General features: G+C 39.9%; 10 protein-coding genes across 21 annotated transcripts in view; 6 read left to right on the plus strand and 4 right to left on the minus strand.

Annotated features, from left to right (window-relative positions):
* Positions 1-4861: 4861 nt before the first annotated feature.
* Positions 4862-47538, minus strand: eng (endoglin). Its single transcript, XM_022204129.2, has 14 exons — positions 47427-47538; positions 46283-46428; positions 31875-32017; positions 23822-23935; positions 19576-19753; positions 17204-17375; positions 16983-17085; positions 14854-15049; positions 14332-14483; positions 13702-13932; positions 13424-13490; positions 8809-8919; positions 8672-8719; positions 4862-8579 (listed from the first exon to the last, which is right to left on the minus strand). Exons 1-14 carry the CDS (start codon positions 47492-47494, stop codon positions 8458-8460), a joined length of 1851 nt encoding a protein of 616 aa, XP_022059821.1. The 5' UTR covers positions 47495-47538; the 3' UTR covers positions 4862-8457.
* A 10827-nt stretch (positions 47539-58365) lies between these two features.
* Positions 58366-63738, minus strand: ak1 (adenylate kinase 1). Its single transcript, XM_022204118.2, has 7 exons — positions 63597-63738; positions 60593-60630; positions 60072-60107; positions 59815-59978; positions 59480-59596; positions 59193-59384; positions 58366-59096 (listed from the first exon to the last, which is right to left on the minus strand). Exons 2-7 carry the CDS (start codon positions 60597-60599, stop codon positions 59031-59033), a joined length of 582 nt encoding a protein of 193 aa, XP_022059810.1. The 5' UTR covers positions 60600-60630; positions 63597-63738; the 3' UTR covers positions 58366-59030.
* Positions 63739-64382: 644 nt separating this feature from the next.
* On the minus strand, positions 64383-91083 carry gpsm1b (G protein signaling modulator 1b). The gene is made up of 14 exons (XM_022204104.2): positions 90805-91083; positions 80551-80772; positions 79422-79557; positions 79133-79275; positions 77598-77721; positions 75938-76053; positions 75576-75731; positions 75386-75494; positions 74863-74977; positions 73258-73328; positions 72995-73165; positions 66889-67051; positions 66571-66776; positions 64383-66378 (listed from the first exon to the last, which is right to left on the minus strand). The coding sequence occupies exons 1-14, from the start codon at positions 90864-90866 to the stop codon at positions 66181-66183; spliced, it is 1992 nt and encodes a 663-aa protein (XP_022059796.1). The 5' UTR covers positions 90867-91083; the 3' UTR covers positions 64383-66180.
* A 17500-nt stretch (positions 91084-108583) lies between these two features.
* lhx3 (LIM homeobox 3) lies at positions 108584-119654 on the plus strand. 2 transcript variants are annotated; one of them, XM_022203505.2, is made up of 6 exons: positions 108584-108974; positions 113700-113871; positions 113981-114183; positions 116005-116156; positions 117256-117427; positions 118364-119654. In XM_022203505.2, exons 1-6 carry the CDS (start codon positions 108905-108907, stop codon positions 118795-118797), a joined length of 1203 nt encoding a protein of 400 aa, XP_022059197.1. In that variant the 5' UTR covers positions 108584-108904; the 3' UTR covers positions 118798-119654. The 2 variants fall into 2 exon arrangements, with proteins under 2 accessions (XP_022059197.1, XP_022059205.1); XM_022203513.2 differs by lacking the exon at positions 108584-108974 and adding an exon at positions 111186-111477.
* Positions 119655-130929: 11275 nt separating this feature from the next.
* Positions 130930-162049, plus strand: LOC110957866 (transmembrane protein 250). Of its 3 annotated transcripts, XM_022204091.2 has the most exons (3): positions 130930-131036; positions 143263-143355; positions 160556-162049. In XM_022204091.2, the coding sequence occupies exon 3, from the start codon at positions 160761-160763 to the stop codon at positions 161178-161180; it is 420 nt and encodes a 139-aa protein (XP_022059783.1). In that variant the 5' UTR covers positions 130930-131036; positions 143263-143355; positions 160556-160760; the 3' UTR covers positions 161181-162049. The 3 variants fall into 3 exon arrangements, with proteins under 3 accessions (XP_022059783.1, XP_022059766.1, XP_022059774.1); XM_022204074.2 differs by lacking the exons at positions 130930-131036; positions 143263-143355 and adding an exon at positions 159344-159960; XM_022204082.2 differs by lacking the exons at positions 130930-131036; positions 143263-143355 and adding an exon at positions 159344-159906.
* Positions 162050-167057: 5008 nt separating this feature from the next.
* LOC110957850 (nucleus accumbens-associated protein 2) lies at positions 167058-198989 on the plus strand. Of its 4 annotated transcripts, none has more exons than XM_022204061.2 (7): positions 167058-167432; positions 188347-188527; positions 188625-189389; positions 190876-191052; positions 192479-192584; positions 192821-192918; positions 193017-198989. In XM_022204061.2, exons 2-7 carry the CDS (start codon positions 188416-188418, stop codon positions 193547-193549), a joined length of 1791 nt encoding a protein of 596 aa, XP_022059753.1. In that variant the 5' UTR covers positions 167058-167432; positions 188347-188415; the 3' UTR covers positions 193550-198989. The 4 variants fall into 4 exon arrangements, with proteins under 4 accessions (XP_022059753.1, XP_051794310.1, XP_051794309.1 ...); XM_051938350.1 differs by lacking the exon at positions 167058-167432 and adding an exon at positions 171621-171736; XM_051938349.1 differs by lacking the exon at positions 167058-167432 and adding an exon at positions 186562-187275.
* A 1866-nt stretch (positions 198990-200855) lies between these two features.
* nup214 (nucleoporin 214) lies at positions 200856-236706 on the plus strand. Its single transcript, XM_022204048.2, has 36 exons — positions 200856-201050; positions 201927-202122; positions 202239-202393; positions 203000-203198; positions 203286-203356; positions 203445-203508; positions 203714-203817; positions 204409-204515; positions 204662-204728; positions 205510-205633; positions 208792-208950; positions 209732-210110; positions 210194-210321; positions 210439-210527; positions 211418-211504; positions 212483-212632; positions 213162-213320; positions 213461-213564; positions 213672-213851; positions 214520-214608; positions 214698-214784; positions 214920-215228; positions 215350-215517; positions 215857-215968; positions 218579-218639; positions 219338-219407; positions 219584-219668; positions 220220-220272; positions 220377-221903; positions 222693-222760; positions 222873-223050; positions 223804-223956; positions 228463-228634; positions 232157-232302; positions 233453-233486; positions 235701-236706. The coding sequence occupies exons 1-36, from the start codon at positions 201009-201011 to the stop codon at positions 235735-235737; spliced, it is 5913 nt and encodes a 1970-aa protein (XP_022059740.1). The 5' UTR covers positions 200856-201008; the 3' UTR covers positions 235738-236706.
* Positions 236707-248448: 11742 nt separating this feature from the next.
* Positions 248449-262557, minus strand: fam78ab (family with sequence similarity 78 member Ab). 2 transcript variants are annotated; one of them, XM_022204038.2, is made up of 3 exons: positions 261937-262553; positions 260853-261156; positions 248449-253584 (listed from the first exon to the last, which is right to left on the minus strand). In XM_022204038.2, the coding sequence occupies exons 2-3, from the start codon at positions 261113-261115 to the stop codon at positions 253059-253061; spliced, it is 789 nt and encodes a 262-aa protein (XP_022059730.1). In that variant the 5' UTR covers positions 261116-261156; positions 261937-262553; the 3' UTR covers positions 248449-253058. The 2 variants fall into 2 exon arrangements, with proteins under 2 accessions (XP_022059730.1, XP_022059722.1); XM_022204030.2 differs by having other exon boundaries at positions 260853-262557.
* Positions 262558-264497: 1940 nt separating this feature from the next.
* Positions 264498-273229, plus strand: LOC110957813 (inactive phospholipid phosphatase 7). The gene is made up of 3 exons (XM_022204018.2): positions 264498-264740; positions 264886-265662; positions 271376-273229. The coding sequence occupies exons 2-3, from the start codon at positions 265146-265148 to the stop codon at positions 271762-271764; spliced, it is 906 nt and encodes a 301-aa protein (XP_022059710.1). The 5' UTR covers positions 264498-264740; positions 264886-265145; the 3' UTR covers positions 271765-273229.
* A 4248-nt stretch (positions 273230-277477) lies between these two features.
* The window catches only part of prrc2b (proline-rich coiled-coil 2B), a 22969-nt gene continuing 12088 nt past the window's right edge, over positions 277478-288358 (plus strand). For 3 of the 5 annotated variants that reach the window (XM_022203986.2, XM_022204007.2, XM_022203991.2), the window contains exons 1-14: positions 277478-277645; positions 281440-281617; positions 281733-281910; positions 282352-282454; positions 282915-282978; positions 283167-283310; positions 283967-284280; positions 284364-284488; positions 284593-284756; positions 285513-285600; positions 285699-285867; positions 286720-287065; positions 287179-287369; positions 288128-288329. In XM_022203986.2, coding sequence (XP_022059678.2) covers positions 281503-281617; positions 281733-281910; positions 282352-282454; positions 282915-282978; positions 283167-283310; positions 283967-284280; positions 284364-284488; positions 284593-284756; positions 285513-285600; positions 285699-285867; positions 286720-287065; positions 287179-287369; positions 288128-288329 — 2203 coding nt within the window. In that variant the 5' untranslated portion in view covers positions 277478-277645; positions 281440-281502. The remainder of the gene's footprint in view (positions 277646-281439; positions 281618-281732; positions 281911-282351; positions 282455-282914; positions 282979-283166; positions 283311-283966; positions 284281-284363; positions 284489-284592; positions 284757-285512; positions 285601-285698; positions 285868-286719; positions 287066-287178; positions 287370-288127; positions 288330-288358) is intronic. The other 2 variants (XM_022203999.2, XM_051938276.1) reach the window with 1 other exon arrangement.

Genomic DNA, 288358 nt, shown 5'->3' on the forward strand with positions numbered 1-288358 from the left:
CAGTTAAAGGAGAGAGCAGGGGGATGAGAAAACTATAATCTGTTGTGGCAGTAAGCAGAGAGCCAAACCTAAAGAGAAACAAAACCCAATACCTGTAAAGCATTTAACTGTGGCCAATTACACTGGATCACCAGGCAAGGGGGAAGGTGTCTAGTTCCCACTTTGTTACTCCAAGAGTCAATTTTAAAGGACAGACATTACACAAGGAATGAAAGACTCTGAAAACAAAGGTGAGGTGGAGTCTGAAGAAAAGAAATAAGTGGTACCTTGCTTATGCAACAATGCAGCATGGCCTACAAAAAATCCACCCATGCTTATACAACTGTCAGCTTATGTTGGAGTCAAATGTCCAGCAAGTCAACACAGCTACACTCCAGGGAACTGAGGTGCAACACTTCTTTAGATTGCATTATCACTACCCTTTTCGAGAAGCAGCTGTTTAAAGGATAATACTTGAATAAGCTAGATTATTCCTAAAATTACCTGGCTACCTGTCGCTGAATGTGTGACTATATATATATATATGTGACTGAATAGTGACTTCTCTGCAAGCTGCAAGAGACGGAACCGTTTTCTCTCCTGCAACTAGATCGACTCAATCAATATGCTTAACAGTCCATGCCTCCTGTATGTCACATGAGGATGTCAGACCTACCTTTACAGCAGTTTAAAATGCATTGCTCCAGGCACTAGTTCTGGGGATCTAATTTGAAGAAAGATTCAGTTGATGCGTCCCTGACAACCTGGCAATTTTAGATGAGGAGACGAGCAAGGTTACGCAAAGGTAAAATGTCACTAGGAGTGGGACCTTTTGTTCCACATCCAGTTGAGGCTCTTCAGACTTATGGTAGGTGGCACTTCATGCAACTGTTCTTAGCACAACTGAGGAGTCAGTCGGGAGGGTAACAGATTATAGTGTACATCAAAGAAAAAAGAAAATTTGTTCACATTTTACCTGCCCGTTTTGTGCCCATTGACCTCTAGTCTGCACCCTGTTACTTAAATGCAAGTGATGTTTGCATAATGCTAATAAAATGGAAACAGCCATCTAAATGCTCTTCATGAAATGCACTTTTATTAATATGTAAGCTTGTTTTTTTTTTCTAGTAGACAGTAATACACTAATGGACATATAGTGACAAATTATTAACTGTAAATATGACTGCATAATGTAAAAATAAAATGGTTCCTGACTATATAATGCAGATCTTCTGGGTTGTTGCTACATTTACATCTAATATCCAGCCCGCTAAAATTGGCGTGTTTCTGGCAGCATGAGCAATTATCACATGTAGGTGAGCAAGGCGTGGTGCAAAAAGAACAAACACAAATGAAGAAAAGCTGTGCTGAGTCACCTCTGAGGTGTTTTAGTCAAACATCAGCTTCAGAGGTGTCTGCATTCTAAAGGAATGGGATTTGCTTTGAGCGCACAGCACTGCCTATAAGTTGGAGGATTACTCTGGACCAGGCTGTGGATACTCAGTGAGGTGCAGGCGAAGTGTATGGGTGCTTGTGAGAGAGTGAATGTCTGGGTTTGGGTGAGAGATGAGCAGAGAGGCTGAGCCTGTACAAAGTCTTGAGGAGTGTAAACAAGCTTGTGTGCAGCACAGCGCCTCAGGGTGTGAAATTCTGAGGGAGAGACGGCTTACTCCGAGCAGCTTCAGTTATGCTCAGATGTAGCTTCCTGAATTCAACATGGCCCCAAGGCTTTATAGGCTTCATGTCAGCATCAGTTACAGATTTGTTAACCAAAGTCTGTGAAAGTGTTTAAATGCAGATATGTAACAATGCAACATTCAAATCTGTGCAGTTGAAATCAGATCATTCACATACGTGGTCAAAAATGCGTTTTTACAAAGGCTGCGGCATGCTGGTGTGTTCCAGCCTTTCATTTCTTCCACACTGTATGCCTTCATCACTTCATTATTGATTTTATTCAGGTTTCTCAGCGAATTTTCTGGGTACTTTGCTTCACAAGAAGGCTCATTCTCTTCTTCTGTTCATAGCCAATTCAAGCTGTGAATCCAGAGAAAAATTTTAAAAAAAATATTGCACCATCTGGTGGTGGCAAGTAGAAACCCATTCATCCGGGTAATTAAATTGAATGGGACGTCGCCCTGCAGCCAATCATTATGCAGTGTTACCAGCAAAGTTAACACTATAATGAAAGCCACTGAGATAGTTTATCTTTTTAATTTCATCATAGGCACCGGTCACCTCTATACAACAGACAGATTGTTGAGCGCCAAGGCAACGCTCAGGGACATGCAATTAAACACACGGCCTTTATCTTACCATATTTAAGTCATTATTAAACGAACAAAACTCATATTGCATTAATTTTCTCTTAATCTTAGTTACTGATTGCTGACTCATTTTTATTCGATTTGCACTGTGCTTTTTGTTTGTTTATGAAGCAGTTTGTAAAGTGTTATTTGAAAAGCACTTTCCACATGAGACTGAAAGATAAGAACATTTTCTGCAACTGAATCATTGTATAATTTGTTTAATTCATGGCAATACTGCATTCAAACGGGAAAGCAAGCCCTTAAACTTACTACATATCAAAGAGGTGTTGATCAAATTTTCTAAATTATTCCTATTTTTTAAAAAGTCATATTTTTTTTAAGGCTTGTGAAAAGATATATGGCATTCCTCCTTTTGCGTATGATTGTTTTTGTTTGTTTGTTTTGTGTTTGACAAGACCTTGGCTTCCATTCTCACTGTGAACATTTACATAAGTTCAGCTGACATGATTCCCCGTTTCATTTTTCACTCTCTTTTCCTCTCTTTGTACTCTACCACAGTGGATATGTTAATAAGGGCATTTTATTGCATGTTGGAATTACAAATAGATATAAAAGGCAGAAGATGTAGAGGTACTGTTATCTTGTTGGTTACTTTTAACCCATGTAATGTCATTAATGTTGTGTCATTATATGGTAGTGATGAAGCACGTCAAAAGTAAAAGTTTTAATACTATAGAGCAACAGTGCACTAGATATATATATACTGTAGTTACATATTCCATACTGTTAAATGATTCTAAAGCATATTCAGTCATTTCTTTACATATAATAAGAAGAACTTTCTTTGTGATCTAGTTATTTATGACATTTGCTATTATCAGGTAAGGCTATGGGCTAACTAAGATTGACAGCAATTACCATCTAGCACTTCTTAATCACATCAAAGTTGATGTAACAGAAAATAGTTTTTCTAATGTTTTCCTGCAAAACATTAATCTGCTACTGATGCTGCTGCTCTTGAGCCTAGCAACACGCTATGATGTGTACAGTCAGAAAGCAACTCCTTGGCAACAGTAACTTTCTTTTTCTTTTCTTCTTAAAATATATCCTCACAACTCCATACAAGACCGACATGCATTCCTTTTTTTACATATAAACCACACTTACTGAATGATACTGTCAAGGGAAGAGGGAAACCTTTCTTCCTTACTCACACCTTAATTTCACAGAAAAGAGCTGTGACAACTGGTTTTGCCCTGAGGCCATTGTAGCATGCTTTATGCATAGATAGCACATTTCACCAGGTACAATTTTCCAGGAACGAACAGATTTGTCCTGAGACGGAAACAACTTGAAAAGACATGCAACAGACAGACACAGACACACGCGTCACAATATGTATCCTGTGCAAGGCCAAATGGTTCCATGGTCATATTCGGAGACGAAGGCTGTCCATAAACATGTATTGTGTGCCTTGGCTCCACTCCTGAAAACACTGATTGAATTTATAAAAGGAAGACTTCAAGCTGAAGGAAAGGCCACAGACAGAGAAAACACCATTATTTTCATTATTTCACCCAACAATAAAGGTTGTACTGTATATGGTTCATAACATCACTAGAGAAAGATGTTTTCCATCCTTTAAGCTCATTGTGTTTCGGGTCAGTTATGAGTCAGAGTCTCCTGAAGCAGAAAAACAGAGTGTGAAAAAGTATCTTTGTGATAAGTCAGACACAAGCACAATTTTAAGGCTCTGCGTTAGTAATAATAATAAGAAAACACGAACAAATTTTATATATATATATCATATACAACTGTCCAAGCTTAACTAGCAAGTGTTTTCCATTAAGAAATTCAAAATCTGAGCCTCATCTACCACAATGGCGCAACCCCCATGTAAAACGCACACATACATATTAATGGTAAATAAGTATTTCAATCTTATACAGCTTTATATTATTACTCTGCTTCAGTGTGAAATATTATATTTAACAGCTGAGGCATGTCTACGTTGCATTTGATGGTATTACATAAAATCATCTCCACTTCAAAATGCTAAAAGTACTTGCACATACATTTGTGTAAAAAATCTAATATTTCTTCTTAAGTCTCTTAGCACTCATAAACGCTGTAGTTGAGGCTACAGAGCTAGCTTCATGCTTATGACATACAGTCAGGATTTAACATGTTTAGACTGTGGTAAGCTGTGAGATTCCTTCTAATTAGGATTAGAACAAACTATACCCATGGCCCGGGTTGAAAACCATGTCAAATGAGTGATGTTTCTAATATCATGAAGTCCCTATTTCACACTAGTAGACAGATCAGTCAAATAATGTGTATTTTTACTGCATGTTCACCATACTATAGTATGTCTTTCATCATTCCTAGGGTTTTACAGGGGTCATGAATATGTTTTACAGCCTGGGTTCTGTCTTTATTGCATGTCAGTGTTCTGCAAAGCGTGCTGCATTATTTCTCCCTGATATTGCTTGTCCTGGGAGATCCTGTGAATCCTGGGAGTTTGCTGTGTCCAACACCACATAATGCGCAAAGCTTCACCCACTACACAGCCACCGGGGTATAAGAAATCCACCAGAAAACACGAAGAATGCGTATCAAATTCACTTTATTAGGATGATTTTAGACAAAACATATGTTTCTCTGAGACAACATAGAAATACATGGCATCAGTAGAGTACTGTCTCAAAAACGACCCCTTTTAAATGGTAAAAGGCTGCCCACTCTAGCTCAAAAATAACACTGCATCTTATACATTATAAAATAAAAGCAGAGATTTTGACAAGTTGTAGCAACTTCTGAGTTTTTGGGAAGAATACAGAATTTGGACGTGGGTCTGGAGGAAGGATCTGCTCGCATAAATGTAGTTTCTATTGTACACCTACATACAGACATGTGAACACACACAGTATGTATACTGTGCACAAATAGGCACACACATTTTGTGTAAAGTGTCTGAGAAGCTTTTTTGTAGAGGTAACAAACAGATCTGCAGGGTTAACAACTGAATTAATTGACAACCTGTCTGATTTTACTGCCGGTGCTCAGACAAGTCACCAGTGCTGCTTTGGCGCAGGTTTTAGAATACCTGTCATATAAAAAAGAAGAATATGTCTAATATTGCAACCGCATCCTAAAATTAAATGAAAAAAAGTTCTCACTGATTGCTGCATTTTTCCTATTTTACATGTGGCTCCATCCTGATAACTGCCAGAGTGCTGAATATTAACTGGGATGCGACTTTATGGTGAGACATCCTGTCTTAAGAATTCAGAATGCACTTCCCCATAACACCCACTGAAGATAGCACAATGAACACAGTACAATGTCAGGATGTCAGTTAGCAGAGATATGCAGTGTTTTTTGGACTGCAGGGGGAACCTTACGGTGAGGACAAAAGTCAAATGGGGTAAAACCAACAAACCAGTGGAATGCCTTGGACGTGTGTTGTAACACGTACTGTCTACTACGGTGTGATCTGAAGTACATGAGACTAAAAAAAAAAAAAAAAATGAAAATTATACAAAACTAATGTTGTGCATTTGATAAGTGCCTTGATTAAGAATTGTCCCAGTTCTTCAAATATATGAAAGAACAAATCAGGTTAAGAAATGGACGAATATTATACAACACTTACAAAAATAAGGAAAAAAACACATGGTAAAAATGACATATAGACATTACATACAAGTTTACCTCATCATATTGCACAAATACTCAAGTGGCAATTTGTACTGGCCCTCTTTATTCTCTGCCTTCGTAGCAATACACAAAGGAAATCAGACACACACAGAGAAAATGCACATGCACACAAAATGAGTTGTAAAGGATGGGGAATATGCTACGCAGCTCACATACAATGAGGAGACAATAAGTTTTACAAATGCAGTTGGTTTGGAACATTTTTCCTGTTATGTCTGAAGGTGAATAAATTATTTTAACAACCCGAATCAGAAGGTGATTAACTATTTGGAATGTGACTATATACTGTATATCATGCAAATAACAACAAGACTTGATGTGTTGTGGGGAATATTTTTAAAGAGGTAATAAAAATATTAAAAACATTTAAATATGTACATTGAAAAAAAAGTGGGTTCACGGATCAACCGTCAATCTGTGACTGTAACCCTCCTGAAAGTCTCCATCATGCAATTATGTAGCTTATGTCTAGCATTAGCACTGCAGTGGCTGATGCAGCCCATCAGATGTAGAAAGCAGAAGTTAATCATTTTAACAACAAACTAATTGCTCTCAAATGACAGTTTCCACATCATTACAATTATGTGACAAATGAAAATAAAGCCAGATTTGAATTCTTAAAACGGTTTTGATGCCGTCAACAGTTTGATGACTCATGGTGTGTATTGATTAATGTACAAAGTGCAAATTGGTTGCATTCAGAGCTGACTTAAATGGCAGTTAAAGTTCAAAAGTTAAAAATGAAAAGTTAAATGAGAGAAGTTTTTATTGGGAAGGGAATTTAGATCTAGATAGATTGATATAATCTACCCATTGTATCTAAGCTTCCCCCTTTGAGAAATAAGTCTCACTGAGGTGGTGCCTCTTCAACGAGTAGGAATGGTTTGTTTGTCAAAGGAAAATCCTGGTGATTCATAACATCCATTAAAGGAATTAAATCATAATCAATCACAAAATAGTGGGGAACTTTAGTGGCTGGCTACATTGTGAATGAAAATAATGACTAAGAGGAAGCAAACTTCATGTCACAGTCATAATTTTTAATGTTAAGTAGAATACATAGATGTATCTGGGCTTAAAAAGTGATGATTAAACCAGTCTGAAAACATTTTAATGCAATACATAAAGGTATTTTTGTGTGTTTGCACAGACAGGAAATTTCTGTTGTAAAATTGTGGTTACAGCAAATTGATTCTAGTGAGTGATTCTAGTGAGAATGGATATCGTGCCAAAGGAAAACTACTGGAATTCTACCTCAGAGACTATTACCTCAGAGACTATTTTTGGGAAACTCCACCCTGTGGTCATAGCTGGGTGAGTGGTGCAATAGTCCATATCTGAATGTTTTATTAGAAAACTGATGTGCAGTTTTGGAAGTTGTTTTTCATTTTGTGTACATTGCTCAGCTCTGAATACAGCCATACATCTCTGCATGTGGTACTATAGACTTCAAAAGGGGTGGTTTCTGAGTTTACATAAATAAGACTCTGATTGGGTTATACATTTGCTGATACCTTTGGGCCATAAAAAAAACTTCAGATTGGTTATGTTGAATAATTGATAAATGAAGTACATTTCTCTGTAACTTCCGCTAAACACTCGGGGCAAAAGTTGCCATTAATATAAGGGCTCTGATACACTTATTGGACAGCATAAAAATGGCACCATTACTTTGTGAGCGACAAGGACCCAGTGGGTCAATAAGAATCACCTAAAGTGACACAGAATATAAAAAAATTAAACAGGCAGAAAATAATCAATTCACCAGAGAAATCTAGTTTTAAGTTCAAACTTAGCTCCAGATTTCTAAATAATAGGAGGTAGCTGTTAACCATTAACCTTAAACTCCAATTAAGACAAATAGTCCTTGAAGTGACCATTACATTGACTGGTTTAAGATCTCAATGTGTGGATCTGTTCAGTCTGCAAGATGTTGTTAAAGACGTTTTTTGGACCAACCTTCATATTTTAGTTGCTTAGATGTGAATGCAAAACAGCTTTTCATCTGTTTTTCAAAGTGAGTCTTTTGACTGGTTTGTCTCCTGTCTAACTGTTATTGTGCTGCCATCACACAAGCACAATTCATTCAAAGGAATGCGGTGAATTTCCTGTTAGCTCTTGGGGGATATGGTTTGTTTTTCCTGTTGCTGGGAGCCAATTTTTTTTTCTCTTGCCCTTTTTAACTTCCTGTCTGAGAGCTCGACTTTACAGAGAGGCTGCAAAGGTGAGCATCAGAAGCCAATGATTAGACTTCAGTTAGCCGTCATCCAGGCCTCCCCACCCACAATTACAAACTCCCAGATCACATCCATTTCAGACGTGGTATGTCAAAGACATGGCTTGTGCTTTTTTAAGTAAGAATTCAAAGAGGGCAGGTGGGGGAGAAATGCTTTTTAAGCATTAATAGAGAAAAGAAAAAGCACAAAACCCGTATAGCTGACTTTCAAGGGAGATGGCGGCCCTGCTGGTAGGAAATAGCATAATTTCATGCCATGCTGCTGGTCGGCGTGCTTTGGGTGCTTCCGATGCTAGCGTTGGCGCTGCTGTTCTCAGAAGGTGAAGGGTTAGTGGAAACAGGTTGTCGCTTCGCTCCTGAGCAGGGACATCCTGAAGAAAGAAGAGACAAGAGATAAGAGAATTAGAACCGGATATAAAAAAAAAAGAAAATAACTGTTGAAAAGAAAAGCACAATTCCTTACCTGGAAGACTGGCTGCAGTTGAGCTCATATCCAGTCCAGTTGGGTACCCTGAATTGAGCAGAATGAGACAATTTCAAATTTAGACATAAATGTATTCATATTAAAATTCAAGCAGAAACACAGGGTCCTGCACTTACCTGTTTTAATTTTGATAAACCACAGTGCTCCAATAAGTAATACTCCAATCAGGAACCCTCCAAATGCAATTCCCAGAACTCCTGGTAGGCCAAAATCAAAGCATGGTGGAGCTGAAACATAAAAATAAAGACAATGTATGCAAGCTTCAGTAAATCAAAAGTGATAGTTTCCATTCATTCTAACACAGAACTTGAATGATGCAAGTGAGCTAAGATATGATAGTATATTCAAAGTAGTTATACAAGTGTATAAAACATACTGTATGCTTCACTCAGGTAGCTGAATGAGTCAGATATTTTTTTGGGAGAAAACCCCCCAAAAAACATTAAGTTAAAGTTCCGCATGTGTTTCTTAATGTTCCTCTTTTTAAGAGGATGCCTCAACAGTATCAGTACCACAATGTCTACTTCTGCTCCAGTGCAATGCTTTAAAGGATTTGAGTTCCAAATAAAAGGCCTGTTTAAGAATCAGCAGCACTTTCAACTACCCAACCTGAAAATAAACTTTGAATCAATTTGAAGATGTTGTGATGAGCTTATGTCTTCCTATAGGCTTGAATTACAACTAAGCTTCTTCACAGGTCAGTTTAAAGTCTTATGGTGTCGGTTCTATGTGGAACTATAAAAGGCTACCATGCGCTGTCACTATAAAATCTAGCTGTGCTAACAAAAAACATTTTCACTTCAACTCAATTCAATTTTATTTATATAGCTAATTACAGACCAAATTGTCTCAAGACACTCTACAGAACCCATATGTCTGAAATAAAATCAGAAACGCAGCATTCATCTTGGGGAACTAATCAAAGTGCAGTCCATAATTAATCATACAATTAGTGATACAACATAAAATAGATTGTCTTCTGTCTTATTTAAAATCACATCTCCAGGAAGCCTAAACAGCTTGACTGTTTCTAAAGCTGCTGCTCACGTACCTGAATGTAACTGTGCGCACAGAGATGTGAATTAATTCTGATTCACCATAGTCACAATGCTGTGTTTGTTTTTCAGCAGACAGTATGCTCTTAATTTAGATTTGTTCAAAACGTCAACAGACCATTTATCTTATATGCATAAGTAAATACCTCTATGTACATGAGGAACAGTTTATGTGCTACATCACAGTTATCCCACTTACACATTATTACACAAACATCCGTTCAAGATTTTGAAAAAGATTTCATCCCAACTAACCTAGGGGTGTCTTTGCAGTATGTGCCAATTAAAATTATTCTATGGAGCTGCTGCTTAGTCACAGTCAAAAGCCTTTTTTCCATAGAATCCTCTGGCTTTTATGTCAGATACCATAGTAGCTAAAAGCGGGGTAAGTTTATGAACTCCCAAAAGCGAATGAAAAGCTCTGCAATGTACGCTGTTGTAATTCACCTATCTGTGAACCCCTAGAGGTAAAATATAATCGCTAACAAGTACAGCATACTTTAGCAAGATTTGTGCAAAAAGTCAGATTATTGCATAAGTTAAATTTGCTCAGAAAAGACCCTGTGTCCTACCTGCTGAATTGAATAAAAAATACTAACACCCTTTGAACTAGTGAAGAAGTAACTGTAGTCTGTGCAACCGATTTGTTTTATAGATGTACTATTTTTTAGCACCTTTCAGCAAGAACTATAAACAAGCAAAATTATATCATCAGCATAAAGTAGTACACTAATAGTGCAATCATCTACTTTAACCACCAGCATAAAAAGACATTTGAAAAGTTCAGTCATTTACACAAACAGAGAACTCTTCACAGAAACTGCCAAGAAAGCCCATTAATTTGAACACAGGCAACAAACACTTGGTAAAAAAGATTTAATGGCAACATAAAACTTTCCATCAACTCCTAGAAGTTAGCAATCTGTATATTGAAGGTCTCCATTTACTCGGTGAAATGCCTCCTGAAAAATCAATAAAACACATATATAGTGTTCTATAAAAAAATGTGATTTCCATTCATTATTACATCATTACGCTTGCAATGTTCAACTTCAACCTCACTGAAATAAAAAAATGAATGTGTGCTCTGTCATTTTCTCCGCTGTAATGCAATGATACAAATTTAAATGTACAATCAAGTTTGCCATTTGTGATGTTCTTCGGGGAAGCGCTGTGCTGGCTTGGCCCATACAATGTGCTCTGCGGCTAGGAAAACATTAATAGACAACATAAAACTGGGGGCCAGTGGCTATAAAAAAGTCACTTTCCCTAAAAGCAGCTGCGAAAGGGCAAGAGAACATGCAAACACTAAAACTCACTCAAGCCTCTGACATAAAGTAGTGTGGGACAAGCATACTGTACCGACCTGGCAAGGCCGTCTCACAGTTATGCTTTAGTCATTTTGGTCCAGCAAGGCCAGGAATGGATTTCCTTGAGACGGACATCTTTTTAAAAAGACTACACAATAGATCACCTTAAGCTCTTGCATCATCTGACTGCATAAATATGCCTCTGACTTTTGAGATGTTCTTAAATCCTTGAGAAACTTTCCACCAAAAGCAGCTTTAAAATAATTTTGATTTATAGCAAGGTTTTAAATTTAAAAAGCTACAGCGATGATGTCAACTTTGACTGCTTCAGTGTGCTCTGCATTTGACTCCACTCGATATATTTCCAGACTTTTATCAAAATCTGACCTTTGGAATAAAGCGTGTGACCCTGCGAGGTTGCATACGCACAACTTTGTGTGAAACTGTGCAAGTTACATTCACTTCTGCCCTTTTGCTGCCTGTAGAGACCCTCCCACAAGTATCCAGAACATTTGGAAGAAACTAATCATCACCTTTGCATGACTTTCTCTCACCTGCCCCTGCAGCCTCCTGCCTGCTGATGGAACATGCTAAGCTACTACGTGCTGCACTTGGCTTCATACAGTACAGCTCTACTGCCCTTATGTGCATTAAATAATGAAAACTTAGAAGAGAAGAAAGGTTTTTTTGGTCAAACTTGTGACTACTCAAAACATCCTTTTAACAATAGTTGTGTGAAGTGCAATTCCATCTTTGAACTGAGATGAAATCTTTTATTTATAATATCAGAATATAGAAGATTTAAACTGAAATACAGCACACACGACTCCATAGGGTTTAAAACATGTCTGAAACCAAAACTACAATAAATACTGTCATGATGATATTAAGAATAGAACATATCTGCTGAATGAAACATGAATCAGAGCACTGAAACAGTGACATCTTGTGGTTCTTTGGATTGACTGCATTCATAACAGCCAACCCAGTTTGTTGATCTAACAGTGAGGAACATTCCTTGACCCTGAATGGTTCAGAAACATCACAGCGACTTGAGCAGAGTTTTTCTCAAGAGACTTTTTCTCTGCAATCAGTTGCTGTGTTCGTTTGTACAAGTGAGGCTCAGACAGCAAAGCTGAATAAACAGAAGCAGAAAGCAGAAGCTCCAATGCAGGTGGAGAGGAGGAGAGAGACAGCAGGCCTGTGCTGTGACTCCCTGTAGCCCTCAGTATGAAAACTAGCAAACAGGAAAGATTGATGAATGGGGCACTCAGAACTGGCCAGTGAAGGCTTGCAACAGAATGCAGTCTGGTAGTCCTGCTGATGTATAGTAACCCTTGTCTCCCTGATGCTGACTACTGAACTGAACCCTGAAAACAGACAGATCGAACCAGCATGTTACTGTAAAACTAGGTCCACTCTTGTGTTTCACTCGATCCTGGTTTCTAATTTTGTAAGTCAAAGAGGAGGACAAACAGGACACAGGAAATCATGGATGAGTAGTTCAGTCAGCTTCCCCACCACTGACATACCAACCTTTATCTTTCCTTTCTAGAAGAAAAGGCAGCATAAAAGAAGCTTGAGGCATAAACAAATCCATTATCAACATTACAAAGAAACTCCATAAGTTCCTCCATTTAATCACCATTTACTTCCTTGTGTCTTTTTTTTTTTGCTCAAAAATGAAACAATCCCCTATAAATTAATCATCACATGGAGACTATTATTTCTTTTAGGAGGGAATCTTTCCTCGTTTGAGTCAACCGTGTTGATTGATCTGACAATAGCACAAGGTGCAGCGCCTGTGTTTGGACAGCAGCACAGTCAGTCAGACCCTTTGGAAACACAAAGGACTTCACTCCCCCCACCCCCCCCACCCTCCCCCCCACCCCCACCCTCCTCCTGCCCGGAGAGCCGCCACTTCTGATTGTGGCCACAAGGTCAGCCTGCAGACCTTCCTAAAGGACAAAGCCCTGCCCCGCAGCCCCTTTCTGGCATCACCGCATATCCTGAGTTCACTGCTATGACAACCGCCTGTGCAGCATTTGTTGTTGCACTGAAAGCAATAATAGGAATGAAAATTATAGCAGCAAGCAACAACACTCTGACCATGCACCAGCCTGGCAATTAAGTCCTGAAGGCATAAGAGGTAATTTAAAAGTTTCCGTTTTCGGAGACTTCACAGAGTTTATTGTCAAACAACTGCATTTGAAACATCCTCTCAGAAAGGGTCTGTTATAAAATAATAATTGTAAACTCAAGGCTACCATCAGACATCTTTTGCCAAAATTTGACAAAGGATAATTTTTAAGATTTGCGTCAAAAAAATGAACTGATCCACATTTTGGAGTTCAAATGGAACTCACTTGGTGGTTGCAGACACGGCTGAGTCACCTCCAGATTCCTCTTCACTCTTCCTCCATCTCCACATTTCTAAGGAAGAGGTCGAGGAGAACAGTTTGTCAAAACACACAGAAGGTCAAAATGTCATAAGCTCGACGGGAACACTCAGCAGGCAGCAAAGTTGCAAAGCAGGTTGCATTTTCTTTATGCAGAGAGACCAAGTTGTCAAATGTTTTCCAGCTGTAAAAATTAATATAACTTTTTTCTTCAAATGACATCAAAATTGTTGATGAATTCCTACCTCACTGTAGCACAGTTTGACAGAGCATTCAAGGTCCCACGTGGTGGATGTCAGCTCCTGGAGCTGATCTAAAGAGAAGCTGAGCCGAGTGCTGTTCGGACAGGAATTTAAGGAGCAGGCCTCTGAAATGAAGGGCAGCTCTTTCACCACAGGGCAGGAGCCTTTAGAGCGCACAAAGCAGCTGATCACCTTGATAGTCAAGACAATACCCCCCAAAGTGTGGCCAGAAATCTACAGGGAACAGAGAAGAAGCAAAATAAACTGCAAGGGAAGGGGGAAAAAAAGCAAACCTGTATGCAATGAGAACAAAACAGTGAAGTGATGCTGAACCAATATGATATATTTAACAATACACCTTTCAACTGCTGTTGAACAGTCATATTGATCCAGCATTATGCCAAAGCAGATAACATAAGAAAAGCACTGGATTTAATTTCTTTATTCAGCAAACAAAATCTGAGCTGAAAAGTAATTTTACTGGACTGATGCATCAGGATACATTGTTGCAGCTTTACAAACTACATACAACATGTAGGTATTGCACATTGTCTGCCCTATACTCAGCTATTGTTGAGCAAGAGTTGAGTTAGGGGACATTATATGCAAACCAAAGGGTCAATGGATTCATACCTCTGCATAAATTCTCTTGTCACTCTGAACCTTAGTGTTGGGGTCCAGGGGTGAACGGTAGTCTGGGGAGGTGTAGAGCTGCATCAGCAGGGGCATCTGATGAGGGGAATTAGTCGTAATGGGGTTGACAGTTTCTGGAGTTGTTGCTGCAACTGGAGGAAACACCCTTACATTACAATCGATCAACAAAAAGTAAGCTATTTGCAACAATTTATCTCTTTTAGTGTACTTTCATGGAGTCCTATTGAAAGTCAGGCAGTTGAGCTACTGACAACTTTAAAAAAAAAACCTGCAGAAGGTCATTCAAACTGCAGCATGACACGCTCTGTATGTGTTACATGATGATTCACTTTTTCCTATTAGGACTATTATTACAGCAGCCATTATCCTCTTGATACCTTTTCTGGCTTTGTGTTACATGCATTATATGTAAATTATGGCATTTTGCAGTTTTCAATCGACTCTCTTTGTAGAATATTCCCCGAAGTAGAATAAAAAAGGTTTCACTTTTGATTGCCTTACCTGCTGGGTTGTCTTTTTTCTGAAGAACTAGGAATATCATGGAGTCCTCTGGTTTGATTTCAGTATAACTGGTGAAAGTAGTGACTTTAAAATAATCCAAAGCCTTCCTCTGCACATCCACTGCAATGTCACTTCTCAGTGTAACTGACGGAGGGATTCTGAGTTTCATGGCGGGCAGCAGGATGTCATTGTTAGACTGTAGAAAAAGGGGACAAATTCAAACAAAATCAGTCATAATTTAGTCTTGTGCAAGTACTAACTCAACAATAAGCACAATATCACAGGCAGAGGAAAGCTTGCTGTGTGTACATATTCATCTGACTGTGGTATTAACCCTTTGATTCACAACATGGGTCAAAAGTGACCCATTTTTAATGCCCAGCCCTTCCATTGTGTTCATATTGGGCAAAGCATGCCCTCTGCGCTCCAAAACAAGGACACTGGAACACGTCCTGAGCAGCTGCCAAAAGGCACTGAGTGATGGTCGCTATCGCTGGAGGCACGACCAGGTCCAAAAGTCCATCGCCGAGGCAATCGACAAGGGAATCAAAGACAGCAAATTCAGCCAAGCTCCACCTAAGGCAATATGCTTTCTTAAAGAAGGCCAGATCCCCAAGAAGAAAGCCAAGAAACCTTCTGCCGGTGTGCTAATGTCAGCCCAGGACTGGACGATGTCAGCTGACCTAGAGAGGCAACAGAAAATACCAGCACACATCATCCAGTCCACACTAAGGCCAGACATTCTCCTCATCTCAGAGGCTGCAAAAGCAGCTAATTATGCTGGAGCTGACTGTGCCCTGGGAAGAGAGGATGGAGGAAGCTCATGAGCGGAAGAGGGCAAAATATCAAGAGCTGGTGGAGAACTGCTGGACCAACGGGTGGAAGACCAGGTGCATGCCAGTGGAGGTGGGCAGCAGGGGATTTGTAGGCCATTCCTATGGTGGCCGACAGGTGCAAATGCACTACAAACGGCAAAAGCGCTGCAAACAGAAATGATCCAAAACCAAAAACTCACAAACACGTAAAACACATGCAAGAAAAAAATGCTGCAAGAGAAACATGCTGCAATCACAGAAACGACGCGGAAGCAGACTTGCAAAATCACAAAACAAATGCAAACGAAAAATGCTGCAAATATATAAAAACACACACAAAACCCCAAAACAACCGCAAGAGAAAAACGCTGCAAATTCAATCCACAATGGAAGTGCACCAGACACGAAGAAGAGAAGAAGGAGAAGAAGAAGAAGAAGAAGGAGAAGAAAGTGAAAATGTCTGATGTTTTTTAGTGTGAAAACGTACCTTTTCACACTGAAAGAAATTGCACACCTTCTTTTTCTTTTTCTTCTTCTTCTTCTTCTTCTTCTTCTTCTTCGTGTCTGGTGCACTTCCATTGTGGAGTGAATTTGCAGTGTTTTTCTCTTGCAGTTGTTCTGGGGCTTTGTGTGTGTTTTTATATATTTGCAGCATTTTTCATTTGCATTTGTTTTGTGATTTTTCAAGTCTGCTTCTGCGTCGTTTCTGTGATTGCAGCACGTTTCTCTTGCAGCATTTTTTTCTTGCATGTGTTTTATGTGTTTGTGAGTTTTTGGTTTTGGATCACTTCTGTGTTTGCAGCACTTTTGCCGTTTGTAGCGCATTTGCACCTGTCAGCCACCGTACATTCCCTACAGAAGGCCTACGGAATCTTAGGAATAACTGGAGCAAGTAGGCGGAGAGCCATCAGTAAAAACAGGGATGCAGCAGAGAGAGCATCTTGATGGCTCTGGCTAAAAAGGGAGGAGCAGTGGGGACAGCGAAATGCCACTTGGACACAGACTGAGGCTTGATCAGTCGGGTCACCTGGACGAGGGTGTCTGTTGTAAAACCCCAAACACCCAGTGACTCCAGGAAACAACACCGATGATGTGTCCAAGTGTGTGTGCACGAAGGGATGCTTATATAGACAATGGAAAATGGGCATCTCTTGACCCATGTTGTGCATCAAAGGGTTAAGTGAGCTGCATCATGATGATGACAGCAGTGTGGTTACAAACAGAGGAGTCTTTGTCGCCTTAGTGAAAAATATCCCACATAAGGTCAGTGCTTTATCTACTTCTCAAACTACTGGAGTGTATTTGTGAGCTTACACCAAACTTTGTGTGTTGCGGGTTGAGAAAAGTCCATGTGGTGCCTTCAGGGCCCCTCAGGAACACACTGGTCTCCGTTGTGTCCACGCGCACTGATACATTGCTGCAATAAGAACAACAAAATATCAGAAGAGAAATTTTGCCGACAGCGATAGCCACACACACGCAAAAAGATAAAATAAAATAAAGTAAAGTTTTGTGTTGTGAATATCAAGGTTTACCGAATGCTGGAACTCTCTGGGATGTTTATGATATGAAGACCAACTTCACCACTGGGGTTCTGTGCTTGTGGGGAGCAGGATTTGAACGAGGGCGCCGTTTCGATCACCATGAAGTGTTTCTCTGATGTGTCTTCCTTTTTGAGCACGCAGTTCGAGGAGCCGGGTTTTGTTCCTGCAAAATCACAGACATCCACTTTCCATCAGTTTTTACTCATTGCTTGGAAAACAAAGTATTACATTACCATAGAAATTATAATAATAAAATGCTTTATACATGCATAATATGATGCAATAAAAACAACAATGGCTTCAAAATTTATCAATTTGTTACAAATGCTTGACTGTTGCAGGGGGATAGTGGCTCCAATAAGCAATAACTAATTACAATTAAAGCCTATTTTTTACAGTTTAGTCTGTGAAAGTGATGCTCGAATAGACTACTCTATTAAATGTGGCTGGTAACAGAACAAACATTTCAGTTTACAGTGTTTTAGTGGCCAATTCTGGGATGCTGCAGCCCAGTTATAACAGAAAAATAAACTATGGTCACAGGAACATCATTATCTTCCCTTTCCTGCTATAAAAGCTGCTCGAGAATCAATCTAATACGGTTGCACTGTGCTCAACCTAACAATGGTGACTGGTGGTTTGCAGGTGTAACTTGCTGGAATGCTCAAAAAGCTAAGCACAACTTGAGCTCTGCGCATTTCCATCACTCTTGGGAGAAATGTGGGCGGATATAAGTTTATCACGGCATCATCACAACAACGGGCATGTAAATTGAAAACATTATAAGTAAAAAACTGCTACTCCCATTGTCCACTGTGATCAAGCTGAGTGTATGCTGACCGCTGCTGTCACCTTCACATAGAGGATGGGTACAACATCACTCCAAGCCAGTAGCGGCTCATTGCTCAACACATTTTTTCCTCACAAGCATGACACGAATTTCAAATCACACTGAGACATTCAAGGAACCTGAGGGACATGCACATATTTTCTACTCAGCTGCTCAGTAAGCCTTCAACTTGGCAACACGCTGTTGTGTGTCATTGCAAAGACTTTCCAAACGCCTACGACGAGGCCTACGCAAGTTCACCTAGCACCCCGATGCAGGCCAAGGGATACAACAAAATAGCGATGTAAACTGTTCCACAGCTTGAGTAATTATCATGGCCTTGTGCACTATGAGTCAGTTAAAACAGTAGCTACAACTGAAAATGGGTGGAAAACTGCATTTTTTTCCCCCCTCACACAATTTAAATAAGACATTTAAGACTCAACAGGGAAGTTGATCTGTCACCTATTGTACAACCCAATAGTTGATAGTTGGGAATCAGAAAAAAAAGGAGATTAAAACACGATTCCTTGAAAATACTGAAAAACACAAAAGACATAAAAGCAGCCGCCACTCTTTCAGCATCGCCACTCTTAATTTCTTTTTAAACCCGTGTCAGAGCTCTGCTTCGGCTCAGACTGCCTTGAGGAAGCTCTGGCAGGAAATAATTGTGCTTGCACCGAGCATCCTGCTGCTACTGCTGATGGCAATAACATCCCATAATATTCTTAATGTCCAGACTTTACTCAGCCATGAATGTTCACTTCAAATCACAGTGTTTTTGTGGCTCCATCTTCAGCATCAGTGGCCATTTGTCTGTGGCTTCCCTCTCCAAATGTTCTGTCATATGGAATGACACATTGCCGGCACTGAAAATGTTCATCTGGGTTCCCGGCACTTTACCCAAGCTGGGGATTTTCTCTGACTACCTGAGGCTTTACTGTATAGCACATGTCAACGTACAGGTGTTAAGTTTGAAACGCCAGTAGAAGCTGATTGATTGATGACATTCACTAATAGAAATCCTGTCTGTGAAATTTTAGAACGTAAAAATCAAGAAAGGTTTTCGCTGCGCTTTGCCGCAGTATGGTGATTTTTCTGTGACTTCATCAGAAAGGATTTTTATGCACACTTTAGATAAGAGAAGGTTAAAGATTAATATTATCGAGCGAGCTCTGGAAACAGCACTGCATCCATCCTTGATTACTATACTGCACAACTCTGTCCTGAGCTATGTAAGCTAGAGCTGCATGTTATGCCAGCTGTAATTATTTTGTTCTTTCAGCACCAAGCATGCAGTTTCAGACCAAACAAAGATGTAGATAGCATATACTAGATAAAAACTATTGTGTTGAGATTGACAGATTTCACAGACTTGTAGGAAAACTGATGCAAAAAAATAGAATTCTATAACATTGTCTCCCATGCATCTTCATTTCCTATGTATTGCATGTTACCAAATCTTATAATTAACGCCACAGAACGTGTAAAATACAAGGCGTTTAGGAGGAGAAATGACAGAAATCATTCTCACCTTGTGCTCCTGTCCATGTGACTGATTTCAGATGTCGAATAGTAGTGAATGAAGTCACACCCCCAAACTTCTGCACTGCCCACTTGACCAGCTCCTCATCTTGAGTGGGGAAGTCTTGCCTGTGGACATTGTTGTGATGTTGGTTCCCGTGTAGCGCAATTGTGGATAAATTGTGTATCTGGAAAGTAGAGTCAAAACAATACAGATTAGTTTAATTACACACAACTTCCAGAGAGAAGTGGGAGTCAGAATCAGATCCTACAAGGCATGAGTTTGTTTGTTAGCTTGTGTAATGATCACAAAGATATGAGCGAGTCAGCTTTCTATGTATTTGTGTTTTCCTCGTATGCGCTTAAATTTTCTGTTTTATCCTCAACATGTCTGCCCATCCCTCTCATTCTCCTCCACCACTTTTTCTTCTCCTCCACCCAACTCTCCCCCTATTCTCTTAGCAGGGCCTTGTTAAAAAGAAATGTTTATTATGGTTAAGTGTCCACGAGCCCAGTTGCACAACCCTGTTGGAGCCAAGGTCTTTCCTTTGCTTCCTGAGTGGGGCCAGGAAATGGGACCTTTTTTAGCTTTGTGCGTCACCACAGTCGGCTGGAATCTGGCTCCATACAAGGTATAAATATATACATCCATCCCATCGACTAGACACTGCTGTTTCCTTGTCTGGGGCCAATGGGAAATAATGGAGTTTACATTAAGCTTTACATGAGTAAGAAGGCAGAGGAATAGAGAGGCGGGAGGGTTAGACATATGTAAAAATGTACTTAATAAATAATACATTTTGAAAAAAAAAAAAGGAAAACGTGCGCTCCAGTTTTATTTTAGCCTCAATCTTTAATGCTTGTTTTTTCATCTATGCTGATTTGTTCCTATCCTTCAGTGCTACAAAGGCTGAGGAGGGAAATAAAGTGCTGTGCAAGTACTGCACCTCTTCATACTGTAGCCACTTATGCCCACCGACGCTCAAGAACAGTTCGCTTCGCTAAAAGAGACAACACTTTTCCACAACAATGAGATCTTGAAAAAGAATATTTTTTATGAAACTTGAACTTCTAGAAAACTAAAAATAACAATAATGAAAATGAGTTGAATATTTTGGCCCACAGCATTGTATTTCTCCCGATGTGAACCCGTAATAGTCGATCAAATGTTGACGATGAGTTTAGTCTTAGTGGACCAAGTGGTGATATTTTGACAGGGAAAAGGACAGGAAGGTAAAATGTAAACTTTGTAGGCAAATATGTGTGTAATATTTTCCCGCCTATAACTTTTCTTATCATTTGAATTAGTTAGTAGCCAAATGGTGGCCACTTAGCTTGGCTGTTTTCACTAATGGAACATAGCCTAGATAAGTGACATCAGGGAAAATGTATCTATTCACAAAGTATTCACAATCACTACCACTATTGCTGGTGTCTGCAGCTAACTTCATCCATATGTGCATCAAATTCTGAATGTAAATGCTCATTATGACAGTTTTGCATTCCCACATTATATTATTTTCGTATTTTGTAACCTTCTTTCTCAGCCCTGTGGTTCATTATCTGCTGCCCTCAGAAATTATATATGTAATTAATTACTTGAAGCAGCGACTACTTTTTTTAATTCTGAAAATCTTTGGGTCTGAGGAAGCCCTAGCTTCTTGTGATTTGTTTTCTAGCTTCTTGTTAACCATATTACTGCAACTGCTACGCAGATTGATATCTGGGCAAAGCTATAAATGTCATACATTACACTGCATTTCACCAGAGAGAGGTGAAAATGAAGAAAAGTGAAAAAGGGATAGTTTCAAAGGAGCCAGGGATTTCCGCAACTTAACCCAGTAACAATTATCAAGGTTAAGTGTTGTTTTAATGAATCTCCTTCTGTCCTTTTGTGTGACTGATTGTGTATATAACGTTGTATCACAAAGCAAAACAGAAAAAAAAAATATTGTAAGCAAAGTAAGCTCAAGGGAATCATCAGCTGGTCTGCATGAATGTTTTGATTGACACAATATCAAAAATAGTTTGAAGGAAAACGACAAAACCTAAAAGGAAGGCCATGACAGAAACTGGCAGACGGGAAAGACCACAAAAACAGGATAGGGAAAAAAATGGAACTAACAGACGTAATCACTTTAATGATTACAGAAGAATTTAACTCACTTTTGTGTTTGCAGAATCAGTTTGATATTCTGCAGGCTTCCACTAATAATCAGGGAACCTTACTTCTGAGAGAAAACAGAATCTCTTCCTACTTGGAAATTTCTGATTTCTGTAATCCCTATCAGTCACTGCAACGGTGATAGGTGCAAATGTTTTTCTCATCTTTTCACCTCATGGATAGCCTTCCACAAAAGCTGATTTACTCAAAAATGCAAAGTATATTAGGTATCTGTCAGTATTAGACACATATAACAATGTGTGCAACTAACAAACTGTTAAAATTTAATTCTCCCAAGAGAAATATGTCACTGCCCCCATGTTTATTTTAAACAACTCTGAGTATTCAAGTCAGCTTTGGGAGGCCAACAAGAGTCACACTCCCAGTGACACTGAGTCAAGCTGTCAAGCTGGTGACGTACTTTCCTAGATAATGAACAGATGCTGATTCTCTTACGCTGCAATCTGCAGTAAAACACTGTTATCCCCCAGTGATACAGCTCATCCCACAAAAACATCCTGCAGTCACAGGCAACGTTGCCAGGCTCACAACAGGACATGATACAGGATGTGGTGCGACACTGCTGTCAGCATATCAGTAACTGTTGTTATTCCTGTAAATGTTTCATCACCGTGACTGGTCAGTTGTGATTTCATTTCGTCTATCCATTTTTTTGTTTTCTTGGGGATTTTTTCAGCTGTTATCTATGTGTGCAAAGATGTGACAGCCAAAACTGTTAACATTTTTCAAGTAGATCAAGGATTTTAAAATACACGACAAACAACAGAAGAGGACAAACAGCTAACCGTACGTTACATAAAAGACTCCATTCTAAATGCTGCTCTTTGGCACCACTGAAAAACCTTAACTTTTTCCACAATAAAATGATTCAAGGTTGCAGCTGCTTTAAATCAGATGACACAATGTTTACTGTGATTCTTTTGAATCTCACTTCATACTCTGTCATAGCATGAACTAACAGGTTAAAAAACTGCATTCATCAGCCTGACGAAACACTAAGTACTCCAGTAATTTATACAAAAACATTTGAAAGTGAAATATGTAATATGAAGAAGAGTCAATGGTGCAACAAAACAGCACATTTTTGCTTTGGAAATTCGGGGGAAGTGATGAGCTTGTGTAAGGTTTGTATTAAAAGGGACAAGATCTTTAATACCAGGAGATGAATAAAGGTTTAAAAATTGGTTTAATCCAAATTGTAGAAACTTTCCAAGAGGGTTTGAGTCCTTGAACAAACTGAAATTCTTTTCATTTAGAAGTGATTTGTTTAATCACTGACATATTTGGACATAAGAGTCCAGATTTACGTAACATCATGTATTCAAACATTTTGATCGTGAATATTAACTTTAATTTTTACCTTTTTTTAAATTAACTGCAGCAACACTTTGTCCTCATAACAGCATTATACCTCTATTAAAACACGCAGCTGATTAAAACCGTCGTGGCCTTCCTGAGGGTCAGTTCACAGATATAATCCGAGAACGGTGTATAAAAGTCAGAATCTCCAATTTCATTGGAGCATTAACTTTACAGCCAATGCCATCAGCCCCTCTCGTTACTGGCCACTTTAAAACATCCCTTACAAATTTTATAGAGTAGACAGTAAAAAAAAACTAAAACACAAACTGCCTCTTGCAGAGAAGCCATTGGGGAATATCCTTAGAAAATCAACATGGTTCACTTGTTTGTCTCTGAACAGGCCCAGAGAGCTGCACAGCTGTGTCAGTTTGACTGTGTGTAAAACAGCTGGCGCTAAACAGAAGCTAAGTGCATCTGGAGAAATCTGAAAATTATACAATTCTGGGAAACTAACTACTTCTACTGGTGCTCTCCAAGCTCGATATTTTGTCTGATATTACATAAATAGACTGTTTAACAACCTCTTATAACACTGGCAAGTTGAGAAATGCAGTCAAGAGTGTATATGGAAGTGTAAAACAGAGAAACAAATGAGCTAAAGTTAGCTCTTTATATGCTTTGCACACGTCTACCTATTATGCACGCAGAAACCCAGGTGGGAGCACAGCCTGAAAGTCGATACAGAAAAAAACAAAGAGACATCTCTTACATAGATGTGAACTTCAGCGTTGAGGTTGTGCAGGCCGTAACCCGTGTCTGCCGATGTGAGGATAAGGTTCATTGGCTTTGCATTGGTCATCTCGAGATTGAACACTTTGCCAGTCTAGGAGGAAAACAAAAAACAGAAAGGTTACGCATAACGCTGCCTAGCATGAGAACAAAAATGCAAAATACCAATTCAGTTACTTTTAAAGATATATTTAGTCCACAGTGTACATTTACATATTCATACTGTCTATTATTCAAGAGCAAATTCAGTTCTGCTTCAGCAGGTTCACAACTTCTGTCTGAAAGTCAAAGAGTTTGTGATAGTGTCGAAGACAGTCTGGAGAGGAGGCAAATCTCCAGGTGGAACTTTGGGACTGATTAAGAGGACAAAGCAATCAAGTGTTATAAATATTCACTCACACCGTAAAGCCATATGGGAGCTACGGTGCCGTCTATAATAAGCTTTTTGGTAAGTGTACCATACTGAGTCTACGCTGTGGAAAGCAAACAAAGCAGTAAAATCGAGAAGAAAAAAAAGGAAAGGAAAGAAGCAAACAATGCATCTGGCTGCAATTGCATTATTTTTCATTGTGTTATCATATAGCACAGAGTGAGGCGAAATCTGTGCAAACACAACAGCTATCATAAATCCTTCTTTAGGATTATTAAATGTAGAGTCGAAAAACATCCAGTGATGAAGTGAAGAGAAATAACCTTTATGGCAGGCAAAATTAAAACGTAATATTTTGCTGTGATTCATACTTTACTGCCAAGATTAAAAATTTAAAATGTCATGAATACCGGATTTAAGATTTAGGCACTTTATAAGATGTGACATCAAGTATGACACGTCTAGAGACTCCATCTATCACAAGTAGAGTTAACAAAATGGCACGGTAATTATCATGACCTTTTTGCACAGAACCAAAAAGGTGCCAGTATTCTAACTTTGAGACAGTTTTCTCCAAAGCTACTCTCTAATTTGCAATCCTCTCCATCTGCCATTAAATTAGCAGACCTTAAGTTGACAGGGTAGGCAGACATTTTGCTTGCAGCACCGGGTATAAAAATAGTTCCAACTGCAGTTTTAATTTTGATTCAGTTTCTATCCTAGTGTGGAAAAAAATCTGTGGCTTATGTGGCAGTTCTCCTTGTTTTTGCAACTATGAAATGCCAACACATACGTCTGCTGAGAAAGGTGTGCTGGTCATTTGAAGAGGGCTCATAGACAGACACTGGGGGAGGCAGTCTTTGCTGTCTCATATTGACACACACATTAATGAGGTAATGCAGCCTGGCTATATTATTATGTCTCTATGCAGTGTAAGGGGAAAATAACGTCGAGAGCAAATGAAAATCTAAGCAGAGTCAGCAATACCAAGCCAGTGGATGTTTTGTCAAATTCAGCAAATATCTCTTCACAGTCCGCTAGCTGTCAAATCTGTAAAGTAAGAATCCAGTGTTTGTACGCAGCAGCAGCTATGTAAGAATGAAACGAAGTGCCTCGATCCACTCAACAGTATTCCAATGTGTCCTGGTGCACTTTTGCGTAAAAATTGTGCTAAATCTGCTAACTATCTAAACATGGCTGCTGAACACCAACAGCCTTTCTCCAGAATCTTTGCCTTTATTTATTTATCAGATGTAAAAATAAGCTGCATTTCTAATTCATGCTGTACATCTTTGCATCATTAAGACTATGAGTAAGATCGCATAGAGAAACCAACTCAGAGCTGCCTCAGAAAGCATCTTTTAATTACCATTTCATGTATTTCTTGTCCCACATATAGCTAACCTTGGTGGTTGTTATACAGTGAACTGTATATAAAAGCCCATTAACATAATTTAGTACATAATGTAATATCTCATTAACCGTATTCTGCCCATTGTAACACAATGCTGTTGCGATTCGCTAATCACCACCACAGTCACTCGATGAATCACCCTTAATTACTATGCTCCACATGTGCGTGGGGTAAAGCTGGTACTGCTGAGTTTTATGGATGTAAGTGGTGGTGAGTAAACCTTTTCACTGTGGAATAATAAGTCTGAGTGTAGAGACGCTTTTTTTTTTTTCCCCAAGACTGACTTAATTCCAATAAATCCTGGTTCTAATTACTTTTACTTCTGTAATAGCCCCGAGATAATTGAGTTTAGAAAAGTGAAAGAGTCATGGATTTGCAATCAGTTCAATTTTATGACTCAATGCATTAGAAATGAACAACAGTTTGGAAAGAAAGGGGGGGGGGGGGGGGGAAGCTTGGAAATATTGCTCCTTGTGAGGCTTTTGTTGCAAGTTAACATTCATAAATACAAATTTCTGCTTTCATCCTTCTGTGGTGCCTTTTGACACCAAATGCTTTATTCTGTTTTATCATGTTTATTTGAAGCTAGATTGTTTTCAGACTGGGCCTGCTGGTGAGACAATGAGCATGCTGGGGAAACAGTGTGAATCCCTAATATTAAATTCATTTACTTGCTACCTGAAGTTGCCAGAGCGTGATCCAAGAGAATTGTGATGAGCTCAGGCCTGAGCTATGGAAATTTTCAGGCTCGTACAGAGCAAATTAGGTCTAAGGAGACCATGGACAAATTGCCTGTGAGCCAAACACAGATGCATTTGAAAGAGAGGCTTGCATGCCAAGTGCAATGGACGGAGGGATTTGTCATCACACACACACTCACCGGCACAGACTATCATCAGTGTCTAGTACATAGTAGGCTTTGCATAATGACTTCTGCACCTCATAAATGTGTTCAGTTCCCTTCTTCAGGAAAAATGGCTAAAGGGTGCATTGCAATCCGAGGTAAAAAAGATGGTGACATTTGTTGCTGAACGGAACAGTGGTCAGGATCACTTGTAAAAGTGACATGAGCATTATAATAATAACTTGGCACAAGAGCCATCAGGGAATATGGTGCATAAAGCAGCTATATATTCAAGCGACTCTGCTCTGTCTATCATAATAATATCACATCCATATTTATTGCATTATTTGATGTAAAGATGGAGCCAATGCTCCATTCATTAGTTGGGGTATTTAGAATTCTTGTGACAACACAGAAGAAAAGAATGCAACTGGGAAAGAGCAAAAAGGGTGTAAAATAATACTACAAACAAGCACCAAAGAAAGAAAAGAAAGAAGGAAAGGGTGTTGAAAAATAATGGGCTGGCAGATTACCCTGCAGTATAATGCAAGTTGTCTGGAGGAATGGAGAAGGTGACCATAAAATTTGAGGTAGTGCTGTATATGTTTTCCATGTAAACTCTGCCAATGCAAGTATAATGTGGGTGTTACTGCGAATGTGGCAAAGAGGAACACAGGTAATCACAATTTGAGAAGGAACCTGCTTCTTTTATATGCAAAAACCAAATACAGATAGGTTGCCCGGAAAACAGACCAATTATTAGAAGGGCAGAGTTATTATTATAACATGAGTCTCCACTTGTGACGAATCTGTGAAACAGCACCTTCCCAGAAATAACACTTGGTTTTTACCTCAGTGGCAGCACATGTACATACAGTAAATGCATGAATGGCATTTCCTGCTGAGCTCATTGTGTCTCACACGGAGATAACTCACTGGCGTTTTCCTAAAATACTCCTTTCTAATGAGCTTCATTGTCTCCGCTTCATCCTTTTGTGACTTTCATTTGTTTTATTCTGAACTCTGACCCTGATCACTCACCTTCGCTTCTTTTGTTCCTGCGCTTTCAAGATACAATTGTTTTCCTTTTCAGGCTTTTTTCCTTTTTTTTGTTCTTTTTTTCTCGAGAGCATTTTTTGAAGGGCCTTCGCTGATGCAGTTTCCAGTTATTCTTTTGGCTCTCTCCCTTAACTTGAATTGGCTCCGCTGGTCTAGTCTCGGCCTCGTGCCAAGACCCTGACTACCCAAGCCAGTGTGTGACATCAATGGGCCCCGAACATGCAGCTCCTCCCAATGAATTCTCCTGGCCTGTGCAGCCCCTTGATGTTTCCTCTATAATTCTCTGTGCGGTCAAACTGTGAGAGTCAACTGTCCCTGGCAGGTTGTAAATCAGTGTGAAAATAAAGGGATGGGGAAGAAGGTGATAAGAAAATTTAAAGGACAAAGAAAGGAGGAGGCAAGAGCAAGCCTCCCTTCTGACTGGACAGTTTGGCAAGAGATGAATATGTTCCCTTTCCTAAGTGCTTGCAAGATTTTCTTTTTCTCTAAACAGACAGTCAAGAACAGATAAGGGGGTCTGTGCTAAGAGATCTTGTGCCCCCTTTATTCTTTTCGTTTGATATGATAAAACATCCACTCATAGTCCCACAAGAGAACAGGATATGCTAATTCTGCACAATGTCCATTGCATCACACAGATCCCAAGCCAAATTCCTTTTGTGAACTCCCACGAACCCCACACAGAGTTCAACTATTTTATAAGAAAACTTGCACAATTTTATCTATAAACCGTAGTTAACTTCTTGCAGGGAAAATTTCGTTTTCTCCCACAGGTCATAATGTGACTGGTTTTACTCATCAGGGCTAATAAAATGACGAAGAGCACTGATTCCCTCCTAATATGCTTTAAATCTGTTTCGACATAAAACTGCATTTTTGTCTGATTTACAGTCCATTAAATGCAACTAAAGACTTGGCAGAGGAGTTCAGCAACATCTATGCCAGTAAGCCGGTCTCTGAGGCAAAGAAAATGATCAGCTTGCACAACAGTAGCAATGTTACTTAAAACAAAAGTAAAAGTCATGAAATGCAACTCACAGCTACAAACCTGGGCCCACCAGATTCACTGCTAAGACACCTTTGCTAATGTACCTTTGTGTGGCATGAAATTTAAAGCAGATATCTATAAATGTCACAATCTGTCTATTTAGCTTACTGATGAAGGTTTCTCTAAGACAAAATGAAAAAAAAGTTACAGGATTCACTGCAGCTTTCCAAGAAGCTGCAGAAGGAAAAGACCTTGGGCGCGTTTATTCATTCAAAAGAGGTGACGCATGGGCAGGCAGGCTTTGTATTGTACCATTCTGTGATAATGTCTGACAGCACATATCTGCTTTAAAGCCTCAGATTCTCTCTCAAATGAGGAAGAATGACCAATAGAGTCAAATGTATAAAAGACATAATCAATAAGCAGTGGTTGCCAAGCAAAAGTTGTATGAAAGTACTACACAAAGGACTAAGTGAGAACAAACAGAAGCAGCAAACAAACAGAGCACACTGATAACGAAATGACTAATGTGAGCTGACCGACAATGTTGGACAGTGAAAAATGGGGCCTGGCACAGCAATAACAACATATAGATTAAAAGTTTTCTCCAGTTATTTTTCGGTGTCATTCCCTAAAGCTTAAAGTTTGAAAATCAAAATGACCCAATACACTATCTGCAATTACAGTATGTGTTGTTTAGCTGAAAGAAAGGAAATCTTTGAGCATAGCCAAACTTGCAGAACTGGGCTGTTAAAAGGAAAAAGAAAAAAAGTGACATGTAGAGAAATTCCATCTTCCTGTCATGTCTGGCATCTGTTAATGGGTAGCTAGTTATTTGGCTGATAAAATTGGATAAGGAGTGTTTGTGTGTGTGGGAAGATGCCTCTTGGGGTTGTTTTTATTTTAGTGCCAGGGTTAGTTTGAGCACAATGTACAGTACGGTGAACTGTATAATGGCAAAAACATAATCCATATTTGTCAGTTTCACAATTCTTCCTTCTTGCCTCTTCTGCCTGTAGCATATCTGATGATCTTGAGGGGCTAATGTCTTGTCAAGGCGTTCTTAGTCTGCCATTTTTCATCAGTGTTGAGTTTGCTCCGCTTTTCAAATCAACCTCAGTAAAAAAAGCACAGCTTGCAGTCAGTCTCTGCAAGGTCATCCACATTGTCTTGGTGTTTCAGTCTATTTCAAAGCCGACATTTTGACTTGTCATATTAGGAAAAGCACAGGTTTAACAAATAACTAAACAATACCTCAGTTCTATTCCCAGTAAGTGGGACAGCGAGCCGGCATGCACAATATCTTAATGGGACTTAGTCATCATTAATTTTATTAGGCACATCTGAGCTTTTCCCACCGAGACATGTAAAATGTCTTTTGTGAAAAATATCTGTTCTGTTCTACCTATTCTTGTTCTGCCAACCATCTGTCTATCTTAAAAGAAAAGTGAAATGTTTTGGAAAGTACAAGTAAAACCTTACCCTCACAACCTAATGAAAAGATGGATTGGAACACAATCCATTAAGTCTAGTTAAAAATGCCACACGCATCAAAGATAAATCAGTGGAGAGGAGTATATTTCCCGTGGTGCTGAAAACTCCTATTGTAGCTCTACTACACACAATCAGTGACCATCTGGACATAAGCAACTATCAGTATACTCCTTGATGTTTACAAAGGATACAAAATTAGTATTTGCGGAACAACTTGTAGAAAATGAACACATCTACTCCACTCTATGCACCGATAGGATTTGCAGTGAACCAGTCTACTGGTTCAAAGTCACCGAGGGTAATTTAGATAAAGAGGGGAAAGTTGCGTGTATTAACCTGCTGAAGACTTTTAACGCTGGTAATCATTCAGTTTTTCTTACTAAGCTTGAAACTACAGTCTAACGAAAACGTAAATTGGATATAATCATGTCTATGACATTGTATCCTCTGTGTACAGACAAATAATATATTGTCACTGACAACAACCTGCACTATGGGAGTACCACAGGGCTCTATACTAGAGCCATTGCTATTTAGTTTGTGCATTAGTGAACTCCCTATGTGCAGTGGTTTCAAATGTATGATGTATGCAGATGACAGTCATATACAATTATGGGTGAGGCAATTACAAAGTGTCTCAAATATTGACTTTAATGGTAAAAAAAAATGTAGCTGAAGATAAACTCCTAAAATAGATAAAACATACAGTGACATATAACATTGATTACTTGAGAAAAAACAGAAATCCATGTTATGTGTGAGTGAATAGACAAAGTTATAAGAAGTCACAGACAACAAGTCCTGTAACCTGTTTGATCACTTCATGAGCAAAGTTTTGGATAGGAAGCAATAACAGTATCATAACCATGATGCAATTAGTGAACATCCTGATGACATGTTGAACTTTGAGAATTTACTTTGGGGTTTTCAGATATTCATCTGGCGTTCAATACTGCACCTAAGAAAGCTTTGCAAAAGTTTTCTCAGAGCAAATGATCAGAGCTTCAAGGTCAGCTGCTGGAGGCGAGGGCAGAATCCTAAAAGATGCTCTGCCTTTGCACAATCTGCCTTTTCATTTATTGCCATTAAGGAATGGAACAAGCTCCCTCACACTTTGAAAACATGTAGATCTGTACTTTTATTCCTTTTCTACCAAAAATAATTGGATTTTAAGAAGCCAGTCATGTGGGTGTTTTATAAGGGGGTTCTTCTAATTCGAGGAACTTCTTCTAAAAGTTGTCACTTTGTCTTTACCATTGTTCTACAAAGGCAATTTTGTCAGCCTCCACAGCTGACTTTATTCAAATTTACTGCTTTTCTACTCTATATACAACCAGACAACCTCCAACTGTGTAAATAAGGGTAAAATTAAATTCAGCATTTTGCTCCAAATTCATTCCCTCTGTTTATAACAATGAATGACATATTTCATTATGAGAAAGGTGTGACATGCAAGGTAAACATGGATGCACCGCTTCTTTCTTTGCAGCATGACAGGACTTGATGAACTGTCTTATCAATTTAAAAGAATGATTAATGAGCAGACGATAACAGGCCCATGTCACACAATGACATATTGGATGAATGACATCTAAGCTGTGTTTGACACATTGCAGTAGCTTTGATTGGGAAGCATTTTAACTTTCTTCGTTGTGTTTCAGGTTAGCACTGTATTTCAATCTGATTTAGTGGGAATGCTTCAGTACCTGGCTGAATAGTACTGCTAATATACAAGATAAGGAAGTTGCAAGCAAGACCAGCTTAGTGGCTTACATTTTACCCCCTGTCATGCAGATTTTTCACTTGTTCACAATTGCGCAATTAGTGTATCAACATCTCATTTGTGTAACCTTGACATGCTTACCGTGGTGGAAAAGTTCAGGTTAAGGATGTGGACCTCTGCCCGGTCGGCTCCAACAAAGTTGGTCCAGCAGCCAATTAGCGTCTCATGCACGTGCACCCATGGGTTGTCATTATCCTCCTTTGGATCACATGTCTGACTTGAGGCTGAAAGTACAAATAGTTAAGCAAAGTCAGCAGTGTATAATCAAGTTACAGTAAATCATTTCTTGCCTCCAACATTACTACAGAGCCCCCTGTATTCTAAGTGTCAAATGCCAACGATTGCAACATTTGGACTCTATCCATAAAAATCCTGTCATATTTTGACATGAGCAGCCCATGAGTGAAAACGTGTATGTGTGAAAGCCAAAAAGCTATTATTTAACAGACAGATAAACCCAGCAAAGTTACAGATTCCTTGTCTGCACAGGGCTAAATTTGTTATTAATCATTGTGAAAGCTTTTTCCCTGGTCTCAGAGTATGGATGTTGAATGTGTGGGTAGGACTACACTGTTTAAAAACAGATCCGCCGGTTCACGTTTATCAGACATGTCAGGACACCAGGCTGCAGTCATCCATCAAACCTGCTCACTCTGCACTCTGCTTTGAGCCTGCTGTTTAACCTGGGGATCTGCGTCTCTGAAGGCTGAATTAATCGAGCTGAGGTGTACGGTCATGGGTGAGGTTGGGTATAAATGGCTGGTGTTTGACCTGAGGTATGTGTGTGTGTTCCATGGTGTTAGATTAGAGTGAATCTGTGCACATGTGGAGAGTATGGAAGAGAGGTCAGATGTCTTTTCTAACTCGATCAGGGATCTGTTTGCAGGTCCACTTCTCACCTTTTGCTGACTAGAGATGAACAAGTCATTATGGGAGTTCTGAGCCAGTCACATCCATCACAGTCTCATATAGTCAGATCATTCTCTAGAGCTGAGATAGTATTGCGTAGAATAGTCTAACTGCACCTCTTTATCATTGTACCATAAGAGAGAGGGGAAAAAAACAGTTTGTCTTTAAACCAATCACAATCATCCTGGGTAGTGCTAAGCAATGGTGTCCCCTCAAAACAGTGATGGAGGGATTGTTTTGGAGGAACATTTGCAATTGGAGAGGTAAGCACTGTTCAATGAAAAAAAAAAGAAACAAGGCTGCTCTATTGCTCAATCGATACCTTCATCAAAACTTTAGATTTTCAGGGTATAATGAGCTAGCCAGGATACTGTTGTTGCTATTTCCCAGAGTGAACTGAATTTTGAAAAATGCTAGCACATACGTTTTAAAATGCACAACCATTGGCAGGCTTTTACCTGCAATCTGCATCCCGTGAGTCGGATTACAGACTTCATGGTTGATATAGTCTCTGGCCTGGATTTACTCCTCAGGATAAAGCCCACCACAACTCATATTCACCACTGAATAAGCTTTCATGGGACCACTTGATGAGCATATCCAGTAAGTAAGATGAATATAAGCAATATACTATGCATGCCTCAATCATTCTACAAACTGCTGGTGTTGAAATATATAAGCAAGTGTGATAGCATAACAGAAACAACTAATTTTGTAGGCAAATGCTGCATGACATACTGCTCTGCTGACTTTTACGATGTATTTGGTCTGTTTACCCAGCAGGCTACCATCCATCAGAGAGAGGAGTTGGAGTGGAGCAAAGCAAGTGAGATGAGATAGAGAGAGGAGCAGGGAGGACGGGGTTAATGTGAGAGATAGAAAGGTCACCCGGATGTGCCTCATTTAGAAGCGGAACTAATCAAAGGCCTTGGTTAAGTCAATGTCATCACTCCCAGTGGGGGAGAGTGGACAGAAGTAGAGATAAAAATGGGATGGAAAGTGATGAATGCAATGACCAACAGGAGTTAGAGGGAGCTAAAACATGTTACATAACCAGCTCTTTCTCTTGTTTGTGTGGTGCCCACAATGAGACCCGGTTGGTTCTGTATCATGGACTCTTAGTCATTTGTTCAGCTAATTTATTTGTTCATAACATCTATGAGCCACAATGTCACTGATGAAAAGAGAGGTGCTTTACGTCTGAGCACAGTTACATCATTTTAACAATTTCTTTGCCGCACACAACTTACCAGATGCTACTTATGAGAATATTGGAAATAATAGATCTTTTGTATGTGTCCTAGTACATTTTCCCTCTTTTAAAGGAAGTAATACATCTCATTTTTTGGCCAAATCAAAGATGTGGCATTAATTAGAGGATTGGGGGGGGGGGGCTGTATCATTTGTGAAATAAATTCGTCTGCTCAGTGTTTAGCTGCAGCTTCTTACGCAAATCAGGTTGGAGATCCTTCCATTAACTCCTTTGCCTTCTGTCTTTCCCCCTCTCGCCCCTGAGGTCAAGGATGGCTTCCTGTTATTCTGGCTCTCGTGTTAATGTGTGTTGCTCAATATCAACATCCATAAAGTTATTTGTCTCTGGTTCTGCTGTGACAGAGTCAACAGCGCATGACTGTCGCCCAAGAGGTCTTGGTATAAATCACACTGACCGCGTAAGATTGCGCATGCGTGTGTGTGCGTATGTTTGTGTGTGTGCACATGCACGTGTCACTATTCTCCTTTTTTACGAGTCAACGTAGGACATGAAGAACATTCATTTTGCCCTCTTGACCCCGGAAATGCCAATGGCCTCACTAAGCGGTTTGCTGGTAAATGAGGTATAGAAGAACCATTCCATTCCCTGTCCTCTTTATCAGTCCCCTCCATTTCCCATTCCATGAGAAGACGTGTTTATGGATGGTGGTGATTTTCTATTTAGATGCCAGGTATCAGGGGTAAATGTGAATAGAAGGCATTAGCAAGGAAAGAAAATGGGTTCAATACAAGAAGCAAGATTTGATCTTGAAGTTCTTATTCCTAATTCAAATTCATTTTCAGTTGTCACAGCCAATTACCATATTATCAACACAGACTTGAAGGCACTTTTATTTATTAAACACAATCATAGCCAACTGATCAAAAGCTTATGAAATTAAGACCAAGAAGCATGCAGCCAAGATCAATAATGCTAAATTCACAGTTAATAAAAAAGCCTTTGGAGAAAGCACAGTTTTGTGGATTGAGCCAAAATTCGCAAATAATGAACAATATGCTGTACGATCCACTTGTCTGAGGCAGCCTGGGGCCACAAATAACAAGGAGAACGAAAAATTCCATCTGGCCTCTTCCCATGTCCACTTTCTGTTTGCTCTTGGTTTCCTAACCTCTGGGCATTCCAGAAGAAGATAGGAGTCTGGCTCCCCAAATGACAGACATCCGTTTTCCACATGTGTTCAATTGTGCATAGTACCATTAAGCCAGCGCGCCAGCTGTGGCCATTTTAGGACATCTCAGGATCAGCGTGACACTAGCTGTGTTCTGCTTCATTCAGTTCATCGGCCTGCTTTGTTGTGTTTAGCTGAACGTGCTGTATTTCATGTTGACTGGCTTTGTCGGGCTCAGCTGCAGGAAAGTCAGCTTAGGTTAACTTTATGCAATACGTCATCATGCTATTACTAGCATTTCAGCGACAGTGTCAACTATGTGCAGCAGAATCTACCTGAGTTTGATGGATGTGGAGGTAAGTTTGACAAAGTAGAGCTCAGACTTCAGTAGTTCAATCCAGTCTAGATCATAGCCTGAGATGTACATAACATCTTATCATTGCTGTATTAACAATGTTAATTTCCATATTTTATAGACTACAGTTATTCTGACCAACGACGGCCCACTAACTGTGTCCACGTGTGCATCCGAGTGTTACCTCCATTGTTTCCCGATTTAAATTAAAACACTTTATAAAAATGTAATTAATTCAGGATGCCAACCTGAACCTCCTCAGTGAAGTTTCACTATCCAGCAGGGACCAACGTAATTATGAAGAGTGCACTGTAGCTGAACTGAGGCCAGTGGCTCTGCTTGGGTATTACGGGAGACACTGAGGTGATTCATCATTACTAGGAGTCAAAGTTGCCCTACACACTGCTGATACCTCAAATTTGAAATGGTTTGAACTCAGAAGTGTTAAGACCGTGACTGCAACTTGCTAATGGGAGCACATGCACCGCGCCCCAGTATGCAAACCTTCTCTACAAGACTATAGAAATGATAAATGACAGACTGATCATCACTAAACCAAAAGGTGAGTGAACCCAACAGCATTACATTGCTACAAACACTCCAGGAAATATGTTTGGATAATTGAGGCCCTAATGGCGCTAATAGCTAGGCTAAAAAGGCAATATAGGGTATGTTAGCAGTCCCATGAGCATCACTGTATGTAAACAAACCATAATACAAGTCTATTGGTGTCGGAAAGCTGGATATCAAAAACCTGAAGTGGTGGGGAGTGAAAGAAGGTTAGGACTACAACTATAATAGGCACCAAAATTTCATCAATATGCATCTATCTAGATATTGTCACATGAAACCTGTATTAACATTGTTATTCCAGTGACGATTCCTCTGCCCTGCTTTGACTTATCATTAGCCAATCGTCATTTTAGTATGGTCATTTTTAGCATTTTCTGCTAAAAATGCTTTGCTCGCATCATGTGTCCTGGAAAATGATGAACTGTGTTTCTTGAAAGTCCATTAGTGAAAAGAAAAGCAGAACCTGCATTTAGAAGAGCAGTTCAGTTTTCAATTGACTTCCTCTTTTCAACAGATTCTGGAGTGTCAGCATCTCATTGGTCAGCAAAAACAAAAATGACTTTAACTAGATTTAAAATTGACAGAACTGCATTAGGAAGATTGAAAGCCTACCCACATCAAATGCAGCTTCATGGAAAATGGCATCTCTTTAATGAACTTTTTAAGAAGTCAACTTATTAAGAAATGTGATTTGACAGATTCAGACGCTTTCAGCTTTGCAGATATTGACGTGATTTGCAGAGGTTTGTGTTCCATATTAATGATGTTTTCCAAGTGCAGCGTGAGTGAGAATGGTTAATATAAAAAAAAAAGTCATTAGCATGTATCAATAATGATATATGTGATTTGTGAAATTCTGATTAATTTACTTTTATGACATCGTCGGCTGCCCATAAATTAAGATTCAAAAGCCTGAGTCTGCCTGTGTGCAACACTGTTGCCTCAACAACCATACAGCGCAGAGTATTGACAGCCAGTGGCGAGTCCTTGAATTTAAAATTTCCATCACACCTTAACTAAATGTTGATTTAGATTCAAGGGATCGAGTATTTGCAGCCCAATAACTGGCCGCCTATTCACTCACCTCGGGATAGCAAGCAGGCAGGCTTGATTTCATGCCCTGTCTTTCATGCCCTCCCTCATTGTAAATTACTGTGGAAAAGACCATCAGCTACTTGCCAAGAGTTTACATGCAAAATGAAGACTGGCAAAAGTTGCACCTGGATTGCATGGCTGCATTTCAAAGAGAGAGGGAAGGAAGAAGGCAAAAAAAAGAAAAAAGAAAACAGAAGGGGAAACCCTGACAGCAAACAACGTCAAGACCAACTGTCTCCCATGGTCCCTCGGGGTAAACTGTTTGTGTCCAGGGTCGGGCGACAGAGTCATGATGGGGAGGGGGGAGGGAGGGTCAGCAGTCCTATCAGAGTTAGTCAGAGAGAGAGAAAGGAGCGTTTCAAGGCTGGCTCAAGTTTCTCTCTCGACTCCCTCCACACACACACACACACACACACACACACACACCCACATACACACACACACACACACACACCTATTGTCCCTGCGTTTCCGCAACTGTAGATTGAGGCCTGACCATCCACAGGAAGGTAAACAAGCTCTTATCAGTGCTCTGCAGGGGCCTGCACTGTCCCCTGGCCTCTCACCCCTACATACTACACATTACACACTCCATGCAACACACAAGCTTCCTGACCATCTCACCTCCCTCTTCCAAGTCCTGAAATTCTATCAAAAATTTTTTGCTGATTAGCCTTGTCAGTTTAATAGCTGAAGACTTTTTTGTGCGTCTGTGCGCCTGTGTGCCAAGTCCTGCTTCCAGTCTGTGCTGGAGAGGAACTGAGGATGTGATAGCAGGTCTGGAGACAGCCTGTCTTCACACTCGCTCTGTTTACACCTCTGGGAGCCATTCGTCCGTCGTCTCATCGTTGTCGGAAACCAGCGGAACAACAAGTCCGACAGTGGCGCTGTTCGAGTCCTCGGTCTGTGTCCTGTCTGCTGCTAGTGTCTAGTCATTCCGTATTCTGTGCTGCAGATTAATCATATGGATTGTGCTTCTTTGTAAGAAAACACTGGCCACGGGCATGAAAAATAGATCATATATACATACTCTGAGGTGATCCATTATATTCCAGGCACCATCAGGTATACTGTGCCTTTTTGCATTCACTTATGTGGTGCGATTTTCCCCCAGTATACTGAAAAAGGACTAGCAAAACACAATTAATCATCCGAGTGTTAATTGGTGGAAAGACAGACTAATTTAGCAAGTTTCATGCTAACTGCGTACTTCCAAAGCAGACTGAAGCGTTAAGAGATTCATTGCACAGTGGCTGCTCCCAATCATTGGAGATTGATGTAGCTTCGCACAACATATGCTTCGTGTAGAACCAAGAGAGATTAGCTTGTTTTTCTTGACTGATTTTTGCCAGTAAATATTAATGCTTTCCAATATGAAGGCGGCATAGTAATGAACGCTCTGATATTTCCTTGACATATTTAAAGGGAGTGAAGCCGAAGGTCCATTCCATGTGAGAATTAAAGGGTCAGCAAACCACCACAGTGCATTATGCAGCATATCTCCCAAATTGAATAACAGCTTTTGTAATACTCACACCCGAGACAACAGCTAAATATTATTTCTGATGCTGTCAAAGTTGGTTTACGCTGGTAAAAGAGGCATATTTTCCAAATGAGCAGCTGAGAAACACAATATTTTCTTTTTATTTCCATGAAGACACATTCAAATTTATGTGAATATAAAAAGCTTACTGGAGCTCTAAGAACATAAAGGTTTTCGAATCATCTCAAAGAGAGATCTATGAGACAGCTTCAAGTTTATGATTTCATTTTCACTGTTTAACTAATGGAAGCGTCTGGACTAGGGAGAATTCTTTGACAAGTGTAACTTTATTCCCTAAAGCATCTGTGAAAAGATTATTAAGCACCGACTTTGACTGCTGGATTTGTTGTAGTCACAGTATATGAACAGATTAAAATAATCTGTCAGATGTCTCCAGGCTTTTTCTTTGAGTCATATATTCTGCTTTCTGACATATCACAGAAATACAAGCAAATGAAAAATCCGGCGTCCAAATCCAGTGAGGATTCTTCTTTCATCACATCAGTCATACACACACAGAGTCAGACATCAGAGAGATTTCAGCTCTCAAAATACGGATTGACCGGTGTGGCACCTGAATCAACAGGAAAACTACCCACCCAGTGCTTGAATCAAGAGCCTCTACCATTACACAACACTCAAATACACAATGTGCAGCACTGACCACATTAGAAATCTCTCTATGTCTATTCACAAAGACAGTATGTTCTGTTTTAGGAAGCACATTTTATATAGTAATAATAGTGATTCCGCAAATGAACTCCTGCTGGAATTTCATTTAGGTCAAATGAAAAATTCAGAGCAAAGTCTCTTCCTTCGCATAAAAACATGACGTGAAACATTTCGGAACATCTTAGCTGAGAACATTTTGTTCAAATTGAGCTCTTCTGAAAGGAAAGATGAAGCCTATTCAGCTCTGCATAATCATTAATTAAAGACTGTAGTGGATAAAGTTTGATTGAAACGAGGACTTAAGTTGTAAAGTACTACCTTGCGTGCCAGACATCGGAGGACCACCCAGAAGTTTCTTTAACCCAACTCTGACTTTGCACCTTTGACTTTACAGTTGGAGGTGAGGAAGCCGACCTTCCAGTGGCTTTCCTACCAAATTCCATCCAAATGTGACAGGTACATTTCCTGTATTTGTGAAAGACCCCAGGGTTGACCAGGGCAGACAGACTGCGAGATAAGAATACATAACGCCATGCCTTATCTTTGCAGACAGCAGTCATGTTGACTTGGGCACAAGTGGTCGCCATGCTGACGAGGCGTTTATCTCACCCACTACTAATGAGCCATTCAGTGCTCATGCAGCTGCATAATGAAAAGCAGTGGGCCAGAGGGTGCAAGACCTTATAGTCACACAGTGATGACGTTCAGGAGAAATTCAGACAAGACGAGTACCAATAGCTTCATTTTGATGATGAACAGTCATTATATAGTGAACTCTGCCTGAGCCATCATTTAGAATCAGACTTGACTATTAAAGAAAATCTGAAATAAGATGAACACAGTTATGTAACACAGAGGTGAAGGCCAGACACAATGTACATTCTATACTGTTTTTTTTATTTTAACACCAAAACACTTATTTTTTTTGTTGCTTACTGCAAGGAGACACTGTTCAGTAGCACCGTAAATAGCACCCCGTACAGAGAACAGTCTTCTCAAGGACATCTTCAAATATGTTCCAGCACAAAGTGAAGAAAAAAATAGGAAGATAACAGAAGGATTTAGCATACTGGATCAATTTACAAATTGAAAACAAAAGAGAAATTTCCACAGAAGACTGAAAACAGGCCTAAATGACATCCTGCCATTTTTTTTTCTTTTAGAATCCCACAGATATGATCATTTATATGCCACACCACACGCGAGACCCAGCTCCATTACCAGTCAAGTGTTGGCTAATGAAAACCATGTGGGAACAAACAGACGAGAGGAACATAGGGTTAGTTAGGCTCCACTACGCTGCTTTCAGAATTCAAACAGAGGAAAAGCGAGGCAGTCAGAAATGGATTGTTATTTGGGAGGGGCATAACATTGAAGGAGATTGAAATCGGTCTGAGGCAGCGACAAGTGGTCGCGTCTCCCTGCCACCCAGTCTGACTGCAGGCAGAGCTGGCTCACTACAGTAAAACAGGGGAAGTGGACTGTTTTGACTCTCAGAGCCATTTTTAACATGACGTTTTGTTGTTTTCTTCTCTTTTTTCCTATTACGGCATGCCTTCTGAGAAACCTCAGTCATCTGTTTTCTTTCTTTTTTTCTGTAAATCCCTGACACCCTCTTTCTGGCAACTAATAAATCACTCTTTTCCTTCACTTTCTCTTTTGTCTAATTACTTACTTTTCACTTTTTCTAAAGAATAATTTAACTCAGCCTTCCTATCTCCCAGTCTTTATCTGTGTCTTGTCCTTTTTTCCTATCTTTCTCTTTTTTTTCTAAATCCCCTATTTACTTCTCCCAAATCTTTCTTCTGAACCTCTTATCTGCTCTTTGACAGTCACATAAATTTGACCCCCCACTCCCTCACTGTCTCCATGAATCAGCCTTTATGAATTCTGTTATCTCTGTTTGTCTGTCTGTCTGTCTCGCTCTCTGTCCCTCTTTAAGATCCATGTTCAGACAGCTCTTCCTCCTTCTCCAGCGGCTCTCTAATCACTTTTGTACTTTTCCTCCAGCCCGTGGAGGGAGACTCTGGGGTAGGCAAAAGTGCAGCAGGAGGTCTCACAGTTAACATTATGATGCTTGGCTCCTGTTGGGAAAGCTGCTGCAGCGGGGGGCATATTCAGCACTGCTTCCCTGCCAGGAAATGCCAGACACACAGTGGATAAAAATCACTAAATACAAAGACTTCAGTCAGACGCAAAGATAATTGTTTATATACCCAACCGCCACAGTCGACTTCAGTGGTAGCGATTATTGTTCTTGGTTTGGAAATAATAATCTGAAAATGATCTTCTAAGGAGGCAGCAGCATCCAACTGCCTCCCAGGGAAGAGCAGCAATTGAGACAGAATCTCTTGTAATGCCCAGAAAGGAAAAGTGTCTGCAGGCAAAAAATAAAAAACTCTGTAGTATCACTCTACTGGTTCTATACACAAAAATGAGTTTACTCATCATGAAGGGGACTAAATAGCCTCTGAAAGCCTGTTGCATAATGTCCTCTGTGTCCAGGAGGAGCTTTGCCAAAATGTAGGGGGGAAAAAAAAACAATGGCGTCATTGGGGTTATCTCATTCAACCTTGCAGACTCCAGATTTAAAACAGAAAGCCTTTGCTACTTGCTTAAGATGTGGGGTTGGTAAAACTTGGGGGTTTTCAAGGCAGCAGAGATACTGCTGAGCTACAGTGGGGGAAATGTGCGCATTCTTTTGAAGCTTCACTGAGACAGCAAGCTAAAATCCGGATATCGTGATCATTACTGCTCAAATTTTGCAATTTTAATCCCCACCTGTATGAAAAATGAAAACAAAATCACTGCAGCATCTTCCAGATTCATGTAAGATGTATTGAGAATTCAATTTTTTCTGCCTGAGGCAACTGTTTATCCAGTAGGAAAGCTGCTGCATGATCTTCATTACCTGCATTACCAGTTACAAGAAAGTGTCACGTTCCCATAAAACATATTGGAAATTGAAAATTTGAAAAATATTGCCTCGATTTCCCTTCAGAAAGTTTTTACACTCCCTTGTAGTGTTTTTAACTTTTTTTTAAAAAATAGAGTTACTGTGCTTCAGAGGACATGGAAGCGCATTTCTGAATAAGTCCTGACAGTGAACATTTAACTCTCATGACTGATCAGCTGTTTCTGCTTCAAGAGCCTTTAGACAGCATGAGACATTGCAACACTAGCCGATAAAAAAGAATAATAACAAGTTGCCCAACTGAACAAGATTCCAAAAGACTTCTTTCTATTTTTCTGTCATACACAGCCAAAGCTATTTTTTTTAAATATTTAAAAAGTTTTCTTTAAATTCGCGTGATAGTTAGATGGAAACTTGGCTATAGTAGCAGTACTGCAGACACACAGGAATAAAAAGATCAATAAAAGGCTAATCTTCAAACAAAAAATGAAAACAAGCAATACAGTTAGAAATCTGCAAGACAAAAAAAAAAAAAGACTCAGCTCAACTAATGTGAAGCCATCACTGCATATATAGTGTTGGTGCAAACAAACACCCCCAGTTAAATGACTGAAGGCATTCAGATAAATTGTGGCACCCTGGGAACTCAGAGATAAACCAGTAGTCTGGACCATGTAAAGCCTTCGAAGCAAAGAGCAACATTTTTAACAAAATTAACCTCACAGGGAGGCAGCGTAGTGCAACTAAGTCCAGTGTGATGTTGTCTGTTTTATTGGAGCCTGACAGAAGTCTTTCCAGAGAATACGGATGAGCTGCGGACAAAAAGAAAGAAAGAAAGGCCTGACTGACCCTGACACAAAGAGAATTTTAATAATCGCGGTGTAGGGTGAAAGACACGGATCATCTTCGTCTAGCTTTGAAAGACACAGGCAGGGCTTGATTTTATAGATATTCCAGAGCTGATGAAAACCGAACCTCAAAACAGAATTTATCTCTGTTTGTCAAATTCTGGGGGTAAGATTAAAAGTTGTGCCTGGATTTCTTCTGCCTGTAGCTTAAGACACAGCAAACAGAAAATCAGAGTCAGAACTGAAGAGCTAGGGTGTGTTTGGCTTCACAAGATAACCATAGTCTTACTCTGATTTACACAGAGACAGCTATGAGCCATCCAGCATATTATATCAACTACAGAGTCTTTAAATTTTGATGGATTCGATAGTGTAAATTTAATGAAAGACAGTGTGCATGCAGCTGTATTCGGAATAGTATTTCTATCCTTTGGTGTTGCACCAACTCAGCATTGTATTGATAAGCCAGTGGGGACATTAACAATCATCTGTAAGTACTATTTTACTGCTGTAACTGCTGTCAAGTAATGTGAGTGTGTCAAATTCTTTAATGAAATTCTAATACTGCATTTGTCTGAAGGTAAATGAATATATACTATCAGATCAAAGGGCGCTCCAGGGAGTATTTATGCTTCCAATATCCAGAAACGTAGCATATGATGAAGAAACGACTGTTAGACTTTGACATCATCCTCTGGCCTTGCAGGCTCGCTCACAAGTTCAGTATCTATCAAATGGATACACAAATATGTCCATGGAAGGCTCAGGTTACTTTCACTGTGACTTCAAGTAGCTGCTGTAGATTCAAACCGTACTTCAGACATCACAAGATGATTTCATGAGTCTGATTTCACGGCGCTGACAGAGGGTCAAACATAAAAAGCTCAAATAAAGCTACAGCAGGACTGAGCTCTGGCAAAACACAATATACTATTGCTTGGAGTTGGCCAAGAGTGTCATGGGATTTGTGGCAGGCTGCAGGCTATTTTTGATTTACTTTTACTCTTTCTGTGTGTTTACTTCTTCTTTTGAGTAGCTTTCACATCATGTCTGCTCCCACAGCAACTTGCAGCTGGCTGGGATTCTATTAAATAAAAAGACCTCGAATCGCAGTCGATGTTCTGGTGATACATTTTTCCCCCCTCACATCTCCACATTCAACGTCAGCATGGAAATGTGTGAATTTGATTTTATGTAGCGCGTACTATTGGCTGTAGTGTGTCACACCTCATGTTTTCTGCTTGATTGTTCCAAGAGAAACGCAGCACTAAGCCCAGGAGACAATGTCAGGGAAAACTGACAATTCAATATGACAATACTGGACTATAAAATGCCGAATAAACAATATGTGAGGTGCAGGAGCTCATGCATATCACACCAATGTTTTGATTAATGCTGCAGACATTCAGTACACAGGGTCAGAGTATGCTGCTGTCTGAGAACGGTGTCACAGCTCCCTCTGGGTCTCCTAAAGCTGCTGCGGCAGATGCAAAAATAAGAGGAGAAGAAGAAAATCCTTGGAGCCTCATTGAAGAAAGGAGAAAAAATGATGAGGAATACACGGCTATGTGTCACAGAGGCAATTAAGGCTGAACTAAACAGCTCCTTACAGACTCCAGCATCAGACAGTGAGACTGATCCCCTACGGTGAAAGCTACATAAGGTCAACTCTCCACACGTCTGCCAGTTGGCCAAAGAAATACCTCTGTATCCCTGCCACCAGCACTCCTGCTGAGAGGGTGTTTAGCACTCATGGCGATATTGTGATATTTTCATACAGTAGGTTAGCACTGGGGATACATTCAGCAAACATGCTTGCTTTTCTGGCCCATATTCTTAACAGTGATGCATGTTTGCCAGGGCAAATTTTATGCTTTATTTATATTTAGTGAGTTGAAAATGCCACTTTATCTTTCTGACTTGCAGACTTGAAGTGCAGGGAAGTCATTTGGCATTTAAGTGATTCTTTCAGTGCATCACTGAAAAATTGATGCAGACAGGCTAATTTTCCTGACAGTTAATGTTAAAACTATATTGAATAACACCAGGGTGCGTCGCGCTTTCTTTCATGACATTTGGAGGCTGAGAGGAATTGTACTTTACATTTGCAGACTTGTGTTAAAAAGGTGGTTTTAAGAGGAATCGATATTTCTTTTTAAGCTTTTACTGTGCTACAATTCGGTACAACCAGACAGTGAATTTAATGTCTATTTAAAACTATAAGATGTAAGACTGAAAAAGCTGAAAGCAGCTCACCTCTGAAGCAGATTTAGATTCTGTCAGTAGAAAAATATGTGTAACCATAATTGCCCAACATGCAATATTGATACTGATTTTCAAAAAATCAGATCAGTGGATCTAGGGCATTGCATTCAGGATGCATGCACAAAAAAGGAATTACAATGAAATGACATTTTTAGCAATGTTTTATTAATTGAAAACCATGTGGCCACCTCAAATGCCACATTGCTGCAGGGAAGTGGGGCACAAACACTGTGAAGCGACACTGCTGAGTGCTGGTAAGAGTGTGAGGCTGGATTATGGCCTGTGGGGATACAGAGGGTCTCTGATCCCTTTGCCACCTTGTAGGGATTACAGGTTTGAATTTGATATGGGCCGCCACATGCAGCCAACAGAGGGAGTGTTAGACGGGGCAGCACAGGAGGATCACATCAAATCTGTGAGCAGCCACATGTATTCTTGTTTCTAGTGACTGAACTGTCTTTAAAGAAATGTTTTATCTTTAAAACCTAAGAAACTACACCGATAAATGCTTCCCATGGTGATGTTGTGGTTCAATAGTGTGAATTTTATTTGGAGATACCCTGGCTTTGAACTGTTCTAATAAAACATTGTCTATATAATCTTTGACTCTCTGTAAGGATAAGCCACAACAACCATTTTGCACATAACCTCTCTCTACAGACAGCTTTAAAATCCGGATTTAGTCCACAAGAAGAAAAACACAACAGGAAATAATGCTCTTTTATGTCTCCAGAATGAAATGACATCAGAGCACAGGACAGTGCAAGATTAATATATTCCTTTGAACTTTCGGTTGACAGAAATATGGCCCAGAGGCTCAAAATCTATTGAGCTAGATGCTGCTATCTACAACTATACACTTTTTTCAGTAAATGCAATGGTTTAGTACAAAATCCACTGACTTATATGCGAAAATAGAAGCTGGTTGACTTACCAGAAGCTGCAATAGAGATGCACAGAAGCAGAGCAAACCGCATCATGTAACCCTTCATCTCTGTTAAGGTTTCAGGTGTTGGGTAAAGTCGAATCTCAGGCAGTGGAGTTGAAGCGCCCTTGTCTGATGGCGTAGCAGCAGAGACTCTGGAAGTGGAAGAGCAGACAATGGCAGCTTTAAAAAGTTGAAAGGTCAGGAGAGAGGAAGGTGGGAAGTGGGGAGGAGACGTGAGGAATGACAGATCTGACCAGTTGCCAATGTCAAAATACATCCAGGAGTGTGAGAGGAAAGGGTGACACTGTATTGTCTGCTGCTGATTAACGATACATATGCCCAGAATTAGTGAGTTGTAACATTCAAAGTGCAGTTTACGTTTTATTATGTGCACAAATTCTGGTTTTATGCCACAAAAATGACATATTAAGCATTACAACTGAGGACAAATGAAGGGCTGTGGTCACTTTTACAACCTGTTAAACAGAAAGTTGCTTATATTTCCTAAATTCCCTCCTAAATGGATCGGAATTTCCCCCATGAGACAATCCCACAATATTTCTGTCCCGTCTTCTTGACGCACAATGAGGGTCGGAGCCCAGAGGTTATCTGCTGGTCACTATACTTCTGGCTGGACTGTTTCAGGAAGCAGCACGGCATCGCTTTCTTTAAATAATATCACAATGCCGAGATCAGATAAGAAGGAGACTGCTCTTGTTATATGATTCATATAGAGGGAAAGGAAGAGCCTGTGTAAACTGTTTACGCAGCCCCAAAAGAAAAACATAAAGTCTCGTTATTTCCCTGGAATTCTCCATGTAAGAGGAGAAATCTTTAAGTAGTGACATAGCCCCTACAAATAAGATTTAGAAATTAATAACGTGGTCAGAGTTCACTAATAAACATTAATAAATGGAATGCCCCTGCAGACTGCAAAACTACCCGCCCTCCTTGTTTTCCCAACTTTAATATTTGGCAACTTTACGCATCATCTGCGCTTATTTCACCTTCAGCTAATCGCCTCCAAACAGGCATAAAACGATCGAGATTAAGGCTTAAAGAGATTGGCTACTGCCCTCTAGGCAGCTAAGGAAATCAAATACACCCAAAAAGAACGAGAGTAAATAAGTTTCTGAATCATAAAACTTACTTTTTAAGTAGGTGGCTCTCCTGAATAAAGTTGGCTTTATAATCCACGGGGCGAGGAAGTGGCTGCATTCAGCAGTGTAACGGTGTCAGGACTTTCCCAACTTTTTGTGCTGCCTGGGCGGTGCAGATTTACTGTTGTACCCCTCCCACATACACAGTAGTTTTTTTCCCCCCCCTTTCTTGTTCTTAGTAATAAGTTTTTCCTGTCATCGCGTTATCAAGCGCGTAAATCTCGACTCAGGGAGATTTTATAGCTCTTTAAACCAGTGGAAAAAAACATTCATTGAAGAAGCAGGACAGCAAAAAAAAGTATCTATTTTAAGGCAGGGTTATATCAAAAAGAATCAAATATATTTCATAGGAATCGTGGAAATGGTAATGGCTGAATGTGACGAATGTGGCAAGCTGGTCCGTGTATTTTTCTGGCAATTGGATTTTCAGTTTTAAAATACAAAAATTGAAATTGAAATACAAGGCGTTTTGCCTTTTCATGGTGAAAAAGGGATATACGAAATTTTAAAAACGCTGAGATTTTCATTTTACATTTAGAACAACAAAAAAGTAAAATCTGTAAGAGACAGAAACGAAAAAGGTCCGTTTTTTTCATTTTCTGAGACTGAAAGTGGTCATCAGCAAGTGTGGAGCCAAACAGACTACGATGCATAGACTGTATTTTTTTCATTAGTTTTCACGGTCAAAATGAGAGATCAGGTGGCCGATCTTAAAACAAATCACTATTGAATTTGTATAGTTTTGCGAAGCCAGGGGGCGTGGTTACTTGATTGACAGTCCCATCTGGAATATTTGACAGGTCCTATGGAGGAGACAGCCCAGACTATGCTCTCATCCTTTGGATTAATTCTGATATAATAACTGTTGGTTGATTTATCGGTGAATCAGCAGAACCTTTTCCTCAGATAATTTTTCTGCCTGTTGGCTTGTTTTAACCAGTTTTCTGCCTTCACCTGATCCTACCAGCAGACACTGAAAGGACTCTGATAGTTTGGTAAGTATTTATTTTCGTATCGGTCCCGCTTTTAATGTTCTTTATATGCAGCTGTAGTGTCAGATATAATGTGTGCCATGCACTCCAGATGTTGGTGGAGTTTATTTCTGTGTGTGTTGACCAGAGAAGAAAGTTAGCATCCAGTAAATATTAGCTTTAATGTTAGCGATGCTAAACAAGGAAGCTGCTCACTCGTAGCCTGATTACAGCTGACATAGCATTTGTGTTGTTTCATGTAAACAGCTGAAATGTGTTGTGTTACTGTAATGTGATACATTTAGTGAATAAAACTGTCAGCGGAGACGCTGGTTCACATTGATGTAAGGTTTAAAAAACCTAAATGTGATTAAAACAGTAAGGTTAAGGTTCTGTGTTGTCAGTACTCCTGAATATCTGCTGAGTCTCTGAAGTTAAACTGGAGAGAACAGTAAATCTACTCTCTAGTCGTTAACATTGTTTAATGACTGATTCACATGTTCTAGTACGTATTCCTGCTGTGTAGACTGGGAAAAAAAACTCCCAGAATATGTGCAAAGTAATGATGAACACTACAGTTATTACGTTTAAATTCCACCATAGTTAAGATGGATAATAAAATCGTCTCACCTAAAGCTAAAATGACTACAGGCCTTTCTGTCTTTCAGTGAATGGTAAATATATATGACAGAGGAAATCTTTCTAGGGTCACTTTAAAATGAACCTCTGCTGTTGATGCTGATCTAATAAATAAATAAATAGATATCTAGATTATAAATCAACATGTAACCAAAGCACTCTGTGTATAACGCCATAGTATAGGATGCAGTTCAGAAAATGTCAAAGTATAGTATACTTTTCAAGAATACCATAGTATGACCTGTAGTTCATAGTATAGCATGTCAGCAAAAAAACAAAAATATAGATTATTATGTGGTTCAAAAAATGTCATAGTGCAGTATATTGTCAAAATAGTGTGTCATTCAAGAAAACATCAGAGTATAATATGTGATCTAAAAAATGCCATAGAATTTTGCATGAGTAAAAGTATAGTAATTTTTAAAACTGTTTAAATTCTTCCAATATGTAGCTAAAAAAAAAAAAAAAACTAAAACAAAAAAGTCATAGTAATATGTCAATTAAAAAAAGCTTATAGTATAGCATGTCGCTCTAGAAACATCAGAGTTTAGCCTTGAGTCCACAAAATGTTGTGCTGTCCCGCTGTCTGAAGTAGGTGAGGAGCAACACAAAAACAGTCCAAAAGCTGGTTTCAGGAGGGTCTTTTATTTGAAAGAGAAAGTTTACAGCAGCACAACATGTGAGGGGGTTAAAAGCAAATGGGTGTTAGTAAAATAAAAATAAATTAACAGAACTAAAAGTAAACTTCACGTTGACATTGATGGGCATTCCAACCAGGAACAAAGTAAAACATAATCAATACGGAAAAAATCCTCTTCCTGTTCACCTCTTAAAATCCAAAAACACACCACAGTAGCACCCTAAACTAAAACTACCAATGGGTTCCTGTTTTCCATTCTGAACAATTCACAGATCCCTCTCTATCTCCCCAGACGTCCACCAACCACTGGAAAGACAGTGAAAGAAAAACAGTGATACCTTCACAGCAACGTTTAATAAACCTAAAGCTTCCCTGTTGGCTCATTGGTGGAGTTTGTTCCTGAGCATCTGAACCTTAAATCCAGTCAGAGGACCATCTTCAGTCAGAGAACTTCAAGACCTTCCATCGGCTGGACCAGATGTGGCATCATCTCCCTCTGAACATCTGGATGACAGGAGAAAAGACAGAAATCAAACACAGATCACAGAAATACAGTATATTCACTTTCATCATTTTATAAAAGTAGCATGAACTTTATTAAAACTGGACAACATCAGCAATCAAAGTCAATGTTTTTATCTCATGTTGAAGCTAAATTTAAAGTCAATTTTAATGACAGATTATCCTAAGAGGAGTGAGAATGGAGCTTTTCTTTCCTTTTTAGAATATTCCCTGAAAACATTCTGTTTATTATTGGCTTTAGAAGCATTTTTCTTTATTTATTTTTAGATACCTCAGACTGATCCACTTTGCTGGTTTGCAGATAATTTCACGTACAATGAAAATAAAGATCTTCTATTCTAACATATTTGCTAAAACAAGAACTGCAAACCTTCAACCATCTCAGTCTGCAAAATTCCAGCTGTGACAAAGAATTATCTGATGTACTTCTTTTTATCATCTTTACTGAACCAGCCCTGAAATTCATAAAAATCTGTATATGGATATGATTTTCTCTGATGGGACCACTATGGAAGCCGTAGTAACTATTAAATTCCTTTGAAGGGAAAGATTGGGTCTTCATTCAGGTGGATAAAAAAATGCTCTCCCTTAAAAAAAAAAAAACACTTCATAGAATAAAATAATTCTCTTCTGCACTGCACACATACTACACTTTTGTATAACTCTGGATGTCAGAGTAAAGGCAGACAGATCCACCAATCAGCCACAACATTCTGACCACTGACAGCTGAAGAGAACAACATTCATCATCTTGTTGTATTACAACGTTCTGCTGGGAAACCTTGACATTCATGTGGATGTTTGACATGTACCACCACCTAAACACTGCAGGACAAACAAACCCCCTAGTCTCCATGGCAACAGCAGTCCTTGATGTCAGCTGCAACCCTCAGCAGGACAAACTAAAACTGCTCAGGAGTGGTCCGATAACAGGTATCACAAATTATAAACAACTTTCTTTGTTAACTCAGACTTTCTGCTTCAACCTTATATAAAAAGGGGCGTTTAACTCATCGGGTGACTTAAAATGAATGGCTTGTACAGTTTTAGATCCTAAAGTAGGAAGTTTCAAGTCATGTTTTACTATAAATACACTGGCTGTTAGCTTATTCACTATTAATTAGACCCTCAAGAAAAACGCAGGCTAAAATCCTTGAATATGTGGGCTAAAATCCTTGATCATGCAAATAAATATGCGGGTTTTTTATACCATTTTATGCGGAGAAATTGCGAAAAGTTGCAAAGTATGCGAATAGCTGTGAAATATGCAAAAATATGCGCGATTCACCTGCCATCTGGTCGCGGAGGGATGTGTCCTCTAATCAGACACTGGGACTGATAGCCTGTGCTTTGAAAGGGGGGAAGCTCACAGCAGCACCTGCTGCTCGTTGAAAACAGTAACTGCAGAATGATCTGAGTTTTCCTGTCAGTCTCCAAAGCGGCAGAAAAAGTCGCTAGATTTGTGGCTAGTCGCTTTTGACAAAAAAAAGTCGCTAGGACGCTTTGGAAAGTCGCTAGATTTAGTGAGAAAGTCACTAAGTTGGCAACGCTGGCGCCGCGCTCCGCATCAGCTCGTGCTTCTAGTGTGTGTGTGTGAATGCGTGAACTGATGAGGCCGGGCGTCACATAAAAACTCACAACTCCATTTATATTGGTTGTAGTTTTCTCATTTTATGCGGAAATTGTGAAATCAAGCGGGACCCGCATATTTCTCTTTTTTCATGGAAATGTGAGATTCTTGCAGGAATTATGCGCTGTTTTTCGGGGATTATGCGGCCTTTTGGGAAATAATTGACCCCCGCATAATCAGCGGCATTTTGGTGATTAATGCGGGAATTCATGCGATCGCATTATTGCGTTTTTAATGTAACTTTATATACTGGATTGAACTTGAGCAGTGGAAGAGAGAAGGAATTTGATGAAATTAAGGAGATTCGGAGAGGCAATGGTGCGCAATGTTCAGTTAAGCGCGGTTTAATTCAAATCAGCTGAATGGGTTTCAGTTAACCTTAAAGTAAAATAACTTTTTTAAAAGCTAAAATACACAGCAGAGAAGGAGAGGTTGAGAAGTTCATTCTAATAATGATGGACAGCTGAGGCAGCAACTAACACAGGTGTGCAGCGGTAAGTTAGCCACCTGTGTCAATTAGCCCACTAGCTAATGCGTCCGGACCAACTGCTCATACACGACAAAACACAACTCTTCACAAGTCGCTGTCTTAACGTACAACAGAACAACGCTTCTGGTTAGAAGTATTTATCTTCTTACCGTGTTTTACTCCAAAAACAAGTTCAGCAGCAACCAGAAATGCTACCAGACGTGCCAACCATAGGTGACTGGATACGCTAGTGCGCCGTCTTCTATATATCTATGGTCTGACCGATCACTGCTCTCTGGCTCCCTCCTCTGAGAATCTTCCTTTGGCCACACTTGCTGATGACCAATTCCGGTCTCATAAAATGAAAAAAATGACTTTTTTTTTCATTTCTGTCTCTTCCTGATTTTAATTTTTTGTTAATCTAAATATCAAATGAAAATCAAAGCATTTTTAAAATTTTGTATATCCCTTTTTGATCATGAAAATGAAAAACGCCTTGTCTTTCAATTTTACTTTTTGTATTTTAAAACGAAAATCAAATAACCCATTTCAGAATGGAAAGTCCAATTGCTTGAAAAATACGCGGACCCAAATTGAACTTTTCACAGCTGACTATGATTTTTAGACAAAGGATGAATAACATAGGTTTGCCACCAAGGACCAAAATTTTGTGGAAGCATGTCAGTTAGTCATAACTAAACATCAGTCATCTACTTTAGTGATATCCTTACATTGTTGTTGGAAATGTTTTGTTATTTTTTGTGCAATATCAGTCAGAATTGTCTCATAATGAGCAAAAAACAACAAACAACAGTAAAGAAAAGTTGTAAAATTAAAGGCACGTATCACCAAATTCTTGGTTTTAGTTACACAGTTTTCAATATGTGGAATGTTTATAAGCATTCTACCTGCTCAGCTCATTGTAGATTTTGAGAAATTCAGTCAGAAACCATTTTGGAAGAAGATTAGCGATATGAAATGTCCCCTTGTGTAAGTTGATGGAAATGGTTTCTTGGATTTGTTATGCATGAAACCCTAAATATTTGAATCTGTTTCAAGATTGCATAAAGTGTAGTTTACCCTATATACTTGTGGTGCACTACAGAATTCCAAGGAAAAATGTTCAGCCGTGGCCCTGAATGCTTATTACTTTTAAGCATAAAACCCCCAAATGATTCAGCTAACAATATAGAGAACTTGATTTTCACCAGAAAGAGTCTTTAAAATTCAATTCCAAGCTGCCCTAAGCTCCAACCAAGGTTTCATTTTTGCTTGATTTTTCGCTCATGTTATGCCCTTTACTTTAATCTTCCATCTTCCATCACATACCTGTTCACATACAGTATTATCCACAGACTCACATGTAATCTTGTAATCTGGAAGTGAGTTTTTGTATGCCTCTGGGAAGCATTTTTAGTGTCATTACAGTGCTATTATGGAAATTACACACCCATTATCAGCGAAAGGCCATTGCTATATTTTATGGTTTATACTTAGGAAACACATGCCTAATTTAAAAATATTAGTGAGTCCATTTTAGTGGGAATAATTTACCTGGTGTAATTGCAGGTGTTATTCCTAGGTACAATGTTTTGTACAAGCAGCTCCACAATGCAGTGAGTCGAATTTTACAAATGCAAAAACTGTGATTGTGCAACCCTAATTAAAAAAAACAACTATGATTCGTAAATCCTGAAGTCGCTATGTACGATTTAATATCTATATCAGGCATTATTTTGAACACAAATCTAGGCCTTTAGCAGATTTTTGACATATAATTGTAAGAAAAGCACAGGTAACATCAACACTTACTCTCTTCTATTCAAGTGTCCCAGTAAGTCATTATAGTAGAAATGATTCCATCCTTAATAAACAGTTAGTGGCTAAACTCTCGTGAGCTGTAAATGCAGAGGAAGAAGACAAAAATATATGATTAAATAAGCACCAAGCTAAAATAAGACTTCACTTTATTGATGCTTCATAGGAGAAAGTCAAACTGACACCGCAGCACCAGAGAGTGTTCAAGCAACGAAGACTGACATTTTTAGAAATAGCTATACAAAATGAAATGTCATCAACAGGAATAATGAACACTGTAAAACAGACGTTGGTATGTATGGAGCATTTAAGGTCTGACAAATAACTGCGAGTGTTGATGGATGATGGCATGAAACTGCTCCTTAAGCATGTGGTTTGCTCAGCATGTCGCTCAATGAGCTCCTGAGGTGCCTCAGCTCAGCGCACCTTAAACAATGGAAAACCATGAGAAAATGTGACAAAAAATATTGTATTTTTGCTCATTTTGATTTAATGGAGGTTGTAGTCTGCTTACTAGGCCCTTTGTTACCTTTTGATGGTTTTTTTAGTCTCTTTCGTGGACTGGAAGGTTAAGTGACGGTTAAATCGCTATTCTGTTCCACTGCACTTTGTTGCATTTTATTCTAATCAAAACAGTATTTTTCAGAGCTATTTTTGCAGTAATTCTGCTTTGTTTTTTCTCTTTCCTGGTTTTTGGGATTCGGTTATTATTAAGGTTGATTATTTAAGCATGTGGCATGCAAAAATGTCTTCCACAAATAATCAAGTTTAATCTATATGTGCCGGCACAGTATTGATAGAAGGTTATCCATCAAGTGAATTCATGTGAACTTGCATTAATTTTATTTCAGATAAATCAACCATTCATTTTGCAGAATGTTTGAAATTATATGTTTTTTTAGCAGAATGTTAAAAAATATCCCGATGAAACACGAAAACAACAAAAAGCTTCTCTCGGAATAGTGCTTATCTTTGGCTACAGCACCATCACAAAGAACGAGTGAGACTTGTAAAGAGTAGACACAACATCCTCTCTGTTCTGAGCCGACTCAGACGAGTCATCATCCCATCAAATCAACTCTCAACACAAAGTCTATTGGTAGAGCAGAGAGGCAGAAGAAAAGAGAAAAGAAGAAAAAAAACAGGCACATACTGCAACAATGTTACAACAGAATTTACAATAATTACAAAATTGATCCAGCAAACTAAATCACACAAACAGCTATTATGTCTGTTTCTTGCTTTTTAGCTCTTTGTCTGTTTTGGCACATGTGTATTATGTGTACTAACAGGAAGGTGCCATTTAACCATTTTGGTTTCAATTTGTTCTGAACTCTGATTGATCTCTGCTGTCCCAAAACTGATTATAGCAGACTGATTATAGTGAAACATGGAAAAATACACACTTTGAAGGCTACAGTATGGACTAGGATTGCATGGTTACTGGCATCATCAACCAGGACAAGTGTCAGGCAACAAACTAATCAATGTGTCTTAATGGCAGAAATTTGAGAAGCCAATGTAAACTTAATATTATCATTCTTTGTTAAAAATTCACATAGCAATGAGAATGAATAGTGAGAATAAAATGAGTCTAAGTCGCTTTAAGCTGACTCTTAGGTGCACAAAGAAAATGCTGAATGTAGGCAATCCTCAACTGTGCATCACTGCACTTAGTGACTAATTGGACTACATTTTAGCTTGCTAGGAACACACTATACAATAATAACAGTCATAAAAAAGAGCTATTTTTCCAAGACTAGTTGATATTCTGCATCTTGACTCTGTCCATGTGACCTCATTCTTGCAGGCAGCATGAACAAAGAAATGCATAGGGGGATATGGCGCTAAGTGGAGACAGTTTTATGCTCCTTGTATTCTATGGTGTTTAAATGACTGCAGTCCCTCGGTAGGTCGCGTGGTTTGCATATACTAGAAGCTGAGGAATATGTCACAGTTGGCATTCACCTCAGGAGCTCAATCCCATCTAATGCTGGCTTCTACAGTACCACACTCTGCTTCAATGGCATTCCTCTTTTTTTTTTTCTTGGAGCCTGCCCTCACCTCCAACTCTCCAGCCCCCACCCATGAGTAGTTTTTCAATAACAGGAAACAATCGGGCAACGTCTTTCATCACAGGTTGACGTTGGTTCCCGCACGGTGCCACTGGGTCTCTAGTGGTGCCAGCCAGCCAGCCAGCCAGCCAGCCATCCAGTCAGCACACCACAGTCCACAAGCAGAGCAGCGACAGAGAATAAAGAGTATGCGCCAGGCTTAGTCGTTTCCTTATCGTCCTCTAAGGGGGGATCTGACGCATGGCCCTGCACTGGTAATATCCCAGACTGATACAAGATGAACAGAAGCATATCTGCCTTACAAAGTCATTTAATGTACATGTACAATCCCCTACGGTAGCTAATTGACAAGGCCCTCATTACAGAGGAATCCCATTTGCCAAATCATATCTCACTTTTGAACATAATTCAGGGTTTTTGTGCTGGAAATGCAGTCAGGTTTCAGTTAAGTGAGAGACCATGGTTTAATTGAAGCTGTAAAGTTGCAAATAACTTTCTGTGACAGTCTGAAAGGGGATTTTTTTTCCTCAGCAAGTTGCTTAAAGTGATAAATGTTCCCAAAACACCCACATATGGAGAACTGACTGGTAGATCAGATGACTCCCATGAGATAACGGTTACATTTATCCAACAAGCCATTGTTTAGAATTCTACTGAAGTGGTTCATTTCTGACCTAGTGCCCTTTGTTTTTGTATTTACTTTGTTACTCACCTGACAGCACAAACAGCAGCATCATAAATACAGTTTCCTGCATGTCTGAGACAAGCTTACTTTAAACTGCCACAAGCCACAGCACACCTTCCCTCTGATTCATTTCACTGTTACTAATTGAAAAATGAGTATTTTCCCGAATAGATACCAAACACGTAGGTGATATTCATAGCTCATATCAGCCTTTACAGCTACAAATAAATGAACACAGTTATACTTCACGGGCACTATTTTTTTTTCAGATCCTCTTATTTGTCTTGATGGATGTCTTACACGGAGAAGGTTTCATTTGCAAATTTGCGGTTTGCTCGTTAACTCATCTCCATAAGACTATTTCATAGAATTAACCATTAGTTCTGCGGGTAGGTGGGAAAACAAATTATTTTGTTGACAACTATCTGCATGCGATGAATCAATAAATGCTTCACGCGCCGAGCTTCTTCCATGTGAGTCTGAACACTGAGCTATCAACTGGCCTGCTGTGCCTTCAACCAAAGCATGCATTCATCATTTACTGTATTTGGGAACCTTAGAATGAATTAATAATATACCATGCTATTCCTCCCTTTGCGTTGCCTCTGTACTGCTTCTGAGTGTTCTTAAAGCTACCACAGGAGGGCTCTGCAATCAAATATGTTAAACTCCTACAGATTGTGGCTCAGTGCTGAAATGTTCTCTACTTGGGGGGTCATGAAGTTTCCCGCAGTTTTTTCATCATTGCTTAGCTTGAGTTTAGATTCCTGAACTGCAGGACTGTAGATAAAGCTACACATGGCTCTAATAGTGCCATCTTTCTCCTACATTCACAGACACGGGTTCTTTTCCTTTCTTTCTTTCCTTCTCGTACGTGATGAATTCCACTGCAGCCTCCGCTCATCCCCTTTGTTTTCTATCTTTACTGAGTAAGTCCAGCATTCCAAGCATTCAAGCAGCATCCTCGATGATCTTATGAAAGCGCTCACAGACGCCTTCAACTGATTGACTTTCCGATGGGTGCATCCTGTCCACCTTCAGAAGCCGTTTTCCTCTTCCTCATCCCTACAGCGCACAGTCATGAGCACAGCTCCCCTCAGAGACCAGTCCGGATACCTGCTGCAATGTTTGCTTGTCCAGCTGGAAATACGTGTTTGTGTGTGTTAGAGAGAGAGGAAGGTGAGAGGTAAAGGAAGACCAGTTGATCATCAAGGCCTCAAAGGAAATCTGTAATAACAGTGGTGAGCTGTGGCTGCTGCACCGTGTCCTGCATCCTGTTGTGTCTACAAGCTCCTGCACCTTCACTATGATTTCTGAATACAAAAGTGTTTCCTTTTTCAATTTGGCAGAGCTGTCAAAGTCCCCTTTTTATGTGTGTATAATGTGTTTATCCAGGATTAATCACAATGTCAGTCTGCATGCTATTAAAGAGTATTAAGATTAGATTGCAAGATTAAAGCAGTCAAAAACTAACATCAGATGTCATTCATTGGCTACTTTAATTTTCTTTTTGTTTTTACATATACCACCTTATAGACACCCATGTTACATGTGTACATCATGATGAAAAAAATAGAACATTTCTGTGCTTTAAATATAGTAGTAAATGAATTAATAGAAATGAATGAAGTCATTTTAAAAAAGTTCTGTGAACGTACACGTATGCAGAGTTTCACCAATTTGTCCACAGTGGGTGACCTCTGCTGTTGTTCAATGGCACAAAGGTAAAGGAATCATGAACTCTGGACTCTAAATGGCATTAAAAGGAGAGATTCAAAATTGTGTAAAGTGTGCATTCGTCCCAGAGTGGTGGTTGGGACGCGGTTGACACTTTCTGCATGTATGACTTGCACATACATCCACATACATATTTAGCACAGAATGGAAGCGAGACTTATATATTATAAATAATATGTATATATATTTTCTCAAAAGGAAAAAAAGGTACAGATTCTGCTTTAAATAGATTCTTGTTTGACTTTAAAACTTTCTTTATGATTCAATTTAAGGCATTTTTCATCCTTAATGACCTTCCAATTCTTATAAGTGGGAAATGCATTGTTTAGTCCTTATTAAAAACTGACATTAGGAAAATTAAAAAATAAAACAACAACCAGACACGACTCATCTAGTTATGTTGTTTTACTACAGTGCATCAATAGCCTTAGAGACTTGGCCGAAGACATCATCCACTGGCAGCTCAGAGTCGACCTACACAAGAGGAGATGACACCGTGAGAAAGGATACATGTTAGCTGTTACTCCTGGTTCACCTTTAGTGTTTTCCCATCATGGCACTCATACCCACCTTCCTGACAATGCCACGGCCCTCATAAAAGGCGATGACTGGCTCGGTTGCTTTGTAATACAGGTCCAGGCGCTTCTTGATGGTCTCCTCATTATCATCAGAACGGCCGCTGGTCTCGCCGCGTTTCAACAGCCTCTGGACCATGGTCTCTGCTTTCGCATCGACGTACAGCAGCAGGCAGGGTTTGCCGATCTGCGATCAAAGAGAGGAGTTTGCTAATTAAGAGCTTTTTTCTTTTTCTTTTTTTTTTTTTTAAATTGCTGCAGGGATGAATTATAATCTCCTACCTTCTTCTCAAACTCCTCTCCCTGCTTCACCTCACGGGGGTAGCCATCAATAAGGAAGCCCTTGGAGACATCAGCCTTGGCAATCATGGCGTCCTTAATCATGTCTAAGACTGTGTCCTGAAAGCATCCCCCAAACATTATGATCAACCTTCACCATGACATGGCACTTCTGACAGAAAAAATGCATTATTTATCAGTTTATTTTACATTATTTATCCGTGCACACATTTGTTTAATGTTGGACAAGTGAAAAAAGACAGTGATCCTCGCTTAGATAAGAGAGAAACTAAATTTTCTCGAGAACGACTGGGTTTAATTAAAGGCTGCTATCCTACCAGGGGTACAAGTTCTCCCTTCTGCATGATGGCCTGGAGCGTCTTGCCCCTCTCAGAGCCAGAAGCCACCTCAGCACGGAGCAGATCCCCAGATGACAGATGGGTGTAGCCATACTTTGTGACTATCTTCTCACACTGGGTGCCCTTTCCAGAGCCGGGTCCACCTAGAAAAGCACAAAAGGGCATGATTATAGCATGAAAGATGTTAGTAGTTACATGTGTCACGGCCAAACAAAAAAATAAAAAATTGTACTCACCCACAACAAAGATGATCTTGGCGTCTTTAATTTTGTCTGAAAAGAGCATAAGCAAAGAAAGTCACAAATCAATGCTGTGGAAAAGTGTTTCTACACAGAAGAACTTCAATTCCCAATTAACTGATTTCTTAACAAACCATCTTGAGACACAGATGTGGAGGAACAGCACTTAGAGGAAACATCAGTACTTTGCCTCACCTATATTATTAAAGCATGATTAATAATATATTTTTTTTAAAATAATTATCTCATGTATAACCAAATTTTTGTTGTTAATTAAATGTAATAGAACAGTTTGTCTCAACAGTAATGAAATTACATATCTGTCATAAATGAAAATCTGTATTTTCAAACTCCTACCAAAAGAGGGCAGCAGAGTCCATAAAAACACAAAAGCCTGCCTTTGCTTCACTTTAATCCCATTGGATAAAATAATAAAACCACAAATGTACACGTTTACCACATTCATTTTATCACTGAAAAAGCATCCATAGTCTTAATTAAACACATATATTTATTACCTGCCATTATGTTGCGTCTCTTGCGTGTTTTCCTTTAACTGTAAGACATAAAGAAACATAGAAAAGCACATAAATGAACAAAATAAACAGCAGCAGACAGAAAGTCATGGATTTCAAAATAAAAATTTGACAATGAATGTCCAGAAAAGCCATTTTAAGACTGGAATTAATGTTGCGGTCAGAAAAGACAGGAGATATTCTTCAATATGGTTTTATAATTTGGTATTTTATTGGACATTATATTTGGATGGAAGTAAATGTTCCATTTATTGTGGAAACAGCATACTCAGGACCATACAATGATTTCTCATAAGCATTTCCTGTAACGTTACATAACTGCTTTATTTACTCAGGGAATAAATATTGCTGCATTTAACATATCCTTTTTAAAAAGAAAAATAAAGTTATTAGTTAAAGGTATTTATACATAGGAGCTCTAAGTAAGTTATAAAGAGTACAACAGTATTAACAGACTTGAAGGCAGCATGCATCAAATCCTTAAACAGCTGCACTGTTTTGTTCTTCTATGGTGTTAAAGAGCTGCACTGTTTTGTTCTTCTATGGCGTTAAAGCTATTTCAGATCTATTTTTAAAGACCAAAAGAACCAATGAATTCCCGGAGATTCAGCCAATCAGCATTAGAGGAGACAGGAGAAGCCTCTAGTTGGAGCAACTTTTGTAAAGCTGCATACTTCATAGTAGTACTAATCTCTGAGTATTTGACTGGCCATCTCAAGAAGTACTATTGGTTTCATATTACTAAATATATCTAAACAAGACAACAACCACAATGCTTCCTGTTTGGACTTCCGCTTTAGTCAACATAAAGACAGAAGGCATAGGAATGAGGAAGCCGGTTGGGCGAAACATCGGTGTAAATACATATCTTCAAGTCGCAGCTTGCCTCTGTCGTGTTCCTCTGGCTGCTAATGAACTACTTTAGAAGCTGCCGTTTTAAGTGTTTTCCAGAGAAAACTGGTATACGTTTTACAGCTGCTGACCGCTGATGCATGGAGAAGTCGGAATGTCCCCTATATGGAGTATTTACCATCAGTATCTATGATCACCTTACCATTATGTACACTCCACTTATGGCCACTGTGTCTGTTACTAGGTTTCTTATTTCACTTTCGTGTTTTAGCTACGGTTATTAAGTAACCCGCTATGTGAAGGAGGTAAAAGGCCGGTTTCTTAGGTTACCTGTCCACTCAAAGTTAGATTTAAGTGTCCTGGCAGGGTCACCAGGGTGACAGATCATACTGCATATCTCTGCGAAGGCTATATTTTCTTGGTCTTCTTAACCCTGCTTTATAAGAGCGACAAACCGGCTCTGACATTAGAAGAGATTTAACAAAGCTTTCATTTGACCTGGTGACAATGTGACTGTTTGCTCACTGCCACATGCTTGTTATTCAAACAAATCTCTCAGTATAGTGCCAGATTGGCAACTAAGCTTTGAGGAATGTAGAGTGTTAGAAAGTTGATATGAGTTGTTTCACTATAGTCACAGCAGAGAGAGAAAAAAAGGATATACATGAACGTATATTGTATGTGTGGAAGTGACTGGCTAACAGGTGTTACGACGCATATTTTTGCAGAATTTTGCCCAAAGCTGCACATGATACCAGCTTGTTCTCTGATTCTCGCTGGAGCTGCACCTCAGTTACTCATGGTGCAGCTTCTCCGGTGTCCAGTCATATGTCAGCACCCATTAACCCTGTGGTCTTTGCAAATGTCACTTGGACGCTGGCATCTGAGTCAGCACAGAGCCGGTTTGGGAATCCCTCTCTGGCCTATTATGGTTCCTTCCTCTGGGTGCCATACCTCTTTGGCATATCTGATGTGTTCTGGTTCCAGTGTAGTGCAAAATACATGAAGTAGCTCTGTGATCAATTCAGTGCTAAGAAATAATGCAATACAGTGCAATAAAATGTCAAATGTAAAAAAAAATACTGCAGTGACCCTCATGTATCAGAGATAATATCTTGAAATATGTGATTTATGTTCTAAATTCAGTCCTCGAATTGAAATGTAGAACTCCTGGACTCACCACAAATCCCACCCCTCCATCTTGGCTGTGCCACCCACATGTCTTATTCCTGTTTTTTAACATGCAGCCCGGCTAAAAAAAGACTCAGTCACGCTGCAGCTGTCGTGTCATCCATTCTCAAAAAGCACACGGAGACGAAGCTCTGACTGACTGCCCCTGGAGTAAAAACAAAGCAATGAGCCTACAATCTACAAGTGCATTCTGCCTGTATACCAGCTGGTTACTAAGGCACCCTGAAGTTTAATTGAGCGAACTGTCCCTTTAAGGGGAGAACAGGGGACCCTTTGACGTCAGTGCAGTGGGAGATATTCCATGTTGTTTGTGAAAGGATGGAGCATGAGAAATTCTCTTGTTGTGGACGTGTTTGTTTTCCAAATGGCAAGCTGTGGTCACTTTAATGTGCCCCGTGTACGCACAACAATCAATATCACTCAGCCCCCGTTAATGACCATTAGTGGGGCTGGAGGCATGGCAGTGGAGTGAAATGGCTCCAGAGGACTGCATGAAAATGCACTTTAATGGCTGCAGGTTTAGGAGGACGTTGGCATGTTACATTAAGTGGAGGCAAATAATCTGCAATGGAAAGTCAGAGCAAAAAAAAAAAAGAATCAGTGAGACATATTTTCATGATGAGAATTATGTAATCCATTGAGTACCAGCACTGTGAATGACACACAAGACCTTCATGCCTGTGCACTATGCAGACATGCCTACTCTGGACACTGTCAACCGTTTTAAATTGTGACTAACCAGTGTTTCAAGAAACCAGAGGACAGCTTGCCATTACAGCCTCTGCCTGTTCTCCTCACTCTCCATCCCATTAGACAGCCCTGCCCACTCTGCCTGTCTGCACTCTTCCTCTCTGACATCTCTCCATTCGTCACTCCCTCTCGCAAAGTCAGACCTTTAAGTTGCTTGCTCTCCCTCTATTAAGTCTTTGTCCTCTGTACTGACCTCTCTTTCGCGCTGTGGCTCTAGATCCCAGTGCAAGGGGCTGCTGTCCCTGGATCCCCGTGCGGGTGTCTGCACAGTTCCTGCTGTACGACAGCCCTCCCTCCCCCATTGTATGCCTTTTTATAGCTCAGCTGAGCCTGCTCAAGCGGCGTTGCATTCTGGGTAAGAGGGAGGAAGAAGAACGGGAAAGGAGAGGGAGGGAGCGCAGGGATGACGGACGGGACGAAGCAGGGGGTGAAATTAGAGGCAGGGGGAGAGGAGGGGAGGGCTGTGGGAGAATGTTTGACAGCTGCACATGAGTGTCGCCATACAGCTTCGACTTGAACTTAACATTTCGTTGCATGGAGCGTCTGATAAGACAGACATTATCCCAGGAGACCACCATCACATTGGCTAGCTTGGTGAATGTAAACAACGCTAAATACAGAACTGAACAGTATATTTTTGCTATTCTTATGAGACAATTTGGAGACTATGATATCTCTATGACGCCCTTAGGAAATAAAAAAACTGAAGAAGAATCTTTTCTGTTTAAACAGATTCTTAACATTCCTGCTCAGTCTTGTTATGCAACTATTCATGAAGTTGGCCAACAAGTTTAGTCAGCCCTTTGTGTTCTACCAAAGATTACAGCTTGAAAAATCCGATCCAATTGATTGTGCGGCTCTCTGTAAATCAAGGAATTATTTCCCCATGTACTCAATGTGATGGTAATTATGTGCCATAGAGGCTGTGTTTTGCTCATGGAATTTTCCAGTCAGCATAAAAAGAGAAACAGAAGCAAAATAAACATCTGAAACATTTTATTAAAAGCATGAGGGGACATATTCATGTCCTCAAAAGGAACATAAATACAAAATATATTTATATGTACAAATTATGGCAAAGACAAGCGTACCGAGTACTTTCTAAAAATGTTAATTCACAAAAAACCGAAAGAAAATATTAACTGTAGCTCCCAATTGTGTGTATCAAAGAGAGATGAATCCAACAGAAGCACTGTTTACACGATTCATCCTGGTTCAGAACTCAATATAGCTAAGGTTCACAGAAGCTTTGAGGTACAAATATGAGGTATGCACTATTTCTGAATAAAAAGCAAGCCGCTCGACAGGTTCAAATGTTTCCTGTACAGCAAAACATTTTCAAGCTTTTAGCAAATTAAAATGCCATTTCTGCAGTTTGTATCTCTCTGACTGACAGAAAAGTACACTCGGTTTTACCTGGTTTTGATGAAACACTTTGAACTTTAGGAAATGATTTGCAAAAAATCTCCATATTTATGGTACAAATTGCAAAACTTTGTCGGTAGAACCACATGAAAGTCGTCAGAAGTGTCATACCTGGACCACAAAGTCATTATTATAATGTTTTCCTAAAATATTGAAGAACAGGGAATGTTTTTTATCCCCAACAGACTGCACTCTGTATTTCCCAGAGGTAATACAAAGTAGTGACCACAAAGAGGCAATATACCAACGACACAACTTTGAGTTTGTTGCTCAAAATCGTTCAGGGTATGAGACTCTTAAAAATATGGCCCATCAGTCCATTTCTATGTCTATGTTAGGTAATAATAATGGCTGTAAGCAGTAGTCTGTTATCAGATGTTCAGAACATTCTGGACAGAAGACAGCGTCACATTAAAAGCCGAGCAGTAACATTAACTGGAGCTTACCATTTCACACAACTCTAGTCTTGACTCTATCAAAGAAACCTATTTGCTCAGTAACACTGGTTACTGCACACTGTGTGAAGAGATGCATTTTAAAAATGCAGAAATGCATATAAATAACATTTGTGTGGAAAATCATATTTCAATCAGTCTTTCAGTTTCGACGAATTGTATTACTAAGTTGACAAAAATGGAGTGTGGCTATTAATTAGTGAAAAGTTGAAAGTGACCAAGGCAGTTTTATTTAACACTGGTTGGTCAACCCTAATACTGTTAATGCACAAATAACCCCACGTTTCTATGAGCGACGGGAACCACAAAAATTGAACGATAAAAGCAGCACTGATCAGAGAAGTTTAAATACGTTTGTCTAAAATTCAGCTTTATCAGTTCTGTCGTTATAAAACTGGCTAAGATTTCAGTGCAAATCTGTCAATTCTCTAATGTTTTCATCAACACTGTTTCTATGAATAAATCTTTGTGACTTCCACTACTCATACTGTCGGTCTTCATACTAATCGTCCATATTATACTGTATGCTCATCATGTGCTTCTAAAAAACACATCTGACACCAGGGAATACAATCTTGAGTCTGAAAAAAATGCTGATTAAGGCATTAGATTGAGGACATATTTCATATTTGTTATCGTGTCATCCCAAACGTCTTTTTCCTCTCCAAACCCCCAAACTGTGGACGTTTCCCCATTGTATTTACACACATTTAGAACATAATACATCGAGCAACATTTAACAGGGCACCACCTATTGCACATGGAATTTATCTTGTTATTACACATCTTGTTAGTTCACCCCTTTAGTGTTGCCTTTAAATGTTGGCTCATTCTTCTTGCTTTTCCTTTGCTTTTTTTTTAAATTTTCTTTGACATGAACTTGTGCAGCATTAAGTCCTAGCTGGAGAATCCACCGGGCGGCTCTGGATCAGGGGACTGAGGGCCGTCCTGATCGTCGGGCAGCTGGACGCGCTGCTCATCCATACGCTTGGCCTGGACCCTCTGGATCAGACTGAAGAAGTCTTCATCAGGCACTGTGGGGGCGTGGGGGCCTGCTTCTGGCGGGGAGCACCTCTGGTCATCAATCCTGGAGGACTGGAATCAGAAAGATTAATGCATGACGGAATTTGGTGAAGATTGAAAGCGGTGCAGAAAGGCCAACTTTGCACAGTTAAGTGGAAAATTCCTAAAGTACATTATCCACACAGCAGCGAAATATTTTGAGTCTAATAATTAAGAATTTAAGAGGATTAAACCTCCGAGTTTGTGTGAGCATCATGGCCTTACCTGGCACTTGATAAGCATGTTGAAGAAATCATCGCTGGGTTCTTGATGATCTCCCTCACCTACAAGGTGCCCCAGGTTGTTGTGGGTAATCCTCAGGCCTGGAAGGTTACCAACATTAACACGCTGGTCATCGAGGCGACGACTCTGAGAGCTAGCAATCAAATCAAACAGCTCCTCAGTCTGGGGGGAAGTGGTAATTGCAGGATCTAAGAGAAAAGAAATCAGCTCAGTGAGAGCAAATTATGTTAAATTGTCTCAAATTCTGACACAGTTAGCTACAGACGTCCGTAAAGGAGCTGACAAACGTTCTCAACCAACCGATCATCTCGTTCAGGGATGGCATGGAGTTTGCAGCACCTTCTCCGTTGTCTCCGTTTTGTGGCTCATCAAGGTGGCAGCGCTGGTCATCCATGCGGCTGCTCTGAAACTTGCTAAGAAGGTCGAAGAAGCAGTCTTCATCGGAGGGGTCACGGCCCAGCTTCTGGAACAAAAATGACAAAGTCTTGTTCGGCACATTATCCCGTGAAACCTTTTAATATTATTTACCAAAACTAAAATCAAGATCCTCTTTAGATGACGGAATACTCACTACTTACTATATTCATCAAGACTTTTTTTTTTCTGTTTTTTTTTTTTTTAAAGTTGAGGCAAGATATTGAGTTTGCTGATAGTTTAAGTATTTGAAGTTCATGAAAGAGAATGTCATTCACTTCCCTGGGCCAGCTGAGCTTGTTGAACTTCTGAAAGATCCAAGAAATATGGTGTGCAGTTAAAATAATTAACCTAAATGCCAGCATAAGTTGCATAATGAGGATTTTCAAGATAGCTCGCACGTGGAAGAGAAAAATAATCTGATTAACTCTCAAGAGATAGCTCTCCTGGTGAGACTACCTTGTCCTAGATACTTAAGGTCATACAATGTCATAAAATAAGCATTTACAGTAAGTAAAATGGCCCGCATAGCTGCACCTGTGATATCAGATGGGAATACTAAGAGATGGAGGTGCAGCACATAAATGCATTAGCTGTAACTGTGGAACTGTCAGATTTGGTCAATCAGTCAACAGTTTAATTACCGATGGACTGAATCCTATTTATATGTTACGTTGACCTCACTTCTTCCACAGTGGTCCTTCTGTTGTTTATTTTGAGAAAACACCAAGAGCTGCTGTCTTGTGTCGTCCTGAATGAGGCTCACAGTCCCAAAGTGGACGATTTATGTTTGAAAGATGGCATAGCTCCCAGTACACTGAGCTAGCAAAGCAGATGTGGAATTTATTATGTGTGACCAGTGCTACTGAAATATTCTGGCACTTAGGCAACAATAATGCGATACTGAACGAGAGCTGATCTACTGGACAGCAGCAATAAAATGAGTCAATAACAGAGTCAAAATAAAAAAGAATCTGCTCACCCAGAAATTATCTGAGCATCTTAAACTGTTAAACTAACCAAGCCTTCGGATTAAATGCGAAAAAGCTAAACAGAATATTAAACTAAAATGCAGCAAGAGGTTGAATTGTACTACCTCAATCTTATCCCACAAATTTCAAGGGGTGGACTTGAATGAATGGAGTCCATTCCAAGAAGCAGGTTTACAAAGTCATCTGTGTAACCTTTCACAATAAAAGCAGGATCACTCCAAAGTTTTTCTCTTTAACCCTTGGGACATGGAAAATCAAGAGTTTCAACCCAAAAAAATAAAACATGTATCTCACATCAAGAAGAAATCGCCTTTTATACAAATGACAAAATTCCATTTAAGAGCCAGGTATTTTAAGGATTAATAACTAGCCAGGTAAGACTTACAATAATATATTTTATAATATAGTAGGTAAAATATAACCTGGCAATAGCCAGATTAATAATTGTGTAGTACTTGATAGTACTCCACAATATCAATCTGGGACCGCTCCATGTAAATCCGTTTGGAGGAAAGAGGCACGGATTGGACAATGCAACAGTATGTCCCGCCTCTGACAGGTTTGTTTTTAGCCAATCGCGGGATCTTCACAACGAGCGGAGCCAATTGGTCGATTAATCTCTTACCAAAACCCGTAGGTAAAAAAGCACAAACATCTTTACCATCCAGAAATGCGCAAAGCGCCTCTCGTTGTTCTTCCTTCAAAGAAGCGATAGGAGATTCATCTAAAACTGACTTAATAGCAGCATCTACACGATCGTTGTCCTCCGTTGCCATGTTTGTTTTGATCTACTGGCGCTTGGTGTCGTCGTCACACACGGCTATCCCGCCCATTATCCCACCCCACACAAGAATACTGCTGCGTGATTGGCCCGAACCAACTTGGTGCTGTACGAAAAGTGAAGGCGGGAGCAGAGCAAGATGGTTTCTTGAGAGATTTGTGAACTCACAAATATCGCGAGAAATCAACTTGTTGGCAAGGTTAGGTAAAATATACATGAGAAATATAATTTGAAAAAATTGCAAGAATTATTCATTTTTAAAGGCTTCATTTCCTGCTGCAGAGCTATACTTTATTATTTAATCTATTTCTTACGTCCTATCAAAAGACAGTGAAGCCCAGAAGTATGCAAATTTACTAACATTCTCTTTTAATGAATTATGTGTTCTCTTACATTTAACTGAAATTTAGCTGAACTTTAGTGTGGTAAACCTAATGACGTAGTAGGACTCCTTTTAGCCTCTAATATTCAGACATCTTACGCTTAAAGAAAAACATCAACAAAAGTCCCGCGGCAAGTGAATGGAAGACAAGGTCACATGAAGTCACGAAGATAAAACAGGCTGATTGTTTCCCCTTTATTTAGCTTTCTCCCTCGACTTCTCACCTACACTTCAACAAATGCAAACGCACATCTCAATATTTACCGTGATAACAATTTCGCCAAGCCAAAGTCAGATATGACACTTTTCACACCGACTAGTGGATAAAGTTAAAATAACTTAGAGCGAGATGTGAAGTAGGTCAGCAGACACCAATTTTCAGTCAGCTCTTTTCTAGTTGAACTTTCATATCGGACAATGAAACTACTGTTCAAACAAAACAGAGATTTTACTGTGCGTCATATAAACTTCACTTTTGCTTCATGTGTAACTGAAAAACCAAGCTAAACATCTCTACAGGGTGCAAAACACGCACAGAAACTAAAATTACATTCAAAACCTATATATTAAAAAAAGAAAGTGAATAACCTTTGCACAATGTTATTACTTAAAATGCAAGTGAAATATCTTACCAGCGACAGTTCTTCTTTGTCCTCTACCTACCCTATACTCTCTCTCTGTTTTTTCTGAAGTCTCTTTTTCTCTCACTCTGTCCACACGCCTGGATCACATCTCCTTCTCCCCTGTTTTCACCCACCACTTTACATCCCTCTCTCTCTCTGCTCTCCTGCTGAACACGACTATCCCCCTCTAATTTCCCTCTATTCCAGCCTCCTTTTAATCTCCACCATCCACTGCCTCCTCCTTTCTCTCTCTCTCTCTTTTCTCTCTTTCTGCCACACTCTCTCCCTCTCTCTCTCTCCAGCTCTCCGGCAGGCCATTTTTGTCCTGTTCACCCACTGTGGGAAAACAACTCATTATGGGAAGCTGGGGGGGTTGACCCAGTGGGGAGGGTAGCGATTCTGTGATCAAGGTCACATTATCAGCTAGGAGGGAGAGCTGTGGTGGACAGAGGGGAGGAGGGGAGATAGAGGGAGTAGAAAGTTATGAGTAAATTGCATGCTAACAGCTACTGCCAGCGGAGATCAACCACCCCTCAAATGAACAGAACCCCCCTACGTCGCCAATTAATTCTACAAAAAATCTCACACGGCGTGGATCTAAAATATGCCACTCTGACTAAAGGATTTTTACACTTTAAAAAGGTTTTCATGTGATTGTTATTTACTCGCTCTCGGCAGATTAATCCAGTGTGACTTTATAAAAGTTTCTGTCCTGTGTCCTTGGCCTCAAGCTTGGTGTCTGTGTGGATCTCGTCACTTCCCGCTCTGCATTGTTCAATTAATCAAGTAGGCCAAAGAGACAGAACATGAGAGAGAGAGAGGCACGTCACGGTGATGGGAGAGAAAGAAAAGAGGGAGGGAGAGAGTGACAGAAGTAGAGAAATGAAGTTTTGTGCGTGTGGAACAGAGAGAGTGGGAGTCCATGTGTGAAAAATTATATCACCGTTGTGCTTTGGCACCTCTTAAGTTTGACATTTCATGTATTATTTGGAGATGAAGAAGTGGCAATGGAAAAAATAAAGGGGAAAAAAAACTAAAGTGAAAATAAATGTTCAAATGCACACTCAGCTATCAGTTGGCTGCTTGATAAGCCCTCCTTGAACCAATGACTGTCCAGTCAAATGCCCCCTACTGTACAGTTAACTACAGCGACAAATTCTTCTATAAGGATCATTATCTGGTGTGGTTTCTGGCTTTTTTTTCCTGAAACATGCACTACCGTTCAAAAGTTTGGGGTCACCCAGGCAATTTCATGTTTTCTATGAAGCCCACATTTTTATTCATGTGCTAACATAGTTGCACAAGGGTTTTCTAATCATCAATTAGCCTTTTAACACGATTAGTAACACAATGTAGCATTAGAACACAGGAGTGATGGTTGCTGGACATGTTCCTCTGTACCCCTATGGAGATATTCCATTAAAAATCGGCCATTTCCTAGAATAGTCATATACCATATTAACAATCTTTAGACTGTATTTCTGATTAATTCAATGCTATCTTCACTGAAAAAAAAACATGAAACGTCAGCCAGACACAGTATTTTAAATGGATTACTGTAGCCAATATCTGTTGGAAATACAAGACCCATTGTTTGAAAAATTATTAAGAATAATGTGTTCAAGTAGCCAAGCAACAGCAACCAATAAGGGAAAAATATACAAATTTTCACACATGCAGGGTCACAAGCTATGGAACAAACTGTTAAATGGATCTTATTTTGGTTTTCTTAGCTGCTGTTTGTAATGACAAGTATGAATCATCAACTTAATTTTTAGGCCTAAAAGTGCTCAAAAATCAAGGCTAGGGTGAACCTCTAGAGCCCCTTGACAACTGAGCAAAGCTAATCTACCAATAAAGTCCACGTCATTCAGTCAAAAGCTCTGAAATACATGGAAAAGTGTGCCAAGAGTTGGAAATACTTTGAAAACAAAACTGTTCATTCAATACTCGTGTCATAGACCTATTAAAGTTCACATAAAACAATGAAATTTAAAAAAACGAAGTTAACACAGATTAAATTAAACGTTTTGATGGTTCGATAAAGTTGGTGTCCTATTCATTTTCTATTTGGTCATGCTCGTACCACTTGCTGACGTCACAAGGTCAGATGACTTCTCTTGGATTTAGCCGTTTGGGAAGAAGCTGCGCACATTCACCAATTCACAACCTGCCTTAAAAGACTGTGACATCTGAAAATAAGTATTCTTCAGTGTCACCGGATCAGCATCTACTTCCCCCATTTACTCCCTTGTGATGAACTATTATCATGCAGCCCAGCAATTATCTCTCCATTCTAGCATGCCAGCTTACTGCTTACAGTAATTAGCATTGTCACAGAAAAAAGGCATGATTAGGTGGTGTGGGGACACGGAACTTTTGGGATACAACAGCTGTGAAACAGCAAATACTTAAAAATCTAGTTCACAGCAAACTGAGCACTGTTGACATTTAATGACTGTGACATTTATTTATTTATATGTCTTTTTTTTTTTTATCCCACAAAGGGCAAATTTTGCCTTTTCGCATATCCCAGCTTGTTAGTAGGCTGAGGTCAAAGCATGGGGTCAGTCACATTACAGCGCCCCTGGAGCAGATACAGTTTAGGGCCTTGCTCAAGGGCCCAACAGTGGCAAAGTGGCAGTCGTGGGGCATGAAGCGCTAACCTTCAGGTCAGCAACCCAAAGGCTTAACAGCTGAGCCACAACTCCCCTCGTTTAACACTGCAGATGACGTTATATATCATATAGTCTAGAACAGCTAAAAAGTTGATGTCATTTTGTCTTTAAAGGTGAAGAAGATCTGAAAAAAGCTGACGTGTGTAACAGCCAGGATTTAGATCTGTTTGATGCTTTCTGCGAGAAAAATGAACTTCCTCTTTTCTCGGATGTATTAAAGGTCAGATTGTCGACATATGGTGTGTTTGGCGAGCAATTTAACACTGTAGTATGAAACTTTATTTGAAGCTGAGCAGTTAGTAACATTTTTCGTATTATAAGCAAAAAATACAAAGAAAGATAGACAAAGGCTATATTCTAAGTCTTTGTGGTTGGAGTTTTATCAGTCAAAGTTGGAATAACTTGTGACTGAATCTAAATACTTGCTCTTAACATCATGTTCTAAGTGTAGCAATGTGGATATAACTAAACGGATATAATATATCCATCTGTTTTATTAACAGTGTAAATAAAACAGTAAAGCAACAGCGACTCACTGGTACAGGAGGCGGGACTTGCAAGGTGATGTCATCAGGGTCAACAGGAGAGTCCAACCACAGCCTTTCATCTGACGACTGACTGTCAGAATAGCCTTTTCTTTTACCGACCTGTGACAACTGACTCTTGGATCTCCTCGGTATACTTTCCAAGTCTTGGTTCTCACCATTCTGCAGTAACAGAACATACTGTTAGAGGGAATTACTACTGTTTGGCACATTTCCTTCTGCAGTGTCCTGACATGTGAGATAAGAGAAATCACCTTATCTGAAGAGTACTTCCACAGTTCTACACTGTCCATGCTGTTTCTCTTGGTGAATTTGGGTCTTGCTCCTACAGAAAAAAAAACAGATATGTAAATAAACACTGCATCGCACAGCATTTAAAAATACGAAGCCTGTAATGTCAGTAGTGGTCCCGTGATGTTCGATGTGGATGTGAGGTTTACACAGACAACCAGGCAAACAAACTGAATAAGAGTCTGTTTGCCAGCTCTGCTCCAAGGAGGGAAATGTAGGACATGGGTGTGAGTTTCTGCCTAGAGGACAGTTTATGAAAGCAAACATTACACAAAGGCCAGGGAGATTGTAAAGATATTGCAATTTCTCCATGCTTCATTATATCAGGCTTAAACACGTGAATATATGCATACTGGTGGACTCTTTGAGAAGCAACTATAGGAACAATCCTTTTTTTTATCATGTGAGCATATGGCTGATAACAGAAACAAGCCACCCTCCTGTGAAACAACAATCTTTATACAGCCCCAAAAATACACACACTCCCCTTGCTTCCTGTCACATTTAGCCTTGGTTCAGACATAACACACACACACCGTCTCACCTGAAGTTAGTTTTACATTTAAGACGGCCACTTTGTGTACACTCACAATATTCTCATTAGCTTGCATAAGGCCACATGTAATATTTGTCATACATAGAAGGTAAAAGAGCAAAATCGAAAAACATTTTAAAAATAGTTTTGACATAAGCAGTTTTGCTAAAAGCCCATCTTGTATCCCACTAAGCAAAGTTTCTACTTGACTCTGGCAATGTCCTAGAGCTCTGATTATTATTGTCTGTTGCTATTTCTATGTGATGGGAAAGCAAGTACACCGCCGAGACAGTTTCCCCAAACCACAGTCTGAAGATGACAAACATACAGGTCCCCATTCTAAATACGCACTCAGACACACACAAATACACCCAAGTACATAGAGCTGGAGTTTTGTATCTGCCACACCCTTTCCCATTCCATGATTAAGGAAACTGAGTAACTTGCTCACACAGCTTGTCAGAAATAAGGTTATATAACAGCTCCGGTGGAGAAGAGAGTCACCCAAGTGAAGTCCACATTCAACATGGACATCGTTTCTTTTTCTTCTTTGATTATTTTTTACAGTTTATACATGAATTTTAGCATGCAAACATAAATGTTTTATTAGAGACTGTCTTAAGGAGAACTAAAATTAAATTAGGCGACCTTTGAACACCCCAGAATTGTGGCATTATACTCGCACAATGAGTAAATATGTTTCCCAGGTTAAATGATGGCAAGGTTTTTAAATGCTAACCAATATAGCTGACAAGTTCCTTCAGTATATATATACATGCAGTAAATGCTCTTCTGTAAGACCCAAACTATGTTATATTTAGACTGATATATTTAAACTAAAACATTAACTAAACCATCTATATCATTATTTGAACAAGACAGAACAATAAACAGACATTTTACAGAAACCGTTATAGTCAGCAGATAAGCCTATGTAACATACAGGACTAAAATTGAGGGAGAACAGCTATAAAACTCCCCCATCGCCACAGTAAATTTCATCTAGGAGGGTGGAAATAACTTTCAGCGTTACCTTGCATCTCAAACTCTGAACTGGAAGGTGAGAGGTCGCTCTCATTGACCCCCAGGGCCTCCATCAACTGCTCCACATTCATTCTGGCTGTCAGTTCCCCATTTCTGTCTCCAATCTGAGGATGAAGCGAAGAGGCATGGATAAAGAGACAAACAAATAAAGTCAACACAAGAGGGCTTAATTCGATGAAACGTGCATTTAAGTTAAGATAAGATAAGCCTTTATCAATCCCACAGCAGTATAATTTGCAATGTCACAGCAGCAGAGATGACAGTGCAAACATGTAAGGATCACCAGTAGAAAATACAAATAAACAAGAAATATACATAAGTACAAGTAATATTGTACAGATTTTCTAAATGTGGAAATTCAGATAAAGCACAGATTCCTATGGATGTGGAGAACAATGATACTGCACATATTCTTTATGAATTAGAAAATAATAACTTTCTGTTTTACACAGTTATGAAAACATCCATAATGAACATTTTTTATAGAACTGCTATGTCTAATTATGTCTCACTTCTTTACAGATGTCCAGGTGTTTTCGGGCATAGTGGAGAGCTTGTTTGTGGTTCCCTAATGACACATACGCATTTCCGAGACTCCAGCAGGCACGACCCTCTCCAACCCTGTCGAGAAATGAACATACACGTAAATGTCAACGACTCCTCCTGTGCTCATGCATTTAATCCCGTTTATGCTCACTCTACCTGTCAGTGAGCTCCTGGGCAATGTACAGGTGTTTCAGGTGGTAGTCTATGGCCCTCTCATACTGTTGCAAAAGAGTAAAGGTGTTTCCCAGGCTGTAACAGGCCTGAGCCTCCATCACCTGGTCCCTAAGCTGCCTGGACAGTTGCAGAGTTTTCCTAGAAGACAAACAATAGGATAAATAAAGGGAGTTACAGAATTAAGATAATAATGCAAATGGAGATTTTCAGAGACAGAGCAGAAGAATTAGAATAAAATAATATTTTTCTAATTTAATTCATATTTCAATCTTATTTTGTCACTGACCAAGCTAGGTACGTTTTGCCTCCTTTCCACTAGATGTCAGGCTTTGCTCTTTTCTCACCTGTAGTACTCTGTGGCCGTGTTGAACTGTCCCAGGAATATCAGGGCATTTCCCAGGTTACTGTAGGCTCGCCGTTCAGCAGCTTTGTCCCCAAATTCTTTGGCAATGGATAACCGCTGCAAACAGAGCAGCAAAGGTCAAACCACATCAAGGTAATATCGTCAGTTTGCTTTGTAATTTAAGTAGCAACGTTTAAATAATGATAAAAGTTAAATCCTAATTCATTTTGTATTACTTGACAGCATTAACTCAGCATGTAAGCACGGGCTGTTACAAAAATTCAAGCTGCAAGCTCTGTTAGGCACATTATTTCATGACCAGAGGCGCTGCTGCAGCACTGGTGCATCAAATCAGCTCCCCTGATTCCCTTTAGAGGCTGTGAGCTCCCCTCTGTGGCACACTGATAGATTTGTAATAGAGAATAGAGGAGAGGCCAGTTTCTCACAAAAGGAAACAAGTGTTTTACAATGGAGAGTGACAGGAAACATGGGGAGGGAGAGCCTGAAGCCATACTTTCCAGTGATTCACCAAGAAACCAATTCCCTCCTCTTTTTTATGACGAGACATCAATCTTGGTGTGCTGGTACAGCACGAGATGGACGGAGATTCACTGAAAATCACACCCAGCTGAAATTTACTTGGAAAAAACACTGGGAAGGCTGGCTATGTAACACTGGCATTCCCCAAGAAAATAGCATACATTGTGATAGAACACTATTTTTATCCTCTATCCCCATTCTTCCAGGCATCATCTCCCATGCCATCCTACCTATTTTGCTGTTTGTTAAATCAGATGGCAATTTTATAAAAATGGACATAAACATGAACATAAACAAAGTTGTTCAGATGAGAGATCAGCTCTTTGTGCCTCTCAGGTCTGGCTATGTGAGACTACTCTCACACTGACTGTTGACATTGGCAAGTCTTGTTACTTATTTTGCATATAAAATTTTGGCCAGACTGACATCTGTGCAAGGCCAATGAGGTAAGATCTTCCCTCAGCAAGAAGCAAATGGGTGTCGCTTGCTTCCTCACTGAATAAAATTACCAGGTCTAAGTCTGACTGCACCTTTAAGCGAAAAGCTCAAGTCATGCAAACACGTTTGAATGCAACTCGACAGTAAATCAAATTTTGTGGGAATCATTTGGTTGCTTCTGGGCTGCATATGATACGAGCACACACAAGAGGCTGAACAAAAAGACGGCATGCTGTGCATGTATCATTTTGCACTGTGGCTTCGGGGAGGACACTCAAATATCTCTGGCTAGGACATTGTGTGCACTCAGCATGTGCACAAACCAACAAAACACCCTAAAACCATATTCAAATGTTATGTTAATGGTTTTGAAAAAGACAAACTTTTAGGTTTATTTACTGCATTGTGAAACAAAATGAAAGCATTGTGTTTGTGTTTTGGTTACCTTGAATTGCAATTCTATTTAAAACCAGAGCATTTTCTGCACAGCTGGGAGCAGAAAACATCAAGGCCGACCACAAAGTCTGCTACAAAGGAATGACCTTGTGCCAGATACAAAGTTAGGCTGCCACTCTGCTGGTGCAAGGTCACCACTCTGTCTTACCACAATGATAAGGCTGATAACATATCTCTGCAACACAGTAGTGTGTATATGCTGCTGGTAAACATTCAGGATTTCTCACCTGACGGTGGAACTTGATAGCTTCAACAAAGTTGCCCAGCAGGTAGTGGGTGTTGCCCAGGTTCCCGTAGGCTCTCCCCTGGGCCGCTCGGTCACCAAGCTCTTTGACCAAACACAGGTTCATCCTACGGAGGGTAGTACACACAATTAGTGGCAGCATATCAACGTTACAGATGACTGTTAGTACATTCACAATTGTATTCATTTTTTTCCATCCAATAGGCAACACATTAGACACTGTGACATTAGGCAGTCACAAAAAAACTACATAATATTATTATATTGGTGTAAAGCACATGTGTCAAACTCAAGGCCCGCGGGCCATATCCGGCCCGTAATACAATTATCCGGCCCGCGAGATCATTTTACATTGATTTATTATTATTGTTATTAATGGCCTGATGATATGAAGCGCTGATAATATTATATAATATTTTTAATTCCAGGACTATGTTTTTAAGTTACACATATCTGTGACTAAATATGTTGTGCCATTGTACAATCACTGTAATCAGTTGTAATGCACAACGCAGACAAATAAATGTTAAACTGAGTCATAGTGTTGTTGAAATTGCACTGACTTTAATCTCTGGTCGTTTCTAATATAATTTTTATTTTACTTATTGTTACTTCTCGGTAATTATACTATAAGTTTACTGGTCCGGCCCCTTTGAGATCAAATTAGGCCGTATGCGGCCCCTGGACCCAAATGAGTTTGACACCCCTGGTGTAAAGCAATGCTATATATAAAATATGATAAAGAAAAAAAGCATAAGGATCACTATATTTTTCACATGAGAGTTAAATATTTAGAATTATACAATGATACAATTCCACATTCATTGCGTCACCTTTAACAGTTTCTCCTCTTGATGTGAATGTCCGTGCTACAAAATAATTTGCTTTAATGAGGCCAAGATAATTATTGAAGGATATAATATGGGTTTATCATGATGTGTCTATCTAGTTAATCCAGCTTCCACTTCCACACATTCCACCTGTAAGCTGCCTTTTCCTAGAGCACGCTTTTCATCCAATACTATTGTTGCTCGGATTTTCTTATATCTTTGTTTTATTTTGATATCTGAAGTTTGCAGAGGCACTCCACGTTGAAAACACCTACACTGAGTATCCTGTAAATGTTATTTGGCACATTTAGCTGGTAGGGTAACAATAAAAACACCTTAATCAGTAAGTCACAGAGGTCATACGGCTGAGTGATCTGTAATACTATAAATGTGAGCCTAGACTGTAACAGAAGGCATAGAAACTACTTAGATGGTAAACAATTCTGCAGTGTGATGAAAATAAATTGAAATCTGTGGTAGCAACAATAAGGAAGGCTGTTGAAAATTGATACGTGCAACTTATTGATTCTGACTGCACCACAGCCGTAAAGACAGTAGCAGTGGGTTGTGGGTTTTGATTTCAATCATCAGGGAGTGAAATTCAAATCCAAGTGTACTGTATAATATATAAATATACAGTACATGAGCATGAACACTACATGTTCTGTATACTGTCAACAATACGTACTCGTAAAAGCCAGTAGCCCTCTGCAATGTGTCTCTGACGTCAGGAGGCAGGTCCCCTGGTTCCTGGGTGCAGCCCCACAACTGCTGTTTGCCCTTAGCATGAAATACGTTCCCAATGTTATACAACGCTCTGGCCTCTCCAACCTACAATATGACAGAACAAAAAAAACAGGTTTCAACAAAGGGCAAAAGAGATATGTATGAATATTAATGTTGCTTTGCTCCCGATTCGTTTTGTGTGTGTCAGTTTGTTTGGACATCAAAAGGTCTGTATTAGTGGGACACATCACCTTGTCACCCTGCTCTTGAGAAATATCCAGATGTCTTTGGCAGCAGACAACAGCCTCATCAAAGCGCCCCAACACTTTTAATGTGTTGCCAAGGTTACCGCTGGCTTTCCCTTCTCCGATTCTGTCTCCTATTGTTCTAAGAAATTAACGAAAGTGGCATTTAACTGTGGGAGCAACAACATTTTTTGTCTGATTTAATCATTTAGTCAAAAACCATTAAGACACCGTAGTGAGATTTAAGTGGGAAATCCTGCATAGTGCATTTTTAATTTCTAGTTGCTTACTTCCTAGGACCAGGTCCCAGTGGCCCTGGTGAGACTGTAATGTAACAAGGTAAATCTCCCTGGGATCTTTAATCACTTCCCTGCTGAAGTACCAGCTGCACTCACGGCAGGAGGACAGATTACTCACGAGCTAAACGTCCTGCTGGTAGCTGTCAACTGTTACTACACACTGTAAAATTCCCCTCACTTTTCATTTGGAATTTCCATTGTCTAGCTCAGTGTCATTAAATAACAATTCCAGATGTTCTCTATGTATTTCTCAGAGAAAATCCAATCAGTTGGAGATGGTGTTCTGAATGCTTCTGTTCTGAGACCGTCTGTTGATTCGATAGCAGAATCATTAGTATGTCATACCTACATACTGGCAAACAGATCCACACTGACTAGAGCTCCTATTATAGAAATATGATGACTGTAGTGATATGAGTAATTATTATCCATCTTTAAAGCTGTGTGTATCAGACAGAATTACACTTGATCAGGCTTCACAGATGAATTTCTGCAATGATTTGTTCTAAATCACACAGTTATATTTGCTACGACTGTAGTTGGATCAAAAACGTTTCAAACTTCAACTATATTTCTGTGCAAATCGTTCGTAATTACAGCAGATGAAAACTGGAGATAAAAAGTCTCTTATAGATGATAAATGGAAATATACTGTGATCTGGTCATCAACGTTGCTAATGACCAAATTCAAACTTACTTCAAACCTAATATGAAAATGCAAACATTTCTCAAAAACACAGCTGTGTACTGCATAATTAATAGATTTTTTTTCACACATTTCCAGAGCTCAAAGCATAAGTTGAGGCCATTGTGTATTTGCAGGGTACAGTACTCACCTGGCCAGAGTAAGGTCATGCTTGTGGTATTCCAGAGCTTTGCCATACTCCTTGAGGTAGAAGTACGCATTGCCCAGCTGGCTGTAGATAGCACTGAGTGTCTTCAGGTCTTCTGTACCGACCTGCACAGCCGCTTCAAAAAACGCTGTCCCCCCTTTAAAGTCCCCGGCCTTGCACAGTCGTTCGCCTTCCAAGGCCAACTCCAAGCAAGAGGCCTCCATCCTGAACGGTGAACACATACATGCAAGGAAAAGTCAGAAAACAGTACGAACAGACGAGCAGCATTAGAGACAACGCTGTACAGTAATGTGGATACGATTACAGTGGCAAAGCAACATCATCTCACAGTGAGGAACAAATTGGAAGGATCACCATGACAACAAGGTCTGTAGCCATTTCTGTGGACTGTTGCCTTAGCAACTGAGTCTAAGCCCTGAGATGAGCACCTTGAAAAGGTGTTGCACTTTTGGTTCATTACTTCTTGTCTCAACTTGGTTAATAGAGTGTGATTTCTAAAGATATTCAGTTCTCTTGCATTGGTGGTTTACTATATCAAGCTGATGAAGATGTTTATCATTTTACACTTTTTGAGATCCTGAACCTAAAAGGAACTTTGTAATTTAAGCATAGTGGTGCTTTCCTTAAAAAAGACACTCGATATTAGCAATTAATTGATGTGTCAGTTCATCTACGCTGCTCAGACAAAATAGAAACCATGCACTGCAGAAACAGTCATAAGCAAGTGAAGAGGAGTCTTCCCACTACTTCGACAATGCCTTGATTACCATGGCAACTGCTGGATCTGTCAATCAAATTCTGTTTGATGAGACTGATTTAAAAAAAACAGCCCTCTTTAGAGCAATACAATGCTGTGCAAAGAAGGGACAGATATTTTTGAGATGTTTGTAAAAAATAAAAACTTAGGAACCATGTACCATGAGACAAACAAAACGGCAACGCACCAGTTTTGTATGTAGCCAAAACTCCATGTGTACTAAGAGCACAATTTTTTAGATCCTTTAAAAACAACTGTGCAAACACAGACCACAAAGTGCAACAAGGCTTCATCAGTGAGTTGTGTCCAGAAAGTATACATCCCAGATTCATTGTATAATCTGGGATGAACTAAAGACCAGCCAATTTAGTTGTAGCTCTAAATTCCAGATAAAGTACAAGAATTTAGAGTTAAGCAAGGATTATCCTTCAGTCTAATCTGTTTTTAAAAAGGCCCCATCCAAAAGGTAGAGCAAAAAGAGGATTTTTATATTGTGTAGCACATTTGCAAACAAACCAGTTTTCCGCTTTCCAAAAACTAAGCATTCGTTGCCATTTATTGCAACCACAATTGTAATAACAGTAATTCACATTACCAGCATGCTGCTCTGGTCAGAATTTCTCAACCTGTCCTGATCTAGAATCAGTGAGCTCACCAAGGTCATTTGGTTTGTAAAACTTTGCATGACAAGTAAGTAAATGACCACAGATTTGGTGTTGAGTCTTCTAGCTGTACCTGTGTTTTCGCCTGGTGCGCGTTTTGTCCACATACACTTGGAGCTCCAAGTGTAAAGGCCTCAGCATCGCTTGAGGTCGAGGTCCACGGTGGACCAGTCTACACATTGCTCTCTCTGCTCCGGTCAGAGGACAAGGCTCAGATGCCATGAGGGTGGCGTTTAACAAGATCAGCTAAATCAAAACACGATTTACATGGAGTTTGCAGTTCACTCACGTAGTGCACTTCTCACTTACAATGCCATGTTGATGACATTTATAGCAGAAAAATTCTCTAGTTTAACAAAATCTGTTTATATAACGTCCATATTGTCTTTTAAACAACTCCAACAGAATCCACTGTGTCAGCAACGTTGCAGCAAACCTGGACACATTCCAACTGGAGGCTCTAACCACAGTCCAAGACTAGCCAAGAACAACATCTGCTTTTCAAGTCCTCAAGAACGCTCCAAAAACCAAATGGTGAACCCTCTACTCCCATAGCCAAGACAGCCAACAGGGAGTTGTAGCAATTTCCACGAAAGAGCCGTTCCAGGTACAGTTGTATTTCCTTGCAAAAACATGTCCACAGAGGCCATGTTCTACTAATTCAACTGAACTTCATCAGAAACTTGAGACGTCCATCGCTACTGTGTCAATCAGTTTTTAACGTCCCCGCCAACAGAAACCTGTCCTCCGTTGTGATCCTCGTCAAACTGCCCTCAGCTGCGATGAGGTCCACTGTTGTAGCTTACGAACAACATTTTAAATGAGACAGCAGGGGTAGAATCAGCGATGACAAAACAAGTGCACTACTTCGAAGCTTGACCACTGCCCCAATGAGAGAGAGAGAAAGGATGTGAGGGACCGAGAATTGCTAATCCAGTGACATGCACCTCCTTGGTAAAGACCATAGACACAGCGAGCGGCCCAGACTAATCCAACTATCTGCCGACCTTTGCAGAAACCTTATTAGGTCACCAGCTGAGACAGATAAGACTGTGAGTAAATGAGAGGTAAGGTGCCTATTACATTAATACATATTACTTTCACAGAAAAAGAAACAAGTGTGTATTTCTCTATTTTTCATAGCAAAAAATCTTCACTTTAAAGCATTATGCAACACTTCATGCAGTAGGTATCCATGACGTAAGCATGTCACATCATTAGTAAAATGGCAAAATGTTGAAAAGGACTACTGATCATGAAGAGACAGGAAAGAGGGGAGCAGAGAAAGCAGGTGATACGCAGGAAATCGGCATGAGCCGGACTCAAATACATGTAGAACTCTAGCCCTGGTCCATGGGGCTCCTGCACAACCTGGTGAGCTATCGCGCCACCCCACACTTTCAAATTATATTACACTATTCTCGAAATTATGTGAAGATCTAGCACTCACATGGCTCAGAAGTTAATGTTCCATACAACACACTGCAATGATGTCTGCTGAAAATGCACTCAAAATTGATAAGCATGAGGTCAAACATTGTATGCATTGATAAGTTTGATACTAATACCACTGGTTCTGTTTATTTAGGTACATCAGTAAATCAGGATGCACACTGAACTGGAACAGGCAGCCCTAAATGTAACGCAGTCACTTACCATATTTTAACAGCACCTGCATTTCTCCTGCTGTGACATGTACATGCTTGGGGAGGTGTACTCAGGTGGTATACTATTTAAAAACACCTAAATCTTGACATATTGACCATTGTAGAGTGATAAAACATGCCTATAACAAAGTTTTTCTTTCTTTTTTAAACCCAAATAGATTATCCTAATACACGGATAAATGGAGCACCCACCATTTTGCCTCTACTACACATAACCTGACATGACTTGGCTTTGTTGACACACAGCACAACCACCTTCTTCCTCACTTTCTCACCCACAGACACACACACACACACACACACACACACACACACACACACACACACACACACACACAGCAATGGCTCTGCTCGATTGAAATGTCCAAGTAAGCTGTGACAGTGTCAATGAGGCAGTATGTACAATACAAGCCCCCAGAGACACAGGTTAACCAAATTGTTATTTATACACCCATGCTTTTGTTGCTGTGACACATTCTGTGAGAAAGGCTTATAGACAGCCCTCTTCAAAAAAGATGCTATATGCTCTGACAGGAAGTTTATACACTTTGATTTCTAATGAGTGACTTGCTATGGATTATGTTATTTGTTGTTTTTGCAAATGCTTCAATCAGTCATAACAATTAAGAAATTTGGGGTAATTTGGATTTTGGCATAAATATATGCTATTGTTGTTTTAACAAATATTTTTTGGAGGGGAAAGGGTGAGAAATGTTAATGAATGAATATCCACATTTCTAAATAGCTTTTTGTTTTCTACTATTATTAACTATTAAATAAGGAAATTTAATATCTGACAAATATTTTTATGATCATATCTTTACAAATTCCATAATTATTTATTATGGAGACTGGACATCACTAAAAGGTCATCCAAATAACCGTCCCAATTTAATAACAACCACTTTATAATTAACTAAGCAATAATAAAATGAATTTATTCAAAAATAGTTTTTGATTGTGTTCTTTTTATTAGGTTGAGATAATCATGATAGATATTTCTTTTTTTTGGCAATACATCAAATTTTGTATGGAAAATAACAAATTGTATTTGTGTCCTAGAAATCACTTTCAACTAAGTTACCCATAGCAAAAACCCCTCTCAAGGAAGTGTGTTAATTCCAGATCACATGACCTGCTCCACATGATGTCATTTCCTCCTGAAGAAAAGACCGGAAGACTCCAAGGCTTTCTGAGTTATTTAATATAAAGTAGTGTGTGAGTCAAGTGTGGATTTATGGCATGTCAACAGGTTTACTACAATATCTTTATAAATAACTTTCTATTTAAATTTTACTCAATCGTATAATATTTAGGAGATTCTTTCTCCCTAAGAATGTCATTTGGTGTTTCGATATATATATATAAAAAATGTGCAAGGTCATCTTCTTGGTAATATTACAATAGCCACAGTTACTATTGCAACAATGGAGGAAACTCCCCAGCTCTGTAATCCTTCTATGGAAACTCTCCAGGCCCAAAATGATAATTCCAGTAACAAGATCTGAACAATTCACCCAAAGATAGGCCCACAAAGCAGATGATTGTGCCAAGGCTACCCTTCAGTGCAAACAGGAAAATGGAGCAGGCACTTACAGCCGTAGCCAGAGGGATGAAAGGTACAAGGTCAGTGCAGTTACAAAAGATTACAGAGGGTTTATTTGAGCAGACACATACATGGAGGGGACACCAATAGCCAGAGGTAGTTTACCACTCGGCTGTAAATACTATCCACTGTTCCCTCAACTTAAGCAAGTGTGACTTCTTTGAGATGTGGCGCAGAAGGTTTCAGCAACAGGCCGCAGTTGAAGTCGAGGTGAAGGAGAGGTCGCTCTCAATTTCTGAATAATACAACGAAATTTGGGGATAAAAAGAAGTGACTATGTCAGCGGTTAAGTGGAAAGAAGACAGGACAGAAGTAGGAAAGAATAAAACGGGGGCCAACCCAATCAAAATACCGTAGCAAGATATCACTTAAGCGTCTTCATAGGAGCATGCCGGTTAGACAGACTAAAGTTGCTGCAGGTAGCTACAGAGTTGCTGTTAAAAACAAGAGCCAGAAGATGAGGAAAAAGACATGAGGATACTGAGTCTAGCTACAGATGGTGACGGTGGGTGATGGGGCTGTCCTAAACCACCACTGAACTATAAAATTCTGAATTGTAAAACAGGCTGAGGAAAAGGGTGTAGCGTAAAGAATGTCTGGTGACATGGTAAAAAGAGAAGCTGCTAAACTTAATCCATTTAATCCCACTGGCAACAATTGTTGCCGCTCGTTTTCTTTTAATTTTTATCCTCTAAAAATGTTGTTTTGGCTTTGGACAGCTAATGCAAGTTTTAAAATCAAAGAAAAGGTTGTCTCCTATAAATTGCATCAATGTCATGTAACTAGTGTAAATGGTTACATGACTAGGCCTCTTTACTTCCTGAATGCACCCATTTTTCAGGGAAAAATTTGGGATTAAACAGGTTAAGCTCTCCAGTTATGAAGCTAGAGGCCAGTACATTATGACTCAGTTTAATCAAAGTCAGCAAACCTAAAGTATTCCACCAGGGCTAGCTTGACTGCTACCAGACAGAAAGAGGAGTAAAGAAAAGACCAAAAATGCAAAAAATGGTGCACTATGGACACAAAGGGCAAAGCAAAGAAACAATAAAACAAAGACAAAAGCAAGCAGTTGAGTCTCCATGACAGAATTCTCACACAAAGACTTTCATTCCTGCCATCTTTGTGGTTGAAATAAGAATGGATTTGTGTGGAACAGTCTGCCATTCTCTCCTTTGATTACCACTCTAATTGGTCTGTTTGGGAGACACTCATCCCATAATAGCCCGCTTGTGGTCTAAGAGAGACAGTCTCCCGGAGCTGTTGCCATGGCAGCAAGGAGTATATGTAACTTGGAAAGGTTTCAGGGAGTAAGTTAGGTAGGCTGAAGTCAGGTTTGAGCTTCACTATATGTATGTTGATAAAGTTTATCCTTTCAGTGGAAACATTTGAATGAGAACAATGAACCTCTGTCAAATAATGAATCACAATGTAATCACTGTTCATATAAATATGTGAAGATATTGTTCTGATATGATAGAAGAAAAAGAGAAAAAAATGACTCGAAGATTGCAGTTGGGCATCTAAAAGTTTTAAAAAAATGAGTGAATGATGATGTAGCAGATGTCAATTTAGCTTTAACATATGAACTATGAAAAATATACAACATCAAATGGAGGACAATAAAATAAAAGCTAGCTACAATTCAGGATACATTAGATGGGGGACATTAGGGCCTCGCAGTAACATCGTCAAAACTCCAAAGTCTTCTACTCATTACTGTCTGATTAAGTACCGCAAGTCTCAACATGCTGCAGGTTGTAGATGATACTGTACTTCTTCCTTTCTGAAAGGTAATGAGGCATAAAACAAGATTTGGTGCAGCGCCATGCACACTAAAACAGCTCATGTTTTATGAGCTCATAACAAGCTGCTAGGACTACTTGTTGGAGTGCCATGAATAAATAAAGTACAGTCTGCAACCCATTTCACAAGATGCACCTTTTACACTGTAAAATAGGACTAATGCACTATAAACACTCACAAATATTTTAAATCCTGGAACACAAAGAAGGCAAAATTACTGAAATAGGACACTATTTTAACATGACTGGGAATTGACCTTGGTTAATGTTCAGACAAACAGCACATTGGGTCGATAGTTCAAAGAAAATTTGACTCCTGAGATCAAAAATACTAATTATTAGAATTGCACAAACTCGAAGCAAAATTAGTCTAATTTGTGTTTCTAGCTGTGTGTGATTTACTTTAAATTACTCTAAGAAATCAGCATCAGAAAGTATAAATGTTGCATAAACAAAGAAAAACACACTGTGGATCATTATCAGCTGTGGCTAGGATGGCAGGTTACTCCACAACAGCACAGAAATTGAAAGAAGAGGTCTAGTTTGGAGCGGTAAATAACAACTTGGCTATGAGATGTGGCCCAATTAAATACTGGTGATGTAAGAGATGCACACGCCCTCATGCTATTTTAGTCTTCATTCATTAGGATTTTACCTCATCAATAAAATGCGTACCATGCCACATTTTTGTATCGCTGCATCAGTATTTTGAATATTCAAGGATCTACACTACTGTCCCCGTGATTCTTGGCTGAGCAAAGACACCCTGTGCTCAGAGTAGTAATCCAGCCATAATTACAGAGTGCCACGGCTAGTTGTCTGGGAAACCAAGGAGAAACTCTCTAGGAATGTTTTTCCTCTCGCTGTGCATGTCTCCTTCAGTTAAAGCAGAACTGTCTCCTTCTTTCTTCTTTTCTCTAATTTCCTTGTAAAGCTGCATTTTTTACTCTCCATGATTGTGTTATTCTAAACCATGTTTTCCACAGCAAAATTCAGGAGGAGGCAGTATCACAGCATATAACATGGCCCTAAAAATGCTGAGGGAAAACAATACGAGATCAAATTTAAGGAAGAATAATTGCATTATTACTAGCATTTATCCTTTGTCAGTAAAGTGTAACAGTAAACTCAGTTGTATGCTGAGTGGGTTATGATTTATTTATGTGTCAACTATCTATTCATAATCATTCATTTACTAATTTTCAAAGACTAAATGCTTATATGTCATGAAATCAATGCCAACCACTGCTTCCAGCTTAGCACATGTGTCTCTGTGTTACATAAGTAGGGTCAAAAATAGAGCCCTCTGGTCTTTATGAGGAATGGGGGTGCCAGACTGAAGAAGCTCCTTTGTCAACGTATGGAATGCAGACTTGGAGTTTCTGATATGGTCAAGAAGAATTCCATAGGTCAAACTTGTTGAACCATTTAGAAACGAGCCGATAGAGAATGTCCTACTATAAATAAGCTGTCACGCTTGAGATTCTCTGAGAAAGAGATGCTAGACAAGTTCTGCCTTTCTCCTGACTGCAGCGGATCAATTTGCCAGGCAGGTTGTCAGTGTTTTGCAGGTTATTTTTAAGGTCAGAAGAGTCAGAGCTGTTTTTCCATGACAGAGGTGACTTTTAAAGAGATCTCCCTTTGACTGATAATAGATAACCCTGTGTTCCTCTCCTCAGTCACCATAAAGATTAAATAAGAAACACGTCTCACTAAGGCTTCAGTCCAGTGATTATCATATAATTTAAAAGAATAGGTGTACACACTAACTTTGAAATACTTCTTCCAGTGTTGCTTCTCTCCATCGCCTGACACTGATTTTACAGAGCCAGTCTGTTGACAAAACCCTACAGATACTATCCCTTTTGTGTCTCACCTGTGTTTTTCTAGAAGCTCACATGACACACACATATAAAGACACAAATACATTCACAGCCCTCATTGTAGAAAGGTCATGTATTGACTTTATGTGTTTGTGAAATAGAGGAGAGCACTGGCATCATGATCAGCACTATGACTCACCCCATGCATTTATCTTTGTGTGTGTCTTTGTGTGTCTTTGTGTGTATGTGTGCGTGTTATGGACATAACTTTGCAGAGTTTATGAATGCCACCACTCAGCTCAACAGCTATTAACATTCCCTGCAGCCATCTCTGTGTCACAGACACTGGGGGTGGAGGGTGTAATGTCACAATGCGGTTTAACATGAAAAAATGTGAGTTAGTTCAACATTGGTTGACTTGCAATGAAGTAAATGTGCACATTACAAATTACATCTTAAATCTTTTCCCCATCAGACAAAGCAAATGGGTAACAAACTTGTATTATATTGCATTGATGTAACTTAAATCATTATTTTGCTAATTTTCATTGTCAAGTAATTTGTTGAATTACTTGTCACAAATAATTAATAGTTTGTTTACTCTAAAAATTGTAAGAAAATGGTGAAAAATGTGAATCACTGCATTTTAAAGCTCATGATGATGTCCTCAAAGGTTTTGTTTCATCCACAACCAAAAGATAATAAGTTTACTGTCATAAAACAGTAAAGAAAACAGAAAATATTCACATTTAGGAGTCTGGAATCAGAGAATGTTTTTTTGCTCTTAAAAAAAATATTCAAATCGATCAATCAATTATCAAAATAGTTGCCAAATAATTTAATGGTTCCCAACATGCAGCTCTATTAAACTTACCACTCCGTTCAAAGTAGATCTTTGAAAACTTTTTTCTATATTTTTAATTGGTGTATCACTAATCCAAGTTTTTTTCCATCATCTGTCAGTGATGCATCTGATTTATTCCACTTGGAAGGATGAGTGACTAATGTGACTCATTAATTAATTCAGCGATATGGTGATTAGTAATTTCCAAAATGTCAAAATACAGGCGAGGCCAATGACACATCTTTTTTTTTTACAAGTTCTAACTAAATCCTTATTAGTCATGTCTAATATATGGCTTGAAAAATGAACAACAGATAAAACTGCACCATAAGGCTATCAGTTTAAGTGGAAAACAGTACTAGGAAGAGCTGAAACAACTGGCCAATTAGCAGAGAATTCATTGTATTTATTATAGGGAAACTACTTGAGGAATGTGGACAATGAAGAATGTAATAACTACAAGCTTGGTAATAAATTGAATGAATCAAAGGGTGAGATGCTGCATGTTGGAAAAAGTAAAGCTACTCAAAACACTTTAATCGAATGCAAATGGTATTATAATGCAGCTCGTAATGATTACTACACCTGGCATATAAATAAGTGACATTTTGACAGCCACCCTGTGTGTATTTGTGTTCATTCATGTGATCCAAACATGCCCCTGCACATATGGTGTGACTCTGCAACCCACATGGCACGTTTAAACCCAAACCCATGCGTCCTGTCAGTGCGTCCAGCCTCCATCTCCTCCTTCCCTGTCCAACATCTCTGAGGCTCCTCTCAGTCTGTACATTCCAGCCACAGCAGCCCAGTGACCCGAGCCAGGAATGAGGCTTGGAACTGGGCTCTGGCTGCAACTGTGGCTGGGTCTGGAGGCTTAAATCAGTGAAAGCTGGCTGCTGGGTCCAGCTTCCCCCCTCTCTGTGCCTATAGCTCCTCCTCAACGAGCAAAGCCCTGAGCTGGCAAGCCTCCTATTATTGCTCTTTCCTCCAGCCGCTCCCAGCCTCTTGTTCTTCCAATGACAGGGTTATAACCCCCCCACACCTCGGTGTTCCTCCCCGGGGTTCCTACCTTGAGTGCAGCCTCTTGCTAGCCAGATCCTGGTCCACACCGTTAGCAGCCGACTGAGCCATGGAGCCGCAGCTACTGTGCCTCCTAGCTCTCGTTTCTTTCCCCCTCTTTTTCACAGTGAAATATCCTCCAGAGGCAGCAACCCCTTTTCTCCTTCTTCTTCCTAAAGCCTCTCCTCGCTTCTTCCTCTGTCCCTCCCTCCCTCTCGGTCTCCTCTCTACCGTCTCCCCTCCGTCCTCATTCAGCTTAGTAATGGCAGCTGCTGAGGAAGTGAGCTATTGTGCAAATAAACCATAAAAACGCGAGGCCCCGCCCCTCGATGTGACGTCACGGCCCGGCCACATTGTTCTGTGTGGGCAAAGTGAAGGTGTCACTTCCCAAAACAGATCATCATGCAAAGACATTATGTGTTTTTGTTACAACAGCCATGCCACACCCATCACTGTCTTTTTTCCCTCCTCTCTGGAATAACTTGCAAAAAATAATTGCTGAAAAGTTCGAGTTTTTTTCCTCTGGGAAGCTTCAAGTCTGCACCTCTGACCACACACCACTGATGGGTGTGGTTGGGTGTGGTTAAAAAGTTTGCTTTGTTTCTTGGCTGCCCTTATTGCTCATACTTGGGAGTAGATGAAGTCAGTCTCCTTATGAAAGGCTGTCCCTCCATACGTTACTTTCACTCATCAGTAGACAAATTAAAGGAAAAGCCAACATAACATGTCCAACTAAGGTGTTAGACCAGAATAGCGCCAATGCACACTGGCATCTCTGGAACTCTCTGACCTCCATTCTTACAAAATAAGTTCCCTCATTTGGTATTTTGATTATGGTGGTGCAGTTTCCGAACCTCATTAATAACACCACTGGGTAGCAATGTTTGCTTCATTATTGTATTCATATCGGCATGTATCATGATGTAAAACTGTTTCTCTTTATAGCTCTTTAAGTGCAGCAACATTATGTACAATAGTTTTTTTCTGTATATAACTTGTAAAGTGCATAGTAAAGTACTGTTAGTCTTTATAGCTATTAAATACTGTTTAACACATTGTGTGTATCATGGGCACATCTATCAACCAGGCCACATCCATACGTTGATGTGTACAAGGTGAACTTACTCTTTATTATATCTTCATTTTTATGTTTATCTTTGTGCTTTTGTATTTGTTGCATTGCTTTAAAGGCCATAGCATAAGCTTACATCCTTATTAAATCTAATAATGTCCTAATGATACCAATACGACAAACGGTGCAACCTGCAAATCTTAGCAATGAAGTCAAACTGCACGACAGAAACGAATATTTTGGTGGGATAAACCTTGAAATTCATAAGTCACTGGCTTAAGCAATCATCCAGTTTGGTAGGTAGCAGTGGGTGGTGAAAACACAGGCATCCTAGAAACGTTCTCTTGGAACTATGATCCTATATTATATATGAAACTGCCTCCAGAGTCAGCCTTGTATACTGTCTCTCTTATTATAAATGTCTGTTTAAAATTAATTGACTAAAAGGGCCACAGCACAAGATTCCATCCTCATTTTACTTCATAATGTTCTCATAACACTAATAGGACAAACTGTGCAGCCTGCAACTCTTAGCAGCAAAGTTAAATTGCACAATAGAAAGTAATAAATGGGTGGAACAAACTTTTAAATTCCTAAATCACTTTCTTAAGCAATCACCCAATTCAGTAGGTGGTAGAAGGTGGTAGACAGACAAAGGTCTTAGATATGTTGTCTTGGAATTGAGATCCTGAAACTGGAGTCTCCTCTGCTGCAGAATCACACAACTGAACACATCAATCCAAAATCTCTCCCAGATGTTCAATTGAGTTGCAGTAATTGCAACGACCGTAGCGTATGATTCATCATTTTCATTGTCATCACACCATTCAGTGAGCCCATGAGGAGTATAGATGGAGGCATCGTCATCCTATGAAAGCCCTCTTCCACCAGGAAAAAAAATGTTACATCCTAGGATGAGGGTGATCATTTAGAACAAGTTTTCAATGATCTGCAGAGGTCCGTCCCTTTAAGGGAACAAATGGAGCATAACAGATGTCTGTGTCAGCAGTAATCAGCTCACTCAGCTCACCTGCTCACTACCTGACCTCCAGGTATATAAGCCTTGTTTATTCACTCACACTCTGCCAGATCATAAACTCACATCTCTCCATGGACTTAGTTACTCTCTTGTAAGGAAATTACAATTTGTTTCTAATGTGTCTGATGGAAAATAACAATATCAGAATATTTAAATCCACCAATTAGCCTAAATGGATATGTCTGTGGTGTCATTAAAAATATATATATATGGTTGCTTTTCTGTTGCTGTACCATGCTGAAATCTAAACTAAAATCATCTGTTTGGTTCTATCTAAAGGCTTCTCACATGTAAATCTTTTTACACATCTTTTAGAAATGCACCAAATAAGCATCATTAATTCAAGATCTTTCATTATCGTACAGTTTTCTGTGAATTTAATTGTGTATATATTTGTTTATTAACAATATGCAAAAATCAGAATTTCCCCTCATGGGATTAATAAGGGATATAAAAAAAATTCTATTTGAGTTTCCCAAATAGCTAAACTTGTCCTTTAAAATATGCATAGTTTAACTATTAGTGTGTTGTAAAAGTTATTTAGTTATGTTTTGTTGTTGTTTTGTCCAAATGCACAGAACTAATACCACATCACAAAGCTTTTGCAGAATTTAATCCACCTCACATATTAAGAGGTTTCTGCAGTACCTGAGGTTTACCATAGGAGGGCAACATTGTACTAGTAAATGAGAAGGTACAAGAAGCAAGCTTTATTTCCTCACGAGAATACAAGAACATAAGCAGATAGTGGACAAAATCACATCATTTATCCTTATGACTAGATGTTTTTTGTTTGTTTTTTGCAGCTCTACATCAGTGACTCTTCACTGCCTTTGTCTAAAATAAAGAAGTCCTTGAACGTAAACATAGAAACATTAACAAGTAATTGATGTTATTTTTTTACTATAAAAAATACATTTTGTCTGTAATTAAGTTTGAAAGGCTATAAATGAGTTAGTATGTAGTATGACATGTATTGCAGGATATCACATTCTTTGCTAAGACTTCTTGCCATGCATTTTTCTGTCACTTTAAATAAAGTGATGCACAGATGTTGGGTTGTCATGTTGACAGTTTTGTTAATTTGGTTGCAGTATATCAAGTCTTATGGTTTTGTGCACTGCTTGATGCACCTCTTCTATCATATTGATACACTAACAGTGACATTACTATGTATAATGAGATTCACATATGGTGTGTCAGACATCCATGCATGTCCAGCCCCACAACAACAACAAAAAATAAAAATCAAGGATTTCAGAATAAATAGACAATGCAACTGAAAAAGATTAAGTATGATAAGCTTAAAGAATCCTTCTCTGGCAGTGAATGCAGGTCTTTTGTGGATTCCAAAATATGATGCAAGTAAAATTATATAAAGAAATTAGATGACGATCAAATGTGTACCACATAAGGTAAATCATACTCTTCTAAATTCATTTATTACAATGATCCATTAGCAGATTGATTTTTATTCTAGCGATTATTTCAATAACATAAGCTATTTTCATTCTATAATCTTTCAAAGAATGACAACATAGTGTCCTGGCCTTATTTTCAATGTATCAAACATCTTTATTTTTCTGCATTCTTGGTTTGATATGTTAAGAATAACAAAAAAGGGTTCCTAGGACAAAGGCCCATTCACTAATCTTCAAAGGGTGTTTATGTATTATTTGTTTTTGTCTGATATTATAGGAGACCACTTATTTGAATGAACTGCCATGTGTACATCAGAGTAATAAGCTCCTCAAGGCAGCCACTTTAAATTCAGTTTTCTCACCCCGGCCCTAAAAACATGTTTTCTTCTGTATTCACTTGTTTTACATTTTGTTGTGTTTTGTGCTCTAATCCTCAGATGTATCTTGTGCATAAGCGGTGCAAGCAACCGCTTATTACAGGCAACGAGGAGCCACAAAAGCAAAATGAGATTGAGGTAAGCTGATTTCAGATTAAAACTGAGCAAGTCTTTTTTTTTTTTTTTTTTTTGAGGCAGAACATTTTACAATAACAAAACCATCTGCCTGTATCTATCTATTAGGTAATCGGTAAATTTCTGTATTATTTTTCATAGATTTGCAGGATTGGTCTGTTTGTACTAAAGAGACATGCATTTTTTCTTACTCTGTATGTTACTGCTTTTAAAAACTGCAAAGCACATTTTGCCTTTATTTCTAATACAAGGTCAACATTTGGGGGTTTTGTTCATCATTGAGTGACAATAGTCATATTATTCTCTGTCTTCTTAAAGCTTTTTGACACCTTTTGGGGGAAAAAAAATCATAGATTCTTTCAAAAGCAAAATAAAAATAAAATGTGTTCTTACCAAATCCTGTTAGTGGGCTAGGTTTGGATTACCAGTTAGATACCCAACTCTTACAGACATAAAATGTTGGAAACAAAGGCTTCACTTATTTCTAATTGGAAAAAAGTACAGCTACACAGATGGACAGAAATTCTTTCAGAATCATGAACACACTCTGAGGTTTTACAGCTTAAAAAGACAATTAAAGTGTGGGTAAAATATTGATTTAATCACCCAAAATTTTCCTTCTTGTTTTTGTTTGACATTTGTGTGATTTTAATATTTCTCGCAGCATTTCTGTGATTTGTTTTCTATAGAAGCTTATAGGTGACTTTTTTTTTCTGAGTGTATCAGCATCTGTGGATCAGTTTGTGTGAAAAAGCTTTTGTGGGAGCCAGTTTTAGTTGCCAGTGGAAACAATATTAAAGACAACTTTTACGAGAAACAGGTGCACTTGTAAGGTTGGAAAGTTTATCATATTGAGCACAGATGATCTACTGAGGTTGCTGTGTGTCAGCTAGGAATGTTTAGTTGGAAAAAAATGATGAGATTCTGTGTGTTTTGCTTGCCTTTCATCAGTTAGAGCAGTAACTAATGGATAAATTCTGCCATCCTATATTTAGTAAATGATACCAGGCCAATTGCTGGAAAGCTGACATGATTCTAACATTTCTCATCAGTGTTGGTAATAATACCCAGTGCATATGAATCAATTTTTTAGGAATTCACCCAGAGAAGAAGTTTCATTGATTTGCTCTGTCTGTCTCTGCTCTGCCATACCAGTAACCAAATGCAAAATAGACCTCTTCAAAAAGGTACACAATGACAGAAAATATGATTTTAAATTTTACTAGGTGTAAAGGGAGTCATTCAGACTGATAAATATGTAAAGCTATTGCTTACCATATGTTATATACTAGGGCTGTCAAAATGAAATGTTACCGCGAATTAATCCAACATCGTGATTAATCTGATGAAAAATGTGAACGCAATTAAAGCATCTGCAGCACAGAATGACTCAAAATTCCCGAAACGTCTCTGGCAACACATTTCGGGCAGTTTGTCCAAGTAGACTTACCGTCGCGCCTGACGTTGCACATGCGCAAAAGGGCAGTTGATCCAGTAGTGGCAGCATAGATATATGAGTGGCAGAAGCAAACAAACATAAATGGAAAAGGTAAACAGTATGGCCAGACTGATTTATCCGCTGGCTGATCATAGGCCTTTTCAAAAATAATAATCGGTCGGAGTTTTGCCGATTAAACGTCGACATATTCTTAATTTCTCATAGAACAGTAATTGCTGTGAGGTGTTGGAGTCGCGCAGAATCCTGTCTTTGCGCCGTTTGTACATGGAGCAATACAATACATGGAGCTCTGACTCCAGTCCATCCTCAGTCCTCACCGCTGTCTTCTCAGTAACAGGAATGAGCTACAACCATTCAACATCACAGGAGTGGGCTGAGCCGACAGGTAAGTTTATGACAACGACGTGAAATTAACAGCGACTCAACATGTCTTCTGTTTCAGTTTAACTCTCTTTAACAAGGTTGTGTCGGTCATGCTTTTCACTTACATTGCATTGCTAAAGTTGTGCTAACCTAGCTTAAGTCACTCACTGCCTGTTCATGTTAGCAATAACATCGCTGTAGTTATGCTAACCTAGCATAGCGTTAGCTAACAGCTTAAAAGCCAGTTTGTAGCTGCAGAAATAACCTAAGTGTACAAAATATTTGAGAGTACAGAACAGCACTTCATCACTCCGTCAGCTGCGTGTTGAGGCGAATTTAAGGAGAAGCGATGTGAACGCAGAGAGGAGGAGGTTTATTCAGTTCAAATGCTGAACATTACTGTCTTCAGCAATCGTCATGATGTCACTCTTAGTTTTAATTTGTCAGAATATACTAATATGTGACACAGGCTGTAATAGTAACTCACTGTGTGTGTTGTACTGGAGTAACATTAGTGTTGGGCTGTTTGTGAGCATTATATATTTAAAATGCAACTCTTCCAAAGATAGCATGTTTTGACATCTGAGAAAGGCATCTCTGGTTTTTATTTTGGTTCATATGAGTCCTGACTTCATGGCGAAGATAACAATGGAGTAGAAAAAATATGGTTTAACATAAAGGACATCACAGGGCTGCATAAATAATGTTTTGCCAGTAATTTCACTCATTATGGTGCTTATAAACAACTTATATATATATATATATATATATATATATATATATATATATATATATATATATATATATGCAGCAACAAGATGTATTTCATAACTCATTTATAGATTGGCTTTTTCTTCAAGGCTACATAATTTCCCAGAGGATAAATGCTTTTCTTTTTTTTTTTCTTTTTTTTGCATGTTTTTGTACTTGAAAATTCCTCTCTGTTGTAAAGTTAAACAAATATTGAAGGACAAAGTATTGTCAAATGGTAAAATGTTCTGCCTGTAACTCATATCTTTTTTGTTGTAAACGTAAGAGAAAAACACAAGTTATTTTATTCATTATATATTTTTAAAATTAATTGGCCGATTAGTCAGTTATCAGAAATTTTTTCTGCCAAATACTGGAATCAGCATTGGCCTCAAAAAACCATATCGGTTGGGTCCTACTAAACAGCACCTTTGTCCTCTCAGTGGGAAATTTGAATACAAAAAAACTGAGACGGAGCAGTCGACTGACATACAGTGATATGTGTGCTCTGCAGGAAGGAGTTTTCTTTTCTAATAATCTAGTAATCTGCCTCTCTCGAAAAGCTTTACTACCCAAGAGTGTTCTTTATAAGCATTATTGTACTGAGTCAGACCACGGGCACTAAAATATATGCAACAGCTTCACTTTTAGTTTGAAAATAAATAAAAGATCACAGTTGGCGCTCATGCTTTTTAATCCAGAACATATACAATAAATGTGCTTCTGATATTATAGATGCAAAATTATTCAGTGAACATCTGGTGAATCCATTACAATAGTGCTATTCTCTTTTACAATGCTCTTTCTGAAAGCAGGACAACAGGCGCATATCTGTCGTACACTGCACCAAAATCTACCAATTTTCTGGGAATTTTGGTTCAGATGATAAAGCAACCTCTCAATAAAACTAGCAGATGATGACCGAGGGGAAGTGGGGGAGAAAACAATTTGCATGATGGAAAAATCTGACCTAATCTTCTTTAGATAACTGTGTGGGAGCTTGAAGAGGAGATGGAGAGGGAAGGAATGAAGGAAGGGACAGGGAGAGCAATTAATGAGCCTCCAAATCAGAATCCAACTGGAGCTGATGTATCTTAGCCCTCTCCTTAAACCTGACTGTACCTATTCAGAGAGGTTTATAGATCCTGTGTACATAAACTGGCAGTAATACAATTAAAATTATATTATTTATTTGCATTTGTTTAGTACAGACACTTAAATGTAATATACACTAATACAGTATTTATTAGTACTTTCACTGTACTGTAAACTGAACATGCAGTATCTGGTAAATTCCCTCCAGACAGCCAAAGGGTGGCAGTGTTGTTCACTCCTCCGTGGCCTCAGTTTACTCAAGATGGACCAATCCTGAGGTAAAGATTATAAAAGCAGATTAAGAATGTACTGACAATGAATTTACAATCATGAGTTGTGAAATTTTAAAATATTACTGACATGCTTGTACATTAAGAATAGAATAGAAATATTTATTGTCTTGATACAAGTATAATGAAATGCAGACTGGTGTTCCTCCCATGGACACAAAAAAAGCATGAAATCAACACAAAAACAACGCAAAATCAACAACGGCATTCAAAAATCATTCATAGACAATAAACAATCACAACATTGGTCCTGAGTGAGTGGTTAAAGTGCATAGTGTGTCTAAATGTGCATACATTCAAATAGTTTTTGTCACTATAACTCTTCCTTCAATTCTTACTGGACCTAAAAAAAATCAAATTCTTTGTGATTGTGAAATGACTGAAAATCCACAATGTCTAATTTATTACTATACAAAGTACTGAGAATAAAATAATTAAATTGTCTTTATGGCTGAAACCGGGACCAGGGTCCAATTTCGTATCGTTGCATGTGCAAATGTGGAATGATGTGACAATAAAGAACCTTTGACCTTGAATTCAGACAGAATTTCAAAGAAAAAACACAAATGTTACAGCTGTTACAGTGAACAGAAAACTATATACATTCATAGTTTTGTAAGTTTATTCCAGTTTTCTATACCATATAAAAAACATTGAATCCAACTTTCCAAAGACAAAAAGCCTCCTAGAGATAAAAACATATCTCCAATGATGGACCCAAAGCCTCCTCCTTTGACCTCTATTCTTAGAACCTTGTGCAACCTGCACACAAACACACTGACCCAGTTGAAAGCCTAGAAACACGAATGCATAAAATAGATAACAAACATACAAATAAACTGCAACCTAAGATCTTTCAATTTAAGTGTTGTGCAAAAACGGGTAATTTAAAATTTTGTTAGTCAAATAAATCAATTACATTTCCCTTGTTTTTACTAGACAGTGTTGAGGCGAAGGGATGGTGACACAAAAAGAGAAGTTACCACAAGAAAGACTACCTAACTCTGTATGATACCCACTCAATTTGTCATTGCTGAGTGCTGAAGTTTTGTGTTAACTTTGTTTGAACTAAGGAAGGCATTTTCCGCTGAACATCTAATGTCGTTTTGGCCTCCATCACTTACATTGGAATCTCATTTGCAAATTGTAAAGACTTACAATTAAGAACATAAAACACAGTAAATCATAATTTTTATTTTATGTGCTTTGAATACTGTACCTCGGGTCTGAAATTAGAAGGAAGTTGCAAAAAAGCATAATGTACAAGTGTTTAGAAAATGCTTAGAGAGATGTCCCCTGTCCTGTTTTCTAAACTGGTAGTTCGAGCCTCTCCTTTTGTGTCTATTTTTATAATTGCTTGGACCTCATTGCGCATGTTTAATACCTGGATTACTGTGCTGCAAACACATCTGACCTTCATCAAGTCAAAGTTTGTATATCGTGAGACCTTTCTACAGAGTTATGGCCAGTAATTATTCGCCATCAAACGTGGCCTGATCACCCGCAAGTCGCTGAAAACAGCATACGGGGCTGTGATTTGGAAAATTATTGATTTGTGTTCACAGCTTATACTCGGCCCCTCCTGTCGTTCTGCAGAGATGGCGTTATCTCCCATTAAGCCGCCGTACACTCAAAGAAAGTTATCATCTAATCAGGAGAAACGGAGAATATACACACTGGAGTGAAGCGGATCTGTTTTCCTTTTCATCCGATTAATGAGACATTAAAGGTGGCGGTGTAAGAACATGAAAGGAGGCTGTGGCAGAAGACAAGTTTATGCGTCTTTGTAAGGAATCCCAGATGCTCCACACATTCTTGTTTTCACGGTTTCTCTCTTGGAGCGTCTGTTTGTTATCTTGTCGCCCATGTGTCTCCACTGTACCATACATCAGCTTATACATCATCTGTCCATATGTCCTTCTGTGTGTATGTGTCGCTCTTGTCTGTCTGTCTGGCAGCGCGATAATGCTGAGCCTTGTGAAGCCGCTTGCCTCTCTGTTGTGGCTCCTTGTTCTTGGCCTACTTTGGGAGAGGTGAATTGAGGGCAACTCGAGTCTATGGGTAAGGGGATTAGGTCTCCAAACACGCTCCTCACCAGTTTGGGATTTTGCCCCGATGCCAGACACTTAAAGTCTGCCAGGGATTAAGATAAAGAGAGAAGTAAGAGCGGCATGCATTGTGGTGCGCGTGGGGAGATGTTTTCAGCGACAAAAAAGCAAGAGCAGGGGAGGGTGGCGGGTGATAAAGAGAAATAAAATGTATGGCTGTGATATGATCTCATACACAAATCCAGCATTTGTTGACCTATTTGCCTGTGGCTCGTGCCAGGATGCCGGTCAGCAGGTTTTCAAGGGATGAGGCACAATAGTGGAGAAGCTGTTCTTTTCATTTCCTTTGTATTAGTGGATGATCTCCGCTTAATTTAGGGGCTTAATTAGGAAATAGCGGAGATCCTTGCTCGGTTTTATTAGTCTCACGGTTTCTTGATTTGGGGAACAAAAGAATTGCAGTGAATTGGCACAAGAGCATCAAGGGACAGAAGCATCCCAAGAAGAATCAGGAACCATCTGACATGAAGGTCAAGCTCACAAAGTAGCTGTGTTTGCCAATTCCAGTAAAACAGAGCATCGTCTGCATAAAGCTACGTTTTTATGAGTGAACGATTTGCTGAAAAGTCCACAAGGAATCTTATGCGCGACAACAGGTGCAATCAATACATGAAGTCTCCAACTAGCAGATATTTCACAATGAGAACAAAGTGGCACGTCCTCTGAATTATTTATTAGATAGAATTGATAAGAGCATCAGGTTTAGGTATTAGTGTTCCTGAACCTCTTATTTGGCTTTTAGGAGTCTTCACGGGAGTCTGCCTTTTCCTTTGTCTTGACAGACCGGGAGGGGGGTTGCTGCTGCTCCACCACCCCTCCACCCTGCGTCTGGAGGCTCCTCCTGGGTAAGAGGAGGCTGCTGCTCCATCATGCTCCTCCAAGAAAGTGGGTCATGAGTCTGAGACTGTAGGATTACCGGCCGTCGTGCGGGCGTGTGCCATGCTGCCTCTTATCCGTAATGTTTAGACCACACCACGCGCCCCACCCCGGCCCCTCCCTTCAGCTGGAAAAGAAAGGCAGGGAAAAGAAAAACACGTCGTGGACCTCCACCACCAAGAGCTACACAAACATCCATCTTTAGCCGTGAGCTTGTTAGTCTAGGACAGTTTGGAGCTGATGTATGCGCTCACATGAACAGAAGCGATGCAGTGACTGAGGGGGGGAAAAAAAGCACAAATTACGTTGTCTTCTGAGTTCATTTTTTCTCATTTACTGAGCTCAGCAATTACAACAGCTAATAGTGACATTGTGATGAATGCTAGTTTTAAAATAGCTGACCCCAGTGATACTAATAGCTGGCCGGCTGTCCGGTAAGCTCTGACGTGGAGTATGATTAATCAGCAAATGAATTATTAATAATAAATACATTAATTTTGCAGTTGAATGATTAAAGCAGTCATCTGAGGTCACTGTTGCCTTGCATGGTCACTAATCAGCGTTCCTCTCCTTACCTGTCCACCTAGTGATGGAAATATAAAGGGATAAATCAGTGACAGAGAGTGGAGGATTTTAAAGACGGGGGAAGAAATATGGAGTGGGTGTGTTGGTGGTTTGAAATCAAGTAAAAACGACCTAAAATACAGTTTGTGAGGTTCAAAGAGATCTGCCCATCCCATTGTTTTGGTCCAGATTGGGGGTCTAGCTGAGTCTGAGTCTTGGAGGGGTTTCATTAGAGGGGGAGGGGGGGGGGACAGGACAGAAATTTTAATTACAGTTTAATTATAAGCAGCCACACATGCTGCACACTGACCTCCTTAAAAACCAAAAGACAGCATTAAATCATCATTAGTATGGTCATAAAAGTGCAGAAATGTGTCCTTTTTTCTTTGTGTAATGTGTTTGCAAAATAGCATTTTTCAATTATTTGGCAGCAGAAATGCCACTTCCCTCTAAAGGCTGCAAGATAATGGATGTTTGATTAAACGAAATACTCCATTACTAACCATATGAAACAGCACAGAGCAATTCATCTCTTTTTATCAAATATTTCATTTTAGTTGATTGAAATTTGTCACCATTATCCTACAATGTAAAGCAACAACAGACACTTAAAGTTTCATTTCGCCCTCGAAATGCATAATAACATCATTAATGGCTGCATTGTCAGAACTGTGGATTTGTGCATGGAGGCTCAGCATGATGGTTATCAGTATTTAAAGATATGATAAGTCAAAATATTCAGCATGAAAACAGTCTGCTGAGTTGTGCAGCGATTAATGTTAATGTAAAATACTGCTGGAATAATTTGCTGACCTTTTAAAGATGCCCCTCCAGTGAAAATCGATTTGTTTTGCCTTGCTAACATGGCCTTGTGTTGTTTTTTTGTGTACTTGAAGGCAAATCATGAGTAAAACCACCATCGCTAAGCATTTCCTCTTTGACAAAAACATGGATTCTTGATCCATGGTTTCATAATTTATTACAAATCTAAGGAATCAGCCCTGTTAGCATGCAGAGTGAGACTTTCTTTATCGTTATTCTTAAGAATCAGTATGGTGCATGGCTGAATTACAAGTTACTGTTGTGTAGCATAGAGTCATTTTACAGTATATTTACAGACTGGTAGGAGAGCTGGTGTGCTCGAGCTCCAGCAAGTGTGGAGGGTTCTGTGAAATGAAATACAAGGACTTCATAGATCTACAATGGTATAAAGTTATATCTGAGTGATTTCAATGCGGGAAGGGACTATTTTCATGCAAAAAAAATATCTAACTTTGATACACAGAGATGAGTTTTTATGTTTTAAATCAATGACCAGAGAAGAAATTTGACTGCTGGTATTGTGATTTAAAAGCGCATCAACTCTCAGGAGGTCTAATGATCCTAAAATTCTGGCTAAGATGGACACTAAAAGGGTTACAGAAATACCGAGGTCTTAGATCAAGTCAATTTTCATACAAGCAATAGAAATGTAAAGTTCAGATACTCTGTAAGCTCTTTAGATTTCCTTTCTCTGCAAACATATACCGCCTACAAACCACACAGACCCCACAGCAGGTCAACATCTGTAATGACACAATAGGTCAAGCCTCGGCTCTGCCTGAAAGGTTTAAACTCTGACCTCTGAGGCATTATGTCTGTCTCCAGCGTGGCTCATCATTGCTCTAAAAAGCTGATACTTCCCACCCTGGACAAAGACGGCTAAAACACAACGTAACCAGTCGAGACCCCAGACGGTGCATCGGAACTGAGCAACAGCATCCCCCATATAAATGGATGGACAGTTGTTGGCCTTCATTGTCCGACCATGAAACCGGGGACACATGTTGGGTGGTAAAAGTGTCAAAGCCTGACTGAAAAGCCATTGTGCTGGTTTCCAGTGGAAGCAGTCCAGCTTTGTTCCCTGTGTTGTTCATCATTAGCATATCAATATTCCAAGGGGCTTGTACCGGGCAGAGGTGACAGCCTTTTTAGCCTGGAGTAGGCCCTCATACTCAAATAATGCAGCCTACATTCTTCTCTTAAGGGCCAGCTGTTGAATTCAGCACATTATTGATAAGAAATGTGATGAATCAAAACTGATCCAAACGCGGAGTCAACTTTGAATCACAGCTTTGCTATGTGATCCAGGTCTTCAAATATCCAGAGATCATTTAAAATGTCTTGAAGCACACGTGAAACACTTTTGACCCATTTCTACAGTTGTCTTGGGTGAATAACAAAGGACTTAATGGTGTCAGCCATTCTACCCCACCGTACCTCCCCTCCTCCTTCCTCAACTCAAGCCAGCTGACCCCAAGACTGGCAGGCCGGTGGACAGTTAGCCTTGTGTAGTATTGTGTATGTGTGTGTGTTGGAGGGGCAAAGCCACCAGAGAGTGTCGGTTAGTCCAAGGGACAAGCGGAGAAGCGGTTGGGCAGTTTAGCCAGCTGCTGGGGGAGCGAGCCTCGGCCGGCCTGGTCAGTGAAACCTTGCCAGATGGAGCCATTTCAAAACAATGAGAGTTGCTTGCTATGGTTGAAAACTGACGACTACTTACTCAGGGAACACAGAGGATGAAAGTTTATCGAATATAAATGTCTATGTGCAACACCTAAAGACACTCGTAGGGTCTAAACGTTAGTCATGTTGAAATTTTGGTGTCCAGATTATCTCTAATATTGCTGTTATCACATACAAATATTGACATCCATCCAATAAATTATATTTTCCTGCCGCTTTTTTGCACATTTACTGTCAAGGCTGGTTTGTCAGTTTCACAATGAAATTTTCTGCCATTTTTTGTGGCATCTTCTTGTTATCCATTTCGCCCTCTTTCTCTTTTCCTATCCCCCTTCATACATGTTTGCTCTCTTCCTCTTTTTCTGCAGACAGCAACAGGCTGAGGTGTCTTGGGACTACTGCGCTTAGGAGTAACCAAGCCTGGGTAATGAGGCGTGTGATTGGTCCCCTCCCTCCCGGACAAGGCCAGTCTTTTAGAGGACATGATTGATCATGACATGAGCACAATGGCAGCCTGGTGTCAGAGGGGTGGCATGGGTGCACACGGACCCCCCGCAGTAACACTCAGTCGCCCAGCTCAGCTGTGCATAAGCAGTTATACACACACACACACACACACACACACACACACACACACACACACACACACACACACACACACACACACACAACAATTCTACACATACATGTGCACAGTTCAGGACACAGACCCACTTGTAGACATACGCAAGCATGTAAAATAGCACATATAAACAAAGCAAGACCATGTGCTCCAATATGGGTTTTCAAAGAAATATGCATAAATCCAACACTTCGATAGCCAGTCACAATCGGTGCAGTTTAATTGTAAAATTTTAATTATGTGAGAAAATCTGATGTCTCCTTTGAGAGATGACCAGTAGTCATCAGTCTTTTCACAAAATCAGTATTTTTTTAAAGTGCAGTAAGAAATACACAAATATTAAATATAAAAATCAGGTTTAAAAATTGCGTATACAAGTGTATCTATGAACGCAGCTTATTGTTGTAAGGATAGCTTATTTGGGGTATTGAGAACTAAAAAAACAGTAGTGTAATGCAACTGCTGCAATTGTGGATATTGCACATTGCTAAATATGCACAAAAAGGTACATGATTTCAATGTGAATGTGAGAAAATGCCTGAATTTGAATGCCAATTTGTCATTTTTTTTCTCACTTAGGCTGCAAATGGGAAAATCTCAAACCTTTTTGTCTACATATGTGTCAAAAGAATTTACCTTAATGTATATTATTAATTATGGGGCGGCATGGCTCAGTGGGCAGAGTGGCCGTCTTGCAACCGAAGGGTTGCCGGTTCGATCCTCGCCCCGTCGTGTTCGAGGTGTCCCTGAGCAAGACACCTAACCCCGAATTGCTCCTGATGGGGTCGTGGTTAGCGCCTTGCATGGCAGCTTCTGCCATCAGTGTGTGAATGGGTGAATGTGACGTATCATGTAAATCGCTTTGGGTACCTTGCAGGTATAGTAAAGCGCTATATAAATACAGACCATTTAATTACATTTACTCTTTTGAATGCAGTATTATAGGTTGAGTGTGATAATAATAGTTAAAAGATGCAATCATTCAGAATTATTTCATTTTGCCCCAAAATTTGGACTATTGTTTCCTTTTTGTTCACACCCGCAAGGTCCAAATGAAGTCATTTTACAGCAACATGACGTATAGAAGTCAAGAGGATCTTCTATTATAGCCTATTTGGAATAAAACAGATTCAAGTACGTAAATATATGTATTCATAATCCATTCCATTCTGTTTTCAGGCCTCTTCCTGAAGGACAACAAGGGTTTCATACGAACCGTTTGTTCTTTTGAAGCATCCCTCATCCACATGGCACTTGTGAGCCTGTTGAACCTGCTCATATTCAAGGTCAAAATTCAAGTTTTCATAGGTGCAAAAGGCCCGGCGCTTTATGGAGGACCATTAACGGCTGGTTGCAGATGCTTTCTCAAGGAGGACCCAGGTGTAGTAACACTTTACCAATTTTCTGTGATGATGCTCTTGGTTTCACGGAGGACAAACAAAACAGGGATAAGAGCCTTGGCATGTTTTAGAGGTTTGGGCTCATTATAATATTCATGCAAAGGAGAAGAAAACATCTTAAAGCAAAATATTGCTATAGAGAGGTGGTGGAAACAGATTATATACAAATTTCAATTAAGATTATGGCCCACATTCATACACTAAATATTAACGTGATGATATTTGTGTAAAACAAAATGTTGAAGTGGTACATAAAAGCAAAGAACGGAAAGTTTGAGATCCTAATCGGAAATACAGCTTTTCACCATTCACAATTTGCCAGCACACCAAAAGCCATCTGACTTTCTTCTCACAGTGGATTAGAGGAAAAGGAGTGCAGTCCTGTTGTTGTGCATGCAGTCTAAGCTCCTTTGGTGCTACATGGGCTGTCAGATCCTAGTTACTGTGTGCAGCTCCTTCCAGATTTACAAACAGTTCCCTCTTTAATCTGTATATAGATCCATCCTGACTTGTTGACCAGAGATTACTGCCACACAATAACACAAAAACAACCTGACACACAATAGTCATGTGTTAGTGGGAGTGCTGGATGTGAAGCTACGGAGGTGTGATGAGGAAGGAGCTTGTTGATTTGTTTCTAAGTTTGGGAGGATAATTGCCCTGAGTGGACTAATGAACAGCATAGTAGGTCTAATTGGCTTACACCACTCGTGGGCTGGCGTGCTGGGCGAGTAAAATTCAATCAAAGCTGTAGGAGAGCGTCAGAGTAGTTATGTGCGTTATGGTGGTAATTAGCACAGTGTCAAAGGCGTGAGTCGTGGCACTCAGCCAAATAGCTGCACAGGGCTGTGTTGACCTGAAATTTTGCGTTCAGTTAAAAAAAAAACGATAGAAAAAATGCGTTTTAGTTGCAGATTCAAGCTAATTTTACCATTCCCATCTATTAACTACTAAATCATTTTGCTACTTTATATTATGAGATGTTTGTGAGTGGTAAGATTTCTCAATTTGACTGCAGAAAAACAAAATCAGAATCAGAAAGGTTTTATTCCCAAGTAGCTTTTCACATACAAGTAGTTTTACTTTAGCCCATAACAGTAAACAATGACATAGAGATCGAAAAGTGTTGCCAGTCGTAGGTATTAAGTGTATCGAGATAAATAAACAGTGTTCTTCAAAAAAAAAAAAAAAAAAAAACACCTGATGAAAACACATTTTTACCATCCTCTTCTGCACTTCAGTTTAACACACCATTTAAAAGAACAGGAATGTTTTAAGACGCAGCACCCAACGTGACACCGGGCTGCAGCACCACACACTCCCAACATAACGGCGTGTTCGCTCCGTCCACTTGTATCATTAATGTCATGCGGGTCTATTTTTAACCAAACAAAAGAGAGACGCAGCGATGGAAACGCACCACAACAATGAGCCGAGTGATGCCCAATTGCTCCATTGTGCGTCTTGAAAGACAGACACGTGCAACACAACATAGATAAGGAGAGAGAGATGGGAGGGCAAGTTCGTATGTGTGTGTGGTTTGTGTGTGTGGGCGCGCTTAAAGCTATCCTCTGGGGATATAGGAGCAGCACACCCCCCCCCCCCCCCCCCCCCCCCCCCTCCAGCCTGTTTAGAGAAACTCCCCTTTCAGCACCTTGGACAGAGGCAGCGCTGCTGACCGCCGCTTATTTTAGTAGAAGTAAAGTTGCGGCTCACAGTCAGGTCAGCTGACGCCGCTAATGGTCAGACATTTTCCACTGCCACCCGACCCTCATCTTACCAACAAGGCAGCCAGGAGCAAGTCTTGATGAACTGGCCTATTCGAAGTTTGCGTCCCCGGCGGCACATGAAAGGAGAAAGATCCGCAGAAGTCCTTTTTTGACATTTTGCAGAAATCAAACCGTAATCGAAGAGACCTCGAGACACTGTCGAGAGGATAAATCGCCGGGAAAGTGCTGCTTTGAGTCCATTGTTGCAGTGTTAATAGCTTAAAAATCGCAGCGGTTTTCTGCTTTCTGCGGTTGGAGCATCTTCACAATGCTGCTTGAACACCCGGGGTCAAGTTGTCAAAACACCGGGAATTTCTCCCGGTACGGTTCAGGCCAAGGTAAGAAACCAAGTTTACTATTTTCACTGTCAATAGAAACACAAAACGCTGCTGAATACCGCAGTTTTAATTTTGCGTAATGCGCTGCGTGGATGAGTCACGGTTGGGTGTGAAACAGAGGATAATGCAGCAAATCAGCACAGCAGGACTAAAGGTTTTGTTAAGTGAACTCTGACAGCCACGAAATTGAGGCTGTAAACCCTCCTAACACAAGGATACGAACTTTTGAAGTAGTTGTTTGTGAAATAGGTCGAATAGGACGTAAAAAGTGAGATAAAAGTTGCAGGAAATCCGTCATCCAGCTACACTGATGCACGTAGACTGCTTCGAGGCGCCCCTTGAACGCTGCGTGTGGGAGACGTTATGAATCCGTAATGAGTTTTCATTGTTGGAGAACCACACGAACAGATGTTATGCGCGTGTTGTCATTTCACACCCGCCTGCGGTTGTCACGGGAGCGCAGGGGCGGCGGGGATACAGAGGGAGAGAGAGGGAGAGCGCACCGGACCCGCCGTGGGAGACAGCAGCCTCTTTGCGGGTGTGCGACAGACTGCCAGCAGGCGCAAAAAGAAAGGATAGAAAGCCGCAGTCCAGAGACACGAACTCAAACTCAACAGGTGTCACATTCCTGCCCTGACAGGTGGGACACCTGAGGGAGGAAGTGTGCAGAAATGGTTCCATTTTTAGTGCATTGTAGATGTAGCTAATCCAAAAAGTTAACAATTTACTTGAGTCTTTCTCTGGAATATTATTATGACTAAACACTCACCATCTTATTTGAAATAAATATGTCTGAAATAAGGAAGAATATAGACTCCAAAAGAGCATTTTACGCAGCTGATTTCCGGTCTTTTTTGTTCCCTCTAAAGCAAAAACTCAAACAAACAAATAAAAAGCGTATATTTGTTTTATCATCCCTACGACTTTCTCTAACTGACTGACCATTACTCTGATGGCCTTTTTATGGCTTTGTTGTCACATTACTGTCGGCTCGCCCCCCTCAAAAGTGAGCGATCAATACGACATAAAAATTATTACAAAGCTGGAAAGTAAGAGGAGCACTCATGAACCCCACACCTTTCTCCAAAACGTCTTTCATATACTTCTGAAATGCAGGCAAATGGGACATTGATTTTAGATTCATCAGCGCTCCGGCCGCGTGTGGCACCACTCCGTGATTTCCCCAGGCGCTCTTTTGTGCCAAAGATCAGTGTCAATAAAATTCATTGGGGTGCTGGCCCGATCAACATGTTATTGAACAGCCAATCTCTCCCCTAAATAAACACTTGTCTTTGAGCACTCAGCACACATGAAATGAAGATTGTGTGTGAGCCCGTGTGTGTATTTAAAAGCGCTTATTTAAAATCGGACTAATACGGAGGTTATAAGTACACATTAAACCAAGAATAATGTAAAGAAAATTAATTAACGAAATTTTTGTTTATCTAAATTTAATAATTTGGTAAGAATATAACATTATTCATGATGATTGTTATTTAGTTTTTTTAAAAATATATAAATACTGCAGGGGGAAATGACAAATAACAGCCTGTAGCGTTCTCCTTAGGCCCTTTACGCATGGCACCAATGGAATCTAACATAAAAAAATGAGTGTTAGGGCGCACACTAGCGTGAAAAAAAAAAACCTCTTTGCTACATTTCCAAATAAATCAGCAACACCATGAGTTTAATGTTTCCATGTTCTTCTCACATCACGTCCCTCAAAACATTAATGTTATTAAAATCTCCTCTTCTACCTTAATTCATTTGTTTGCAGTTCTAAGAGAATAATTTGCACTAATAGGTGAGCAAAAATCTGTTGCCAAAATGCCACGCTTTCTAGGATATATATAATTCACTTTTCGAAAATGCCATTTGAATCTGTTTTTGAACATGAACGTATCTTCTATTTTTCTCTCTTATATCTGAGCAGATCAATGATAAAAGTTTTTGGCACCATATGGTTCAGTGTGATTTGGAAAACTAAAATATGACAGCGTAAAGAGATTTCAGAATTGAGTAAGTGTGGGCTGTTTTAGATAAAGTGATTTTAACCTAATTGAAAAGGGAAGTAAAACCATTTTCGATATTTTCTCGTTTTTAAAGTAATAGGTTAGTACGTAGTGCGTCTCTGGGTGCTGAAACTCCATTGGTTTCTCCCCCTCAGCTGCTGCTTATTCCTCTTCCGGGTAAGGTACTCAGTAAGGTGATGTTAATCTATCTCCCCGTCGCCCGGGAAACGGCGCAGCGTAATCCTGCCACAGGCTTGGAGCAGAAAAGCAAAGTCCGCTGACACACTCGTGCTCCCCTTTGGAGTTACACAAATTCGACAACACCTGTGCGTGCGTGTGTGGATGGACGCGAGTTAAGACAGGTTTGCATTGATGTGAGCGTAAATCATGAACAATGGATGGGCACGGTGAGCGCAACTCTCCGAAAGAGGCAGCGAATAACACGGAGATGCTGTTTGCTCTGTTGTCGCACAGCGAGGAGTTACGAAAAGGTAAATCAGATAGGATCACTTGATTCGTTTTATTACTTCTTTTAGTACATATATCTGTGTGTGATCTCACGTCGTGGTCTTTAAATAGGCCTGTAGGACTAATTGCAGTCTGTATACATGGTTCTGGATGATGGATGCTACACAGCTGTAAAAATTCCTTTTGGGAAATTGTCATGTGCCATTTTCGTTGCTCCATATGCGCAAATGCAATTTTACGCATCAGTTTCTGTTTTGTCTGAACGGTTCTTTAGATTTCTTCACTCATATTTTACACAGTTTAATTTGGAAACAGGTTTTGCGCATTTTAAGGTCTGAATAAATATTTGTTGTTAGCATTCAGAAGCTTGGAAATTACAGAATCAACCACACGCTGTGCGTAAAACACCTCATATCAGCTTTTTTTTCTGTAATATGTTTCTGATTAATACAGCCATGCTCCCACCTTTTTTGAACAGTCATGCAGAAATTTTTACACGCATTCAATCTCTCCTCCTCTTGAATTAAATTAATATTTTGATTAACATCTGCAAACGTTTATATAATTCAAATATTCCAAGTGCAGTGGAGAAAAAAATTGCTCGGACGCCGTGTGTTTTTTGTGCCGTGAGACTGCCGGCCGCAGCAGCTTTCTAGTTTTACAGAGCGCACTGAATTAATGATGACCTGGATACACCTGCTCGACGTGGCTGCCCACCGCACTTGTGCAAGGGCTTGCTGGCGGTGATGCCAGAAGAAATGGCTCATTCATGTTTTATGAATTGTCCACGGCAGAACAATAGGAATGCGATTCCTTGCGCGGATGGAATATGAAGTGCTTGAGCTTCGTTTAATTAGTAATAAAGAGGCCTGCTATCGTCTCACCTGGCATTTGAGTTGTCCTTATTTTCACTTTGGTTGTTTTCTTTGTTATATATATTAAAATGTCTTGAAGGGACGACAGCTTTCTAAAAGAGTTGTGTTTGCTTACCTCGAAAGAAGTTTTATTACGTCATGTGGGCCTGTTTGGATATTTGGAACTGGCTTTGTGTAAACGTGGGCTGCAGATGATTAAGCATGTCAAATGTACAGCAGAAGTGCAATGAATAAGCTGTTAATTCTGAGATGTTGCAGTACATTTTATTTGACAAAAAATAATCAAAAGCCTCCAATAATTAGATTTTTTTTTCTTTAACGAGGTGGGTGTGTACAGTTGGATTTACGCAGAGTGGCCATCATGTGCGAATCATTCTTATTTCCTTCAGTATAAAATACAGACAGAATTAATGTGTGAGTGTCCATTTATATCCTTAACGCATTTGGAAGTAGTTTAGTTGTTTATTTATTCATACAGTCAGAAATTAGTATTTATTTTAATCATTTTACAGCATGTTGTTGTTGTGTTTTTTTTTTAAATTTAACCATCTATACACCAGTCGTCATATAAGAAAGTCTATTTTGAGCAGACTAAACCCTCCAGCGCTTACTTCTGACATTTAAAATTACAAATAAATAAATCATTGAAGAATATATGGTTTTAGATTTTAGACCCGTGATTAATGACAGCGTCAGGACAGTTCTTTTTTCCGATTATATGCAACAGAAACAGACTAAGAGAATATTTTAATTCTCATCTCCATATTCTCGGAGTGCATTATTTGGGCAGGGTCTATTATATATGAGATCTTCGTATACAAACTGTAACTTGAAAGTGGGCATTCAGTCATCTTATTTAATGTTTTTCTTTAATAAAAAAGAAATATATGCCATATTTAGATAAATAGATATAGATAATAACAAACCCGTTCCAACAGTTTCATAAACTATGAGCATGAGCAATATTCTTTTCTTATTTTTTTTCCATGTTGTGTGTATTTTACCGTCGAGATCAAGTGTTTTTCTGAAATAATTCAGAATAATTAAATGACTAAATTGGCAACAACAAAAACGATAAAACAAGGAAAGAAAATGAGCACAAAATTAGAAAGTTGAGCTCACATATTTCCTATCCTGTGTGTTTTCACGCTGCTGATCTTTATTTTAACCATATACCGTGTTGCCTTCTTATTGGCAGTCTTGCATAATTAAACAGCTGTGTCCATTAACAGATTATTATTTTCGATTTTGGCAGCCATGTGCGCATATTACGCACAATCAGAAGGCTCGGGTGTCATTTTGCGCGTCTGTGACAAGCTCCCCTCGTGTCGTTTAACGTGCTGATGTGATTCCTTCTTGACTCCTCGCAGAAATCCCAGTGTGTGCCGGCTGCAATCAGCACATCGTAGACCGCTTCATCCTCAAAGTGCTGGATCGCCACTGGCACAGCAAGTGCCTCAAATGCAGCGACTGCCAGGCGCAACTGGCCGACAAGTGCTTCAGCAGGGGGGACAGCGTGTACTGCAAAGACGATTTCTTCAAGTGAGTAGACAGAAAAGAAATGTACGCCAGATGGTTGTGATGTAAAATTCATATCATTATTAGTAAAAGTTGTTATGTATTGATGACAAACCGTCTAATTTCCCAAAAGGAGATTCGGGACCAAGTGCGCAGCGTGTCAGCAGGGGATACCGCCCACACAGGTGGTGAGGAGAGCGCAGGACTTCGTCTACCACCTGCACTGTTTCGCCTGCATCGTGTGCAAGAGGCAGCTGGCCACAGGTGACGAGTACTACCTGATGGAGGACAGCAGGCTGGTCTGCAAGGCTGACTACGAGACGGCCAAACAGAGAGGTGAGATACGCAGCAAGGAACGAAAACTTGTATAAATGTTAGAGTGTGCAGGTTTTGCTTCATCCACTCTGAGTTGTGCGCTTTTGACGCGACGGTGAGGTCATCCATAAACTTTGACCCAACTGCGCTAATTGCATCATTGCCTGCAACCCAATCGATACTAAACTGCGTAAAGTGGAGGCCAGGAGGCTTGCACTTGCACTCTGCGCCTGAAGGGATCAGCTTTCAATAACTCTTATTATGGTGCCGCCAGAGGAGAGAGACTGTAAGAGAGAAATGCGCGTAGATCCATGTGGGAGAAGATGGGAGCTCAGTGGTGCACAGAAATATCTCTGTGTCCTTGTATGCAGTGTTCATTATTATCTATTTACAACATGGGGATAATACAGTATTGTGTTTATTCTTGTAATAGATGGAGGAGCTCTTGAACTAAAAGGATTTTAATATCAAAATGTTTTAAAAACGAATGTTTTTATGAGAACATCCCAGAAAAAGTAGTGTTTTTCATGGTATTCTTCATAGTCTTATTTTCTTGTTCATTATCAGGTGTATTGGGTCATCAGCCATAATTAAAATCCAACCAGAAATGAGAATTTGACTGTTTATAAGGTTAAAAAAAACACACTAAAACAACTGAAAGCGCAAAAAAACCAATAATAACATATTTACTTGCTCACCAACTTGTCAACAAAATCTTATATGGATATTACCCAAATATTCTAATCATATTATAGGTTCTTATATGTTTAATTAATGTCACTCGTTATGAAACCACTGAACAGCAAAGGCATAATGTTTATGGATTTTTTGTATCTACAGTCATGTACTGGCAACCGAGCGGTTTCAGTATTCACAAGGGCTTTGAGATAGATGGATAGATAGATGGATACTTTATGTGTTTGGTAGCTTACATATAACAACAGAAATACAAAAAGACAGGACAGGCAGGTTAGTATCGTTACCATTAAAGGTTAGTATATACTCTGAAAAACCTGCTGTACAATACTATAACAGAAAAACATTTCTCATTTTAAAATCTGTAGAAATAACAAATGTAGTTAAAATTCAATATACAATATTTACACATTTCAAGTCACAGTGATTTAAAGTGTTTAAAGTGAATTTGACAGGTAGTAGGAAACAATTGTGTCAAATGTGGTATGTAGTGTTGTGCTGTTAGAAGCAGTAATAATAGACTGATGACATTGTTTTGAATTATGTAGTTGGCTCTAACACTGATCATATCAATGGTCTACTTTACCTCTCTGCTGAGAAATCCCATCAGGCTCATTCCTGGTAGAGCAGGCCGGCCATGGTGGAGTTTTATCTCCCCATCTGTTTGTTTGAATTTACTGCTGGACACCAAGCGCTGATTTACGCAGCGAGTTAACACAAGTTTTCACAAAAAACACACACGTTTATTTTACTAATGACAGGGCGCAATTACTTGGGCGGCATCCATTTGGATGATGGTTTTCTGTATTTTGCTGTGCTGGCGAGCAGATGTGCAGACACGATGCAATTATGCACGGGGTGCCAGTTTAGGGTTTATAGGCACGAGTGAACTTACCAATGCATGCTAAATTGCAAAGTTGTATATTATACGAGTTCTGTGGGAGCAGTTTGCTGTGGTGAATAATGTGCGTTTCCCTCAAAGACTTTCATGCTGCTGAAACAGCTCACGTCACGTTGACTGTATGGGAAAATTCTACTCTCCCTTCTTTCCAGCAAAGAATTTAAGCACTGCAGGAGTGAAAATATCATCAGAATAATGCCTTCTGAGAGTCGGCTAACATTGCACGTTGTGTATCCATCTTTCAGAAGCAGACTCGACAGCAAAAAGGCCACGAACAACCATCACTGCTAAACAGCTGGAAACCCTGAAGAATGCTTACAATAACTCTCCCAAACCAGCTCGCCACGTCAGAGAGCAGCTATCGTCAGAAACAGGCCTGGATATGCGGGTTGTGCAGGTAAAGTATATTATTATCCATTAAGGGCTCTTCCATTAGTGTCCGGACTTCATTATCAAGAGACAATTGTGGCTGATCTGGCACAAGTGTACTGTACGGAGAAGCGCGTGTGTGTTGGGGGAGGAATTTATGGCTGGATGGAGTAAAATGAAGTCCACATGAAAGTCAGCACGGTTTAAGTGCAAGCTCGTTAACAATGCTAAGAGGGCCCCCCGCATATTGTCTGCCGCTGGAGAGCCTCGCGCTGGTTGCTAGGTGGTGGTCATATATATTGTTTTATTTGCAAGGACAAAAGTAGAGACAGAAGCCACTAAAATGCTCCTCATTATTCAGTGAAAGGGAAGGGGTGAAGAGGGTTCACTCAGGGTGGAATATCATTAAGAAGAATGTAAAACTGCTTTTTGTGCTTGTCACGGAAATTAATTAATTTTGTGTGCAAGATAAAATTATTAAGACACAAGGCATTTTTATATTTAGTATCTGATTTTTGCAGACGGTGAGAAAATAGACGGTGTAAATTTAGGCCACCTTGTACAGCAATGAACAAGCTCAAAAATGAGATAAGATCAAATGCGAATCTAGAAAATTTTGAATAATTTAAGCCACTGGCATGCTAACCTGTCTGCTCCTTCGGGTGAGGACAACTTGTAGCTGTCGTGAAGTTAATTAAATGCATGATAAATCTAATGCAAGAGACGCTGGCCTCAGGATTACTGTTCAGTGTCGCTGCTCCAGTCTCCCACTTGGACTCACAAAGGCGTGAAGTGCTGTCAGGACAGTCCTTGAACATTAATTTTGTTTTAATGCTTTAAAGCATAATACGTGCATCCAGGAGAGAGCAGTGGACTTTGGATATAGACTTGTTTGTGAGAGGCATGATGACTAAAACAATGTTTGTTTACCTGTGGTCCTCTAAAAGGGGAGAACCGTATACACATGACTAAACGTGTTGATTTTAATTCATTTTCAACTGTGTCTAGGAGTAATTTATGAGCTATACATCAAGTCACTTTAAAAGAAATGTGTGTGGTTTTTTTTTTAATCTATTGTATACTCAGACCTCTTTTTTTCTCATGTTTTTTCTTTTGTTACCCTCCAGGTTTGGTTCCAGAACAGGCGAGCTAAAGAGAAAAGGCTGAAAAAAGACGCTGGCCGCCAGAGATGGGGGCAGTACTTTCGCAACATGAAGAGGTCACGAGGAAGCTCGAAATCCGACAAGGACAGCATCCAGGAAGAGGGCATGGACAGCGACGCAGAGGTGTCCTTCACAGGTAGAGTCAACCACATGGAAAAAAAAAAATGACCAAAGCTGCAGTCACTTCAGTATGCCATATTAGGACGTTAGGTATTACTAATCACATAAAGAGGACTCCATTCATTTAAATGTTTCAGTGTGACATCAAACATAGAATCACTTTTTTTATCCTTGCCTTTTAATTTAGTGACATGTCAAAAGCATTTAACTTTAATACTAACTTTAATATACATGTTGGCTCTTTGTCATGCTTTTATAAAAAAAAAACAACAACTATTTTTTTCATTTCTAAAGCCATCATTATTGTTGCTATTTGCACTTGTGTGCAATCAGCTGAGATAATGGGCCATAGAATATCAAAAAAATGTAATTTGTATTCATAGAATAAATGCAGAAACAAACAGAAAATACACCCACTGTTGCGTTTCAACTAAGAGTTTCATCTTCTCGTGGAAAAACACATTTTGCTTTCTTCCTGTATATCAATAACAGCCAGAAATTGTTGATCAGCCATAACAGGGGTTAAAATATTTACAAAGTTCCTGTTTTTCATCCTCATTTTGAGTAGTTGTGGTGAATGTCTATAGGCCCCAAAACACCAGCAAAAATTCAAGCTTGTTGATGTGAGAAACTACTTGCAGTCGTGGATGCCTCGCTGGTGGATAAATGAGAAGCACAACAGCTGACACATTAGCTAGCTCATGCTTCCACAACTGATCCTCAAGCTGCTTTCAATTTTCTCCAATTGGTGACCTCTCCTCTTGTCTCCTCACTAACTGGCTCACTAACCGCACAATACTTTTTATGAAGTGTCTGACTCCACTCTTATTGGAGTAGATTTCTTGAAACTGAACCCTTTGAATTGCTTTTTCAAATGCTCTTGTGGTTGCTGCCATTAGAAAAGTATGGAGCACACCGACCTAAATTACCCCTTCTCGTCATTGTTGCACAGATGAACCACCCATGTCCGAGCTTGGCCACACTAACGGCATCTACAGCAGCCTGAGCGAGTCCTCTCCAGCAATGGGCGGCCGCCAAGGTGGCAACAACAACAGCTCCTTCCCCCTGGAGCACAGCGTGCTCCCGTCTCAAGACCAGTACCACGACATCCGCTCCAACAGCCCCTACGGCCTTCCTCAGTCGCCGGGGTCGCTGCAGGTGCTACCCAGACACCAGCCCCTCATCTCCAGCCTCGTCTACCCCGACTCCGGCCTGTCGATCATGACCCAGGGCGGCGGTCCCGGGATCAACCCTGCCGTGAGAGTTTCCATGGGGGCAGCCAACGGCCCCAGCTCGGACCTCTCCACCGGCAGCAGCGGAGGATACCCCGATTTTCCAGCCAGTCCTGCTTCCTGGTTAGACGAAGTGGACCACGGGCAGTTTTGATTGGTCAACAACAAGAAACTACTTTTTTTTTTCTTAGCTTTTTGTGTCTTCTGTTGGATTTTAAGAATTGGAAAATAGTCACGCAGGACAGTGATTGTGTAAAGGAGTAGACTGCTGTCCTTGGATCTCGCCGATATCTGACTGAAAGATCCATTCGATACATGTGATCTGGATGGAAGTAAGGAAGAAAATGTCCCTCTTTTAAAAGCACTTGGCCTAACAGTTGTCGTTCAGTAGTGAGACTGTGTGCAAAGCAAGGAATCTGTCAGAAAAAAATTCCATGTTCAGATACCATGATAAGCCCTTTCAGAACAACATAGACCCCACACAGAGAAAGTTTAGACATCCACCAATTGGATTTTCACCTCTTTGTTCTCCCACTGCTCTTTGTTAACTTACAGCGTGTTCAGGTGCAGAATTCAGTTCAACATTCAGAGTCTTTAAATATCTGGTTGCTGCCAAATGTCTATATATATATAAATATAATGGTTTATCATTGTGGAGACTTTATTTTTATACAAACCCCTTCTTGGACATGAATAAGAACCCGCATATGAGGACTTTGTACATTGTTGAACAGGGATATAGGCAAAAATGTAGATGTTGTCTTAAATGGTACCTAGGGGTCCAATTACTTCTATGCATTTGTGTGTTCTCAGATGTGTCTTGTTCGTTTCGTTCTACTGAAAACCGGCCCCCGAGGAAGAACTGTAGCATCCGGGGGTGTCTGATGTATATGTTTGTTTATGTGGAAAATGTTTTATGTCTTATTTATTCCCTCTGGTAATGATGATGATGATGATGATGATGATGATTCCTAATTAAATGACAGGACTTTAATAAATTTGTCACCTAAATCAAAATGGAGTTCGATCCTTTTTGGTTTGTCCATGAAATCGTGCATCATAAGAGACAAAATGAGTAACGAGGGCCCTTTGAAGTGCTTTAGTGCAGTCATTTGGGAGATTTAAGACTGCAGATGATAATATTTCGGACACACTTGAAGTAATTTGCACCAGTTGACAAGTTGACAGGAAACTAGAGCCGCCAAACAAAGCAGTCATCCTTTGCATTTATCTTACATCTTACATGCTGCAGCTACTCTTTATATCTACCATGTATATCTTCAGCATATCGCGGCGCTGATAGTGAAACCAGAGCGAGGCCTGCAGTTCTGCCTGTGTCTGCAAATTGAGCGCCTGGCTAACTACCAACACTGTATCAGGGGTTCAACAGCTCTTTAGTGGAGAAATTTGATGCAGTCAACTCATCAATTCAGAGATTACTGAGTCTTGTTTGCCCAAATGCCCCTATGGGAAAGGAATCTCCAATCCATTATCCAAGAAGGGATCAAGTGCCCCTTGTGAATTTCCTCATTTGTTTAGTTATTCAAAGTCAGCTTCAATTAAATAGATTAAACAGTAATGTGTGTGTGTGTGTGTGTGTGTGTGTGTGTGTGTGTGTGTGTGTGTGTGTGTGTGTGAGAGAGTGCATGAGAGTGCATGTGTGTGCAATTGCATGTTTATGTATTTGCTTATTTGAGTTTGTGGTACAGTGTGTGTGTACGGTGCACCTTGGCATGGTTGCAGGTATTGATACATGGATCGATGATGTCATTCACAATATTTTAAGCCGTCATGCTATTCTTTTTAAACAATAGTAACTTAATGCATGTTTTTTTGTTTGTTTGCTTGGTTTTGGGTTTTTTAATTAATAGTGATGGGTGCAATCTTACTATCTTTAAACAATATGTGATGCTTTGGTAAAGCAGTGGCTATTTGTGGATTTCCGGGATTTTAGCTTTAATTGAAGCATCCTAAACATGTAAATCAAATTTGTGTATTTTGATAGCCAGTGGTGGAAATGTATTTTAATTTTTTTTGTGTTTTTAACTTTTCCTTAGGGGTTTCTGTGATGTTTTACAGTTAAAATATCTTCTCATTTTCAGTTTCTACTAGTTTTATCAGATGTAGTTTTATGTTATAATACACAAGACAACAAACGACATAAAGTGCTTTGGTGTAGATTAAATTATCAAGCAGAATTAAGGCAAAAATGATCTCTGCATTCATGCAAAATTCCGCAAAGGATGTTTTTCAACTGCTTTCTATCATTTTTTTCTAGACAACGCATCCAAAGTAAATACTATTCCACGCTTGCCAAGTTGCTAACTTGCTAAGTGCATGTATTTATATTGTGCAACTTCCTGCGCAGATCCATAAAATATGACATTCATGAGGCGATAGCCAGCTGTCCTCCAACCCCTTTGTTTTGAACCTCCAACTTCCTCCACCATTAATGGCTGCCTGCTCTGCTCCTCAGGTTGCCAAAACAAGAAAAGGAACACCAGACAGGATATTCAGCTCAATCCGTCCAGCTGAGCAGCAGGTATCAGTGTTGCCTCACTGAAGCAACAGGTGTGTAACCGGACCCAAAGAGTGTTTGGCAGAGGCAGTAAGGGGGTGAGAGTGAAGAGTCAAAGGCTGTGTTAATCTGCTACAACACCGCCGTGGTCAGTTTACTGGGCTGTTTGTATTTGAGGCTGGAAAGGCTGATTTGTTGCAGACAGGAGGCAATTTGCCTAAAAGTCCCGAAGCTGTTGATTGTGGTTCTGCTTAGGTCAGTGAAGGCGTCGTGCTGTCAAAGCCTAGCAAGAGGACACCTGTGCTGCAGCTACAGGCATTTGCAGAACTCTGAGAAGCCTTTGAATTTGTCGGCTTAATGGCATCGATTAAATTATTTCTCTGTGAAGGATCCTGCTTTTCTTTACCTCCACTCCTGGCCTCGTCACACAGCAGGTGTGAGATTTTAGTGACCACGGGATGAACTCTTCTAAGCAAATAACTGGGATTATCTCAGCCCACTCTTTCAGATTAGGTTGGAAACCCACCATTTTCTGAGAAAGGAATTAGATTAAGGTGAGTATTGCAATTTGTCAGATGGGTTGTTTAAGACTGACTGACTGACACACAAAAGGGTTTTTAAGGGAGGCATTAGAGTCAACAGTTTAAAGTTGGCATCACAATGAGGAAGAAAACAGAGACGGAGGGAAATGTAACATAATACAGCAGCATGTACAAAGTTAATTTCAAATTGAGGAAACAAGTGGAAAAAGAAATTCTGAAACACAAACAAAATAATGCACTGTCAACCAAAATGTCTCTCATAAAGTAAAATTTCTTTCTTTGCATTGCAAATTTGCAACAAAATCGATCAATAATCTCTTAGTGCATAATAAATAAATACATAAATAGTAAGAACTGCTCGCTATTAGGTCGAGGGATTTTAGTGTTGTGCTGTGGTAAACAGCAAATTGAAGGCCACCTTATTCTTGACTTATTTGCAAGATCTCTGTCAGAATTTGGAGCAGTTTTTGAGACAGTTACTCTGACTGAAAATATTAAAATCTTAACCCACTGTAATGCTAAATCATGAATGAGAAGATTAATATTAAACTACAAACAAGAGACAGTTAGCTCAGTTGGCTTTGTCCAAATTTCTTTCATAAAAATGTACATAATAATTACAATGATATATGTTTCCTTAACAAAAATAGGGTAAAAGTGACTAATTGTCTGGATTAGGTCTAAGCCTCTTGTTTACAGTCTTTGAGCTAACGTCCTTCTGGTTGGCATGAGATCATCAGATTTCTAATGTAATCTACAGCATGAGAGTGAATACTTTATTTTTCCTTTATTATTACATTTAATTATAAATGCTATTATGAAAAACCGAGCATTCAGTCAATTTTTGGAATAATGGAAAACAGAAACATTTGTAAATGTCAGCACAAACTACTGTTATTTTCATGCATTTTTTTCTTTTTCCAGTCCTAAACTCTCCTCCTCTAAGCAGCATTTGTCCTTTTAAACTAATTTTTTTATTTTTACTTACCACAAATTAAATTTGATTCAATAATTAGTTTGACTGCTGGTTTAGTGTTATTGGTAGCTCACACAAGAATTGTATGAACGGCATCAACCACAATGCCAACAAATTGTGTGGTTTTCTCCTTATCTGAGGGCCTGCAGTCGCACTTTTATTCTAGCTACCAGAAAAAATATTACCAAACTGACCACACACATGGTAATCTGATTTTTGGAAGTATCTTTTAAAGACTATTTACTCACTATTTAGCTGACTCCTGTGCTTTTACTGTTTAAATATTGGTGCTTATAATTGTCAAAAAATTAGAACAGCTTGCTTTGCTAACATAATAAATTATATCTGAATGTGAACCACTTTTATTTGCTCTATTTTCCTACTGAATGTGTCACAAAAAGCTGTCATATAATGTAATGCATTCAAAGCTTCTGAAGCTAAAGAAAATTTGATTCAGTCTGTGGTTGGATGAGCAGTAAAATCTATCAAGCAATTTCAAAGACAGACTTTTTTATGATGAAAAAATAATAATGTTAAATGCTTTAATAACAGATATGGTGACACATATATATATATATATATAACTAATCATATGAAAAACATATATACTTTATTTTTCTGGATGCTAAATGTCAAAATATATTTTGAGTTGGGGATGTTTTTTGTTTTTGTTTTTTAAATCCTATTGTTGCACAAGTTTTATCTTCTACAGTATGTCATTTAGTCTTTGGGTGAAACGGGTCCACTTGCGACTTTTCAAATTGCACACAAAATTAAAAATATGCTCCTTGCAAAACTTACAAGTGGCGGCAGCATAGCACTTCTCTAATATAAATTACAGGGTGTAGAGTATGAAATCGCAGTGACTGTTAAGGCTGCTCATTGCTTTGCAGCTACTGTTAAACTGTTGCTTTTAACTGTCCTTTCTGTAAAGGACTCTAAGCCTGGCAGTACGCCTGTTGTCTCTCAAATGCAAACACACACACACACACACACACACACACACACACACACACACACACACACACACACACACTCACAAGCCCCCCAGCCCCATGTGTCAGATGGTGCTGAGTAAATCAGGTCTGACAATAACACCTCCCTTGGGTCCCACACATCACAGCTACAATTCAGACCTAATGGAGCAGCAACGGAGGGGAGGCTGCTTAGTGTGTGTGTGTGTGTGTGTGTGTGTGTGTGTGTGTGTGTGTGTGTGTGTGTGTGTGTGTCCTCAGGTGCTGGCTATACTTGTGGGGACCAAATGTCCCCACAACTGTAGGAAAACCGAAAACAATGTCCCTTGTGGGGACCTCATTTCGGTCCCCACAAGTTTAAACAGTGTTTTCTTGGCCATGTTGTTGTTACTGAAAAAAGTAAAAGTGCAAAAACGTTTCTTTAGGGTTAGGCATAGTTTTGGTCTTGGTTAAGGTTAGGGTTAGGGTAAGGGTTCGGGGTTAGATATGAATGGGAGTCAATGGTAAGTCCCCACGGGGATATAAGAACCAGACGTATGTGTGTGTGTGTGTGTGTGTGTGTGTGTGTGTGTGTGTGTGTGTGTGTGTGTGTGTGTGTGTGTGTGTCCGTCTGTCCAAATGTATGCATGGTGGAAGCGCTGGGCTCTTTTTTCATTTTGGGACCTCTGAAGGAGGGGAAGGATGAAGGGATGAGGGGGGAGAGAGAGAAGGGGGAGGAGGGGGGAGGAGCACAGTGGATTATCTGTGGTACACAGATCAATCAATTAAGGCAATGTGTTAATTGAATAAGATCCTGCGGTGGGCAGGGCTTTGTATTTGAGTGGAGGCAGAAATATAAAAAGAAAAGACAGAATTAGATGTGAGCAACAAAGAGGGAATGAAGATCATTTGCGGCGATTTGCTTTAGCTTTTGTCAAGACATGACAGCATAATGGCCTATTTTATAAATGATAAAGTGGATTTTTACTTCTATATCCCTATTTAGAAATAACTTTTTAAACTTTATGTGTTTTGCTACACAATATAAAAAGAAAATAAAAAGGAAGTGTCTTCATTACTGGACGCACACACAAGCAAACAAACTGCACAGCCAGCACTGACCAACATGATACTTTTGTTTATGCTGTAGATTAATGGCACCAGCAGCAGCATTAGAGCAATCCAACTAATCAACATGGTCATTAGCGTGTGTTTTCACTGACAGCTTTAATCAAATCTATCACGGCTCCATCTTCCCATTACCCACGGGGCTGCATAATTATTTCTTCATTTCATTCTTAGACAGGAATGCAATATCTGGTAATCTGTCTGCAATGGCTGACTGAAATGCATTCAGCAGCATTCATATCGGAAATGTATTGGCTAATGTATCATTCGGCTCTTCCTCCTGCTAGCTGGCGTTATAGATGTTTGTCATTTTTAATGCAATCATCAGAGCACTTCATACAGGCATTAACCGGGGAGTGTGTGCATGAGACACATACTGATTTTCATGTGGCGTGTTTGTTCGAGTGTCACCTTTAACGTGGGCTCTATAGTTTCTTTTAAACTGCAGGTGAACTTTGTGATATTTATCAAATTCCACAAAAAAGTTGAGATGATTTAAATTAATGTCAGCACTAAGTGTCTTTTGACAATTGCTCAATTACAAGATATAGAGAATTTTAATAAAAAGACTTTTTACTGCTGCTAATGAGATTGCTTGTTTTCTGAAATGAAAAGAATTACATTTTTGGTCATAAAAACAAAGCAAAATCAACAGCTCTTTTGCTTGTCCAAGCTTTTTGATGGAAGACAAATAATTATAAAATCTAGATTTAATGAATCATCCGTGCATCAGCTGTGTAACTGAGTAATCATTTTGGTATTAATTGATTTTTTTATGGGGAATAAATTTTCCATCTACATTCAAATCCCTGCAGTTTGACCGTGATCACTTAGGCTGTGGAAAACCTGTTTTTTACATTTTTAAATAGTGATGCTTCAGCCGTATTCCTGCTGTGTTTTGCCTCTTTATTTCTGCTGTCAGGACTCACAGCAGCACGTGCTCATATTTGCCTCACAGTGGGATAATCACCCTTTTTCTCATTAGGAGCCTTGGCTCTGCGAAGGGCCATCTCGGGGGCCTTTTTGGCATCTATGAGGTGTTAACAGCTCCCCGGGGGAGGCTGTCTGGCTCTCACATAACCCTCGACCTCCCCCGCCCACGAACACAACACTCACCCAAACCACTCAGACTCACAGATGGCCGCTATACCAGCAGCCAGCCATCACACTTTTCAATTATCACTATGCCCAGGGAAGGCCATTGCTCAGCTGTCGCACCCTACCGTCGAGCAGGAGAGGAGCCAGAGAGGAATGAGGGGCAGAGAATTCCTGCATCCACAACTTGGAAAACCCACATACTGCTAAGAGAAACCCAACTGATGATGCAGTGTATTAGAGAAACACAGCTGCAACGTGTCTGTCGTGACCATCAAAGAGGGTCTTCGTGGTGCATAGCCTGTTCTGATCTCCAGCTGAAAGAGGTGATAAATCACTTAGGATAATTGTTGCTTTTGAAGGCAGCATTTGAAGTGGCAAAGAAAGGAGAGGGGCGCTGAAGCCCTCGGTGCTCAGAGGGTTTTGTTGCCTGCATGAAACGGAGGCAAAGAGGCAAAGGGCAAGTCCTGAACGTTTGCCTGTTAGTGTTTTAATTTGAATATTGCCCCATGAGAATGGAAAAAAGGAAAGAGATTGAGGATTACATTATCCAAAAATATGCCTGTTCATTCTGACTTATTAGTTCTCTGTTTGTTGTGATGCTACAGCCAGGAGGGGATTAGATATTCATCTGTTTGAATGTAAAATCCACCACAAGCAGCACCTCTAAAACTCTCCAGTTAAGAAGTTATGTGAAAATGGTGTGAATAGTGTGGAAATGTGATCGTCCAAGAAAAATCCAGCACATATTGGACCAAAAAAGCCAAACATCTTGTGTTTATATTCATGCACAGCTACAGTTAACCTGGCTCTATTTGAAGTTAGCATGTAAATGTATGTTATGTGTTCATCAGTGATAATATAATGTGTCTTATATGGGGAACTTTAGAGGGGCTGGTTTACAGTTGGATAATAGAATTTGCACAAATCTGCTCAGTGCTGCAGGTTCATGTTTGGCCTTTCCTCTTTCCTTAACTGTTTCCTGATGCTCTATGTATGTCATCTTAAAGTTATCATCACTAAACTGGATTTAGTAGGGAGGGGTTCCTCCCACCGTATGAAAACAAGGCATGAAATGGGGAGTATGCAGTTGTATTCCGTACACTTTATGTCAAATTCAACAAATGTCCTCTCACGGTTCACTAGCTGTCTGTTCACGCATTCCTGACTCCGACCGATGCATGTAAAACCATTCCAGTGGCTCCTGTGTATGGAAAAGCAGGAGGAGATAAAGCAAAAAGGGGCAACGAGATTAAAAAAAGACGATAAATCTGGCACATGGTAACTGTCTAAACATGCAGACTCCACAAGCAAAACTGCATTTAATTTGAAACGTGGAAGTGTACCTCGCTTTTGACAACTTAAAACTTGTCTTTTCAATCTTGCTTTTACCAAGAAACTCACTTACTTAATACTTTGCTTTTCATTTTAAAACTGTTCTTCATAATTTTATCTTCTTTTTTTGTCAAGCACATTGTATTTTGTCCTTTTCTGTTCCATAAATAAAGCTTTATTATTCGTTATTATTGTCTACAGAAACACTTGTATCGACCTTCTCATCTGCTCTTGGCAAGAAAGTGAATAACTCTTTCTTTAATGCTACTGCAGTTGACAGTTGCAGGTGTAAAAGAGTAAATCAAGTGCATGTTTACTGACATTTTCCAACTCTATCCACAATTTAGCCCTCGCCTCGCTCCCCCCTGCTCACCCCTGTTAGATGCTGCATCTGGGTGGCAACAGGTAATCAATGAGGCCAGAAGCCAGCTCATTAGACCTGACAAAACAGAGCGATATCATCACATGATGCAACAACAAAAGGGTCATGTTTATCAGTGTGTTTACATGGATCTCAGTTTACTAATTTTTCTGGCAACATATTCGGTGGTTTTGCAGTTTTGCAGTTAGATGTGTGTTGGGTTTTCTGACATGTTTCAACCATCTGGAAAATAACACTTGTTAAATTCCATGCGTTACATCTAGACCCAACATACTGTCGGTGCACAGGTTTTTATCTGAGCGTGTTTCCTGCCATGCTATTTGTCTCTCCCAGCAAGAAGAAGTAATCCCGCTTCAGCCTGATGGTCCCCCAAGGTCGCTGCCATCAGTCGCCAATACTCAATCCAGGTTGGAACATTTGTTCCAGCTCCTCTCTCTCTCTCTCTCTCTCTCTGTCTCTCTCTCTCCCAACCCCTTGGCTCTTGTTTTCTTTCTCTTCTATTTTTTTCATAATTCATGTCAAAGGATCTCTGCAGAGATGAGTGGAGGGTGGCGTGTTGGGGTGGGAGGGGTGACGGTGGGTGGAGAGGACAAGGGGGTAGAGAGGGCATACACTTAATCCCTGGGTCAAGATGTATTTATTGAAGATTAATAACCGAGCAGCAATCTCATCATGCTCTCGATGATTTTATAATTTGGTTTCTGGGGGTAGGGGAGGGCGAGGGGGAGGGGGGGGGGAGGCGCAGAGGAGGGGAGAGGGGAGATCAGGGACAAAGACAAGAGGGAGACGCTGAACTATTGTTAATACAGGAGTGGAATACAGTATGGTGCACAACTCTTCATGTCGTGTCATATTTTTGGGGGTTTTTTGTATTTGTTTTATGTTTTTTTTTTTCTTTATGCTTCACAGGCTTTACCAGCACGGTACAGTCTTTTTTCTTTTAAAGACAACCATACATGTTTCAAGAGTACTGAAAGGAATCTCTTCTAAACTCTATTTAAAATACAGCAACTTCTCATTTGACATGTTGTAACCAAACCTCACAGGTGTAGGACAGAATTACTTGTTTTCACCTTCTGCTCGCTGTTTGTGGTGTTGCATTAACCAGCTTTACAGACGGCGGTGTGCACAGTATCTATACTCATCTGCAACCCAATTGTGTTTTTTTTATGTTATAATGAGCATAAATACAAACTAAATATAAATAAGAGTGATTAGAAAGGTTATAGGTCTATTAGTGTGTCTCTTGTCATCAGAAATTCAATAAAAGATAAGTGTATTTTTGTTTTTTCACATATTAAGACAACATTTTTCATGTCATACACTGGTAATCTGATACACCCGCCTCTACTGGAAGAGGGTATTTTTGACTCTTTTGAAAAACAGCATCTCTGAATATTGCATATGTAAAGTGGCAGCATTTATCTCATTCGGCTAATGGATTTGTTGCACACTCGGAGCAGCGACTACAAGAGGCGAGGGGAGATGAAGAGGTTGAAGAAGAGACAACCTTTTGTCACCAAGCAACAGGGAAAAATGGTAAAAAGATAAATTTCAGCCCCGGGGCAAAGGTTCAAAGTTCAAGGTGCAGTCTTCCATCTAAATTTATTTATGCCCTTAATAATAATGAGTGGATTGAATAGATTGTTCGTCCCTGACCTTGGTCATTAGGCGGACCTTAAGCCACTATATCAAAGCGGACAGGTAGACGCGTCTGCACGGTGTGACGGCTGCCACGGCCGACCTGGAGATGGAGGGGAAGGAAGGATGGAGGGGAAGGAAGAGGGGTGAGGTGGAGGGAGGTATGTAGAGCAGAAGGAATGGGAGGTGAAGGGGCAACTTGTTTGCATTTTGTATGGAATGAGGAGCAGGCTGAAGGATGTGTGAAGGGCAGCAAGGAAGGGCAAATGTGCTTTTATTTTTTTTGTATGTGTGTCTGTGCATGAATTTGTGTGCCCATGATGATTTCAGTTGCAAATGAATAAGATTTAGAAATAAAACACCTGAAAAACACTAAAATTACAGAACTTTAGCTGCTCTGTGCATCAGCAATTGGCATTCAATTCCAAATTTAGAGCACTATTTGTGTTACATTACAAATTAAGTTTTGGTTCAAAATAAAGGTACGTTATATTTGCTAGGATGAGGTATAGCAGCCTTACTTTGAGTGTGCTTTGGTCATGGTTGGTCGTACAAGCTCATTAATTGGTGTATATCAATTGAAAAACTCCACTTCCACTTAAACAAATCAGTAAAGTCTTCCACTGAGATCAAACTACTTATCGTCCCACTGATTCCAACATCAAAACCATTTTCCACTTTCACCTCAAAGACACTGAGTCATCACCAGATGAGCCACTCCAAACCTCCACCTCAGCCCATCCCTCCTGAGACAAGACCATCACTTGAATCTCTGAGCATTAGCCATCAAACGGTCATCCTCGGCTACATTAAATGTATTTAGATCTCTCAAAGTGCTCCCCCTTGACTCCATCACTTCTTTAAATGACTTAAGAAGCAAAAAAAAAAAAAAAGAAGAAGGATGAGGAGGAGGAGGGGTAGCGAACAGGAGAAAAGGGAGCTCCGGGGGATTTACGGTGACAAAATGCCGGGGTCAGGCAGGATGTGTGGCGGCGGTATTGATCAGAGAGGCATGCAACGCACACGTGGCCCGAACCCTGACCCTTAAATAGCGAATGAATCTCAATCCAATAGACTGAAGTGTCTGGTACAGCCTACACACACATACGAAGACGCATAAAAACACACACACACCACACAAATATTTATGTACAAATACCCTCTTGGTCTCGCTGCCATTGCACGCCACCCCTGCAACCCCGATCAATATGAAGAGAGCATGATTTCCACATTATAGATTGGCAGTTTCTTAATAAAAGAAAAGGCCTGCACCTGTGCATGAGCCCTGATGTTCACATGCTTGTACAGTGTGTTCCATATAGCCACACAGAGAGGACAAAAAGGTGAAAGATACAGCATGGACGATGGGTTGTATGTCTGTGTTTTCAGCTGCAGTGCATTTCAGCAGCTAGAATTGTAAGAGAAAACTTACATTTCCTTGTACAAAGAGGAGCAGCTTAATGTATCAGTGCAGAAAAAGGCGGAACACTCTGTAGCTGCCATCTGAGCAACTTATGCAGTTTAAGTTCATGTTAATTATTCATATTAAGTTGATATAATTTTTAATTAGAACGACAATAGTTTGCATTATAAATAAGAGGATTTTGCTCTTTTCTATGTACCGATTAACAGACGCATAGGGATACATTTTTACATGTATCTGGTGGAACTAATGTTCTTTTGTTGCGGTAGCGTCAGGTTCATTTTAATTGACGGACATTATGGTCGAAGCAGAAATGAGTGGCAGCATCGCCGGTGTAAGTTACGTACGAAGACTGAAGTTTCTTTTCTTTGAACTCCCTTTGCTTAATACGGCCAATGAGGTACGTGCATGTGTATATTTTTAAAATTTTATTTCTGTATTTGTAAGCGTATTCTGTGTAACCTCAGTTTAATTTATGTTTATGTTTGTTTAATTCTTACGACATTATTCACGTCATGAGAGGGGAAATGAAATGCCTGTACCAGAAGAACGCCTTGACTGAATACCTTTATTCTCTAATTATACTAACTGTTTGAGGGGCACATATAGAAGAAGTAAGTAGAGCTGCTGAAATACTAACATGCACCCACAAAGACACACACTGGTGAACTCTTACAGACTCACATTAATAAATGGTGTGTATATCTGCACAATATAATGTTTACATTTATTGGAACACACTACAGTGATGAATTCTTCCAAGAAAAGAAGGGAATAATCACATATTTAATTATTGTTGACTTGATTTTAACTAGAATTTATGTATTATAGTGGATTTAATACAAAAGAATTTCCACAAATGTCATAATTATGGCCAAATTCGTACAAATTCCTTGGAAGTATTTGTTTTTTTCTTTTATTGCCATGCCATCTTTGTTTTCCGACAGCACACTGACTGTACATGGCGTATGTAAAAAGCAGATAGAGGATTAAACATGCAAAACACGTGCACTGAAACTAGCAGAGGCCATGTGTGACATTCCAGCTAACACACATATGCTAAACAAAAAATCTCATAATATCTTTTTTTTTTTAAGAAACATAAAATGTGTGATTGCATAGGATTATTTCGTACGGCTATTTTTAAATCCCGCAATAAAACAGGCAACCAAAATAAAGCACATTTCTAATCTTCATTAATGTTTCTCATAATCAAAGCTGAGGTCATATCGCATGTTTCACATTACTTAGAGTATTAGAAATTATCGGGATCTGACCTTTAGTATTGGGCCTCATATGTAAATGTGGACTGCAAGGTAAAATCTCCTTAGAAGAAAACTGCTTGGATTATTCTAATGTCAATGAAAGGCTCTCCTCTTTACTTAATGCCTCCGGCCGCTTTGCATTTCCCAGATCTTGACGCTGACACACATTCGCCCTCTGACCCTACGCAGTGTGCGCGGGCATGACACAAACAAACATAAGGCTTTACTAATAATCACTTCTTCTATCTTCTTAACCCCCAACACATGCCCACACACACATATACACACAGCACAGCGCACACACACACATACATCCAGCTCTCCAACAAACAAAAAACCCTTTTACGTAATGAAATTACATAGAGTCATATGTTACATCGTAGACTAGAGTTATGGGTACGTTTTACATAAAATTCACATCGGGGGCATTGTCCAGGATGCATGTGTGCATACGGATTTACATTTTAGAGGGTATTAAATAAATGAGCGGGGTGCAGTAAAATAGGAAGGGGAAAAAGCGGCCCAATTTCCTGTTCTATCATCTCAAATCCTGGCAGCCATAAATAACCCGAACACACACACACACACACACACACACACACACACACACACACCCACTTTCTCTCTTGATCACCCTCATACGCACACACACACTCGCACAGAAAAAGAAATCAAAGACACATCTGCACGGTGTGTGGCGATTTTCTCGTTTTCATGTCTGACACGGGGTGCACTTGTACTTCAGAGCCAAAATCATTTGGACAAAAAGAAGCATTATTGTTGATCTGTTGCACTCTATTTTCTCCTGTTTTAATCACATCTAAAAAGAAGCGTTAGAATTTCAGCAACTGGAGCTATTCTACTATCCAAACCTGGGTTTTTTTTCACACATTCCTCCCTACGTCTCCATCCATCCGGAGCCGTGATCACCAGGGGGCACAGAGCAACCACTTCTGGGCCAGCCTAGGCCACTCTTAATCCAACATGGCTCGCCAGATTCCAACAAGTAAATCTCATATTTCTAAACACTGGATTATGCATTTCTTTTATTACTGCTGGGGCTGAAGGAGAGTTGCTGGGTTAGGAGGGGTAAGGCCGAACTGATGGGATTACCAGAAAAGCCTGTGGACTTAAATATGAAGGGAGGAATAATAAAAAATACATGTACGTGTTCATTAAGATGATGACTGAATGGAAAATCCTGAATAAAAGAAAAAAATACTGATAAAAGGTAAAAGTAGGTCTGACACATAATAATCCCAAGATAAGCTCTCAAGCAGTCCAGCGATGACACAGAAGATGCAAACACAATTGATTACACGCAGAGCAGAACACACGTGTCACGTAAGCTGCCGCACAAAGAAATCGTCCAAAGCAAAGAGGAGGAGAGGGGGGAAAAAAAGGCCTAAACCAAACACAGACACACAAATAAACCACTGGCAGTGAATGTGGGGCAGGTAGTCTACTTCGCTGCAAATAACCTTGTCACCGTGCAGCCCTCTGCTGTTCCTACATGTGTATATTTTCCCCGTGTTCACACCTTTATGAGCATAATAACACCATCATGCCCGGGAGTCGCGGTGCTAAGAACAGCAAAGAGGGGAAGAAGCTGGGAAAGGGAGAGAGAGAGTGAGTGAGGGAGGTAGAGAGTGTTTGCAGGGACAGGAAGGGGGTAAAAATGACCTTGCTGGGAATAACAACAGCAACCCTTAATGTGTTGCATTACAAGATATGTGATAAAACACTTTTATGGGGAGGGCTGTAAATGCTGCGGTCTCATCACACACGGTGCCCACTCAGCGGCCCATTTGGTCTGTGTGCGTGACCGGGGAGGGGCCGGCGTCCAGTGTCCAGATCCACTGATCCCCAGTGTTTATCAGGGCTCTGACTAATTGTCTTTGTTCTCACCTTGCTCTTGGCTTCTCCTATTTTTTTTTCCTTTGGTAAATGATTTTTTGCTCTGAAGTCATGCAAACACTTGTGCCATATGTGGATTTTCTCCTCCGCTGGAAGGCAGCTGAGGATCATTACAGTAATGAGTATCTGTTTTCTGTTGAGGCATTTTATCTTATTGAGGACTTCATCATAATAATGGGCTTTTTTTTTTTTGTCCAAGTTGGCTGGAACAGATGTTTGTCCTGTTTTTCTGTCCACTGCCATGCATGAGTGGCTGATAGAGGAATACAGAATGTGGACTTAAACTCAGCATTGCCCCCTAATGGATGAGTCACAGAAGAACAGCATAAAATCACTGGTAGAAGAAGTGTTATATCACAAAAATATGACATAATTTGAAGTGTATTTTCACTATTTGATAAAATGCTGAAAGACAATATAACAATTTAATCAATAAGACGCCACAAATTCTAAAAACATACCACAATGAATGCACATTTAAGCCAACGTCAACATCTTAAAAATACTTGATTTACTATTCAACTAACAGTCCAAAACCTAGACAAATCTAATTTACTATCACATAAGACAAAGGGAGCCAGTAAATCTTATAAGCCTTGAATAAATTTTAGATTTTTGCTTTGATTCATAAATCATTCAATGACTTAAAGATTAAAGAGCTTCTGAACACTTGTAAACTAATCTTTCAATTGTCTAAGCGACAAATCAAAACTAATAACTGTATTTATTAGATTTAGAATCTGTTTACATTAAAGCAGTGTATTTTTAATGCACTTACTTATTGATTGTAAAAGCTTAAAAAGTAACTGACCCATTGCTATTATTTGTATTCATTTGTGCCACTTTTAGCAGGTAATATTTTCACTTTTATTTATAAAGGCCAGATGAAACAAGATGATTTGAATTGTACCAAGATTAATGGGCATTTGTTGGTATATTCAGTTCAGTTTTTATTCTTATCTTGTTTACTTATTAATTATTTTGCTTATCCTCCATCTTCCTGGGCTATACAAACTGGTGCACTTTCGTTTTAGTATTTATTTAGTATGTTATCCCAATTTCTTACCAAACACAATTTTAGCCTAGAATCCACCCAAATTAAAGGACAAATAAAAGCTGCATTTAGCTCTGTCACATGAGCTTTCCATCTTTTTTTTCCCTATCTTTATCGCTCTGATTTTATTTATCCTTCAATTGTTGAAAACGCCCATGCTCTGTTTCCTCTTTGTCTGCCTGCCTCTATCAGCCTTTCGTTTTTTTTTTTGGCCACCCTTTTCTTTTTCAGCATTCACCTTCTTCCCCCGTTTGTGGACCCTGACACTCCTCCCGGCCCTCATATCCAGGCAGTGTAGATGTTAGGCCAGGACTTATCGATCAGACTATAAATTATCCATGCATCACCTCTCCTCTCCACACTGCATGTCTCGCAAAACGTCTGCGGCCTTATAGAGAGAAGAGGAGAGGGGTGGGATGGCGAGTCGAGCTGGGAGGGAGCGAGAGTCTCCGGCAAATTGTTAATTAAATACGAATCAATCCTCTGCCATTTATCAGGCCATGAGTCCACCTCACCTTAAAGAGGGGTGGGGGGAAGTTGAGGAAAGTGGAGGGAGAGAGGGACGGAGAAAATCAATAAAGCGGACTGAGGGAGGGATAAGTGTTTAATCCACCAATCAAACTATATCATGGCCATTATAGAGAGATGACTGGACATTATGGGGTGAACAGGGTGGGTTTACTGTGTTTTAGCATCTTTTAGCCTAGTCGCATTCAGATAGTAGGCTGCCCCGCACCACTGGATGGAGAAAGGAGCAAATACAACAGAAATTATACATGTAAAATAGAAATCTGTATAAGGCATTTGAAAATACTTTTCGTAATTGCTAAGATAAATAAAAATCTATATGAGGAGTTAGACAAATGATAGAGAAAGTGATGCATTTTTGTTTCCCACTTGTGTTTCTCTTAATGTTAACCTGCACCCAACCTTTTCTTAACCAATTGTGAAGGGCAGCGATAATGAAAACAAGATGGGGAAATGAGTTTGACCCGAAAATGAAGAAAATGCTTGTTACGGGGACTGAAATGTGAGGGAAAGCAGCCTAAAACCACATGATCTGATGTCATCCTTGGCCAAAGTGGATGCCTAGATATACTATACCTGCTTGTAAAATAGAGAATTATCTGAACAGTGTAGAGAAACATACATAAAGTGTTTATTATTTTTAGTTCAAGTTCAAGAACAAAGCACTCTATCTTGGCACAGCTTGCTGTATTTAAATAATGTCACTGTGAAAATATACAGTAAAAACAGTATTCAACTGACATTGCATTATGTCTGTGTCCTTGGTGCTGTTCTATCTGGTGTACCTGCAAATTAGTTCCATTCAAGTATTAACATTTGCATGAATATATGCATACTGTATGTGTTTTGTTGTGGATATGATGGTCTGCATTGGCCTGGATGTATCTGCCCTGGCTTTTTCTTGGCATTATATTTATCTTTATGTGTGTGTGTGTGTGTGTGTGTGTGTGTGTGTGTGTGTGTGTGTGTGTGTGTGTGTGTGTGTGTGTGTGTGTGTGTGTGTGTGTGTGTGTGTGTGTGTGTGTGTGTGTGTGTGTGTGTGTGTCCAAATGCATGCGTGGTGGAAGCGCAGGGCTCTTTTTCATTTTGTGTGTGCATTCTCAGGGATGTCTTAATTCCTTCAGGCTGCCCATAAATCTGTGCAGACTGAGAACAAGGTATCTGACCCCACCAACTGTAAATCTGAGGAAGAGTGTTAAAGTTAGCCGAGGCAGGAAAACGATTCTAATAGGAGTTTTAGCACATTTGCATCGACTAAATGTTTTATACAGTAGGTCATTCAGCAGTTGGAAAACAGTTACGTTGACAGGCTGGATTTCATGGTGCAGCAGAGAAGGTTTTTCTAAACCTGACCTCCTGTGTTACCTTCATCTGTTCTGACACTGAGATGCACAATGTGACATTTGTCCACTGAAAGAATTCGGAAATCTTTAAAAAAAAAAAAGCAAAATCAGGAAGCAAAATACATTAGTTTTTATGAAGAACTGGTAAGAGTCTACAGCTGTGAGTTGTAAAATTGCACTACTTAGACACTATCATGCTCTGGGTTACATGCAAACATTAGGACATCAGCACGCTAAAATTTATTAGATGTTATGTTTACCATGTTCACCACCTCAGTTTAATTTGCTAACATGCTTACTTTGGTAAAATATCACCGAAGATAGAGTGCAGACAGTGCCAACAGGACTGGCATTAGTTACAAATTGTCATCAATCCCCTCCAAAAAAATTGCACAAAATTAATATTCTTGACCAGATGGTGGCACTGGAATCAAAGTCTGGGGATCAACAAAGTTATTGTAAATCTATCCAGTCATCATGGTTGGTTTCATTCAAAACCACCAATGCGAACCTCACATGACTTAGAAGAAAAGTCATAGGGGCCACTAGCCATTAGGGTAACTCATTCAGAAACTAAAAATGTCCTAACTAATTTGTGCTGGTCCATCAAGTAAACAATAGGGTATTAAATTGCCTAAGTAGAAACTCTTAACTCCCTGCAACAAAGTCACTGGATTCATCCTCTGGGTACCATGAAGGAGAGCATTTAATTTCATGACAATCTATTTCATAGGTGTTGAGATATTTCATCAAAAAAACACAAAGATTTAAATCTCATAGTTGCATTAGTTGTGTCTACACACACTGAGGCAGTTTGCAGTTGAGTGTGAAAATGCCAGGATGAGAGTCAGCAGCAAGTTAAAGGCCATGAACAGAGACTGATGGATTTCTCCCTCTGGGTTGAGGGTGAGCTGCTGCCTAAGGGGAAGGACTTGTAGCATTTCAAGGTTTTGTTCATGAGTGAAAACGGAGCTTGAGATGGACAGGCAGATTGGTGCAGCATTAGCAGTAATGCAAGCATTATACTCGACCGCTATGGTAAAGATGTAGTGCTGGGTAGTGAATAAAAGAATGAGATTGCCGATATGAGCAGAGTTTCTTTTGTAGAGACAGAGTGAAGAGCTGTGACATCCAGAGGGAGGTTGAAGTAGAGTCGCTGTTCTTTCACGTTGAAAGGAACCAGCCAGGGTGGGTCGGTCATCTGGTTAGAATACCCCTAGGTGACTTTCATAAGAGGGTTTCCATGTATATCCCACTGAGAGGAGACCTTGGAGTAGATTCAGAAGTTGCAAGATGCATTACATATCTCATCTGGCCTGGGAACCCTTGGTGGGATCTCCAAATGGGATCCACCATTTTCTCGTGGTGGATCCCAAAGATGAGATATATAACACTTTGGGATCAATCACTAAGAAGTGGAAAGCATTGCTAGATAGAAGAATGTGTAGAATGCACTTCTTAGCCTGCTGCCAAGGTGACCCAACAACAGATAAATGGAAGAACATGGATGGATATACAGATGTCTAGTTGTACAAGAGGAAAAATCAGGGAACTCTAGGTTTTATTCTCCAGGCACCTTGAATGCCTGAATGAAAAGTTATGGCAATTCATAGTATCGTTTTTGAAACGGTTCATTCTAGGTCAAGGTGGGGGATCAGCCAGCAGACCAATATCTCAATCCCAAGAGAATTTACATATATTTCTTGAATCCCAAAAATTCCAAGGAAACAATACACTGTGATCATTATCACCATGCTCCCAGTGGAAGCTACAGCCCTCAACTTATCAAAATTGTGTTGGTATGTATGGATGTAACACATATATTTTGAATAATTTCCAAAACTAGGTTTACCACATAATCTTTCAGTAGCAGCCTCAATCAATTTACAGATGACTGTGCATCACTACCTTCCATAAAAACCTTTCATCGTACATACAGGCCTCATTGACACAGAGCTACTTTGTACATCCATGGGCAACTCTCACATCTTCCCTCCTAAGAACCCTGGGAGCTTAACAATCATCCAACATCTGTCTGGAGCCCAGAGAAAGGCAGAGGCCCAGATGTCAGAGAGATTGGTCTTATGGGAGTAGGCTTCTTGGCCCCTTTACTGGGCAGCCCAGTTAGTGAACTAGGATTAGAGTTACGACATATCCTGGAGCCAAAGATAGTCGGACTCTAACCTCAGATTTATATGCAACTATAAGAAAACCTCTGCTTTAATTCTTCACTTCTTTGATTGAAAGAAACAAATGCTATAGGGCCACTTTTTTCAGATGTGCTTATCCAGAATATTTACATAAATACTCTCTGAAGTACATCATATTATAAAGGCGTCATTTTGGCACCTTTTAACTCATATATTAATGATCCAGTCAGTGATATAATCGGAGATGATAGCACTGGGAGAACACCCACAAAATAAATGACAAGAACGTCCTCAACAGCAGCAGTGTCCATGGATTGACTCCTGACTGGCTCGACTTTGCTACATGTCACTCCCTACATTTGTGCAGTTATGCATTGAAGGCAAAAGGCCAAAAAGACATCTTTAAAAAAAACAAGGTGTTCCAGGTACAGATCAGTCACAGTGAAAAATAATGAGCCTGATTTATTATTTCTGCAGGATAAACATTTATCACCTATCTAAATATTGCTTTTGGCCCATTGCCTCACCGGTGTTCATCCCAAGAATTCTAACATAGTATATTCAGTTATAGTGCAAAATTTTGTGTGGAGTTTATGTGTGTCTATCTATTTCTTTTTCTTTTTTCTCTTTTGCTTATGTGTCTTCCTGGGTGGGTGGCAGAGCTCGTTCCAGGCAGCTGGATTGTCCTCTATTAGTGTTGCTTCTGTTTCGCAGCTGTAATCCTCTCTACTGGAGCCTCGCCTCTCTCCTAATCTGAGGCACAATCTCTCCTGCAGATGGTTCTCTCCTTAAGCACTGCAAAAGAAGTGAGCTCATCCCTATCTCTGCCGTTATTCCCCTACTATATCTCAGCTCGCTCATCCCTTTCTCCCAGCATTACTCTCTCATTTCTCTTCCCGAACACTTGATTTTCCCACAGAACCATGAAGCATAGAGCACTTTCAAGTATTCCGTCTGACTTTGTGAACGTGTCTGTGTTAGTTCTTGAATCTTGTAAACCCACACAGGTCAGGGATATTGAGGGATCTAGCAGACATGTAAAATCAAAATTAAAAAGATTAATGATGAGAAAAAGGAAGCTTTGTTACAGCATTTCTCTTATTTGTATAGATTTTAACATAATTTCAAGTAACCCTGGAACACAGTAACATCACTACAGCGAGGTCCTAATATGTTTTCATACAAACAGGTTGCAAACACTCCACAGGCTATCAGAATAGCTTAACCACTTTCTTTCTTTATTATCCTGTTTTTACTTGACCTTTTTCTGTCTTGCTACTGCCGACTGTTGACACTGAACTATTATTGACTGGAAGAATGACCGAGATTGCTGCTGTGTCAATTTATGTCTTGTGTGATATTTATTGTCTTCATTTAGTTTTTATTTATGGTTTTATTGAGTTTCTACTGTGTTTACTGCGTTTTTACTGTTTTATGTGGTTTTTGCTTTGTTTGTTTTGTATTGTTTGCTTACTAGAATGATGATGTAAACTTCTGCAAAACAAATCGCCCTCAAGGGACAAATAATAGTTGAGTTGATTTGGGGGGTTGAACCAAGCAGCAACCAATAGGCTAAAAAAATGCAGCCAAAGATGAAGTGCTGTTCCATGAACGGCCACCTGAGGCTGACTCCAACAGCAACTCAACCCCATTGACCCCAGTGTTAAAATGCCCAATTTCACAACAGAAATAAATTGATTTTAGCCTGGTGCAAAAACAGTTTTGGTCTCTACAGCTAATTTTCCTGTTTGTGACAACTGAACATTCTTGCCTAACTCACCTATCTCAATTTTTTTAAGGTTTACAGTTATGTATAATGAAGGGCTTGGCTACTTTAAGTGATGGGTAGGTGCTGTCATAGAGTACTCCATGACCCAGAGATGTTTGCATGGTTGGCCGAATTACAGCATAGCTCCACCTCTTTGCCTAATTTTGGATCATCCAGGAGTTTCGGGAGCTGCCAATATGCCACACTGAGCTGCAAACCAGGTCTTCAGGCAACTTATGGTTGACGTAATGGAAGGTTCCTCCATCTTAATATAGATTCAGTTGGTAAAACTGAATAATCCTTTCCTTAAAAAGCTTCCAAGCGTCATTTGTATGAACAGTATCACAACTCATGTTTGAAATTGTCAAAAACACATGCAGCAGTAGCCCAAAAGCATTTCAAAAAGTGTACGTTTAAAACAGCTATGGAGCAGAACCTCTCTCAGCTGTGTGGTTCTTTTCCCAAACTTGAGCATCATCCCACTCAATTAGAGGATCACCCTCCGTCTCCCTGGAGGACTTTTACTTTTTCTTTCATTCCTCCCCCAGCAGCTACAGTAATAGCCTACAATTGATAGTCCACTCTGATAGGTCGTTTTCTGTAAATGCTGTGCCAGGGGGGGCAAGGGAAAGGAGAGGGATAAAGGATGAGGGGTGCTGAACAATAATCCAGGGTAGGTTTCTATGGCAACGAGGAAATGAAAGCCAGGTATACAATGTGAGCGGAAAGCCGGGAGGCAGGAACCGTGATCAGGTGCTGTCAGAATACCGGGGAGCGGGAAGTAAAGCTTTGAGTGTTGGAAATGGATTGCAGGGCGTGATTCACTGCAGAGGGAGAAGCCCAAAGAGAGAGAGAGACGAAGGTGGTGGAGGAGGGAAGGGGGGGGGGGGAGGAGAAGGAGAGGTGGGGGGGGGGGGTGTAGTGGAGATGAGAGTTGCGGCACCATTTTTCACAGCAGACAAAAACATTTGCTGGGATATCAATTTGGAGCCGCGAAGCAGTCTTCCCCTCCTGCCCCATCATCCATCATCTTTTCGCACTAACCACCACTTGGGCACTGCACCCCCACCTCCTCCTCCACCTTTCAACCACCCACACACGCATGCACATTTAAAGAGCCTCACCCTCCGTCTTCCTCCCACGCCACGCATATCAGAAGACGCGAGCACTTTCTGCAGCCTCATGCTGCTCTGCAAAACATACATGCACAAACACGTGCTTGGATGCAATGCAGCGCTTATCTAAAACAGGGCATAAAAGCCTGACCCGCAGGTGCTCTGTGTGAAAAGAAAATGCAAAGCAGAGCTGAAGCGCGGCACCTCGCGTGGCTGGGGTTGAGAAGGCGGGGCCGAGCGGTTGCCACAGCGGCCGTCTCTCCTAGTCTTCTCCCATTAGCACCAGTAGGGGAGACCCCACCCTCCGGCTGCCCCCTTATTGGCACCTTTGCCTGCACCCCATCACTCATCTCCCAGCCATCATCCATCACCCATCGCGATCAATAGGAGGCCACGCATTCATCAGTCCCTGGGTGCTGATGGGAAAGAGGAGGGTCGGTGGGGGGAGAGAGGGAGCACATAGTATAGAGGAGAGGAAGGAATATCTGAAAGTGAGTAAAAAAGGAGAAATGAAGGAGGAGGAGTCATGTAGGAGAAAATTTGAGAATAAAAGCCAGGCTGAGAAGCGATGAGACGGAGGTGCACTCTTACAGAGGCGAGATGACAGCAGAATTTCAACTTGTTTACGTGCCACCAGTAGGAAAATTAATATGTTTCTGGGCACAAGATATGAAAATATATAAAGGTACATTAAAGGGAGAAAAAAATGTAGTCCTGAGAAAAGATGAAAGCCATTACTGTAGCAATAAGCAAAGAAGGCGTTTAATATGCCACTGTCACATTCCCACATGACAGTGATGAAGCCATCATAATGATAAGTGGTAACTCTGTGCATGTCTTTGCTACACAAGGAGTGGCATGAAAAGATAAAAAAAGATCCTTTGGGGAAAAGGGATAAGAGAGAACTGAGGGAAAGTTTAATGTGCATAATTATACACAACATGCACGCAAACATGCACACACATGTATGGAGAACATAATGGTGCAGTGTCATTGTCAGTCATTCGGTGGTTGTCAGTTTCCGGCAAGACTCTACACTTTGTGCTGACAGCCCATAAGTTGTGCGGGCACACATACACACACATGTTGGCTCAGCAGCACACATCCCCCTCGGCTGAAGGTGGACCGGAATAGATCGCACTTTAAGATGATGGATGCTCTCTCTGCCCAGAAAGGTTAGGGACGGGGCAATAAGTTACTGAGCACCACGTTCGGGGCGAGTCGTAGAGGTGGCCAACAAATATACAGTAATTGTGATTGCTTGACAGCCAGGACATGAACCTCTGTGAAAGCTGAACCACAGCGTGTCATACTTTGGTGCAAAATATATATGAAAACGGCTGCATTTCTCAGTTGCTTGAGTGTATTCATTTATCACGTATTTTATTAGTTTTCAGAACTACCTATTCGCAAATAATTTTAAAGTTTGTTACATGACGTCATTTTTGGAAAGTCTTATGGCGTCTACTTATTCTTCCGTCCACAGAATCAATCATGGAGGCCCAAACACAGCGAAGGAAAACTAGCAAACATCCAAACCACAACAGAGATTTGTGGTAGAAGCTGGACTCAAGGCCAGGTGAGATTGTGTGTTTGTGCCAAGCGCTAACCACTCTGCCTCATTTAGGCATCAACACGGTAACAGAGGGAGGGGGCAGAGAGGGCTTTGGGTTAGGTGACATGTCCAGAAGCCACATCACCACCACCACTAACCTCCCAAAGTCATCCAGTCCCCAGGTCCCCTTTGTGCGTATGTGTCAGATGTCACTCTCAGGTTTCGAACCCCAGGTCTCCATCTGCCGGATGCTCTCATTGGATTATTCAGGAGAGGCTAAACGCTCTTTGTACCAAGCTGACTGGGACAAAACCCCACCTGGGCAGGATAAACCACCACAAGCTATGCAGAAAGAGTGCTCTTGTCACATGAAAATATTGTTACATGCTAGGGATTGTGGGATAAGAATCGTCATGGTGGGAGTCAACTCTTGGTATGAAACAGAATTTCCCCTTGGGGATCAATATAGCATTTCTATGCTATTTTATATTCTAGTCTATTATGGAAATGTGGCTTTTGACTTAACAAAAGTGCAGTCCTAGCCTGTTCTAACAGATAAAATTAGAGTTTAGAAAGATTTTTAAATATAGCCAAATGCTTTACATACAAAAAAGAAATTAGAGAAAATGCTATTCTTTTAATATGAATTTAGAAAGAAGCAAGAAGTGTTTCAGATTTTAAAAAAACCCTGAAAGACAAAGCTACAAAGAAAATGCCAGTAAGAAATGAACACATAAGTTAAAGCTGCTAAAATCAAAAAAAATTATATTAACAGTATATCAAATGGCACTATGAAAGGGGTCACTCTTAATGATAAACCTAGAGAGAATAATCACCCATCTATGAAGCTCTCCTTGGCTTTACAGCTCATTATTTTCCTGTCAGCTTCCCAACCTAATGTTCCAACTTTCTCAGCTCTAATAGCATCATTTTTGTTGTAGCTTTTGTTGTGATAAAGCTCTAAATGCCCCTACATGCTGGCAGTGACAGACACAGAAAGTAGGTAATGAAAATAGCCAAGTACTAGATTTGAAAGGAGTTTAAAAAAAAAAAGACTAAATAGTGGCTTTAGTTTCAGCAGGTGTCTAGAAATATGACTTTAAATAAATGCTAATGATGCTCTATACCTGCAGAATGAGTAAATGCACAAAGTCTATATTAACAATGATGTGTTGATGTGCACAACTTACTTCAGGTTCAGACCTAAAAACAAACAGGACACACATGACAAGATTGAGTATGAAAAAGAAAGAAGCTGCTCCCATTTTGGGTTCACAAGAGCATTAAACTATTTAAAGTCTGTCAGAAAGGGTCAGGAAAAGCCATTTCTGTTCTCTTCCTTTTTCTCCATCTCTTAACGATGTGACCTCTAACACCTTCCGGGCTACTTGCTGCTCTTTCTTAAATATTTCATTGCGAGACCATCCATTGTTTTTCTTGCTCACACACACACACACACACACACACACCCACACGCATGCACACGGCACGACCAAATAGGACGTGCGTGTATCAAATGCTTGTGTACGTCCGTGCGTGTGCGTCTCGGCGTGTGTCCCTGTGTAAACGGAGACCAGTTGCAGATAATAGATGTCTGTGTTTAATATTGGAGGAGTCTGAGGTAACCGCAAACCTGCAAACCTGGGGTCACCGTGTGTGAAGCCTGACACCCGATCTCCGCCACTGCTGAACACAGCTATTGTAAAAACGGCCGCCTCGAGGATTGATATCCTTAACCTGATTTTTGTTCCATTGATACCTTTTATGCGTGTTTTCCTGTTTACGGCGAGTACTGCCATTACTCTTTATGGGAAATGTGTCAGCGGGAAAACGCAAAAATGAGAAATATGCAAAGAGGTAAAAAGCAAATAAATACTGTACCTTTCTTTCAATAAGAGGCAGGCTGCTAAGTGGGTTGGCGGGAATCTCGTAAACACTAATTGACAGTGGTAATCTCCCGTCAGCAAGTGAAGAAATATGAGGTACAACAGCGATCAATCAGATACTTAGAGCCCTTTGCTGACATCTGGAGCAAAATATAGAGAAGGGCAACATAAGGGAAATGTGTGGACAGTGAGCTTTTTCAGCCAGGTGGAGGGATACTGTATTTAGATTCTGATATCACCTTCCACTAGATTCTGCTTGATTTTAAACACTGAAACCTATGAAAACATAAAGCTGCTATAATCAGCATGTTGACATTAACACTACTTGTTTCACAAGACTCTGAAGTAAAAGCTGCGTCTTTTAGCTCATTGATTTTGTACAACAACCCACAACTTTACTCTTTTGTTCTAACTGCTCTCATTAGCATAGTTCAAGACACAGCAGGCAGGTGAAAAATCTCAGATAAAGTTGCTTTACAGTACCTGCCTACACAGGTGCCAGTTTGACTTTGTCCCTCATGGATGCTTGGAAAATAATGCTAAAAGTTCATATCACCATAGGCCTAATATCCCTGAGATGGCACTGGCAACACAAATTTAAAAAAAAAAAAGATTAACAATTCCCTCGACTACCAGGCAAGTCAAATTAGCAAAATAAATAAACACATACATAACACAATATTGTCCAGAAAGTTAAAACTGAACAACAAATCTATATGTCTATTATTAGTTAACTATGCGACAGTCTTGGTGAAATAAAACATGGAGAAGTGCTTTCGATTGGCCAATTTTTGACCAAGTAACCAAGAGCTAATAGCCTCTTGGTTAAAGATGATGTTTTAGAAAAATTAAGCAGTGGCAATGTCCTCAGATTACATACAATCTTAAAAATTCACTGCACATAACAGTTTAACAGCTGATGTTATCCATTTTCATGTGCAAGCAAGCAACTGAGCACCTATGAACACAGCATCTATCTAAAGTAAAGGGAACATCTGACTCACATTCATAGGACTAATACAGCCTCACTGTTGGGTGTACACCATCCAATAAAGAGATAATAGCAATCTTAGAAATGTGTTAACTGCTTGTTGTGCTGGTCCCAAGAGGCCAAAAAATCCATTGATGCAGTTTTAGCTAAGTAAACATTTATCAATAATAACAATAATCCAATAAAAGAGTTACCAGAACACTAGCACATTCATTTACACCATCATAAGTTGATTTCCTCTACATCCGTCTTATCCACCAACACTCCATTAAAGTTATTTTTTCCAAAAGATTAACTTTAATCCCTGCTATCTCAAAAAAGTCTTTACTGTGGGTCCTCTCTACTCTGCTGCTATCAAATCTGAAGTTGCCTCCGCATCCAAATAGACTTTCTTGCCTCCTCGTTTAACCCACAATGGTCTAGGGCTTCAAGGAAATTCAGCTGAAGAATACATTTTATATAAAAATGAGTACCAGATTGTCGTATCAGTAGAACCAACTAAACATGCTGTTGAATTTGCTGTGTATCAAAGTTGGAATTTGAATTTTAATGTTATTAAACTTGCCAGAGTGCTTTAAAATGAGGTTTTAATAAGATTTTTCCACTCGCCTGAGTTGATCCGCATTGACCGCACCACGCTGCAAAAACCATGATGACATACATTTCCACAGCAGGGGATAGCGGCACCGAGGTGATCCATGCCAAGCCACACTGCTGTGGCTCGAGAGAAATCTCTATCCGTGTTCTGCTCAGAGTACTTTTTCAGAGTCCCTGTGGCTGAGAGTTGATTTTCACCCCTGTGTCCCTGTTTGGACATTCAGATATTAGTCTTATTTTGCTGTTTATTGATCGCTTACAAACGTATCACAGTTAGAGGTGTTGCTGCTTCACTCTAAAATCGTTACAGCAGCCTTCCTTGTGAAGGAACATACTGTGTTTAAGACAGAGTTCAGGTAAACCTTTCTGTACAGTGCAGTGGAAAAACAGCGTAACTCGACTGATCGAAGCTGTTCACAGCAGGGAGCGATGTAACTGACCCCACCACACCACAGTAAAAACCCTATAAGAGAAACAGCAAACAAAAAGGGAAGAAATCTAAGTAAACAAATGCATACTTTCCCCCTTCTTTATAATCTTTTATTACTGTGTTGGTAGTGACGGTGCAACAAGGGTAAGGCACCTGTTTTCCTGACCTTTGACCTTTTGACCCCGGCATCATGTCACCGGATTAGAGTATTTCTTTCTGGTGGATCAGGCAGATCTTGATTTGGTACGTTAAAGAAAGAGTGGTATCCGAGCCGGGGTACTTTTGTACTTGCTGTATCATTAATGGGGCACACATAAAGATACGCAGATCTCCTGGCACTTTACTACAGATTAGGAGACAGGCTCAGAAAACCGATGCGTTTATCTCGTGTTTTCGATCTAGGCCACGTTTTGGTTCAATTCACATGTAGGTCTGGCTTTTTTTTCTTTCTTTCTTTTAAAGCTGATGCCCGTAATTGATACAAGAGTGAAATGTTTAGTGACAACAGTATTATATGTTGTTTAATTGTTTAAAGTGATCTTAGAAAGGAAAGATCGCACATAGAATATCGTTGTTTTTATTACATTCAGTTACTGAGTCTGGTTTGAAAAATCCAACACAAACACAGTGTTCAGATGTCACATCTTGTGCACTCATATTTTACCACTGTGAAATAATTTGCAGCATAAATCTCCCTGCATTAAAATGTTCGCATGAGCTGGTCAAGAGGGTTGACAAGGCAGTGCAGTCCAAACGTAAATCAGCATAAGTGATCGGATAGATTTTTCTGTGTTAATGTATCGTAGCCTTGGCATGCACAATAACTCAGATGAAGGGAGGGAGGGCAAGCATATCCAGGATCCAGCCCTCTGTTTGCCAAGCCAATGTGGCTGGGTCATCAAATCGACAATGTGATTGACCCATCAATTGACCCCAGCTGACCTCTCAGGCCAATCAGGCTAATGGTGGCTAGTAGTTCGAGCTTTACTTCACCGGTATCCTCTCGCTTGTGCTGCTTATTGGTGAGTCTCTGTGCACAAACTCACATGCAAACAGAGACCGACATCCAGTCCAATCTCACATCCTGGGTTCCTAACCCGTCTCAATTTGTTTGTATTGACACGCCCTTAACTGGGTGACTCTCCTTAGCATTGACCTTTCTCTCTTTGCACGCTTGTTAAAATCAACAGCCCTTTGGATGGTTCACTTTATGGTCCAATAACACAAAAAAAGACTGCTGGCTTCCATCTGATGTGAAACCAGGAGCAGTTTTTTTGAGGGGCAAGCGAGGGGGACAATTCCCAGGCTTGTGTAAAATGTACAAAATACATTTGAGGCCAGTTGTTCATATTAGTCACAAAAATGCTGAATCAGCATATTCCATCCAAGCTCCCTACCGTGGATCAATACGTGTCTGCAAGGTTGAATCTCCATAAATCAATTATAGTGAAATTCTTGGAGTGTGTGTGTAGACTGGACGTGGGGCTCTATTGATCCGATCTAGTTTGTGGTCACTGTATCATGTTTCCAATTATTTGATGTAATGATAGTGTATGGATTCTTAATTGACAAGAGGGTTTACATCAGGGGTGTGATTCCTTATGCAGCGCAGTCGACCTGCAAAGTCATTGTTTTTCTGTGCTACTTTTACTCATTTAACCGGTGTACTCCTTTACTCTGTAGGAATAAAACTTCATCCATAAAGTGCAATGTACACAGAGCAAATCACACAGGTGTGGTAAGCGAGGTACATTAGCATAAACTTGCCAATTAAATGAGCAAAAGTGATCAAATTGACATGTTGGTACCAGTGAATGCATTAGTACAACCATAATGCCAGCAGAAAATCAGGGGAAGTGATGTACATGTGCATTTAAAGTTCACACAACAAGGTGCAATTAATTCTCCTGTCTTCTATTTTAATATTTCAAACCTATGCCAACATTAAAAAGAAAAAATATTGACAATGTTAAATGTATAGAATGGAGCAGTGGAGTCAACTGGCTTCACAGTAAAGGTCTGCAGTGTTTTGGTGGTGGAAGGTACTGACACAGCTGCAGAAAGCGATGAGTTTGCATGAACAGTAAACAGCTTTTACTGCTCTGCTGGGACAGCAAAAAAAAAGGGAAAAGGATCCAAATGCTGTTATTTTGTGACTGTAAAACTGTGAATGAGAGTAAGAAATAGAGGTTTTGTCCATATGGCCACAATAACATTTACATTAATACCACTCAGTTATAGGAAAAATACATAGGCATCAAGCAAGCATGGAATAGTAAATCAAATAAAAGTAATAAAATGAAAGTAGCAAAAGTAATGACACAGTTCGTGAGTGGATTGAGTAGAGCTGAACTGCCATGTGCACAAATTCTCAAATACTTGCACCAGAAGCTTCCAGCTGCACCTGTTTTTTCCTGTACAATGTAAAGTTGACCCTACCTGTTCTCCAGTTACCTCCTCTGCACCAGTCAATTCTCATCTCTCTTTCCCTCTCTCTCTCTAATATCAACTGAAATAAATTGCACATCTTTTCCAAACAGAGCAATTTCTCTGCCATCTGTTCACCAACGTAAATCAGGGCTTGTTGATGTAAACCTCCTCCTTCCTCAAACTCCCCCCAGTGAGGACTGAAGTAAGACTAATCCCCCAGTCTCCCCTGCCCTCTAAATCATCCCTGCATATTAATGGCTCTATGCATCACTACCAGTTAGAAATAGGTCTGCATGCAAAACATGCAGAGCACAAAATCAAGGCCTCAGTCTCTTTGGAGGTTTGTGGTGGGCAGGTTTTTAATAGAAACAGATGAGTGGGGGCAAATCAGCAGCAAAGACATCTTAAATTTGGTAGATGATGTCTGCATTTTGCCATTTAAGCTAAAATGGCAAGTCATGACATCTTGGAAATTTATATTTCAAGCACTTACACTCTCTTCATTCACATATGCTGTTTTTGTGCAAGGACCAATATTAAAATATATTTTTAAAAGTGTCACATTCTCTCTCTGTCGGTCTCATCTTCACACTGCACTTCTAGCAACAATCTCACCTCTGCTGACGCTTTCACATCTTTTCAGATCTGACACCCCTTCCACCATAAGTCCCAGCTTCACAGCCCTCTCATTCACCCATACAGATGTTTCCACATCGGTCAATAATCCAGCCTAGCCCCCTTATGCTGAGGATTAATACTAGCTGGGCCCAATTCAGCCAAATGTGGCAGAGGACAGAAGGGGAACAGGACAGCAGGACATGGACACAAACCAAAAAGAAAGCTCAGTAACCCCTAAGAACTGTATCGAGTTTAATTCAATATTGTGAACTTTGTGACTGGTTTGCATAATGCCGAACATGATCAAATTCTATTACCTCAGCATTTCCCAAGGATTAATGTACAAAAAAACAAAACTGACCCTGATGAATTCATGTTTTGTTTTTTCAACTTGGGTTTTACATGTTGGAGCAAGTCCTTGAAAAGTGTATCTGTTTCTGCATAAAACAACTAGCAGAACTTTGAGATACAGTAGTTCAAAGTAACATCTGGCCAGATAAATACTTGGGGATCTTAGTGCTACAGGAGCAGGTTTTAATGACAACAGATGGCTTGACAGGATTATGAAACACACACAGATGCGTGCACTTAAGAGACACACATGATGAAGCCATAAGGAAAAAAAACCCTGAAGAGGACTGAAAGTGTTTGAGTAGGCCTTTGGCTACTTCGTTAATAAGTCATCTTTATATAGCAAAGAAACTTGGAAGCAACTATCTGACCCAACTGCCTGCATCATGTTTTATTTTAATTAGTATAATTGGGTACTTAATTTGCTCTCCGAGGCTTGGCATCCCCTGCACACCTAACTGTCCTGGAAGTTTGTCTGTGCTAGACCCTTTCCTCATCTTTTAATTTTATTTATTTTTTATGTTTTTTTTCGGAGTTGACAAATTTGGAGACACACACTCCGACTAAGGGACACATTCGCAACCCCACGTTTACAGACACTTGTGTTACTAAAATTGAATCAACATATAAGCACCTAAAACTAGCCACATGGATACTTTATTTTAGCATGTGGCCAAAGTTTCATCTGACAGGCCTAATGGATCTTCTCTATAGAAGATCCACTGAGCCGCTTCATGCCACAGCACAGCACAAGCAAGGCTTTGATTAAACTTTCACTAATTAAAGTCTCCCTCATCTTATTAGCCCGACTAATTGATTTAATTTGTCTTAGCTCGACTATTGGCTGTGACCTCTACTTAGTTAATGAATTAATTGATTTAGCCCAAGTGCATTTGAAGGAGTCAAAGAGGATTTTGACGTGTTGCCCCTTTAATCTCGCTTACTCACTCTTTGGGTCATGGCGGCTGTGTATTGGCAAAGGTTTTTTTTTGGAGGGGTGGGAGGTGGAGGGTGGAAAGCTTCGACCGTGGATTGAAATTGCCGCTCCACAAGGCTACGAGGACGGAGCAGATTTGGCCTTGTGCGCTTTGTCAGAAGGCCAAATGAAGACGTAGCCTTAGCGGTGACACTTTAAAAGCACCATTCTTCAGTTCAAACTTGGGCTGGAAAAAAGCTGTGCAGAATATATTTTCCCTGACTAACCCCCACCTCAGCGAAGGTGAGGCAATGCCCTAAAGGTCTTCATGTTTTGGAAGAGAAAAATATGACTCAATAATATTGCCATAATGCATGATTAGAACCAGTATGCATCCTTTACAGGGGCGCTCGGATGCCTAAATCACTAGCCTGCACTTTATTGACATCGTTTTTCTTGGTAATGGTACGAGACAGAGGAGCTTCCTCAGCTTGGAAGCAGTTATTAACCAGATGCACGGGGAAAAGCAACATCCACACTTGGCACCATTTATAGGCATTTGCAGCTGTAATGGCACCGAATGTGTCCATTTATCAAAGCAAGGCAATAACATAGGAGCTGGATTTTGTTCAAAGGAAGCCCATATAGGAAGAAAGAGAGCTGTGCCCTTGAATGAGGCTGCTCTTCAACAGATTGAAAAACCCTGAAATCTGGGCAAACAGCTCCCTCCAGTGGTGGAAAATCAAAGTTTTTTTCCCTTTCTTCTGCTTATCTCAAAGCCACTTAATAACAAACAAAAGGATTTTCCTTAGCATACAAGAACAAAGAGTAGGTATCAGCCCCTCCAAAAAAGCATTGCTTGATTGACATTTACAGAAACTGATCAGAAAACCTACTAATGTGTCTGTGTATCTCCATGCACATTATATCCAATCTTCATCTTTTACAGTCCAGAGTGAAACACCAGTTTGGGACTTGGCATTGCAGCTAAACTCAAACATTGCTTCATTCTTTTACATCATTTATGTGATTTTGATTAATTAAAAAGAAGCAGCTGATGTACGGGGGACAACAGCCAGCTAAAGATGTGACGCCTGACAATCTTAGAGCACGATCAAACTTGCTTGCTTTGACTATCGAAATGTCACCAAATTAACTGCAAGTAATCTGGTCTTTCTTCTGCCCTACAACTTTCATATTTTCATATTGGTATGCATCTCCTGTAGCTCAGTCTAACACAGTGCCCTTTGTCTTAGATCCACATGTCCTTTATCTCTGAGAGGGGAGTCTGTGTCTTCACCACCTGACAAGCAAGGATAACCTTCAAGACATTTTTTTAATAGACCACCATTAATCTTCTAACCAGAAAATACTGCAACCCATTGTAAGTTCATGTCTCAAGGCCAGGGGGTAACAGAGAACGATAGGCAGAGAACCAACTTAGCTCAACAACCTGTGCAGCAGGTTTTTGGTCCCAAAGTAATCCCAAGATTCAAAAATCCAATACAGAGCAGGGATAGAAAAAGATTTCTGCTGAAAGGAAGAGTCTGAATCCAGTTTCTGTCAAACTACAAGTGATAACTGAGTGATTTACAGTACAGGGAAGTAATTTGTGAGTTCTTAAGTTTAAACTTCTGCTTTGAAGACAGCTGTGAGATATAGAGTTTCACATTTTTCAGTGTCATCTTTGTACCGTTTTGTGTTGAAACTATTATTTTCAAGTAAACTCACAGAAGTTTGTGTGCACTGGTGCAATCAATGTGTAAGACTTCAGGTGAACGTTTTGTTTGTGACTGCTAGCGCATGAATAAGCTTTGATAAAAGAGATAAAGAAGGATTTTCAGTGTCTGCCTTAAACTGAATAACATATGGACGAGGTCAGAGGGGAGCTAGCAGCGATATGTTCAAGTTTTCTATGACAAAGATTCTGATGTAACATTTGTCTGTTAGAACTGAAAAGGATCTTTTTGTTGTTGTTCTCCGTCACGACCCTGAGCTTTTTCTTTAGGAGAAAACTTTTATTGAAAATACTTCAGAAAAGGAGGATTCAACAATGCTGTCTGCAAAATTGAATACAGGCGGCTGCTGCTGTTGAGTGGATTTAAAGGCTGCACACAGTTTTTACCGTAGCTGTGATGGAAACTGAGGTGGTAGATTCAGACATTTCGTTTTTAATTAGAATAGATTAGATATAATGACCTGTTATTTGTGAGCAAGGCTTCAGGCTGCTCCTGTTGAAGTGGGATTCATCCCAGACCACTACGGCACCCTGGAGTGTGAGATATAAACTGTGCTTGTATGTTTATTAAGTGAGCTGAACGATGTTGAGTTAGGTTGTTAGACCCAAACCACTGCAAAGTCATAATGAAAAGCACTTTAAAGACATTCAGCCACGGTGAGCACTCTCTTGTGGACACAGAAAATACTCTCCGTTTTAATAAATAGGCCATTTAATTTGTATGGCCAAAGCTGACTTCAGACTTTGGCTGCCACTCAAATTATTATGCTATGGATTTAATTACTAAACTCAATCACAGTGTGAAAGCAAGGGATCAGGATTAATGTACTTTAACATCAGTGACAGCTTTATGTATGTTTGATTAAATGTTATCATGTTTGTTTTTCTAATTTTGCACAACACACCTTTAAATTCTCAGCAAAGTGACCCAGTACACTATTAACAAGTGTAATAAACTCTTTTTTTTAAATGCCTGTATTTATCATGACTTATGGTCAGCTGCTGCCATCTGGCTTCAGGACAGATAGCAGAGATGTAATCCTCCGGCCAACCCATAAATCTGTCCAATGAAGGTTACGTGATATACAGAGTGAGAGGCTTGACCACGGTTATGTGGCTCCAACACTTATAAGGACGTGCAAGTACATTAACTGTGCAGCCTTGTGTTCGGCTTGCAGACACATGAAGACACATGCTTCTTGCAAAGTCTTTGAACCAAAACGGCTGCAGGCACAGAAGAAATCATATGACTCAATTTACTGGATGGTATGTTGTAAGTAAAATACACACAGCTGCAGGTTTATTCATCACACGTAGCTAAGACTAATGCAATCAAATATAACAGTCATAACACTGTTGTTTGTTAGTACTTCAAATGTAGCTTTGATATAGTTTGTATTGTCATAATTTATATTACACAAGCCAAAGGAATTTTGAGCAAGGCAGTGATACCATTTCAATATCTGGCAACAGCATGATTGAATGTATAGTATGTTGTTATAAATTTTGAATGACTTCATATACATTATATTTATATTCTAGAGATGTTTCTATCTGATTTTGCTGGCGATGTTTTAATGCATAATCTTTGTGATGCATTTGAATCTTATGTTTGAAGTCATATTTCGTCCACATTACAAGGCACACATTCACACATCTTGTGACACACTGCAGGGATAATCACGCACTGCATGTTGCTCTTTTAAATGTCATCAGTGCTGTAGAAATGTAGTCTAAAGGCCAAATGCTGTGATGTTGTGAAACGAGCCTTACCTTCAGTTTGCACGATAGAAATAAATATTTTTTCAGTGCAGTTTTGAGCCAAGATGAAGGCCCCCATTCATTTCACTTTTATGTCTATAATATCATATAAACTAGTGTAAGGTGCCCCCTGAGGTTTGGCTTTAATCCGTCATCAATCAGAACTTATCTTGGATGATTGTGACCTTATTAATCTTTAAATTATTTTATTAGTCTGGGGAGATCAAAAGAAGTGGTTTTAAGGTAAGATGGTGTAATATTCTGACAGTTTCCTACCTGTGTTTTGTATACATATACAAAAATCAATATACTGTTAGCATGAGAGTTATATGGAGGGTTATCCGTTAGTCTGAATGACTGAATGAATAAAACTTATGTCTGTAATATCTAAAAGCAGGACTTGTTAGGGAAGATGCCTCATTTGACACTGTGTACCACTGATGGACATCAATGATGTTCAACTATTGACCCATGGTAATGTTATATTTCTGATAAATTATGTACACAATTATGTAGTACAGTCTTATAATAGCTAACCAGCAGTGATAAGTGTATCATGATGATGGATTAATCCGCGTTTATGTGTTAATTTTGACAGGCCTACAATAAATCAAACATGCACATAAGTAGGAAAAACAGGGTAAAGCCCCTCACGGACAACAAGTCTAGCATTGCTAATGTTACATTTCTGATAAATTGTATACAGTATCATCTAGTACAGTAACATAATAGCTAACCAGCATGTAAAAACATGTTATTATTTATCTAAAAGGCTAACTGGCTGACTTCAGGCAGCAAAGCTAATAATGTGATGCCATATTAGCTTGATGTAGCACTAGCTAGCTAGCTCATGCTCTTTGCTACTGTAGGGTAAATTTCATGCTTTATATTATTACTTTGGCACAGAGAATTTAAATATAATTTATTATAATGTTATACTTAACTTAAAAGGCCCTATGCCCATTATGTTTAAATTAACTGTTGCTAATTTTTTTTTTTTTTTTAAAACAGGTTTTCTAATGTCTATTGTCTTTTAATTATCCTCTAAACTACTCATGATATTGATATTAAAATGTATAAGGAAATATATCAGGAAAGTAGCCATTGTTCTTCATGGGTTGGTGCATTTATCTCCGATTCACGCTACTGTGAAATTCCTCTGTAATATTAGCTGAGTTTGTGCGTGCTGGAGGGTTTATTATGCAACTCAACAGTAACGATGTGAACTGGTAATCAGAGCTCATATTCCCTTCACGAGGAGCTCTTCCCCTTTAACTGTGCAGATGTCGTCACAGCAGGATGACTCGTATATTTTGCGACAGGACGTTCTAGCGCCGACTTGCCGTCGCTCCCTCATCTTCGCTAGCAAGAGTTTGTTGTTCATCGTGGGGGGAAAGTATTAAAAAAAAACAAGAAAACGAGTCAACCGTTTATTTACGATGTAATGTAATCATTCAGACGTCTGAGAATCAAGCAGCGGTAGTCTTCTTTTGTTGTGGAGGAAGACATCGAAGTGTTTCATGAAAGCTTCTGCACGATCACACTTGTGTCTGGAGCAGAATTTGCGTGGATGAAAGGATATATTTTTAATCATGGAAGTTTTCTTACGTTTTTATCATGCAAGATTTTTTAGTCACGCCAGAGTGAAGCAACTGTATGTTTATGCATAAGCTCTAAAAGTATATCTGCAGCTTTTGCTTGCATAAGTCTACATTTGTTGTATAACTAGTGTGTGCATGTGATAGTGTAGTATCTGACCTGTGAGGCCAGACGTGTCGTTAGACGTGATTCTTATGACCTGAGACATGTGATGTTGGACGTGTTGCTAGGCATGTGCTATATGTTAGAATGGACTGTATCCTCTTGCTGAAAGAACTCAGTGTTGTATTAGTAATTCCTGTGTCTAGGGAATTATCCTATGGATTCCGCAACAGGGTTTATCAATGAGGCTCTTGTTTTTAGGTCTTCTAATACAAATCACATGCTGTGACATGGTTCCACTTGTTTAAAACATATAAAAGTGACCTCCGTTTGCTATTCGGGGAGATTCATTTAGCCGGATTCTCCCAGACAGTCACTCTGTCTGATCGATGCTGTTCTTCCTTATAATAAACTTATTAAGCAAGTCGGTGTCAACGGACGTTTCTTCTCCGCCTGCACATCACGGACATCAGAGAAACTACGACAGTAGGATCAGATGAGATTAGATATTCTGCTTCGTGCCCACAGGGAAATTTGTCTTGGGCATTCGTGCACATTTTGCAGCTTTGTACAACTACAGACGACATGAAAACAAAACAAAAAAATGCATCCGTGATATACAAACGTATACATTTTTAATTGTTCATGTAGGAGCATTGTATTGCAGTTTGCATTAAACAGAAAAACTGTCAGTAGAACAAAAAGCAGTGATCCAGGCATTAACCTTGTAGATCAAATCCATAGGCCAGACACATCAAGAAGTCTGATTTTCCTCATAACAGTAGGAATGAAAGACAGTTTTAAACAGTTGTTCTTACATTTGCAGGCTTGGTACAATCTACCTAAAGGCAAAAAAATGAAATGTGTGAGGATTCCTTTGGGATCTTATGTGAATGTTTGATAACAGTGTTGTCAGAGAAGTGATGGGTGTTCTTGTCTCTCAGTCTGAGCTCGTGCACCAAATGAAGCTGAGTGCCTCCCCAGTAGCATCTCTAACAGACCTGTGCACTGTGCTGGGCTCCAGTGGCCCACCCATGGCAGTTTGGACATACGTTCTCATTCAGTGGGCTTTATTTGAATTGTTTTCTGCATTGTTGATTAATACTGAAGACATCAAAACTGTATGTACTGTTGTACTGCATGTCTGGAGATGAGCCAAAAGCTAAAGTTGACTAAAATGTTGAAACAGATGTGGGTGATAATTTATGCTTTATAAACAGTAAAACCAGATGGGATCATTTATGACCTGGGAGGACAACAGGTGTGGTTAGTTGCTACCATTTAAAGATTATACATGATTCAATACAATACAATGACTTTATTAAATACTTTCTAAAAAAAAAACTTAAGTGGTTTAAAAACAGATCATTAACTGCAGTCAGAATAACTGATGATCTTTTTAATAATTTTTATTCAAAAACAAGGTAAAGCTTATTGCAAATGGGGTCTTATTGGTCTTAAAATCCAAATTGAATAAAGAAATGGTGTTAATGTGTTTCAGTTATGTTGTTAAGCTAAGGCAGGGTAAGATTTCTGCTACATTATGTACACTATCCTCTCAGTTTCATGACACCTAACTTACAATAAAAACAAACAAAAAACATGGTGTTATCTGACTAAAATGCTAACTAACTCACTTTAGGCCAAGCTATTAATGTTATACTATACTAGCTTGTTGCTAGCTTACATTTTTTTGCTTGTGTAAGTTCAACATTCATGCTTAATTTGATTACTTTTTGATTACTTTAAAAAAAAATTCTTAAAATGGTACAGTAAAGTTGTAAGCTTTGTTTTGGTCCTGTTAGTTATAAATTAATTGTCCAAAAAAATCCAAAATACATATCAGTAAACCAGAGTAAGACCATTGACATTAATCATTTTCTAAAGTCTAGTCTTGCTAATGTTGGATTTCAGATAAATTATGTACAGTATCATCTAGTACAGTAACATAATAGCTAACCGGCAGTTAAAAATATATACTATTTTTTTTATTTTAATAATGTTACGCTATAGTAGCTTGCTGTAGCACTAGCTTAAATTCTTCTCTACTGTAGACTAAACATTCTTCTTGTTTTTTTTTCTTCAGGAATTTAAATACCAATTAGTGTGATGGTATAGTTAAGTTAAAAGTTGTGTTTGTTCTAATTTTACTGTCAATAATCAAACTGCTTTTAACATAAATCACACACATAAGTAGGGTAGAATAGGGTAAGACCCCTCATGGACCAAAAGTCTAGCATTGCTAATGTTACATTTCTGATAAATTATGTACAGTATTTTCTAGTACAGTAGCATAATAGCTAACCAGCAGCTAAAAATAGAATATTATCTGCCTGAAGGGCTAACTAGCTGACTAAAGGTAAAGCTAATGATGTTACGCTATATTAGCTTGCTGTAGCGCTAACTAGCTTAAAATCTGTACTTCTGTTGATGAAACATCTCTGTTGATTATTAAAGTTTGTAAGTCAGGAATTTAAGTATCAACAACTGTAATACATTGTAAAGTTACAATTTGTGACAACTAGTGTTTAATTTGATTCACAGTATTCAATATTTTTTTAAGTAAAAAAAATATTGAAAGTGCTAAGTAGTGTCAAGGTGGAAAATGCTCCTCAAGATTTTACGTGCAAGTTTTATAATAACAGGAAGTTTTAGTCTGTTTCAGGTCAATATCCTCTAAACTATATAAGGAAACCTATCAGGAAAGTAGCTATTGTTCTTAAGGGGTGAGTGCATTTGTCTCTGGTTCACGCTACTGTTAAATCCCTCTGTATTATTTGCTGAGTTTGTGCTTGAAAAATAAAGTTTGTGCTTGCTCGATGGTTTATCATGCACGCACTAGAAACAATGTGAACTGGTATTTAGAGCTCATATTCTCTTCCTGAGGAGCTCTTCCCCTTTAACTGTGCAGATGTCGTCACAGCAGGATGACTCGTATATTTTGCGACAGGACGTTCAAGCGCCGGCTCGCCGTCGCTCCCTCATCTTCGCTAGCAAAAGCTTGTTGTTCAACGTGGAGGTGAAAAAAGAAAGAAAACACATCTAATGTACAAAAGCCAACTGTTTAGTAACGATGTAATGCAGTCATTCAGACGTCTGAGAATCAAGCAGCGGTAGTCTTCTTTTGTTGTGAAGGAAGACGTCGAAGTGTTGCACGTAAGCTTCTGCACGATCACACTTGCGTCTGGAGAGAATTTGCATGGATGGAAGGTGTGTTAGCTATGTTTTAATCATCAAACATGTATCAATATTATGTTCATGCATAAGCTCTAAAAGTATACCTGCAGCCTTTGCTTGCACATGCCTGAATTTGTTGTATTACTAGTGTGTGCATATGATAGGTTCAGATAAGATTAGATATTCTGTATTGTGCCCACAGAGAAATTTGCCTTGGGCAGTAGTGCAAATTTTGCAGCTTTGTACAACTACAGACAACATGATAACATAGCAAAAAGGCATGCATACCATCTTAAACATATACATACATATCAAGAAGTCTGATTCAGCTGTTGGGTGTTGAGCAGTGTGATGGCAGCAGGAATAGCAGACCAGTTTTTTCTTATATTTGCAGGCTTTGTAACATCAATCATGAAAGTAGTAGCCCAAAATATAATGTGAGGAGTACCTCAGGATCTGATGTTCATGTCTGACAGCGGTGTTTTCATAGTTAACGGACAGGAGTTCTTTTCTCTCACTAAATATCAATGGATTGATATTTAGTGCATTTTAGCATGTAACCATGGTCCTTGTGCATGTTTAAAATGTACAAAGAGACATATATCCTAACAATGTGCTTTCTTTACAGAACCTTGTTGCATTTGCTGGAAATCACAGCAGACGGACACCACCACCAGTAACAGCTTCCTCTCCCTCCTGGGCTCCTCCTCTAAGAGCCAGTCTGAGCTCTTGAACCAAATGAAGCTGAGTGCCTCCCCAGTAGCGGCTCAAACAGAGGACCCCACCTGTAACCTGGACTCCTGTGCGCTGTGCTGGGCTCCAGTAGCCCACCCATGCCTGTGATCCCCATCCCACGCCGGGTGCGCAGCTTCCATGGCCCCCACACCACCTGCATGCACTCGGCCTGCGGGTCGACGCACACTTCCAAGCTAGTACGCACCAAGTACAACAACTTTGACCTCTACCTGCGCTCACGCTGCATGTACAGCTTCCTCCGCTTCCTCCTCTACTTTGGCTGCAGCCTGCTGACTTCTCTGCTGTGGGTGTCGCTCTCCGCTCTCTTCTTCCTGCAGTACATCAGCGTGCGCGTCCTCCTGCGGCTGCAGTACAAGCTGTCTGTCATTCTGCTTTTGCTGGGGCACCGGCGCCTGGACTTTGGTGTGCTTAATGACCTGATCATCTACAGCATGCAGATCACCATGTTTCTGGTGGGGGGACTCGGCTGGTGCTTCATGGTGTTTGTGGACATGTAGCTGCTTTATGAGCAGCATGGTAAATGTAGTGTGTGATGTGGACGCCTCATACTGTAACTTCGGCTTCGTGTGGTGTTGCGGAACCACACACATCTGTCGCTTATCCCGCAGGACTGCTCTGTCACTCAGCTCCAGTCAAAAAGACCCTTTTGATGTCAGTTCATCAAGTCTTATTGATTCAGTTTCAGATGTGATGAAATCCAATAAGAATCAGTGTAACGTCTCTGTGATCTTTAAGCCACTGTGTGTGGCTTAAAGATCTAAATGTGCAGTCCTTTAAAAATGTTAGTCCTGTGTAAGTCAGAGAACCACATGGTTGCAGATTATAAAAATGATGCATGAAGTCAGTCTGAACATGAAGGTCAGACGTGAGTCATGAAGGGACCAATGGGATCAAAGTCTCTTATATTTGTACCGTCTTTCATGTCGTTTTTAAGCTGCAAATTCTGAGGGGCATCTTGTCTTGAAACTCATTTGTTTACAGTAATGGGAAATGTGAATGTTGCACGGAAAAGTGACATATGACTGATGTGCATCATGACTGTGTGATGCAAGGCAGTCATTTGTGCCAAAATAACTCTAGTTGGGCTCCAAAGGCAAACCATGATACTACGGTTACGATTGTTCAGATCGTGTTGTGTGCAAACACAATGTCATGTAAATATATACAGTGGAAATGAAGATGATGTACAGCAGGTTATGGTGGGTTAAGTGACCAAAATAGGAGAACTTGTCAACAGCAGTGTGAATAATGTTGTTTTTCGTGGAAATAGCGGGTCAGAAGAGGAGAAAAGGGATTGCTTAGCCCCCAAGTGACAAACATCCACATTTTTTTGTAGAGTTATTTAATAAATTTTTGCCTCATGAAATGTTTCGTGTTTCAAAACGCATGGCCCAGTGAATGTGTTTACTGTGCAGTCTAACACCCATGATGGCATGCCTCGAGCTGTGTCATAAGAGTGTGTGACAGTTCAAATTGAGAACGGCTTTGGGTCAAGTGTTCCATCAGTCGCTCTTCACATGGTTTCAGAGCTGCTCTGACAGACTTCTCTGTTTAGCTTCCTCCAGCGCACAAACACCAACCACAACTAGACCCCGCTGTTTCTGCCAAGCATAACAATGGACATGGCTGTGTCCCAATCACCTTATATAGCCTCATTTTCACATGGCATGAAGTGTGCTTACGGGAACTAATGAGGGCACAGTGGGCTGAAGCCCTGAAATGCTCCTTTTAACACTTAACCTGGTGTTATTGTAATGGTTTGAACTCATATTTGCCATCTTACGCAAACAGCACCTTATATTTCTTTATCATTGTCAAACAGGAAACGGAGTGAAAGAGACTGGAAATTACCAGAACATAACTTTAGATATGAACTTTCGACACACTGGCTGGTGGGCTGACTTAGACATGCTTGAGACCAGTATGGCCTCAGGCTGTAAATGGATAATCGGGGCAACAATAAGCTTTTGTTCTGAGGATCAACACATCATATGCCTCATATTCTGAACCGGGCCGATCTGACAGCCCAGTCACACCAGAGGAGAACTACAGAACACGAATTGTCTTGTGATGACAACGTAGCGCTTTAAGTCGTCTTGGAAAAGTCACCAGTTGCTCCTGATCATTTCTTCTTTTGTTGCTTAAAAAGTTGAAGTTGTGTGCTTAGTCTGAATGACTTGCTAGTTTCACTCATCAACATTTGCATTCGCTTTGCTTATTCCTGTTCAGATCTTGACCTTTTAACCGGACATTTAGGGAGAAAACAGAAATGTGGAAGTTTCCTAGCATGTAAGGTCCATTCATCACATCATTGCTGAACTTTATTAAGTTTCATCTCCTGTACTATTAGGAGGCCACAGTTTATTGGAGTTAACCGCATTTTGTTGTCATTTCATTAGGCTCCAGTTAAAGCTTTTACTGGTTCAGCTGAGCAAAATAAATTTAAAAGTGACATTTCCTTGTAAACATCAACCAGAATATAACTGCTAATGGCCAAGGCCTAAATAAGATCTGTGTAGGACCATTATGAAGGCACTGCTGAATACCACAGACGAACACATGATAATCCCTATAGGAATATTATAGTGCTGCTATGAACTTTTTTCAGGCCGCTGTAACTCAACCCATATAGTGAGCTCATGCAGAGCTATGACAGGACTAACAAAGTGATACATTATTTCAACATGGATCACCAAGGAAACTTGATATGAACTAGAAATACCTTAACACTGCTAAGACAGTCAGTAAAAAATAATTTTAATTTAGCTTGTTCTTATCAGAATGAAATGCAGGTGCAAGGAATAAAGATGATTGTTGCATCATGAAGTGAAGATAACCCATAATGTCAGATAACAGCCTGTTAAACTGCAGAAAAAAAACACAGATATGCTTAATCATGATGTAAACAGGTATAGTAAAAGGTGGTGACTAAATATGTTTAGAGAATTGGTGAACATCAATAGTTGCAATTTTGAGGCTATTTCATCGATTTTGTTAGAATTTATTAATTGAGCCCATTTAATTACCTGCAAAACATTATTCCACGACATAAAACAAATTAGTTTTTTTTTTCATTTTTCACATTTGCAGTTTTGCCTATTCTGACCTTTACAAATAATTGAAAAAATTAAATTAGCCTTTCAACCAAGAAAAGGCAGAAATCACTCACTGTTTAAATTGCTCACTATCACACAGAAAGAGTGAAACTTTAACACAGTTTAACTTTGTTTTGAAGGGCTTCAAGCCAAAAAGAGCGGGCCTCACTTAAAGCTTTAAAATACATGCACAAACTGATTATTTTTTTCTTTTTTGCATTGAGGTTAGTGAATAAAACAACTGAAAAATCTAAATAACAATCCAACAAACAAAAATCAAAAGTAGAACAAAGCATTTGGAATCATCTGAAGAATATTTACTTGAAAGTGAGTATTACTAAGTGCATTTAATACATTTGCCAGATCTGGGTGTGGAGATACGTCAATATTGTGTCAGTTATAAAAAGAAAAATTTAAATCCCTCAATAGCAGTGAATTCAACCACGAAAATCAAAAGCATTACAGTTTAGAAAGCATACAAATAAAAAAAAAAAAGATCCTACATTCTGAGAATCTTTGCGTACAGGTGTTACTGATTTTAATGCATAACCAGTATTTATGTGGCGATAAAGTTATTAAAAGAACAACTCAAATATTTTAATAGCTTTGAATCCAACAATGACAGTCAAAAGCAGGGCAATTTTTAAAAATCTATTTTATGCATCACATTAGACTAAATACTTGAAAGTAAGTATGAGTAACTGATTTAAATACATCTGCCACATATAGATAGATAGATGATAGATGAAAGACAAAGAATAAATAAGAACTATCTCAAAAATATATAAATTCTTGACAAAAAAGTTAGCCAATATTTGCAATATCATGTGCATGTACATGATAAAAAAATGTTAAAAAACGTGAAATATTTCTGTGTACACTTTATATATACTGCTCAAAAAATTAAAGGAACACTTTTTTAATCTAAGTATTGCATCAAATCAATGAAACATGTGGGATACTGATCTGGTCAGGTAAGTAAAAGAGGTTTTTTTTTTTAGTCAGTTTCAGCTGATTTGGTGTTCATAAAATTAACAACAGGTGCACTAGAGGGGCAACAATGAGACAACCCCCAAAACAGGAATGAATTTCTCAGTGAAGGCCGCTGGCTTTTTTCTTTCCCTTCCTAATGTTTTCTGACTGTTTTTCAATAGTTTTGCATTTAGCTAGTGTCACTGTCACTACTGATACCATGAGGCGATACCTGGACCCTACAGAGGTTGCAGAGGTAGCCTAACTCCTCCATGATGGCACATCAATGCGTGCCATTGCCAGAAGGTTTGCTGTGTCTGCCAGCACAGTCTCAAGCACATGGAGGAGGTTCCAGGAGACAGGCAGTTACTCGAGGAGAACTGGACAGGGCTACAGAAGGTCCTCAACCCATCAGCAGGACAGCTATCTGCTCCTTTGTGCATGGAGGACCAGGATGAGCACAGCCAGAGCCCTACAAAATGACCTCCAGCAGACCACTGGTGTGAATGTCTCTGACCAAACAATCAGAAAGAGATGTAATGAGAGTGGTCTGAGGGCCTGACATCCTCTAGTGGTCCCTGTGCTCGCTGACCGGCACCGTGGAGCTCGGTTGACATTTGCCATAGAACACAGGAATTGGCAGGTCTGCCAATGGCGCCTTTTGCTTTTCACAGATGAGAGCAGGTTCACCCTGAGCACATGTCACAGACATGGAAAGGTCTGGAGAAGCCATGGAGAACGTTATGCAGCCTATAACATGGTTTAGCATGACCGGTTTGGTGGTGAGTCAGTGATGGTCTGAGGAGGCATATCCATGGAGGGACGCACAGACCTGTACAGGCTAGACAACAGCACTCTGACTGCCATTAGGTATCAGGATGAAATCCTTGGATCCATTGTCAGACCCTACATTGGTGCAGTGGTCCTGGGTTCCTTGTGGTGCACGACAATGCCTGGCCTCATGTGGCAAGAAAATTCATGCAGTTCCTGGAGGATGAAGGAATTGACACCATTGACTGGCCCCAGTACTCACCTGACCTGAATCCAATAGAACACCTTTGGAACATTATGTTTAGTTCCATCCGACACCACCAGGTTGCTCCTCAGACTGTCCAGGAGCTCAGTGATGCCCTGGTTCAGATTTGGGAGGAGATACCCCAGGACACCATCCATCATCTCATGAAGAGCTTGTCCCGATATTGTCAGGCTGCATACAAGCATATGGAGGTCATACAAACTACTGAATACCGTTTTGAGCTGCTGCCAATGAATTTCAGAAAATGGACCAGTCTGCCACATCAGTTTTTCACTTTGATTTTGGAACACACACACACACACACACACACACACACATATATATAGTATATGTGCATGTATATGCATATGTATAAATCAGTAACACTTGTAAGCAAAGATTCTCTGAATGTAAGATAGCTTTGTGTGTGTGTGTGTGTGTGTGTGTGTGTGTGTGTGTGTGTGTGTGTGTGTGTGTGTGTGTGTGTGTGTGTGTTTTGATATATAAAGACATAAAACCTCAAATACATGGATACCTGAACAAAATAACCTTTTCCTGCAAATTTTCATATATACATACATACATACATACATACATACATACATATATATATATATATATATATATATATATATATATATATATATATATATATATATATATATATATATATATATGTATGTATGTATTTCAATGTGGGTGACAGGCTACCCGCTTTATGTAAAATAGCATAGTGCTGGTTAATCATAATTGGATTCAATGTATTCTGTTAAAATATAAAGAACTACAAAGAAAAGCAAAGATAAAGTCCAGCATGATCCATAAAGGCTCGATAGACAGATAATAGATAATAGGCAGCTGATATGCATAGCCTGACATGCCTGCAGTAAAGAAAAGTTGACTTGAGGTCACACCGCCAGCAGTTGGCGCTTATAATTGAGCAGAACAGCACACATGCGCATCATGTAGCCTAGGCTGTCATCACATAAGGACACGTGAGGTAACCACACATGTAAATGTTATTTGGAGTCTCAGCGCTGCGCCTCTGTCCTACTTACAGCTCCAAATGCACTCCAACGTGAAGTCTTTCTGAACCTTACAGCAGACACAGAAGCTTCGGGGCTCTCTGCTGCTGCTGCGGGATTGTTCAAACTACACTACGGCAGTCTACACCTTTAAGCCAGCAGAGTGCAGCGAGTTCATGTGTCCATAAAGGCGCACGACATGACCGAGCAAAGCTGACAGTCCATCCGCCGCCCGCCTACAGTAGGACAGTGTGCCTACAGTAACCTGACAGGTCCCCTCCTCTCAAAAAAAAAAAACTCTGTGTCTTTAAACAGAACTCTTTACGGAATGGTGCATGATGTCAGCCTGCTCCGTATACTGTTCATGTGAGCCGCGTTTACTTCCTGCACAGGGACAGAAGCGGGCAGAGAAAGAGAGAGTGGGATAGAGAGAGAAAGAGAGAGATGGGGGACGAGCGGCCAAGATAGGACTCAAGTGATAGAGTGAAGCCAGCGGACGAGGAGGGGAAACCGGGGCCTGCTTTCTGCTCTTTTTTTTCTTTCTTTACACCCCGAAAACTTTGTAGGTTATCCGGAGAAGGAAGCTCCTGCCACATCTGCGCCAAGCTGACAGCCGCATTTTATGGAATAGCGCCGTATCGGGTAAATATATCCCCCCTCTTCCTCTGTCTTGGCTTCATATTTACAGTGTCTGATTTGTATGACGCATAGGTTTTACCATGCATTACTACCTCGCTTGTGCTTCTTTAGAGCTGCACATCTCCACAATCCGCTGACATTACGCCGCAATCCTCCATTCTGATCCAACTAGCACCTAAACTTAGTTCGACTCTTGAACTTTATGGAGTAATGGCACCTAATGAGAGCATTTTTACGCGTAGGGGACGGTACGTGATTCCCCCTGACGGCGCGCCGCAAGGAGAATTTAACCCGATAGTAATTGTAGTTTCTTAAAAATAAATAAATGTGTAAATTGCAATGTGATGAAAATGTTGTACAGGAAACCGCAGGAAACAGTGTTGACATTAGTTTCAACCGTATGAGTGGTGAAAGTTGCATGGTATTGTGGCTCTTGCGTCATGAAGTCAAAACTAAAAAAAAAAAAATCTCCACCCAGTTCATCCATTGCAATCCTATATGTTGCATTCATGCCACAATGAGATCTTTTGACACACAGATCATCTGAAATTGCAGTCACGAGTATATATATATATGATCCAGTGTGCCTTCCCATCAGCAGTTTTTTCTCTGCATCTTTAAATCTCAGTTTATTTTTTTCTAAATCTCACTTCAGTGCTGACTGTAACACTTTTTAAAAAAGCTGTAAAATCTTGTGAAGATTGCAGATCAAATTGGTCCAGCAAAGCCAAAGTGATCGCAATGTAAGGTTGAAATGGGAAAACTTGAGAAACAAGGCTCATTTGTCCACTTTTTTCCTGCGTGCTGTCGTGTCAGATCTGCCAGTTGTGGCTGGTGTTTACCTCACCTGAACCCTGCAGGAGCCATCTGGCTATATATACAGTACCTCCCCCCTTCCCCTTTCTCCTGTCTGTACATGGGTGCAGTGTGCGTGTGGCTAGCCGGCAAGTCACTTGTGGCAGTTTTCTTCATTTCCTGTCACTTTCCTTCCCCGCAGCACTCTCTTCTCTCTGACACTTGCACTGTCATTGCTTATTGTCTGGTCCGCTGTTGTGTTGTTGTTGTTGTTTTTTGTTCGCTGGATGATTGTGTAAAATTATGCACTTAAGGCTGCATTTTTTTTTTTTTTTTTTTTTTTTTACAATCTACTTCTTATCTTTGTCATAAGAGATAACGGCCCACGCTAAGTGTGTAACCCACTGCGTCTATCCACCATCCTGGTCTCCAACAGGTGTCGCACAGGTGGGATGTTAAAACTGCAGTTAAAGTTAAAGCCTATGAATCATTTAAGTAAAGCAGTGTGAAGTTCACATTTTACAGCCCCGGCATTTTAATGGCCATTTGTTTCTGCTTCTCCCATGTAGAAATATAACTGGGGCTAAGAAGAAGATATATTTTGCTTTATGTAACTCCAGAAAATCAATATGAATCCATAGGTGTACCTGCCTTAAGGCAACACAAAACCAGTTTTTGATACCTACCCTCCTCTACAAGGAGCTCAGTTTGGGGTAGTGTGAATTTCTCCTGCCAAGTTTCTATCTTCAGTGTTTAAAACAACATACATGGAAAATGTGAGACTTTTTTTTTCTTCTTTCTCTGTAAACGGAGGCCTTCCAACACCACTCGTCTTTGACTTGGACATCTGCCAAAGGCTTGTGATGGCTCTCAACAGCTGTATTTGTCTGTGCGTGTGTGTGTGTGTGTGTGTGTGTGTGTGTGTGTGTCGGTGAGTGTGTTAGCATGTGTGTGCTCTGGCTGTGTCCCGGGATGCCCTTCCTCCATAGGCCTCTCACTATACAGCATTCCACAAGGGGGCCTGGGGCTGTGTGCAAGTGGGGAGTGTCAAGGAGAGAGAGAACGACAAACTGATGCGGACACTGACAGGGAAAAGAAAAGGGGGCTGAAAGAAAGGAGAAAACGCAGTGAGATTCAATCCTTGCCTCAGATTCTGTTTGGTCCATACATGAACATGAATTAATGTTGCCCCGGTACATGAAAAAGACACTCAGTTTCTATAAAATCCCTGCAAGACATACAAGGCAGCTTGAACCATCACTTGATAAACATGTGGAGCAGTTGGAGGAAAAGCGCCTAGAGGTGATTTCTCACTGTTACATCTTTCACGGCAAAATATTTGACGAGCGTTAATCCTAACTGCAATTTACTACAGCACCCTCAGAAGAGAAACATGCTGCCACTGGCTGTAAAAAATAAAAAGAGAGAGAAAAAAATCTCATCAGCCGCTCAGATTGCTGTGTTCAAAAGTAATTTATTGATTTTAACTACATTTACGGCATGGCGACCATTTTTGTGCCGGGTGCTGCCTGCTTCATTTGTGCGCGCCCTCATGCTCGCTGCACTCTTTCTCTGTATATGCGTATATGCCTGTGTGGGGAGTGTGTTTATGTGTCTATAATTTTCCTTTCCTGAGACAGTGATGAGTCACTGGTGATGGTATGCGATACAGGGCACCAGTCATACATCATATTCTCATACATTAGCCTTGTACGTTCTAGCAGAGCCTGTTCAAGTTAAACCTTGGTGGATAAAAGCCTGCTGCTGCCGGTGTGTTCGGGCTTGTTGGCTTCTGTCTGTGAAACAAAACAGTAGAAGAAATGTCTTTCTATTGAATGTTAAGTCAGTAAAAATCCGGTAAAGATGTCGGCAGGAGAACACATAATGGCACCGCTGTTAGAGATGTGAATTATGTATTTCATTTGAAGCTAATTCGGATTTTATCTGCATTTTCTTGACAAGTCTGTGAGTCTGTGCTCCGACGCACTCATTTCTAATTGCCTGTGTAGGTGTGAGGCTGGTTTTTATTACAATTAAAGCCTGCTTGCAAATTATAGTCAGCTTTTTCCAGACATGTATGTCTGTTTAGTCATGGGCTTTTTTTTTCCTCTGGTGGTATTTTTCGAATGGATCATTAAAAGGAGAGAGAGCTTGGTTGTATTCTCTGGTAGAACAAGCCACACTTGCCACGATTATAGTTATTATATTCATGACCTTGATGTTTACCACCCAAAGGAATTGAAACATACAAACCTTACTTGTAATATTGTCCCAGCTGCCCCGCATGGGATTTTGGAGGTTTTAATTGTAACCTCATGAAAAGCGACTGAGTAGTAAACAAAGTCGGAGGCCTGAGTGACCTTGTTTTGTCCGCATATTTCCTTATCAAAGCCGAAATTGGGTTTTGAGTCACATCAAATCGGCATTGTCTGCCAAATGAGTGAATTTGGCAGCAGGGCTGAAAGATAAATTTACTTAGATAAACTAAATTACGCCCAAATATACAGTGTTTCAGTGGCCTGCCTGTGATCTAATGCAGCTACACGATACGCTAACGTTTCCTATTTGAATCAAGGGCACAAGAGTTTAGTCATTAAATGAGAGAATAATCCAAAGACAGACGTTGGCTGTTTTTGCTGCCAAGTCATCTTCATACGATATGTACACATCATAAGAAGGTCTGCATTTTCATGTAATTATATTGCAGCATTGCTTTGAGGCCAAACTATTTGCATGCCACATGTTGATGGTATAAAAAGTGATTGCCAAAACCACAAAATGTGGGTTGGAGAGTTCCTCGAATTCATTTCTCATTTCATATGTAATCAAGCTGATTTTTTTTTCTTGGAATAGATTGTTGTGTTTTTTCTGCCACCCTCGAGACAAACAGATCTGAGGATAACATGAAGGATATGGAGAAATGTGTGACTTTTTTTTTTGCCTCCTTAAATGCATTGACTTTTCGTCTTGTAGTTTAAGGTGCACACATGCATAATGATGTAGCCATGAATCTGCAGTTTCTAAAGTACGCATTTATTTTGCACCTCTATTGTCAATATCTGTGCCCAAACGCACAATTTCTACTTGTTACAATGCAGAAAAGTGGCTAACATAACGAGGGAGCGAATGAGAGAAAGAGAGGATCAGGAAAAGCTATTAGGAATCTCGAAATGTAAGTGATTTGGGCTGTTTTGGCTCACTGCGTGCTTTTCAGGAAGCCTTCCAAGAATTTAGACAATGAACAGTAAACATGGCATGTTCCTTAGAACAATTCCACATTAGATCTCAGCGATCACGTGTTTCTCTCTTTTTTTTTCTTTCTCAGAACCGACTGCCCCCACATCACACTACATTGCAGATAACTGTAGCAGCTAAATCTCATGTTCCCGGTGTATGTAGGCTACTGTACTTACTCTTTACAAGGAGCTCTCACAAACTGACAAATGTGCAGAATTTCTCCCTCGCTCTCTCTCTCTTTCTCTCACTCTCTCACTCTGTCTCAGAGATTTCTGGTAAGTGACATGTTTGGCCGTTGGCATAATGCCTAGCAAGATCACATGGCATGAATGTCGTGTCTGTGTTGTGTGCGAGTGGATGTGTGTGCGATTGTGCATGTCTGTGCATTTGTGCTCGAGCAGGAGAAAAAAAAAGAGAAAGGGAGCATGTGCACATTTGATTGTTCCAAGTATTTTCAGCATGAATAGAAGCACGTAGCCATAGCAGAGAATTACAGGGTGCTGAGAAGTATGACGAGGACGTGTTTCTGAAATGGTCATGAGATCGCCTCCTCAAACAGGATGGAGAATTGGATGTTTTTTACTTAAATGGTACTTCATCATCAACGCTATCTTGCCTCGTTTCAGGGCATCCGTGGCATCAGTCCATCAGTAACTCCTCAAGGCTATGTGGCCTTATAGAGAGCTTGCTATGCTATGTGACGTAATATGAATTCAGAGCAAAAGTTAAAAAGATCTCCCTTTGTATGTTTAATATACAGTATGTCAAACTTTTTAACTCGCCCTGTTTTTTGAAAACGCTTGAAGACAGTAGCGTGGATAGGATTAGAACAATTCTGTGGACTCTCAGTGAAGGGACATTAGACTAACAGTGAAAGTCAAACCTATAATTCTGCGGATGACGCACACACACATTCACAAACACATAAATAAAGCCAACAGAATCGCGCAGACACACACAGACTGAGAGAGACTGTGCTGTGGATGGCATTTATCCTCGCAGCCCACCTCAATTTTCCATGCTCTTTTGCTGTGTACTGTACATAATTAAATTGCTGCAAACTTCAAGCCTCTCTCAAGACTCCTGCCAGTAAACAAAGCTGGCTAATTAGTGCACAAGGTAATAAGTGGGGAAAGCAAATATGCTGACCCCCCTCCGCTGTGGCATTGACCTGTCCTGTATGTGCTCTTCATGTTCTTACACCCTGGCAGAATGCTTGTCGGGACCAGTGGAAAAAGACAGGAATCCGAGGCGGGTGGTTTTCACTACACAGCCCACCCTCCCGTCCTCCCATTTCCAACGCTAACATGTGTTAGCAATTACAGCTAAATCACAGCTTTGCTTACCTGATGCTTTCATGACAGTGGTGTTCCTTGCAAAAAGTGGAAGCCACTTTGAACTGATATCTCACCTTGACTTGTGTTTTAATGCAAGAAATTATATTTGGTTTGTGGATATTTTTCCTGCAATGATTAATTTTATTAATAACCTCGTGCGGTCTGATGTTAAAGAAGTAGGTTGATTCTGGGAAATGCTTTCCTTTTCTACAATAAGACGTTTGTTCAGTTGTCGTAGTGTTACAAAGGGAAACAACTGGCCTGCCTCCATTTAAAGGTTAAAAAAAATCCGCATACTGGTAGCTCGAAAGCTCAGTAATTAACATTCTATTTTAGTTGTTTCATTTATACATAACATAATGTCAAGAAACCAAAAAATCAAAGTGCTTGACCAAAAAATATATTAAAGAACAGTCCAGCACGTAATCCCCCATGACACAACAGTTTGTCTTTTTCACACTGTGTTTTTTTTGTACGGATTAAACAAGCTAGATGTCACATTAGTGAGCTTAAAGACAGAGTTTTTTCCAATCTTTCTGTCTCCACTCTTTAAGCTAAGTCAACCGGCTGCTGGCTGTAACTTCATATATTTAAAGACATGAGAGTGATGTCAGTCTTCTCATGTAACTCACAGCAAGACAGCAAACACTCAAAGCTCAATCAATAAAATGTAGAGCAAATACTTGAATGTAAACAAATCAGATATTTATTTAAACATATATGTTTGGAAAGCCATTAACAAGAATATCATAGCAGATATTTGCAGAAAAGTAACTGAAAAAAATCCCCAAACTTGATCTTTGTTTTCTTGTTGTAGCATTATTTCAAGGACGAGTGTTATAATAGCTAGAATGTAAAGGATAATGCAACAGCAAAACCATCTAAGTGAGGGTTAAAACTGATCAGCTTCTGGAGGCCCTATAGGCACACCTTTTTTGTGCTGATTTATGTGTGTTTCGCAAGCACGCTTTATTCATCCTCAACTGCCTGACCCACATACATACTTCTATGTCTTGTGAAAAACTCCAGGGGGTTTATTGCCATGAGAAGATGCTTCCTATTTCACTGTTGTTTACTCAATTCTGACTTGAGACACAGACAACTCAGCACCGCTCGCATAGGTCAGCCACAACCCATTTCAACGTTTCAACAGTGTGAGGAGGTTATCCAAGGTGACATGTTATTTGAGCGCATGTATGCTAGCTTAGTGCGGTGCTGACTGCAAGATTCTTAGGTCACAGTAAGAATGTGTGTGTGTGTGTGTGGGTGAGGGTCGGTTAGGGGGGGTGTAAACACTCAAAATAAATGTGTATGTCTCGCTGTGCACTCGAACAAACCGTCTTTTTATGATGCATTTCAACACAAGACAACATTGTGGTTTTTATCATGAGAGATCTTCGGCTCATGTCATGAGACTTTCTTTAGAATCCCTTTCTCTCGCCATGATATCAAACAGCATTTCCTTCCCCTGTTGCTTCGTCCGCATGCAGGAGGATGAATTAAAGCACTCTGTCTGCTCTAATTGAAAAATGTACATGGGGCACTCAGTCGTTGCAGCTCTCTGTATGTCTTTGTCTGTGTGTGGGTGCGTGTGTGTTGGTGTGTGTTTGTGTATTCCTGTCTGTAGACAGTGGGGCACTGATGCTGAAAGATGTGTCCTCATTTTTGCATTGCACCGGGCTCCTCTGGCAGCCATGTTGGGCTGCTCTGATGTCACACATGTGTCACTGTAGAGCATTCAGCTCAGAAACAGCAGCGCCGGGTGATCAAAATGGCATGTTTATTCTCTCCATGTCTCCCCCTCTCTCTCTAATCCTGTGTCACTCTCTTACATGCTCTGGATACTTTAACATACAATTTGACACTTAAGTTGTTTTGTCAGTTCTAAAAAGTACTTTTTATGCAGAAAAGCACCTTGTAGGGAAGGAAAAGGGAGCAGTTTTGCTGGGTAGGATTTACAATCTGCTTTTACACTTCAAGGTGTGACAATCCAATCAGAGACCTAATCTTCAGTGTTTTTAAATTACTCTCACCTTACATGCCCCTGTTTGATTGACACTCCTGCTGCAGCTGTTATCCACCCTTTATTGAATCCACGCAGACCTTTTCATTGAAACTGTGTGCCATGTGGTTCCAACAAGTAAAAGCTTACCTGCTATAACCCTGAAAAAGAATTAAACTTGGACCCATTTATTGAAATCCTGAAATGGTCTGTAGAATCTAAAAAGTACCATTAAATGATAGCAGCTAAATGGTGTTTAAACTTCAGGCTGCACTGTTGTTTTTCCAAAGAGATTTTTTTTTCATAATCAGAAAAGACCAGAGCTTTTAAAGCCCTTTAGTCTGATAGATGGAGCTGTGCCCGAGCAGCTAAAAGGCTAAGAAATGTGTATGAGCCTTTCTAGCAATGTTTACTACAATTTTCCAGTTTTTTGTTGTATCGCAAGTAATTCTTTCAGTGACGCACCACCAAATCTTCATGTTGCTTTTAATTCATATTCAGATCATTTCAGTCTTGGTGGTCAACAATGCATAAATCCGTAATTAGAAATAAAACAAGCTATCATTTTCTTCTTGCTCTGTTTTTTTTTTTTCTTGAACAGTCATATTGAAACTACATTTCAAAGGAATTCATTTGTTTCTGTTATTGTCTTGAAACTCCCCCCACAAACATCAAGGTGCCCGGGAACTCCCCAACAGTCAGTAGAGTCAAAGAGGCTTCTTGGATGAGTGTAAAACAGCAAACCCAGCTGGTTTCATCTGGCCTGGTTGACTAGCAATCTTCATAACCCAAGATCACAATGCTGATTTAACATTTACACACAATGATTTGGCTTTAAAATATTCTGTGACCTGACATTGCCTAAGCTATACTTGCATGAGACACAGTTTTTCTTGTCGAACGTCATTCCCTTCTGTCGGTTAAATAGGCCCGTCCTCGCCTTTCGTGTAAGATGCAAAGCGGGGTGAGGAATTTATCACCTGTGCTAAAGCAGTGTCTACTCCAATGCACAGAGACCGAGGCATGTAGACTGTACAGTGGTCTACTGATTAGCAAAGGAGAATCCTGATTTGTTTGTCTGAAAAAAAACAAATCCAACTTTGTGACAGGTGCTTGTCAGATGATCCGGGTGGGTTAATGTCTTTCTAATCGTACTCATTGAATAGATACCAGTTACAAGCCTGCCATGGCTGTGCATTTCTCTTGACTTTGACCTTCCCTTCCGCTGTCTACGTGTTACCATTTTCAAAAATCCCATCAGTATGTGAAACAATGTCCATTTCATCCAAATTGAAAGTTTTGTTGAAGTCTTTAGTCATGCAATAAGGGAAATTTTGCTATTTTTTTTTTAATATTTTGGTGCATGAGCCATTTCAGTGACTTCTCACCTATATCCATGCAAATGTTCCACCAAAATAACTCTCCCAGTATTATTTTGAGGGGACACCACTGTCCAAGAAGATTGTAATTAGTGTTTTTTTCTCCCATAGCTAAATGACAATGAGGAGCAGCCAGACCATTCTACGCAATGCTGGGTCAGCGCTAGAAAATGGTCTGGCGATGCAAAACTATGATAAAAACCAAGCTGAAATGGACTGGAAATCTGTCCAGAGTGCATCTTGCTTCTTCTGCAATGGATGGATAGATGGATGAATGTGTTGAACAGTTTGAATTTGAAAGCTCTGGAGAGAGTGTTTAGGGAAAGTAGACTGGACCGTCTTAGATGCACTTTACATTAGCATATATTTAGTTTAGTCAGAATTTTAAACAAGCCCAGTTTTTATGTTTGATAAAACATGCCTGAAATATACTGAAATCAGACTGTAGCTTTGTAATGGCCAGGTGATGAGAAGAGTCTGCGGTATATAAAATAGTTTCATCAGCATAACAATGTATGTTAGGGCTCAACTGATATGGATTTTTTGAGTCCAATGCTGATTCCGATATTTGGCAGAAAAAAATTCTGATAATTGATTAATTGGCTGATTAATTAAAAAATATATAGTAAATAAAATAACGTTTTATTTGGCCCCTTAATGCTTACAACAACAAAGACATGAACTACAGGCAGAAAATTTTACAGTTTTACAATACTTTGTTCTTTAGTATTTGTTTAACTTTACAACAGAGAGGAATGGTCAAGTACAAAAACATGCAGCAAAGCATTAGACCTCTGGGAAATTACATAACCTTAAAAAAGAGTCAATCTATAAATGAGTAATGAAATACATGTTGTCATGTACTTCTTGTTGCTGCAAATTAGAGGTAGGTGTATATATATATATATATATATATATATATGTGTGTGTGTGTGTGTGTGTGTGTGTGTGTGTGTGTGTGTGTGTGTGTGCTGTTTATAAGCAACATGATGAGTGAAGTTCCTAGCAAAACATTATTTATGCAGCTCTCTCATGCTCTTTAACGTTAAATCACATTTTCTCTACTCCAGTATTTTCTTTGCCATGAAGTCAGAACTCATATGAAGCAAAATAAAAACCAGAGATACCTTTCTCAAATGTCAAAGCATGTCATCTTTGACGGAGTTGCATTTTATATTATGGTCACCAATAATCCGACACTAATGTTACCCCATAACAACACACACAGTGAGTTGCCGTTTCAACCTGGGTCACGGTTTAGTATTTTCTGACAAAGTAAAACTAAGAGTGACATCATGATGGGTTGTGAAGACAGACAGTGATGTTAATCATTTAAACTGAATAAACCTCCTCCTCTCTGCGTTCACATCGCTCCTCCTTAAATTCGCCTCAACATGCAGCTGATGGAGTGATGAACGCTCGTTCTGTACGTTCAAATATTTTGTACACATCCGTTATTTCTACAGCTACTGGCTTTTAAGCTGTTAGCTAACGCTATGTTAGGTTGGCATAACTACAACAATGTTATTGCTAACATAAACAGATGAGGAGTAACTTAAGCTGGGTTACCACAACTTTAGCAACGCAGCGTAAATGAAAAGCATGACTGACGCAACAAAGAACGCGTCACTCGTCATGACACATGGCAACGAGAGTTAAACTGAAATGGGAGACATGTTGAGTCATTGTTAATTTCACAACGTCATTATAAACTTCCCTGTCGGCTCGGCCCCCTCCTGTAATGTGATCTGACTGTAGCTCACTCCTGTAGTTACTTAGGAGACAGTGGTGAAGACTGAGGATTTTATGGAGTCAGAGCTCCATGTATTGAACAAACGGTGCGAGGATATCATTCTGCATGACACTTAACGGTACTTACTGTTTCATGAGAAATTTAGAACATATCGGCGTTTAATCGGCAAAACTCTGGGCAATGATTATTTTGAAAAGGGCTATAATTCAATTCTGATTTAACTGGCCAGCTGATAAATTGGTCGGAAACTAATGTATATCACAAGAGTCTGTCACATATATAATAGTGTCATCTGCATAATGTACATCACAGTTTAGAGTAGCACATCTAATATTGTTTATAGACAAAGTAAATAAAAGAACAACAATAATAGCCCCTTGTGAGAGCACTTGACCTGGAACTGTTACATACTCCAGCCAGCCACACTGGGTGATAAAAGGGCAAGCGAAGAATGGTTGGCGTGGTAAAACAACCGAAAAATAAAAATGCCTCTCATATCGTATTAACCTTAAAGTCATACAGTAAAGTTTTTGATCAGCAATGTTGTGCAAGACAAACACGCTGCTCACTCCTACCTTAACCTTAATTTTAGGTCAGTATTCTAGAGACATTATATGTCGAAACAAAGCACCAGTAAAAGCAGAACAACCACACCCCTTTTAACATTTTTTATGTGTGCGTCTGTTGTCATATGGCACACGATCACCACTGATGTGCTTTCATTTCATGCTGATTCATTCCATTTTCTCCGTGTTTCACCGTCTCATGCACCATGAAAATCAAATCACATCTGGAACAAATGCATAGAGCTGATACACATACACTCACAAACATAAAGACTTCCTGTCAAATCTAACCTAATTCTAGTCCTTGTGTGACAGTTAGTGACACTCAGCAGGCCATCTCATGGCGTCCTCAGATGAAGGTCATGTTAAAGAGGATATCCGAGGCTGGATTACCAACCGCAGTGCAAAGTGGGCTACTGCGAGAGATTCTGAAGAGCAAACTTGTATCCAAATCTAATTTTGATACCTTAACTTTCTTTGGTTTTATTGAGCTCCTGTGTTGGAAAGTCATGTTTTTTTTTAAATTACTTTATTATCTGTGTCCTCAAGTCATTAACAGACAGAAGAAAAGCAAATATTTGCATTAGAGAACTTGCTACCTGAGAATTCTTGGCATTGTTCCTAAAAAATGACTGCATTGTTTAAATCAAAATAGTTGTCATGTCAGCTTTAGAGTACTTGTTAATTTTATGATGACATAGGAAACAAGAAAAGCACTCAAAGACCGGAGTACTCCGCCAAGGCTGCTCAGTCGTGGTTCATGGTATGACCTAAATATGTTGCAGGTGGCGGAAGTGGTGAGACTCAGAAATTCCCCCAAAATATAATCAGCTGTTCCTTGTATTATTTCAGATGGATAAATCCCGATTAGTCTGCAGCGGTCGATTTGTAGTAGGATTGCAATCATCCGATCATCAGCAATTGGCATAGAGTTCACTTGAAGTCATAGTTACAGTGACGCCATGCTGCTATCTCGCAATGACACAGAACTCTTTAACAGATCCATAGATCCAGACTATAAACCGCATCAATGCCAAAATCGCAGAGGCGCCGCCTCATTGGCGGAGTAATGATGACACTGCCATGTATAATGGAGATCAATAGGGGCCCTTTCATAAATTTCTGCTTCAGGGTTTCTTAGGAGTTAAATCCAGCCATGAAGACATCCATGAGATTTTAGCCTTGTGTTAATGAGTGAATAGTACAAGCAACTGCACAAGTCCTCTGTGTTTCACTTGATTATTAGGCGTTACGTGGCCAAGGGCGCTAGAACAGCAACAGTGCCACACCTCATTTGCAACTGTACTTGCAAGAATAAATTATCAAGGTGTTCAGCAGCATCGACTACAGCCAATTAGCTCCTTCTTAAGCCAGTACACTCCCTGCCATGGCACAATCACAGTTTGGAAACGAGCACATTCGAGATGCCACAACAGCTTCTCCCAAGAGTGAACTGATGCCCTTGTCAAAGAAGAGTCACAAGGCAAGACTAAAACTTCCCTACTGTGATGCCAAGGGCAGATCATGTTTCTTTTAACTTGAGTTCCCTTTTATGAAGTTGGACACTTATACGCATGCACATACAGTAGCTTCATGACCTGGAAAAGTTATATTTTATCTGTTGCTTGATTCATAAAGCTGTGTTCAGCTGTGTGTCGCCAGGTTTTCGGCACAGCTAAGTGAAATAATAGTGCTTCCGTTTAGACATTAGTGGAATTTGGCGTAGCTGTAACAGATAACAGATAAATCCGACATCCATGCAGGCTATGATGTTCAGTTTGTCTTGAAGAGTTGCGTTGATTTGATTTGGGGGGTGTTTGCGGTGAATGTGAAGTGCTTCTCCCTTCAGTCAAAAGAAAAAAAACACATAAGGAAAAAAACTGCCTGAGCCCATCAAAACTGATACTTTGCTGGCAGAAGATCAGTGCGTGCCAGCATGAAATTAGGACCCTTAGGCTCATAGAAAATATACAGTTATGTGTCCCAAGGTCACAAGGCAGCTGCAAGCTGATGCCAATGTAAAGGATTTATTAGTTAGAAACTGTCCCAAAAAAGAAGCATCACATGACAGTCATTGCGCAGCAAACTGTATCCTTGTGTCTACACACGCAAATGCTGCTGCTGCTTAACATACACACATTCATTCTTCTTTCTCTCTTCCCTTCATTTCTTCCTGTGCTGCTTGCGTGGTTTCCTTTTAACTTGGAAATTGGCAGGGCGGAGGGGGGGGGATTTTTGCTCTTGTGTCAGTGTTTGTTCAAAATATCTCAGTCTTGCGTGAATCCTCGGCCCAAGTTTCTCCGCTGCTCTAACGTCACACTTATGTGTTGCTATAAACTGGAATGACCCACATGCCCTCGTGGTTCTGCAGTGAGCTTAATGTAGCTGAAAGTCCAACCTGCGTGTTGTCCTCATGTCGTATTCTCCTTCTTTTCCTCTGTCATGTAGTAGGATTTTCCTTCTCAGAAAATGGCCATCTGGGAAGCCTCTTTGGTGGAGCTGACATTTGAGAGTCAGTAATGTGGAGGTGGAATCTCTTTTGATTAGAACAAAGTGTCAGTTTGTCGATATGACTTGGCTTTGTCTGTTGCCCTGCTTAGAAAAAAACAGGCACCAAACACTTAAAAATGAAATTAAACCATATACCAATCATTATGGTCACATCTGAAGTGGAAATTTGATCAGTACAGTGAATGAAGTTGGTTTAGCCTTTTTAAGGCCTTGACTTTTCTCAACTCCTTTTAGAGCTTTACATTTCTCTGTCACTCTGCCTCATTTCCCTATTCCTCTCTAACTCTTTTCACCCTGTGACTGTGCTTTGTCAACTTCTCTCTTGTTTTCTATTTGCATCTTTCACACACACGCTCCCTCCCTCTTTCCTGCCTCTTGTAGTCGTCTATCTCCTCACATCCACTCGCACTTCTTTCAGTTTAAGCTCCCTTATGTAGTCTTTCTCCCGGTCATCCATCATTGTCCTTTCCTTTCTCCTTTATATGCCCACATACCATCATGTATGTGCACGGCTATGTGGATTGATGTGTTTGTGTTTACTGGTGCACGGAGTCTTTCCAGTGTCCTAGTCGCCAGAGTTTGGTGTGATGTAGTAGCCACTGCTAATGTTTGTTTGTTTACCTCCCACAGCCACTTGGAGTCCATTAGCAAGCCTTTGCCCCAGGAGGATCACACACACACACACACACTTACAAACACACATGCATGGACACATACTGTACATGCTCTTCTTCTGTCTGGTTTTCACTGCGACTGCAGGCCGAACTGGCAGGTAGTCCACTGTTACAGGAGTTTTCTGTCACAACTTTTTGTTTGATAGTGTCCCCAACCACTGTGAAATGTCAGAGCTTTTTGTTGCAATGAAAGGTGGTAGTTGTCAACTTGCTTCATCGCTGGTTTCCTTTCTCCAGAATGGCTGCACATTAATATGACATGCACAGTACATTTGTGAGTAGGTGTGTACATGCTAGTCCCCTGGAAACTGCACAAAAGAGTCAGTTGTAGAAATGAATAGATGGAAGTTATTGTTCATTTTGTATGAATCACACAAAAGCCTTCGGCTGCCGGATTTTAGAGGGAAATAAACAGTGGTCATTAAATATAATAGCAGCAAGCGGCATAGTACATGTGCAGCAAATTAAATTAATCAAATTTCCAAAGTTACGACTGCATTATACTGATCTAAATGTGCTCATTCTTTAATAATCAGTAAATTTAATTGTTCAACAAATGGAAGTGATTTAAAACTAAAAGCATGTTTGTTGACATATGCTTGAAATGAAAGATTCTATCTCCCTGATTTTCTGGGGCCTTAACTGTTAGAATACATTTGTTCATTTATAAATTCCGGTCATACATTAACATTAAATTGAAACTGTGTATCTGGTCATCTTGCAAATGTAACTTTTGTGCTCCGTTTTTGGTCTCCACCATCCCCTCACTATCATAAAATATGTTTAGCTGCTATTTTTTTCTGCCTTTTGGTAGAAATCAGTGAATTCATTAGATATTTTTTGGTGAAAACAACTGTCTACTTTCTCACCACTTATAGTGCAATACTGTAAGTGGTGAGAGTGAACCAGAATTATTTCATTATAGGCCAGATATAGAGATTCATAGAGCTGAGAGGAACTGTAAAGTTTTGTAATAAATGTCTGTGGGTTTGTCACCACAAGAGTCTCCTTTCAGTTTACAAATACTCATTTGACCCATTGTTTTTTTTATAGAATATTAGCTGCAGTTGCTTAAAGTGACAAAAGACTTAGTGGTGGTGTTATATAAAACAAGGAGTTTAACAAATCAGTTAATTTATAGCTCAGTCCACAAGTGCAGAAACTCTAAGTGCTCATATTAATCATGGCAAAACCAGAAGTGAGCCAACTTAAGAAATAAACTACCAAGCAGCAGTGTCTTGAAAAATACTTGTGTGTGATGTTTTATGATGATACAGGTTTGACGTCACACCGTTCCGCCCTAGTATGCGATTTTCAGTTTGACTTTGTATACACATTGTCATTTTTGTATTGCATCAGAAAACATTGTTCCGTGAGTTAAAACTGAAATTCAGCCGTTGTGTTTTTTCCCTCGTCAGACCACGAGTTACATTATTGGTGCATATTGAGTGAACACAAGTGGAAAGATACCAGACAATATTCAGCCCACAACAAATCATTTCATAGTTGTCTCTTTGTTACATAACCACATGAATCATAGGGAGATTTTTTTCTTTATTTATTTTTTTTAAGAAAAGATGATTTTGATCCTGACTATGTGCAGACAACTTCAGGGTCTATACACAGAGAATGATGTTGCATTATAAGCAGTGATAAGGAGCCTCTCTCTTTCCCTCTCTCTCTCTCTCTCTCTCTCTCGACATCCCATAATGATACTCAGACAGACCCAGGCAGACACCCGCTCGTTCCCGATTGGTAGAACTGTTGCCAGGGAGCGTTGCCGTCTCAACGTGGATAGAATCTGTTGTCTGGTACACTTTAGACATGAGAACAACTGCAGGATCTGAATATTTATAACGAGGGGACTGTTCATATTGAGATTGTATAGAGACAACATAAGCAAGGGAGGAAGGATGAGCTCCTGTTTGGCTCACTTCAAAATTTTCATTCGGTGCACTTTTCCTCATGCATTGCTGCACTTTAAATGAGCTACTAATTAATGTTGCTACTTTCCTGTGACTAGATAAAATGTCTCCTGAATGTTGGTTTAGTTAAGTTTCTGTGATCTGCGCCGTGCGACACTAACTTTACCTCCAGACTGAACTTACTCGAACTGTTCCACAAAGTACAAAATGGCGAAAGCATGAACCCCAGTATGACTTCTATGGTTTTATGTTTGAATGTTACACTATTGTCCTTTAGTGGGCAGCTACAGTATAACTAGTAATTAAAATCTGTGTGTATGTGTGCGTGTGCATGTGTTTGTTTGCCATCTGGCGAATCGTCTCATTTCTTCATATTATTCAAATATGCCTGGACCTGCTGCTACAGTTAATAACACTGTGCGTAGGTATGAATCCTTGATTAAAATGGATGTAACACATTCCAACAAAGCAGACAATGGCAATCAGAACAGCATTCAAATCTCATATCAAAACGCACAGACACTGTCTGCACAAACGCGCACACACACACACACACACACACACACGCGCCTCGCATAAAGTGCCAAAAGTCACAGCCGGGTATATAATGATGATTGTAAAAACACGCCTTGGTACCTATGTGAGAAACTTTGACATGGAAATGCAAACACGCTCAGTAGGAAATGAGGACACAAGGTGCAGAGAGGAAAGCACGCACACACATATAATCCCTCGTTAGACAAACAAGTTGAGGGAGTTCATGCCTTATATTTTTTTATCAGGGATGTGCAAAGTCTATATTTAATGCAGGCAGCAGGAGGTTGGAATTTACATGTGCATGCCTGTGCACTTTTATATTTATGTGAAGCACCTTTGCACTAATTCCCATAATGAACGTGTGCAGACGTCCTTGTTTCGTATCCATTCGTGCATACATTTACATGAACATGCGGCTGAGTGTATGTGCAATGTGGCACTCCACCGTCCTGTCTGCCTGACTCAACATATTCTCCGCTCACTCTCCTTTGCTCTTTCTGTCCCCCCTCCCTCTTCCCCTTTTCCCTCACACTCTCTCTCTCTCTCTCTCCCTCCTCCTCCCTCCTCTCCCTCTCACTCTGCCTGGCTGGCACGTACATGCATGTCTGTAGACTCTGTACTGTGCTTGCTGCCGTGGCACGCGCCAACCTCACTGCAATGCAGCCCTGTGTGCATTAATTGGCAGAGAGACAGTGGGTACGTGGTATGCAGGGCGGGAAGGATAGAGGGAAAAAAAAGGGAGAGGGGAGGAGCGAGAGGCGATGTAAGGACACAGTGGTTACAATAAGTGATGGACAGACCGACGGACGGGCAGTCTGGCCAGTTCACAGAAGGACAGACAGACAAACAAACATAATGTGTATTGCTGAGTGTGCACGGGGAGATTACCTGACTGTGTGTTGGCGTGTGAGAGCCGAGGACTGTGCGTATGTCTGTTTGCATTAGTGTGTTTGCGGATTTGTTTCTCCTGCATTTGACTGTGCTTTTTGTGTGTGCTCACTCATGTGTGCCTATATGTGCCGTGCAGATATCACACTGCTGGGGCAAAAGCTCTCTAAACCAAAGTCTGACTCACTGTATTCAGTGCTTTGTGATATCCTCCCTTTCATATTTCCGCTGTGACAGAAGAGTAAAAGTTTGCTCAGTTTAGCACAACTTTCTCCACTTGAGGTTTCTTTGGCAAAGACTGAAGCGCAATGTGTCTTGATACTTTCTGGGGACACGCTCAGATCGAGAAAAAAAATGCTCTGCATCAGCTTTATATGTTTTTAACAGATTGCGCATTGTGCGGTGAAAAGATGGATTTTGAAATCATTTACTGAAAGGTTTTCTTCATGTCTCATCATCTATAATGCAGCATGGCAGTGAGAGAGCCATCCCTATTGTTTTTTTTTCTTGGTTTTCACTCTGACATGCAAGGATTACACAACATTTACGTGTGGATGTGCGTGTTTACATGTACACACATACTGTAAAAATTCTCTTACTCATCCGTAGCAGCAGTTTTGCATTTATATCCTCCCACACGCATCTTTCTGGAACTTATCCTCTTTGATAGCTGTTGTATTTTCTCTTAGCTGTTGTCCTGTCACAGGCGGTGACATCTGGCTCCTGTCCTCTCTTATCCACATCAAGAAGCACGTAGGGAGGCCTTTTTCTATGCGCCGGCCAAAAAAGTAACAACAGAAAACACAAAAATGTCACTTGAATAAGCCGAGCTACTGAAGCGGAGGCGTAAATTAATCATTTAATTTATCAATTCATGTAGCAATACAAAATAGTCTTGCGTGAAGACAGTACTGCTCTCTGTTTATGTGTAGGTGTTTGGCAGAGATGTCCTTGCATGATTCAGAGAAAATACACAACACTTGCTCAAAAGTAAAACCTCCTCTTTTTTTTTTAACTATTGTCTTAAAAAGATTGTAAGAAAATGGGAAATACCTTGACATGGCAGATTGAGTGTTTTTCTTTTTTGATGAATCTTTTCATTTGTACATTTTTCGGAGGGATTAGAGGATTATTGCATTGTGTATAATAAAAAAGCTTCCATTTTAGCAAAGCTTTGCTTTACCAAGTTGTGACGCATTCTCTCCAGACTTGTGTCAAGCAGGGATTTCAGGAGTTTCACTATTCGACGTGTTAATTAATTAATGCTGGCTGTGACCTCTGTTTCTCGTTTCGCTTTTGTCTTAGTCATTCTCCTCCCATTACTGTTAGACCATATAGACATCTGTGTCCAGAGGCAAGTGGCAGAAGTTGCTTCAACCTAATTGTCTTTCTCTACTCGTACTGTCCTCAAATGACTTTCTCTCTGTCTCAACTCCCTCCCTCCCTCCCTCGATACTCTCTAGCTCTGCCCAGTCTCTGTCTCCGTCTGTAACTGTAGCCTGTGTTTTTCTCTCCCTCCCACTCCCTGCGACGTATAGATACTGCATTGATCAGACACACGCGCGCAGACACATGCACACACACACGCACACACACACCGAGCCTCCCACTCCTTTCATCATTGATTCGCTCTGCTCTGCTCTGCTCTGCTCTCTTTCTCCCCCCCTCTCCCTCTCTTTCTCTCATTCTCTTCCTCCCTCTCTCTGAATCTCTCTCTCCCCCTCTCTCTCTCTCTCTCTCTCTCTCTCTCTACAGCGGCACTTGTTGAATTCAACCCTTGGAGAATAGAGAGAGGGGAGAGAGAAACAGAGAGAGATAATGACAAGGAGGCAGAGGGAGGCTTTGAGACAGTGCTAGAACAGACAGTGAGCAGAGAGAATGGGGCTTTGGAGGATATAGAAGATAGAAGATAGGCTGGGAAAGACAGACAGAGAAAAAGTCAGTCAGACAGCAGAGGGAATCATCTTTTGAGACAGTGGGAATGACACTTTAAGTGAAAGAAAGAGTCGACCAGACGGAGTACATCAGAGTGCTCTCCTTCCATCTCTAACTATTTCTCTTCTGTCCTGGTCCTGACTGCTGCTCCTGCTGCTGCTGCTGCTGTGTTTGTGTGTGTCTGAACCAGAAGACTGGCTTACACAGGTCAGAACTGTCTGGGATAACAGTGGGCTCTCTTTTTTGTGCATTTGTGCATGTGTAAGAGACTGTTAGCAGGGGGAAAGTCATATGCTGGTTTCTCCAGGTGAGTGCTTGCGTGCCAGAGTACACAGTAATTTCCCTATGCAGCCTGTACTGCATGTGTGCGTGCGTGCGTGCGTGTGTGTGTTAGTGTATTCGTGCATGCACACTTTTATGTAAGTAAGCCAGAGTGCATGTCTGTCTGTATGGAGTGCATGAAGTGGGAGAGAGAAAGTGTGTGTATGTGTGAGAGAGAGAGGCGGTGACATTTTTTTTTTTTTTCAGTTTGTATTCCTGGAAACTGTTCTGCAGCATTGCTCAATAATGAAACTAGTGCGTATATGTATGTGTGTGTGGGTTGGAGGGGAGACAGAAACAATGATACAAGGTTCAGGGAAAGAAAGAAGGTGCAAATAAGCCTGGAGCATGTTACTCTGAGAAGGAGTTAAAGGAGCCATCAAAGTTAAGATGAAATTGTGTTTACTGGATCGTTTTCTGCCTCAGTTTAGAATTGAGGACAAATGCTGACATACGTATCATGTCAGCAAATTCAAGGAGAGTCTCTAAACTGTGGCATGAACCGATTATTATGTTCAGTATGGTTTTTCCATGCTGTAAAAAGTTGTTGTCAAGGCGGACTTTCAGGTCATCAAAGTCCATGCTGCGGAAGAAGTGTTGTTGATGCATTTAGTGCAATGCATGGAATGAGTCCAAGGTTCTTGGAATTTAAGTCATGTAGAACAACATAGCCTTAAGGTATTTCACAACATTCTATGTACGGTAGGCACGGCATTGTGTTCGTTGTTTCTTTTTTTTCCCCCTGTGGAGTGACTTGACTCCTCCTTTTTCTCTCCTGCCTCTACTTTCTCACCCACTATCTCCACATATCCATCTTTCTTTCACACACCTCTCACTTTTCCCTTAACTGTATTCGTTTTCTCACTTTATCCCAACTCTATTTTCATTCTTACTCTTTGCTTCCTACTAAGATTCTCTCATTTTTTTTCCTTCTCGCCTCTCTACCTCCCTCTGGCATGTCTTTTCATCTTTCACGCATTTTCTATTCACTCCTTTCTTTGTCACTGTATTTCGCTTCTTCATTGCATTTTCTATTCCTTCTTTTTTGTTTTTACAGATGCCTCACTCAGTGGCAGAGTCTGCAGTGAATATCTGAAGCTCCATCTTCCTATCCCTTGCGGCCAACATGTCCCAGCTGCTCCATGTGGAGATCCCGAACTTTGGAGCCACAGTTCTGGGCTCCCTTAATGAGCAGCGCCTGCTGGGACACTACTGTGATGTATCCATTCTGGTCAAAGGTTGGTTAGCCAGAAATCTAGAGATTCTGTGTTATTTGCAGAACTGGGAAACAACACTGGAATTTTTTTTATAAACATTCTTCTTTTTCTCTATCAGGTCAGGCTTTCAAAGCCCACCGGGCCGTTTTGGCTGCCAGCAGCCTCTACTTTCGTGACCTCTTCAGCAGCTCTACCAAGACCCAGTTTGAGTTGCCTTCCTCAGTCACACCTGCTTGCTTTGAGCAGATCCTCACTTTCTGCTATACAGGGAAGCTAACAATGGCAGCTAGTGAACAGCTGGTGGTCATGTACACAGCTGGCTACCTCCAAATTCAGCATATAGTTGAAAGAGGCATGGACCTAATGTTTAAGGCAAATTCACCTCACTGTGACTCACAAACAGCAGGGTCCTTAGAAGAAACAGGATCTGAGCCACAGAGTCCCTGTAATAATGGGAACGGCCTTGCAGTTGCCGCCCTTTTGGGGACCCCGGGCTGGTCTCCATCCCTGCTCATGCCGCAACGCAAGATTAAACTCGAAGGGGGTGATCCAACACCCCTGACAGTACCCTCAACACAAAGCAAGATTTCGTCTTCGGAGCTGGGGAGTCGGCTGGCGAGGGCCGGATCGCTGTTCTACACAACGGCCGGAGGGACCCCCATCCCTGGGATGCCTCCTTTCCACCTTCAAGTGGCCAGTGGAGGTGGAGCAGGAGGAGGAGCAGGCGGTGAAAGGTCCAGTCCTGGAGCGTCTAGTCTGCCCACCACTGACAGTCCAACGTCCTACCAGAACGAAGATGAGGAATTTGAGGAAGAGCCCTATGATGGGATCACTGAGGAGGCCTACAGTCATCTCTATGGACGTTCAGCTAACCCCTATGGAAGTAAGTATTTTGTTGTAATTCGTGCATTTACGAACTCTGTGAAGTGTTGCAGAGCTTGGTGTGTAGCAAACACCAAAGGCATACTAGGTGAAAAGCACTAAGGCATTTTACTCTTTTCAATACAGTCCACAACTGATGTTACATTTTCGTCTTGCGAAAAACTCAAGGATGTTTCATTTCACGACACTAACTTACAGCATATACTTTTCAAGTTCAAAAACAGAAGACAGTCTCAATGGCAAGGGTGCTTCAATACAATCTTTCTATTCAAGTAAGATCTAACTAAGTGCATTTCTTTCTCAACTGCCCTTGGTTCAAATGGAGGAAATTCATTTGATATCAGACCAATCTATACGTAAAACTCAGCATGACTTGCAGGAAATATAAGCATAAATGTAACCTGTTGTATGTGTCATGTGGGGGAAAAAAAAACTAAACTGATGCACATTCATTGCTTCCCAGTTACATTATTTAATCTTTCATAAATCATGTATCCTGCACATCGTAGCAAAGCAGGATGTTGTGCCTCCAGTGTGTGTGGGTTCTCTCAGCATAAAGATAGCTTTATGGAGTTATGATTGGAGTACATCGTGACCAACAACACTCTCCTTATCACAGCTTCAACAGCTGGTCTGTGTTGCTTTTTATTATGGTTTTGTACCTCAATTTTATAATTGTGTAGATTTGTCTGCACATACAAGCATAGATGGTAAAGTCACTTGAGTTTGCATTCACATAAACACACACAGACTGCACACAGCGATAGATAGTCGCACACCCACATGTGCACACGCACGCCATCATTCTTCACATCCTGCAGCTCAAAGGCATCACACAGGCTTGTCAAATTCTAGAGTTTCAGATATTTATGAAATCCACTCTATCTGCAATCAGTCAGAGCACCCCAGGGTGACATTGTAGGATATTTGAGACCCATGCACATCTTTCCTCTGTGTGTGTGTGTGTGAGTGTGTGTTTGTGTGTGTAGGCATAAGTGTCTATGCACATCCTAATAGATTAATTCACACTTTTCAGCATGTGGATACGTGACAATTAATGGACTCATCTCTCCTCTTCTCTATGTGTGTGTGTGCACGTGTGTGTGTCATCTCAGAGGTTTAGGGGGAAACATTTTGTGAGTAGGAACCCTACACCCAGTTTTGGATATGTCCCTCTCCAAAACTGAAGTTGCTGATGCAGCATCATGACTTATCCAGGATACATCTGCAATGCTCTAAAACATTTATGAAACACAAAAAGACTTACTTGTATGAGATTACCGCAACCTGCTTTACTAATTAAACTGTGTAGCTTTTATTTTTTTTTATTTTGACAGGGCCACAGAAGACAGGTGTGGATGATAATATAACTTTGGTTTTGCTGGCTTTGTGCACATTTACCGCTATCTGTTTTGCTGTGTAAGACAAAACCTTTTGTGTTTTTTTTTTCTCCCTAAAATCATTCTGTTCTTTCTTGCTTTTATTAGTTCAGGACAAGCCAGAGATGGCAGCGGTGCCCTTGGCCTTGGAGAACCGCAACTGCGTGTTGATCCGCAGGGACCTGGTGGCGCTGCCTGCAAGCCTTATAAGCCAGATAGGCTACCGCTGCCACCCTAAGCTCTACACTGAGGGGGACCCTGGGGAGAAGCTGGAATTGGTAGCTGGTAGGCACACACATTCACTACGCACACAGACACATACATTCACTCATATACATTTAATACCTCGCAGTTTCCCAGAGATTGATATGCACTAGGTTTGAAAAGCATTCATATCACCACACTAGACTAAGGTCATTTAAAATTCAATACTTGCGAAAATAAATTTAACTGATTGAATTAATTTAAACTAATAATTTCAGAAAGTAAGAGAACTCCATTACTGCTAAATAGAAACACTTCTAAATCACAAAGAGCTTTTACTGGAAGAGAACATTGATTGGACAGATCAGTGACCTTTAATAATAAGGGATAATAAGGGTGAAGTATATGTGTACAGTCTGCCTTCTCTCTGATGCATACTCTATTTGAGTATACAGCAGAGCAGAAGCATATAATTGAGACATTGGGGTTTCATTGTGCTTGGAAGTCAGTACTTTTAAATTAAAGCCTTATCACTGAGTAAAATCTGTTCACCAAAGCAGTGTCTGACCCACGTTCAGCTCAGGCCAGGAGACAGTACATTGAGTTATTCAGACTGACTGCCATAGCAGCTCTGACCCACGTCCCTGTGTCGGCCCGTCTGAAAGGGATCAAACAAAGCTGGAGAGTTCTTTTGCAGAGATTTTCGACTGTGACAGAAGGACAACCATCTCTGCAGTTATCATCAATCAGGCCTTTATGGAAGAGTGACTAGACAGAAGTCACTCTGGAGTAAAAAGCATATGACTGCCCGCCGGGAGTTTGCCAAATGGCCCTCACAGAGCTACGAGAGGACGAGGAAAAAGATTGTTTTGGTATAATGAGACAAAACTGAACTCTTTGGTCTCGCTACCAGATATCGCTCTTGGCAGTCGAGCCAGAGACTTTCAAAGAGAACAGGTACCACTCAACATGTAGGTCATATAATTTTTACGATGGAGCGTGGCAAAAAAATTGAATCAATTTAGCGCAGAGTCCTTCCAGACAGAAGAACGGAGGCTGAGTATTTCCGAGTGCAATTTAAAAGACAGACACAGCTGAATGCAAGGAAACATGAACATGCAAGATGTGGTCAGTAATGAAAGCTTGTACTGGTGCAAGAGTTCAGAAAGTTACCACATGTTCAAATTCAATCAAATCACAATGTCAGTTCATTAAAAACAAATGGGAACATAATGAAAATGTGTAATTATTCTCTGCATAAGGTGCAGACAGTGTTGCGAAGCAAGCAAATCCAAATAAAAAAAAATGTGTTCTATTCATCTCTCAATTTTGGATTTGGACAGTTGAAACTTTGTTTAAAATCTGATTGAACATGGACTGAAAATGTAGAAAAGACTAAAAGACAACCTGCTAAATGGGACAAACAGACAAGAGTCTTTAAAAGCAAAGAAACTGGTTGTAATGTAAACATGTAGCTCAGTAAATTCTTTGTTTCCATGCCCCACAGGTACACAGGTGTTCATGACTCGAGGCCAACTGATGAACTGTCATCTGTGTGCCGGAATCAAACACAAAGTGTTGCTCCGCCGTCTGCTAGCGACGTTCTTTGATAGGTGAGTATAAAGAAATGGTTAAAGAAGAGGTTGCATCGAACAGTTTGTATCCTCAGTCCCTTAGATTTGAGTTCTGTGCATGACTCCGACACTACTGCTGTTGTCACAAACCAACTTTCACACCCCATCTGTGGCCATGTTGTGCAATGCGGTTAGTTGTGTGTCTTCCCATGTTTATCCACTGTATGTGCCTGTTGCTTACTCTGCCCCCTGGTGTTGACTCTGTGTCCCTGCAGAAACACTTTAGCCAATAGCTGTGGGACAGGCATCCGTTCCTCTACTAGTGACCCCAGTAGGAAACCCCTGGACAGCAGGGTCCTCAACGCTGTCAAACGTAGGTTTACTGTCCAGATCATCTGATAATATTTGTGATAGACTTTGCAAGGAGATCAATTTGTCAGTAAGTGTTTTGCTGATTTTTCTCTTCCACAGTCTACTGTCAAAATTTCAACCCTAACTTCAAGGAGAGTGAAATGAATGTGATTGCTGCTGACATGTGCACAAATGCGAGGCGTGTCCGCAAGCGATGGCTGCCCAAGATCAAGTCCATGCTGCCCGATGGAATGGAGGTGTACCGTGCAGGGATGGGCATGGGTGCTGCTGTAGGTCTGGGCCTCGCTCTGAGTGCCCCTCAGTCAGGGGTTCCCCTTCCGTTTGAGCCTGACTTCAAGACCTTAGAGCAAAGGTTATATCCAGATCGCAAGGACCCTCTCAGGACTCACCCACCGCTGACAGAAGGTAGCCCCGGGTCTGGGGCAGCTGGAGCAGAGCCCGAAGGTGAAGGTGAAGGAGTAGTCCAAGAGGAGCATGAGGAAGATGAAGATGAAGGTGGGTTGGAGGGTGTAGACGGATCACTGGGGGCGCCGACTTTGATCCCGGGTGCCGAGGCGGGCAACTGTGGCGACACGCCACCTGAGCCGGAAGTGGAAAGTTTTGGACAAGGTCTGAGGGTGAACGGACAGTGAATGTCCCTTTGGGCTGCCTCTCATATTGTGAAATCTGTTTAACACCATGTTTTCTTTTGCTTGCTCTCTTACTCTAACATCTCGCCCACCACTCTTTCTTCTCCTCCGTGCTTCCTCAACAAGAGTTTTTCAGCACAAACAGCTGCACTCATAGATCTTACTATACAGGAATTTGTCACACATGCATGCGCACACGTGTGCTTGTGTATTCGCATATTTACTGATAGTGGAAGTAGAACACTGATAGCAGGCACAGGCATGGCATTAGCACATTCAGAACATCAACCCTTTCTGCTCCACCCACTTTCCCAGTATAGACAGTATACACTCAGTATTTCGGCACCCAAAGCAATATTACAAAGGCCCTATAGCAGAACAAATGGCTGTAATGATTCATCATTTCAGTGCAATGCAAAAGCAACAGCTGCTTTGTTGGCAATTTATGGACTGTGGTATAATGGTTTGTAAAATGATTCCATTTTCTTGGAAAGCAGCATCTGAAAATAACCCGTGCAACCTTGGGAAACGAAAGATCATAGACACAGCTCCCTAAAAAGAGCACTGTTTGCAATGTCTGACCACTTTACAGTAAGTTACTGTATAGTAATTATGTATAAATATATACAAAGATTCTATTACAGTTAAAGGTCATGTACTGTATTAGCATCAAAAAGCAAAATAGTTTTCCTCCTTGTCAAATCAGCACATCAGGTGCATGATAAAAAATTCCAAAATGGTCTTTCTGTGAATACTAAATACTTCTCCACAGTCCGGAAAAACAAATCTATCACATGGAGTGGTTTTTTCATCCATATTCGCCTGTGACATATCGGATTAGATTGTCAATGCGATGCCCGTGTCTGCTCCAGACCGCCACTCCCATCCACACATACAGACACACACACACACACACGTGCACACATTTTCCACTCTGTGATACTAGCCTTTAATATCCGCACCGATGTATTTAAAATACACTCTCCACAAAAAAGAGAAAAAGACAAAAAAAGAAATGTTACAACGCTGTTTAAAAACCTTTTAAATGACATCATTCTGTCTTGGAGATAACAGAGAGAGACATGAACAAGAACATGCACTAAAATCCAAGCTTGCATGCATTAATACAAACAATGGATAGAAAGAATTATTGTAAACAACAAACAAAGCCACAAACCTGCATCTAAATAAGATAACAGCTACTGTTGCCTCGAAATATGCCATTAATACGCAAAAGGACTTTCTCCAGCGAGATCTGACCTCAGTGGGATCTGACCTCAGTCTGACACATGTTAGAACTGACCTGGGTGTGACCCGGGATTGACTGTGTTTAACACAGAATCAATTGGAATTTCTGTTTTTTTTTCGTTTGCTTGGTTTTTTTTTTGTTTGTTTTTATCTACTATGGAGTGTGCTGTCACCACAAGTAGTGGAGACTGAAATATGTGGAATAGTAAGAAGAAGTTCACTACACTGAGTGGTAGGAGAAAAAAGAGAGAGAGAGAAGCACTGTTCCACCTCCATGTGGTGGAGATATGCACCAAGAGTACACAGTCCTGCTTCCATCCTTGTTTTTGTTTGTTTGTTTGTTTGTTTGTTTGTTTTTGTGGGTGGGAGGGTGGGCAGGTGGGTAAGTTATTGAATAAAACTTATAAGAGCAATTTATGCTGGCTTATTGCATTTGCACTTGAGAAGGTTAAAGGGTGGGAAACTGAGGAGTTTGGCAAAATGGGCCTGGACTAAAAAAAGACTGCAGATTTCCACCTCATCACCCTGATTCTTTCTCTGATCGGGGGATTGTGGGTTTGGAAAGAAACAACAGGTCTTTCTGACGATGACTGTTTCTTTAATTTTGTAAGGGGGAGTGAGGCCAGGTTGGACAGGGATTTACACCTGTATTTGTTTGAAGCATTTTCTGTTTTTTAAATATCTGTTTTCATGCTTTTTGCCACGCATAGGACACAGTCTGGACAGCCTGTCTTTATTGTTTCGTGCATTGATTTGAAAAGATTCACTGTTGCTTTTCTGCATTTTTTTTTTTTTTTTTTTGTATTTCCCGATCAGCAATGAAAGCACATTTAATCACAAGACCAGGCCATTATTTTAAGTGAATGAGCTGAAAGTTATTTTAAGCCACCAACATTTTGGAAACTGAAAAATCAAATTGATCGTATTTTTTCTGCTTCGGAAAGTGGTCGCATAAATTTAGAACTGGGGGGAAGTACAGCACTTGTATATGCCCCTTATACATGTGATCTGTTTGCTGATGCTTCACTGCTGTGCCACTTCAAAAGGTTGGGCCAGATTATTCTCTGTCTGTGCTCGAGGTGTCTTGTTTCGGGGGAAGCTTTAAGATGGCCCTGCACAAGAAACACAGGGTTGTAATTGCACTAGGTAATAATAATGACGTTTACAGTATCTTTTAAAATTTCTTTTGGAAGAAATGAGATCTGCGATAGATCAAACACGGCTGTGATGGAATGGCTGAGATGATGGATGAATGTAAACTGTAGCACTGCTTTGGCGAGGGTCCAAGCCTTGATTGAATTTGGTAAAATATTGAATCTCTTTTTTATTTATATATCTATATATATGACTCAGTTTTTTCAATTGTAAAATGGGCCATAACATCAAATTGATCTGACTGTGAGGCTGAGTGATGTTCTTTAGCTGAAGCTTTAGTAATACAGTGATTTTTAAAGTGATGTGAAAAGGTCTTCCAATGTAATGAACCGCGGGTAGCATTTCGCTAATATGAGCAAAACTGAGTGAGGTTCAAGTACAGGCTTTTATTTCTTTTCTTCTTTTTTTTTACTCTTTTTTTATCTTTATTTCAACATGTGTTTCTAATGTTGACTCACAAGGTTTGGCAAATTTTATCTTTATATCATTTTTAATTTATTTATCTTAACTTGCCCTTGTATGAAAATAAAGAATTTCAGTTCTCTATTGGACCCAATATCTTAATTACTAATCACTTCTGGTTTTGTCAAACCAAGCTGAGCCTTTTCAAAATGGATATGTGTATATTTTGGAATTTCACCGAATGCACAGTTATTACTTTAGATTGCAAAATAGCAATCAAATATATCTACCTGCCATCCAAAAATGTAAACCCCAAGTATGCATGTAAGCAGATTCCTCTCTTTGTATTTGCATGTACTGGAAATCTTTGCCTTACAAGGAGCTTTTTGAATGAGCAGAACATTGCATAGCCAGTAATTCTATGAGAATATATTTAAACATCACATCTATCAGCTCTCATTAAAACAAAGCAGTAAACAATATAGAGTGGGAAACATTGATGGAGTCTACTGTAAGAGGGTGTGGAGCAGTGCCTTAGACTGTGAATGTGTGAGTGTGGGTGTGTAACAGAACTTCATGTTTGGAGACAAATGACACCAAGGACCTTCTCTATAATCAGAGAATACAGACACTGACAAATTTGTTACCTTATTAACACTGTGACTCAAAATTGTAAAATTAGCCTCCAAAAACCTTAAATAGTTCAATTACCTATTTTCTTATTTTGTGTTTTAGAACATAGATTTTAAAAAAAAAAAACAAGTGTACTAGATCACCAGCCAAATTAAGCTAAAGTCATTACAACAGATTCAACAGTTACTCAACAACAACAACATGGATCCTTGGTTCTCCCTTGATCTATATGATTGACTTTAAAAAAATAAAAGAAAATCTGATATATGATAATTCTTCCAGTCAGACCTGTTCATCCACTTGATCACATTAAGGTTGAAGTTATTTAAGGTGTCTGTCTTATAAAACATCAGCTTTTACCAGCTTGTTCACTTTTTCTGCCAAACGTCAAACTATGTCTGACTCCCGGACGACAACCAGTCGTTTTAGATCGCTTACGGTATTTTCTTTTTTTTTTTCTTGTGCAGGGTAAATTGAACGATGTTGCACTATAAACTGAGAAATTCTCAGAGAATGTCATGGCTAACCCTTTGGAGGATGCGCTCTATTTGAGGTGGCTGAAAGAGAAAATCCTGGAAAATGTATGGAATAATATGTGTTTTACACATTTTTTTAAATTCAAACTCATTTACTTACTTACCGGGATGAGAATGACAAAATAAGAATAGAATGGGGTTGTTACTTGAAAAAGAAGTTATTTTCACAAACATTTGGTTGCAAATAAATTTTTCCATATTTTATAACAATAAAAACTTTACACAGTGCTCTGTTCACCCCCCATTACTGTAAACCTAATGGGCACAATGTTTTTTTTGTTCTGTTGAATGGGTTTATTTTCCTGAAAACAATACATTTATATGCAAATAGACACTTGTATCATAAAAATGCATGCCATTCAGACACTCACCCGTAACCCGATGAAACCTCTGATCTTTATGCACCATGTATTTTATGCTGAACAACTGTTGTCACTGTTAGCAAACAAAGACCGAGGAGTCTTGCAGTGAGCGGGGCTGTATTTTTAATATACACCCTGGCCTTTCGTTGAATGTTTGCATAATCTCCTGTAATGACGACAGCGAAGTAGTGATAAAGAGCGGAATACATCGACTTAACTACCCAGTTGAGTGTGCATTTGAACCTTCAGCAGACTCAGAAAAAAAAATGCACTAAAAGTTTGTACGTGTATGTATGTGTCCTTGAACATAATGCCAGCACTTTAGAACTACTTTGAAAAATGAGAAAGAAAAACATCAAGAGTGACCAAGGGTTTAGCAAATGAGGGGTAAATGCAACTTTTAAAGCCATGTGTTCAGAGCGCTGACAATCAGATAATGGATGAGACCCAAAGTGCACTATGGGAGATATGACATGACTTGCTGTGCTCTTGCTATTTGCTTTGTCTTTCTCCTGCTTGCTTTGGTCTGTACAAGCTTGCTCTCCAGAGCGGAGGGACACGGTGATGTTAACTCCAGGCTTCTTGGTTATAAGTGTGTGTCTTTGTAACAACGACTGACTCATACCTTGGTGCTTCGTGAACAGAGCAACCATGTTGACATGGACCATATCTGTCATGCTCTGGCAAGCATGGGCCAAACTCGGTCCTCAGTCCGGGCTCATTGGTAACCTCTTGATGGACAACAATGCAAATGGTAAAAAAAGAGGATCTTATCATGCAACTCTACACTTTGATCATGGTAATGTTCTTCACTATCAACAGGGCTTGGACCAGGCAAACTGGGATGGGACAATTTCAGTGTTGATACCGCTTTATGTTTCAATTGAAAAATGTTAAAATGTTTATGCGCCTTCTGACTCAAGCATCAATAATATATACAACAGAAATGCAAGTTGCCACTTTTGATGTTGCATACAAATCTACCTTTCATTCCCATCATGGTATTTGCCATCACCAGTTTAAAGTTGTATAGTCCAAGAGTACCTGATTTCTTTAAATGCAATACAGAAAAATCTGCTTTCTAATAAAAGTCCTTATGTCACCATATACTGTCCACTTGTTACTTTTGTTTGTTTTTTGTTCCCAGAGCTGAATAGATACCTTTAGGGATCTGTGTTACTCTGATCTAAATACCTGCCACACAAGAGAAAGTTTTTGCTAGCTGTAGTGTATTGTAGAAATGCAAAAAATGTAAACATACTGGTAAGGAAGTGCCACCAGGAGGGAAATCAAATAGTTACTTTCACTGTGTGCCATTGTGCAGTGAGACGCTTGTGAAATTAAAACTATGCTAAATCTTGCTGAATACTTTACTGGAATTTCCCCAAAGCAATCGGAGAACTCGGTGTACTGCCAGTTTTATTTCATATAGAAACTGAGGACTTCATAGATTTTAAATTATTTACAGCAATTCTTTTTGGAGTATCCATTTCACATGCATTTTTGGGAAGAAGCATAGAAAATGGTCAATTCTAACTTGATTTCAAATCAGTCCAAATGACTTTATTGTGAATGAGACTAAGCACATTTAAATTTATAAACGTGATGTCTTGCTATCCTTTAATAAGTATAGGCTTTGATTATTGATAGCATTTACATTTTGGGGAATTTTTTTAGTGTATGTTAAAAATACTAATATGCATGACATTAAAAACCTGCAACTTTGAAGACAACTGTTGTTGACATGAAGAGACTAAATTCAAAAATGTATCCTCACTTCAAACAAAAAGGAAACTACTAAATCAAAATTTGGTAGTTTAAATATATTTTATAGTTAGAACATCATATAGATTTGTTTACATATGTTGCAATATCTATAAACATTATATATATATATATATATATATATATATATATATATCATTCTATCTATCAAAGATAATTTCACTGCTTTTAAACATCTTGATTTATTTATATCTCTCATTAAATATTAAGAAGCCTAAATAAGAAGCCTAAATACACATGATGCTATGTAACATTAAGGCAAGAAAATGTTTTTTAATTAAGGAAAGCTACAGTATTTTTATGAAACCGTTGTTTATTTTTACTTTAAAGTATCTTGTTATCATGAATCAGGAAAGCAACCATACTTTTCTACTGTAAGTCATGAAGGGAGTTATGTGGCCATGTTGCCTACATGTTCTCACTTTATTTGTTGAATAGTATACAAAGTGACAGTTTTATTGTAATGACCTGTGCCACTTTTATTTAAATTAATCCCAGCAGGATTGAGAAGTGGAGTAAAGACTTGATGAAAGTGTTCTTTTGGGAATAAGTAAACAGTGTTTGGCTCATTCCAGAATTGGAGTACATTTTTGCTTCAAAATTTTTGAAAAATAAACCTTCTCTTTTACAATTTTCTGCTCCGTAATGATCAATAATAGATAATAAACTACCAAAGGCTTGATTGGTTCATTTTACGCATCAGTGGTACCATTTTTATTCCATGTTTTGTTTGTTGTTTGCTAATCCTACTCTAGTCACAGTAACAGGGTTGCAAATCCATGCTAATGTTAGCTTTTTGGAACAAGAAAAAGAACATTTTCATTTTAGGGGGAACTCCAGACTTATTTTGTATTTTTAAAAAATATTTCAAACAGTCTTTTCTAAAAAAAAAAAAATTATAGATTTGTTCTCAGGACAGGCACATTTACACAAAAACTGCATGTTTTAGTATTTTTTACATGGGTTATTTGAAATTTAATGGGTGGGACGTAAAATGTCCTCCATTTCTGGAATGACCCGTTTCCTCATAAATTTCTTTTAATATGTCTTGGAGCTACATCTATTGTTTTATATGTATTTCAATATAAGTTTATTCCAAAATATACTAGATTTCGTCCTCATTTTTGTAGTGGATGTTTAGTTTATGAGCTCAGTGCTGTGACCTTCCTGTTTGCTCTGGTATCGATTAGTCATCCTGGTGTTTTATCTCATACGGCTAAATCGCGCGGCTTGTCTTCAGCTGTACAAATGTGGCTCAAAACTTTGTCTCTGATACACTCTAGCAAGGTATAAACTACAACAACACATCTGCAGGAAAAGCGACAGCTTCTCACCGTCAAAATGAGCGACGACCCAGACTCCCCTCCTGAGAGGGAAATGAAGGTAAGCTCTGTTATCCAAGAGTTGTGTTGACAAGTTAGCATGTTTAAGCTACTGCGTCAGTTCATCCTCAGTGGTTGCAGCTCGCTTAGCTCGCTGTTGGGTTTTGGTGTTTGGTTTAGTTCACCCTAACACCAAAGTATTTACGTTACTGTTATAATAATGCTGACACAACTAATAGTTCATTATTCAGTAGCAGTTGAACTCCTCACAATAAAAAGCTGTTTCAGCAAATTCAATCGCCTCAGTTTTTAGCTAGTTAGCATGCTAGCACTGTAGCTGTTAGCATACAAATGTACTCTTGAGAGTTGAATAGCTTCGTGTTGAGTGAATTAACAGACATCCATATGTGAAATAAAGTTTCGAATACATGTTATGTCTTTAGTTGTAGCATTACAAAAAGCATAGCAGTATTAGCCGACATGATGACTGGCAGCTATCGGTTTTGTAATTTACTAGTCAATTTGAAAGTAGCCAAACAGTTGGACGCATGAAACGAAAGTATGAAGTTTAGCTTTGAGATCATACCTCATATATACAAATTATATTGTCAAGCATGCTTATGTGGTATTTTTTTTGTACATTCCTATTTTTAAGAGGGTATGGTTTAGTTGGCCTTTACTGAAGTACAGTCAGCTCTGTTTACCACCCACCATTAAGTAACCATGCTGGTACCTGGTCAACTCGTGCGTATTCAAACTCGTGCGTATGCTCGGGTTAGGGTTAGGGACGACAATTCAGCAACTGCCAGTGGTTTATAAATCCATGTTTGATCACCATAAATAAATAATAAAACACTGATTTTACATTCACTCAATCCACACAAGTTTGCATACGCACGAGTCGACCAGTATCCACAGTGCTTGTCTTTCTTTTTAGGATTTTCAGTTTCGTCAGATGAAGAAAGCAAGAGTTTTCGAACCTGCTGAAGATTTGCCAAAAGACAGGTCTAGCCTGCTTGCCGTCTCAAACAAGTTTGGTTTAACTGTTGTGGGGCTTGGCAGAATATTCAAAATATACTTAACCAAAGATATTCTGGCTGCTGATAAAGTTGATGGCAACTCCAACGAAGTAGGTAAGAATATGACCATGCAGGTTTGAATTCACATTTTTTTATCCTGAACACATCTCTCTTTTAATTTTTAATCGGGTTTTACTCACGATTCACTCACTTTTTCCTCTGTGTCCTAGTCAAGGGGATTCCAGCCGTGGCTGAGGTGACTGTGGAACTGTATCTGCACCACTTGACTCTCAGTTGTGATGAACTCACTTTGTCAGTCTGTGGCATGTCTGAGGGGGCGGGTTTGTCCCTCACATTCTATGATGTCCGCACGTTAATGAACAAGGTATCTACTTTAGTACATCTGCTTAACACACCAGTGTGTTAGCCACCCACCATATTTATTTAAGATTCTTATGTGTAACACACATAAAGAGCCACTTGAAGATATAGTCTCAGGATTCGCAGCACTGTGATAGATTGTTACTGTAGGTCTCTGGATCACCACAATCCTGACTGAAATAAAAAAGTGTCAAATGAGAAATTACTGATCTGTGTATAAAGTTATCCGGTTTAGAATGGAAAATGCCTGGCAGAAAAATTAAAGTGTAAGAGCTTAGTTATAATGAATAGCAGTCACATGTGTGGTTGCAGTAGACCTTATTTTTACTTTCTACAAATGAATAAGTCGTGATTTTTTTCTGCCATTATGAATACTTCCCTGTATGCTGTCAATGGTTAGGTTAATAAAAAGTAGTAGTGAAAGAAAACATTTTTTGGACATGAAGCCATTTTTTCCAGGTTCACAAACTCCAGTGTAAATGTCATTGCTTCTCTTGCCTAAGCATCCAGCTACAAAATGTACTATTATCTGCCAGATTTTGTGATTGCTCTTTGAGTCTTTTTTGTTAGGTTTACTTTGTAATTTCTTGCTTTTTTTTTTTTTTTTTAGGCGAGACCACAGAAGCTACCTTTTGCATCCTTGCAGCCATCTGTACCCCCTGGCATTTTAGTCCAGGACCTGAAGTGGAATCCTGTTCAGGCACCCATGTTGGCCGCCTGTCTGTCTGATGGCAGTATGATGATTCTGGATGTTACTGATGTCGTCAAAGTACAAGCTGAACTACCTGCTTTTAATGGCATCACCTGCAGTGAGTGACTCTCTTAAGAAAATTGTTGCGTTTACATGCTAAGTGTCTCTGACATAACTCAGCTGTATTATATGCACTTTAACACAGTTTGCTGGAGCCCTAAAGGAAAGCAAGTCGCTGCTGGAAAAAATAATGCCACAGTCAGTCAGTACACACCAGTAAGTGAACCTAATTGCTGTAATTAAAAATACATTGCTAATTAGCCTTTGAAAGCATCAGCAACTGATTCTCTTTCCTTTTCTAAAGGCTCTAGAAGAAAAGAAAGTGATCCCATGTCCACACTTCTACACTTCTGAGGAACCTGTTAAAGGTAAGAACGCCACTATTGTATCTACTGAAATGAATAAGAGCTGTGATGAATGCCTAAACACTAAACTGGTGATTTTTTTTATTTGTGGCTTATAATGACATTTGGATTTTGTCATAAAAATATTGCGCGATTGAGGTTCCTGCTGTAATTAATTACTCTAATTTTGTCTGACCCTAATGTGTCTCTTTACTATTGCCTCTCATAGCTCTGGATGTGCTGTGGCTGAGAACGTATGTGTTTGCAGTGGTCTATGCAGCTGCAGATGGGTCTCTTGAGACCCCTCCTGACCTTGTGTTGATCTCCCTTCCCGTGAGTATGGCAGACATCTGTAGTCCACTTAATTCACCTAACCACATGGCTTTTTGTCAGGTTGCGGGACCACAACGACCAAGGAAAGCAAAAAATAAATAAAATGCAGCATTAGATAATTTGCCAGGTTCTGTGTTGTAGCTTTTTGGACCAAATTATGTCTCACATTGTGATGCTGTTTTGGGTAGTGGCTCAGTACTTACATGAAGACTCCTGCTGCACCTAATGCAGCTTCTTTTGTTGTATTTTATTATTTTAGTTGGATGCTTTATATAAACCATTTAAGGCTTTGTTTTATAGCTGTATTTAGGTCATAAACTGAGAACGTGCACTACTTTATATAGATGTGAAATCATTTTTTATTATAACACAATTTCACAAATCACATGTTTGTGTCACAAGGAGTTTTCGGTCTGTATCCTTAACAAAAATAGGAAACAGAATATAAAATTTTAAGGCACAGTTGGATGGTAATGACTGATATCTTGATGCACCCACATTTCTTTGTGCATAGTAGCATTTACTTTTCTGGTGAAATAAAATATGCAGCTAAAATGTGCATCAACTTTAATATGTCTTTCATTTGTACAGAAAAAAGATGAGAAAGTGGAGACAAAGTATGTGAACTTCAATGACACCGTCTACGGCAGCTGCACTGAGCGACAGCACCACTACTTCCTTAGTCATATAGAGGACTGGTAAGAGTGATTCCAGTTGTCCCTTATCACTTTAGAGATAAAATGTTTTGTTTACTCCTTCAAATTTTTGGTGTTAGTTTAATCTTAATGTTGCGTTAAGTTGATGTTAAACTTTTTTCCCCCTCTCATTGGTTTTATTCATTCAGGGATCTTGTGTTTGCAGCATCAGCAGCTTCCATTGAGGTCAGCGTTATTGCCAGACAAGATGACAAGGTACTTAATGAAGTAATAAGTTGATGTTTATGTGAAAATGTCTTAGCATTCAATGATAGTGTTTTAGTTATACTTGTGACAAGAAAAGCATTCATAGAGCACAGTACTCCGCCAAGGCTGCTCAGTCGTTTAAATTCCGATGGCTGAAATCTTAAAAACATTTTGTGGCTCCAGATTACAAGCCGCATCACTGCCAAAATCTAATCAATTGGTCCTTGTGTCATTTCTGACCTCTCTGAAAACTTCATCCAAATCCATTTTTGAGTAATGTTGCTAACAGACAGACAAATAAGGCAGAGTAAATATAGAATGTCTAATGGATTTTCATTTAGCAACTATTTTATCACATCTACTTAGGCAAAAAGTAAAATCATGATAAATATGAAAGTTTACAATCCTCCAAAGTACCACAGAGGGTTACAGAACAGTTATTTTCCCTCAAAACACTTTGTTTTAAAATCATTTAGGTTAGCGAATCTCCCCACAATAAGGTTCATACCTTTACCTAAACCTTTCTTGATGATTGTTTAGTCAGCTTGTGAAAATGCTGAAGTGCTATCAGTTCATAAGCTAAATAGTTCTATGTCAGGGCATCCATGTTAGACTTTATCCGATTAAAGATACAACAGATTACGTGAAGTGCTACCGCTCAATGTAGCGTGAAGAAAAAGCGCATTTTGATTGAAGTTTCTTTGAATAACTTGTGTAGTGTGAACATGAAGCTCTGCGACTTTCTGTCTGAACACTGTGATGACTCTGCCTGATTGTTGCATCCTTTTAGATCTGGGAACTTTGGCTCCTCGAAGATGCAAGCAGGGCCGAGCTTCCAGTGACCGATACAAGTGAAGACACTTTGCCCCTTGGTTTAGCTATAGACTACACCAGCCAGCAGGAGATCCACATCAGTAAGTGAATTTGGTTTTCTGTGTAGTTCCTTGCTTCACCTTTCTGAGCAAAATTTAATTTCCCCTCAGCAAAGCCAGAACTCAAAGATGGTTGTCAGTTAATTCAACTATGGAATGCAGTAAAATCTGTTTTACTATTTAAAAACAACAAAACTTTTCTGACTTTTAGTATAAAAGTTTTAATCAGCCTTTGTCTCAGTTCTGCTATCCCCTGTGTACAATCGTATTAGTAATGTGCACTTTTTTAAAAATAAAATTGAGTTAGAAATCTTGCTGTACTATTTCTACTTGGGTAGGATTGGGCTTCAACTGAGTGAACAGAACATTTGAGCATTTTGTGCATGCTGCTAACATAAATGGAGGGGGGGACTATTGAGAATACTTCAATGTAATGGATTCTGTACACCACCACCACCACCCACTATGACCTCAATAATTCTAAGTAGAATCATCACCATCATTAACAAACACTGAACATCTTATAGTTTGTAGTAGTAGAATTTATAGGTGAGTTGTTGCTCTCTGGGTTGAGTTACATTTCACAGGAGAACGACCTAATAAAGTGGCTGCTGAGTGTATATATGTACGGTTCTCAGTGATATAAAATCACATATCACAATAAAAGATTTAAACAATGCACATGCCTATGTATGAGGGGATTTAAATTATTTTTTTTTCAAAGGGCTGGAGATAGTTTGAAACAATGTTAAAGGTTTGGAAATGTCATGGATTATGTTTTCTTGAATATTTCAGAATTACCAAAAAAAATATGACTATCCATCATTTAAACCACGCTACATGAGAGCAGACAATCACTCAGGTGATATTTGCTTTGTCGGCCCCTTTAACACAGCATTGTCTGGAGTGAGATCTTACATCTGGCATGACAATATAGTGCCAGCATACTGCCAGTGGTTTGAAAGGACCACACAAGAAGTGGGATGTGTAGAAAAATATGAGGCCTTGGAACTTGGAGAGGCAGTGCTGTGTAAGGATTTATTTTGTTTACGGTGTGGGTTTGACGTGCGCTGAAAGTAGTGAATTGTCTTGTAACCTCTGCAGAAAGAATGTGTGAATAGACATGCATTGATTTCAATTTTACGTGATATGAGCTGGATCAAATCAACAAAAAAAACACACTGATCTCAAGTGAGGTGTTTTGATCAGTGTCCAGCGGGATATAGACACACCACATTTGACTGCCGTACCATTAGTGCACACAGTGATGCTCTCCTGTTTAATGATCATGCTGCAGTGTAGAAAACATCACCCACTTTTAGCTCACCACTGCCAGGAGATCTGCTACAGTGCACCTTTCCTCGTCCACCTGATATACAAGCTAATTTCAATTTCTGTTATGGTTTAATTTCGTATTAGCATTATCTTTGTTTCAACTTGAAAATATTTTCTGTTGGACACTGCCCTAATTTGAGCCTCAAATCCATCAGGTTTCATTGTGTATACAGCTTCCACTGCAGTGCTGTATTGCAGCATGTGTAAAGAATAGTGATAAGCTGCCGTCTCAGTACACTGTTTTATCTTAACTGGCCCAGTCTGCCAGACATTCACGTAGGGCTGCTGTTGCTGTCTAGTCACATCTTTTCCCCGTTCATTCGAAGAACTCCTTCCCCATCAAGAAAAAAACCCTGCAGTTTGAGCAACATTAGGACATGATTGCATTTTGATCAAAACCCCTGATCTGAAGTGAGACATTAGGTAGACAAAGAAAGGGGAGAGTAACGAGAGTTATCTGTGGAGGGGGAAAAAATGCACTCATTAAAATGGCTCAGACAAGCTAGAGGACCATAACAAACAACAAAGCCCAGACAATCCTGTTGCAGAATGCTGATGAGGTTTACCGTGTGCCTCTCCCATCTGTTCACTCTTTCTTTCACCCTCTATCTCCTTGCTTCTCAAATAGCTGTCAAACTTTTGTTTCGCAACGGAAAAACATTAGATGCAGTATTTTTGTGTTTCTGTTCTCTGCATTGTGTGCTCATTTTGTGCAGAACTTTAAATCACACGGTTCCTTGAAGCATATTACTTGGCGTTTTCTGCGTGTTTGTATTCGCACACTGAATGCTGCAATTTCTGCGTGTGGGTGTATGTTTTTGTTGTAGGTATAGGGTTCAAATTGTGCAGACTGTAAAACACTATAATACACTGTTATAATCTGAAAATATACACATAGCTCATGGAAGGAATAGAGCTGCAAAATACTGGATTTTTGGGAGGTTAGTCAGGGGTGATAAATCAAAAATGTGAAGCAGTGATTCTTGTCATTCCCTGATGACAGCGGAGTTATATGTGCGGAATACAGTAGTTTTAGATGTGGCTGTAGAGAGAACAAAAAGGACAAAGTGTTCAGTGTACTGATCCTTCTAAAATGACTAGTATCAGCTCTGACTAATGCTGCTTAATTTGGGTCAATAATACACATTTTTGTCATTTAAGTGGTGGCAAGATTTTGGAAAGTGTCAAAGTTGGTGTGAGTAGCAGAAAGGGTTGTAAGGTTTGGCAAAAAGAGAAAGACAGTGGACTGTTTTACTGGATCAGGCATTTTAGGACAGCTGTCTTTGTACAGAACTACAGTGTGTCTTTTTGAACGAATGACTCTGGGTACTTTTAACCACTGGAGGGCAGAAAGAGCTAAGGTCAGTGAGATGAATTCAGGGCTGAAGTAAATCCATGTGTTGAGATGTTTTCAACATTGTCTCGATTAGAGTGACAAACAGCATTTTATAATCATGAGCAAGTATAGTGTGTTGACAACACTTGGTCTTCGATTTCCTTGTGTGGCTGGAAGTGAAGAGCTGAGCAGAACATGGAGTAATTTCTCCCAGAATTCTGTTGCTGTCCATTTTAGATTGGCTCTTAATTAATAGTCTCTTTACAGTGTTTTTTTTTTAAACCAGAGAGCTATAAAATATTCCCTCTTACTCTGATCTGTGAAAGGTTTTGAAAATTTAACGGGAAGAAATGAGAGAGAGAAACAAGGACTGTGTGTGTGTGTGTGTTGTGGGAATGTGAGTGCATATCTCTTGGAATTGTGTTTGATGCAAATGTGTGTTTTCAAATATTCTGCTTTGCATTGCCCAGAAAATCTCTCAATGTGTGTGTGATTCTGATTTGTCTCCAATCTTTCCACCCTCGCAAAGCTGATGAGAAGACCTTGCCCCCAGCACCCACAATGCTAATGCTGTCCACAGAGGGATTACTCTGCCCGTTTGCTCTACTCAACCTCAATCCTGGGGTTAAGCAACTGGTCTCACCTCCTACTGCCCTGTCCTTGGAAGGGGAAAGACTTCCCAAACCAGGTAAGAAAGCCAGTAAACTGAACAGACATTTGTGTAAAATGTTTTGGAGAGAGCTGCACAGTGATTTGTAATCATACACTCCAATATTCCTTTCCCTCAACTGATGTGCTGATTGCTGGAGTTTGTCAGATGCTGACATGTTGGCTGTTAAACGTGAGCGTGTTTGTCATAAAATTTCGTCTTTTCCTCATTTATGGAGTTCAGTTTGAGTCAACTCCACAGCTCAGTTTAGTGTAAGAGACCTGTCAATCAAGTTAAATAAGTGCTCAAATAAATCCCTCATTAAGCTTATCCTAATGTCTTAAAGGGAAAGACTTTTGTTCTGCGTAAGATTTTCATTCCTGTGCTTAATTAAATGCACTAATGAAGTTTGGACTTTGAAGTTCGGACTTAGACTTTACATCATCAAATAGGACCTGAAAGGTTTTCATTTATGATAGTATTATAAGCACAGAACAGTTTTGTTGTTTGCAGAATCATCATTTGTCATTTTCCACACATTGTTGAAAGCAAATGTAGTTCAAACTCATTTAGCTCCACTGCATTTGAAGACTCATTTAAAGTCTTGGCAGAAATGGGGTTTTTAGCTTTTACAGTACCTATAAAACACAGTTGATCTCCTTTGTACGTCTAATCTAGTTGCTTCTAGAAATAATAAGTTGTCGTAAACAAAACTTGTTCAAGGTATGATGGGATGAAATGAAAATTAATTTATTTTCTGTTCACATGTTCTTTGGCGACCCAACCACCCACAACTGCTCTTCCATTCCTTCTGCCCCAGCTGCCCTCTCAAACCTTGGTCTTACTTCAGTAGCTGCACCCAGTCCTCCAACCGTTGCTGCATCTTCCTCCACTCCCCCCTTCAGCATCGTTCCTTCTGCTCCCGTGTCTTCATCCTCATCAGGCTTCACTTTCTCGATCCCGACTACCTGCTCCACCTCAGCCCCTTCGGCGTTCTCCCTGGGGGGATTACCACCTTTTGGTTCAGGCTTCTCCTTTGCCTCCAAACCTCCGTCTGACACTCCCTCTGCATCTTCAGCATTTTCTTTCAACACCATCCCCATCAAACCGTCAGCAGTGGCAGTCCCAGCTCCAGCTTCAACACCTCAGAGCCTTGCCGCTGCCTCACCACCGACAGTGAAACTAAATCTAAATGAGAGGTACTGATCTATAATATGTCATCTATTTCTGCTGATGTTGATGTTGATTTACATATATTCAAAACTGTCTACTCTTCCTTTAGGTTTTCAGCTGTGGAGACTCTACCACCAGCTTTCGCTTTCAGCTCCTCCCTGCCTAAAACAGTCGCATCCAGCTCCAGTAGTTTGGCTGCCCCTGCACTCTCGACCACTAAGCCACCACCGGCGTTAGGTAAGAAAGACTGTCAGACTAATGTATGGAAACATTGTATTTTATTTTAATCAGTTTTTGAAACCTTAAGTGTTAATGTCACAGTGTGTTATTCTAATAATGCTGGTTGTTTTTCAGCCCCAGTGCGTCCAGTTCAAACCACCACTCCTCCCACAGTTGTCCAGAAGCCTGCTCCTGCTGCTCAGACCCGTGTCCAAGCTCCACAGGTATGTTTTGTTAGCCCCAAATTATTGGAAAAATGTAGTAATACAGTAGCACGAAAACTAGATTTACCTAATTCTTTGCGCTAAACTAGCTGCATTATACCTCATTGCAGAAAGAAACGCTGTATGACTACAAGAAATATTAAATCCTTAAGGAAAGAAGAATGACATGCATAATACCAATACTGTCATGTAGCAAAGACTTAAATAGAATTCTTTATCAGCCACACATTATCCTCAAATCATTCTGTTTACTATAAAATACATCTGAATCTGAAATGTTACTTGAAACTCCAAATCCCGATTGTGTGCATGCAATCACTATTGTGCTTGCAAAAGCCATCCTTAGAGTCAAAATGTAATGTCTGTGGCATGTACACTTCTATCTGCCAACAATCCAGATCAATCAATGTAATGTGCTGCATTGTATCGATGCAAAAGTGTTGTGTAACTCTACAGCTGTCAGTGATGAAGCAAAATAATGATTACTAGTGTTCCAAATCTCCAAGTACAGCTCACTACTGAGTAAACTATTTAGTGTTTATTATATAGAGAGTAGTGAATGAGTGCACAAGGATGTGATTTTGAGTAAGGGACTTCAAGTTGCTAGCTTTGTAAACAGTGAACTGAGCCAAAAAATAAATAAGCAAATCACAAATGAGCACACACTCACAAAACATATACCTATAGAACCTTTTTGGTAGCTGTTACTACTGGCAACAGTAGTCAACTGACACCAACTGCTAGTCACAGAACAACAGTGGAGTTAACTGAGGTGACAGAAATTTCAAGTCATTTCTTGGTTCAAACTTGTACCGTTTTTATTTTTATGCTTGTGTGTTTCTTGTTCATTTTTAATAGCTGGTTTTGATGTATTTTATCACATCTTGCAGCAGGCGGCTGTTAGCATGAAGGCCCTGGAGAAGCAGTTACAGCAAAAGAAGGACTCTGATCCCATCATGGCTGGTATATTGGAGGAGGTGAGACATATCATCACATTAATACTGAAATACCATCTAACAGTGAACACTTTTGATTGATGGGCTTGTAAGAAAAGGGATTGGTAGTAACCTGAGCTATTAAGCAACCATTCTCAGTTCAAAGTTTGCTTAATTTAGGCTAATGACATTGTTAATTGTTTTCTAAGTTAAGATTAACTCATTTGTTCAAGAGGATTGGTTGCACAACAGCAGCTAGTTAGTACATAATTATGCGTTGTTAAAACCTACATCCAGTAACGGCCAGTTATGCCAGTTGTCTGGTAGCTTACTAAACTGAAATTGGCTTGCGAACTGACAGAACTTCCCTTAACTTACTATTACATGATGCCTTTACGCTAAAAGAGGTCATGAGAAGAATGGAATATGATCAACATACATCTGGTCTGACTCTAAGGGATGCAAACTGAGTAGACTATAGAATACTGATCACTCAGAGCACACTATACCAAAACTTAAAAGACTTCATGCTATTAATTTCAGACTAAATGTCCAAATTACACAGCATGTAGAGTGAACTGAAATTCACTTTGACAAGTCTTCTAAGTTGTTTGGAAAACTTATCTGTACCCTGAAATACTATACAGGTAATTGTGTTTTAAATGTATTCAATATTCACTTTATATGACTTTATTTGATGCATTTTATTTTTGAAAGCATTCTTGCGTTTAGTGCCTAAAACATTTCCGTATATACACTACTGCACAAATTATATATAGATCCACATTTTTGCTAGCCAAGGATTTCCTTCAGTGTGGATTTAATTGTGTAACAATTGAACAAATGGAGCTTAGGAAAGAGTTGATACACCATGCTGCTGGAGGATCTCCAGATAACTATTGCAACTTGTTACTGGGCATCATTAAGACAACATGTCATGTACATCTAATGTTGAAATGTGTGTGAAAGAACTTCCCTGAAATAGTTTAATAACTTGGCATGTCTTTGATTTGCCATCAGATTGCACACTTCCAGAAGGAGTTAGATGACCTTAAGGCACGAAGTGCCAAAGCTGACTTTAAGGTTGGAACTAATGAGGAGATGAAGGATTTGAGGAAAGAGTCAGAAGACCTCCATATTTTCACCCTAGAGATCAAGGAAACTACAGAGGTAAGACTGTGCTCGAAAAACCAGAACATGTTCAGTAACTGCTTGAGGTGACCCAAAACCTGGTGCACAAAAGAACATTCACCAGAAAACCCTAATCCTCATAGCTGCCTGTTACTATAACTCGTGTACCATCTTCTCCTCTAGTGACAGTGTGCGATAATGCATAAAATGTTTATATCTGGGTTTGACCCTTTTCAAATGAACGTAGTATGTAGTGTGCTTTCTGCTCTTGTCTCTTTCAATATGTGATGTTGAAAAATGGACTGGAAAGGATGTAGTGGACAGCCTTAAATAATGTATTCATCAAAGTATATGTTGACTTATGACTTTTTAATCTTGTCTGTACTTCCATAAAAGCAAAGTTAGGAAAATGGCAGCATTCCAGCAGGCAAAAATATCTACCTTATGTGTTTATCTTTTTTTTTTTTTTCTTTTTTGTGATTTACTGGCAGTCAATAGGTTTGAAATTAGAGATTGGCAAATCTTTGTAAATTCTCTCCTCAAATGTTTTTATTTCTGTGATTTGCAGTCTCTCCATGGGGACATTGGCACACTGAAGACAACTTTACTGGAGGGCTTTGCAGGGGCAGAGGAAGCGAAGACCCAGAGTGAGCTGAGCAAAGACAGAAGTTACAGACAGCTGCTGTATAAAAAACCTCTGGACCCACGCAGTGAGGAACAGCTCAAGGTAAAAAAAAAAATGGACGAAAAAATGACTCAAACATTGTTTACATGAATGGATATTGTGAATCCTTTTAAATCCTTTAAAACAAACGCCCACATGCTCATATCATCCTGTCGGTTTGATTCTTTTTTTCCTTTATTCAGGAGATACGCAGACTGTATCAATATGTTATGTTTGCTGTGGAGGATGTCAATGACGTCCTGGATGTCGAGTGGGAGAAACACCTGGAGAAGAAGAAAAAGCAAAAGTGAGAGTAAAGGATGACAGATGACCTCGCCAACACATGGAGTATTTGACATGCGATTTAAAAAAAAAAAAAAAATGTTTGTTATGAAATATGTCTCTTCTTCACAGGCACATGGTTGTGCCGGGGCGTGAAGGTCTGTTTACTACGCTGGCCAACAACCTGTACATCATCAACCAGCAGAAGAACAGATTGGAGCAGCTGGTTAAGCAACTCACTTCCCTGCGCCTCTACAGCAAAACAACCACTCCGACCATAAACCAAAATACTGCTACGGCAACATCAGCTGGGTAGGGACTGCTGGCAGTTAACAAAGAGCAGGAGTAGAGGAATATAAAAATCTCTGAGATAAATTAATATTATGGAGTTAGAATTTGTTATGAAAATGCAAACTACAGATTAGATTTGGGAAATACTTCTTAATCCAAGTTGATCTTGATTTGAATGAGTCACAGTTTGAATCTGGAACAGTTTTGGATTATTAGAAACATGTTACTTCTTGTCATACCTCCTGAAAATACAGTGTAATATTAAAAAATAATGATCAGTAAATAACATAATGATTGCATGCATTTCTTTCTGGGGGCATGCATTTATTTCTGGGGGCGGCATGGATCAGTGGGTAGAGTGGCCGTCTTATAACCGGAGGGTTGCCAGTTCGATCCTCGGCCCGTTGTGCTCGTGTCGAAGTGTCCCTGAGCAAGACACCTAACCCCTAATTGCTCCTGATGGGGTCGTGGTTAGTGCCTTGCATGGCAGCTTCCGCCATCAGTGTGTGAATGGGTGAATGTGACGTATCCTGTAAAGCGCTTTGGGTACCTTGCAGGTATAGTAAAGCGCTATATAAATACAGACCATTTACCATTACCATTTACCATTTCTGTATAGCAGCCTTCCCTGCATGCTAAGGGTTGTAGTGTTTGTAACTTCAGCTACCTTGTGTCTGTGTTTTTCTTAGTTTGGAAAGTGAGCTTGAGAGTTTAAGGGATGCCCTCCTGAAAGCCAGACTGGACACTACCTCCCCTCAGGCCAAATCCACATCTCCAGGTATCAGCCTTTTATGTTCTTGATATATAAGTGATAAAGGATTTCATGTTTATTAATTTGCAACATGCTAACATTAGATTTTTCTCCAGCGGTCAAGATATCGCCAATTAAACAGTCACAGCTGCGCAACTTCCTCTCAAAGGGACAGATGCCTCCTGTGCGCTCAACTGCACCAGGTACTAGAAAACTGGTTGTGAGTTTCAAGTGTGTTTTTGCTCCACTATACATGTTGAAATGCAAAGTTTATTCCAATATTTAAGTTCATAGATATATTTGAGCTCATTAGATCTTCTTCCTGTATTTTCTTGCAGCTAACCTCTCTCGCTCAGCCTTCCTTTCACCTAAATACTATGAGGACTTGGATGATGTGAGTTCAACATCCTCCCTGTCTCAGTCCTTGGACCCTCACCCACCTGACTTGGAGCTTGAAGAGGAGGAACTGCAGCCACTGCCCCTTCCCATGACTGTCATACCTCCATCACTGTCCACTCCCCGCCATCCCACAGTCGTCAGGACCCCCTCTATCCAACCGGGCTTCGGAGCCATCCAGTCCACGCCTTTAACCAAAATTCACTCAGTGCAGGGGATGGGCTTTGGGCTCAGCCCCATTGCCAGCCCTGGTAAGTGAATCCATTGTTTTTCATTCAAAGGCAATCAATCCTGTTTTTTAATGTCACATTCACAATAAAGTAAGTGTGCAGCTTACTGGACTGGTTAATAAATGTTGAATTATTATTTCAGTTCCAACCAATAAAATCAACCTCAGCGGGGCAGATAGCACTGCTCTTGCCACCAAGACAGTAAAGCATGGAGCTCCGCCAACTGAGAGGGCCATACCCGTCACCATCCCTCCCCAGCAGGCTGCAGCCACAGCTGCTCTGCGCAGGCAGATGGCCAATCTGAAGACAGGTAGGAAACACATACAGTAGTCTATTAGGAATAATTGCTTTAACAGTAGTAAATATGAAGCTACATTCTGTATATAAGAAGTTGTCTTGTTTCGTGTCATAATGCTATACCCCTTGTAAATCACCAGGGGGAGGCATAGACTTACAGACCAAATAATGTAAAACTGACAGCTTTATGTCTCTGCTCAGTACCTCATCACTTGTAAGAATGATTTGCTAAGTTATTTCTATAATATTGAAATTTGGCTTTACCTAACATGGACCTATTCAGTTACAGTTACATCCGTCTTGTTGATTTGTTTTCTAATAGAAACTCCATGTGCATTTGTTTCTGTTCCAGCTGTTGTCAGTACTTCCCTGACAGAGTCCACTTTGAAGACAGTTCCTCAGGTGGTTAATGTGCAGGAGCTCAAGGACAAAGGGCCTCCTGTGCCGGTTTCGTCCATCATCAGGTAAAACCTAAAATAATATAGACGAAGGCTTTTTCAGGGCATGAACATTCCTGCTTTGCAATTATTGCTAGTGCCATTGGATGTACTCCTTTCTATTGTCTAAAAGAAATTTTCAGTGAGTAATCTGACTAAAGACTATTAGAATCAGTGAATTAGCCCTCTGAGTAATTGGGATATTTAATTCTATTGCACACAATTGTGAAAAAGAGGCTAAAACTAATTTTATTGACATTCCTGAAGTTAATGTCATGTTTGGTAGCTCATAGAGCAACAATATCATCATTAACTGATTTTTGAGGAGTGAGGTGGACCATTATTTTTTGAGGCACTGATTTTGGAAAAAAAACAGGCAGAAACTACTATAATGCATTATATTGTCTTCTGTTACCATTGTAGTCCTACAATATTTGTAATTTTGTGACAATTTGCAACTGTTTGACCCTGAATAATCCTCAGCAACCATGCAGCCAAAGGTAGATGTACTGAAAAGTTTAAAAGTCAAGATGTACTAATCACTGAGCTACAACACATGGTATCCATGAGTGGATGATGTGGGGTGGGGGGTGGGGGGGGGGTGCTGATGCTGATGTAATTCTTATTCAGCTAAAATTCAGTAATGCATCCCTGCTATGCACAGTGATACATATCCTGTCTGCTATTTTATGGGGGCCAAAGCAAGATTCACTTTTTAACATAATTGTAATAATGCCCACCAGTTGTTCTTTATTTTAATTAAATACGTTTTTAGATTTTTTTTCACACACAGGGGCATCCTCACAAGCTGTAATTTTAAAAAAATTTCTGTTTTAGATTCAGGTGAAAAGTATCTTTTTGTCTGTCTCATATGTCTGGTCTATTTCACATTTAATTTTAAGCATCCTATGTAGCACAGTGTTCTCAAATCAAGTCTCTATCCACTTTAATATTTCCAACACAGTGAGTAGACGGTCTGTCACTGTAGGTCCTTGAGGGGTTCAGTGTTTGTTTTGTGCGTGTCTCCCCAGCATAGATTTATCAGGTCATTGGCTCCGGCTAATCTTGAATCTAATGCATGCGATGAGGAGAGGCCAGCAGTCTTTGAGGACCCAGTTTGTTCTCTCACGCATTGCTTCTCTTCCATATTCTCATCATTAAAAAAAAATCCTCATTCTCTCGATATTAGAGTTCAAAATGTCTTCATTTCCTTCCGTTTCCTAACCTCGCACTAATGTGTGCGGTATTGTTGATGATCCTATAATGTCTGTGTCACAGAGTGCATTATGACGGTGATGTGAAGTTTATTGTTTTGACTCTGCTCCAGCACTCGAGATGTTAAAATGAAACAATAATTTTGATTTTTAAAATGCTGACTGTCAGCTTTTTTCAATGATGTCCAGGACATTTTTATATGTATATTTTTTTGAATGGTGTAGGATTAGCTTTTTTTTACGATTATACAAGAGAACAGTTAAGCATTAACATAGTTTATAGTTAAAATCACAACTGATATATGAGATAATGGAGACAAAACAGAACTGTGAGTCCTTCATGCCACCGTGTGCCGTCTGTCGCATGGTTCACTTCATACTATTACTCTCTTCATTTCCTCGTCTTTGTGTTTTTCGTTTTTGATCTTTTTTCCACTCTGCTATCCTTCATTGTTTTGCCTCTTGATGTCTCCTGCACCTTTCTCTTTCCGTCTCAGTGGACTGTGCTCTACTTTTGTGCTTGATATTTCAGTAGGTCATCCCTGCTTGGGGCTTTTCCCAAATAAAGCATGCTCACAAAAAAAACAGAGCAAAGCTTTGTGAGAGCACAATGGTTATGAAAGAGGGCCTTTCCTTAAATTTACACAAATATACCCTTTTTCTTCCAGTCAAACAATAATGGCTCAGCAGTTATTCCTTCCTTGATGTAGACATGATTATTACAGTTAAATTTGCTATAAGAAAATATCAACATGTTCAATACATGCATGCTCCCAAGAAGTTAGAATTTCATATATTGAAGGATATGGATATTTATTTTTAATCATCCATTTGATACATTATCATTTATGATATAATCACAAATTACACAATACTTAGTTTTTGTCCATCCAGTTATGGCAGCAGAGGGCAGGTTTTCATTGTCCGTACAAGATGTGAACACAAGATTCAGTTTTTCTTTATTGTAAGTACAGTATCTGCATACGTAGTAAAAAAGAAAAAAACAACTAAAATGTAAGAAAAACATTGAGATAAATAAAAACAGTGATACTTAAAATTATGTAGTGGATGTCTAAAACTAGTAGCAGGTTATAATTTAACAGAAGAAAAATTTAAAAAGTGAGTGTACTGTACATGATGGAGATCATTTTAGATGGCAGCAGGTTGTTGTAGCTATTGTAAAAATTGCAGCAGCTTAAAAATACCTGGTTGCATGCAAGATGGAGTGTGAAGGCCACAGGGCAGTAATCATTGAGCCAGGCTCGGTTTGGCTTTTTTAGAGGGAGGGTGGTTTCAGACTTTTGATTTTACTAGAAATTAACGCTGAATTTCACCTAATACATTTTCATAAGGTATTTGTTGTATTTTTTCCGTGTGAATGTTGTTTCATGTCTCTCCTCTCCCTCTTCGGTGTCTTTCACAGCTCCTCAGTACCAGATCCAACCGCTCAGGCCTTTGCAGCAGTGTCCAACCAAGCTAAACGAGTGAGTATAATTTGTCCATTCTTTACCGCGCTGTCATCCATCTTTTCATGTCTATTGTGTTACTAGAAAATATTATCACCTTACTATATATTTAAATACAAGTACCTGCTTTTTGGAGTTTATTGGATAAAATCAGTGTTGAAATATTCACTGTATATATTTGATAGATAGATAGAATTTGTATGATGTAAGGAGAAATAAATGTCTTTGATATATCTCTACCCGTTCACATGGCAGTACTTAAACATTCAAAATCATGCACGCTTGATGTTATTGTACCCCTCCTCTCACAACTTAAAGAACATTCAGCATGCGAAAATCCACAGATTGCTGACACTTCTGCATGTGAAAAGAGACCATTACCTGCATGAGTGAGAAATGTCCCAGGTTCTTCCCATGCTGGTGTTACAAATTACAGTTGGGTGACGGGGGAACTCATCACGCAAATCTTGTTCGAGTATAGCAGCCCCAAGTTCAGTGTAATGAAATGGCCCAAACATGGAGTTCTTCTACCACGTGTATACATGCACTTGCTTTGCTTCTTTGCATCTGCTGTAAGATAACATCTTTGTGCATATGAACTGTAACAGTTTTTTTTTATGTTTTAAATCACATGTGCATGTCTTGTGTTTTTCTGAAAGGAATAGAATTACACCATGATAGTCATTTCCTGCACTTGTCTAATACTGTCTCTGCAGAATCCTGTCCAAGGTATCCAAAAGATGTCCACCGAAAGTACATCCATCCCACAGACAAGCTTTGTGTTTGGTAAGTAATGTTAGATATGCTGGTCACATCGATGTTGTCTCTTATGTATTGACCTGACCTGGTTACACACAAACACGACTTTCCAAAACATTGTTCATGATCCTGGATTATCTTTTGCCATTATGTCACGAGAAAAAGTCAATTTTTACTGACTTCATAAACTTTTTGTCCTTCAGGCCAGCCATCCAAAACAGATGTTTCTGTGGCTCCTGCTAGCTCAGTGGAGCAAAGCACCAGCAAAGGATTCTCTTTCGCTCCGGGGTAAGTTAACTCTGAGATCAGTTACCGTTATCATATTAAGTTCACAGTATTTTTGTGAATTTGTATATAATTTTAAAAAACAGCCTAAGAAAGATATTCTTATATCTTAAGTTCTTGAAAATATTGGAGTATTTTGATTCTTTCACTTTAGCTGTGTATATCTGAATGTATCCTATCAAATGGGATTTGAAGCAGCCTTCTAAACCCTTCCAGCATCATATAGCTTTGCTTGACTGGGACATAATATCTACTGGAGGAGTATAATAGGTTTTGTACTAAAACAGTGTGGCTGAGATTTGATTTATTAATTTCCATCTCAGCCCCACCTCCTTCTGTAAACACACAGGTGAAGAAAGTGTGGGTGGAGGTGATCAGTTATCTACAGTGCTGTATTGTTGTGACTCTCCAAATACCCCTGCAATTTAATGAAATCCCTCTTGAAATTACACCCTGCGTACATTTTCTGTTTCAATCTGAAATACGTCATATTACACAAAATACAGACTGTCTTGCCATTGTTCCATTGTGAGTTAAAATATTTGCTTTTGCAGGTCTTCAGGCTTCAGCTTCGCCTCAGTGTCACAAGGAGCTGGAATGCCACAAGGTAAAAACAATACAGCAGCTTGGTATCAAGGAAGCTGAAGATTGAAGCCAGCTATACAGTACATGTAGTCTTCATTTCTCTTTTTTTGTTCTTCATTTCTCCAGTGAAGGATGTGAGTAAATTCTCCTTTGCTGGAAATGGCAAGATGGTGTTTGGCCAGACTGCAGAGGAGTCCTTCTCGCTTACCCCTAAGTCCACCTCCCCTGCTCTTGGCTCTGGGTCCCCCACTTTGGCTCCAAACCCATCAGGTGAAACAGTCAAACACACCTCAACCACAGCTGCTCTCAGGACAGAGCCGCAGCCTCCAAAGACGATCGGAGGAGAGACACTGGGCAGTTTTTCTGGACTGCGTGTGGGCCAAGGTGAAGAAGCTAAAGATTCCACCAAACCTGCTGCTGCTGCGTTTACCTTTGGGGAGAGTGGACTTGGCATTGGCAAGGGAGCGCCACAGTTTAGTTTTGCTGCAGGTCTCCAAAAATCAACAGAAGATTCTGCAGCAGCAGACTTGTCCAAGGGGACAGCGTCTGGCAGTTTGTTTAAGCCTCCTGAATCAAACTCCAAGCCAGTCTTCTCTGTTCCACAGTCTGGCTCAAGTGCCTCAGCTTTGCCTACATCTTTCAGTAGTCTTCTTGCAGCTTCTTCAGATTCATTAGAGGAACCAAAAGCTCCCCCGCAACCTTCAGAACCCACACCGCCCCCTGACAAAGAGCCTACTCTCACTGAACCTGTGGTAGAGAGCGCCAGTAGCCCTGTAGTACCTGAGCCTGCTCCAGATGCAGCCTCCACAGAAGCCACAGCAGCCACACCGACACCCGCAGCACCAACACCGTCCTTTCCTTCTGCCACTACTGCCCCTGCTCCAGACCCTCCCTCTACCATCACTGCACCAGCTGAAGCAACTCCTCCAGCACCAACCAGTGCTCCTTCCACAGTAGAACCCACACCGGACCCCCCTACCAGTGCTCCCGTGCCTACGTCAGCTGCTGCCACCACAGCTCCTGTATCCCAGGTAGCTCCAGCAGCATTCCAAGTGCCCAATTCTGACAAACCTGGATCCATTTTTACTCAGCCTGTTCTAGCCACGACAGACAGCAGTTCCCTTGGAGTCACACCAGTTATCATCACAGCTACTCCAGCAGCCACCACTCCCACCCCTACAGTTGTGAACAGTGCAGCAACTACTACTGCCAACACGGTGTTCGGGCAATCTGCAGCACCTCCAGTTTCTTCAGCCCCAGCATCCACAGGATTTGGCTCAGCTGGGTTTGGTACATCAGCTGGAACTGGTTTTGGCAAATCCGTATTTGGCCAGGTGAGTGGCTTTGGCCAGCCTGCCAACAACACTGGAACATCTAGTGGTTTTTCTTTTGCCCAATCTGCATTTGGAGCAAGTTCTAGCGCTGCGACAACTGGAGGAGGGGGTCTTTTTGGTGCTTCTACTGCTAGCAATGCGAGTTCCTTTTCCTTTGGCACGAGCAGCGCCAACACATCCAGCAGCACTGGCTCCGGGCTGTTTGGACAAAGCACAGCCCCAGCATTTGGCCAGAGCTCTGGATTTGGACAAGGATCTGTGTTTGGGAGTAACACCACCACATCCTCATCTTCAGGATTCAGCTTTGGACAGCCCTCAGGTAAGTCTTCACTTAATCAGATGAAGAGTCCCTCTCTTTGTTTTTTGCACAAAACCTTTTTCAAAAAAATATTTCAATGGTATTTTTCTGGCATTTATGTGCTATAAATTATGAAAATTGATTTTGACTTGATTTAGTTATGTGGCCATTTAAAAATAGCCATCTTTCACAATAATGATGACTTCCTGCTAACGTTGTCACTGAAAGTGGTGTGATAATCATTAATCAAAACTACATGACTACAAATAGTTAAGTCACATCTGACATTGCTGAAGCTAACACTGTCTGACAGCCTGTGAATTACTTTGGTATGTCTCTGAGGGCAGCACAGGAGGCTGTGCAAAATTGTGGTCGAATCTCATTGACCCGCACATGTTGTGGTGATTGAAGCCAAATGTGGCACTTCTGTTTGATCGTCTCGCAGGAAAGAGGACACCTGGTTTTGTAGAATTTCAGTCTGAGTGGGTTAGAGGGAGTTGTCCCATTCCCAAAGATTCTCTGAATTCCCAGAGCAGTACGGGAATGTCTGTGTCTCTGTGGACAGCTGATGCCAGTGTATGAGCTCAGCAGTTAGACACAGCTCGTCATTCCTGTCCACAGACTTTATGGGGGGGTCCAAGTTTCCAGAGTCAGCTCATTCTTTTTATGGCATTGGGGGAATAATGGGAAGCTATATAGTGGTGGCTGTAAAATTTGTGTGTCATCAACAAACAAGTGCCATCTAGTAATGTAGTGTAAACAAAGAATGCCTTGTCTTTGATTGCATTTTACCGTTTGTTCTTACCACAGCTTTTGGCTGCTCTTCTGCCACCCCTGTGTTTGGCCAACAGTCTAACAGTGGGAGCATATTTGGACAGGTATCTACTGTTTGATTAATAGAGAAATCCATGCATAATATGTATAAATGCCATTTTAACTTTAAAAAATGTCCCATTGTTTTATACAAATCAGATAACATTTCTCTTTCAGCAACAGCCATCATCTGGCGGAAGTCTATTTGGCTCAGGTTCAGCCAATACAGCCGGCTCATCTGCTGGTGGAGGATTCTTCAGTGGTCTGGGAGGCAAACCGAGCGAAGATGCTGCCAACAAGAACCCGTTCGGCACCGCTGTCTCCACTGGAGGGTTTGGACAGTCCACTCAGACAGGTAGACAGCTTCTAAGGCCCCGTCCACACGAAGACGAAACGCTGAACAGTTTCAAAAACGATCGCCGTAAAGACGAAGGCGTCTCAGAAAATCTATGCATCTACACAAATGCACTCGATACGCATGGAAACGCTGTAAAACACATGCCAGACCTCTAGGGGCGCTGTAACGATATGACGGAAGCACACGCAAACAGAAGAAAAAGACTGTGGGCATGCGCACTTGCGGAAAAAGTTGTAAACACAGAGCTTCATCATCACATTTGCTACACTGTATGCCGCCATTGTTGTTGTCGTGGCCACGTGTGGCGCATGCGTGTCAATGAAGATTCGAAAGTATGACGCAAGCGTTTCTGAAAAGCAGCGGATCGCCCATACACACGGAGCTGCGTAAACGGCGTTTCAAAATCTTTCCACTCTGGAACCCATTTTCAAAAATGATCGTTTACAGACCCCCAAAACACCGTCTTCGTGTGGATGATACGCAGATTCGGCAAGAAACTTATGCGTTTAGACCTCGTTTCGTCTTCGTGTTAACGGGGCCAATGGCAATATATGAGGAAAAATCACAAATTGATTAGTCTGAACACTTGCTTCCGATTTATGTTGAATTTCTGAGATGGTTTTATTTTCATTCTAGTCTCTTTGAATATGTTGTTGAGTTTTAACCATGCTTTGCTGTGTGCTTTACCGTACAAGAAACCAATTGAAAACCTTTTTGAAAGTTACATTTATCTGCCTATATCTTCTCCAGGTACCAACAGTCTCTTTGGGAACAGTGGTGCCAAGGCATTTGGTTTTGGACAGTCCTCCTTTGGAGAGCAGAAACCTAGCGGAACCTTTAGCACTGGAGGAGGAAGTGTTGCATCCCAGGGCTTTGGCTCCTTCTCTTCACCTACAAAACCAGGTAACGCTTCAGCTCTATTGTTTTTTTTTTATTCTTATAGTGCTGTCATTCTTTAAAGCTTACTGTCTTCTTCTTCATGTACTCTTACCTGCTATGAACGCTGTACTTAATTGTACTTTGCAGCTAACATTTTACAAGGAAACCAGATTTTCAGATCACATTTGTTTCCACGTGCTGTTCATTCTTCCTTAGGCTAGTGATTCAATTTGTTAATTAGAACTGACACAAGGACCAAGGAATGTAAATACTTTGGTTATGCGATAACTCTGTGCATACACACATTCACCTCAGAGGGCCTGTATTAGTTATGTTTCATATTCCCTCTTCTTTCACATTTTCTCAGGGTCTGGCTTAAGGGCTCTGGTTTAGTGATGTGTGAGGTACAGTGATAGTGGGATGGCTGTGATAGAAACCCTGTGCACCTATACATAATCTCATTTTACTCTGCAGCCGACTCTTGACATTGCACTCTCCTTTATCTTCTGAGCTACTGTGAGTGCCCTTATCTCCTCACCCCAGCAGAACAGAAAGTGAGTCAGTCAGATGCTCTGTCATTACCTGCCAGAATATTGCTGATGCCGTGTTAGTTTCAACGCTGCTAGGTCAGAAATCTGAAAAGATCTGACATTTTTATTTTAGTAAAAATGACATGTACGATACACATAATATCTACTTAAGCTACATTATTTCAAAAACTCTCATTATAAGCAATCTTTTTCTTGCTTGTCATGTTTTTTGCTGTAGTACTGCAGATGCCACTGCATGGTTATGGTAAATTCAAATGCAACTAATTTATTTTTTACAATCATGTAGTACACTGCTGAGCTAAAACATTATGACTGCTCACAGATGAAGCGAATAATTGATTATTTTGTAACAATGGTCCATGTCAACGCCTGAATACAGTCATTCTTTGCTTTGTCCTTGCTGATTTGTTATGCAATGCTTGGTGAACGATCGTTACCATTTGTCTGAAAACATCCACATGTTTTGCCATCAATTGATTGTTTATTTTGGTCTCACCGCTTTAAGACCTTTTTGTTTCATTTATAATGGAAGTGACTGATGTCAGGCAGTTTGGTAACAGTTTGTTTTTGTGTCACTTAGGCTGTCATGACATGTGTCAGACCTCCATACTTCAGTTTTGACATGATGAGAAAAATAACATGAGGTACATGTAAAGGAATGAAAGCATGAGGATGAAACTACATCCACATATAAAGATATAAAAATACGATGATCTTGGGAAATGCGGAGCGCACCTATATGCGCTGTTTTTTTGTGCTTGTAGAAAAGACTGCATGTAGAAAAAAATTACTCTGTTCCATCTGGGACAAATGTGACGTTAGAACACCCTAGTTAACTCTTTTCATGGTCATGTTTGGTCGCTCACCTGTCTGAGCACTGCAGCTACCCAGCAGCAGCTCCCACAGCCTGCAGTGTGGGACGTTTAGGGAACATTGGAAAATGCGGTGTCTATCGATTTGAAAATGCTCAGCAAGTAAGGGGTTTTTCCTATGACAAGGTGGGAGGTGGGACCAAATGAAAAGTCTAGATAACCCTGTTGCATATGTGCCGCCCCAAATGGTACACAATGAAATTGGCTAACCTACACTCCAGCAGTGACGATTCATCCACGTTTAATTAGTTCTAGCTCAGGCACATGTACTTTAATAGATGTTAGTAAATGGATCAGTTGCTTTTGAACAGTAAAATAATATACCGACATCTGAGATGATGCTCAGGGCTCAACCTGAGGTCGGTTGCTGTGTGCACATGATTAACTGTAAAACTGCAACTGTGTGTGACAACTCAGTTGTCTGAGGCGAGGAAAGTGCACAGTAGTGTTACCTGTTAGATCTTTCTCGGTCTTTGTAGGTGACCAACCCACACAATGAACTTTCCGTATGCCAGTGATATCAAAAATGTAAACCCAGACATTATATTTTAGTTTTTCGTGCTTATGAGTTACGGGCACAATTGTAAAATTGAGTTATGTTTGAGACATCAACGATGAGCTGGTGTTCATTTTGATGTGGTTGAAATAGTAGGAAGCAATGCCATGCATTTTGTTTTCTTGTGGTAAGCATTTGGGGAACTCAAATGTTGCGATTTACTGCACTGGTAGTCGCCCACTTGATGTTGCCAGCAATTACATACCCTGTCATCGCTACACGTCACTGAGTTTCATTGACATTTCATGGTCTCTGGCTGCCGCATCACTTCTTGTTCCTTCCTTAAGGCAGAAGACTTCCAGTAATTCAAAGGACACTAAACCAAATGAATGTGTTTCAGAGCCATGTGCGATTAGCTTATTACGCTGGGGACTGGCGTTATTCTTGATAAACACGTATACATGCATGAAGTACATACATGACCAAGCAATTAATTAGGCACAACTAATGTCATCTAATACAGCCCTTCAATAAGTGCTACTTTTACCACATGTATACATTTTCAGTTTATGTTCACACTGTGAGAAAGGTGATAATTCTGTTTTAATATATAGGTTGCAGTAAATGGTGGCAATGTATTCGGCAGCATTTGTTGCACTGTGATATAATATAAACATACATAAACAGTGTGCAAAATAATATGATTATGGTGTAAACTCCCTACTACACTCCTAAGAAACCAAGCTGCAGAAATGTGTAGCATGCTAACAATTTAGATTAGATCGGGTGCACAAGAAATGAAGGATAGGGTACATTTAGGAAAGAAAAGCTAACTTAATGCCTTTCCAAATGGATCTGTGGATCGTGTTCTTCTTTCTTTGACTTTTTTTTGTCATTCTTGGTTGGTACACGCAGTACTAGCAGCAGGCATCCAAGCAAACCCTCAGCTCCACTGGGATATTGGTACTGCTCAGCACACTAATGCCCTATCACTGGCCTATGTAAGGGGAATGTAATCTTGTTACATTAGCTCAATCAATTATTTACTGGGGCATGCTGCTTGCCAGGCTGTAATTTCAGCACACCCTTCTCTCCCCTGCCACTCTGAAGCTTTGAATTGGTGTGAAGTATTCACCCTGTCTGTAAGCTGTCATAGTGTGCTGTTACAAAGAAGTAATGTACTGTACACAACAAGACACAATACTGTCACAGCAGTACACATACGTTTCTTGTGAGATACAATAGGGGAAAATTTTGAAATATGATTAAAATACCTACTTTTTATCACGGCTTTTTACTGGTGTTATTAACCTTCTGGTAGTGTCAGCCCTGGTTCACATATGGAATGTATGTACAGTGATATTTACACAGGAGTTCTACCTGCTTTTATCTCGGTTTGCCGTAGAGGCCTTAAATCAGAACAAAATACCATCGGCATAGGTGATACATCGTATGCAAATTCAGTATGTATGGAAGGTTTTCAGACTCTTTCCACATTTTGCTATATGTCAGACTCACACTAAACGGAATTCTTTTTTTTTTTCCCTCACCAACCTACACACAATTCTCCACATTAGTAAAGCAAAAATAGGTTTTAGGAGTGTTTTGTAAATTTATTACAGATAAAACTGAAATACCCTTTTGACATAAGTACTCTCACCCTTTAGTGAGTAGTTGGTTAAAGCTCCTTTGGCATCAATGACAGCCTCAAGCCTTGTTGAGAATGATCCTACAATCCTATAAAGAAGAGATGCTTCGTGCCTGGTTTCCTCAACACTCACTGTTGGGACTCGTGGCCAAGTATTTCCCCATTCTCACCATCTCAACAAAGGAACCGTGGATCTGATTCATAGTGACCACTGAGTTCTTGGTTTGCTATCTGACCAAGGCCCTTTGTCCCAGATTGCTCAGTTTGCTGCATGGCCAGATCTAAGGAGACTGTTGGTGGTTCCAGACTTCTTCCATTTGAGTGATTATAGATGATGATAATGGATGCTACTGTGCTCTAAGGCGCTTTCAGTGCTGCTGTCGTTTTATTGGGTCCTTCCCTGGGTCTGTGCCTGCTTGAACACAGTTCTGTCTCACAGGTCTAGGGACAGTCTCTCAAACTCATGGCTTACCTTTGACTCTGACATATGCCCTTAACTGTGAGGCCATTTTATAGTTGTGTACGCCTTTCCTAATTATGTCTAATCAAAAAACATCCTAAAGGGCCACTGATAGAATTAAGAGGCACCTAAGCAATATTATGGCTTTGCAAAGTGTCTGAATACTTAGGTAATGTAGACATTTCAGTCTTCTGCTTTTAATAAATTAGTGAAACCAACAAGCCTTTTTTTATTTGTTATGAAGTTTGTTGTGTAAATGAGAAGCATTTTTTTCCCAGTCCTTTTAAAATCAATCTGAAAAATAACAATGTGAAGCATTTAAAAGGGTCAGAGAGATTCCGTGTGCACCGTTTGCTATTGTCACACCATGCTTCAAAACCCACAGAAACCGCATTAAGACCTTTTTGTCTCTTCTTTAGAAGCTATGCTGGGAACCACATAACTCCCTCTATATGTTCCACCGTGTTCTGTCACAGAGCTTTTATCTCGTTTCCTTTCTGCAGGTGGTTTTGGCAGTGCTCCAGTGTTTGGGAGTCCCCCTTCGTTTGGTGGCACCCCAGCATTTGGTGGTGGAGCGTCGTTTGGCTCCAGCCCTTCTTTCAGCAACCCCATGGGTTCCTCAGCCGGTAAGGTGTTCGGAGAGGGAACAGCTGCTGCCAACATGGGAGGATTTGGGTAAGAATCTTATGTTCATTGAAAGGGTTGAATGAAAGTTTGATGAAGCCGAGGCCACAAAATGGATCAGCAACAGACTCTTCATCAATGGCAATGAGAAATTAGTTTAACAGAATAATCAATAATTTCTCCTACATACATCAAATGCAAACTGTCATGAAAGCACATATTGAAACTGCAAAGTTTGGTTACATGAACGAACCTCAGGTGTGCTCCCTCATTGGCTCATAAACATCCTATCAGACTTCACCCTCCATTGTCGTCCCCGTTGGTTTAGTTCAGGTGTCTCGAGGTGAGCTAGTCTGAGACTGCCCTAAGAGCTGACAGCCTTTCTTTCAGGGTTTCTGCAGGGCATTAAAAAGCATTATCAGTCATTAAGTTGATTTTGCAAAAATTAAGGCCTTAAAGGGGAGCTTTGTTTTTTTTCAACCTGGGGTCTCTTTTCACATGTCATTTCACACGTGAGTGATGGAGAAATGAATTTTTGACATAGCTCCAGTATTTAGCCAGGCAGGCAGCTTAGCAGCTCAGCTAGCAAAAATTATGGGGCAAATATCAAAGTCTGCCCTAGCGTGCTTTTTGCCCCACACTGACCGGCTCAGATAGTCTCAACGAGTGTCCCACAACATACTAGAGATGAGAAGTGAACAAAAACCTCCACATTACCTGGCGATCGCTCTTTGTTGTGGTCTGTATCCAAATCTCGGGACGCTAGAAAGAAAATCTCGTTCCGAAATCGTGCGATAGCTCGCGCCAAAACACCAGTGGGGGAAAGAGCCGTTTGCCAGTCAGTGTGGGGGAAATAAAAGCACGTGTAGGGGGGCAAGTTGCCCCATACTTTTCGCTAGCTGAGCTGCGAAGCTGCCTGCCTGGCTAAATACTGGAGCTATGTTGAAAATTCATTTCTCCATCACTCACATGTATGAAATGACATATGAAAACAGACCCCAGGTTGGAAAAAAACTGAAGTTCCCCTTTAAATGGCATTAAAATCATTAAATTTGATTCTCAGTGGCATTAAAAATTCTTTGTGCTGTTTTCAAGAAAATATTTGACAATAAAATATAATATATAATTGTAGACTGCGATGCATCTGCATAAACATGCCGAAGCATTGCGATAATTGTTCCAGCCGGTTGAGTACAATTGCCAAAAACTGGATGTTTATAAAGTGGCAAGCAGGCTGGACTGGGAGGAGGAGAGCTGGGAAATGCAAATTCAAGCAAAAATGGCTAGAAAACATGAAATTCAGAGAATTGACTGCAGCCTGTTGGTGGTCAGGGATGGTTTCCGAATTCAGAAATAGTGAAAAGTAAGGACAGTTTTCATATAAAAATCATCTTTTACAAAGAAACAAACCCCTGTTCTTTGTTGAGTTCACGGTCATGGCATTAAAATTTTTTACAGTACAGCATTAAAATGGCATTAAAAAGCATTACATTTGACTGGCTTATTTCTACAGAAACCCTGCCTTTATCCATATTTATTTATTTGTGGTTTTCATTGTTGTTGACATAAAAATTCCCCACATACCTAAATAGCTTTAAACCAGAGTTGTTAAATTACAAATAATTTTCCCCCCCTTGGTCTTTATTAAAAATTGTTCATTAAAAAAATAATCATCATCAATATTGAGTGAAGTTAAATATTATTTTGAGATCAATGTTTTAGTGATGTTGCCCACCTCTAGTTTTGATAAGCCAACATGTAATGTCAATTTCAGAACAGCCAGTATGTTTTAATTTTTCAAAGACAATTTTTTGCTCCTAATTGCTAGTTATTTTTTTTTGCTGGCATTCAAAACTAAAAGTGGTAATAGGTGGTTTCTAGTTGCTGCTTTGGTGACAATGGCAGCTTGTGCTGATCCCAGTATAAATACATCTAGACTCACTTGGCAACGAATGGAAGTGTTTTTGTTTTTACATCTGTGGTTTAGGTTAACGCCCCCTCCAACATTCAAGGTGTGAAGCAACAAATATTTTATGTGGCACAACTAAAGTAATAAGCTAGTGTAACACATTACGTAGACCAGCTGTTTATTTTTTTTTCTCATCACATCACTGCAAATAGCTACTTTGTGAAAATGCCAGCATCACCAGGCTATGTGTGCAAAGCAGAAGAGGAGGCAGCGGGATTTTGCCTGCAGCTTGGAGCAGCTTTTTCGAAAATCAGAGCATCTGTGTGCTCGAAAGCATAACACATAAAACAAGCAAAGGACAGCATTCACCACCCTGTTAAACACCCCATTAACATTATAGGACTGAGGTAAAATAAACTGAATCTCAATTATTAAGTGAACGAATCCACTTTCAGTATATGCACACATCCTGATTCCTGCAGGTAAGCCTTCAGGCAGCAGGACTTGGTATTGAGGTCTTAAAATTGACAGAAAAATCTTAGTACAAGATGTGCTTATTAGCTGTGTCTGAGTCTTACGGTCTTTACCAACGCTGAATTTGCTCAGCATTTGTTCATCTGACAAAGCAAATATGCAGCATTGTGACTCACGCGTGTCGATTCATCCTGTTCACATCAGCTGCAGAGTTTTTCTGATGCCAACTAAATTGGCTGTCACTTTTATTGAACCTCCAAAGCTGTCTCTATCTCAAACATGTTGGACTTTCCTTTATTGCTGCCTCTGCACAGCACGATGTTATGACGGGGTAGATTAGGAGCGCTTGTGTTGATGTAACTTATCACTGTGTAATGAAAGAGCTGAAAAATTGTCATATACAAATGAGATTGCATTCAAGTAGATGATTGAAATCACAATTACTTGTTTAGCCCTACTCTGAAGTGTAATGGGCTGACATTTTACCACTAAATATAAAAGACCAACAAGTCAGCCTTGTTCAAATTCAAATTCATTTTTAACTGCAGGGAAATTGATTACTTAATCTTTTCCTCATTCTCGTCATTTCCACTCCTCTGATTTTGCCTGCTGTATTAACCTTTTGTGCCTTCTCCGCGTGCATCTGTTTTGATACCAGAGAGCGTGGCAACAGGCCAAAAACTCTGGGGCTCTGTGCAGGACTAGATTATTCCCCTCAGATAATCTCACTTTGGGGTCATGCAGCCTGCAGATTAAACTGGCCTGCTCTCCCTCTCTCTCCCTCTCTCTCCCCCTTGTTTTGCTTATACTCTCTTTTCTCTCTCTTGGGAGTCAGTGGGCATGAGTCCTGTAGAGGGGATTACCGCTTAAATCCCAGCCTTTCAATCCTAGCACACGCAAATACTCACACACATACACCAACTTACATCTTCTGCCTTGCTTGCATGTTTACTCGAAGCAGAACAAAGAATGCATCCTGGTTGTAAATTAGTTCTCTAATCTTTCTTCTTTTTACCTCTCCATCCAAATAAATTGTTGGTTCGAAGCACGGCTGCTTGTTGCACGGCACCCAGTCCTAAGGCTTAATGTTTTCACGCATTTAGTCTCATCATTACTCCTCAGTGTAGCTATTTATTTTTCAGTCATGCCTCTTAATTTAACCACATCACACCCTCTGCTTCTGTTTTCAGGTTCGCCTCACCCCCCAGTGCTCCGTCTTTCGGTGCTCTAGCCAATCAGGCCGCTCCGTCATTCGGGAGCCTGGCCCAGCAGGGCCCTGGGTTTGGAAATCAGCCCAGCAGCTTCTCGGGCTTTGGACAGCAGCCACAGGCAGGAGGTGAGACTACTACTTTAGTCGCAGTTTTTTTTTCTTTTCTTTCCCTCCCTCGTTGTCTCCTGTTGTCCTCTTTCCTTCTAGCTTTTATTTAAATGTTAAAACCCACCACAGTCAGTCGCTCAAGTGTAATCAATAAGCCATTCTTCCAGTATCTCTACAGTTGAATAATGGCGATGACAGGGCATCTTTTAGCCTGTGAGATCTGCCCAGTGTTTACCTCTTTTTATCCTAGTTAGTTATACAAGCAGTGCAAATCACTATTTTAATCCCCAACCCACAATTTATCTAATAGCTCTTGGAAAGCTTACTGCTGACGGATAACTTTAGCCTTTTATTTCAATATTTATACATTTAAAATATAAATTTAAAAAAATCTTTTATTAATAGATTGAAATGAGCAACATGAAATTAAAAGTCTTACTGAAGTATTACTGAAACACCTTCACTTGTTGTAGTGATTATACTGCCAGGGTCGATTGCTCACCATATGAAGGCTTATACACAAACTTTTCCTCCAATTTCCTCTTTTGGTGGCAAGTTTTGGGTTAGAATAAAACACGCCGAAGACCTTCTGCCTCCACAGAAACATCAGCTTTCCAATTTCAAGCCTAATCAAGTCAACTTGGTTAGTTTTTATAATCATTACACCTTTACTGCAACAAGTTAACTGTAAATAAAGTAAAGAGACAGCAGTAATCTACATCAAAGAGCACCAACATGAAGGTCATGTTCTGTGAATTACATTTGAATACTGAATGAATTGAACTGATGATGAAACTTCCGTCAACTTTCACCCTGCATTCCTGCAGATGTAGTTCTGTTTGCAGAGATGATGGTCATGCATTTCTCCGAGTTTGACCCACATAACTTAGTTTGCCATCTTCCTTCTATTTTTCCTGTGATTATTGTCTTTTTCTCTTCTAGTCTCCTTTACTTGTTAAATCCTATTTTCCTTTTTCCCCTGCAGCCTTTAGTGGCTTTGCTGCTGTTTACATGCCTACTGTACAGTTGTCCTCAGACACACAGATTTGTCTGTCACGGATGACTCATGCTGCTAAATGAGATTTCCATTAGGACTGTTGGCACACTTACAGCCCCAAGTTTTTATTGCTGTAATCACCCAATTAATCACCATTTCTCTATTTTCTAGGATTCTCCGGAAACACCTTTGGGTCTGGAAATCAGTAAGTGTGGCCAATATGTCTAGTTTTGATTGGTGTCTTTTTATGTTTTCAGTGAGAATGAGTAGGCAGACCTACATTTCTGTCGCTCTCTGCCAGCAGTGTGTTAGGACTCTGCTGAAGCTCACATTTTGTCTTCCTCAATTAGGCTCCCTGTAGCACCTTTCAGATTCTTCTCCTTCATCGGTCTTTGTCTTCTTGAGTCCGATTCAGCACTATTGCTGCTTCACTGTCTAAGTATACAGTGAATGTTTTGTGTTTGGCACTTTAACTAAGAGATGAATAACACATTAAAACTATTTTAGTAAATAGTACAATAAATACAGTAGAATTCTGCACATACTGTATGTACAGTTCCTTCGAGTATCGATGCAGTTCATCATTCTCAGCCCCTGTGGGAAGTCACTCCCTAAAAAGGGTGGTGCATGATTTTGAGTAGCTTTCTTACTAATTACTCCCTTATGATTGGTTTTTCATTCTCATCACATTGCATCTCCTTTTCTGTCTCTCATCCCTCAGTTCCACTTTCTACCTTTTCCTTCTCTTTTTCTTACACTGCTTCTCCCTCCATTTGCTGCTGTGTGTCACATGGCAGCCAGCGTTCCCCGGGGTGTGTTCCAGCGGAATGCACTCTGAAGTGTGCAGGAGTGTGTGGAGACGAGGCTTAGCCTATTGGACACATTCACATGCTGTTAATAATCCTTTTCTCTCACTCTTTCTTTGGTTTCCTCTCGTGTCTTCCCTCCACTTTACTATTTTCTGCTTATTTTGATATTCTTGTTCTGTTGCAACTGCATCGAAGTAACAGTCCCTTGATTTTTTTTTTTCACAAATATGCAAAACAAGCATTGTTTTGCATTTTATAAAGTCCCAACACGATCACAATGGGGAAGAAATTATTAAAATCCAATTCAGACTGCTGGAGCATTATTTGTAGGAACGTGCAGTCGTGCTCAAACCTTCACAACAGAATAGAAGCTTTCTACAAATATGCTCCAGTTATTGCCCTTCTCTACAAAAATAATATCCCTTTTTACAGAAATGTAAATACAGCAAACCCCTATTGGGATTATGAAACTCACAAATGACATGACATATCACATATTTCATCACCACCACAGCAAAAATGCAACATAATGCAACAAGATCAAAATATCAAAATTCACTTCATTTGCAATGTTGGTTAAAAAAGCTTTGAACCCCAAAGAATTTCTGCTTGTATTTTCACACATTTTTCACTCGCTGTGGGCTTGTTTGTCACTGCAGTGTAAAGTCCTTCACTTCTGTGGAAACAGCACAGACATGGCTAGAAGTGAAGAGTCTTCTACACATTATGACAGCAATAATGCCAAAAATCATAAAGGAAAAAGATAAAACTGCATTTGAATTTCTTGAATTATACAAAAAATGAAATAACTGAAATCAATATGTACAGCATTGTGTTACCAACACTAAACAAACAAACTGGTGATTCTTCTAGTTTCCATCCTGGTTTCCTGTCTGTTTGGTGAAAGCACAGCCTGCAGTTCAGCCACGAAATGTCTCCGAATTTTTCTAACAGTTGTACTGAGGAGCGCCAAGTGTTTATATTATTACGATTATTTTTTCCTTTACAGAATCTGGTTGAACCAAATAGTTTATATTTGGTGTTTTTTTTTTATTTTTTATTGTGTCATCATAAAGGGATTTTGATAACAGAAAATGTCAAGCTTAGATTTGGTTAATTTTCAAAATAACACAGTTCAACTGAGTGGGTTAAAGATCATCAGAAAGTGGAAAATATTTTTCATTTTTTGTGTTTTTACAGCTTCTGGCTCTGATAAATCAGCTAATTTTGGCAATTGTTTAAATGATAACTTGGCTTTCAAACCTGCTGATGGATTTTAGGGTTCACAGGGTTAATTCCACAGTTTGTCGAAAACTTGTTTCAAAGAACAAAGAAAAGAATTTTTAAAAGTTGTCATGGGATAATTGGACGCGCTGTCCAATATGGCATTGATTAAGATGAAAACAGGCTTTTATTCATTGCAGTATTACGGGACATCTAATCAATGAAAAGGGAAAGAAAAAAGATCTCGGTGCCTACAAATGAAATATCAGATATTCTCTGAGTTTGATTCACACACTGAAGATGTGGTTCAGATAATACTCCTGCTGCTCGCTTTACAAGCATTAAAACTTTCTCTTTCTTCTCTGTCTCCTTATTTCTTTTTCCAGATCAAGTCCACAAACATTTGCCAGTTGGAGAAACTAGTTTTATTAAGGCTCCATGAGTAACTGTACACACCACTGCGATAAATCTTCCTTCAATCAAGCTCTTTGTGCCACACAATGGGAGAAGAGAAATACTGCATCGCATTTGGGTTTAAGGGATAAACAAAGTGAATTAGGAGATATATTTTCATGCATTTTCTTAGCAAAAAACTTTTGTATATTTTAGAAAAATACAGCTTTTCAGTCAAACTTGTTTGCTGTCTACATATGCTTTATTCGTTTATGCCATTTTATGAGGTCTTAGCTTGTTAAGACAGTGAGGTAAAGTGTTGCCATTGATAAAGGCAGAAGAATGTACAGAATGTAGCCACACGGTATTTATCGATATGCACTGCCAGTCAAAAATTTGGACACACCTTCTCTTTCAATGCTTTTTATTTCTTTCTTTTATATTCTGCATTGTAGGTTGATACTGGAGGTCCACACTTTTTTTGTTTACAATATAATTCTTTATGTATTCTTTTATAGTTTTCATATCTTCAGTACTAATCTACAATGTACAAAATCATTAACTAAAAACCATTAAATGAAAAGTTGTGTCCAAACTTTTGATCGGTAGTGTAATTACAAGGTATTTTAGCCTTATTTCATTTTGTGGCCTGCATTTCAAATATTCAGTCTCTGCAGATGTACAAAACCTTCCAAGCTTTCCTATTGAACATTTCACTCTTTCATGAAATTATGCAAAACTGTGTTCTCAGTGTAGCTATATATTAAAATTCAGCTCAGTGCTGTGTAACTGTCAATGCAGCCTCCAACAGAAACGGCATATGTCAAAAAATGTTCCCCTTTGAAGAAGGTATTAAAATTAAACAAACCCAGCGTTTTGAGTGATAATGAAAAGTCTTTGAAATGCAAAGGGGGGAAAAAACTTTTTCAACTCATTTCTGCAGTAAGCCCTTCCCTGGTTGTATATTTTTACATGGAATAAATGAAATTTCTCAAGTTATTTGTCTACTCTAAATATGGACTCTCCTCATATCTATGACTTTTTTGTTATAGCAGTGATGTTTATGCTTCTTTTCAGTGTGTGATACAAAACCATGAACAAAAGCGAATATCATTTTCTGGGAATAGTCTGACTTTTTCGCTCACTGTGTCAGGAGCTAAATTATGCTGCAACAACAGAAACAGCTTAAACATTCAACACTATTATAGCATCACCCTTAAATATTTGACAAACTATCTTATAAAATAGGAAGCTGTTTTCATTTCCCATCATTTTATTGAAGTAATTGTACACCAAACATGTTTTGACATCTTGATGTAAATTTCAGCGTGGCAGTTTAATGTCCTATGCTGGGTAGAAATTCTAAAAATTGCGTTTATGCCTCACTCCTCATTGCAAAATTGATGATGTAATAATATGCAAATATTATTCATATTGGAATTTTTTTGCTTAAAGTTTTATTGTCAGTGATTCTCTAATGCATACTTTGTATTCCGATACGCTCCACGTGTGTTTTGAAGCTCAGGGCTCAGAGAAACTTTCCGCTTTCACCACTCCTCTAGTGGACATACATCATTCTGCTCAGCGAAGGTCAAAAAATAGCACAGTTTTGAGAGAAAGTGGACAATAAAATCTTCCACATCTACTGTTCGATGCGAGGTGACATGAAAAACTAGCACGGTGCCCTTGGCCGTGCTTAGATGGTTTGGTAATTTATGCAAAATCCTTCTTGATGTGCGGCTCATTCCTCCATCTTCAGCGAGGAATCCGTCCACTCCCATACGGAACTAAAGCGGGCTGTGGGAGAATGCTGATGGGGATCTGCGGCTTGTATCTGAGCCTTGATGTTGTGGTATGTGGCCACTGGCAACACAATTACATTCTCAGCTTTTGGCTGTGGGGCATGTCACTGTCACTCTGTCAGGTCTTATCTTGCGTCTCTCTCCGAGCGGATGGCTGAGGTCTTGGACTCTCTGAAGTGGCATGGGAATGTCAGGGTCATAACATGTGAGCTGTAATAGACACCTGTTAAAATAGTGAAATCCACGGTCCCCACCAGTCTTTAGTAGACATAAACAATAGACTGACACCATTTGGTGTCCACATATGCAGATTTTATTTGATTTATTAATTGTTTGGTCATTCACCAATTAACAGCAATATTTTGTCTGAAGAAGTAATCTGAAATCTGGAATTGCATACATGATTACAATGATGTGTGATCAGCACCAGCTCTGTTTGATGTCTTAGGTAAAGAATAACAGTTGGACACATTGGCAGATTACAGCAGCACATGGGCGGCTATAGAGCCCAAAGTCTGTAATGCTTTCAGCTCAAGCGGATGAGCTTATGAGATTTTCAGCACCCACTCCACAACTGGCATATATGAAGGCATTGAAAATTGTTATTTTCTGTTATTACTTTTTTTTTTTTTTTTTTTTTACCAGAGAAATACTCTGTAATAATAGCAGTTCAATCTTGTGCCATCGTTGCTGATGATTCAAAAAAAAAAAAAGTGCAGGAAAGTCTCACAGACACTCGGGAGGATGGCAGCTGTCTACATGGAATCCAGATAAAAATAGCTTTAGTCCAAACCGAACCCTCCCCCAAACCCACCCTCATTCCCTGTTTTCTCCCGGCCCCACCCCCACTGACGGATGATTAGCAGCTCCTCAGCACATCCCGCATTGCATTGCTGACATATTCATCATCCCTACATGTACCGCCGCTCTCTCCAGCGACTGCATCCTTTGGCATTTCTATGAGCAGAGTGCTACTTCTGTGACAAATGCTCCTGATTCTGGTCACTTAAGTGTCTCCCACTGTACATATTGTACCAGCCGGGCTGTTCAGGTCACAAATGTTGTGTGAGGTGAGTGTTAAGAGTGTTTGTGAGCACAGGCCCCCTGAAGGAGAGTGTGCTATTTGCTCTAATGGGTAATATTGTCTGCACAGATAATCCAAATCCAATAATCCACTACAGACAGGAGAGACCTCGCTTCCAATTTGTTGTTTTTCTGCAAGCTGTGCTGACTTGTGGTGCACTGTGAATCATGTCTTTTTCCAAGGCCTCCCTTTATTTGACACCTAATGACACCTATGGGTGGCCACTGACCACAATGATGCTGAAAATTTAACACGATTTCTATGAGTTTGTGCAGTGGGGGGAAAAATTAGGAAGACTAATAACAAAATAGCACAGTGAATCATTGGTTAGCAATGTCAGTTTTTGTAATGCTGAGATGACAGGAAAAAAAAGACCATTCAAGTCAAATTGGGGAAATTTTCTTAAAATGCATTCATTTCCAATGCTATACCTCAAAAAGTGGTTGAAAATGCATCATGGAATGAACCACTCACAGGTGAAGTGAATATAATTGGTTGTCCCATAGCATTACAATGCTCTGCTGGGAAACCTCTGAGCCTGACTTTCCTGTCAGTTTGATGTGGTGTCGACCTGGCCTCAAGTCTACCCAGGTCTCAGTCGGATCAATCTTTTATGAGATGTACCAGAACAAGCCAAATCCGCAGAGGCCCCACGATGCAACGATGCAGGACACAAAGGATCCACTGCCAGTGTGTCGGTGCCGGACGCCATAGGACGCTCCGAGAGGTCCCACGTCCATGCAGTGATGGGTGAGATCTGTTTTGTTTTTTAGTCAGGTGGTTTTAATCCTGATCAGTGCATCTCATCATCGACTTGATCAACTGGCACCAAAATAAACTTGGTTTGTGTCAAGATTTGTGCAAAACTAATGAAATATCCAACTATTTGAGCTGCAAGATGTTTTTTTTTTTTTTTACTGGTAATTATCAAATTTCAGAATGCTAACCCTCCAAACTAAGATGTTGAACATAGTAAAGCATCACCATATTAGCTTTTGGTCCAAGTCCTTACAGGCCCTATTGTGCATGATTTAGGTCGAAGAACCGTTGTGCCTGCAAGGTTAGCCTCATCACCAGCATGGCTAGGAAGACTGGTAGTCTTGGTTGACATCTTTTTCTGTGGACAGTCATGTAATTCAGACTCCTAAATAGCCAGTTTATGTGGCTGTTTGCTTCATACATTGCTATACTTATGCAATGTCAGGTAGAAGATAAGTATTTCTTAAGCTGGGTTTCAGCTACGAACACGGACTCTTCTTTTTGTTTTGTCCCACGTGTCACCTTCAGCTGTGTGTTCGTCTCTTCTTTACCTGCTGTCACACAGTCCCATGGGGGCTGCTAATATTAAGCTACAGAATGTAAGGACAAGCTCATATCCATGCTTAAAAGCTAAGAACAGCTTTGAGCCTTTCGGCAGCGGATGCACAAACAGAACGAATGACAAACAACATCCGAGCCTCTATCCTCAACCCACAACTTTTAATTACCTGCTTGTCTCAGCTCCTCCTCCTCTGTCTCCGTCTTTAACTCGCTCAGAGGAATTATGCAGCTCGGCATCATTACTTATCTTGATACTTAGAGGGAGATTTATACCGAGAGTTTTTCATTTCAGTCAATCTGCATTTCCATCCAAAAAGATCCCCGCCTCCGCAGAAGACGTTGTTTACACAAGGCACAACAAAAACAGGTGCATGCAGCAGCAATTTCAACACCTACTTTGTATATGAATGGATTAGCAAGACTGGATTTAAAGTCTTATCTAACGGATGTGATCATGGATGTCAGACATTACCACAGATGTCAGGGGGGAAGGATTTGAGTGTCACCGGAAGTGTGAGATGCTTGGGTTTTTGGAGAAACACCAAAAGACTCGTAATGAAGAAGCCTATGGTGGCAACGTCTTCTCTTTCTACAATCCCTATAGAAAGTATGTGATGCTGTGGCTCCCAGGTCCTTCTATTCCTTTCTAATTATGCAAATGTAATTTGATTGTAGTTAAAATCTGTTTTGCAGCAGTGGACTTGGTTAGCTCATTATTTCATCAACGTCCCTTTGAGAGTGTTTCGGTTTGAGCTCTTGAGTCTCAGTCAACACTTACTGCAGCTGATTCCCTTATTTGCTGAATGTGGGACTTTCCCCTTTTCACTAAGCAAGCATCTTGTATTTAAAATGCAGAACAAACGCTGCTGTTGTCAGCAAATGTGCTGTAGTTCCCAAATTTTGGGAACATAAATTACATAAATCCATGTCCGCCTGTAATATATTTTTTAATCGTAACTGAAATCTTAAGGTCATTTGATTAGCTAATAAGGCACTAAAGCTTGTATTTTCTTATACAGTGCAGTTTATCTTACAGCCCTAACGTTACGCCGCCTCAAGTGTCTGTAACTTGTGTTGTCTTTGTGTGTTTCATGTGCATGATATTTAATGCCACGGTGAGTGTAACACACAGGTTTAGTGGTCGACATCTGCATGCTCTTATTCCAAGGTGTTTTCAGTGCGTTTTCAGTGCCAAATTTTATGAAACTTGTAAAGAACTGGAGGATGTCCAAAGAATTACTTAATAATGATAAAAATTGCAGGATAGGGCGTCTGCCTTGAATGAAGATGAGCTCTCTGGGTGCCCTTCTAGCACTGATATATATAAATATATATATACTTTTAAGTGAAGGTACATGGACTTTGAAATTACTGATTTTTTTAATATGGCCCCCAGTATGAAGATAACAGATCATAATCTGACGTAAGGATGTAATATAAAACAATATAAAGACTAGGGATGTCCAGTATTGGCTTTTTTTTGCCAATTATAACTGATATGCCAATATTGTCCAACTCTCAGTTTCTGATTCCAATATCAACCAATACCGATATATCTGGGCTATTTAACAAATTTTACGTAACATCACATATCACCCGTCATGGAATTAACACATCATGCCTAATTTTATTGTGATTCTCAAATGCAACAAGGCTTTCCAAGGCTTTTCTGTGAAAAATAAGAACACTACTTCAACTGAAATTATCGAAAAAATGCCATTTATATATGGCAAAAAAATAAAGAACGATGTTGACTGATATTCCGTTTTTATGCTGATAATATCAGTGGGCTGATATTATCAGACATCCCTAATAAAGACTAATAATCTTACATTATTGTTATCCATTATTTGTTGTTAATGGTGAAGAAAAAATGCATTAAAGCAATAGTACACTAGTAAGAGCATCTTATGGGTTGCCAGGTTGAAATATATTGCTTTGAATGGGGACATCATTTGTCCCCGTATCTTGTGGAGCAAAATCCATCTTTTTAGAACTTATTGGCGCTTACGACTGAAAATCTAGTTATTTTTAAATATATTGTGTATTAATTAGTTAATCAATTACAACATTTTAAAAATGGAAGATATAAACAGTAGGTATAATTTGAACCAAACTGGCAACCCACAGTGTGTTTATGGCTCCTAACCGATTATGAAAACATTGCTGAAGGTTTTCTTCGACATTAATTTTTGCATGCCGCTTGTAAGCTCTACTACTAGTGTTACTAAAAACTGTTTCATTGCGGAGGTTGACTGGAATTCACTGCCTTTCGTTAGAGGTTATGGAAGTGCTACACATTGCACAGCAGTGGAATGACAAGGCATTCATCATCGCCTCGCACCGGCTGGCCTTAGTTAAATAAGTCTGCTTTGGGGTTGCTTGAAATTATGCAAAAAAGACAAGAAAAAACTTTCAGACATGCCCTCATCCCACTGGATTTCCCAACCTTTTGTAAGCTCCTTTAAGTTATACAAGCGTGGAGGGAGGAATTAAAGTTACTATGAAATGAAAGAGGACTGAGCCTTATGTTTTATTAATGTGCCTGAAGGTATTAATATTCATAGAAGTTAATTATGGACAACACAGGCAACGGGTCAGTTGAGGTGTTCAGTTTAACATCGCACAAAGTAGTTGAGCTTCTAATTGCGTAAAGGATCTGGATGCTTTCCCTGCGGAACTGCTTGTGATGTCTGAGTTTATTACAAAAACCTTGGCAGAGTGTGGGAGGTGTGGCGTCCGACTGCATCACATGCTGTAATTACACTGATGGCAGTTAAAGGTTGCCTTTAAGTACCCCAGCCCCAGCTTGTGGGATGTTCACTGCTTAATGACTATCATTAATTTAAGTGGAAAATTACATTATACTGTATGCAAAGCAGTTACTGTCCTTACTCCAGGCTTAGCCCGACAGCCCAGATGTACAGGTCGTTTAAACATCCGTCTCTTACATAACTGTAGGAGTTGCAATGTGAGGGCCGAGCTTACGCCCAACAGTGATTTATCTGCTTTGTCGCAGCTTATTATTTAAATAAAACTTATGTAATGTTTTCTGAATGATACCTGCAGGCGCTGAAAAGTCTTTAGAGTATTTTCTCAAGACGGGCCTTAGAAGATTTTAAGAAGTTTAACATTAGATTTACAAAAGTGTGCCATGTAGACTTTGATAATAGTTCTAAAATGTTCAGTTGCAGGCTGTTTGAAGATGTTAAAAGCAAAAGCAGAATTGTTGTTGCTCTTTCAGTCAGAATCATTTGTCTGTGCTGTCACTCCTGCTGGCTCTAGATGCAAAGTCGCGCTCATGAGCCAGCATCAGTTGAGCAAAACTTGATTCATTTATTCATCCAGGTTTTATTATTTTAACTAGTAACAATTAGGAATTATTGTTAAATGTTGATGAGGGAGCCAAAACTATGTGATGTAACAATAGATTTCTTAAATGATTTAGTTGGTATTCTGCAGAGAATTAACCCCTTGACGTCAATTGTCGTGAATTCATACCACTTTCATTCAGACTGCTTCCGAGATAGCGTGTCCATTCCCTCAATGCTGGTTTGTGCATATTCAATATGTACCTAGGAACCTTTTACAACCCCTGGTTTCTCGTAGGAGCAGTAGGAGTAGGACCTAAATTTTTATATATCTGTTATTATTGTTATAGATCTGTTCTATGTGTAAGAGACAAATTAACAAATCTCTACTTAATTTAGCATCAGCTGGAAAGCAAACCACAAATATATTTTTTATATATAATAGTTAATAAATTCAGGTGTCAAGGTGTTAAAAATATTGACATCTATCTTGTTGAACCCGTCAGAAAATCTGTATCTGACCCTATAAAAAAAGAGTCTTGAATCTTGGTACTGAAGTTAAATCTTTCAAATTTCCTTCCTCAACTAATTTGTCCTCTTAGTACTGACTGAAAATCCAACTGGTTCAAGTTGATATGACAAGTTTCAAAGCACACAGAGATTCAAACATAGAGATACTCTTTGTACACCTTAGTGCTACATCTTTGTTAACACCTCAGGAAAAAAAATATTTTAAGTAAATAATCTGAAGCTTGTCCATTTTTCATTAACCTATTCATATATTCTCACAAATATGTCTTCCAGGTTTATCAGCATCCTTGTTTCCTCTGAACTTGTCCTATTCTTTAACACCAGGGCTGAAGGCAGAATTTTATATTTCTAAATTTGGGAGTCCAAGTCGATTAACTGCTGATTTATAAAATATCTATAAATTTGAACCCCTATGTGGAATCAGTTTACAAAGCCCACTGTATGTCTGCATTGTAATTGAACAGTTCAACAGGTTGCTTAACTTTCCCTTTATCCAGAAAAAAATGCTGAGGACAAAACCTTAGGGTCCTAAATGGTAGCTCTGCAGACATGATGATTCTATTCTCCAGAGCTGAGAAAACCAAATTAAATCTATAATTGTAAATATTAGTTAGAGTTTAACTTTAGCCCTGCTCCAAACCAAGTTAACTTAAAGATCTATCATGATTAACAAGTCTTATCAAGCTGAAATAGCCAAACTGACAGGTTTCAGTCGATCAGCGGCTAATAATCCCCTGCATTGTCCCAGAGATCTCAAAGACGGATAGAGAGTGAATTTGAACATTAGCCCCGTGGCAGTATTAATAGTAATGTCTGCTTCCAAAGATGATTATTTGGTATTACACACAGAGACAGGTGGATGTATGCAGAGAGACACTCGCAGGCTCTGAGCCATGTAAATATAGCCGTGAATGTGCGACTCGGCAATGCGACCAGGAAAGCAGAGACAGTGGAGGCTGGAACTGACTCAAGCAAACGATCACACAGAGGCTGCTGGACGAAACTTTCTTATACGAATGGCTTTTTTACACATGAATGCAACATTTACATAATCACACATTTTGTTTGGTATGAGGATATGTTTTATTGTTGTAGAGTATAATAGTCTTCTTCATTTGCAGTGATTATCTGAGCTGCTGAATGAGAAAGTATCAACTCCCAGCTTGTGCTGTAGACTACAGATTAATTTTCATCCCTTTCCAGCTTAATGAGGTAACACCATATACCGAGTGATGAACAGAAAATTAAAGAACCTCAAAAGAGCGCTTTGCAATACTTTGAGAACTCCTCGGAGATTTGTAATGGAGGTGCAGTGCAGATGGGGCGGTAAAAACATCCTTCTGCTAGCAATGCTGCTCTGCATACCTGTGTGCCCTCTTGCATTTCAATTGCTTGATTGAGATTCATACATTTTGGTTCATTTTTCCGAATGACCACATGTTGGTGGGATACAAAGAATATCCAAATCCACTGGGAGTTTTTGAATCTCAGAAGTCAGATATCCTTTTTTGCTCCGCTGCATGTAAATATAGAACAGAATCAGGATCAGGATCAGACACAAACATGCAGGAATAAGGCTGGGAATGTGTTGTCAAAACCAACAATCTAGGGCTTGTGCAGCTGTGCTCCTCTACGCCTTAAACCTGAACCGTTGTCCCAGCAGGAACCCATCAGTGAGTCACACCATTGCACCGTGTAATATGCACCTTCATTATGATGACCTTGGGTGCTGTACTTTATTCTAAGTCACTCTCCTCCCCCCTGCTGTAAATCCTCGCTTAAACACCAAAGGTATATTAATCTCCTACTGAAAATAGTCGCCAACAAATGCACCACTTTCTCCGGTTAGGGTAACCTTTCATAAAAAATTACAGCGTCCACCTGTCCTCGGAAATCACTGAGCACTTTTATGAATGAAACTAAATCGTAGTGACCCATTTTTCAAGATTTATATGCTGGGGACGGGGAATCAAAAAAGGATTAAGAGACGGGATTTATCGACTAAAAGAAAAATTTATAATATTGTCAGCTTTATCTTTGTGATGGAAATGTGACTGAAAGTACTGAAAACATGAAGGACCAAATATGTATGGATATGATTTGCTTCTCAGATCAATTCTAAAATAAGAATAATAATAACTGGGTCAATATATGATTGCAGGACTGTTTGTAGCATAGTTGTCAGGTATTATAGTTGATATTTTTGCTGTTTTCAGGCCTAAAATCAACATGGCCGCCTATAACCAAACACCACATGGCATTTTTCGAAAAACATACTTTTAAATATTATATATACAATTGAGTAAAATTGAAAGTTTTTTTTTTTTTTTTTAAACTAGGAAAGCCTTTGAGTCTTGCCAGACTTTTCTTCAGCAGGAAATGACATCATGAGGAGCAGGCGATGTGATTTGGAATTAACACACTTCCTTGAGAGGTGTTTTTGTAATGGGTAGCTTAGTTGAAAGTGATTTCTCGGACACAGATACAATTTGTTATTTTCCATATAAAATTTGATATATTGCAGAAAAGAAACATCTGTCATGATTATCTCAACTTAAGAAAAAGAACAAAATCAAAACAAGTTTTGAAAAAGCCCATTTTATTATTGTTTAGCTATTTAGAAGGTGGTTGTTAATATATTCAGACGGTTATTTAGTTGACATTTTAGTGATATCCAGTCATTTTTATTAATAAGTGATTGTTTTCATAATAAATATTTATGGGATTTGTAAAGACATGATCACAATGAGCATAAAAAACTTTTTTTTTTTAACTTTTAATAAAAATATATGCGAGATATATCCCATGGACTTCAAAAGTCCCTCAATTATGTATTCACCCATCTTCAGTTATTTAGCGCCTTTTAAAAACACAGTTTACAAAGTGCTTTACAAGCGGGGCAAAAAAGAAAAAAGGAATCTCAGGAAGGCCATTGAACAACAGAAGGGTGGTCAGTCCAAACAGAAGGAGAAAGATCAGAGGGGCAGAAGTGTAGAAATGGAGTTAAACATGGCAATAGATTTTCAAAATAAAGCCAACACCAGATGAAATAATAAAATGCCACATCTAAGTAAGGGCAAAGAACAAATGGGAAAAAAAATAGAGCCATACACAAAGATAAAAATAATATTAGTAGTAATAGTGAATAATAAAATGAATAATGATAGAAGAGAAGAAAATGAGTAATAAATTCCATGAAGTAAAAAAATAATAATAAAAATAGAAGAAAAAAATCATTAAAAGGTAAAAATAGACATCACAGACATCATAAAAGCAAACCGTCAATGGTTTGGGGTTTATATGTAGAATATGTAAATGAGTACAAAATCTGAGTAAAGGTCAATTTGTGGTTTCTGCATACATGTCTGACAAAAGCTGTGGGCTCAAAGCAGCAGCTCTTCCACTTAAACTTCAATGAAAAGACACATCATGGTGAAGATTTGGCTCCTACAAACCTCCACAACAGCTTCGGTGTGAGACCGTTCTTCCAAAAGATATTCCCCTGTTTGCTGTTTTGATCATGGTGCTGGAGCGGTGCTGTCTAGTTGGACCAAAACCCAGCCAGTAATGAAAGATCTACTGACCGCCACCGGCAACATCTGCATTCGTTAAAATTCTTCAGCCGTTTATTCAGGATGAATCAACATTCTGCCTGGACAGGGGAATCTGCAGCATCTCTGTCTGCTGTATTCTCTTTGGCTTTTTTATTTCTACATCCTCTCTCTCTCTTGATTTCTTTACTGTTTGCTGTCTGCCGTCAACAAAAGGCAACACACATAGAGCAGCTACATCCCTGACGGTGTAATAGAAATCTTTTCACGGACCGAGGCTCGGCTGTGTAACCTCGGGGGTTCGTTGGTGTGCATGCAGGCTTTCACGGTTTTTCAATTCAGCACTTAAGACTGCATGTCTTTGTCCTGGTTCAGAGGTTATTTGATCCTTTTGATTTGTGCAGATTGAAAGAATACAGCCCAAGAAAACCTGCCTGAAATGGCACATGAATGGAGGAAAGTATTAACTACATGCATGCAGTGTAATTAGATATTAGAGAAGGAAATGCAAAAGTAAGCAAATTATAAAAACATCACATTTATATATGGAACTATTTCACCTACTACATTTAAATAATCAAAAATAGTAAGTACAAATCCAACTACCATTTGATAAAGACTATCTGAACTGTTTCCCAAAAATGGGTGTCATTTTATTTTGAAAGACATAAGGCACCTCACCGAATTAGAAAATATAGTTGAGAATTTGGGCTGCACAGCGGCGTAGTGGTCAGCACTTTCGCCTTGCAGCAAGAAGATCCCGGTTTGAATCCCGGGTTGGGCCTGGGATCTTTCTGCATGGAGTTTGTATGTTCTCCCTGTGCATGCGTGGGTTTTCTCCGGGTACTCCGGCTTCCTCCCACAGTCCAAAAATATGCTGAGGTTAATTGATTACTCTAAATTGCCCGTAGGTGTGAATGTGAGTGTGCTTGTCTGTCTGTATATGTAGCCCTGTGACAGACCAGCGACCTGTCCAGGGTGTCCCCTGCCTTCGCTCAAGTCAGCTGGGATAGGCTCCAGCACCCCCCGCGACCCTAATGAGGATAAAGCGGTGTATAGAGAATGGATGGATAGTTGAGAATTTGCCTATTTTGAATTATCACTGTAGCGATGAGGTTAAAAAAAGAAAATCAAAGACAACATTTAGTATTTGTACATTTTATTTATTCATGAAAAAGACCTTTTATATATATTTTTCCAGGGGTTGTTTCCCCCCCAGTGTTGTGCATTTTCACAGTTTTACATATTTGCCAGAACTGACCCATTTTCAAGTATTGGTGTAAAAGTCAAAGCTGAACAAAAGAACACATTCGGCTTGAACTATTTCAGTGCTGTATTTCCAGGAAAACAAACCAAACAAAATGAGGAACACACTTAGTCTCTCGTTATCTTATGTGCTACATTTGGGGTTATTATTAAAACAATGAATCAGTTTTTCTGACATACGGAGAAGAGCATGATGACAACTTATGGAACACTTAACTATGGATTTTCACAGGATAAAACCAAAAGTAAAAGCCAGGAAATGAAGGCAGGCGCTCCTGAGCATGAACTTGCTTTGAAAAAAACGAGATGACGTTTCACTGATGTCTCACAGAGGGATTAACAACCATATATATATAAAGATGTGAAGCAGAAGTAGCAGCCCTCAGAAGAACTGTAAAGGTGTGGGTTTAGGAGAGGAGGCTTCCCTTCCCTTGGCACAGCCCTACGAGCATGGCGGTATTGTTGCATTTGTAACGTTTGTCTGGAAATGCAAATATACTTTTAATCGAAAATAACTGAAAATAGGCCTGTAGATTAAGTGCCATGAGGTTTTTGAGTTCACAAGTCTCTAACAGTGCATAGTTTTGGCTTTGTCCAATTTTGGCACTTTTTGCCATTACACATATACAGCAAAACATAAACAAAACTTTGTTTTTCTGTGGCTCAGTTAAGGAAGCACATGAAGTTTTTCTGCGGTGGGAACATGAAATATACGTCATAATCATATACGCTGAATGAGACACACACAGAGAGAACAATTAGTACCCTCCAAAATAATACAAAAAGCTGCTGACAGTTGACAGACACCCACTCAGTGACCTCGATACTTCCATTTCTTGTTTTCTCTTTTGTAATATCCAGTGTTTGACCCTCTTAACGAAGGCCCAGATTCACCAAAACATTGGTATAATCAAAAAATTCTGATGCTGATCTTTCTTTTTTGAGGCTACCTTGCGAATATCTCATTTTACGTATTCCAGTTTCTGCCATCACCAGCGATACATGTTGCCTGTGACTCTCTGTTTATGAGCAAACAGGTGTGTTTGTACATATGGCTTTGCAGCATGTGCTTGTGTTCAGACGGTCCACGTGCGGCGCTGATAAATGAGTTCACACTGCCAATGTGACACTGCTGTGACAATCAGATACCACGCCAGGCCCGCTCCTTTCCCCTCAGGGCGTCTCTGTGTGTTTGCGGAGGCCGAGCTCAGTCCCCGTTTTATGACAAGGACACAACCTTCCCCACGCTCAATGTGTGTTTTGTGCGAGTGCGACCGAGTGAAAGAGTCATGACTCGACAACAGCAGAAGCACGATCAGTGAAACTCCTCATCCCGTCTAAATCCCTTCAGCGGGATTTAAAGCGCACATCGTTGGCCACGCTTTGCGTCAAGGTTTAATGACATTACGTGTAGTCCGGCTTGAGTGCGGTGTCCAAGACATTACAAGCGGCCCAAAGTGGATCCATATTATGCTGGGTTAAAGGTCACGGAGTTCATAACAGCTTTTCTCTGCCGCCTTCAACACAAAACCGCAAATTGAAAATAACTCATGGCTGACGTCCAAGCAGTTCTTGGAAATGTCAGAGTTATTTTAAGCCCGCATTAATGTCTGAATGGATTCAATTTGTTGTCGCCCTCGTATTGCTGTTGTGTATTTTAGGACTGCAGACAGACACTTTTGCCCATGACCTTTGCTATTTTGACCTCAACCACGATTCTGGCTTTAGCCCCTCGCCTTGCTTAGCACAACTCGGCACAGTTCAGCCCATCTAGGGCATGGAAGTGTGTCACTGCAGATCTAATTATGACAGCAGTCCCCCAGTAGCCTCTTACTTCTCTTCTCCTTCACCCTTCACCACGCTGCCCTGTGACTCAGCCCGGAGCAGAGGCTATCTCGGTTAAACACGACCCGAGCCAAGCGGGAGTGTCGGGATTTGAGCCATGCATGAGCTTCCAATGCAATAGTAATTTACCTCATGGCATGAATGGATTTGATCTTTGAGCGCTGGTTCAGCTGGATATTGTGCGACTTTTAATTGCAGAGCCTCCAGCCAGCAGATTCTCCACAGACTACGGAGCATAAGGTTGCAATTCTACTGCGCTAGCGCACATTTGAATTTATACTAGAAACCATTTCAGCCGTGCATAAAGAAACATTTCGCCAGTTCAGAAAACAGCCTTGTACGCATTCTCACTGTGAGTTAGACAAGAAGATTGTCATTGCTGTCACTTCTGAGTGCTAAATGTAAAGATGCAGTCATTTTCATACTTCTGTTTTTGCACAGAGCAAATGAATGAGGAACGTTAGCGAGGCTCAGAGGTGCTGGTAGGTGAATTTGTCACTTTTTCCTCTTCTTCCAGTCTCGGTTGTAAGCTCAACAACTTGCCTGACTGCAGTTTCACATTTAGCAAACAGATATGCAAGAGCCATTCTTCTCAGCAAGAAAGCAAATGAACACATTTTCCACAATGCTGAACTATTCCTTTAAGTTTCTGATAAAAACATCTGCCACATTAACACAGTTATCTGAATTTATTTTTAGAAAATCCCCTCAAAAACTGGTCTGATAGATGCTTTCTGAAGGTGTTTGTACGCTGTAAAAGCAGCAGACTACTGAGCTTTGTGAAATACATGAGCAGATCAGACCTGCATGCAAATAGTTTCTTTGGTTGGAGCCAAACACGCACTGACAAAGACTGGGCACAATGAACCTGCAAGGCGTTTCATCTGAGAGTAAAGAAACTGTGCGCAGAACCCTTATTTTCGATAAGGAAGTGAAAGACTCTGATGCCTCCTTCCTTCTCCTTTTACAAGCTGCTTGCTGCTGAGGCCCTTCTCTAAGATTTACAGGAACGGGGCGTCACTTCATTGAATGTCAATATCAGTTGCTGTTTGTTTACGTGTGTGTGTGTGTGTTTTACGGTCGCTGGCGGTGAAATAAAGGGAGACGAGCCCCACATTTCTGCAGCAAGAGCTACAACTGGCAAGGCAGAGAAGTGGGTCATCTATATGCCAACCGAGCAGTCGACATCAAACCCGCATGCCTCCTGCTTTGCTTTTCAGCCTCGACAGCAGATAAAAAGTGAGCGAAAGGAGAGGGCGGGGGGGTGAGGAAGTGAGGAGTGGGAGGAGAAATACTGGTGTAGATGAAGATTAGAGGTGATTGAGGAGGAGGGACAGAAAACAGAAATCTGCTAACATGAGAGACAGATGTTTGGATTTAATTAGCTGGAAAGCGGATAGTTTAAGAAAGATAAAAAGTACAATATGCATGAGATTGTCTTACAAAAAAGAGGGTTGCCGTTTTTGTGCTCCAGTTATTAAAAGTTATTTCCTCCGTCCGTGACTGCTTGTTAATGCAGGTATTGATTGTTCAACGTGAGCCGCGCTTATTCACTCGCTGTGGCAAGACAGGATGGTTGAAAAAAGAGGAGGGAAGGAAGTGAAAAGGGCCCTGAGATGGAGTGATATAGGGAAAGGAAAACTAGTTTTCTGCTGTTGGATTCTACAGCGGCCTATAAACAGAATAAAGTGACTGACATGAGGTCGACTGTGGAGTGCTTTTGAGTAGATTTTTGTAGAACTAGTTATTGCATGTTAATATTATTGCGCTGAGTGCTACTGACGAGTGTTGGCTTTCCCATAATGCACTTGAAACTCAGCCATTTAGCTTGGTTGTGTAACGCACTGTTACACTTGTTAGACAACAGATTTGAGTCTAGATTTGAGACCCGGCTCTTTTTCTTTTGCATTTCCTGTCCTAAACCCACACATGCCAGCACCAACAGTCTGGAAGAAATGGGACAAATGATCAAATACTGCATTGCACTTCATTTAAGGCTAAAAAGTTTGCAGTGGAAAGCAATGTAAACTTAAGGCAGCATGGATTGAATGTCTTGCATGTTTCTTTTTTTTAAAAAAGTACTAAAATCTACTATGTCACCCAATGCGGTTTGTCATGTAAATGACACAACAACATCAAAACACAACTAAATGCACTCTCTTTCAGCCCATAAATAAAAACACAACTGGTATTCATACACAGAGTTTGTGCATATCCACGTATGAAGCATGTGCACAGACATGGTCATGTAAATACTTAAATCCACCTACACGTGGCTCAAACGGCAAAAATGTAAAAATAAAAATCCCAAAAAACTGTTGTTTTTCATTTTTGCGATTTAGCACAGTGAGACCCGACCCAGTCTGAAGGTAGAATGGTTGCAGTTTGTTCACTCCAGTTTTAAAAGTATCTTCAAGCCCCCACCTCAGAGCGACAGCTGGTCTTTTTCTCAGCGCTGGTTTCATTTGCCTGTTTTCTTCTCAGTCTTTTTTAAAGCATGAGAGAAGAATAGAGAGGCAAGAAAGGGTGTAAATAAATATCAAAGAAAGGTTAAAGCAGACAGCTGGTGAAGAGCAGAAGTGAAAGAAAGAAGGGATGATACTGTTAAGGTATCCAAGGCCAGTCTGGTCAGTGAAACAGGTCAGTATTTGGGTGGGATGACCACCACGGGGTCACCGTTCTTTGGCCGCCACATCAGCACCTGGGCGTCATTGGCGTTGGGTTTGACCATGGCATTAGAAGGGATGGGCTCGTTCTTGCCCAGGATCCGGGGCTGTTCCTGGGCCACGGGCTCGTTCAGAACGGCCCGGTGACCCAGAGGCTTCTCTGGGTCCACTTGGATGCGAAGGCGCATCCTCCAGCGAATTGTCTGCAGGACGAGAGTCTCTGAGGTGGCCTGATTGATGGCCACAAGCCAGGTCGTAAAGCTCTGGTCACGGTGGATGCTGCTAAGTTGAGGCACATTGCTGTCGCTGACCGGCACTCCCCAGGTCACACTGGGGTAGAAATTGTCATTCATGCTAACAGTGAATTTGCTGTCCTTCTTGGTGGGGCCTACAACAGTGCAGGTCTCCGTGGTGTTGCCGTACCAGGGGTAGTTGACACCGTCGGAGTCGCTGATGGCTGGGATTTTGCCGTCACGCAGGTCGGGGAGCTCCCAACTTGACCTGGAAGTAGAAAGAGTCATAGATGAGGATTTACACAGAAGCCTTGCTGACAAAGATACCAGGTTTTGTCCAAACTACCTCCTCCTGAAGTTAACTGACTTTACTTTAAACTGGTATTCACCTTGAAGGTTTAGCTCAGGCACAATAAAGTAAAGCAAAAAGTTTCTCTTGTTAAATATTTTCTGTAGAAGATATAAAGAATTTGCTTCTCGATAGTGTGACGGGTCTCCACCTTGATGTCACTATGTACCTAACTCCATGGCACAGAAGGAACAAACCGACCCAAAGCATCACAGCTGGAAGTTTCCCGCAACTTTTATCCTACTGAGATTAAATACAATAAAAAGATAAAACATTTTTGACACACAACACAGGCGACACCGAGCGGCTTAAGTGACCCGCTACCTCTGCTCTGTCCACCTATCGATTTTCTGGCCGCAGCAGGAAAGAGATTACCTTTCATTCGCTGAAACTGTGGATCAGCAGAACAGAGGAGATAACAGTGTGATCACCAGCCACATGACTTTACTGCCTTCTTGGCCTGGCCTTACATTGTGACTTATGAATGCTCCCAGGGGGTGAGATTAGCATGTCAGGCATGATAATGGCAAGCCCTTGTCTGTACATGTGTTTGTGGATGCAGACTTTTGCGTGTATGTGCAGATTTCTATTCTGAAAGATCAGTCATGAATATCTGCATTATTTCTGATTACATGACTTGATGTGAATCTGCACCTTGTCCTGCATCAGGTTTGGTTTTAGCTAGTTGCATCAGACAGAGCAGGCTGCACAAACAGGTAAAGTGAGGCCTCCCTCGTCTACTTTGATCATGACTGGGTAAAGCATTGCAGGAATAAGGCGCACTTCCTGTTTGCGTCTCCGCTGCCTGTTTCGTCACAGTCAGATGGCCTGAAAGAGGTGGTGTGAGTGTTTCTGACAACCGCAGGCCCGCTAAAAACGATTTGCTCGCTTCTCTTCAAAAAATCTCAATTAAAAAAAGCAACCATCTGTCTTCCAATATGACTCCTGAGCATGTCAGTTTTGATAAATGTCTGCTGCATTTATATGTGCAAGATTCTGGAGGAGCTTAGTTGATTTGAGAAGATAAATAGGTTTTGATAAAGTGGCATTTGATTAAAAAAAAATGCATCATCATCGTGAGTCAGCTGGAATATTGACACCCCACAGTCCGCAGGTGTATGAAAAGTAGCTGACAAGCAAGCTGAAAAGTCCACTAAAAGTTGTCATAACATACATAAACAGCAAATAGTTCATTGAAAGTAACACTAAGTATTTGATAATGGGGAAATAGACCTATACAGAATACCATCCATGATGTGAGGTGTTGAAGAGAGGGCACTTCAGTTCGTCTAAGCGCTAAAAAACCAACAAACTGGCAACTGCGGCTGTAGTGCATGGTTGGAATTTCCTGTTACCTATGACTTTAAACCTTGATCAGCCCTCTGTGCTACACATTCAAACCGAAAGCTCTCCACTAAAGGTTTGTCCGAACAAACATCAGCTTAAGCCTAAACAAAAAGCACAGTTCTTTAATGTAATATCCAGTGCCTAATAAACGCACTGATCTCAGCAGAGGTTTGCAATTAGCTTCATAGAGAAACTGTGCATCCACTGAAGAAAAAAAAAAGGTCAATTGATCAAAAGCAACGTGGAAATGTCTTACTTCCTGTTCCATGTTAATTTGCATGTTGATGGAAAAATCTGTTGCTGAGACATGCGAGATGCTTTCTTTCACAGATGGTGGAGATTGTATCAACTTTTTGGATGCAGAAGTAAAGAAACGGGGTGCCAATGCCATCAATTAATCAATTACAGCATGGTTAGGCCTCACCACCTGTGAGTGTGTGATTCTGTGTGAACACACTATCCTAACAAGACGACACTCTGGGGGAAAAAAAGCGATATTCCAGCAGCTGTAGCGCTCAATAATGGAAAATAACAATCTCCTAAAAATGCAATAATTTCCTTGATTAAAGTGCAATTTCTAGCTTCAATCACATGTTTTTTTTTTTTGGCTTTTTAAGATAATTGCATAATGTATAAATACACTGAAATTACTTGTAATATGTAAGTATTTATCTACCTTATTATAGAGGCTATATAGATAGTTCTACATAATAATCAAAACTGTATTTAGACAGATAACTGACATTTCAGTAGTGAAAACTTTAGTAATTATGAAAGATATCAAATGATTACAAATTTATGTGAAATTACAGAACCAGTGCTTATTTTTCCTGTTATTTCTAGTATCTAATTTTACAAATATATTTAATCCTATTTTATAGTATTAAAATCTATTATTGTTATAGTATTAATTAAATATTTTGTTGATAATTTCATGTGTTATATATAAAGTATATATTTGTAAAATCTCAATAAAATATGAAATGCATTTCAACAGCATTTTTATGTCAAAGAATTGAAATTTTTTTGTTGCTATTCAAAGTTACGAATTTTTAACCATGATCTACATTAGACATAAATTCTGCCTAATTTTGTAATTTCATTGATACATAAAGAAAGTATCTGTGAAATAGAAAGCAAAATCACAGAAACTTTTTACAGTGTACCAAGCCTATTTTGTGTGCAGCATTAACATTCATGACTAGGTTTAAATGTTCAAAAATATCACAGCCAGAATTTCTTTTTCAGAAATGCAGTCCTTCCCATTTTATTTTTCTGCTCACATGTATTCAGGCATGCTTCTAAACACACACCAACTGTCCAAAACCTCAGTTAGAGCCCGGGGGTGCCGATGGGAGGAGACGTGATGAATGTGTACAGAATCCCGGGCACGTCATCCAAAGCCAACAGAGAAATCTTCCACATTACCATCCTCAGCTGTTCTGTCCAATTACAGCTCACCGAAGCTGCATTACCATCAAAGAAACTACTTAGCATGAGCGTCTCAGCGGTGAGAGTGCAGTCGTCTCTTGCATCCTAAGAGTGGCTTCAAAAAATGTACATGAAGAATAGGTGGCCTTGATATTTTCTCCAAGTTCTGTCCTTGCTGGGGATAAATATTTAATGGCTTTAATACTGGAACATGATAATGTATGAAACAGATATTGACTGCAGGAGCTACTGGGGTTTGCATTTGTAAACAGTGCTGCAAAGGTGGGTGGGTGCATTCCAATGAGCCTATACACAGTACAGGGCTATATATATATATATATATATAATCCATATCTGTTACATTCATGTTGATCAGTTCAGGCATGTCATGGCTGCTCGTGATTTATTTGCATTTATTGTATGCAGTTAACATTTCCAGTAGTGTTTTGGAATTCAAGTGCTTTTCAGTACATTATCTTCGAAGAAAACATAGAAAAAAAACAGCAAAAGTTCATTAAAAAAAGATGAAATTTAGATCATGTGGATAGTTTTCGTGGGTGTTTGTGTGTTTCTTAGGCAAGTAAAGTTTTTAGAAGTTGCATTTTATTGAAGATCCTCATGGGATTGAGCTTTTAGAGAGTAACTGTGGATTCCCTGTCTTTCACACGGGGCCACACAGGGGAAGGGGAGTCGGGGAGGGGACTGTGGCTCTAATCTTAGCCGTGCAGCACTCTGACATCCTCTGTTGCAGCGTCCACTGATAAAGCATATTCCGGATCAGCTTGCGGTTGCCCACTATAAAATGAACAGAACTTGTCTCACGCTGAAGGAGAATAAAAAAAAAAAGGACAGAGAATGGGGAGACCTGTAACAGTCACTCAGTGTCTCAAGCATATTTTAAAGCCAAATGTTTGTTTGTTTTTTTTGACCAACCACTGGTGCAAAGATAACTGTATTGACAAGTGGAGGGATGTGAAAGGTCACAGCAATTATTTTCCATCACAATGTTCTGCTGTCATATCAGTCAGGTTCTGATGCGCTTTGTAGCCTGCAGGCATTCATCCATCAGCCTCCGCACTGCAGACAGCTGATTGAATATTAAAGTGCACAAACAGTCAAATTCAGTTATTTCACTTTAATATTTTACATATCTTCTTGAAAACACGAGTTAATGTGTAATATTTTTTGACTGAATGGTACAGACTGACGCTGTTGCTCAACTATGCCCACCAGATGCAACCATAGACAAGTTTCACTACCTCGGAATATTTCCTCAGTATTTCTGGAATTATTGGTAATCCGAAAACGGGAACCGTGAGACACAAGTCAACCCATGAAATTACACTGAAATTGAGGTTCTCTTTGGGTAAATAGCACTGACTCCTCTGTTTAAGTGCCTAATGTACTTGACTTTGGTTTCACTTCCTGATGTTCTAACTGGTTCAACTTTTGATCGAGAAAACTAACCTCAGGATATGTTTGTGGTAGAATCTGTTGGTGTAAAATTTACCAACTTGAATTCTCCATATTTTTGGGATACAAAAGCTTCCTAAAGTGTCTGGGTCGAGTTTATGTTTTCATCAGTGTTGGATATTTTAAGCAAAATATATTTGGAATTTGTAACTAATACATTAACTATTTAGGTACCTGATTATCCGATTTGAGTATTTTTTTTTCCAAAAGTAAAAATTCTCTTATTCTACACTGGAAAAAAAAAATTTTCGGTAAAATTCTGGCCGCTGTGGTCACCAGAACACTGCTGTAAAATTATGGTGAAACATTTTCTACATTTACAGTAAGGAAATGTATTGATATTGAACCCTCAGGTCTTCAGGAAGTTCTCTGTTGACAGTTCCCAAGGTCAACATCAAAACTTAGGTGAGGCATCTTTTTATTACTACGGTCCCCGCTTATGGAACAGCCTTCCTGAAGACCTGACGGCTGCACCTAATGTTAATGTTTTTAAAAGGTAGTGTCTACAGATACGGACCCATACCCGTAGCCTGTGGCCTACGGATACGGCACTTTCCATTTGCCAGACAGATACGGACCCGTACACGAGTCTCGCGAGTCAAGAAGCTGCTAACCACTGCAAACTGTTGAAAGTTAAGGTTAGGGTTTGTGTTAGGGTCAGGTTTAGGGTCCGTACCTGTAGTACCGATGCTACGGGTCCGTACCTCCAGCGTCTACCGGGAGTCACGTGACCAGATCTCGCATATCTGATTGGCAAATGGAAAGTGCCGTATCCGTAGGCCAAAGGCTACGGGTACGGACCCGTACCTCTAGCAACTACCTTTTTAAAAACAAACTTAAAAACCTACCTTTTTAGTCTGGCTTTTACTTGAATTACCTTTTAGTGTTCTTATTCTTTTTACAACTCCCAATTTATAATTAGCACTATTATTATTATTATTATTATTATCTTTATTATTATTTTATTTTATCTATCTTTTATTCTGTTTTATTTTATTTTATGATATATTTCATTGAATTTATTTACTTATTTATCTATTTATTTTACTGATCTACTTATGGATTTATTTTATTTTATTCATTTATTTTTATTTCTTTATTTTACACTTTACACTAACCTCCAGTGTTTACCTATTTTAAACCTTTAAGATGGCGTTTCCTCAGTACGTACTGGGTAAAACAATGTCCCAGATTTATTATTGTCTTTTATTTATGTTGCTTTTTAACAATACAGTGTATGGATTGTGGGGTGGGTAGGTTCGGGGCTGAGTGGGGTGGATTGGGTCACAATTTCTTTCATCTATTTTAATTATTTGTCTGTTTGTAAAGCACTTTGTGCTACAACTCCTGTATGAAAAGTGCTATATAAATAAAGATTATTATTATTATTATTATTATTATTATTATTGGTTATAGGGTTTTAAAAAGCGTGCTTCTTTTAATCTTTTCCTGTAAAGAAAAGTTTTTACCTTTAAAAATTTACATGAAAATATCATAAAATAAAATTTATGTAACATATTATAAATGGTACAGCAATTTTCCATTATCAGCACAACAGTTAGTGTTTTTAACATTAAATATTAGTGGGGTTTTTTTGCAAAAATTGCAGTTAAAGCTGTCATAAATATTAAAGCATATGTCTGTTACTAACACAAAAGTATATCAATTTGACTGGTAACTATATTTTTTTACATGTAATAAATGCAGAAATTGTCATGTTATTTGTTATATTGCATAATATTGCAGCACAACAATATGTACATTTAAATGGGAAAACTGTATTCTTTTTTGAGAATTCAATGCAAAAATTACAATATTATTATACATATTACTGTATTTTTTTCATTAAAAACTGTGCAGGAGTCGAGAAATGTATTTTTTCAAGAACAGTTTTCTCCTGATTAACCTATTTACAGTGATTCAGTGTTATAGAAACTGCATCGAACTGTTTTCAAGTTTACAGATTTTTACCATCATGGTTTGACAGTTTTTCACTGTAAAATGTACAAACATTTTTTTTACAGTGTAGGCTCACATGATTATTTTCTGGTTTGTTTAATCCCCTGAGAGTAAAATTAATATCTTTGGGTAGGGGACAAAGCAAGACATTTGAGGACGTCATGCTGGGCTTAGGGAAACACTGATTGACACAAATTTTCCACCATTTTCTGACGTTTATGGACCAAAGAACTAGTCAGTTATCATAAAAAATAAGCAATAAATGAATTGCCAATGGAAATAATTACTAGTTGTAGCCCAAATTCCAAGATAAAACATGAGTAGGTGTCAACTAGAACTCAATCAGAAACTATTTTGCGAATCGGTTAACCACTGCTGTCATCTTTAAAGAAAAACAATGGAAAAAATACTTAACACTCTTAGATTCAGGTTTCACAAATGACAAGATCTGACACTTCTCTTTGTCATACAATAAGAAACTGAATCCTGTGAGTTTGGAACCTAAGGTCAGAGAAAACAAGACGGCCAAAGATGTCAACTTGAGGTTTTTTTTTAACATATATGTATTTAATTTTTTTTAATATTGGGGAATATTAGTCAATCCAGTAAGAAGAGGGAAACATTTTCCTTCTTGTCTGTGAATTTAAAAGTCAAATATAGCAAAGTAGATGCAGAAAAAAGATGAATAAATGCTGAGTTTTTGTAGAACACGATTATGGCTGGTAATAAAATACATTTTTAAACAGAAAGTAACTGAGCCAACCTTGTCTTAAATAATAAATGGCGTGAGCTGTGGCAGAAGTGTCAGTTGCAGCAAACAAAGCTAAGAGAGTTCAGAGGGCTTTATTTATCAGCTGTGAGGTTTAATACTCCAAACACAGAATATTCAGATGTTCTCTCTGATTTTGAGCCTCGCCCAGCACATCCTCATCACCTAAACATGGCCAAGCAGAAAGAAAGAAGCTCATGGTACTCACATCCCTTTGTCCCCGTACGTATTGTAGAACTCCATGTGATTACACGCCTGAATCCAGCCGATGGTCCACGTCTCTTTAGCGGCTACTGGCGGCACCAGGACTCGGGCATTGGCTCGGAAATGCGGCGTCCGGTAGCGCAGGACCACGCTGGAAGCCTCGTCGATGCTGGTGGGGTTGGAGTCGATGGAAGTGTTCAGCTCCAGGACGATGATACTGTCTCGGAAACTCTTGGGCTTACACCTGATACTCTGGATGCAGCCCATTGCATTAAATAGCAACACAATCCACAACAACGTCCAGAGGTCTGGAGGAGAAGAAAGACGCATGGAAACAGCAAGAGAAAATCACCACAGATGGATCCACAGCATGTTCCCCTCACCCCGAAAATAAGCAGAAGAGCGATTTTATATACAGCAGAATGTCTCGTTTACTACAAAAAGCAAAAAGCCATGCATCTTTGCACCAAAACTAATAAAAAAAGATGACGAAAATGAGGCCTAGATCATCTTCATATCTGCAGGACGCATGCTTTCCGGTGCGTAAAAGCAACTTCACCAAAGCCAGCTCAGGTGCCAGAACTTGACTTATCCGTGCACTGATGCTTTCATACTGCCAAATGACAAGTCTCTGCTTTTAAAATGTGCTTTTTTTCACAAACACAATTACAAAAGAGAGAAAAGATTGTGCCCTTTGGCCACATGCATCCATTTGGAAGCGTACGCATGGAGAGGTTCGGCTAAATAATTCACGAAAAACTGCCAATGTTGGCGTCAGATTCTCTCTTTATGTAATTCTTTATGTCATCAAAAGCTAATCCCTGGGCGAGGATCATAATGGAAAATGTTGTGGATGCGGACAGTGGCAGCTGAGGTGACGCTGTCAGTCTGTGGAGCTGCGTAAATGTCCGCCTAATCCGCAAAAAAAAGGGGGAAAAAGTGTATTTCAGCGATTTGACAGCGTCATACTGGACGCTTTTATAGCCTACATTTACGGATTAAAGCTTCGTGCAGCAATTAGCTAACATGGATTTTGTTCTATTTATAGGCGGCAAAATAAAAACAACATGCAAAAAAAGCAAGTCTACCTAGAAAACAATTTCACTGGGGGAGCGTAGAAATTCAGCTCGCACAGTTCTCCGGTCACAGAGGTAATTCCGTTATCTCCCTCACACCCGGTCCCGTTATTTCTCTCCCCCTTCCTTCTCCTCTTCTGCTTCTTCCTCTTCTCGTAGCTGCAAATTACTTCACCGTCCCGATCACAGAGGTAGCATTTCCACCGGCGATCAGATCGAGTCGAGTTTGAGCACATCCAGAGGACACCGCCGGGTCAACTTTTGCGCCCATCTCACCGGATCCATTCTCAAAAATCAGCAAAAAAAATATTTAAAAATGAAATAAAATAAAAAAAAATATAGATTACTGCCGGGGGGAGAAATGCCAGCTGTCACATAGTTCGACCGTGCCCACAGTTTGCGGTCCTGTCTGAGGCTGGATGTAGTTCAGCCTAAATTCCTGCACAAGCTGTCATTTCTCCGAGCTCGTCCCATCGCAGCCGCGGCAGGTTCACCCCGCTACGTATCGCTCTATTGGAGCTGCCTGGGAAGCAGCTTTATAACGAGCTGGGTGACGACACTTCCGCCCCCCAGCGGCGAGCATGCTGGGAGATGTAGGCGTAAGGGTTTTCTGTTGCGAACGGTCAATTTCTAGTGATTTTGAGAGCATAAATTGGGCTGCAGACTACACTGTAAAAGTGCCAATCTACAAAAAATGTATGTAAAAACATGGCAGCAAAAGCAGTGCTAGAAAAAATAGGGTATACTTTAAAATATCCGGAAAATAATGTTATTTGTCACATATTTAAATACAGTCAACAGTGATTTTTATGGTCAAATGTAAAAGAACAATTTACTGAATGCACAGTGTCACTTTGCATGGTTCAGATGCTGCTTATGTGCAATCTCCTGCCCATATTTATTCTATTTTATTAGTTTTTAATTCATTTTATTTACCTTCCACATTGCATATATATTGCCTCTGTTGCATATGTTGTAATATTTGATATAGTCTTGTTTTATATGTACATTTGATTTTATTATTTAATGTTGTTTTATTACTCATAGCTTTTAGAAAATACACTCTTATTTTTTACTTGGAAGTATCTGATTTGCCAGTTAAATCACAATCTGAGGGATAATCTCCTCAATCCGTTTTAATTTTTGACAGTTTAGACAATATTTGTGCTATACTTCTGTCACTGTAATGGGAAATGCTCTTTTAAGATGCATTTAACATTGATTTTTTTTGGCACAAAGTTACTATTGTAATGTTGAATACAACCCTCCTCTCCCTCCCCCAATGGTTGCTTTCTTCCATCCATTCTCTCTACACCACTTTATCCTCACTAGGGTCGCGGGGGGTGCTGGAGTCTATCCCAGCCGACTCGGGCGAAGGCAGGGGACACCCTGGACAGGTCACCAGTCTGTCACAGGGCTACATATACAGACAAACAATCACACTCATATTCACACCTACGGGCAATTTAGAATAATCAATTAACCTCAGTATATTTTTGGACTGTGGGAGGAAGCCAGAGTGCCCGGAGAAACCCACGCATGCACAGGGAGAACATGCAAACTCCATGCAGAAAGATCCCAGGCCCAGGCCAGAATTTGAACCGGGGATCATCTTGCTGCAAGGCGAAAGTGCTAACCACTACTCCACTGTGCAGCCCAGAACATATACCACCAACTGTATTTGTTCAGCAGGTAGAGGAAGGGAGTTGAACTTCTGACCCCAAAGTGATGAAAATTAACTCAATTTCATTAAATTTCTGCCACTTGAATTTAGTAAATCAACTCAGGGAGAAATTTTGGAATAAATTACACACAATATTAAATTGATGAATTACCAACATTATGTCCAGCCAACCCTTTAAAATAATGTTTCCAGTTTAAAGGGTTTATCTGAATCAGTAGATTGCAGTTTTTATCTTGTGATTATGTATTCATTTAGTGGGTGGGGATGAGTCTCCTGAATGTTTTTTTAGAGTAGCTTGGGTGCATTAGCCTGCAGAAAACTGAAATGACTCAGTTTACCTTGCATCATCTTCTAGGCTGAGAGCTTCTGTGTGATGCTGCAATCATCCACTAGATCAATGCATTTGGATATATCATCATTAATTCTGACCATGATATAAACATTGATGAACTGTGTGTACATAAGTTAAGCCTGCTAATACCTTTAATGGAGTATGTTGTGCGTTTGCATGGAGCTGCCACTATTCGTATTTAGCAGTGAAATTTGTCCATTCTACCGTACTTCTAAATTTAACATAATCATAGTAATGATAATAAAGTTTCATTTGACAGATGTGCTCATCTAGAGATGGCTTTTCATTTGTGTCATGGAGGATTTTTGCTTATTTCTATTGTATCAACTTCTACAGTTGTCTTTATCTTATTGCCTGGTCCTTGATTCTAGGTGACCTCTTTGAAAAATTACTGCACTTTAACAAAATACCAGTCATTTTGTTTGTATGTTCAGCAGCGTGGCAGTACTTTAAAGCCCTCCCTGTCTCTGTTCATGTGAACACGGTGCCCATCAGTCCTGTCTCTGTCTGTTTAAGCACCTTGGAGAACTCCGCTCCGCAGCAGAGCGCGGCGCAGAATCGTGATTGTGCGTAAACTACGTCAAATCCGCACGGAAGAAGCAGAATGCTGCACCGACTGGAGCTGCCTTGTCTTCATCTTTTGTTTGGGGTTTCAGCTGACTCTGTTATGTTTCTGCCTGCGTCGCTTTGTACCTGAATCCTTTGGCTATCAGACGCTTGATGGAGGCTGCAGGAAGGATTTAGAGATATGCTGCGTGGCTCATTTTCATCCTTCGCTCGGTAAGATGATGCCTTGCGTAATTCTTGCACATTTTCTACACGAGGCTTGTTTTCCACACGCAGAGGAGCACCTGTTAGCGGTGTAGTGGCGTGCTACTGTGGCGTTAGGAAATGCTCATGTTGTTATTCTGTCTCCATGCTGTAGATCGGGTTTCACTGGATTGGCCGAGGCAGATGCCATTCAATACACTGCTCCTGCCTGCATGGTATAAACAGCATGGACATCGCACATTCCAGAGGCTCTAAATATATCTATTAAGGCCACAGGAGGGGGAGGACTGGTGTAGGGGGGTTTATCCTGGGACGCCTCACTGTCGTGGTGAACTCGCACCACTTGAATTATCTTTTCCGGAGATTGACAATCGGTTATTGTAGCCGCAGAAGACAACTTGGCCCTATCCAAACATGCCCTCGAGTTACAACGTGAGATCCAGGGCGAGGGAGAGAAACAGCGTCCTGAGCAGACCTGAGTTCATGTCCCTCAACCATCAGCCCCTCCGCGGCGGCAGCAGCAGCACCGGCAGCAGCGGCGGCGGCGGCGGAGGAGGCTCCTCTGAGAGCCGAAGCAGCTCACGACGACCGGCTCAAATCAAGCACCAAACAAGCCAGCAGAGCGAGGAACCTACCGACAGTGGCAGCAAGGACAGGAGAGAGTCCAGCAAGATGCCAGAGGAAGACTGCATGCAGCTCAACCCTTCTTTCAAGGGAATTGCAATGAACTCCCTCCTCGCCATTGACATCTGCCTGTCCAAGCGCATGGGGGTGTGCGCCTCCACGTCCTCCTCATGGGGAGGCTGCCGGTCCATGGTGGCTCTGCTGGCGCTCACAGGCCACGGCATCACGTGGATCATTGGCACTATCGTGTGTCTCACACGGAGTAATACTCTGGCTGGACAAGAGGTCCTAGTCAACCTGCTGCTTGGTAAATGCCACACAACACTCACCGGCCTCTCCAACGTGTAGCTCGGTGCCAAAAACGCACCATAGGGGGGTATAAGAATGACCCACATCCACAGTCCTGACCGGTTCACTTTGTGCTGTGTCAAGGGTTGACTTTTCCACTGTTTTCCTTTCACTTGTGGAATCAGTCAGCTGGACAGTCAAATGTGCTAAATACATATAGTTTATACACAAAGGTTAATAAAGGTACAAATAGACTTGGAACATCCAAAACTTTGTGACAATGCATAGTTTTTAAGTAGTTAGTATGACTTAATATGGTTAATATGAGAGCAAGAATGAGCTCTTTAAACTGCCCTTCATAAAGTTTGATGAAACTGTTAGGAAAAGTCACATAAGTGTATTATAATATGTAAAAAAAATGGTTATTCTAACTTACAAATTACAATATACTGATTGACACTATAGAAGAAGTTATAAGGTTTAATCTATCTATCTATACAAATGCAGACTTTGCAAAAGGAAAAAGTATTAGTTTTGTTGCATAGATAGATAGATAGATGCTTCATTCTTCCCTTTTGGGAAATTCAAGGTGTCCAGCAGCTCATATGTTACATTCAAAAAAGCTAAGGAAACCATATTTACCTGCAAATTGTTCATAATTCCCACCAAAAAAAGTTGCAGATTTGAGGGTATTTGCAGTAAAAACATTTTCAAAAGTCTAAGTACAGTGCAAAAATAGAGCTAATAATAAGCATAGAGGGGATTGGATCAGGATTATTGGTTTTATTACACAGTTTAGTTGAGTAACTGGAGTGTGGTCATGTGCTGCTGCCCTTGACCGAGGTGTTGTGTCACCAGATGACTGTGGGGACGAAGGATTTACCTTTGTGAATCTTTCTCATTATGAGCATCTCATGAAGCTGACGTTCAGTTATGACTGTCAGAGAGATGTTGATTCAACTCAGCTTTGTCCTATTCAAATCTGTTTTGTGTGTTACTGTATGTTTGCGCACTATATTAGTGTTTCAGAAGGAGAAATTATCAGGTACACGGCACTACATGTACACAAAGCCTTGCTTCAGAGTTCAGTTTTTATTGCATTGCATTACACAACTGCTACTCGCAGTCAAATGGATTCACTAGAAAGCATGTTAACAGCATGTACGAAGAATTTTCGCTCGGGGGTCCATGCATAAAAAGATTTTAGTTGTTGACTCAGTGTTCAGTAGTGTCTGCACTAGTTGGAATAACAGCTGTACAGCACATTCAATAGACTTACTGCTGCAGTAAAGAGCAGAGACGATGCCATTTCTCAGAATGACGCGGAAGACCCATGTGTGTTTATTAGTACACAGTGTCGACACAAACACAGATTACTGACCAAAAAGCATAAATACAAATCTTCTGGCTGTCGCTGCACTGAGCTCCGAGTGGAGGCCAGTAAATCTCTGGATTTGGGACACTGTTGTATTGTGTCTGGGACATTGTTTGGCATCAAATGGCTTGTTCATTATTGGTTGGTGCAGGATAATTTCTGGTCTGTTTAGGTCTGTTAGGAGGAAAATCTACAAATATGCTCAACCGTGGGCGGAGAATGAATATCTAATGGTGGCTGAAAGTATGTTTTGTTTCCATTTCTCGGGGAATTAATCGGCCGTGACTGGTCTGTCAGGGTTGGTTTGGTTCAGTCCACTGTTGCAACCTCATGGACTATGGGAGGCAGGAATATTTTCCATATAGAGTTTTGAAAACACAATTTAGCCACACAGTAATGGGAGCTGTTGAAAAGACAACTAAACATACCAGAAACCCCAAAAGATGGAAGATGTTCCTATTGTTGTCAAAGTGCAACTGCATTCAAAGTATAGAGGAAATATAAACAACTGCTATAAGTGCTGCTAAACAGACATGGATCTGCTTGCACTCATTAATCAGCCTACTGAAGGAAGACCTTAAAGTCATGTTAAACATATGAGAAGTTGCATAACAAGACTATCCTAGTGCTCAACAGCTCACGATTAGCATCAACTTTTGTGTACTTTTACTACATTTATTTTGTCTTATTTGTCATCTATCTTGTGTAAGTTGATGTTCTTTGCTTTAACGTGTCAGTGGCTTCACTTTCAAAGTCATAAAATGTCCAATACGACATTTGTTGCTGTTAATTAGAGAGTGGCTCCTCAAGTATGCACATGTGATTGCAACCATACCAGTAATATCACTATCCCCAGTTGTACAGGGATGTTTGGTGCGCTCTGAATGCCTGTCTCTCTGAGCTGCGGCTGAGGCCCGAATGCTTGGTGACGGTAACAAACAGACATGATCACACTGGGCTCAACTAGCTGTTGTCTTGAATTAATTTTTCATTATGCTGCTCGCTGGAACAGCTAGCTCAGTATTTAGCGTTATGTTTCAGGGAGGTTACCTGAGTGCACCTCTTTGCCTTTTGTGCTGGCTGCAAGAATTCCGCAAAAACTACAAACATTAGCTGGACTGTTGTGATAGGTGTTCTACAGAAACTTGAAAGATGTGCAGCGCCTCAGTTTGCAACAGAAAACGTCTGTAGTAGTAGTACTTAATTAGAACAGCAGCAAAAGCATCACTTTAAAAAATGGCCGTATGCTCATCATTGTATACAGGACTGCACACTCACCCAGTTCATTTTATTTAGAATGATTTGCTGGCTGCTGTGAGTCGGCCCGGATGAGTGACAGTAGGAGCCAAAGCAGTAAGCATTGTGCTGCTTCTCCTTCATGCTACCTTGGCGCGTTGAGAAACAATGAGCATTGTTGGGTTCCTTCACAGTACAAGATGATCTATGGCAGCCTGACCAATTATCTGCCCTCACCTGCTGCACTTCTTGGCACCGGAGTTTCCATTCTCAATATAGCTGATTCCCCTTGAGCAGTAAATCAGCACCGAGGATCCGACTGCTCAAAACTCACAACGCTTCTTTGTGCGATCAATAACTGACCGACGTCTGACTTTAAACGTGTTATTTCACCGTGCACGCTGCCTCTGTGCTGCCTGTCTTGGCAATTTTTCACAGGCGAGAACACAGAAACACTCTTTTGTGAGTCTACAGTGACAGCGAGAAAAAAAATCCTCACTGGGCAGTAATGCAATCTGCCAGCACACAGAATCTGCAGGGTAAAAGTGAGATTTGTTAAAGAAACACAATGACGCCGTAATTTTCCACAAATACCCCCCACATCCCCGCGATGTGCTGATGATACCAAACACTAAGACAAATAGAGTCATCGCTGTTGCTTTAGTCAGCTGAAGGGCATCGCAATCACACTTGTGCTTACAGCCGATAATATGATGCGTCACCGCCTGGCTCACCTTCTGCTTCAGTACTTCTGACATGTGGACTGCCGTAGGGCCCTACAGCAAGGGCCCCAACTGTTCTTACTCACATCTCATTATCTGTTTTTTTCCAAGCTTCCCCACCTCTCCTTTGGTGCTTCTTTTAAAAAATTCAGATTTCACCTCACTAGCCTGCATTTCAGCAGCCGCAGTGGAAGTTGAAATAATGGCCCCAATAGAACAGCAATGAGAAGCAGGACAGCGTAGCCAATGTGTCAGACAGCTGACAATTATTTAGTGCAGGCTCGGTTGAGTGTGTGTGAAGATGGCAGACTTGAAGGGATGTTAAAGGTGGAAACGGTGGACATATTTTTGGGAGAGCAGTGGAGTTATAAAAGGCTTCCACAAATGTCTGGTATGTGGACCTCAGAGCAAATGCTGCCTAGTATTGTAGGCATTTATGGTTATTCTTGGTCACTGAGGTATCTGTTTACATATTTACAACAAGTTGTTCTCTGCTTTGTGTGAAGGCTCACAAATTTAACGCGCATGGTAAGTGGAAAGATTAGACTTACCCAGCTCAGTATTCAAACTTCACTGCAGTTCAGTTGGACATACAGAATAGAATTACTTTGTTGATCTCCAAGGGGAAATTCTGTAAATATAATACACAACAAGAAAAGCACTCAGAGAGAGCAGTCCTCCACCAAGGCTGTTCATTCCCCCGTATTGCATTGTCAGAAATGCAGCATTTGTTTTTTAGTTATTGATGATCAGAAATAACATTTCATTTCATTTATTCTTTTCCATGGTAATGCATGAAAAATCAACAAATGGATACAATTTATAAAGCACAGAATACACACATCCCATGTACAAGAACAGGAGTAGGATGAAGAATAATAAATAACAGCACTATAGAATGTGGCCTTTTAATATAGATGTACTCGCAAAGAAAATGACCTTGTGCTGAGTACAGGCATGTTTTATGCGTGTGTATGTTATGTACGGCTACCAAATAGTGTGACCTAAATATGCAGCGGGCGGCTGAAATTGATTTGACTCGGAAGCATCCCCACAATTTAATCAGTTGTTCCATGTATGATTTCTGTCGGATAAGTCCTGACAAGTCTGCAGCGGTTGATTTGTAGTAGGATCGCAATCATGTGATCGTCTGCAATCTAAAGCTAACAAATCAACAAAACAAATCAGTGGATGCAGACTGTACGCCGCATCACTGCCAAAATCCAATCACCTGGTCTTTGTGTCATTTCTGACCTTCCCTGAAAATTTCATCCAAATCCGTTTGTCCGTTTTTGAGGAATGTTGCCCACAGACAGAGACAGACAGATGGACAAACCAATGCTGATCGTCACATATCTCCGCCGCATTCCTTGGTGGAGTAATTATATTATAAATTAAATAATTCTTCACATACTAAACCATTTTCACTACTGTACATCTCAACAAGCTGCTACCGTATTGCACTACTATCTCCTCAGTAAACTGTCACTATATTGCACTACTAGCAGTGTACGTACAGTACCCACCAAAAGTTTGGACACACCTTCTCATTCAATGCTGATTTATTTGTATTCGTTTCTAACTTGTAGATTCATATTGAAGATTCACACTTTTTTTCAACATAATTCCTTATGTATTCTTATATAGTTTTGATGTCTTCAGTGTAGAAAATAATTAAATAAAAACCACCAAATGACAAGTGTGTCCAGACTTTTGACTGGTTGTTTAGGTTGATTATTATATATTTTATTTTATGTTACTTTATTTACATTCTTTTATGTAATGCATGGCACTAATACAAACATGAGAGAGAAACATCTTTTCAGTTCCTCTGTATGTCCTGGATATACAGAGAAACTGACCATAAAAATATTCTATTCTATAATATTGCAGATTTGTAATATTTTTTTTCAATATTTATCCCATGAATCAGACACTAAATCACTACACCCCCTTTTTCTTGTAAACGCACAATAAGAACAGACAAACAAAACAGAAGCTACAACTAAGATTGTAATTTTTCATTAAAATAGCAAAGCCAAAATGTCCCAGCATTTCCGTTGACGAATTTTTGTTCTCAACCTTTTCTTAATAGCAAATAAACACTGTCCACTGAGCCCATCTATAAATTGACAGCAGTTGTACTGATACTCTCCCGAAGCATCTCAGATAGGGTTATATAAATTATTTTGCAGATTAAAACTTACAGTTTCACAATAAACGGCAAAGATCTGACTTGTGACGCAAAATTTATTAGTTTTTTTCCCCCTAAACCACTAATAATCTTGCAATTCCTTACATTTTTCTGAGGAGTGTGTAAAATAATATGAGTATTTATGCTTCCTCTGCTGCTGTTATTACCAAAGTTAAAGCACATCACATTTTTTTCTCTTTGACAGCCCTCATCCTTGATGTCATGACCGTGGCCGGAGTCCAGAGGCTGGTGAAGCGGAGAGGACCCTGGGAGATGACGCCGGGCTTCCTGGACTGCGTCGCCATGGACACCTACTCCTTCCCCGCCGCTCACGCCAGCCGGGCCGCCATGGTCTCCAAGTTCCTGCTGTCCCACCTGGTCCTGGCGGTGCCGCTCCGCATCCTGCTGGTGCTGTGGGCCTTCCTGGTGGGCATGTCCCGGGTGCTGTTGGGGAAACACCACCTCACAGATATGGTGTGTGGGTTCGCGCTCGGCATGCTTCACTTTAGCCTCATGGAGTCGGTGTGGCTCTCGTCAAGCACCTGCCAGACTCTTATTTCCATAAGCACGCTCAGCTGGAGCCCCTTTTTCTGAGTTTTTGATATGCTAGCACCCAAGGCTCATTTGATACTCCCACCTTGCAATATTGAGGACTTAGGTAGTTATTTTTGCAAGGGTCAGAAGTTTTTATTGCAGGCTGCCTACTAAGAAGCAGTAACATTTGGATGCAGATGCTGACTTGCATGTAAAACCCAAAACAGGCAGGTCACAGAACCTTACAAGAGAAATTCTCCTGTTACACACCTTTACTGCTTCTTAGTTTCAATTAAACACTAATAATAAAGAAAAAATTAAGGGAACTGCAAACTATTTACAAGTTTTCCTGAAATTATACACGGAGGGTTATGATTTTAGATTTTTTTTTAAATGTTTTTGAAAAAGCAGGTACCATTCATCCATGATTTAACCTCTTTCTAGAACTTTCTCTTACTTCCTTTTCTTTGCTTTCATCCTTTAAGATGGTGAAATACTGAAACCATGTTGAACACTGAAGGAGTCTGGTGTTAGGCTGTAGTATCGGATGTAAAATTAAAAGTATATAAAGCTATTGCTGTTTGGATATCGTTCCTGATTGGCATGACTATTATATTTCTGTATTTCTGGAATTCTCTTTCTTTCATTGTATGTTTATTACATGTGAACTTACTTTCAACGCAGCTGACTTCAGCTGTTTGTACACATTTGGATAGAACTTTTTCATACATTATCAAGTATAATTTCCTTCAGTGTGCCATTTGTGATTTTATGAGTTTAAATCCTTTTTTATAGCTGATGCTTCTCTTCAGCTCTTTCATTAGAGGCTCGTCAAGTCTGCACATTAGCCTAACAGATGTTTATGGTTTGCCAATGACACCGATTCTGTGCCCCACTAAACAACTGAAGCGTGTGTGTGTGTGTGTGCTCTTGTACTTGCTACTTGGTGAGTACCATTTTCTGCATTTAACTATCAAAGTGAGGACATTTTTACAAAGTAAGGACATAAAGGCCGGTCCTCACTTTGAAACAGCCATGTTTGAGGGTGAAGACTTGTTTTTAGAGAACAGGTATGAATTGAGGTTTGGTTAGGGTTAGGGTAAGGATTAAGTTTAGGCAATCAGTTGTGATGGTTAAGGTTAGGATAAGGCTCTAGGAAATGCATTACGCCTATGGATGTCCTCACTAAGATAGAAGTACAAACGTGTGTGTGTGTGTGTGTGTGTGTGTGCGTGCGTGCGTGCGTGTGTGTGTGCGTGTGTGTGTGCGTGTGCGCATGTCACCGCACAGCAAAAATATCTGTTTGAAATATCAGTTGTCAGGCCTTTTTTTCTGAATGTGTTTTTTATAGACCTTTGAAATGAAACCTGCTGGGTTTCTTTGGCAAAAACGTCTCTGTGCACTGGTTTGGTACAGTTATAGTTTAGTGGATATTAGTTAGTTTTGTTGTGTACAGGGATCTGCATATGATGTTTTTACTTTGTTGTTCCATCTCATTAATAAACGAGGTGGACAGTCAGGAAAATGTGGATGCCTCTGTGTGTTTCATTATTCCTACATGTGGCTTAAAGATGCCAATAACAGTGGAAGTAGTTTGTTTAAATGTTCATTTTCTGGATAAATAGCAGCTGCTAGCAAGTGTGGATGTTTGATACTGCTATTGCGTCTACACTACTCCATGTACAATAGAAGATTTTGCAAATATTTTACATTCAAATTTGGGAAAATCTGTGTGTCATGTACGCCGAGGAACAAATAATTTGATATAGTTTGAGTAATGATGTTTTTGAATCTGTAGAATCCACAATAAGTTGTTTGGGTTCCTTTAAATATCACATGGACTGTGAGGCATCACATGGGTAAAACATGGTGAGCAAAACAATACGTGTGGGCGGTTTAAAGCGATGAAACAGCTGAGATACGATCATTATTCTCTGTCCATCAGCGGAAGGCTTTAGGGGAAAAGTGTTCCGCCGTGACAAGTTACAATATGTCAGAACGAACACACATGAACATGTCAAATCATCAGAGGCCTTCTGCTCAACCATCTCCAAACTGCTTCTTTATTATAAACCATGGATATTTAAAGTGGTACCTGAAAATTTCAGTTAATATATCAAGGGCTTTCCAAGATAAAAATATCAATGACTAAAACTTCCTATGACACACTTTCAGCTTATTGTTTTGCACATTGAATTTGAATCTATGTTTGAATGACAGTATCTTAGGAATCATTTAAGTTGAAGATCTGAAACTATTAATGCAGCTATTTTTATTCATGCTGTTGATTCAGAATCTGCAAAGTACATCAGATAATCTTTGATTGTGACTGAGCTGAAATATGAAAATGAAATAAAGCGACCTTAAAGTCCCGCTTTAAGCACACATGTCCGAAAACTGATAATGCAGAAATCAATTAGATATATTTTGTCAATTATATGTAACTGAATGTCGCAATAACACTAAACGAGTCATATAGAATAGTTCTTTAATGTGAAATACACAAACTGTTTGAGTAGTTGTGACAAGTTCTACTTCTAAATATTTCTAGAAAGCCCAATTGAGTCGCAGATTCTGAACCAAAGAAATGATGAGAAATAACAGCGAAAACATCAGGCTTTTATCTTAAAAGTCCTGAAATTTCAATGTGTAATGTATTATATATCATTTTCAGGCTAATCAGAGACGGTCGAGCAGAAATTATTCTGAAAATTGGATGATTTGAGATGGAATGACCCAAATCAATCATAACACTTCTCTTTCCGTTTTAAATAATTTAAATTAGATTATATAAATGCCTCGTTGCACTGGAAAAATAACTTCACATGAAGCAGAACTGCAGCCCACAGTATGCAAAGTAGGGGTGCACTGAACATAAAACTTGATTGTTTGTTACCAGCAGACAGTATTTCATCTTATCTTCATTAATACTGTTTTAGACAAACTTGTTTGCTTGACACACTTATCATCCAGGCAGCAAACATAAATGTGCTGCTGCAACAGTATTCTCTGACTATCTTCACGACTGTCTGCCCTCTGAGCTTTTAACCTCGCTTTCCTGTCTCTCTGCTCTTACATCAGAAAATCTGACAGGAAATAACACCAAATGAACTGCTGCGTGCTCCGAAACAGTTCAAATAGCAGGAACAGAAACTGCTTTAGAAAAAAAACTCTGGCAGAGAGTCAGAGGAGAAGACGTTCCAACTCTTCAGCTAAACTTTTAGCAGACAGAAATCCTTGTGCGTTACCTGGTGTACTCGGTTAGTCATTAAAAATAAGTTCTTAACTGACCAAGGAACATTTGGACCAAATGACTCTGAATTTGGTCAAGCATCAAAGACTAAAATCATGAAAAATGTCAAATGAAGAAGGTCCAAGTTCACTCAGTGTCACACAACGAAAGCTGAGTGATAAGGATTTGAGAAATAAGGAACAAACAGCCATAAAATGAAATGTTGGCCAATTTCATTTTACCAAAAGGATGATTCTTCTGCTCATTAGTGCCACCATCCGGACAAATGCTCCAAATGAACACAAAAAATAGACAGTACCTGTAAACATACAGAAGGAGACTGAAGTGTCCAGAAAAATTACATCATCACATCGCATCACATCACATCACATCATCATTATAATATATGTCATATCATAATATATTATATCATATAGCAGATCCAGAAGCTGTCAAAACAGACAAAATAATTTCCTTTTTTACTTTTCTTGTGCTTAAAATCAAGATATTTCATCAATATCACTTTTTGTCTATGTGTCTCCTTTAATTGTTTCCCCCCCAAAATTAATCATAAAGGACCATTTACACATTTTTTTTAATCTAAAAAGATAAAATATTTGGTGCTCCTTGACTGAAGAAGAAACTAATAGTGGCTCAGCTCAGACCAACAGTCATACAGAGACTTGTAGAGTCCACATGCACTGACTCAACATACCGTCTTTATACTCTGTTTACTCTGTTTGAGTCATATATAGAAAATAAGTAAAATTGGACCCCGGATGCTGGAAGTATGTAAATGTGCATGTTATTAACAATCTGGTGGGTGTCAGTAAAACTGTTCATCCTTCTATGTATTCTTGGAAATATTCTTTCGTGAGGATGTAACTACTGTGTGATTGATCAGTCGTGGAAGTACTACAAGCTAAGAAAACCTCTTTGCACCTTCATTAAAACAAGATTGGTTAGACGTGTGCTCCCCCTAGTGGAATCTGCTTGAACACAGTTGAGTTCTCCAGGAAATAGTCTGTGGCAAACACTGGCAATGTTATAGAGAGTATTTATTCTTTGTCAACAATTACCCAACAATGGATTTGAAATGAAAACACCTCAAATACAAGCTTATGTAATATAATTAGCAGTTACAATCAGATCTGAATAACTCCTATCACTGTTTCAATCAATCTTTATCTAGTATAATTTTGACCTATTGTAGTATATCACATGTAATGGTGATTTTGAAAAATACAAATATTTCAGCATTTTATTGTCTTTAATAATAGGAAGATAGTAGCTGCCTTCATTTTTTGCAGTTAAAGTCAGGAGGAGGCTTAAATTATTGCTTAAAGCTGCAGTAATATAAGCTCTAAATATGCTCTAAATTCAGTTAAACTCAGGACAGGCACTTTATTTTCTACAGTATAACTCAGCTCAAACACTGGAGTCCCACATCAGCAGATCTGCATGATGTGAGTAGAAAGAATCTTCAATTTTTCATCTTGAATTCTGGTTTGTGGAAATGTGTCATGTTATATCATGAGCAGGAGGAAATAAAGGCAGGGCAGTTATGCACTATGAGCAAGAAATGTGTTTGTCTAGTCTAAATAATGTTGTTGTTTTTTCAAATGTCTTTACAATAAAATAATCTTTGACCTTTGTGGTAAGTAAATGAATACTTTTAGAAGATAAAACAAATGAGTTTATCAGATTTACATGTGTTTTAATGTGATTTATCGTACCAACATTTAAACAAAGTGATTTTTAATAAAGGAAAAATACATGTAATGCAAGATTCGAGAGTTTCATACTGAAAACACATTGATTCTACTATATCTAGAGAAAACAGTGTCTTAAAAAAAGATAGAACACCCAGCATGATCTTTAATTTTTGAATTACTTGGCACAATGTATTTAAAAAATTACCAATATTATGGCATTTATTAAAGCCCAAAACTTATCAAACAGGAAAAAATTATCAAATTTTCAACGTTTTAATGGCCCTGAACGAATTACTTCGTGTTTCATCAGGAAAATCAACTAAATCTTGTAGACATATGCAGTCTGTGTTAAGAATGTTGTATGGTGAGGAGAAGGACTTTAAATTGTATGCAGGGAGCAGATGAAGAGAAACTAATATGGTTTCTATTTTGCTGGTTCATGTCAGAAGTCTGACTGCAGCATTTCGAATAAGCTCAAAGTTTTATTGGGACATTCTGATAATAAGGAATTGCAGCATAGCAGTAATAAATGCATGCATCACCCTTCGACAAAATGCTCCTCATTTTGACAATACTGCGCAAAGAATGAAGAAGATGACCAACTCAAAGACCTGACTTGTGTGTGTAATTAAATGCAAATATGCGTGTATTTTTATTGCAGTCTTTGATTACACAGTCATAAAATAAAGCTAACAATCAAGTCTGGAAAATGCCCCAAGTTTTCTGTAATTGCACGAATCAACCAACAGGGGGCGGTAGCTAACTCTTGCCGTCCGACGTCGGGCGATGACGTGTGACGCAGCGAGCCGAGCCGATCCAGCCTCCACTCTGCCCCGTTCATTCTCAGGCCGGGTAGGACCCCAGCAACAACACCGCGATCGGTGCAACCTATGAAGATTCGGCTTTACAATCGCAATCCATCCTTTGAGTAGACAACATTTTGTGGAAATATATCATTGTCACTGATCAGAAGACACCCTAAGTTGTTGAATCGGTGAGTTATGAACGCGGATCACTGTGTCAAATGTCCCGTTTTGCTCGTCTTCTCAGCAGCCCAGTTTTATTGTTGCTTTGTTCTGGGCAGCAGCCATTTTTAATCGCCTTGTCCTACATTTCCATCTCTGTCTTCAGACCGTTCAGAAAGCCAAGCAAGGTTGAAAATGGTAGCATGTTTCTGGCTGGCTTTACACATGGATTTCCACGAAACAACTGTGCTTACTAACGTCAGCACACATGTAAACGCGCTGGAAAAACTCCCGGCCTGTCAGGCTTGTTTTTGTAATACTACACTGGAAGTTTAACGGGGCTGCCGTTTCGCTAGTTTTCCGACAAGCTGCGACTGTCGAAGGCTGTTCGCTAACGCTAAGTTAGAGATATTTCTGCATGCTGGACTACATAAAACCAAAAAGCAGACATGTGTCTGCACATTCACTGTTTTTAAATAAGGCCATTATAATGATATACAGCTATACAGAATCTTTACCTCTTAGCATTTGATGTTTACATAGCCATTTTGGGTTAGCCACCCGCTAGCATATTTTTACTAGTGATTGCTAGCAACTGCACCGAGGATTGTTACGGTTTGTGACAGTTTTAAACATCGTAAGGTCATCTTCATACTGTTTTGACCTGATTGAAACAACCTATTGCATAATCTTACCTCTTGAAATAGTCTGTGTTTTTGTTTTCATGCAGCGAACTGACTGGTGTCAGTTTCATGTGCTGGAATTAGCATTGACGCTACCTTACATTGAGTCAACGGCGCCTGCATTTAACAAGAGGTCAAGCGTTATGCTTTGTCGTAAATATTAATATTGTAACCACACTACATCCATATTTACTGCTAACGTTGGTTTCTTTTGGTTGTTTGGTTGGGAAAGCGTTAAAATGTAAACAAAGTCAAGAAATGGGTAGCGGTCATAGCATTACCTTTCCTATCTAACCTAACAAATTGTAGTCTGGTGTTCTAGAAATGCCAGATTGTTTCTGTAACTGCATAAATATGATAGATCATGGCTTTGCTTTAATAAATATTTAAATCAAGCTTGATGGAAAGGTATTTTTGCACTGGAAGTCCAAGTAAAACGCCTATGCGGAGCTTTAACCGAATGGCCTCCAACTCGCTACGGATTGAGGAGTATTCAGCAGCATTTAAATTTATCGTTATTTTCATCGTTTCTTAAAAATCTACGCTACATCGACATATTAAGCCACCCTCTGCGGGCTGTAGGAGCCTCTGTAACTTTGTGTGTTTATAAAAATAGCTCCTTTCTTATTGCTTGTAGCTGCCAGTGTCATATTCCTCAAATCTCCCCAGATACATTGTTTATGTACAGTGCTAAGCAAGATTCTGGGAAATAGGAACCCTGGTAGCGGTCATAAAAATGCTCTATTTTCGGGTCATGTTTCATCCCAAAAATGTGTGCAAGGATGTGCACTTAAATTTAATAGACTGCTTAAAATGCATCTTAGTGTTATTGCTACTAGCAAATAATTCCTCTTTCACTTAGGTATTATGGCAGATCTAAGAGTGTATAAAGCTAACAAGTAGATTAGAAAATATGAGATAGAATAAAATGTTCATCCTGATCCAAAATAATCTGGGTTTCATTTATCTCTGCTAGAAATTATGAATTTCTGTTTACCTGGTCTGGTGTAATTTTGTGTTTCCACATGTCTGTCAGCAGTGCTTGATTTAGATTGTATATCTATATGTTTTCAATGAACTGCTTCTTTTCATGGGTGTTAATACGAACAATTTCATGTTGATTAAGTATACGACTCGTGAACTATTGACAAGCGCAGGACTTATTTAAGCGTAACTTGATGCTTTCAGATCATTGCTCTTATTAAAGTATGCTATAAGTTAGAGTAGCCTCTTTGCAAACATCTCATCATGTCTATAAAACAACTTAAGAGTCAGGAAAAATAGATGGAAATGGAGTTTCAACCAGGAAAGACAAGAGATTCCTGACATGGCAACATCATGACACTTATTTCCTTTCAAGGACTTGGCCTGTCATGTTTAAATTTGTTGGATTATTCTTCATTTTACAGGAAAGATTTGGTCAAATTCCAAACATTTCCGTCTTCCCCAGAGTGGCATTTGGTCATGCAGGTAGTTGCAGTCCATTCGGTGATATGATGCTAAATATATCTTTGTAGTGTCACAAGTATACAATCGGTACGGTAGTTAAACTGAAAGGCAGCTTTCCTATTTATCCAGGATAATATACAGATGTTCTGATAGATTGGTGTCTGGTTTGACAATTTAAAAAAAGCAGTGGAAAGAAAATTAACCATATTGGTGTAAATAAAATTAGGTTTTTCCGGAGAAAATGAACTTGGATAGAGATCATACCAATGTAAGATTGTCTTCCATAAGATCTTGATTTAGCTCTTGTTTGTTTATAGTATTATGTTGGCCCAGTTGAAGCTGCAGGAGTTTCTGATGGCTCTTCTAAAGGCCAGTTCATGGTTTGCACATGTGGGTCACTGCAATCTTTGAATGCGGACACACACTATACTTACAATTGAGGGTACGTGTTGGTCTGCTGCACAAGCGCATTCCATACATGCGCATTACAACTGAGTGCCGGTGTAGGTCGATATACGTCAAGTGTCAAGCATGTGTTCTTGATTTTTGGTGCATCTGTAGTCAGCACTACAAGCACATACGTTACGTATGGTCACAAATTTTAGGGGATGACGAAAATGTTATCACAAGGAACCATGAATCAGACAATGCTTGTTCGTTTGCCAAATAGGAAATCAGTAAATGATGACTGAAAATTACTTTATGGCATCTCCAATTGTCTTTACAGAAGATGTGCGCAAATGGGAAAGTCTGTCAAATAGTGGAGAATCACAGCTGTCGCCGGTTAAAGGCTAAAAATGATGTCAGTAAAATTAGTGTAACTACTGCCATGGGCCTGATACATATTCACCTCAGTGATGAGGACTTTTAATCTCTTGATTATTAGTATTTCAAGGAAGCTATACAGGTGTTTAACAGAACAAATCTTTGAAAGTAGGACGGGGATGCTTTAATCATGATTGTCCTATTTTCAGGTCAACACATTACACACAGTCTTGAATTTTCCTCAAAACGGGTTGTCTGCCACAGTAACCACAAGTGATCAGCATATTTCTTGCACAAACTGTTTTACTTAACTTTGATATGGTCTCATGGAAGTCAGTATATCTGCAGCATTTGTTATTATCACAGCAACTCACAAGCACCTCAGTGATATTTGTGAGCTATGTATTTGTACAAAACAGCAGTAATCCTACACTAACCATGTCTCAGACAAGTCGGACATGCTGGCGTCTCTGCTTTGTGGTCAAGATATAGAAATAACAAAAACTGAAGTTGAAGTGACGGTTCACAGCAGATGCTATTTTGCAGTAAATTACAGTTTTTCCATTCCATGGATTAAAGAAACAATGACATTATCTGCTGTATTTTTTCCATATGGGTAACATTACAGCTTTGTATTAGCTTTGAGTTAGCTTTGAGTTGTATTAATAATACAGCTTTATTTCGAAATATTTGAATTTGTGACTCCTTTTAACCTTTTTTCTTTTAGATTTGTGTTTTGCATACAATGTTGTGTTAAGTTGTAGAAAAAATAGAGTCTCCTGGTTTCTGTGATGCATTTTCATACTCAAGCAGCTTGACAAGAATCTAACCAATGTTGTATTGCCAATATTTTGTTGACATGTTACGTGTCAAGGAAGTACATTGATGTCTGCATATAAGGTTGAAATTTCTTCTCTTCTTTGTAGAATCAGAAGGCACTGGGAAGAGGCGTAAAGAAAAATTTCCATACTCGATGACATTACATCGCAATGTCCGATCGTTTGGGGCAAATAACCAAGTCCAAGGATGGGAAAAGCAAGTATTCCTCACTCAGCCTGTTTGACAAGTACAAGGGAAAATCAATAGAAACTCAGAAAAACACAGGTAAGGTTGATTTTTGTTTATGCATGGTTCGTCTCTGTTATCTTGTTCCAGTCCCATTATCAATCTCCCCCCCCCCCCCCCCCCCCCTTATATCTGCCTGTGTTTTCCCTCCCAGTAGTTCCGCGACATGGCTTACAGAGTCTTGGCAAAGTGGCCACAGCCCGGCGCATGCCCCCACCTGCTCACCTACCGAGCTTGAAGTCTGAAAACAAAGGAAACGATCCCAACGTGATTATAGTGCCCAAAGACGGTACAGGATGGGCGAACAAGCAGGAACAACCCGATCAAAAGAGGTAGGGGAGAAAGTTGGAAGAGCGTTACTCTGTCATTACCTGCTCTGCCAGATAAATCATCTGTGCTACAAGTAAAGTTTTAGCAATTATCTACGATGTTTTTATGCACTGCGATAACATTCCTGTGGTATTCAGACAGCCTTTGTAGTTTGTGGTTTTAAATGTATCGCTGACGTAGCTCTTAAACACGGAACATAAACAAATTCACTAAACTCAACGTGCACCCTGTGAGACCAGCATCACTTTAAACTCCCATAAACTTCTCAGGGGGTAGCATCAGGATAAAATAAAGTAAAGCTTTAGGCCTGATAGTAGTCATATGATCAAAGCAAACAAGTTTAGTGTCTCGTGACTGTTTCTGTTCTTTGCTTTAAATCATGTCACAAGGCCTGCTTTGACTAAATTCCTCAGAACAATCAGTTTTCTTTTTCTCATTTGCAGTTCTATTGCATCAATACCACAGCTGCCGGAGTTGCAGCCACAGCTGGCTTTACAGAAGTCTGTCTCCAATCTTCAGAAGCCCTCACCGGTAGCCAACCAGGAGGTGTGTATGTTCAGCTTGTTGCAAATTTTTTATTTTTATGCGGATTTTCACCAGCAAGGTAATTTTTAAGTCTTTGACACATGCTCTATACAATTTCATTTAGAGGTATGTACATCTGAGAGTAAATAGAATACTGTACAAACAAGGATCTAGTCAGGAGAAAACAACCTGGATAAGAGCCATAAAACCAGTTCAAGTGTGATAGTAGGACTGTGGTTTCTTAAGGCAGTGCAGACGTTATAGTTGTATTTTTTTAATTTTACAGTCTGTCAAGTGCAAAGTTTTAATACATAGCTGAAGATCCTAGCATGAATGATACTATCCAAAAAATGCATTCTGTGTGCCAGAAGACTTACTCCAAGTCGATCAAAAAATAGTCCAGAAAACATTCTGTGTCTCAAAGGTCTGACCTGCATTAGAATTGTTTTGACTGTGGTTTTGATTTTCTTCGTCTTCACAGAACACAAACACAGGTGGACCAAAGCAATGGGCCCAGCTAAATGGAAAGGCAGTAGAGCAAGATGGTGAGTCATCTCACATTCATCTATAATTCAGAATGAGTTGTGTTTAAAATCAAATGTAATGCTAATAATTAATATGCTGGCTAGATTGTGATCCCCACATGTCTTTGGCTAGTTGGTACAGCATCTCTTCTGCTTGCAAGTCAGGCAAACACCTTTATTTACACCACTTTTATTATTACAAACATCAGGTTCAAGGGCCTCAAACCGACTTCAGCCCTTCTCTCACGAGGAATTTCCCACGCTGAAAGCAGCTGGAGAACAGGACAGGGCTGGCAAGGAAAGAAGCGGCTTCGATCCGTCGTATGGGCCCGGACCAAGCCTCCGCCCCCAGAGTAAGTTCTGTTCTTGCTTCTCAGCTCTCAGGAACTGAGTGGCAGACTCATAGATAAGCTAATGTCTCTTGAAAAACAAATGATTAAACTGGCGGCAAGATTTTTGTCTCTATGGAAGATAATACAGTAAAAACACATTAATGGCTTGTTGACAAATGAAAGGAAAGAAACCACAACAATGAAGGGAAGAAGGCAGTTTTTAGTGCTTCATGCCCGTTGATGTCATGCACTTGCGTAGTTTTCAGTCAAGTAGAACAAACATGCTGACATATTTCTCACTAACAAATACTGACTCAACTGCCACCCCTAGTTTTGGTCATTGCCCCTGTTTGCAGCATGCAGACTGGATGTACTGAATTGATTATTTTACTGACACAGAGACGATTGATTGAGTTTCTAGTGTGTAAATAGTTATTGTTATAGAAGGTATGGAGATACACTTAAACAACAGTGTGATATTCAGTGTTGGCCAGTACACCACTGTTACAACAATGTGATCAAGTTTTTCAGTAATCAATACTGTAAGGGATTTCAATGCAAACTTCAGTAACTACATTGCAGTTTCTGCTTCTAGTAATGCTGTAGTTACTGTGTAATTTTGGCAGTTTAGTTTGGGTAATTAATCAGTCATTTAATAACTTTTTGGAAATCTTCAGATGTGACGAGCTGGAGGGAAGGTGGTGGCAGGAACCTTCAGCCCTCGTCCCTGACCCTCGGCCTGCCAGCAGATCCTGAGGGTAAACTCACTGCCCTGGGTGAGACTGGCAGCCCTCCAGCCTCATCTCACCCTTCCTCTGCCACCGGCACCACCTCTTCTAGTGTAGTGACAGCTCAGTCACCAGGCACTGACCCCAAGGAGCCTTCACTGCGACCCGCCCAGCCTGTCCGCAGAACAACCGTCCCTACTGCCCTGCAGTACCAGCTTCACCACACTTCAACTGCTGTCTACCACGACATGTTGCCTGCGTTTGTAAGTACTGTACGACTAATGTTACTATCCAGCTTGTTTGCCTGTCGTGTTTCTGATATCAGCACCCTGTGTGATCTTGCCAGATGTGCTCTAAAGAGACACGTGAGGCCCCAGGTACCGACCCTGTTCCTACCACCGTAGCAGCCCCCGCCCGATTTGACAGCAAACCCACTTTAAGGCAGAGCTATGCCAAACCTGAACTTGTCAAGTAAGTATACATTTGAATGTTCAAGCAGTTACAAATATTTAAGCTGTTTTACGTGGAGATCTGTAACAGTTGTTCATTTGTCGTTCTGCCGTCTGTGATTGCAGTGGTGATGCAAGACGAGAGAACCGCTTTGTCCGTGCTCCGCCTCGGCTCTCTTCTCAGCCCATCCGGAGGCCTGGTGAAAGACCGGTTCGCCCAGCCATTATTAATCCAGAAGATTTGAAGGATCTGGATGATCTTGACAATGAGTGCGAGGATGGATGGGCTGGTCAGTATTTCATAGACTTGTTTATTTGCCTTGAACCACTAGGTTGATTAGATAAAAGGTGACTTTGTGATGTTGGATTTTTGCGCATTAAGTTTCTTCGTCACTTTCTGAATATTCCATATCACTATAGCTTGTATGTGAAATATTGTTGTCTTTCTTATCATATTTTAACATTTATTACTAGCAGTACATATGTTATACGTGACTGTTTGGGCTACAGCTGACTTGGGTTATCAACAGCGTGAATATAGTCCAGCAGAAAAATACGTCAGTAAAGAAGTAATCACATGTACACTCATTTAAAAAAAAAAAAAGGTGCAGTTGCTCTGGCTTTTATGTTGATATGCATTAAATTGGTAAAGTTACACTGTTTTTATTGAGAAAATTTTCAAACTGCATTCTGGTAAGTCAAGGTAGCGCATACAGCTGTCTATAATATCCAGGTTTGTCTGTAGCTTTAAAATATAACATTTCTTTGAGGTATTAAAATGCACACACTTTATACTGTTGCCAGTGCCATCACTGTTTGCTGCCTCAAAATGTCCTAAAGGAACTTTTGGCTAGTTCAAGTACACTGATTATATTCACTCCATTCTGTCTAAAAACAAAATGTACGATACAGGTGTCTGTCTTCTCAGTAGTAGTTGAGAACATGTATTTTATATCAGTGTCAGGTCCAAATGTATTACATCCCACCCTCCATTACAACTGCAGCTTACAGTTTTTGTTCATTTGCTGTGTGTGTTTTTTTTTCAGGACTTCATGAGGAAGTTGATTATAGCGAGAAGCTCAAGTTCAGTGATGACGAAGAAGAGCACTCCTCCAGTGATAAAAACAAGATTTGGTGAGAGCTCTTACCTCAGAGCTTCTTAATGTTCTAAATAATCACTGTCACAGTCCTGTCATTATATAAAGCGTTTCTGTTTTAATTGTTCTTTTTAGGGCTGAGTGGGAGAGGGAGAGAGAGAGCCAGCGGGACTGCCAATCCTCTCTAAGTTCAGGGGAGGCGTCTTACCCCCAGGACGGCCCTGAGGAGAGTTATTCCTACCAACATCACCACCTTGAGCCTCCCAGGAAGGCCAATGGCAGATATCTCCCCACGGACACCCAGGTAACTACACACAGTGTTTGCAGTGTTTTTCCACTTTAATCTTTCTCTTTTTAGATTACTTTTCTAAGATTAACTCATTATGATGTTATTCACAGTTACAACACCTCTTGTTCTTCAGTCCCTCTGTGACGTCGGAGCATTAGAAAACACTGTAGAGCATATGAATAGCTGTGTGTCTCCACGCATCCTCGAATCGAACTGTCATTGTGAATTAGGAGAGATGACCTTGCAGTAACCATAGTGATATGTGTCTGACCACTTTTTACTTGCCAAACCTTTTGCTTTGCAAGTGAAAAGCCTCTGACAGGCACAATGGCAGTACAGACTGTGCCTGTTTTACAAGCAAGTTTTGTCAAACCAGTAGATAAACAGCCATGTTTTACATTTAGACCTAGAGATTTAATTTTCTCTTTTACCGAGCAAGTCTTTAAGGCTTTCATCTTCTCAGTGTGAGTGAGGGGCTTAACAGACCGGGTAATTTAGGGTATCCTAAGTTTGAATCTGGTTTGGGATAGTTAGCTGTTTGTCATCCTTCTGTCTTTTTTTCTCATGTTTTTATAATTAAGAAACTAAAATCAAAAAGTGAACATGAATCAGTTTATCAGCATTAGTGTCAGATTTACTCAGGATAGTCACCTCCCTTCTTCATAAAGAATATTGGTTCTCAAATAACTCATCGTTAAATAGGTTTTTTTTGCACATTTACAAAGAATGTTTAGTTGATTCAATTGATATCTAAAAACTAAAGTATTAGAAATCCATAGAGGCCTTATACCTCAAAGTGTTTTCAAGTAAGGAACCCTACATAAAGCACTAGTCTTCATCCTTGAATTGCTTCTGTGTCACTTGTAGGCCCAGCAGAAAAACCAAGGTGAGCCGCTTGCTGACCAGGATGATCACCAGCGGCAGACTCAGGCTCAGGCTCCAGCGAGAGCAAAGTATGTGTCGCCCGAGCTGTCTGAGGCAGTTGAGCGAGCCCGCAGACGGCGGGAGGAGGAAGAGAGGCGTGCCCGTGAGGAAAGGCTGGCTGCATGTGCAGAAAAACTCAAAAAGCTGGATGAGAAGTTTGGGAAGACTGAAAGGCAGATGTCTAGGACAGAGGATGGCCAAAAAGAGGGAGAGGGCAAAGAAGTCCCTCTGTCTCCAAACAGGGAACACAATAAAGGCCACCATGAGAACTGGCAGTACAGCACAAAAGGTGAAAGAAAAAACTGAAAATAGTAAAAGTAAACTTGCACATTTTGGCCTGCATATTACAAAAGCTATGGCAGAAATTTCTAATCCTACGCGTGATTTGTGATCGATTTCCAGATGGAAGTGAGTGTCCCCCAGACAGCTCACCCGGCCACAGTTATCGTGAAGAGCCTGCCTTCTCTGCGTATCGTGGCAGTGAGGATGATGGCCAGGAGCCTTCCTCCCCCTCAGGAGACTACAGTGGACGTCATCCCTCTAAACCAATGCCACCCCGCTTTCAGAAACAACCGCAGCACCACCAGCAACAGGTGAGAACCAGTAGATGAGACTGCTTACTTCCCCCTCTGTGTTAGAGATTTAGGGAAATGAGGAGTTGTACTAAACAGCCCGTATTGAGACCAAAAACTGTGAGCTCCCTGTAGCTTTCCAAACACACAACATTTGCCACCTGTAACTGCCATTTTGCTAACTGCATTAGATATCTCTATCCAGTACAACTTGCTGACTGTCCTGAGTACCCTGCATTACGTCAATGAATTCCCACATAATCCTTCACAGATATGGTGTGGTAGACTATGGTTGGCTTTGTGTTTTTTGTTGCATTCATTAGTGCTGGAGAGGTTTTTGCAAATGAAATATCCAGACTAGCAAATTCATGATTATGTCAGACGGCAAGTATCCCCAGCTAATAGCAACACCACCTGTGCTGTTCCAACTATATCAAGTAAAATTTTCTAATGTGAATAAGGAGAATTCACAGAGAATGCGTCCAGTTTTGTCACTTGCAATATTATAGTTTCAGCCTGTGATGTAAGTTATTAATTATTTGAGAGAATCATTAACATGTTCTGTGTTCGATCATAAATGAACAATTAAAGAACAAGTTGACTTTTTGTCCACAGGCTGGATGTTGTACTAAGACTGTAACACTGAAACATAACATCCTGACCTGACTAATTTATAACAGCCAAATCCCTCGTATTAGTTTCAGTCAATTTATTTTTTGTACACAGAACAGTGATAGATGTTTGTTGACACCTTTGTGTATGTTTTGTGCATTCTATAGGAACAAGTTTTCAAGATGCAGCATTGGCAGCAGTCAGGTCACCCTGCTCCATCGGGTTCAAGCCACGCCCAGCGGAGCTACTATCCCCCACATGTCCTCGGGTTCGATCCCCGCTGGATGATGATGCCGCCTTTCATGGATCCCCGCATGACCCAAGGACGGTCTCCTGTCGACTACTATCCTGGTGCTGTTCACTCTTCAGGTAAACACTCTGGTGCAGTGTGTATCTTT

Source organism: Acanthochromis polyacanthus, chromosome 18, assembly GCF_021347895.1.
Source record: "Acanthochromis polyacanthus isolate Apoly-LR-REF ecotype Palm Island chromosome 18, KAUST_Apoly_ChrSc, whole genome shotgun sequence".
In the NCBI taxonomy this organism is placed as follows: domain Eukaryota; kingdom Metazoa; phylum Chordata; class Actinopteri; family Pomacentridae; genus Acanthochromis; species Acanthochromis polyacanthus.

Bases quoted from the DNA above. Each gene is read 5' to 3' on its own strand.
- LOC110957850 (XM_022204061.2), top strand. From the start codon at position 188,416: ATGTCCCAGCTGCTCCATGTGGAGATCCCGAACTTTGGAGCCACAGTT. The intron at 189,390-190,875 runs GTAAGTATTTTG...TGCTTTTATTAG, and splicing joins TTCAGCTAACCCCTATGGAA to TTCAGGACAAGCCAGAGATG. The intron at 192,919-193,016 runs GTAGGTTTACTG...TCTCTTCCACAG, and splicing joins GGTCCTCAACGCTGTCAAAC to TCTACTGTCAAAATTTCAAC.
- LOC110957813 (XM_022204018.2), top strand. From the start codon at position 265,146: ATGCCCTCGAGTTACAACGTGAGATCCAGGGCGAGGGAGAGAAACAGC. The intron at 265,663-271,375 runs GTAAATGCCACA...TCTCTTTGACAG, and splicing joins CCTAGTCAACCTGCTGCTTG to CCCTCATCCTTGATGTCATG.
- LOC110957866 (XM_022204091.2), top strand. From the start codon at position 160,761: ATGCCTGTGATCCCCATCCCACGCCGGGTGCGCAGCTTCCATGGCCCC.
- nup214 (XM_022204048.2), top strand. From the start codon at position 201,009: ATGAGCGACGACCCAGACTCCCCTCCTGAGAGGGAAATGAAG. The intron at 210,322-210,438 runs GTAAGAAAGACT...GTTGTTTTTCAG, and splicing joins TAAGCCACCACCGGCGTTAG to CCCCAGTGCGTCCAGTTCAA. The intron at 215,229-215,349 runs GTAAGTGAATCC...TTATTATTTCAG, and splicing joins CAGCCCCATTGCCAGCCCTG to TTCCAACCAATAAAATCAAC.
- eng (XM_022204129.2), bottom strand. From the start codon at position 47,494: ATGCAGCCACTTCCTCGCCCCGTGGATTATAAAGCCAACTTTATTCAG. The intron at 46,429-47,426 runs GTAAGTTTTATG...TTCCACTTCCAG, and splicing joins GAGAGCCACCTACTTAAAAA to AGTCTCTGCTGCTACGCCAT. The intron at 19,754-23,821 runs GTAAGAGATGTC...TCTACTTTCCAG, and splicing joins ACGCTGAAGTTCACATCTAT to ATACACAATTTATCCACAAT.
- fam78ab (XM_022204030.2), bottom strand. From the start codon at position 261,178: ATGCGTCTTTCTTCTCCTCCAGACCTCTGGACGTTGTTGTGGATTGTG. The intron at 253,585-260,852 runs GTGAGTACCATG...TTCTACTTCCAG, and splicing joins ACGTACGGGGACAAAGGGAT to GTCAAGTTGGGAGCTCCCCG.
- lhx3 (XM_022203513.2), top strand. From the start codon at position 111,381: ATGGATGGGCACGGTGAGCGCAACTCTCCGAAAGAGGCAGCGAATAAC. The intron at 113,872-113,980 runs GTGAGTAGACAG...ATTTCCCAAAAG, and splicing joins TGCAAAGACGATTTCTTCAA to GAGATTCGGGACCAAGTGCG. The intron at 117,428-118,363 runs GTAGAGTCAACC...ATTGTTGCACAG, and splicing joins CGCAGAGGTGTCCTTCACAG to ATGAACCACCCATGTCCGAG.
- gpsm1b (XM_022204104.2), bottom strand. From the start codon at position 90,866: ATGGCTCAGTCGGCTGCTAACGGTGTGGACCAGGATCTGGCTAGCAAG. The intron at 80,773-90,804 runs GTAGGAACCCCG...TTCACCGTTCAG, and splicing joins AGCAAGAGGCTGCACTCAAG to GATGGAGGCCTCTTGCTTGG. The intron at 66,379-66,570 runs GTAAGGCCATGA...TTCTGATTCCAG, and splicing joins ACATGCTTATCAAGTGCCAG to TCCTCCAGGATTGATGACCA.
- ak1 (XM_022204118.2), bottom strand. The intron at 59,597-59,814 runs GTAGGATAGCAG...GGATGCTTTCAG, and splicing joins AGGGAGAACTTGTACCCCTG to GACACAGTCTTAGACATGAT. The intron at 59,097-59,192 runs GTGGGTATGAGT...CCTCTTGTGTAG, and splicing joins GCCGTGGCATTGTCAGGAAG to GTCGACTCTGAGCTGCCAGT.